This window comes from Pelmatolapia mariae, linkage group LG3_W (assembly GCF_036321145.2).
Source record: "Pelmatolapia mariae isolate MD_Pm_ZW linkage group LG3_W, Pm_UMD_F_2, whole genome shotgun sequence".
NCBI lineage: Eukaryota > Metazoa > Chordata > Actinopteri > Cichliformes > Cichlidae > Pelmatolapia > Pelmatolapia mariae.
Window position 1 is genome coordinate 29,253,141 of NC_086229.1, and position 288,358 is coordinate 29,541,498.

The following is a 288,358-nucleotide window of genomic DNA, read 5'->3' on the forward strand; positions in this document are numbered from 1 at the left end:
AGATGGTCTGCAGATATATATTGTGTTAGAACAGAAGGTGGCACTATTCCTCAGTCTGTAGACAAACCCTTTTTAAGGCTCCTCTCCAGAATCTCCTGGAAGTGTTTAGTTAAATGTTGAGGCACAGAGCAAGAGAAGGACCTGGGTTTGAACTCAGGCTGCTTTTCTGTGTGGAGTTTGCATGTTCTCCCTGTGTCTCTGTGGGTTCTCCCCAGGTACTCCGGCTTCCTCCCCACAGTCCAAAAACATGCAGTTACTGAGGTTAGGTTAACTAAATCTAAATTTAGCACAGGTGTGAATGTGAGTGTGCATGTTTGTCTCTCTGTGTTAGTCCTACAAAGGCCTGGTGATCTGTCCAGAATGTACCCTGCCTCTCACTCTTCCATGACCTGAACTGGATCAGCAGAAGAAGATAGACTGATGTATTAGATGTCATTCTGTTGACTGTGATGGCCTCTGGAATTATAGATATATTTCTCATTTTTATTCAACTATTCAGAAATTGAATTGAATGTCTCTCATTCTTGTTATTCCATTCATCCATTTTCTTTTGCTTATCAAATTCAGTTAAATATAATTGTAAATTTTATCAATTATGCCAAGAAAAGTGGTCAGTTAACCAAATGTAAGTGTAACATATGTATTAAATGGTTTTGAATTTGACCAAAACACTCTTTTTTAATTAAATATTTCATGTAATCTCCTGTCTATGTGAAGTTTTTAATGAATTTTAGCCCGAGGATGCAGCTGTAGTACTGGCATGCTAAGTGAGCCTGGTCGCTAGCGGCAGGTGAAAGAAATCACTGCGGTATTTTGTTGATGGCTGATCTCTTGTCAGGAGAGGTACTCTAGCAAGAGCGCAGCACACACAGGTCACAGCTTTGTGTTTCCATATTTTGCAGGTATGGAGATATTTTTTATGTTCCTGGGATGTAGTTTTTCAATTATTGCTTTTATGGTGTAGTGTTATATTACCTGTTAAATGGAAAATGACAATTCATTAATATAATTGGATTTGAGTTTAAGTTTAAATTATAAGCACCAAAATGCTGGACCCTGGTTATTAAGTTGTATTTGTTTGTCTGATTGTTTAATTGGTTTTGAATTATTTTGTTTTTTGTTCTTATAAGTTGTTTTTGATGATTTTTCAGTGATAATATTATTTATTTTGTGTTTTTGCTGTTTTTTGAGAGCTTAAGTTGATATTTTAAAACAAATAAATAAAACTGCAGGACACAACTCCACTCAGCATGGTTGGAGGAGAGGTGTCCCAGTAGGTGTGCAACACAGACAGATCACAGCTCTGTATGTCGATGTGTAGCAGATGTTGCTGCGATTTACACTAAACAGCCCAGAGATCCAGTGTCGTCTCCTGCCTCTTATTCATACGCCAGAACACAACGCATCGACAGACATAACACACAAACGGGTTACATAAGGAGGGGTGGATGCATATATTTGAGCCTGTATGCACACTTGTGACTTTGTGTGGATTAGACAAACCATGGAAAAGGAAATAAACAGAGTTTCTAAAAGTGTAGCACATTTTGCCAAGAAATACTGATACAAAAAGGAAACCAACCAACCAAAGACAAGTTTTCTTACTTTTTAGACTAACTGTAATTGTAACAGTACAGTGAACAGGCGTGAAATAAAGGACAGTGTTGTACAGTGTGGCATACAGTTTGTGCATACAGAGGTTTACATACACTTATACATACATAGCAGCAGTTCATAACCTTAGCTGCCTTCTTTTGACTTCCTTTGTACAGTTATTGCATTGACTTTCACACTCCTGGAACATACACAATGGATCTAAAGTCAATTTTCTACTTTTATTTTGGTAAAAATTTGAAAGGAAACCAGATTAAATCCATGAAAATGAAAAGACCTGCAAGACAGGACTTTTAGACTGATTTAATGTCATCCATGCTGACAATAATATTAGTAACTGTTTTCCATAAACACACCACATACGTGATGTGTTTAATTTGTAAAAAACAGTTTTTCCTGTCTAACTGTGACACTGCAGTGACTGTTGGTGTGACTTTACAGTTCCAGAGTCCACACAGCATCTACCAGGAGACCTCAGAGCTCTTCATACTTCGTTCTCTTCACAAGCTTCATGGAGATGCTGGTTTCCTTTCCCAGCAGGAGTCAGGAGCTGCTCACAAACACACTAAACCAAAAGCTTATTACTGTGTTTGATTGGTCAGCCAGCTCTCCTGACCTGAACACCTTGGAGAATCTGTTATTATTAAGATGAAGATGAGAAACTCTGGAAGAGCTGAAGATCACAGTCAGAGCAGCCTGAGCCTCAGTGACTCCTCAGCAGGAGCTGATGCAGTAACTCATGGTGCTGGAGCCCAAACCAAGTACTGAGAGCAGTGGCGGTCCTAGCCTGTTTGGTGCCCTGGGCGAATACTCCCTCTGGCGCCCTTACTCCCAGCAAATGGGCGATAGAAAACCGATCGGTGCCTATGCCATTCCCAATATGCGCTGGCATGACGTCGGGGCAGCATGAGTACGAGCATTTATTTTTTTTTTTTGCCGATGCCCGTGATGCCGCCCCCCACCACGATGCCGCCCCGGGCAACTGCCCGTGTCGCCCGTATCTAAAACCGCTACTGACTGAGAGTGTAAATGAACAGAGTTTCTGAGGGTGGATGTTTTTGAATGTAAACACTGTTTTTATTGATGCAACAATGTACAATTCATTCTTCACACTTCCTGGCTGCCTCAACATTAATGATGCTGAATGATCCAAACTACATTCTTGGTATCAGGTTCATGTTATGTCCACAAGGAACTCCAGTGTAAGAGAGTAAAATACAGAATTTACAAGTTTGTTTCGTGGGAAACACTGATTTACACAAACAGGTGGTCTTTGTGTTTGCAGAGGATCAAAAAACAAAACATCACAACAGCAACAATCACAGAGTCATTTATAGAAACATGTCATCTTTCCACATGGTTACAGAATACATAGAATAACACGTACAGTCGAGTATATCTGATATTAAAACTTTATATGAAGACAACATATGACACTAGCTGTACACAGAGAAGGAATCAATGTTAAAGTTTTCCTTTTACCTCACAGTTCAACACTTCTATAATCAATAAATAAATAAATATAAACATGCAGTAAGTTTGTTCTAATGAACCTTTACAATACATTCAGATTAGAGTTCACGTCACACTGATATGGACAACACACTCAGCCCACAGGCTTCAGCACAAGGCTATAGATGGAGATCCATCAGAACACAAGGAAACAGCACAGCAGCACCGGGAACCAACACTGAGGAACAACACACTCTGGATCATCATCATTATGAGCTTCTAATGTTAGAGAAACAGCTGGCTGAGGTTGTTCAGCTGTTAGCAGAGGAAGGTCAAAGCAAAGCTGCATCTTCATGTTTATGGTATCATAGTTACACCACATACTTTACAGTGTATGAACCACAACAAGCTAACAGAGGGTCTGTTCTTCATACTCCAGTTCCATTTCGTCCACTTTGAGCCACAGCCTGGCCACCTTTTTGGCTCACCCATCCAGTAACAGTATTCCCCCATCCTGGAGGAGCAGACAGAGGAGAGTCAGAGAGAGCATCAGATGGATCCAGGCTGGTCTCATAATGACACACATGTAACATCACATGTTCCAGTTTCACACAGAGGAGTGGGCAAAGCTTTGATTCATGTTATGTGTAATCCCACTCAGCCCTCAGGTGGTCTACGCCTGATCATCAAGCAGAGCCAAAGGACTGCAGCATCCCTGGACATGAGGACAATATTCCAGAGAAAAGCAGAGACTGCAGGGACAAAGCAGCTGTCTGTCACTGTGTTTGTATATGAATCAATCTCACTAATGATCTCATCAGCAGCCACTTTTAAAGCTGTCACATATGGCTGGATTGTTTGTTGAACCAAGATGGTTTTTAGTTTTGCTCTTCCCGTCTTCTGTCTGTTCCCTTTGTAAAGACCTTCACTGGATTCCCTCTCTGGAGTGTGGTGAGTGTCTAGTGACACTTTTATGGCAGCAGACACTGGAGAGGACGCCGTTCTGGTTATGTTGGATCCCACCTCTGCTTTTGATACTGTTGATCACGGTGTCATGATAATCACGCTCAAAGGAAGGAGAGAGGAGGTTGAAATGACTGAGAGGAAGCAGCTCCATCACTGACTGTTTTTAATAGATGCCTTAAAACACTAAACTCTAATATCAAGGGTTTATTTAAGTTGAGGAAGAATCAGCTTAAAGTTTTCTCAATCCAAGACGGCGCCTGTGTGTGCAGCTTGCCGTCAGCTGCTACCTGCTTTGTTAACATCCATTTTCTTCAAAAATGTCTCTGCTCTTCTGGTTTATAACTTCTAATGGTTTATTCTAAGTTTATAGACTATAACAACTTGTAAGACGATGAGTTTTACTCAGCCCATGTTATGTTGTAGTATCCATTTATCATGTATGCTACTTTGCTCTGTGGACTGTAAAAATGTTTGTATTCATGAAATAAACCACACTTTCACAGTTTGCACCTTTTACTGTTTTCCTGCTTTTATTCACTCCGAGTTTGACAAAAAGATTAGAGCCAAGTTCTTTCCATTGCTTGTTTTCTGAGATGTAGAGTTGAAAATGTTATGTTCAGACAGACAGATCATCCAATCAGCTGCTGTATAACCAGCAGCTCTTTAATAGGGAACTACAAACATGGAGGACCAAATCTGTTCCTTCCTTCTTTGATGGTACACAGTACAATGTGTGGATTTCTCTTGTAATGTGCCAAGAACTTTTCCAGAGCAATGCACATGTCAGCTATAGATCAGACTGTGATGGAGAAACTGACCACTGTGAATCATTTACCACCATTTATGAGGCGTTCACTGACCTGTGTCAAACTGTTCTTCCTGTGGGACATTTGTTTTCGTTGTTTCTTCTGAATAGCAGAGGACCATATGATGTGTGAAGACAAACAGTTTGTTTGGAGGAATTCAGGTACTTTTCACTGGTTGTTTATGCGAGATGATTGATTACTAGTTTTAGTTTTGGCCTGATATTTTCTGTCTGTTGGATCTAAATTAATCGCACGATGCGTTCAGGGCCTCTGGTGTTGTGCGATAAATCAAACTGTATAAAAGTCTGAAGGCCATCTAACGGTGTGAAATTAGGATCCACTGAGTTCAGGTCAGGACAGTTGCCTCGTGTGCTGTGGTCACACATGTTTTGGTGTTTCTAACTTGGTATCTTAATAACATGTAATTCTGACAGGACGACTCTTTTTGGTTTATGCGAGCAGTATTTGCCTAACTCCTGCAAACAACACAGGACTCTGAATGGGATTATGATGTGTTTACTGACCTGTGTGAAGCATTTCTCAAGCTCTGTGAGGTGTTTACTGACCTGTGTCAGACGTGTCTGCCTGTTGGAAATCTGGATCTGTCGTTGTTTTCTGAGAGATTGAGATGAAAAATGGATTGTCAAGAGAGACAGACAGATATCAATAAGTGTGATTGTCCATCCGTCTCTGCTGGTATCTTCAACATGAACCTCTTAGATCCAACCTGCTGACCTGCTCCTTTCACAGAAGTTAAAAGGGAGGAACCCCCAATATGTCTGTGAAGGTTCTCAGTCATCCAGGTCATCGTAGTCAAAGGAGTTTGCAAAGAAAAGCGTCTGGACTTCTTTAAGTTGCTTGAAGACGTTTCACCTCTCATCCGAGAAGCTTCTTCAGTTCTAAGGTCAAATGGCCGAGAGTCCCAGATTTAAACCCAGTGGGAGTATCCCCCCACAGAGGGACAAAGGACCCCCTGGTGATCCTCCAATCACATGCGCCAAAGTGTGAAAGCGGGTGTGGGACCTAATCAGCCAGGGTTTCGGGTGAGCTCATTGTGAAACCTGGCCCCACCCTATCATGTGATTTCCTGAGGTCAGATGGCCCAGGATGTGAGTGGGCGTTAAGGCGTCTGGGAAGGGAACTCAAAACTGGATTATAGATGGCAGACAGTTGGTGTCGTAAACCACCGCCTCTGTTCAAAGATGGTCGCTCACAGTGGACATAGATGGCCTCTTTCACTCCTCTTTCAAACCATCTGTCCTCTCTGTCCAATATGTGAACATTGGCATCCTCGAAAGAGTGACCTTTATCCTTAAGATGCAGATGGACTGCTGAGTCTTGTCCTGTGGAGGTGGCTCTTCTATGTTGTGCCATGCGCTTGTGAAGTGGCTGTTTGGTCTCTCCAATGTAGAGGTCTGGGCATTCCTCGCTGCACTGTACAGCATACACCACATTGTTTAGTCTGTGTTTTGGAGTTTTGTCTTTCGGGTGAACCAGTTTCTGTCTGAGTGTGTTGCTGGGTCTGAAGTACACTGGGATGTCGTGCTTGGAGAAAACTCTCCTGAGTTTCTCTGATACACCGGCTACATAGGGGATGACAACGTTGTTGCGTCTGTCTTTCTTATCCTCCCTCGCTGGTGTCTGATCTTCTTTTCTGTGCCTCTTTGCTGACTTTATGAACGCCCAGTTCGGATAACCGCATGTTTTCAGTGCTTCCTTTACATGTGTGTGTTCCTTCTTTTTCCCTTCAGGCTTAGAGGGAACATGTTCTGCCTGGTGGTGTAGGGTCCTGATTACTCCAAGTTTGTGTTCCAGAGGGTGATGGGAGTCAAAGAGGAGGTACTGGTCCGTGTGTGTGGGCTTCCGGTAAACGAGCTCACCCGAAACCCTGGCTGATTAGGTCCCACACCCGCTTTCACACCTTGGCGCATGTGATTAGAGGATCACCAGGGGGTCCTTTGTCCCTCCTTGGGGGGATACTCCCACTGGGTTTAAATCTGGGAAGCACTGAAAACATGCGGTTATCCGAACTGGGCGTTCATAAAGTCAGCAAAGAGGCACAGAAAAGAAGATCAGACACCAGCGAGGGAGGATAAGAAAGACAGACGCAACAACGTTGTCATCCCCTATGTAGCCGGTGTATCAGAGAAACTCAGGAGAGTTTTCTCCAAGCACGACATCCCAGTGTACTTCAGACCCAGCAACACACTCAGACAGAAACTGGTTCACCCGAAAGACAAAACTCCAAAACACAGACTAAACAATGTGGTGTATGCTGTACAGTGCAGCGAGGAATGCCCAGACCTCTACATTGGAGAGACCAAACAGCCACTTCACAAGCGCATGGCACAACATAGAAGAGCCACCTCCACAGGACAAGACTCAGCAGTCCATCTGCATCTTAAGGATAAAGGTCACTCTTTCGAGGATGCCAATGTTCACATATTGGACAGAGAGGACAGATGGTTTGAAAGAGGAGTGAAAGAGGCCATCTATGTCCACTGTGAGCGACCATCTTTGAACAGAGGCGGTGGTTTACGACACCAACTGTCTGCCATCTATAATCCAGTTTTGAGTTCCCTCCCCAGACGCCTTAACGCCCACTCACATCCTGGGCCATCTGACCTCAGGAAATCACATGATAGGGTGGGGCCAGGTTTCACAATGAGCTCACCCGAAACCCTGGCTGATTAGGTCCCACACCCGCTTTCACACTTTGGCGCATGTGATTAGAGGATCACCAGGGGGTCCTTTGTCCCTCCTTGGGGGGATACTCCCACTGGGTTTAAATCTGGGACTCTCGGCCATTTGACCTTAGAACTGAAGAAGCTTCTCGGATGAGAGGTGAAACGTCTTCAAGCAACTTAAAGAAGTCCAGACGCTTTTCTTTGCAAACTCCTTTGACAACCCCCAATATCTTCTACACCTTACTTCCATACCTGCCCACCCTTTCTCCCCCCTCTCCTGTTGGATGCCTTCAACACCCACACCTTCTTTCTCTCTCTGACTTCTTCTACACCGATGATTAAAAATAGAATTTAAATTTAAACTATAAAATTATTTTATTAAATTTCCTTCTTTCCTGTAACAGAAACTGCATCACATTTAAACATTCAGTGAGTATTGATTATAATTCACTCCATGTTTCATTTACTTTATGTGATCTTCAGTGAGATTGAATTAATACATTTAGACAAGAACATTCATTTTACACTCTTTAAATCAGTTATATGAAAATTTTCTTTTACTTTTTAAAACTCTGTTTGTCAATCACATTTTACTCAATTCAAATTTCTTGTCATTGAAAGAAATGACTGCAAAATGTCAGTTTAATGTCACATAAATCAGTCTGTGATGTGTTTACCAACCTCTGTGAGGAAGTTACTGACCTGTGCCAGGTGTGTCTCCATGTTCCACATCTGCATCTGGTATTTTTTATGAGAAGCAGAATAGAATATGATGTGTCAAGACAGACAGGAAACCAGGTACTTTGCATTCGCTGTATTTGCCTGATGATTATTATCTTATTTCAGGCCTTCAATTTGGAAATATTTGGTCGTAATTTTCCAGAAAACAAATGAAGTGAGTTGTAAATCAGTCTGAGAAATACAGTAGAATATCATGTGTCAAGAGAGACAGAAAGACAGACAGATTTCAAACATAGAGGATTAACTCTGTAGCCTCTTTGATGGTAGACAGATGATGTATTATGAATCCTTCAGTGATGTGTTTACTGACCTCTTTGAGTTGTTTCCTGGTCTGTGTCTCCCTGTTGGACAGCTGTGTTTGGTGTTTCTTCTGAAATGTAGAATGAAAAATGGTTTGTCAAGAGAGACAGACAGACAGATATCAGCATATATAAATAATATAAAATTGAATTAAGTTGTGGATCCATCTCAGTATGTTTACAGCCCTCTGTGGATGATTTACCAACATTTCTGAGGCATTTACTGACCTTTGTCAGCACTTTCACCATCTGTGCCAGTGTTAGCTCCAACATTGATTTGCCTGTCTGAAGTTTTTTCTTAATTGTAGAGAGAAAAATGACATTAGTCCGTGATGCATTTTTTTTTTTTTTTTGCTTGTTTTCTCTTTTTTTTCTCTCAACAGGTGATCCAGGAGATTTTTTTCTCTTCTTTCTCTTTGTAAGTGCCCTTTCTCACGGTCCCTCTTCCCTTATGTTTTTCTTTTTCTTCATCTTTCTTTCTCCCTTTCCTATCCCTCAGTCATGTCTGTCCCGTCTGTAACAACTGAAAATAAAATAAAATAAATAATAACAACAAATCTTGATCAAATGGACCAATACGGCAAGGCTGTGATGACAAATTTGATCAAAGTAAATCCATTGGGTATCCTTGTTGGTCTTCAGACAACAATTCTGACGGCTAAAGAACCAAATGGGACAGACAAGAAAAAAACAAAAAGACAGACAGACAGATGTCAGTAAGTGTGATCATCCAGCTGTGTAGCCACCAACTCTTTAATAGGGAACTACAAACATGGAGGACCCAATCTGTTCTTTCTGTCTTTGATGGTACACAGTACAATCTGTGCATTTCTCTTGTAATGTGCCAAGAACCTTTCCAGAAATAAAACGTCAGCCACAGATCAGACTGTGATGGAGAAACTGACCACTGTGAATCATTTACCAACACTTATGAGGTGCTGCCTGATGACTGCAAAGTGTCAGTTTAATGTCACATGAATCACTCTGTGATCTGTTTACCAACCTCTGTGAGGAAGTTGCTTACGTGCGTAAGAGGTGTCTATCTTTTGGACACCTGTGTCTGGCGTCTCTGGTGAGAAGCAGAATAGAATATGACACTTTATGGCAGCACGGAAACAAAGTACTTGACATTGGTTGTATGTGCCTGATGACTGATTACTGCTATGATAGAGTCCTACATATCAAACTGAGAAAACAGTCTGCTTTGATGGTGGACTTGTTCTGTTTTCCTACAGAGCACCACGTCATCTTCTTATATCAACATCTGCCAGTCTGTGTACAGGGAATGAGGAAACCCCGTTCATTTACTGAGATCAACAGCAGACTTTCCAGTGTAAGATGTCATAAATATGTGAACATGAGCTGACTCTGGAACAGCTTCTATACAATCATGGACTGTAAAACAGAGGCAGGAGCCACCCTCTCTCTCCTGCACTGTACGGCTCAACTCACATACAGCAAACCTGCACTGATTCTACATATGTCACATTCCCATGATGCATCACAGGCTGTTTGATTGGATCTTTTTCATTGAGGATTTGTAATGTGGACAAACAGATGTTACTCTCACCTCTGACACTGAGAGTCACTGATTTCTGTAGCAGCATGTGTCCATCCTTGTTGTAGACGGTGCAGGTGTAGACTCCACTGTCAGTGAGGTGGAGGTCTTTCAGGGTCAGACTGAGGTCTTTAGCGCTCAGTGGTTCTTTGTTCATCTCAGTGCGGCCTACATAAACCTGATCCTGTTTCTGACTGCTGTCGTTACAGTGAACCATCTTTTCTTCAGGGTGAGTGAGTCTCCACTCCACTTTGATCACCTGAGGAAGCTCACCTGTAATTTTAAACGGCATCAGGACAGACTTCTGACCTTGTGTCACCTCCACCACTACTGACTGGTAGTCTGTGAGGAGAACAAAGCAGAACATGAGCTGTACAGACAGAAGCAATGAGAGACGTCAGCATGACAGACTCAGTTTGGTTGAAGATCAAGGGGACTGAGATCCTCTGGCTCATCTATTCAAAAGAGTAGATCAGACTGAACATCCAGCCTTTTATAGCTACAGACATACAGAGTGCTATAATAGAATATTTTGTTAATAGTTAGTCATGCATAAATCTATTCTAAATCTATTATGTATGGAATTTCAGGAGCGGGACCACGCCTCCAAACACGCTCCTTCCGGCTGTCATCTATATAGGTTCCCCCCAGTTCCGCAAGCTGATCATTCTCGTTTACGTGCCCCACCCTCCCTCCATCCTTCTTCTCCATTCTTCACCTTCTTCATTTCTGTTTATTACATGGGGATCTGCCAGGTCCGTGAGCCATCGCCAGAGGCCTTCCCCAAACCGCAGCTCAATTCATGTCAAAGCATTCACTTTTACCTACTAAAATGCTGTCAAACTTAAAATGAGGACGTGGGCCCAGCGAGTGAAATGAAATATAAGGGATGAAAAAATGAAACTTGGGTAATGTTTAAACTTTGCCTTTAATTTTATGCATGCTGAGATAGAAAGAGGAACTGCTGAGCCTGATTGTGAAATATGCCAAGAATGTGCAGGCAGCACGGTGGCACGATGGTTAGCACTGCTGCCACTCAGCAAGAAGGTCCTGCGTTCAATTCCACCATCAGGCCGGGATCTTTCCGTGTGGAGTTTGCATGTTCTCCATGTGTTTGTGTGGCCTATCTCCCACAGCCTAAAGAAAGGGGATCGGTTAATTGACTAATCTAAATTACCCATAGGTGTGAATGGTTGTGTGTTAGCCCTGTGACAGACTGGTGACCTGTCCAGGTTGTACCCTGCCTCTCGCCCTGTGACAGCTGGGATAGGCTCCAGCCCCTCTGAAAAGCATAAGTGGAAGCGAATGGATGGATGGGTGTGTATTTATACATGGACTTTGATAGAACATTTATGAAGCACAGAAAATGTTAGCAAGGGGAGAGAGAGAGAGTGGAAGCACTGCACATGCCCAAATGAGTTTATTAGGAAGGTTCAGGGTTCTGTTAGGGTTAGAAATCTTTGGTATTGTATTTAAATTATTAAATAAAGCTGTTTTAATGATTTTCTTTATACACAATGCAAATGTGGAGCCTTCCTTCTATTGGATTTTGTACATATTGGAATTTTGAACTGAGCACTTCAAAAAGACTTTGCATAGAGCACTACTGCACCAACACTGTAAATAAACTCAATGAACTTTCATTCCTGAGTCCTGCGTTTGAGTCCAGTCAGACAAACCATGACAGCTTGATTTCATCTGTCAGTCATTGGAAACAGTAATACAGCTATGTACTTATGATTTTAACTAAATGACTGTATTAATGCAGTATTTTCAGTTCCATGTTTTCCTCTTTAACCACAGGTGATCCAATCAAAGGTAACAACACAAAACATTTAACAGGAAATATTTAAATCCTCTCTTCATTTGCTGCTCTCTGGTTATTTGTGGCACAACTTCAACATTTAATACAAAATATTTGTCTCAAAAAGCATTGCACTGTGACACAGTCCTACATATCCTACATACAGAACAGCTTCTATACAATCATGGACTGTAAAACAGAGGCAGGAGCCACCCTCTCTCTCCTGCGCTGTACGGCTCAACTCACATACAGCAAACCTGCACTGATTCTACATATGTCACATTCCCATGATGCATCACAGGCTGTTTGATTGGATCTTTTTCATTGAGGATTTGTAATGTGGACAAACAGAAGTTACACTCACCTCTGACACTGAGAGTCACTGCTTTCTGTAGCAGCATGTGTCCATCCTTGTTGTAGACGGTGCAGGTGTAGACTCCACTGTCAGTGAGGTGGAGGTCTTTCAGGGTCAGATTGAGGTCTCCATTTTTTATTTGCTCGTTCTTCACTTCTGTGCGACTTTGTATGTAAGACTGGTTTTGGTCTTTCTGATAAACGTGGACTTTCTTGTCTTCATGTTTCCACTCCACTGTGACGTCCTGAAGCTTGATATCAGTTGTAAATGGCAGCAGGACAGACTGAACCCCTTTAACTGTTTCCACCATCTGAACCTCAGGAACTGAGAGGAGAATATGAGACAGACAGACAGATGTCAGTGAAGGTGATCCTCCATCATCTACAGTTATTATAGTTTGATACTTTCATTGTTTTTATTTAGTGTTGGCCTTTTCTTTGGAATTCAGTTTAGTTTCTGTGAGTTTCCAGAGTGGGTTTGCTCCTTTCACTTTTGTTTTGATTGTGTGTAAATGTTTAGTTTTTGTTTAACTTTTATTACGTGAACTCTTAGTTTTAGTCTCTAAATTCTGTTTTGTTACTTATAAATCTATACCTATTTTGGACGGTGGACAAACAGCTGTAACACTCACCTCTGACACTGAGAGTCACTGATTTCCGTAGCAGCATGTGTCCATCCTTGTTGTAGACGGTGCAGGTGTAGACTCCACTGTCAGTGAGGTGGAGGTCTTTCAGGGTCAGACTGAGGTCTTTAGTGTTCAGTGGGTCTTTCTTCATCTCAGTGCGCTGTTTCTGATCTTGGCCCTTTAAGTGACACTGGTCTTTACCAATCTGATACTCATGGACCATCTTGTTTTTGTGTTTCCACTCCACTTTGACATCCTGGGTGAAGCCTTCTTTGATTTTAAAGGGCAGCAGGACAAACTCCTTCCCCTGTGTCACCTCCACCATCTCCAGCTGGTACTCTAAAGAGAAAACAGAGGAGAACATAGTCAGTGAGACAACATCCTTTACATCTAGACGACTCATTGTAGAGACGTCAGGTCTGAACTTCCTGGAGCCAGGAGATTTTCTGACTGAGGCCAGACCCACAAAATCAGACACTTCCTTTGATAGATCCAAATCTTGTACCGGTTAAAGGACTCAGTATAAGATTTGGGGACCGATGAGCTACTAGAAGATGGATCTTCAAAGTCCTCATCCCCACAATGTTGTGCACCATCAGACTCTTCTCTCTCATTACATGAGCCAGTAAAAATTTTGGTTTCTTCATTAGTTGGAAATGCTTCCCTAATTTTGTGATTGTTAGTCTATCTTTGTCATGGCCTTGAGCTGTTTGACCTAGGGTTTTTAAGTCTTTTAGCAGTCATGTCATTTGTAAAGTTTTTATTTAAATATTCTGTTTGGTTCTTCATTTGTGTGTTTTTAGTGTTTATGTTTTATAATTGTACTTTTCTTAAGTGTTTTTAGTCTACTTCTTAGTTCTGGGTTGTATTAGAGTTTAGTTTTTCTCTCAGTGTCTCTTGTTCCATTTTTTGTGTGTCTGCATTTCCATGTTTAGTTATCACTTCTCACTTCCTGCTTTATTGGATAGTTATTCATCCCTTGCTCTTTACTGTGAGTTTTACTTCCCTCATCTTATTATCTGTTCTTTTACATCTGTGTCTCATTTTCCCAACTGTCTCTACTCCCCTGATTACCCTTCTCTGTGTGTATATATAGTGCTGATTTCTCTCAGTCCTGGTCAAAACATCAACTCTACTTCTCAGTGAATTTTCTTCATGTACTTCTGCTGTATTTCTTCTATTTCTTTCAGCCCAGTGTATTTCCAAGTTCCATGTTCCGCTAGTTATGGTTTTCAATTTTCTTTTAGACGTTATATGTTCCCCTATTTGACTTTCCTCTAAAACAGCCTAACAAAGATTCAAATCCTCTCTTCATTTAGAGCTCTCTGGTGATTTGTGCCATAACTTCAACATTAAATATAAAACAAGCTCAAACTGAAAGAGCACAAAGAGCTATCAATTTAAAATATATTGGAATTTATGAGGTGCCGTAAGGGACATTATTACTGAAACGCTCTCACACACACACTACTGAAATTTTACCTCTCACACACACTATTGAAATTTTACCTCTCACACACACTACTGAAAAACCAAAGCATTTCAGTTGAACAGGAAGGTGTTTCAGTTGAACAGGAAGGCATTTCAGTTAAACAGGAAGGTGTTTCAGTTGAACAGGAAGGTACTTCAGTTAAACAGGAAGGCGTTTCAGTTGAACAGGAAGGCGTTTCAGTGGAACAGGAAGGCATTTCAGTTGAACAGGAAGGCGTTTCAGTGGAACAGGAAGGCGTTTCAGTTAAACAGGAAGGCGTTTCAGTTAAACAGGAAGGCGTTTCAGTTAAACAGGAAGGCGTTTCAGTTGAACAGGAAGGCATTTCAGTTAAACAGGAAGGCGTTTCAGTTGAACAGGAAGGCGTTTCAGTTAAACAGGAAGGCGTTTCAGTTAAACAGGAAGGCGTTTCAGTTGAACAGGAAGGCATTTCAGTTAAACAGGAAGGCGTTTCAGTTAAACAGGAAAGCGTTTCAGTCGAACAGGAAGGCATTTCAGTTAAACAGGAAGGCGTTTCAGTTAAACAGGAAGGCATTTCAGTTGAACAGGAAGGCGTTTCAGTTAAACAGGAAGGCGTTTCATTTGAACAGGAAGTTGTTTCTTGACACGAAAACTGAAGGAAAAAGTGGTAGATTTCAAACAAACCACTACACAGATGTCTACTCAGCAACCTGCTAGTAGCCTAAGTGAAGCAGCTGCATTACTTAACAATATATAAGCCTCAGCATAAGTCAAAATTTAGAATAGCAGACGGGCATTATCCTGGTTAATTTTTTTATGTGCTTTTTGTCTTTTTTAGCAAAGAAAAAATATCTTAAAATCATTAATAAAACCAGGGAGAGAAGGCTTAGCGTTCCTCCATTTAGCACAATGGATATGATATTTACTCAAAAGTATGATGATGACACCCAATGCTAGATGATCCATATAAAAAAATTTATGATGTAATTCAAATAGTGGCACATCATTAATATTTAGGGAAATCCAATTTTTTTAAGTTGCACCATATCCATTGTGTGATAGGGCATAGAAAAAAAGATGTTCTAGGGTTTCATTTTCATCAGTACAAAAGGAACATTGATCCACCTCAAAACCAAATCTCTTTTTTAGTAATTCTGCCACAGGATTAATTTTGTTTATTACTTTAAGTGTGTTTCTTCAACTTTAGGTAGAATAGGCTATCTCATAAATTTTTAGTATTGTGGCGAGCTCAGTCACGGAGGAGACAAAGGTTTCTTTGGGAGCACCCGTTTATTTACAACCGGCCCAGAACACTGCCGCTACCTCCCTCCTCAGCGTGGCAACAACATAAAACAACAAAAAAAGGCGCTCTCTCACCGGAAACACAGTCGCCGAGAGAGCGCGTCACTCGTCACCATAACAACATGACAACAAACACATAACTGTAATAACCGAACAAACCCCGAACAGCCCTGGCCCGCTACATAGCCCCCACCTAAGTGGTCAGTCGTCCCCGACAGCCCCATTACCCCACACAAAGTCCTGTAAGTGTCCGGGTGCCTTCTTCTGGCGCACCGGCTGGTCTCGACCGGCGGGGGAAAAGTCACTCGGATCAGAACCTGGGGTGTCACCAGCATCCCCTGCCCCGGCGTCTGCCGGAGCGAGCGGTCGGTACGGTGAAAGCCTGTCTCGGTGCAACACCACCATGCGCCCCGGGCCCGGCATGCGGATACGGTACACCACTTCCGTTAGCCGCTCCACGACCTCCGCCGGCCCTTGCCAGTGACTGCACAGTTTGGGGGACACTCCTGTCTTGCGAACCGGGCAGTACACCCAAACCTTGTCGCCAGGCACAAAAGCCTCCCCCCGGCACTTGGTGTCGTAGGCTCTTTTCTGTCGTACTCCGGCGCTGGCCTGGGCCTGGCTGGTGTAGTCGTGAACCACCTGCAGCCGCTCCCTCAGCCTCCTGTAGTAGTCCATCTCTGGCCCACCGTCAATGTCCGGCTCGGGGGGGGGGGGACCCAAACACCAGATCCACAGGCGTCCGGAGCTCCCGCCCAAACATCAAAGCGGCAGGCGTGCACTGGCTGGACTCCTGAACCGCAGTCCGATATGACCAAAGGACCAGGGGCAGATGTCGGTCCCAATCCCGCTGGTGGCGGCTGGTGAGAATGGCGAGCTGGGTAGCCAGTGTGCGGCACTTCGCAGGGTTGAGCCGCAGCCCAGCTCGACGGATGGCGCTGAAGACCTCGCTCAGGTGAGACAGTGCACTGTCGAAGTCGCCACCGTGCACCAACATGTCATCCAGATACACAACACAGCGGCTACGAGGGATGTTCACGAGCACCCTCTCCATCAGCCTCTCAAACATCGCTGGCGCATTGCAGAGCCCAAATGGCATGACCCTGAACTGCCACAGCCCCTGTCCAATGGTGAATGCAGTCTTAGGCCTTGCTTCGGGGGCTAGCTCCACCTGCCACTAGCCGCTGCATAGGTCGAGGGAGCTGAACCAGCTGGAGCCGGTAACGTAATCCAGGGCCTCGTCGATCCGTGGAAGCGGGTACGAGTCCTTCTTGGTGACTGCATTGAGACGGCGAAAATCCACGCAGAACCTCGGGCTGCCATGCTTCTTCCCCACCAGGACCACGGGTGCCGCCCATGGGCTGTTGGACGGCTCGATCACCCCAGCCGCAGCCATCTCACGGATCTTTTCCTCTGCCACCTGCCGTTTGGAGAGGGGCAGCCGGTGTGGGCGCAGACGGATGGGTTGAGCAGAGCCGCTGTCGATGGTGTGCTGGACCAGCCCCGTCTGCCTGCAGTCTTTGTCACTGGCGGCAAAGATGTCCACATTCTCGTCCAGGAGGCACCTCAACCGCTGGCGCTGGTCAACGTTGAGACCTACGCTGCTGCGCTGCCACAGGTCACCAACAGCCTCAGTTGTCTCGGTCGAGGGAGATTTGTCGGGCTGAGAGGCCGGGGCTGAGGTGAGTAGAGATGACCCGGAGCCACCGGCACCCGAAATCTGCTGAGCGGCAGCCGCCCGACGCCTGTCTCGTCTGGCTCGGGTTCCCTCCGCTCCCTGCTTTTGACCGCACTGGAGGGCAAGAGTCTCTGTGCCAAGAGTGATAGCCCGCTTTGCGGTGTCGACGCACGCCCCCCAGCGGGTCAGCAGATCAAGGCCGATGATGCCCTGGTCTTGAATGTCAGCAAGCCAGAAGTCGTGCACCAGCTCCAGATCCATCACTCGGACCCGCAACGGTTTCTTCCCCCGCATATCAGCCCTCTCACCCGTCACCGTCATCAGCTGGGTGTCGGTGGGTGACCAACCCTTCACCAATGGCCCGGACGTTCCAGGGAGCACGCCAGGTCGTATCAGGGAAATGGTGGACCCCGTGTCCACCAGGGCCTGGCATGGCAGGTCCTCAACACAGCAGCTCAGGTAGAGTCCCTTGAGGTGCCCAACTCGGCCCACCACCGTGCATCGTCCTTGGAGGGGGGCAGGAAGCTGGAGCAGTGGTCCCCTCACTACACCGCTCCCTCCCTGTTTCCCTGAGGCTGCGTAGTCCTGGTCTTCGGGACAAGGTGCTGGGCAGTCACGCGCCACGTGGCCAGGCTCATTGCACCGGTAGCAGCGGTCGGTCGGTCGACGGGGACGCCTCCGGGGCACCGAGGGTTGCAGCTGGCATATCTCGGCGACCTCCCCCTCCCCGTCGCAGTCTGCGACTCTGATTTGGGGGCAGTTTGGGGGGGGCACCTGCTGGTTAGGTTGCGAGGTGAACACCAGCTCGGCCCTCTCAGCCTCAAGGAGCGCCTCACGGAGAGTTTGAGGCATGGCCAGGCGGACGTGTTGACGTAGTCGCTCTGGAAAAAGTCCTCGCAGAAAAGCATGCAGGCTAAGCTCCTCACGGGCTGCTGCTGGGAACTCCGGGTAGCTACGACGAGCATGCAGCAACACGTCCGCTGCAAAGGTGCCCAGGCTCTCCCCCGGCCGACAGCTCCGGTTGGTCAGCTGCTCTCTGCTCTGATCAGTGGAGTGCCGCTGCCCGAATCGCCTCTCGGTGCTATGGTGAGGGTCTGGAGCTCATGCTGCTCTGACGGGGCTAGGTCAAGGAGTACCTGCAGTGCATCTCCTTCCAATGCTAGCGCTAAGTGTGTAGCAGCCTCTTCGTCGCTCCAGCCATTATGCCTCGCGGCTAGCCGTACTTGTGAGAGGTAGGGCTCTAGCGGGGTTAGCCCATTGTATTTCGGTACCTTAGCTGGCATTGCAGGCGTCACTGCTCGCTGTCGGGGGCTCGGTGTGTCGGTCGACAGAGGCAGCCCATGAAGCATTGCCCTAGCACCTGTCGCGACGGGCCGCCGCCGCGGTGCGCTTGCGCCGTCGGGACCCGTCGGGGGACTTACATGGCCGCTCGCTTCCTCTCTCCTCGATCGCCAGCTTCCCAAGCAGCGGATGCTCTCCTCGACAGCTTGCTCCAGCCTCCGAATGTCTCTCTCCATTATGGCGAGGGTGAGCAATCCCACTTCTGACACCAATGTGGCGAGCTCAGTCACGGAGGAGACAAAGGTTTCTTTGGGAGCACCCGTTTATTTACAAGCGGCCTAGAACACTGCCGCTACCTCCCTCCTCAGCGCGGCAACAACATAAAACAACAAAAAAAGGCGCTCTCTCACCGGAAACACAGTCGCCGAGAGAGCGCGTCACTCGTGACCATAACAACATGACAACAAACACATAACTGTAATAACCGAACAAACCCCGAACAGCCCTGGCCCGCTACAGTATGCTTTATCCAGTATATGAAATAACTAAATTAGAACCATGCAATGTAACCATTCTGTTGTAACTATGAAATATTTTGTCTTTGAAGAAACTACTAATAAATCTATTATTGCATTCTTATCAAACAGCTGACATTGCCCTAGCAATAAATTTGGGAGCACAGATGGGAACTTATTGTATATCATAACATTTTTAATCAAATGAAGCAGAGGCAGTGGGACCAGTTCACAAAATTTGTTATATTCTCTTTGAGAACAGTTTAGACAATATTTTTCTGAGATGTTTCAATGTAATGGGTTTTATTCCTCCACAAAAATTTGAAAATAACTGTGTTAGCCTTATTAATGTTTTTAGAGGAGATATATAGAGAGTGACAAGGATAAATCAATTTGGAGATGCCTTCAGCTTTAGATAGGATGTTTCTGCCAATAATAGCGAGGTCTCTGGTTAACCACTGGCTAAGTGATTTCTTCATCTCCATGATACAGTTAGAAATATTAGTGTCTTCTCTGCTAATTGTTTTTTTTAGATATTATCAGCCCTATATATTTAACTTTAGGTTCAACTCTAACCAAAGCTATTGAAGAGTCAGAGCTTGTATGAATCGGGAGTAGTTCACATTTTTTGATACTGAGAGATAAACGAGAAGCATTAGAGAAAATTTAGTTTTCTCCACCACGTATTTCTCTTTAAAAAAAATAGATGTATCATCTGCGATTTGACTTATTTTGAAGTCTTTATTAAAAATTGATATTCCTTGTATGTCGTTAGAATTTTTGATTAATAGTGTTAACAACTGAGTTGCCAATATAAAAAGCTTAGGGGAAACAGGACATACTTGCCGAATTCCCTCTTGCACCTTGAATCCATTCCTTGATTCAAGGAAGCTAAAATATTGTTAAGTAATGTGGCTGCTTCACTTAAGCTACAAGCACAGCCGTCCCCAACCCCCAGGTCCTGGACCAGTACCAGTCTGTGAGTCGTTTGGTACCGGGTCACAAGAGTTGAGGGTTGAGTTTGAAATTGATTGTTTTCAGGGTATTTATCGGGTTTTTTTTATTTATTTATTTTTTTTATCGTTTATATTGTTAACTCGGTTTCCTTGGGTCTTTTCCCGTGTGTTATAATTAAATCTTCTGTTTTTGGAAGCGGTACTGGTTTTATTTTATTGTATTTATCCAAGACAACTTAAAGGCCGGTCCATGAAATTATTGTCAGCCATAAATGGTACGTGGTGAAAAAAAGGTTGGGGACCGCTGTACTAGCAGGCTGTTGAGTAGACATCCTTGTAGTGTTTTGCAATATACCACTTTTTCCATCAGTTTCCTTGTCAGGAAACAACTTCCTGTTCAGCGGAAATGCCTCTGGTTTCAGTGGAGTGCGTGAGAGCATTTCAGTAGTGTGTGTGAGAGCGTTTCAGTTGTGTGTGTGAGAGCGTTTCAGTAGTGTGTGTGAGAGCGTTTCAGTAGTGTGTGTGAGAGGTAAAATTTCAGTAGTGTGTGTGAGAGTTTAATTTCAGTAGTGTGTGTGAGAGCGTTTCAGTAGTGTGTGTGAGAGCATTTCAGTAGTGTGTGTGAGAGCGTTTCAGTTGTGTGTGTGAGAGCATTTCAGTAGTGTGTGTGAGAGCGTTTCAGTAGTGTGTGTGAGAGCGTTTCAGTAATAATGTCCCTTACGGCACCTCATAGGAATTAATAAACATTAGACTGTGACACAGTCCTACATATCAAACTGAGAAAACAGTCTGCTTTGATGGTGGACTTGTTCTGTTTTCCTACAGAGCACTACGTCATCTTCTTATATCAACATCTGCCAGTCTGTGTACAGGGAATGAGGAAACCCCGTTCATTTACTGAGATCAACAGCAGACTTTCCAGTGTAAGACTTCATAAATATGTGAACACGAGCTGACTCTGGAACAGCTTCTATACAATCATGGACTGTAAAACAGAGGCAGGTGCCACCCTCTCTCTCCTGCACTGTACGGCTCAACTCACATACAGCAAACCTGCACTGATTCTACATATGTCACATTCCCATGATGCATCACAGGCTGTTTGATTGGATCTTTTTCATTGATGATTTGTAATGTGGACAAACAGATGTTATTCTCACCTTTGACACTGAGAGTCACTGATTTCTGTAGCAGCATGTGTCCATCCTTGTTGTAGACGGTGCAGGTGTAGACTCCACTGTCAGTGAGGTGGAGGTCTTTCAGGGTCAGACTGAGGTCTCCATTTTTTATTTGCTCGTTCTTCACTTCTGTGCGACTTTGTATGTAAGACTGGTTTTGGTCTCTCTGATAAACGTGGACTTTCTTGTCTTCATGTTTCCACTCCGCTGTGACGTCCTGAAGCTTGATATCAGTTGTAAATGGCAGCAGGACAGACTGAACCCCTTTAACTGTTTCCACCATCTGAACCTCAGGAACTGAGAGGAGAATATGAGACAGACAGACAGATGTCAGTGAAGGTGATCTTCCATCATCTACAGTTATTATAGTTTGATACTTTCATTGTTTTTATTTAGCGTTGGCCTTTTCTTTTGAATTCAGTTTATTTTCTGTGAGTTTCCAGAGTGGGTTTGCTCCTTTCACTTTTGTTTTTATTGTGTGTAAATGTGTCAGGGATCGTGGCTCAAGAGTTGGGAGTTCGCCTTGTAATCGGAAGGTTGCCGGTTCGAGCCCCGGCTCGGACAGTCTCGGTCGTTGTGTCCTTGGGCAAGACACTTCACCCGTTGCCTACTGGTGGTGGTCAGAGGGCCTGGTGGCGCCAGTGTCCGGCAGCCTCGCCTCTGTCAGTGCGCCCCAGGGTGGCTATGGCTACAACGTAACTTGCCATCACCAGTGTGTGAATGTGTGCGTGAATGGGTGAATGCCTATATATATAAAGCGCTTTGGGTCCCTTAGGGACCATAAAAGCGCTATATAAATACAGGCCATTTACCATCCCTGAGCAGTTATAAACTTGTTTTATTGTATGTATATTTGGTGTTGCTGCCCCTCTTCTTCCTGTTTGTGGATGTGTGTGTGTGTGTATACGTGTTTCTGCCAGCGCCGGTTTGCGTGCGCCTTCAGACCTGGTGGGTGTGGCCCTGCTGTTGGACTGACCACACCCAAAGCCACACACCTGCTCCTGATCAGGCCTCGTCGGGGGAGCTACTTAAGAGAGTCTTGGAGCTCCCACCAATGCGGGATCATTGAGTTAGACTCCCAAGTCAGTGTGTTAGTGCAGGAAGTTCTGATCGTGTTTGCCCGCAGGGGTCAGTGTCTAACGGCTGCTTCCATTGTTTTCTCCTCAGGAGGAGCGTGGAGAGGAAGGACAGCAGGCACAGGGTGTGCAGAGTTATGACAGCGGGGAGCACGAACACGGACGCCACTGGAAGACACACACGGGAGTCTTGGGGAGCACGGGGATTAATTGTACATCGTTATTTACTACACTGTAAATAAACGCACTGTTGTTATTCAGAGCTCCGCGCTTGGGTCCTTTTCCCCATACCCCCACGGTCTGCCATGCCGAACCGTCACAGAATGATCCCGCCAAGCATGGACCCAGCGGTCTCTGAGGAGAGGCTCAGGAAGGAGGTAATGGACAAAGTTTACAGACTCTGTGAATTATGGTGGGAGAAGCCCGCGGAGGGGTTGCGTCGTGCCGTGGAGAGGCGGCTGCAGGAGACGCTGTTTAAATTCCCCTGGCTGGTGGACTCCCTTAATTCAGTTGTCCTGGACTTCCTGCTTTCAACCCTCCACCTCCACTCTCCTACTCAGGCTGCTCACCAGCCCGGTCAGCTGGTGGATGCACAGCCTGACACGCCGGCCCCGACGTCTACCCGGAAACGATGTTCGCGCCGCCGGCGTTCCTCACCGCAGCCGACTTCCCGGACATCTCAAGAGCCGGCTGTGGTGAGTAATAAGGACACTTTTTCATTTCTCACCCCATCTGCTTCTTCGTTTACAGTGGATGGTGACGCCGCTGACGCTGCTGTAAGCTAGCCAACAGTACAGCTAGCGTCGCCTCATTCAGCAATCTCCTCACCGCTCACCTCTTCACCATCTGTAGCAGTGCCTCCTGCTACAACGCCACCCATACTTGCTCGGCCCGAGCCGGAGGAGCTCAGCTAGCCGGAGGAGCTCAGCTAGCCGGAGGAGCTCGCGCCGCTCGAGCAGGAGCTCAGCGAGCCGGAGGAGCTCGCGCTGCCAGAGCCGGAGCTCGGCGAGCGGGAGGAGCCCGCGCCACCAGCCGAGGAGCCGGAGCAGGAGCTGGAGCTCAGCGAGCCGGAGCAGGAGCCATTCAGCGAGCCACCAGCTGAGGAGCCGGAGCAGCTCTGCGAGCCACCAGCTGAGGAGCCAGAGCAGCTCTGCGAGCCACCAGCTGAGGAGCCAGAGCAGCTCTGCGAGCCACCAGCTGAGGAGCCAGAGCAGCTCTGCGAGCCACCAGCTGAGGAGCCGGAGCAGGAGCAGCTCTGCGAGCCACCAGCTGAGGAGCCGGAGCAGGAGCAGCTCTGCGAGCCACCAGCTGAGGAGCCAGAGCAGGAGCAGCTTTGCGAGCCACCAGCTGAGGAGCCGGAGCAGGAGCAGCTCTGCAAGCCACGAGCTGAGGAGCCGGAGCAGGAGCAGCTTTGCGAGCCACCAGCTGAGGAGCCAGCGCCGCCGCTGCTGGAGGACCTCAACGAGCCGGAGGGACCGGTGTTGCCAGCAGAGGAGCTCGGCGAGCGGAAGGAGCGTGGTGAGCAGGAGCAACCCGCGCCGCAGCCGGAGGAGCTCGGAGGTCCAGAGGGACCTGCTCAGCCGGAACTGGAGGTCAGTGTGCCGGTGGGACCTCCACGTCTTGCGCGCCCTCCACGCCGCCCACCTCTAGCACGCCCTGCACGCCATTCACGTCCAGCGCGTCCACGTCAGCGATCAGCGCTTCATAGACCTTATGCCACTCCTCGCTGTTGCTCACCGGAGCAGCGTCGTTGCCGTCGGACCCGAGGCAGGCCGCCGGAGGAGCAGCGCCGCCGCCACTGGTCCCGGGGCAGGCCGCCGGAGGAGCAGCGCCGAGGTCGGCCGCCTAAAGTGTCCATCTGCCATCACGGAACCCGAGGTAGGCCACCTGAACTCCTTTGTGATGGGCCGCCTGAGACTGGTTTGTGGCGTTTTTCTTTTTTGCGCCACTGCGGGATGCGCGGTCTGACTCTGGGACTGTGACCTGGGAGGGTTTGTTATTTCTTGTTTTTGCTTGTTTTGGAGCGTGGAGAGGAAGGACAGCACGCACAGGGTGTGCAGAGTTACGACAGCGGGGAGCACGAACATGGACGCCACTGGAAGACACACACGGGAGTCTTGGGGAGCACGGGGAATAATTGTACATCGTTATTTACTACACTGTAAATAAACGCACTATTGTTATTAAGAGCTCCGCACCTGGGTCCTTTTCCCCATACCCCCACGGTCTGCCATGCCGAACCGTGACAGAATGTTTAGTTTTTGTTTAACTTTTATTACGTGAACTCTTAGTTTTAGTCTCTAAATTCTTTTTTGTTACTCATGAATCTATACCTATTTTGGACGGTGGACAAACAGCTGTAACACTCACCTCTGACACTGAGAGTCACTGATTTCTGTAGCAGCATGTGTCCATCCTTGTTGTAGACGGTGCAGGTGTAGACTCCACTGTCAGTGAGGTGGAGGTCTTTCAGGGTCAGACTGAGGTCTTTAGTGTTCAGTGGGTCTTTCTTCATCTCAGTGCGCTGTTTCTGATCTTGGCCCTTTAAGTGACACTGGTCTTTACCAATCTGATACTCATGGACCATCTTGTTTTTGTGTTTCCACTCCACTTTGACATCCTGGGTGAAGCCTTCTTTGATTTTAAAGGGCAGCAGGACAAACTCCTTCCCCTGTGTCACCTCCACCATCTCCAGCTGGTACTCTAAAGAGAAAACAGAGGAGAACATAGTCAGAGAGACAACATCCTTTACATCTAGATGACTCATTGTAGAGACGTCAGGTCTGAACTTCCTGGAGCCAGGAGATTTTCTGACTGAGGCCAGACCCACAAAATCAGACACTTCCTTTGATAGATCCAAATCTTGTTTCTGTCATGATCTCCGTTCCTGCCCGGCCGGCCCCACAAGGCTACATTTGCTGTTTCAGTTCTCTCTCTCTCTCACTCTCTGCCTGGGCGGAGCTCACTGTGGGCTCCCGCCCTTGGCCCACACACCTGAGAACAATCACCTGTCATCCTGCGCCCGGAACAAGCTTTCGAACCGCCCTCCACCGGGTCTTCTGCAGCCTCTCCCTACACCAGCCCGACCATGGTCCCACGTTTCTTTGGACTTTGTCACGGGTCTGCCGCCCTCTGCAGGTAACACCACCATACTTACCATTATTGATCGTTTTTCCAAAGCTGCACACTTCATCGCCCTCCCAAAGCTCCCCTCTGCCTTGGAGACGGCCCGGCTCCTCACCTCACATGTGTTCCGACTTCACGGGATCCCCGAGGACATCGTCTCGGATAGAGGGCCACAATTCACGTCCCGAGTTTGGAGGGAGTTCTGCTCCGCACTGGGGGCCAAGGTCAGTCTTTCTTCCGGTTTCCATCCGCAGAGTAACGGGCAATCGGAGCGGGCCAACCAGGAGCTGGAAGCTGCCCTCCGCTGTGTCGCTTCGCACAACCAATCAACCTGGAGTGAACAGCTTCCATGGATCGAATACGCCCACAACAGCCACACATCCTCCGCCACGGGCAAATCTCCTTTCGAAGCATCCCTGGGCTATCAACCGCCTTTGCTCCCGGCCATCGAAGTTGAGCACTCCGTTCCCTCAGTACAGGCTCACCTCCGCGGGTGCCGTCGTGCCTGGCGTGCGACTCGGGCTGCCCTATTCCGTACTAAGGAGCGGAACAAGGCCCTCGCTGACCGTCGCCGGACACCAGCCCCTGAGTATGCCATCGGACAACAGGTATGGCTGTCTACCCGTTTTGTGCCGCTACGGACTGAGTCGAAGAAGCTGTCCCCTCAGTTTATTGGCCCTTTTCCCATTGACGCCATTGTGAACCCTGTGTCTGTCCGCCTCAAACTGCCGCGCAACATGCGCATTCACAATGTCTTCCATGTGTCTCAGGTCAAGCCAGTGCTCTCCAGCCCGTTGTGCCCTCCCTCCAGGGCCCCGCCGCCCCCCCGGCTCGTGGATGGTCAGCTGGTTTACAACATCACCCGCATCATGGACTCGGGACGCCGGGGTAGGGGTTTTCAGTACCTGGTTGACAAGGAGGGCTACGGGATAGAGTTACGCTCCTGGGTGCCTCGAGCAGCTGTCCTGGATAAGGCAATGCTCCGGGACTTCCACCGCAGGCATCCAGGTAAGCCTGGTGGGTCGCCGGGAGACTCCCGTTGAGGGGGGGGGGTACTGTCATGGTCTCCGTGCCTGCCCGGCCGGCCCCACAAGGCTACATTTGCTGTTTCGGTTCTCTCTCTCTCTCTCTCTCTCTCTCTTTCTCTCTCTCTACCTGGGCGGAGCTCACTGTGGGCTCCCGCCCTTGGCCCACACACCTGACAACAATCACCTGTCATCACCGGGAGCACTATTTGAGGCTGGAACACAGATCCTCTCGTCGCTGGATGATTGTACTACTGACGTTAGTGTTCTCACAGCTCCTGTGAACTTGTGCTTCGTGATTTGTGATTAGTTTGTGACTTCCCTTCTCTTCTGCTTAGGACCTCCCCCCCCGGACCTGCGACCTCCCTGCCGTGTGAACGTGTGTGAGTGTGGGCAAGAAGACGTGAGCGAGTGTGAGAGAGCTACCCTGTTATTCCCTGGAGTTTTGGATTCCCTTCACTGTATATATTGTGCACTGGTGCCGTAAATAAACTGTTATTTGGAGACATCTAACCGCTCTGCGCTTGAGTCCCTACAACCAGATCGTGACAGTATCGGTTAAAAGATTCAGTATAAGATTTGGGGACCGATGAGCTACTAGAAGATGGATCTTCAAAGTCCTCATCCCCACAATGTTGTGCACCATCAGACTCTTCTCTCTCATTACATGAGCCAGTAAAAATTTTGGCTTCTTCATTAGTTGGAAATGCTTCCCTAATTTTGTGATTGTTAGTCTATCTTTGTCATGGCCTTGAGCTGTTTGACCTAGGGTTTTTAAGTCTTTTAGCAGTCATGTCATTTGTAAAGTTTTTATTTAAATATTCTGTTTGGTTCATCATTTGTGTGTTTTTAGTGTTTATGTTTTATAATTGTACTTTTCTTAAGTGTTTTTAGTCTACTTCTTAGTTCTGGGTTGTATTAGAGTTTACTTTTTCTCTCAGTGTTTCTTGTTCCATTTTTTGTGTGTCTGCATTTCCATGTTTAGTTATCACTTCTCACTTCCTGCTTTATTGGATAGTTATTCATCCCTTGCTCTTTACTGTGAGTTTTACTTCCCTCATCTTATTATCTCTTTAGTACATCTGTGTCTCATTTTCCCAACTGTCTCTACTCCCCTGATTACCCTTCTCTGTGTGTATATACAGTGGCTTGCAAAAGTATTCGGCCCCCTTGAATTTTCCACATTTTGTCACATTACAGCCACAAACATGAATCAATTTTATTGGAATTCCATGTGAAAGACCAACACAAAGTGGTGTACATGTGAGAAGTGGAACGAAAATCATACATGATTCCAAACATTTTTTACAAATAAATAACTGCAAAGTGGGGTGTGCGTAATTATTCAGCCCCCTGAGTCAATACTTTGTAGAACCACCTTTTGCTGCAATTACAGCTGCCAGTCTTTTAGGGTATGTCTCTACCAGCTTTGCACATCTAGAGACTGAAATTCTTGCCCATTCTTCTTTGCAAAACAGCTCCACAACTGCCCTGTGATGGCCTCAGAGGTTGTCTAAGAGAATATTGGGAGCAACAACACCATGAAGTCCAAAGAACACACCAGAAAGGTCAGGGATAAAGGTATTGAGAAATTTAAAGCAGGCTTAGGCTACAAAAAGATTTCCCAAGCCTTGAACATCCCACGGAGCACTGTTCAAGCCATCATTCAGAAATGGAAGGAGTATGGCACAACTGTAAACCTACCAAGACAAGGCCGTCCACCTAAACTCACAGGCCGAACAAGGAGAGCGCTGATCAGAAATGCAGCCAAGAGGCCCATGGTGACTCTGGACGAGCTGCAGAGATCTATAGCTCAGGTGGGGGAATCTGTCCATAGGACAACTATTAGTCGTGCACTGCACAAAGTTGGCCTTTATGGAAGAGTGGCAAGAAGAAAGCCATTGTTAACAGAAAACCATAAGAAGTCAGTTTGCAGTTTGCCACAACCCATGTGGGGGACACAGCAAACATGTGGAAGAAGGTGCTCTGGTCAGATGAGACCAAAATGGAACTTTTTGGCCAAAATGCAAAACGCTATGTGTGGCGGAAAACTAACACTGCACATCACTCTGAACACACCATCCCCACTGTCAAATATGGTGGTGGCAGCATCATGCTCTGGGGGTGCTTCTCTTCAGCAGGGACAGGGAAGCTGGTCAGAGTTGATGGGAAGATGGATGGAGCCAAATACAGGGCAATCCTGGAAGAAAACCTCTTGGAGTCTGCAAAAGACTTGAGACTGGGGCGGAGGTTCACCTTCCAGCAGGACAACGACCCTAAACATAAAGCCAGGGCAACAATGGAACGGTTTAAAACAAAACATATCCATGTGTTAGAATGGCCCAGTCAAAGTCCAGATCTAAATCCAATCGAGAATCTGTGGCAAGATCTGAAAACTGCTGTTCACAAACGCTGTCCATCTAATCTGACTGAGCTGGAGCTGTTTTGCAAAGAAGAATGGGCAAGAATTTCAGTCTCTAGATGTGCAAAGCTGGTAGAGACATACCCTAAAAGACTGGCAGCTGTAATTGCAGCAAAAGGTGGTTCTACAAAGTATTGACTCAGGGGGCTGAATAATTACGCACACCCCACTTTTCAGTCATTTATTTGTAAAAAATGTTTGGAATCATGTATGATTTTCGTTCCACTTCTCACGTGTACACCACTTTTTATTGGTCTTTCCCGTGGAATTCCAATAACATTGATTCATGTTTGTGGCTGTAATGTGACAAAATGTGGAAAACTTCAAGGGGGCCGAATACTTTTGCAAGCCACTGTATAGTGCTGATTTCTCTCAGTCCTGGTCAAAACATCAACTCTACTTCTCAGTGAATTTTCTTCATGTACTTCTGCTGTATTTCTTCTATTTCTTTCAGCCCAGTGTATTTCCAAGTTCCATGTTCCGCTGGTTATGGTTTTCAATTTTCTTTTAGACGTTATATGTTCCACTATTTGATTTTCCTCTAAAACAGCCTAACAAAGATTCAAATCCTCTCTTCATTTAGAGCTCTCTGGTTATTTTTTGCCATAACTTCAACATTAAATATAAAACAAGCTCAAACTGAAAGAGCACAAAGAGCTATCAATGTAAAATATATTGGAATTAATAAACATTAGACTATGATAAAGTCCTACATATCAAACTGAGAAAACAGTCTGCTTTGATGGTGGACTTGTTCTGTTTTCCTACAGAGCACCACGTCATCTTCTTATATCAACATCTGCCAGTCTGTGTACAGGGAATGAGGAAACCCCGTTCATTTACTGAGATCAACAGCAGACTTTCCAGTGTAAGACTTCATAAATATGTGAACATGAGCTGACTCTGGAACAGCTTCTATACAATCATGGACTGTAAAACAGAGGCAGGTGCCACCCTCTCTCTCCTGCACTGTACGGCTCAACTCACATACAGCAAACCTGCACTGATTCTACATATGTCACATTCCCATGATGCATCACAGGCTGTTTGATTGGATCTTTTTCATTGAGGATTTGTAATGTGGACAAACAGATGTTACTCTCACCTCTGACACTGAGAGTCACTGATTTCTATAGCAGCATGTGTCCATCTTTGTTGTAGACGGTGCAGGTGTAGACTCCACTGTCAGTGAGTTGGAGGTCTTTCAGGGTCAGACTGAGGTCTCCATTTTTTATATGCTCGTTCTTCACTTCTGTGCGACTTTGTATGTAAGACTGGTTTTGGTCTTTCTGATAAACGTGGACTTTCTTGTCTTCATGTTTCCACTCCGCTGTGACGTCCTGAAGCTTGATATCAGTTGTAAATGGCAGCAGGACAGACTGAACCCCTTTAACTGTTTCAACCATCTGAACCTCAGGAACTGAGAGGAGAATATGAGACAGACAGACGGATGTCAGTGAAGGTGATCCTCCATCATCTACAGTTATTATAGTTTGATACTTTCATTGTTTTTATTTAGTGTTGGCCTTTTCTTTTGAATTCAGTTTAGTTTCTGTCAGTTTCCAGAGTGGGTTTGCTCCTTTCACTTTTGTTTTGATTGTGTATAAATGTTTAGTTTTTGTTTAACTTTTATTATGTGAACTCTTAGTTTTAGTCTTGTCAGGGTCCTGGGTCTGAGCGACCCAGGGACCCTGAGCAGTTTTGGACTTATATTATAATGTATGTATTTTGTATTGCTGTCCCTCGTTCTCCCTGCATATGTGTGGGTGTGGGTGTGTGTGTGTATGTGGGTGTGGCCCTGGCAGGTGATTGGCCACACCTGAAGACCATGTCACACCTGCAGCTGATCAGGCCTCGTTGGAGGAGCTACTTGAGAGTGTGGTGGAGCTCTCTCCGACGCGGGATCATTGCGTGACTTGACGTTAGTCTCCCGGCTAGTCAGTCAGATTGTCCTCCCGCATTGTGTGTCTGTCTTATGGCTGTCTGTTTGTCATATCCCCAGGAGAAGCAGGGAGACAAGAGGACGAGCGAGCACGGGGTGCTCAGACATCAAGGAGCGGGGACACTGACACTGGGAGAAGGACACGTCACGGGAGTCGGGAGTGCACAGAGGATTAACTATTGTTTTCCTTACCACTGTAAATAAACGCACTGTTTACACACAGAGCACCGCGACTGGGTCCTCATTCCTCACACCCCCCACGGTCTGCCAGCCAGACCGTGACAGAATGATCCCGCCAAGCATGGACCCAGCGGTCTCTGAGGAGAGGCTCAGGAGGGAGATTATGGACAGAGTTTATAGACTGTGTGAATTGTGGTGGGAGAAGCCCGCGGAAATGTTGCGTCGCGCCGTGGAGAGGCGGCTGCAGGATACGCTTTTTAAGTTTCCCTGGCTGATGGACTCCCTCAATGCAGTCGTCCTGGATTTCCTCCTCTCAACCCTCCACCTCCACTCTCCTCCTCAGGCTGCTCACCGGCTCGGACAGCTGGTGGATTCGCAGCCTGATACGCCGGCCCCGACGTCTACCCAGAAACGACGTTCGCGCCGCCGGTGCTCCTCACCGCAGCCGAATTCACGGTCATCTCAAGTGCCGGCTGTGGTGAGTAACACGGACAATATTTCATTTCTCTCACAATCTGTTTTTGTGTCTGTAGTGGATGCTGACGCTGCTGTAAGCCAGCCGTACGCACAGGTAGCACCACCTCGGTTGGCGGTTTCCACACCACTCGCTGCATCACCATCTGCAGCTGTAGTGCCACCGCTGTCTCATCTCCCTACAGCCACTACTCAACCTTCTTCTTCACCACCCGATCCTGCTCAGCCCGAGCCGGAGGAGCCCGCGCCGCCAGCTGCGAAGCCCTGCGAGCCGGAGCGGGAGCTCGGAGAGCGGGAGGAGCCCGCGCCGCCAGCTGAGGAGCCCAGCGAGCCGCCAGCTGAGGAGCAGGCTGGTCCGTACTGTCACGGCGAGTGAGATGAGTCGTGTGGAAAAGGTAAAGGAGGATCCAAGCGCAGGCAGTCGTGAAGGTGTGAAGGTGATTTATTGACACAAAAAATATAGAGAGCCAAACGACAAAACGGAGAACTAAACTATACTGGGACAACTAAACTACAGAGCATGAACAAGAACACGAACCTGAACATAAAGCAAGGTGGACAACGGTACAAGATGGTGACAGCAGGGAACACACGGAAGAAACATGGTGGACACACAGACGGACCAGCAACTACAATGACTGAAGACATGACTTAAATACACAAAGAAACACAGGGAGATTACACACAGGTGGTGGACACAGCTGGGAGTAATTAACGAGACGAGACAAGGGAGGTAAACTGAACACACTCACATGAGACGCAGACCTTCACAATAAAACAGGAAACAAGAACACTACACCAAGATGCAGACCTGACACTGAGAGACAGACAGAGGAAGACACATGGAACTTGAACTAAACCTGCAATAAACATGAGAACACAAACCCTACGAACTAATACCTAAACAAGAATAACCAAAACATAGATTGATAATCATCATCATAAGAAAAGAATCACAAATGCAAAATACACCAAAACATAACAACTCAAAATACTGGGTCCAACGGACCCAGAACCGTGACAAAATGTTTAGTTTTTGTTTAACTTTTATTATGTGAACTCTTAGTTTTAGTCTCTAAATTCTTTTTTCTTACTTATAAATCTATACCTATCTTGGACGGTGGACAAACAGCTGTAACACTCACCTCTGACACTGAGAGTCACTGATTTCCGTAGCAGCATGTGTCCATCCTTGTTGTAGACGGTGCAGGTGTAGACTCCACTGTCAGTGAGGTGGAGGTCTTTCAGGGTCAGACTGAGGTCTTTAGCGCTCAGTGGTTCTTTGTTCATCTCAGTGCGGCCTACATAAACCTGATCCTGTTTCTGACTGCTGTTGTTACAGTGAACCATCTTTTCTTCAGGGTGAGTGAGTCTCCACTCCACTTTGATCACCTGAGGAAGCTCACCTGTAATTTTAAACGGCATCAGGACAGACTTCTGACCTTGTGTCACCTCCACCACTACTGACTGGTAGTCTGTGAGGAGAACAAAGCAGAACATGAGCTGTACAGACAGAAACAATGAGAGACGTCAGCATGACAGACTCAGTTTGGTTGAAGATCAAGGGGACTGAGATCCTCTGGCTCATCTATTAGAAAGAGTAGATGAGACTGAACATCCAGCCTTTTATAGCTACAGACATACAGAGTGCTATAATAGAATATTTTGCTAATAGTTAGTCATGCATAAATCTATTCTAAATCTATTATGTATGGAATTTCAGGAGCGGGACCACGCCTCCAAACACGCTCCTTCCGGCTGTCATCTATATAGGTTCCCCCCAGTTCCGCAAGCTGATCATTCTCGTTTACGTGCCCCACCCTCCCTCCATCCTTCTTCTCCATTCTTCACCTTCTTCATTTCTGTTTATTACATGGGGATCTGCCAGGTCCGTGAGCCATCGCCAGAGGCCTTCCCCAAACCGCAGCTCAATTCATGTCAAAGCATTCACTTTTACCTACTAAAATGCTGTCAAACTTAAAATGAGGACGTGGGCCCAGCGAGTGAAATGAAATATAAGGGATGAAAAAATGAAACTTGGGTAATGTTTAAACTTTGCCTTTAATTTTATGCATGCTGAGATAGAAAGAGGAACTGCTGAGCCTGATTGTGAAATATGCCAAGAATGTGCAGGCAGCACGGTGGCACGATGGTTAGCACTGCTGCCACTCAGCAAGAAGGTCCTGCGTTCAATTCCACCATCAGGCCGGGATCTTTCCGTGTGGAGTTTGCATGTTCTCCATGTGTTTGTGTGGCCTATCTCCCACAGCCTAAAGAAAGGGGATCGGTTAATTGACTAATCTAAATTACCCATAGGTGTGAATGGTTGTGTGTTAGCCCTGTGACAGACTGGCGACCTGTCCAGGTTGTACCCTGCCTCTCGCCCTGTGACAGCTGGGATAGGCTCCAGCCCCTCTGAAAAGCATAAGTGGAAGCGAATGGATGGATGGGTGTGTATTTATACATGGACTTTGATGGAACATTTATGAAGCACAGAAAATGTTAGCAAGGGGAGAGAGAGAGAGTGGAAGCACTGCACATGCCCAAATGAGTTTATTAGGAAGGTTCAGGGTTCTGTTAGGGTTAGAAATCTTTGGTATTGTATTTAAATTATTAAATAAAGCTGTTTTAATGATTTTCTTTATACACAATGCAAATGTGGAGCCTTCCTTCTATTGGATTTTGTACATATTGGAATTTTGAACTGAGCACTTCAAAAAGACTTTGCATAGAGCACTACTGCACCAACACTGTAAATAAACTCAATGAACTTTCATTCCTGAGTCCTGCGTTTGAGTCCAGTCAGACAAACCATGACAGCTTGATTTCATCTGTCAGTCATTGGAAACAGTAATACAGCTATGTACTTATGATTTTAACTAAATGACTGTATTAATGCAGTATTTTCAGTTCCATGTTTTCCTCTTTAACCACAGGTGATCCAATCAAAGGTAACAACACAAAACATTTAACAGGAAATATTTAAATCCTCTCTTCATTTGCTGCTCTCTGGTTATTTGTGGCACAACTTCAACATTTAATACAAAATATTTGTCTCAAAAAGCATTGCACTGTGACACAGTCCTACATATCAAACTGAGAAAACAGTCTGCTTTGATAGTGGACTTCTATACAATCATGGACTGTAAAACAGAGGCAGGAGCCACCCTCTCTCTCCTGCGCTGTACGGCTCAACTCACATACAGCAAACCTGCACTGATTCTACATATGTCACATTCCCATGATGCATCACAGGCTGTTTGATTGGATCTTTTTCATTGAGGATTTGTAATGTGGACAAACAGATGTTACTCTCACCTTTGACACTGAGAGTCACTGATTTCTGTAGCAGCATGTGTCCATCCTTGTTGTAGACGGTGCAGGTGTAGACTCCACTGTCAGTGAGTTGGAGGTCTTTCAGGGTCAGATTGAGGTCTCCATTTTTTATTTGCTCGTTCTTCACTTCTGTGCGACTTTGTATGTAAGACTGGTTTTGGTCTTTCTGATAAACGTGGACTTTCTTGTCTTCATGTTTCCACTCCGCTGTGACGTCCTGAAGCTTGATATCAGTTGTAAATGGCAGCAGGACAGACTGAACCCCTTTAACTGTTTCCACCATCTGAACCTCAGGAACTGAGAGGAGAATATGAGACAGACAGACAGATGTCAGTGAAGGTGATCCTCCATCATCTACAGTTATTATAGTTTGATACTTTCATTGTTTTTATTTAGCGTTGGCCTTTTCTTTTGAATTCAGTTTAGTTTCTGTGAGTTTCCAGAGTGGGTTTGCTTCTTTCACTTTTGTTTTGATTGTGTGTAAATGTTTAGTTTTTGTTTAACTTTTATTATGTGAACTCTTAGTTTTAGTCTCTAAATTCTTTTTTCTTACTTATAAATATTTTGGACGGTGGACAAACAGCTGTAACACTCACCTCTGACACTGAGAGTCACTGATTTCCGTAGCAGCATGTGTCCATCCTTGTTGTAGACGGTGCAGGTGTAGACTCCACTGTCAGTGAGGTGGAGGTCTTTCAGGGTCAGACTGAGGTCTTTAGTGTTCAGTGGGTCTTTCTTCATCTCAGTGCGCTGTTTCTGATCTTGGCCCTTTAAGTGACACTGGTCTTTACCAATCTGATACTCATGGACCATCTTGTTTTTGTGTTTCCACTCCATTTTGACATCCTGGGTGAAGCCTTCTTTGATTTGAAAGGGCAGCAGGACAAACTCCTTCCCCTGTGTCACCTCCACCATCTCCAGCTGGTACTCTAAAGAGAAAACAGAGGAGAACATAGTCAGAGAGACAACATCCTTTACATCTAGATGACTCATTGTAGAGACGTCAGGTCTGAACTTCCTGGAGCCAGGAGATTTTCTGACTGAGGCCAGACCCACAAAATCAGGCACTTCCTTTGATAGATCCAAATCTTGTACCGGTTAAAGGACTCAGTATAAGATTTGGGCACCGATGAGCTACTAGAAGATGGATCTTCAAAGTCCTCATCCCCACAATGTTGTGCACCATCAGACTCTTCTCTCTCATTACATGAGCCAGTAAAAATTTTTGGCTTCTTCATTAGTTGGGAATGCTTCCCTAATTTTGTGATTGTTAGTCTATCTTTGTCATGGCCTTGAGCTGTTTGACCTAGGGTTTTTAAGTCTTTTAGCAGTCATGTCATTTGTAAAGTTTTTATTTAAATATTCTGTTTGGTTCTTCATTTGTGTGTTTTTAGTGTTTATGTTTTATAATTGTACTTTTCTTAAGTGTTTTTAGTCTACTTCTTAGTTCTGGGTTGTATTAGAGTTTAGTTTTTCTCTCAGTGTCTCTTGTTCCATTTTTTGTGTGTCTGCATTTCCATGTTTAGTTATCACTTCTCACTTCCTGCTTTATTGGATAGTTATTCATCCCTTGCTCTTTACTGTGAGTTTTACTTCCCTCATCTTATTATCTGTTCTTTTACATCTGTGTCTCATTTTCCCAACTGTCTCTACTCCCCTGATTACCCTTCTCTGTGTGTATATATAGTGCTGATTTCTCTCAGTCCTGGTCAAAACATCAACTCTACTTCTCAGTGAATTTTCTTCATGTACTTCTGCTGTATTTCTTCTATTTCTTTCAGCCCAGTGTATTTCCAAGTTCCATGTTCCGCTAGTTATGGTTTTCAATTTTCTTGTACACGTTATATGTTCCACTATTTGATTTTCCTCTAAAACAGCCTAACAAAGATTCAAATCCTCTCTTCATTTAGAGCTCTCTGGTTATGTTTGCCATAACATCAACATTAAATATAAAACAAGCTCAAACTGAAAGAGCACAAAGAGCTATCAATTTAAAATATATTGGAATTAATAAACATTAGACTATGATAGAGTCCTACATATCAAACTGAGAAAACAGTCTGCTTTGATGGTGGACTTGTTCTGTTTTCCTACAGAGCACCACGTCATCTTCTTATATCAACATCTGCCAGTCTGTGTACAGGGAATGAGGAAACCCCGTTCATTTACTGAGATCAAGAGCAGACTTTCCAGTGTAAGACTTCATAAATATGTGACCATGAGCTGACTCTGGAACAGCTTCTATACAATCATGGACTGTAAAACAGAGGCAGGAGCCACCCTCTCTCTCCTGCACTGTACGGCTCAACTCACATACAGCAAACCTGCACTGATTCTACATATGTCACATTCCCATGATGCATCACAGGCTGTTTGATTGGATCTTTTTCATTGAGGATTTGTAATGTGGATAAACAGATGTTACTCTCACCTCTGACACTGAGAGTCACTGATTTCTGTAGCAGCATGTGTCCATCCTTGTTGTAGACGGTGCAGGTGTAGACTCCACTGTCAGTGAGTTGGAGGTCTTTCAGGGTCAGACTGAGGTCTCCATTTTTTATTTGCTCGTTCTTCACTTCTGTGCGACTTTGTATGTAAGACTGGTTTTGGTCTTTCTGATAAACGTGGACTTTCTTGTCTTCATGTTTCCACTCCGCTGTGACGTCCTGAAGCTTGATATCAGTTGTAAATGGCAGCAGGACAGACTGAACCCCTTTAACTGTTTCCACCATCTGAACCTCAGGTACTGAGAGGAGAATATGAGACAGACAGACGGATGTCAGTGAAGGTGATCCTCCATCATCTACAGTTATTATAGTTTGATACTTTCATTGTTTTTATTTAGTGTTGGCCTTTTCTTTTGAATTCAGTTTAGTTTCTGTCAGTTTCCAGAGTGGGTTTGCTTCTTTCACTTTTGTTTTGATTGTGTATAAATGTTTAGTTTTTGTTTAACTTTTATTATGTGAACTCTTAGTTTTAGTCTCTAAATTCTTTTTTCTTACTTATAAATATTTTGGACGGTGGACAAACAGCTGTAACACTCACCTCTGACACTGAGAGTCACTGATTTCCGTAGCAGCATGTGTCCATCCTTGTTGTAGACGGTGCAGGTGTAGACTCCACTGTCAGTGAGGTGGAGGTCTTTCAGGGTCAGACTGAGGTCTTTAGTGTTCAGTGGGTCTTTCTTCATCTCAGTGCGCTGTTTCTGATCTTGGCCCTTTAAGTGACACTGGTCTTTACCAATCTGATACTCATGGACCATCTTGTTTTTGTGTTTCCACTCCATTTTGACATCCTGGGTGAAGCCTTCTTTGATTTGAAAGGGCAGCAGGACAAACTCCTTCCCCTGTGTCACCTCCACCATCTCCAGCTGGTACTCTAAAGAGAAAACAGAGGAGAACATAGTCAGAGAGACAACATCCTTTACATCTAGATGACTCATTGTAGAGACGTCAGGTCTGAACTTCCTGGAGCCAGGAGATTTTCTGACTGAGGCCAGACCCACAAAATCAGGCACTTCCTTTGATAGATCCAAATCTTGTACCGGTTAAAGGACTCAGTATAAGATTTGGGCACCGATGAGCTACTAGAAGATGGATCTTCAAAGTCCTCATCCCCACAATGTTGTGCACCATCAGACTCTTCTCTCTCATTACATGAGCCAGTAAAAATTTTTGGCTTCTTCATTAGTTGGGAATGCTTCCCTAATTTTGTGATTGTTAGTCTATCTTTGTCATGGCCTTGAGCTGTTTGACCTAGGGTTTTTAAGTCTTTTAGCAGTCATGTCATTTGTAAAGTTTTTATTTAAATATTCTGTTTGGTTCTTCATTTGTGTGTTTTTAGTGTTTATGTTTTATAATTGTACTTTTCTTAAGTGTTTTTAGTCTACTTCTTAGTTCTGGGTTGTATTAGAGTTTAGTTTTTCTCTCAGTGTCTCTTGTTCCATTTTTTGTGTGTCTGCATTTCCATGTTTAGTTATCACTTCTCACTTCCTGCTTTATTGGATAGTTATTCATCCCTTGCTCTTTACTGTGAGTTTTACTTCCCTCATCTTATTATCTGTTCTTTTACATCTGTGTCTCATTTTCCCAACTGTCTCTACTCCCCTGATTACCCTTCTCTGTGTGTATATATAGTGCTGATTTCTCTCAGTCCTGGTCAAAACATCAACTCTACTTCTCAGTGAATTTTCTTCATGTACTTCTGCTGTATTTCTTCTATTTCTTTCAGCCCAGTGTATTTCCAAGTTCCATGTTCCGCTAGTTATGGTTTTCAATTTTCTTGTACACGTTATATGTTCCACTATTTGATTTTCCTCTAAAACAGCCTAACAAAGATTCAAATCCTCTCTTCATTTAGAGCTCTCTGGTTATGTTTGCCATAACATCAACATTAAATATAAAACAAGCTCAAACTGAAAGAGCACAAAGAGCTATCAATTTAAAATATATTGGAATTAATAAACATTAGACTATGATAGAGTCCTACATATCAAACTGAGAAAACAGTCTGCTTTGATGGTGGACTTGTTCTGTTTTCCTACAGAGCACCACGTCATCTTCTTATATCAACATCTGCCAGTCTGTGTACAGGGAATGAGGAAACCCCGTTCATTTACTGAGATCAAGAGCAGACTTTCCAGTGTAAGACTTCATAAATATGTGACCATGAGCTGACTCTGGAACAGCTTCTATACAATCATGGACTGTAAAACAGAGGCAGGAGCCACCCTCTCTCTCCTGCACTGTACGGCTCAACTCACATACAGCAAACCTGCACTGATTCTACATATGTCACATTCCCATGATGCATCACAGGCTGTTTGATTGGATCTTTTTCATTGAGGATTTGTAATGTGGATAAACAGATGTTACTCTCACCTCTGACACTGAGAGTCACTGATTTCTGTAGCAGCATGTGTCCATCCTTGTTGTAGACGGTGCAGGTGTAGACTCCACTGTCAGTGAGTTGGAGGTCTTTCAGGGTCAGACTGAGGTCTCCATTTTTTATTTGCTCGTTCTTCACTTCTGTGCGACTTTGTATGTAAGACTGGTTTTGGTCTTTCTGATAAACGTGGACTTTCTTGTCTTCATGTTTCCACTCCGCTGTGACGTCCTGAAGCTTGATATCAGTTGTAAATGGCAGCAGGACAGACTGAACCCCTTTAACTGTTTCCACCATCTGAACCTCAGGTACTGAGAGGAGAATATGAGACAGACAGACGGATGTCAGTGAAGGTGATCCTCCATCATCTACAGTTATTATAGTTTGATACTTTCATTGTTTTTATTTAGTGTTGGCCTTTTCTTTTGAATTCAGTTTAGTTTCTGTCAGTTTCCAGAGTGGGTTTGCTTCTTTCACTTTTGTTTTGATTGTGTATAAATGTTTAGTTTTTGTTTAACTTTTATTATGTGAACTCTTAGTTTTAGTCTCTAAATTCTTTTTTCTTACTTATAAATATTTTGGACGGTGGACAAACAGCTGTAACACTCACCTCTGACACTGAGAGTCACTGATTTCCGTAGCAGCATGTGTCCATCCTTGTTGTAGACGGTGCAGGTGTAGACTCCACTGTCAGTGAGGTGGAGGTCTTTCAGGGTCAGACTGAGGTCTTTAGTGTTCAGTGGGTCTTTCTTCATCTCAGTGCGCTGTTTCTGATCTTGGCCCTTTAAGTGACACTGGTCTTTACCAATCTGATACTCATGGACCATCTTGTTTTTGTGTTTCCACTCCATTTTGACATCCTGGGTGAAGCCTTCTTTGATTTGAAAGGGCAGCAGGACAAACTCCTTCCCCTGTGTCACCTCCACCATCTCCAGCTGGTACTCTAAAGAGAAAACAGAGGAGAACATAGTCAGAGAGACAACATCCTTTACATCTAGATGACTCATTGTAGAGACGTCAGGTCTGAACTTCCTGGAGCCAGGAGATTTTCTGACTGAGGCCAGACCCACAAAATCAGGCACTTCCTTTGATAGATCCAAATCTTGTACCGGTTAAAGGACTCAGTATAAGATTTGGGCACCGATGAGCTACTAGAAGATGGATCTTCAAAGTCCTCATCCCCACAATGTTGTGCACCATCAGACTCTTCTCTCTCATTACATGAGCCAGTAAAAATTTTTGGCTTCTTCATTAGTTGGGAATGCTTCCCTAATTTTGTGATTGTTAGTCTATCTTTGTCATGGCCTTGAGCTGTTTGACCTAGGGTTTTTAAGTCTTTTAGCAGTCATGTCATTTGTAAAGTTTTTATTTAAATATTCTGTTTGGTTCTTCATTTGTGTGTTTTTAGTGTTTATGTTTTATAATTGTACTTTTCTTAAGTGTTTTTAGTCTACTTCTTAGTTCTGGGTTGTATTAGAGTTTAGTTTTTCTCTCAGTGTCTCTTGTTCCATTTTTTGTGTGTCTGCATTTCCATGTTTAGTTATCACTTCTCACTTCCTGCTTTATTGGATAGTTATTCATCCCTTGCTCTTTACTGTGAGTTTTACTTCCCTCATCTTATTATCTGTTCTTTTACATCTGTGTCTCATTTTCCCAACTGTCTCTACTCCCCTGATTACCCTTCTCTGTGTGTATATATAGTGCTGATTTCTCTCAGTCCTGGTCAAAACATCAACTCTACTTCTCAGTGAATTTTCTTCATGTACTTCTGCTGTATTTCTTCTATTTCTTTCAGCCCAGTGTATTTCCAAGTTCCATGTTCCGCTAGTTATGGTTTTCAATTTTCTTGTACACGTTATATGTTCCACTATTTGATTTTCCTCTAAAACAGCCTAACAAAGATTCAAATCCTCTCTTCATTTAGAGCTCTCTGGTTATGTTTGCCATAACATCAACATTAAATATAAAACAAGCTCAAACTGAAAGAGCACAAAGAGCTATCAATTTAAAATATATTGGAATTAATAAACATTAGACTATGATAGAGTCCTACATATCAAACTGAGAAAACAGTCTGCTTTGATGGTGGACTTGTTCTGTTTTCCTACAGAGCACCACGTCATCTTCTTATATCAACATCTGCCAGTCTGTGTACAGGGAATGAGGAAACCCCGTTCATTTACTGAGATCAAGAGCAGACTTTCCAGTGTAAGACTTCATAAATATGTGACCATGAGCTGACTCTGGAACAGCTTCTATACAATCATGGACTGTAAAACAGAGGCAGGAGCCACCCTCTCTCTCCTGCACTGTACGGCTCAACTCACATACAGCAAACCTGCACTGATTCTACATATGTCACATTCCCATGATGCATCACAGGCTGTTTGATTGGATCTTTTTCATTGAGGATTTGTAATGTGGATAAACAGATGTTACTCTCACCTCTGACACTGAGAGTCACTGATTTCTGTAGCAGCATGTGTCCATCCTTGTTGTAGACGGTGCAGGTGTAGACTCCACTGTCAGTGAGTTGGAGGTCTTTCAGGGTCAGACTGAGGTCTCCATTTTTTATTTGCTCGTTCTTCACTTCTGTGCGACTTTGTATGTAAGACTGGTTTTGGTCTTTCTGATAAACGTGGACTTTCTTGTCTTCATGTTTCCACTCCGCTGTGACGTCCTGAAGCTTGATATCAGTTGTAAATGGCAGCAGGACAGACTGAACCCCTTTAACTGTTTCCACCATCTGAACCTCAGGTACTGAGAGGAGAATATGAGACAGACAGACGGATGTCAGTGAAGGTGATCCTCCATCATCTACAGTTATTATAGTTTGATACTTTCATTGTTTTTATTTAGTGTTGGCCTTTTCTTTTGAATTCAGTTTAGTTTCTGTCAGTTTCCAGAGTGGGTTTGCTTCTTTCACTTTTGTTTTGATTGTGTATAAATGTTTAGTTTTTGTTTAACTTTTATTATGTGAACTCTTAGTTTTAGTCTCTAAATTCTTTTTTCTTACTTATAAATATTTTGGACGGTGGACAAACAGCTGTAACACTCACCTCTGACACTGAGAGTCACTGATTTCCGTAGCAGCATGTGTCCATCCTTGTTGTAGACGGTGCAGGTGTAGACTCCACTGTCAGTGAGGTGGAGGTCTTTCAGGGTCAGACTGAGGTCTTTAGTGTTCAGTGGGTCTTTCTTCATCTCAGTGCGCTGTTTCTGATCTTGGCCCTTTAAGTGACACTGGTCTTTACCAATCTGATACTCATGGACCATCTTGTTTTTGTGTTTCCACTCCATTTTGACATCCTGGGTGAAGCCTTCTTTGATTTGAAAGGGCAGCAGGACAAACTCCTTCCCCTGTGTCACCTCCACCATCTCCAGCTGGTACTCTAAAGAGAAAACAGAGGAGAACATAGTCAGAGAGACAACATCCTTTACATCTAGATGACTCATTGTAGAGACGTCAGGTCTGAACTTCCTGGAGCCAGGAGATTTTCTGACTGAGGCCAGACCCACAAAATCAGGCACTTCCTTTGATAGATCCAAATCTTGTACCGGTTAAAGGACTCAGTATAAGATTTGGGCACCGATGAGCTACTAGAAGATGGATCTTCAAAGTCCTCATCCCCACAATGTTGTGCACCATCAGACTCTTCTCTCTCATTACATGAGCCAGTAAAAATTTTTGGCTTCTTCATTAGTTGGGAATGCTTCCCTAATTTTGTGATTGTTAGTCTATCTTTGTCATGGCCTTGAGCTGTTTGACCTAGGGTTTTTAAGTCTTTTAGCAGTCATGTCATTTGTAAAGTTTTTATTTAAATATTCTGTTTGGTTCTTCATTTGTGTGTTTTTAGTGTTTATGTTTTATAATTGTACTTTTCTTAAGTGTTTTTAGTCTACTTCTTAGTTCTGGGTTGTATTAGAGTTTAGTTTTTCTCTCAGTGTCTCTTGTTCCATTTTTTGTGTGTCTGCATTTCCATGTTTAGTTATCACTTCTCACTTCCTGCTTTATTGGATAGTTATTCATCCCTTGCTCTTTACTGTGAGTTTTACTTCCCTCATCTTATTATCTGTTCTTTTACATCTGTGTCTCATTTTCCCAACTGTCTCTACTCCCCTGATTACCCTTCTCTGTGTGTATATATAGTGCTGATTTCTCTCAGTCCTGGTCAAAACATCAACTCTACTTCTCAGTGAATTTTCTTCATGTACTTCTGCTGTATTTCTTCTATTTCTTTCAGCCCAGTGTATTTCCAAGTTCCATGTTCCGCTAGTTATGGTTTTCAATTTTCTTGTACACGTTATATGTTCCACTATTTGATTTTCCTCTAAAACAGCCTAACAAAGATTCAAATCCTCTCTTCATTTAGAGCTCTCTGGTTATGTTTGCCATAACATCAACATTAAATATAAAACAAGCTCAAACTGAAAGAGCACAAAGAGCTATCAATTTAAAATATATTGGAATTAATAAACATTAGACTATGATAGAGTCCTACATATCAAACTGAGAAAACAGTCTGCTTTGATGGTGGACTTGTTCTGTTTTCCTACAGAGCACCACGTCATCTTCTTATATCAACATCTGCCAGTCTGTGTACAGGGAATGAGGAAACCCCGTTCATTTACTGAGATCAAGAGCAGACTTTCCAGTGTAAGACTTCATAAATATGTGACCATGAGCTGACTCTGGAACAGCTTCTATACAATCATGGACTGTAAAACAGAGGCAGGAGCCACCCTCTCTCTCCTGCACTGTACGGCTCAACTCACATACAGCAAACCTGCACTGATTCTACATATGTCACATTCCCATGATGCATCACAGGCTGTTTGATTGGATCTTTTTCATTGAGGATTTGTAATGTGGATAAACAGATGTTACTCTCACCTCTGACACTGAGAGTCACTGATTTCTGTAGCAGCATGTGTCCATCCTTGTTGTAGACGGTGCAGGTGTAGACTCCACTGTCAGTGAGTTGGAGGTCTTTCAGGGTCAGACTGAGGTCTCCATTTTTTATTTGCTCGTTCTTCACTTCTGTGCGACTTTGTATGTAAGACTGGTTTTGGTCTTTCTGATAAACGTGGACTTTCTTGTCTTCATGTTTCCACTCCGCTGTGACGTCCTGAAGCTTGATATCAGTTGTAAATGGCAGCAGGACAGACTGAACCCCTTTAACTGTTTCCACCATCTGAACCTCAGGTACTGAGAGGAGAATATGAGACAGACAGACGGATGTCAGTGAAGGTGATCCTCCATCATCTACAGTTATTATAGTTTGATACTTTCATTGTTTTTATTTAGTGTTGGCCTTTTCTTTTGAATTCAGTTTAGTTTCTGTCAGTTTCCAGAGTGGGTTTGCTTCTTTCACTTTTGTTTTGATTGTGTATAAATGTTTAGTTTTTGTTTAACTTTTATTATGTGAACTCTTAGTTTTAGTCTTGTCAGGGTCCTGGGTCTGAGCGACCCAGGGACCCTGAACAGTTTTGGACTTATATTATAATGTATGTATTTTGTATTGCTGTCCCTCGTTCTCCCTGCATATGTGTGGGTGTGGGTGTGTGTGTGTATGTGGGTGTGGCCCTGGCAGGTGATTGGCCACACCTGAAGACCATGTCACACCTGCAGCTGATCAGGCCTCGTTGGAGGAGCTACTTGAGAGTGTGGTGGAGCTCTCTCCGACGCGGGATCATTGCGTGACTTGACGTTAGTCTCCCGGCTAGTCAGTCAGATTGTCCTCCCGCATTGTGTGTCTGTCTTATGGCTGTCTGTTTGTCATATCCCCAGGAGAAGCAGGGAGACAAGAGGACGAGCGAGCACGGGGTGCTCAGACACCAAGGAGCGGGGACACTGACACTGGGAGAAGGACACGTCACGGGAGTCGGGAGTGCACAGAGGATTAACTATTGTTTTCCTTACCACTGTAAATAAACGCACTGTTTACACACAGAGCACCGCGACTGGGTCCTCATTCCTCACACCCCCCACGGTCTGCCAGCCAGACCGTGACAGAATGATCCCGCCAAGCATGGACCCAGCGGTCTCTGAGGAGAGGCTCAGGAGGGAGATTATGGACAGAGTTTATAGACTGTGTGAATTGTGGTGGGAGAAGCCCGCGGAAATGTTGCGTCGCGCCGTGGAGAGGTTGCTGCAGGATACGCTTTTTAAGTTTCCCTGGCTGATGGACTCCCTCAATGCAGTCGTCCTGGATTTCCTCCTCTCAACCCTCCACCTCCACTCTCCTCCTCAGGCTGCTCACCGGCTCGGACAGCTGGTGGATTCGCAGCCTGATACGCCGGCCCCGACGTCTACCCAGAAACGACGTTCGCGCCGCCGGTGCTCCTCACCGCAGCCGAATTCACGGTCATCTCAAGTGCCGGCTGTGGTGAGTAACACGGACAATATTTCATTTCTCTCACAATCTGTTTTTGTGTCTGTAGTGGATGCTGACGCTGCTGTAAGCCAGCCGTACGCACAGGTAGCACCACCTCGGTTGGCGGTTTCCACACCACTCGCTGCATCACCATCTGCAGCTGTAGTGCCACCGCTGTCTCATCTCCCTACAGCCACTACTCAACCTTCTTCTTCACCACCCGATCCTGCTCAGCCCGAGCCGGAGGAGCCCGCGCCGCCAGCTGCGAAGCCCTGCGAGCCGGAGCGGGAGCTCGGAGAGCGGGAGGAGCCCGCGCCGCCAGCTGAGGAGCCCAGCGAGCCGCCAGCTGAGGAGCAGGCTGGTCCGTACTGTCACGGCGAGTGAGATGAGTCGTGTGGAAAAGGTAAAGGAGGATCCAAGCGCAGGCAGTCGTGAAGGTGTGAAGGTGATTTATTGACACAAAAAATATAGAGAGGCAAACGACAAAACGGAGAACTAAACTATACTGGGACAACTAAACTACAGAGCATGAACAAGAACACGAACCTGAACATAAAGCAAGGTGGACAACGGTACAAGATGGTGACAGCAGGGAACACACGGAAGAAACATGGTGGACACACAGACGGACCAGCAACTACAATGACTGAAGACATGACTTAAATACACAAAGAAACACAGGGAGATTACACACAGGTGGTGGACACAGCTGGGAGTAATTAACGAGACGAGACAAGGGAGGTAAACTGAACACACTCACATGAGACGCAGACCTTCACAATAAAACAGGAAACAAGAACACTACACCAAGATGCAGACCTGACACTGAGAGACAGACAGAGGAAGACACATGGAACTTGAACTAAACCTGCAATAAACATGAGAACACAAACCCTACGAACTAATACCTAAACAAGAATAACCAAAACATAGATTGATAATCATCATCATAAGAAAAGAATCACAAATGCAAAATACACCAAAACATAACAACTCAAAATACTGGGTCCAACGGACCCAGAACCGTGACAAAATGTTTAGTTTTTGTTTAACTTTTATTATGTGAACTCTTAGTTTTAGTCTCTAAATTCTTTTTTCTTCCTTATAAATCTATACCTATCTTGGACGGTGGACAAACAGCTGTAACACTCACCTCTGACACTGAGAGTCACTGATTTCCGTAGCAGCATGTGTCCATCCTTGTTGTAGACGGTGCAGGTGTAGACTCCACTGTCAGTGAGGTGGAGGTCTTTCAGGGTCAGACTGAGGTCTTTAGCGCTCAGTGGTTCTTTGTTCATCTCAGTGCGGCCTACATAAACCTGATCCTGTTTCTGACTGCTGTTGTTACAGTGAACCATCTTTTCTTCAGGGTGAGTGAGTCTCCACTCCACTTTGATCACCTGAGGAAGCTCACCTGTAATTTTAAACGGCATCAGGACAGACTTCTGACCTTGTGTCACCTCCACCACTACTGACTGGTAGTCTGTGAGGAGAACAAAGCAGAACATGAGCTGTACAGACAGAAACAATGAGAGACGTCAGCATGACAGACTCAGTTTGGTTGAAGATCAAGGGGACTGAGATCCTCTGGCTCATCTATTAGAAAGAGTAGATGAGACTGAACATCCAGCCTTTTATAGCTACAGACATACAGAGTGCTATAATAGAATATTTTGCTAATAGTTAGTCATGCATAAATCTATTCTAAATCTATTATGTATGGAATTTCAGGAGCGGGACCACGCCTCCAAACACGCTCCTTCCGGCTGTCATCTATATAGGTTCCCCCCAGTTCCGCAAGCTGATCATTCTCGTTTACGTGCCCCACCCTCCCTCCATCCTTCTTCTCCATTCTTCACCTTCTTCATTTCTGTTTATTACATGGGGATCTGCCAGGTCCGTGAGCCATCGCCAGAGGCCTTCCCCAAACCGCAGCTCAATTCATGTCAAAGCATTCACTTTTACCTACTAAAATGCTGTCAAACTTAAAATGAGGACGTGGGCCCAGCGAGTGAAATGAAATATAAGGGATGAAAAAATGAAAATTGGGTAATGTTTAAACTTTGCCTTTAATTTTGTGCATGCTGAGATAGAAAGAGGAACTGTTGAGACTGATTGTGAAATATGCCAACAATGTGCAGGCAGGCGTGTGCAGCACGGTGGCACGATGGTTAGCACTGCTGCCACTCAGCAAGAAGGTCCTGAGTTCAATTCCACCATCAGGCCGGGATCTTTCCGTGTGGAGTTTGCATGTTCTCCATGTGTTTGTGTGGCCTATCTCCCACAGCCTAAAGAAAGGGGATCGGTTAATTGACTAATCTAAATTACCCATAGGTGTGAATGGTTGTGTGTTAGCCCTGTGACAGACTGGCGACCTGTCCAGGCTTTACCCTGCCTCTCGCCCTGTGACAGCTGGGATAGGCTCCAGCCCCTCTGAAAAGCATAAGTGGAAGCGAATGGATGGATGGGTGTGTATTTATACATGGACTTTGATAGAACATTTATGAAGCACAGAAAATGTTAGCAAGGGGAGAGAGAGAGAGTGGAAGCACTGCACATGCCCAAATGAGTTTATTAGGAAGGTTCAGGGTTCTGTTAGGGTTAGAAATCTTTGATATTGTATTTAAATTATTAAATAAAGCTGTTTTAATGATTTTCTTTATACACAATGCAAATGTGGAGCCTTCCTTCTATTGGATTTTGTACATATTGGAATTTTGAACTGAGCACTTCAAAAAGACTTTGCATAGAGCACTACTGCACCAACACTGTAAATAAACTCAATGAACTTTCATTCCTGACTCCTGCGTTTGAGTCCAGTCAGACAAACCATGACAGCTTGATCTCATCTGTCAGTCATTGGAAACAGTAATACAGCTATGTACTTATGATTTTAACTAAATTACTGTATTAATGCAGTATTTTCAGTTCCATGTTTTCCTCTTTAACCACAGGTGATCCAATCAAAGGTAACAACACAAAACATTTAACAGGAAATATTTAAATCCTCTCTTCATTTGCTGCTCTCTGGTTATTTGTGGCACAACTTCAACATTTAATACAAAAGATTTGTCTCAAAAAGCATTGCACTGTGACACAGTCCTACATATCAAACTGAGAAAACAGTCTGCTTTGATGGTGGACTTGTTCTGTTTTCCTACAGAGCACCACGTCATCTTCTTATATCAACATCTGCCAGTCTGTGTACAGGGAATGAGGAAACCCTGTTCATTTACTGAGATCAAGAGCAGACTTTCCAGTGTAAGACTTCATAAATATGTGAACATGAGCTGACTCTGGAACAGCTTCTATACAATCATGGACTGTAAAACAGAGGCAGGAGTCACCCTCTCTCTCCTGCACTGTATGTATTAGTGATGGGAGTTCCAGCTCTTATTCATGGAGGATTTGTAATGCAGACAAACAGATGTTACTCTCACCTTTGACACTGAGAGTCACTGATTTCTGTAGCAGCATGTGTCCATCCTTGTTGTAGACGGTGCAGGTGTAGACTCCACTGTCAGTGAGGTGGAGGTCTTTCAGGCTCAGACTGAGGTCTCCATTTTTTATTGGCTCGTTCTTCACTTCTGTGCGACTTTGTATGTATGACTGGTTTTGGTCTCTCTGATAAACGTGGACTTTCTTGTTTTCATGTTTCCACTCCGCTGTGACGTCCTGAAGCTTGATATCAGTTGTAAATGGCAGCAGGACAGACTGAACCCCTTTAACTGTTTCCACCATCTGAACCTCAGGAACTGAGAGGAGAATATGAGACAGACAGACAGATGTCAGTGAAGGTGATTCTCCATCATCTACAGTTATTATAGTTTGATACTTTCATTGTTTTTATTTAGTGTTGGCCTTTTCTTTTGAATTCAGTTTAGTTTCTGTGAGTTTCCAGAGTGGCTTTGCTTCTTTCACTTTTGTTTTGATTGTGTGTAAATGTTTAGTTTTTGTTTAACTTTTATTACGTGAACTCTTAGTTTTAGTCTCTAAATTCTGTTTTGTTACTTATAAATCTATACCTATTTTGGACGGTGGACAAACAGCTGTAACACTCACCTCTGACACTGAGAGTCACTGATTTCCGTAGCAGCATGTGTCCATCCTTGTTGTAGATGGTGCAGGTGTAGACTCCACTGTCAGTGAGGTGGAGGTCTTTCAGGGTCAGACTGAGGTCTTTAGTGTTCAGTGGGTCTTTCTTCATCTCAGTGCGCTGTTTCTGATCTTGGCCCTTTAAGTGACACTGGTCTTTACCAATCTGATACTCATGGACCATCTTGTTTTTGTGTTTCCACTCCACTTTGACATCCTGGGTGAAGCCTTCTTTGATTTTAAAGGGCAGCAGGACAAACTCCTTCCCCTGTGTCACCTCCACCATCTCCAGCTGGTACTCTAAAGAGAAAACAGAGGAGAACATAGTCAGAGAGACAACATCCTTTACATCTACACTGTAAAATCTAATTAGTTCCCAGAACTCAAAAAAATTATGGAAACTCGTTGCCTCAAAAAAATTGAGTAAAGCTTAGCTAAAAATGACTAAGTTAGGACAACGTATTTATTTTGAGTACCCTGTACAAGCTCATTTGTTCCCAGAACTCAAAAAAATTGGATCAAGTTTACGTAAGATGACCAAGTTAGGGCAACTTACTCATTTTGAGTACACTGTACTCAAAATGTACACAGCCGTGTTAGTTCCCAGAACTCAAAAAAATTATGGAAACTCGTTGCCTCAAAAAAACTAAGTAAAGCTTACTTAGGATGACTGTTAGGACAACTTATACATTGCAAGTCTGCAGTATTAAGAATAACTTGATATTTCTGACTGTACAATACTAATTGTTAACCTACTGACAAACATTTCAAGTTCAACTAAATGAAAAAACAATTTGTGGTACCATGAATATGATTAAAAATAATTAACAACAATTTTTGTAATGATGTTAAAATGAGCACAACTTTTATTTTCAAACACAACAAAGTACAACAGCCAACATACTGGACACTGTTCTGCTGAATAAAAATTATATTGCCATCGCTGTTATAATCTTACAATGAAACAAAGTCTCAGATGTAATTATTCTGAAAATAAGTTTAGGTCTACCACAAGTTTGTTTTGTACTTACATTATTTATATAATCAAAATAAAATATTTATTGTTCTGTCACAAGTGCAGTCTCTAATTTAAACAACACATTTGTTTTTCATTCCAACACAGGAGCTGGAATGTTGTAATATTTTAAGGATGGCTTGTTTCCAGTCCAGGCATTACTGCCTGAATGACTGTCATGGATCGAGGTGATCCAAATGTAGGTGCAGAAGAAAGTCTTTAACTTCCCTTAAGTACAGTGGCAGTGGATGTGGGTTGGAGATGCAATGAGCTTGAACCTGCAGGTGACCACCTTCACTGACCACACCATCTGTGATGGAGGACTCATCTCTCCTGGTGTCCTGCAAGCAAACAATCATATTTTTTGGAACATGAACTTAATTGCTTTCTTAAAACATTTTTTTCTGCATTTGGTATAAAACAGACTCCAATTTAGACAATCTCAGGCCCCCTCCCCACCGGAGAGGTGACATTCAATGTCCCAAATTCTCAGTCTAGATAGCCGTGACCACCACGCAACACACAATATTGTCATGAAAGCATCATTTTAAAAAGGGCTATGCAAACATGGGCAATAACTTTCATTCTAATGATCTGCAAAATGATTTGGGCACAAAACAAATTTTGCTGTTAGAAAACTTGCAGACTTCACTATATACAGTGTAGACCCTCTAAACTAAGTTTGGGGGATGTGAACTTTCAAGAAATGCAGACCAAACTGTTGTTGTTTGTTTACTTACACAGCATGTCTTGTAGAATTAACTGGAGTCACAGCAACAGCATAGTGCAGTCATATCTCAAGTCTAATAACAGAAGACAGGAAAAATCAGTAAAGAAACAACTTCCCCAAACCAAAGCACAAACAAAACAATAAGTAAAACAGGCTGATCTAAAGTATGATTAAAGTTCAGCCTGATTAATATAAATGTCACTGACAGTTGCTAATATATTGGAAAACCAAAATACTTACCACTGAGTTGATGTCTTCCTGTCCAACAACAGGAGTGCTGGTCCAGAGCCTCAAAGACAGTAAGAAGCAAGCAGAGGGAGAAAAAACAGAACATTTTTCAGAAACTGATTTGATCCTTAATGGCTGTGCAATCATTGTAACATAGAGTTCGCTTATGTTGTTAAATAAAGGCTAGATTTGACATTAATAGATGCCACAGATGTTCTAAAGCTGCCACAAAGCATGAAAACGTCGGAGCATTTTTGCAAATATGTGATGTCTTGATAAATCGAGCAGATATTTGAAATTCACACAGCTACATTCTCGCCTGAAAATATCTTAAAAGTTTATTTTGTGACCCAGAAAAAGTAATACGTTTTTCAGCAGTGCTCCTCCGCCATTGCCGCGCTTACAAGTACGCACAGGCTCCGACAACCATGGCCGACAAATGCGATCCTCCTTTTCACCAGACTGCCCTTTCTGGGTCACAAAATAACCTTTTAAGATATTTTCAGGCGAGAATGTAGCTGAGTAATGCTCAAATATCTACTTGATTTATCAAAATATCACATATTTGCAAAAGTGCTTCCACGTTTTCGGAGAGCTCCGTTATCCACCCCCCACACCCCTAACGGCTGCACCTCCCAAAGAATTTTGTCTGGGCTCTTATCTCACTTATTTATTTCAAACGATCAACAGAAAATTTCACCACATAGTTTTATGTAAGGTTTTTAAAGCTGTGGTGTTAATTTTTAAGTAACATGAGCACAGCGGCAGCAGCAACGCTAGGCTAACACTAACTAGCTAGCAAGATTATAAACCTGGTGCTAAACTAAGAGAAGCCACAAAATCAGTTTGAATAAGAGTAAACATTTACTCACCAAGTCAGTAAAGATCCACAGCAATGACAACAATAATATCTCCAGGTTTGCTCAATATATTCCATAACAAATGCTGGCGCCATGAACATGCGGACTGATCCGGGAGGGAGGAGGACGGTAGTCACGTGGCATTTTCAAAACACATCTTTCATCCTTCCGCCCTGAGAAGCAAAACTTCCAGCTTACTTAGTTTTTCTAAGTTAGGACAGCTCAAATTAATCGAGTTTATCAGCATTTTTGCATAAAAAGTACTGGTAACTTATTTAAATTGAGTTCTAATAACAAATTGATAAAAATTGAGTTCAGCCTATTTAATATTTTTAATTAAACACAATATTACATTTTACAGTGTAGATGACTCATTGTAGAGACGTCAGGTCTGAACTTCCTGGAGCCAGGAGATTTTCTGACTGAGGCCAGACCCACAAAATCAGACACTTCCTTTGATAGATCCAAATCTTGTACCGGTTAAAGGACTCAGTATAAGATTTGGGGACCGATGAGCTACTAGAAGATGGATCTTCAAAGTCCTCATGCCCACAATGTTGTGCACCATCAGACTCTTCTCTCTCATTACATGAGCCAGTAAAAAATTTTGGCTTCTTCATTAGTTGGAAATGCTTCCCTAATTTTGTGATTGTTAGTCTATCTTTGTCATGGCCTTGAGCTGTTTGACCTAGGGTTTTTAAGTCTTTTAGCAGTCATGTCATTTGTAAAGTTTTTATTTAAATATTCTGTTTGGTTCTTCATTTGTGTGTTTTTAGTGTTTATGTTTTATAATTGTACTTTTCTTAAGTGTTTTTAGTCTACTTCTTAGTTCTGGGTTGTATTAGAGTTTAGTTTTCCTCTCAGTGTCTCTTGTTCTGTCACGGCCTGGGGGATCAGCGAGACGCTGATCGATCTCTCCTGTCTTTCTCTCTCTCTCTCTCGTGCTCTCTCTCTCTCTCACCTTCTCTCTGTCGCCGGGGCGGAACTCATTGTGGGTTCACGCCCTCGGCCCACGCCCACGGAGATCATCACACCTGACGTCCATCAAGGGGAACGGCATTTCAGCCAGGAGAGGACTGCTGGTCGTTGCTGGATCATTGTCTGCAACGCGTTAGTGAAAGTCGAACTTCAGTGCAAGATAAGTCAAGAGTTTTCTGTGAATATCGGTCTCATTCCTGTCTCCTGTCTACAGACCCCCTGGACCACCCCTCTCGTGTGAATCTGTGCGTCAAGTGTGAAAGAAGAGGACAGCCGTTGTGAATGTGGCGAGTTGGAGAACGAGTGTTTCCCCCCTTGGATTTCCCTGGAGCCCGTCCCTCACATTTCTGAACATAGCACTACCCCGCACTCTCTGTATATACACATTGGTGACCTCTGTAAATAAATCCCTGTGGTCAGCTATTTCAGGAGTCCCGCGTTTGAGTCCCCTACATTGAACCTTAACATAACGATCCAGCCAGAATATGGACTCAGCGGACTCTGCCGCCCAGCAGCGCACCCCCACGGCCGAGGAGGTTTTGGAATGCCACGAGCAAATGCTGCAGCTCCTCAATCAGCAGTTGGCCACTCTAACGCAGGCTTTTGCTGAGTGCATACCCCTGGTAAGCCCAGCAGCCTCTCCTCCCTCTGTCTCCTCACAGTTACCGGCTTCTGAGCCTTCGGCACCCGGATCTTTGGCTTTGCCTCATCACACTCCCTTGGAGCCCCCGGAGCAAGCATTGCCAACACCTGAACTCTTCGCGAGTGAGTTTCACAAGTGTGCCGGTTTTCTGACCCAAATAACCATACAGGTTAGACAGTTACGGAGGACATATGAAACCGATGACGCTAAGATTGCCTTTTTTGTCCAGCTGTTACGCGGACTGGCTTTAAACTGGGCTCAAGCTGTTTTGAGAACGGACGCCAGCATCTCGTACCAGGATTTTCTTGCTAAATTTAAATGTGTGTTTGAGAGAGGTACTGGGGCTGACGCAGCAGCTCACCGTTTACTGAATCTTAAGCAGGGAAGACGAAGTATGGCGGAATACTCCATTGAGTTCTGGACGCTGGCCGAAGAGACCGGGTGGGGGCAGCCTGCATTGATAAGCACCTTGCTGAATAATGTGTGTGATGAGTTAAAGGGCGAACTAGTTATGAGAGAGTTACCTAAAACTTTGTCTGATGTGATAACGTTGTGTGTGAAGGTGGACGAGCATTTACGTGCATGCCGCAGAACTGAGGACTACGTTTCCCAGAGGTCTCTGGGCCGCGGCGAGGCAGCATCGGGCGGAAGCTTGGTGTTCGCTCGCTCTGCGGTATAGTATCACTTCCTGTTCCTGCTCAAACACAGTGGTGTTTCTGAGTAGCTTTTCTGCTTAGCAATTTAATTTAAATCTCTTGATACATCCCTTTTTCATAGTATAATCTTAACGTGCTTCATCTGAATCACCCTTTCTGTGTGCTCACTGCCTAATTTATAGCCAAAGTATTCACTCACTGTCTCTGTACTGTTTCGCTAGCTTAGCTTAGCTCGTAGCCGACTCGTTAGCACCATGGCTACTTCACCTGTCCCTCCTGCACTTTCCTGCTCATTGTGTCAGATGTTTAGTTACTCCTCGGCCTCCTTTAGCAGTAGTGATACCTGTAACAAATGTAGCATATTTGCAGCTCTGGAGGCCAGGATTACTGAATTGGAGACTCGGCTTCGCACCCTTCATTCACCCGTAGCTAGCCAGGCCCCTGTAGCTGGTGCAGCCGAAGATAGCGTAGGCCCCGCTAGCTGTTCCCCGGCAGACCCCAAGCAGCTGGGGAAAGAGGGTGGCTGGGTGACGGTGAGGAGGAAGCATAGTCTTAAACTGAAGCCCCAGGTACACCACCAACCTGTTCATGTGTCTAACCGTTTTTCCCCACTCGGCGACACACCCGCCGGGGGTCAAACTCTGGTAATTGGCGATTCTGTTCTCAGACATGTGAAGCTAGAGACACCGGCAACCATAGTCAATTGCCTTCCAGGGGCCAGAGCAGGCGACATTGAAGGAAATTTAAAACTGCTGGCTAAGGGTAAACGTAAATACAGTAAGATCATAATTCACGTCGGCAGTAATGACACCCGGTTACGTCAATCGGAGGTCACTAAAATCAATATTGAATCGGTGTGTAACTTTGCCAAAACAATGTCGGACTCTGTAGTTTTCTCTGGTCCCCTCCCCAATCAGACCAGGAGTGACATGTTTAGCCGCATGTTCTCCTTAAATTGCTGGCTGTCTGAGTGGTGTCCCAGAAACGATGTGGGCTTCATAGATAATTGGCAAACCTTCTGGAGGAAACCTGGTCTTTTTAGGAGAGACGGCATCCATCCCACTTTGGATGGAGCAGCTCTCATTTCTAGAAATATGGACCAATTTATTAAACTCCCCAAAATATGACTATCCAGAGTTGGGACCAGGAAGCAGAGTTGCAGTCTTACACGCCTCTCTGCAGCTTCTCTCCTCCTGCTACCCCCCCAAAAACCCATCTCCATTCAGACTGTGTCAGCTCCCAAACAGACAAAAAACAAACTAAAAACCAGCAATAAACAACTTAAACATAAAAAATCACAAAGAAAGAACAATACAGTATCCACATCTGAACCAAAGAGTAAAACAATGAAATGTGGATTATTAAATATTAGGTCTCTCTCCTCCAAGTCTCTGTTAGTACATGACTTAATAATTGATCAACAAATCGATTTACTCTGCCTTACAGAAACCTGGTTGCAGCAGGATGATTATGTTAGTTTAAATGAATCAACACCCCCGAGTCATTCTAACTACCAGAAACCTCGAAGCACAGGCCAAGGGGGCGGTGTGGCAGCAATTTTTCACACCAGCCTATTAATTAACGAAAGACCAAGACAGACTTTTAATTCATTTGAAAGCCTGATGCTTAGCCTCGTCCACCCCAGCTGTAAAACTCAGAAACCAGTCTTACTTGTTATCATCTATCGTCCACCTGGGCCTTACACAGAGTTTCTCTCTGATTTCTCAGACTTTTTATCGGATTTAGTGCTCAGCTCAGATAAAATAATTATTGTGGGTGATTTTAACATCCATGTAGATGCTAAAAATGACAGCCTCAACATCGCATTTAATCTGTTATTAGACTCAATTGGCTTCTCTCAAAATGTAAAAGAACCCACCCACCACTTTAATCACACTCTAGATCTCATTTTAACATATGGCATAGAAACTGAACATTTAACAGTGTTTCCTGAAAACCCTCTGCTGTCTGATCATTTCCTGATAACATTTACATTTACAATAATTGATTACACAGCAATGGAGAGTAGACTTTATCAAAGTAGATGTCTTTCTGAAAGTGCTGTAACTAAGTTTAAGAATATAATCCACCCACTGTTATCTTCTTCAATGCCCTGTACCAACATAGAGCAGAGCAGCTATCTGAACGCTACTCCAACAGAGGTCGATTATCTTGTTAATAATTTTACCTCCTCACTACGTACAACTCTGGATACTGTAGCTCCTGTGAAAACTAAGGCCTCAAATCCAAAGTCCCTGACTCCGTGGTATAATTCTCAAACACGTAGCCTAAAGCAGATAACCCGTAAGCTGGAGAGGAAATGGCGTGTCACAAATTTAGAGGATCATCATTTAGCCTGGAGAAATAGTTTGCTGCTTTATAAGAAAGCCCTCCACAAAGCCAGAACATCTTACTATTCGTCACTGATTGAAGAAAATAAGAACAACCCCAGGTTTCTCTTCAGCACTGTAGCCAGTGTTGGGATTTTGAGATTCTTTTATTGTTATCATATAATCTGTCTTATGATAAATGCATTGATGACATGTTTTACAGTATTATTTTATCAGTAATATTGTTTACAGGGTTCATATTGCATTGAATAGGTTTGTCATCACATTCATTCTATTCACAGGAAGAGTTCATTTTATACACATTGCATATCTGTGCTTGTTTAGAGTTGATGTTCTATCCAAGAGGGTTTTAAGCTTCACTGGTGAGAGTGTCCAGGTGATACATGTTGAGGGAAGATGAGAACATAGCAGGTTAATTGCATGCATGCTTACAATACACATAAATCTAGTAGCAGGCCTGAGCGAAGGCCCGAGTGTCTTCTGCTTCTTATTTGAGACCTGCGCCAATTCAGTCTGCTTAGAGATTGAGGACGAGGGTCAATTATTAGCCCTTAGAGGCCCTGAAGCTTGAAGTTGTTACCTTAAAAGGAAGGTGTTATCAAAAAGAGAAGTTATATGTCTGTTTATAGTTATTAAGATGTACAAGATCTACCCTTGTCTGTAAACAATGACTGTACACAATGTATTTTTGACTTGTATTGACGTGTACGTGGGGGCGTGATCCTCTATGCTATAAAACCAGAACCCAGTGTATTTTTGTCAGAGCAAAACAGGCCATATGCTGATGGTTGTTCTCCGTTGTCAATAAACTCATCGTTTGATTGCACTTGTCTGGTGCCTCCGTCGTTTGTTGTCTGATCTGCAGTTGAATGATCTCGCTTCATTTGGTGGAGGATGCGGGCAACTAAAGATCAGCAGAAAGAAGTACAGGTGTTTGTTGTCGAGGCGGAGGTCGAGGCCAGATCAGGTGATCGAACGGCATACGTCACGGTGATCGCTTGACTATTGGGCCCGCAAAAAGGTAAGGCACAAACCTCTTAAACTGAAATTGTGCTGTATTGGATTATAATTCTAGAATATGTAGTCAAGTGGTCATCCGTTGATCTCTGTTTTGAGTTTTGTTTGAAACGAAAACCTTTGTTGCAACGAAAGTGAAACTTAAGAGTAGTGTTGTGTTCACAGTCGCTCGGAAAAAGCAGTACTGAGCTAAAAGTAATTTGAGTGTTGTGTTCACGGTCGCTCGGAAAAAGCAGTACTGAGCTAAAAGTAATTTGAGATGTTGTGTTAAGAAAATAGAGAGAAGAGAGATTGAGCTGTGATTGAGGAATAAAGAGATTATAAGTGTCTAAAAGTCACGGAGCCGGAGGACTCCACCCCCGGGAAAGACGTTTCCTGGGTATTAAACTGGGGGAAGGGCCCCACTGAGATTTTGTGGCCTCAGATATATCCCTGGTGATCGCAGAGGATCATTGTTAGGGAGACACTTAATTAAGAGAAAGAGAATAAATACCGGACGAGAAGGTCCGAGGATTTGATACATGTTTCTAAGAGAATAAATACCGGACGCGAAGGGTCCGAGGTGTTGATATATGATTTAAGAGAATTCAAGTCAGCCGCGAGCCGATCAGTAAAACAAATGTGGCCGAAGGTTGGATCTGATATGAGGCGAACAGAGGACTGGTCTAAAAAGATTAAAAGGTACGCACAAACCTGTTCAATAAGCAAATTTGTGCAAATTGGCTGAATTCTAAATTATCTGTTCGCTGAGTAGATGATCTTAACTACTAAATTGGCGCAGTAGTGGTAAAACTGAATTCTTGAGAATAAAGCAAAACGTTGAAGTAATGAATGAGAAACTTTGAAGTAATGAGAAGCTTTGAAGCAAGGATAATGAAACTTTGAGAAACAGACAGTACTGAGTTAAAAGGTTATTTGGTATTTCATGGTAAAAGAGAAAAAGAGACCAATGTATGTTTAAGAATAAAAAAGAATATAAGAGTTATTGGTTAGATTATGGTTTAATAAGTGTCAAACTCCTGTACCTCTTTGAGACTTCAAAGAGGAGCTCCGGCGTGGGCATTTGGGAGACGCTTATTTGTAAGTAAAAGGATTAAGTTCGGACGAGGAAGTCCGACAGAAACACCTGGTGCTGTCAGGATGTTTAAGTGACACAGAAGTTCAGAAAAGCGAGTCAGAAATGGTTTTGTGGCTCTTGGTAAACTGATTGTGAAGGAAAATCAGTGTTTATTGTGCTAAAGTAACAGATCCGGCGCGGTCTGACGGGAAGAATCAGCTGCACAATTCTGAGTGTGCAGCGTTGTTGATATTAATAGATCCAGCGTGGTCTGAGGAAAAGAAATAAATCGGTTAATGGCTGATATATTTATATGAATTTTGGTGGATCTGCTGAGGTCCAGAAAATAATCAATGCGGACTGTGTTGGTAAATGATCCAGGAAGAATTGCCCTGGGTCTGTGTCTGTGTGTGTGTGTTGTTCAGTGACAACATGCGCAGTTTAAAATTGGGCCCTGTTCCTTCCTCTTTTTAGTTTCAAAACACAAAGGCTGTTGGATTAAGAATTACTGTGTGAAGAACGGCTTCACTTTTGACTAGGTAAATAATATGCTTACTTTTGGGTCTATGAAGATCTCGTAACATTCCGGGGGAGATGCCGGGGTAAAAAGAGTGAGCTCAGACGAGGGAGTCCGAGAAAAAGACACCGTGAGTTGAGCAAGGTGTTAACTGACTCAGGATTTCAGAGAATCGAGTCAGCTGTGATCTTGAGTTCTAATGGTAAGTTGATTCTAAAGGAAAATCAATGTTTACCATGTTGAAGTAATTCTGATGATATTACTAGGTGAAGAATAAGTTGTGTAAATGTGGACACACAATTGTGTTGATATGGATGGATCGGCTGCGGTCCATCTGATAAGTGAATACTGGGTAAACTGAGACAAGAAACTGTTTTTAAATCTTCACTGGCTGCAGTGATGTACATGTGCTGAAGATTACTGGACCCGGCGAGGTCCATATGATGAAGTTCTTGGGCAGATAAATGACAGAAACAGTTTCTGAATTTTGAGGAGAATTCTGAAGCACTGAGGTTGAATTTTCTCTGTGCTTGGTGCGCTGTGTGGACTTATATTAGAGTTATAAGTCCAAAGGTTATGACCTGGAGGTCATTCATGGTGTTTAAAGAAGAATAGGAATTACAAAAGGATATTTAATGTCATATTTTGTGTAAATTGAGGAAAACTCACCACATGTGTCCCTTTAAATTTAAATTTAATTTTCCTAAAACATGTGTTCACCTTTTTTCATTTAAAGGGACACAGACATTAACACACACACACAGTTCTTGGGTGTGAGTTACTTCCTCTTTTAATTTTAAACTGCAACACATGTGTGCATTGAACTAGAATTTCAGCAGAAATTAGAAAACACTGGAATGCAATAAAATAAAGTAGAATAGAATAATATATACAATAGAATAAAATAGAATACCAATACTATATACAGCTGAGTAAGAAAATACAAAATACAATTTTGTCAAAGAAAGAATTGCACATATAGCAGTCTTATTGCACGTATGAGGGTTCTGGTAAAGTACTAGTTCTGGTAAAGTAAAAGATTATGCTCAAAGTTTTATGCCCTGGAGGCCAAGAGTCGTGTGTAGAGAAGAACATGACTTAGAAACGGACATTTAAGGTCACATTTTGTCTAAGATGGGGAGAATTGTCCCAGATGTGTTTATTTCTCTTCTTTTTAAGAGGACAGACGCAGTCACTGAGTGTTGTCTACTTCCTCTTTCTGATTCTAAGCAAGCATGTTTGATAAAATACTCTTAGGAAAGCGTATTTTGAGTGCTTCTAAGTGTGTGAATGTTGTGAGTACTTGATTTGAATGATTCTGTGTGATTTGTACAAAATAATAAATAAGTAATAATAACTCATAGGAGAGTGCGTGAATAGAGGAGGCCTGAGAGAGAACTGTGTGCATCAAACAGGAAGTCTGATTATAGCTTGTGAGTTAGAGAGACATTGCAGCATGAAAACAGAGGAATTAGAGACTGAATGTCTTAAGAAAAAGTAATAAAATTATATTAATTACATGTTTTAGAAAAGACAAAGACCGAGAAAATAAAATACATGAACTGACATTTACATTAATGAATAGAAAACGCACGTACACAAATTGCTACAGGTGAAATTATTGTTGGAAACAATCAGAAGTGGGATAGTTTAATACACCCAGGCAATGAAGAAAGCAGCTTACACTCCTTTAATTTCCAGAGTCAGTGTGTCCCCTGCCCTCATAGCACTCGTGCCCAATTGGCCCCCGTATCAGGCGAGCATGGAAGGCTGGACAGCCCATGACGGGTAAGATCCCACCTCGAAACCCTGGGACAACCTAAGGCAAGGCGCAGTCACGATTGCTTGAACCTAAGTCCCTAAGTGAGCTTGGACTCACTGGCGGAGACGGGACTTCAAGGGTAAAGCCGCTGGGGCAGAGGGGGAAATGCTAAACAAACATGTCATTAACAATGACGAGTGATGAGCCAAAGAGGGGAGACACTCACTGTCTTTCAGGGTGAATTGTTCCCTGAACCTGAAATCAAGCTCTAACTTCTGGCTGAGGACAAGGAATGCTGTTAAAAAGGGAGAAATTTGGGAAAGAGAAAAACTGACTGTTTAAGTGGAACCTTGTGAGGGAGTCTGAAAAAACACGAAAAGAAACATATACACAATCACACACACAAATAGAAAATGCGTTAACCTTAGAATACAAAAGAGTTCATGAAGATCAGATAGCAGGTTTAGCATAGGAGTCTGTTTATCATGTTGTCCAACTCGCTTAGTGTGTAGTAGTTTTCAGAAGAGAAAATTTAGAATTTAGTGATGATGGTGTGCAAGTTGTGTGGTGTTTAACGAGATTTTCTGTGTTTTGAGCAGGTGAAATTATGTTAAGTTGACCTGAGAGTGTCAGGACCCTGAAGAACTTGTGGCAAAATGTTCTGTGTTTAAGATTGTTGAGGTTGTTGTTGTAGTGATGGGTTACTTCTATCGGTTAGATTTGTGTTGTTTTCTTATTTTAATAGAGGGAGTTTTATCAAACATGCACATGTCTAAGGGGGTCCATCATTTTTGTAACAGTGCACTTAGAAAAACCTGTCAGGTGATTTTGTTTTGTGTTTTGATGAGCTAATAATCAGCTCTCTTCTTCTCATTTTTGTTCTAAGCAGGCCTGAAAAAGAGTGGATAACAGCGTTGAAAATTCTCGGGAGAACAAATATAAGGTGACCTTCTCCAGATTACAATGGGCAGAGGAGAAGGCTAAGTCTCTGTCTAAAAGATTGCCGCGAGCCAATCCAGTCTAAAAGCAGAAAGAATTATTTCCCTAAAAACAAAATAAAACAAAAAATGAGTTGATGTTGCTGAGAGTGAAGACTGATTATTTGCGAGATAGTCTCCACTGTCAGCAATACCTGATGTTAATGCATGTGAGTGAATGTGTGTAAATGGATGGTGACTGGATGGACGAGGCAGACCATAGGTTGGACCGACTGGACACTGAGATAAAGACTGGACTAAGGTTAGACACATGACTGATAACTGTTCTGTTTTAAGTTTCCTTTCTCATAACACAGATTGGATCGTAAGTGGGAAAAAAACTGAGTATGAAATGTGAAGTTTTGGTTAACACACAGGTTTTGTTTCTAGGAAGTTCCAAGGATGCAGGCTGTGGATGGAGCCAAGAAAAGATTTGACATGATGAATAATTTGATTTCATTCCTTAAACACAGGTTTGAAGGGCCGGAGCATGTATACCTAATATGATATGACTAACCTTTTTCTCTTAATTTTCTAAGCTCGAGTGAAGGATTTTGAGTTTGTAACACATAAGATGTGTTACAAAAGGGGGGAGTTATAGGATTTAAGGTTTAATTTGAAATGGGTTTTAGGATCGTTTTATGACGTTTGGGGTTTTTGATAATTTAGATATGGTAAAATTGAGGCAGAAATTGTTATTTTCATGTTCTTTTCGATCTGTTTTTATGCTCAGATGGTGATGGTTTATATCTTACCCTGGGTGTGTTTAACAAGGCTGACAGTGTTGCTCACACACATGAAGGCCATGGAGATTAAGTAAAGTTAATATGAAGGACAGAGCCCAGAACATGATATGGTGAAACAACTTTGAATGATTAAAGGAACCTTAGATGAACACAGTAGATTAGTGAGGTGTAGCAGAGAGAGGCTTTTTGTTTTCTATCCTTTACAGGAGAAGATTTCAGGACCACAGCAACCACAGGGGTGGCGAGAATCCTGGAAGCCCGAGATCGAACGGAACCAACCAGAGAAAGGAGAAAAACAGAGCACAAAGACACCTAGTTGTTTATATTGCAAAGAAGATCAAAAGCTTGTTAGACATAGGTTATAATGGAAGCATAAAAGGGATGAGAGGAACTTTACATAACATAGAAATCCTGCAACAATTCGTAAATTGCCCAAACACAGTGTTCAGACCGGATATGCGCTACCCGTTAAAGGGGGCGAAGAAATCAGGCCTAAGTTTGAAAGATGAAATGGGTTAACTCGATAGAGGATGTTTCCAAAGGTTGGGAAAATAATGTAGGACCTTTTACCAGGAGAAAGCTAATTGTATCTTTTACACTTTACAGTGTGCACTGAGGGAAGTCAGGAATAGTTTAAATTAGGATTGAAAAAATTAAACTAGGTGAAAAGGGGGTGTAGCAAGTAGATTTAGGGCAGCTCACAGCCTGGCGTAAACGCAAGGTGCTGTCACACAGCTTAAGTTATTTGCCGGAGGTTTCTTCCTGTTAAAAGGAAGTTTTTCCTTCCCACTGTTGCCAAAGTGCTTGCTCAATAAGGGGTCACAAGATTGTTGGGTTTTTCTCTGTATCTATGAAGCGCCTTGAGGCAACTTTTGTTGTGATTTGGCGCTATATAAATAAAATTCAATTGGATTGTATTGAAGTAAACTTAAATGTGATAAATTAGGAATTAGTTCATTTCTCAAGTGAGAAATGAAAAAGGGGGACTGGTGTTAGGAATAAAAGAAATATTTTTTAATGTGTAATGTGTACCTGCTCATTATCTTGTTTTATGTACTTTAATAATGAAGGCTTGTAGAGCAAGGCCACCTTTGACTCACAAACAAGTGCTCAGCCAGATTGAAAAACAGGAAGTTTTAGTGCACAAGGCATATTAATAGATATAGACACAAAAAAGAGGAACTCCCCATATAAACAACGTTCAAGCCTGTGTGACGTGTAAAGTACCGAAATAACACCATATAAGTCACAGCTGATGATTCTAATGTTAGAAGACCTCTTGCAACTGGCGTCTCAGCTGTGCAGAGGTCTCTCACCCCCGGAAGATGATTGAATAAAGAAAGACAGGCACCCTACATGCATACAGCATGCAGCAGGGGTTGCCAAAATAATATAGAAAACAGCACATGTAGTGAGAGAACACCCACTAAAAGTTCTGACTACACACGGTGTGGTGGCATATGTGAACTCGCAGGCGTTCACTATGACATCATTAGCACAATAGAGACTGAGTAAAGTTTTAGATGCTCCAAATCTGACATTTACACATGAAGGAATCAATATGGCAGATTTAATGGGATCAGGAGAACCTCATGATTGTACTAAGAAAGCAGAAGTTGAAGGGAAAGTCAGGGAAGATTTAAAAGCAGAACCTATCCCTGGAGCTGAGGATTGGTTCATAGATGGCTGCTGTCATCGTGATGAAGAAGGATCGAAAGCAGGCTATGCTATCGTCTGCAAACAAGGAACTGAATTTGAGCCCACGAGGAACTCCAGCAGTGGAAGGAGCCACGCTGGACGGGTCCTTATGAGGTCGTTGCCAGAACAACCACAGCAGTTCAACTGAAAGGGAAAGGCGATACCTGGTATCATTGGTCGCAGTGTGCGCCAGCACATGAGAGTTTAGTAGAGGAAAACTCCTCTACATCCAACACAGGTGGTAACGAGCAGAGGCAAAATAAATCCTCTCACCTGTGCAACGGGCCAACCAGTAGTCCACCTGGGAGGCCGAAGAAAGAAGAGCAGCAGCTTAGAAGGTCGCCACGCCAGCAGAAAGGAGCGGTGACAAGTTGAGGACTCCACAAAAGCAGGGGAGTTTCATTCCAGGATATAAAGTTTATATAACATGATGCAAACACACGAATCAGAGACACGTAATGAGAAAACTGATTAAAATGTTCCTTACAACTACATGTTTATTGTATGCAATGATATTAACTATGGCTGTGTTGTTTATTGTCTATATTTAGCAGGGCACTTCGGACCACTTGTCTGAACACAGAGGCCAGTCCAGCACAGCGCTTCCTGAGACTGTAGTTGCTAAAACGGGATCGGTAAAAAAGACAAAAGCGCGAGGTGTCAGGTAAAGGTGATGAGTGTCTCAGCATGAATAATGGCATAGATTTGAATTATGTTAAAGGGTCTACCAGCTCATTCACGTTTGATTTGTGTGACGTCATTAAGTGTACAGGAGCCAGCAGTAGCTGGAGAGCGTATGATGTATGGGTCTGCAAAAGACCCCATGATATGCTTAGGGTAAATTTAGTTGATGCAAAGTCTAAGCCGCTCGCAGAAAGCTTAATCACCATTCTGACTGATCAGATGGTAACTTCGGGAACAGTAGCTCAAAAGGAACAGGAACCAAAAGAGAGATTGATTGTTTCAAGGACAGTAACCTCTGGCTTGATTGGGTGGCTCAAAAAGCTAGAGAACAACATGTATCTGACTGTGTTGCCTGTGCGTCAGCTAGTCCACGGTTGTTCACAGAGCCCGCACCGTTGCATTTAGAAGATAAGTGGGGCTATGATTGTATGTTGCAGCTAACAAGGAATGCGGTGAGTACTGGCAACTGTACTTTGTTGTCCAGACTTTTCCCTCCTGTTTCAAAGCAGACAACAGTGGGACCATTTATGCCAAAACGAGATAACTATAAAAGTACAAGGTGGGAGAGATCGACCCAACTGGGTGTGCTGTCACACTCACGGGACGAACCACCAACAATGTAAGCGACTCTAGCATGGTAATGGGAACATGGTCAAGAAGTGGGCTGTATTATTATTGTGGGGAAAACACTCTGTTAGTTCGTGTTCCTATGGGAAGCGTAGGGACATGTGCGATGGTGCGACTAGGAGCTCCGCTCATGCTTATTGGGAACCAGGTAAAGTCCATTCCAGAACACAACACACGTACCTTAGCAGCCAGACGTAAGAGACATATTCTGGCCAAAAGAGGGACCCAGGGTACACATGCTTATGATCCTCGCCTGAACTCACCGACTTGGATAGACTCCATAGGAGTCCCCAGGGGAGTTCCAGACGAGTACAAGCTGGTAAATCCGATAGCCGCAGGATTTGAAAGTATATTTCTTTGGGTAACGCCTAATAAGAATGTTGATCGCATTAACTATGTTCATTACAACCTGCTGAGACTCTCTAACCTAACCAGGGACGCCATGATGGGGTTCGCAGAACAATCGGGTCCGAGTTCACTGACGGGAGTGCAAAATCAAATGGCCCTTGACATGAGAGGGGAGGCGTATGCGCCATGTTCGGAGACATGTGCTGCACTTTTATCCCTATTAATACTGCCCCAGATGGCTCAGTAACCTGAGCTCTGGAGGGCCTGAAAACTTTGTCTAAAACTATGCATGAACACTCAGGTATCGAAAATCTGCTGGCGTCCTGGATGACATCTGTGTTTGGACAATGGAAAAGTGTGGCTATGTCAGTGATGTTTTCTTTGACTGTACTTTTGGGAATACTGGTCATCGCTGGTTGTTGTATCATTCCTTGTCTCAGAGGATTGTTGGTAAAAGTAATGGCGAGGGTTGCGAACTCTGGCTGGGTTGAGGGCATTTACCAGATGAACTTAGAACCCATAGAGTGGGGCAGGGAGTGATACAACATGAAGTGTGGTGACATTCCTTGTTGGAATGTCAAAAGAGGGAATGTTGGGATTTAGAGATTCTTTTATTGTTATCATATAATCTGTCTTATGATAAATGCATTGATGGCATGTTTTACAGTATTATTTTATCAGTAATATTGTTTACAGGGTTCATATTGCATTGAATAGGTTTGTCATCACATTCATTCTATTCACAGGAAGAGTTCATTTTATACACATTGCATATCTGTGCTTGTTTAGAGTTGATGTTCTATCCAAGAGGGTTTTAAGCTTCACTGGTGAGAGTGTCCAGGTGATACATGTTGAGGGAAGATGAGAACATAGCAGGTTAATTGCATGCATGCTTACAATACACATAAATCTAGTAGCAGGCCTGAGCGAAGGCCCGAGTGTCTTCTGCTTCTTATTTGAGACCTGCGCCAATTCAGTCTGCTTAGAGATTGAGGACGAGGGTCAATTATTAGCCCTTAGAGGCCCTGAAGCTTGAAGTTGTTACCTTAAAAGGAAGGTGTTATCAAAAAGAGAAGTTATATGTCTGTTTATAGTTATTAAGATGTACAAGATCTACCCTTGTCTGTAAACAATGACTGTACACAATGTATTTTTGACTTGTATTGACGTGTACGTGGGGGCGTGATCCTCTATGCTATAAAACCAGAACCCAGTGTATTTTTGTCAGAGCAAAACAGGCCATATGCTGATGGTTGTTCTCCGTTGTCAATAAACTCATCGTTTGATTGCACTTGTCTGGTGCCTCCGTCGTTTGTTGTCTGATCTGCAGTTGAATGATCTCGCTTCACGAGGCTGACAAAAAGTCAGAGCTCTACTGAGCCAACCATCCCTTTAACGTTAACTTTTAATGACTTCATGAACTTCTTCACAAATAAAATTTTTATCATTAGAGAAAAAATTACCAATAATCATCCCACAGATGTAATATTATCTACAGCTACTTTTAGTACCATCGATGTTAAGTTAGACTCTTTTTCTCCAATTGATCTTTCTGAGTTAACTTCAATAATTAATTCCTCCAAACCATCAACGTGTCTTTTAGACCCCATTCCTACAAAACTGCTCAAAGAAGTCCTGCCATTAATTAATTCTTCGATCTTAAGCATGATCAACCTATCTCTAATAATCGGCTATGTACCACAGGCCTTCAAGCTGGCTGTAGTTAAACCTTTACTCAAAAAGCCATCTCTAGACCCAGCTGTCTTAGCTAATTACAGGCCAATCTCCAACCTTCCTTTTATATCAAAAATCCTTGAAAGAGTAGTTGTCAAACAGCTAACAGATCATCTGCAGAGGAATGGCTTATTTGAAGAGTTTCAGTCAGGTTTCAGAGCTCATCACAGCACAGAAACAGCTTTAGTGAAGGTTACAAATGATCTTCTTATGGCCTCTGACAGTGGACTCATCTCTGTGCTTGTCCTGCTAGACCTTAGTGCTGCGTTTGATACTGTTGATCATAATATCCTATTAGAGCGATTAGAACATGCTGTAGGTATTACAGGTACTGCACTGCAGTGGTTTGTATCATATCTATCTAATAGACTCCAATTTGTTCAAGTAAATGGAGAGTCCTCTTCACACACTAAGGTCAATTATGGTGTTCCACAGGGTTCAGTGCTAGGACCAATTCTATTTACATTATACATGCTTCCCCTAGGCAGCATCATTAGAAGACATAGCATAAATTTTCACTGCTATGCAGATGACACGCAGCTCTATCTATCCATGAAGCCAGGTAACACACACCAATTAGTTAAACTGCAGGAATGTCTTAAAGACATAAAGACCTGGATGGCCGCTAACTTTCTGCTTCTTAATTCAGATAAAACTGAGGTTATTGTACTCGGCCCTGAAAATCTTAGAAATATGGTATCTAACCAGATTCTTACTCTGGATGGCATTACCTTGGCCTCCAGTAACACTGTGAGGAACCTTGGAGTCATTTTTGACCAGGACATGTCCTTCAACGCACATATTAAACAAATATGTAAGACTGCTTTCTTCCATTTGTGCAACATCTCTAAAATTAGAAATATCCTGTCTCAGAGTGATGCTGAAAAACTAGTTCATGCCTTCATTACTTCCAGGCTGGACTACTGTAATTCTTTATTATCAGGATGTCCTAAAAACTCCCTGAAAAGTCTTCAGCTAATCCAAAATGCTGCAGCAAGAGTACTGACAGGGACTAGGAAGAGAGAACATATTTCTCCTGTTTTGGCTTCCCTTCATTGGCTTCCTGTTAAATCCAGAATTGAATTCAAAATCCTGCTCCTCACATACAAGGTCTTAAATAATCAGGCCCCATCTTATCTTAATGACCTTGTGGTACCATATCACCCTATTAGAGCACTTCGCTCTCGCTCTGCAGGCCTACTTGTTGTTCCTAGAGTATTTAAAAGTAGAATGGGAGGGAGAGCCTTCAGTTTTCAGGCCCCTCTTCTGTGGAACCAGCTTCCAGTTTGGATTCGGGAGACAGACACTATCTCTACTTTCAAGATTAGGCTTAAAACTTTCCTTTTTGCTAAAGCATATAGTTAGGGCTGGACCAGGTGACCCTGAATCCTCCCTTAGTTATGCTGCAATAGACGTAGGCTGCCGGGGATTCCCATGATGCATTGAGTTTTTCCTTTCCAGCCACTCACTATGTGTTAATAGACCTCTCTGCATCGAATCATATCTGTTATTAATTTCTGTCTCTCTTCCACAGCATGTCTTTATCCTGTTTTCCTTCTTCACCCCAACAGGTCGCAGCAGATGGCCGCCCCTCCCTGAACCTGGTTCTGCCGGAGGTTTCTTCCTGTTAAAAGGGAGTTTTTCCTTCCCACTGTCGCCAAAGTGCTTGCTCATAGGGGGTCATATGATATGATTGTTGGGGTTTTCTCTGTATTTATTATTGTGCGATCTATTGTACAATATAAAGCGCCTTGAGGCGACTTTTGTTGTGATTTGGCGCTATATAAATAAAATTGAATTGAATTGAATTGAATTGAAGCGCCACGAGTGGCGGAAGAGATTCGGAGTTGCACAACATGGAGGAGAGTGAGCAACCTATGCAACTGGGTCGCTCTCGCCTTTCACCCGAGGAATGGCACCGTCGGTGGAGGGCCGGTGAGTGTTTTTATTGCAGCCGTAAGGGTCATATCGCCAATGTTTGTCCGTCACTGCCAAAAGGCCGTGCTCGCCAGTAGAGAGGGGAATACGGGTGGGCGAGGTCTCTGTTTCACAGTCTCCTCCACGGCTCATGCTAGCAGCTAAATTAACGGTGCAGCTTCAGGTCCACGCTCTTAAGGCTCTAATCGATTCAGGGGCGGAACAGAACTTTATTGACGCTTCGCTGGCCCAACGATTAAATCTGAACTCTGAGCCTTTGCCACGGTCACTCCAGGTCATCGCCCTCAGTGGCCAGTGGCTTCCTAACATCACTCATATCACTGAGCCCGTTTTACTGACTCTCTCAGGTAATCATTCCGAGACCATACAACTATATGTGTTCCAAGCTCCGCTCTCACCGCTAGTTCTGGGTTACCCTTGGTTGCGTCACCATAATCCTGTTATCGATTGGAAAAAGGAGAGCATTGTGGGGTGGGGGGAGGCTTGTCACATGTCCTGTCTTAAAGCTGCCACCCCCTTTTCTGAACCGCTAACCAATTCTTCTCTCTCCGAGCCGCCGGACCTCTCCTCCGTGCCACCCGTCTACCATGATCTCAAACAAGTGTTTTGCAAGGATAGGGCACGTTCGCTTCCTCCGCATCGGCCGTACGACTGCGGCATTGATCTTCTTCCAGGCGCACCTCTCCCTACCAGCCGCCTATACAGTCTGTCTCAGCCCGAACGCGAAAGCATGGAAAGATACATCAATGAATCACTCGCCACGGGTCTCATTCGCCCTTCGACCTCTCCTGTGGCCGCCGGCTTCTTCTTCGTCACCAAGAAAGACAAGAGTTTACGACCTTGTATTGATTATCGGGGCCTTAACAACATCTCAGTGAAGAATAAGTATCCACTCCCTCTTTTAAATTCTGCCTTCGAGCTCCTTCAGGGGGCCACCATCTTCACTAAACTGGACCTGCGCAACGCCTACCATCTGGTAAGAATAAGGGAGGGGGATGAATGGAAAACAGCCTTCAACACTCACCCTGGTCATTTTGAATACCTTGTCATGCCGTTTGGTCTCACCAATGCCCCAGCTGTTTTTCAGGCCCTGGTAAACGACGTACTCCGGGACTTCATCAACCACTTCGTCTTCGTTTATCTGGATGACATTCTCATTTTCTCTCATTCTGTCTCTGAACATGAACGCCATGTCAGGCAGGTTCTCCAACGCCTCCTGGAAAACCGTCTCTTCGTGAAGGTGGAAAAATGTGAGTTTCATACCCCCACAATCTCTTTTCTGGGCTATGTCATTGAACAAGGTGACCTGAGAGCGGATCCCGCCAAAGTTCAGGCTGTGTTAAACTGGCCCACTCCTTCCCATCGCAAACAGCTTCAGAGTTTCTTGGGTTTCGCTAACTTTTATCGCTGTTTCATCCGCAACTATAGCCAGCTCGCTCTACCCCTGACTCGTCTCACCTCACCTAAGGTCCCCTTCCGCTGGGATGAACTGGCTCGCCAGGCTTTCTCGTGCCTGAAGGAACGCTTTGCTTCTGCACCCATCCTCGTCCAACCCGACCTCAGTCAACCCTTCGTCGTGGAGGTGAACGCCTCGGACGCAGGAGTGGGGGCGGTGCTCTCCCAGCGACAAGGCGGTAAGCTTCACCCTTGTGCTTACTTCTCTCGTCGTCTCTCTCCTGCAGAAAGGAATTATGACGTGGGGAACCGAGAGCTATTGGCCATCAAGCTGGCCCTTGAAGAGTGGCGTCACTGGTTGGAGGGAGCTGCCCAACCGTTCGTGGTTTGGACAGACCACAAAAACTTGGAATACATTCGGTCCGCAAAACGACTCAACGCCAGGCAAGCTAGGTGGGCCCTGTTTTTCACCAGATTCCAATTCACAATCACCTACAGACCCGGCTCCCGTAATGTCAAACCCGATGCCCTCTCACGCCAATTTGCCGCCTCTGAAGACGCTGCCCAGGACATCCCCATTTTTCCTTCCACGTGTGTAGTCGGGGCCCTAACCTGGGAGATCAAGTCAGCTATTCGAGACGCTCAACGAACTGAACCAGACCCTGGTACGAGTCCCCCAGGCCTACTCTTTGTTCCCTCTACAGTCAGATCACGAGTTTTGCATTGGGCTCACACGGCCAAGTTCACCTGCCACCCTGGGGTCCACCACACCGTTACCTTCCTCCAACGCTTTGCCTGGTGGCCATCTTTACCTAAGGACGTCCGAGAATACATTGCTGCCTGTCCTACATGCGCTCAAAACAAGAGCGTCAACCAGCCATCTTCCGGCCTTCTCCAACCCCTACCGACCCTTGGCCGCCCGTGGTCACACATTGCAATGGACTTCATCACGGGCCTCCCGTCCTCATCAGGTAACTCAGTCATCCTTACATTCATTGATCGTTTTTCGAAAGCTGCTCACTTTGTCGCCCTTCCCAAGCTCCCCACTGCTCTAGAAACAGCTCGACTCCTGACAAACCATGTCTTCCGCCTCCACGGAATCCCCGCGGACATCGTCTCTGATAGGGGGCCGCAGTTCACATCACGGGTCTGGAAAGAATTCTGTAACGCCCTCGGAGCGCAGGTCAGTCTCTCCTCTGGTTTCCATCCTCAGACTAACGGCCAGACAGAACGAGCCAATCAGGAACTCGAGGCGGCCCTCCGGTGCTTGGCATCCACCAATCAGACAACTTGGAGTGAGCAACTCCCGTGGATTGAGTACGCTCACAATAGTCTTACCTCCTCAGCCACCGGGGTGTCCCCCTTCGAAGCTTCTCTGGGTTACCAACCACCTCTCTTTCCGGCCGTCGAAGGTGAGCACTTTGTCCCCTCTGTCCAGCAGCAGCTACGGAGGTGTCGACGCGCCTGGAGAGCCACCCGGGCTGCCCTTCGTCGCACAGCTGATCGCAATAAGCGCCTGGCGGACCGTCACCGGACCCCCGCACCCACCTACGCCCCGGGACAAAAGGTCTGGCTGTCAACCCGATTTGTTCCGCTCCGGGCTGAGTCTAAGAAGCTATCTCCCACCTTCATTGGTCCGTTTGTTATAGACTCTCTGGTTAACCCGATTTCTGTCCGTCTCAAGTTGCCCCGAAATATGCGGATCCATAACGTGTTTCATGTGTCTCAAGTGAAACCCTGCCTGTCCAGTCCTTTGTGCCCTCCTTCCAGGCCCCTGCCACCCGCCCGGGTCATCGATGGCCACCCGGCTTTCACTGTCTCTCGGATCATGGACGTCAGGCGCCGGGATCGTGGCCTGCAGTATTTGGTGGACTGGGAGGGCTACGGGATGGAGGAACGGTCCTGGGTTCCGCGGGCTGCCATGCTGGACCATCGCATGGTGCGGGCGTTCCACGAGGCCCATCCTGCCAAGCCTGGGGGTCGCCGGGAGGCTCCCGTTGGGGGAGGGGTACTGTCACAGCCTGGGGGATCGGCGAGATGCTGATCGACCTCTCCTGTCTTTCTCTCTCTCTCTCGTGCTCTCTCTCTCTCTCTCCTTCTCTCTGTCGCCGGGGCGGAACTCATTGCGGGTTCACGCCCTCAGCCCACGCCCACGGAGATCATCACACCTGACGTCCATCAAGGGGAACGGCATTTAAGCCAGGAGAGGACTGCTGGTCGTTGCTGGATCGTTGTCTGCCACGCGTTAGTGAAAGTCGAACTTCAGTGCAAGATAAGTCAAGAGTTTTCTGTGAATATCGGTCTCATTCCTGTCTCCTGTCTACAGACCCCCTGGACCACCCCTCTCGTGTGAATCTGTGCGTCAAGTGTGAAAGAAGAGGACAGCCGTTGTGAATGTGGAGAGTTGGAGAACGAGTGTTTCCCCCCCTTGGATTTCCCTAGAGCCCGTCCCTCACATTTCTGTACATAGCACTACCCCGCACTCTCTGTATATACACATTGGTGACATCTGTAAATAAATCCCCGTGGTCAGCTATTTCAGGAGTCCCGCGTTTGAGTCCCCTACATTGAACCTTAACATGTTCCATTTTTTGTGTGATGTTTGTTTGTGTGTCTGCGTTTCCATGTTTAGTTATCACTTCTCACTTCCTGCTTTATTGGATAGTTATTCATCCCTTGCTCTTTACTGTGAGTTTTACTTCCCTCATCTTATTATCTGTTCTTTTACATCTGTGTCTCATTTTCCCAACTGTCTCTACTCCCCTGATTACCCTTCTCTGTGTGCATATATAGTGCTGATTTCTCTCAGTCCTGGTCAAAACATCAACTCTACTTCTCAGTGAATTTTCTTCATGTACTTCTGCTGTATTTTTTCTATTTCTTTCAGCCCAGTGTATTTCCAAGTTCCATGTTCCGCTAGTTATGGTTTTCAATTTTCTTGTAGACCTTATATGTTCCCCTATTTGACTTTCCTCTAAAACAGCCTAACAAAGATTCAAATCCTCTCTTCATTTAGAGCTCTCTGGTTATTTGTGCCATAACTTCAACATTAAATATAAAACAAGCTCAAACTGAAAGAGCACAAAGAGCTATCAATTTAAAATATATTGGAATTTATGAGGTGCCGTAAGGGACATTATTACTGAAACGCTCTCACACACACTACTGAAACGCTCTCACACACACTACTGAAATTTTACCTATCACACACACTACTGAAACGCTCTCACACACACTACTGAAATTTTACCTCTCACACAAACTACTGAAACACTCTCACACACACTACTGAAATGTTCTCACACACGCTACTGAAATTTTACCTCTCACACACGCTACTGAAATTTTACCTCTCACACACACTACTGAGATTTTACCTCTCACACACACTACTGAAACACTCTCACACACACTACTGAAATGCTCTCACACACACTACTGAAATTTTACCTCTCACACACACTACTGAAACACTCTCACACACACTACTGAAACGCTCTCACACACACTACTGAAATTTTACCTCTCACACACACTACTGAAACACTCTCACACACACTACTGAAACGCTCTCACACACACTACTGAAATTTTACCTCTCACACACACTACTGAAACACTCTCACACACACTACTGAAACGCTCTCACACACACTACTGAAATGCTCTCACACACACTACTGAAATTTTACCTCTCACACACACTACTGAAACGCTATCACACACACTACTGAAATGCTCTCACACACACTACTGAAATGGTCTCACACACACTACTGAAATTTTACCTCTCACACACACTACTGAAACGCTCTCACACACACTACTGAAACACTCTCACACACACTACTGAAACGCTCTCACACACACTACTGAAATGCTCTCACACACACTACTGAAATTTTACCTCTCACACACACTACTGAAACGCTATCACACACACTACTGAAATGCTCTCACACACACTACTGAAATGGTCTCACACACACTACTGAAATTTTACCTCTCACACACACTACTGAAACGCTATCACACACACTACTGAAACACTCTCACACACACTACTGAAACGCTCTCACACACACTACTGAAATGCTCTCACACACACTACTGAAATTTTACCTCTCACACACACTACTGAAACGCTATCACACACACTACTGAAATGCTCTCACACACACTACTGAAATGGTCTCACACACACTACTGAAATTTTACCTCTCACACACACTACTGAAACGCTCTCACACACACTACTGAAACGCTCTCACACACACTACTGAAACGCTCTCACACACACTACTGAAATTTTACCTCTCACACACACTACTGAAACGCTCTCACACACACTACTGAAACGCTCTCACACACACTACTGAAACGCTCTCACACACACTACTGAAATTTTACCTCTCACACACACTACTGAAATGCTCTCACACACACTACTGAAATGCTCTCACACACACTACTGAAATGCTCTCACACACACTACTGAAATTTTACCTCTCACACACACTACTGAAACGCTCTCACACACACTACTGAAACGCTCTCACACACACTACTGAAACGCTCTCACACACACTACTGAAATGCTCTCACACACACTACTGAAATGCTCTCACACACACTACTGAAATGCTCTCACACACACTACTGAAACGCTCTCACACACACTACTGAAATGGTCTCACACACACTACTGAAAAACCAAGGCGTTTCAGTTGAATAGGAAGGCGTTTCAGTTGAACAGGAAGGCATTTCAGTTAAACAGGAAGCCGTTTCAGTTGAACAGGTAGGCATTTCAGTTGAACAGGAAGGCGTTTCAGTTAAACAGGAAGGTGTTTCATTTGAACAGGAAGTTGTTTCTTGACAAGGAAACTGAAGGGAAAAGTGGTAGATTTCAAACAAACCACTACACAGATGTCTACTCAGCAACCTGCTAGTAGCCTAAGTGAAGCAGCTGCATTACTTAACAATATATAAGCCTCAGCATAAGTCAAAATTTAGAATAGCAGACGGGCATTATCCTGGTTAATTTTTTTATGTGCTTTTTGTCTTTTTCAGCAAAGAAAAAATATCTTAAAATCATTAATAAAACCAGGGAGAGAAGGCTTAGCGTTCCTCCATTTAGCACAATGAATATGATATTTACTCAAAAGTATGATGATGACACCCAATGCTAGATGATCCATATAAAAAAAATTATGATGTAATTCAAATAGTGGCACGTCATTAATATTTAGGGAAATCCAATTTTTTTAAGTTGCACCATATGCATTGCGTGATAGGGCATAGAAAAAAAGATGTTCTAGGGTTTCATTTTCATCAGTACAAAAAGAACATTGATCCACCTCAAAACCAAATCTCTTTTTTAGTAATTCTGCCACAGGATTAATTTTGTTTATTACTTTAAGAGTGTTTCTTCAACTTTAGGTAGAATAGGCTATTTCATAAATTTTTAGTATGCTTTATCCAGTATATGAAATAACTCAATTAGAACCATGCAATGTAACCATTCTGTTGTAACTATGAAATATTTTGTCTTTGAAGAAACTACTAATAAATCTATTATTGCATTTTTATCAAACAGCTGACATTGCCCTAGCAATAAATTTGGGAGCACAGATGGGAACTTATTGTATATCATAACATTTTTAATCAAATGAAGCAGAGGCAGTGGGACCAGTTCACAAAATTTGTTATATTCTCTTTGAGGACAGTTTAGACAATATTTTTCTGAGATGTTTCAATGTAATGGGTTTTATTCCTCCACAAAAATTTGAAAATAACTGTGTTAGCCTTATTAATGTTTTTAGAGGAGATATATAGAGAGTGACAAGGATAAATCAATTTGGAGATGCCTTCAGCTTTAGATAGGATGTTTCTGCCAATAATAGCGAGGTCTCTGGTTAACCACTGGCTAAGTGATTTCTTCATCTCCATGATACAGTTAGAAATATCAGTGTCTTCTCTGCTAATTGGTTTTTTTAGATATTATCAGCCCTATATATTTAACTTTAGGTTGGACTCTAACCAAAGCTATTGAGGAGTCAGAGCTTGTATGAATCGGGAGTAGTTAGAGCTGGGCGATAAAACGATAACGATATGTATTGCGAAATAACTTTTTCTCAATAGAAAAATTAAACTATTGCGATAGGCCTCACCTCTCTTGTCCTATTAAAAGAAAAAAAAAAAGAACAGCCAATCCAAATTAAGTAGCGCAGAGCCGAACCAATCACAGCCGCAGCGTCACGTCACGTGACTTGTTACGTACAGCACAAGCACCAAGGCGCACTTGTGTATTTGTTTTTGCAGCCGTGCAGCCCGGGTAATGAAGGAAAGGAGTTTGCCGACTAGAGAAAAATCAACCGAGAGCGTGAGCGAAGGTTACCGAAGAAAAAATAGATGATGGTTCCAATGCCGGAGAGCTTGTCGAACGGAAGGGCCACAGAAGTTCCGTAGTGTGAAGGTATTTCGGCTATTTCAAGTCTGACAAAAAACAAAGTAGCGCGCACTGTAAATTGTGCCGAATGCAAGTCTGGAAATACAATAAAGCGGTGCATGCTCAATCTCTGACTGAAAGCGCTAATTCGTCATTCGGCTTTTGTCAGACTAAAGTAATTGTTAAAACTGTTTGAAAAGCTAAGCTATACAACAAGGAGAGATTGAGAATTTCCTTTTAGTTCTCAGTTTATTTGATATTGACAAAAGTTAGTCAATTTTGTCTGTTCTTCTGTAAAACGACCTAAGATTTATTTTTAGAATTAATATTTTGTTTCTAAGTGGAATTGACAATTTAGTGGTCTGTTTTGTTTGTTCTATTTTGAAACTTAAACACTTTAGCGGCTGCCTTTTGTGTAGTTTGCAATATTTGCCTTTATTTATCTGAAACTGAAGTCTCATGTTCCTTAAGTACATCTGCCCTGTTGAACTTATTAGGGGAAATAAATATTTTAATTGAAACAAGCTGCTAATTCTTTCACATTTTACTTGTGAGCAACGGCACATTTAAATCTTACAAATATAGTTATTTGGCTTATATCGTAATATATATCGTTATTGCCTGAAATGAAAAAAACATATCGTGATATGAAAAAATCTTATATCGCCCAGCTCTAGGAGTAGTTCACATTTTTTGATACTGAGAGATAAACGAGAAGCTTTAGAGAAAATTTAGTTTTCTCGGCCACATATTTCTCTTTAAAAAAAATAGATGTATCATCTGCGAATTGACTTATTTTGAAGTCTTTATTAAAAATTTATATTCTTTGTATGTCGTTAGAATTTTTGATTAATAGTGTTAACAACTGAGTTACCAATATAAAAAGCTTAGGGGAAACAGGACATGCTTGCCGAATTCCCTCTTGCACCTTGAATCCATTCCTTGATTCAAGGAAGCTAAAATATTGTTAAGTAATGTGGCTGCTTCACTTAAGCTACAAGCACAGCCGTCCCCAACCCCCAGGTCCTGGACCAGTACCAGTCTGTGATTCATTTGGTATCGGGTCGCAAGAGTTGAGGCTTGAGTTTGCAGGAGCCACCCTCTCTCTCCTGCACTGTACGGCTCAACTCACATACAGCAAACCTGCACTGATTCTACATATGTCACATTCCCATGATGCATCACAGGCTGTTTGATTGGATCTTTTTCATTGAGGATTTGTAATGTGGACAAACAGATGTTACTCTCACCTTTGACACTGAGAGTCACTGATTTCTGTAGCAGCATGTGTCCATCCTTGTTGTAGACGGTGCAGGTGTAGACTCCACTGTCAGTGAGGTGGAGGTCTTTCAGGGTCAGACTGAGGTCTCCATTTTTTATTTGCTCGTTCTTCACTTCTGTGCGACTTTGTATGTAAGACTGGTTTTGGTCTCCCTTATAAACGTGGACTTTCTTGTCTTCATTTTTCCACTCCGCTGTGACGTCCTGAAGCTTGATATCAGTTGTAAATGGCAGCAGGACAGACTGAACCCCTTTAACTGTTTCCACCATCTGAACCTCAGGAACTGAGAGGAGAATATGAGACAGACAGACAGACGTCAGTGAAGGTGATCCTCCATCATCTACAGTTATTATAGTTTGATACTTTCATTGTTTTTATTTAGCGTTGGCCTTTTCTTTTGAATTCAGTTTAGTTTCTGTCAGTTTCCAGAGTGGCTTTGCTCCTTTCACTTTTGTTTTGATTGTGTGTAAATGTTTAGTTTTTGTTTAACTTTTATTACGTGAACTCTTAGTTTTAGTCTCTAAATTCTTTTTGGTTACTTATAAATCTATACCTATTTTGGACGGTGGACAAACAGCTGTAACACTCACCTCTGACACTGAGAGTCACTGATTTCCATAGCAGCATGTGTCCATCCTTGTTGTAGACGGTGCAGGTGTAGACTCCACTGTCAGTGAGGTGGAGGTCTTTCAGGGTCAGACTGAGGTCTTTAGTGTTCAGTGGGTCTTTCTTCATCTCAGTGCGCTGTTTCTGATCTTGGCCCTTTAAGTGACACTGGTCTTTACCAATCTGATACTCATGGACCATCTTGTTTTTGTGTTTCCACTCCACTTTGACATCCTGGGTGAAGCCTTCTTTGATTTTAAAGGGCAGCAGGACAAACTCCTTCCCCTGTGTCACCTCCACCATCTCCAGGTGGTACTCTAAAGAGAAAACAGAGGAGAACATAGTCAGAGAGACAACATCCTTTACATCTAGATGACTCATTGTAGAGACGTCAGGTCTGAACTTCCTGGAGCCAGGAGATTTTCTGACTGAGGCCAGACCCACAAAATCAGACACTTCCTTTGATAGATCCAAATCTTGTACCGGTTAAAGGACTCAGTATAAGATTTGGGGACCGATGAGCTACTAGAAGATGGATCTTCAAAGTCCACATGCCCACAATGTTGTGCACCATCAGACTCTTCTCTCTCATTACATGAGCCAGTAAAAATTTTGGCTTCTTCATTAGTTGGAAATGCTTCCCTAATTTTGTGATTGTTAGTCTATCTTTGTCATGGCCTTGAGTTGTTTGACCTAGGGTTTTTAAGTCTTTTAGCAGTCATGTCATTTGTAAGTTTTTATTTAAATATTCTGTTTGGTTCTTCATTTGTGTGTTTTTAGTGTTTATGTTTTATAATTGTACTTTTCTTAAGTGTTTTTAGTCTACTTCTTAGTTCTGGGTTGTATTAGAGTTTTATAATTAGTTGTAGATTAATAGAGGTTTGATCCTTAGTAGTCTGTAGACACACGTTGTGTGCATTCCAGAGCACTCTGGCTTTCACACCCACATTTTGGGAGCATGGGAGAGGTCATACCTTGTCTTATTGTTTTATGGTAGGATAAACGTATCTATGTCTGTTTTAGGCTAATTGCATTTGGTTAGATGAACTGCTGGACTTCCAGGCCAGCAGGTTTAGGAAGTCATTTATGGGTTCATATATACACACACACACACACACACACACACACACACACACACAGGGTATTCTTTGTTCACATGTATACCTATGTAAGATGTTATATGTTAATGAACCTATGCATATTCATGTAACCACAATAAAAGGAGTGCTATGGGGAACCTGGCTGAGAGTCTGACGGAGGTTAAGTGGTTGGAACGATACTTGGCTCCAGACAGGCCTCCTCATGCATGAGTAACACAAAGACGTTGCCTACTTGTGTCTTATTCTTGCTGTGTAGCAAATTGTCCTGAACGTTCCAGTGAATAGGTTCATGCTACAAACCTATCATTAATTGGTCCTTCTTGAGCCGGATCCTTGGAATCGACGTTCACCGAGGGGAAAAGGGACACGCCACAAGACTGACGTCGGCCAGGACTTATAGAGGTCCTGCAGCAAAGCCCCGAGGCGTGAGAATTCGTCATCGGGCCGGTGGATTAGCTGTCTGTTTTTCTCCTCGATGGATGACGATTGACGGGATCTGACGGGACTGATGCTGCACGCAATGAGCAACACCAAGTAAGTTCGAAGAGCCCGACTCTATAACCGTGTGAGTGTGTTGACCCTTAGCCACTTTGTGGTTCTAAGTACAGTGTTTTTCGCTACTTTGTGGAGCGATAGGTACAGACCACTTTGTGAGGTACTGTAGTGAGTCCTCCGCCACTTTGTGAGGCATTGAGAAGTTCCGCGGGGTCCAGACTGTGCTGGACAATAGGCCTATTTTATGTTGTTGTTGTTGTGTGAGTGTGTTTGTGTGAGTGGGTGTGAGCAGACACGTGGTCTGTGACGTCAGCTGTTGTTATTATTATGGGTTCCCAAGCAACCAAGAGTGCGTCAGAGGGTTTATGATGAAATTCGCTCCTAGAAGCACAAAGTATTTAGGACATTGGCGCAAGAAATATGATTTTGAAGGTAAACTGGTTGTGGGACAATATCGAATGTTAGTAGAGCAGTTGACAGTAAAGGCAGCTTGTGCAAAAGGGAAATTGAAACAGGAGAGAGAGTTACAGCTGGCGTCCCCTAAACTGTGGTTAGAGCAGGCGCAGAAAAGACAGGAGGCAGGGAACGCGAAGAGAGCAGCTCTGCAGGCATTAGCTGTGAAACCTGAAGATGAGACGGTGCAGTCTACTTCAGTGGTGCTGATGTTAAGAGACCAACAGCGTAGAGCAGCATTAGAGAGGGAGAGAGAGGCCAGAGAGGAGGAAGAAAAGCAGGAGCAGGAAAAGAGAGCGAGAGAGGAGGAGGATAGAATGCGACAGGAGTTTGGGGATGCCGCAGCACAATATTTAAGCCCTTATAACACTAGAGCCAAAACTAAAAGGGATGAGACGGGTGCAGCTGGTATACCTGTCTACCCTGTCTATGCAGCAGATACCTTTCCCATGGTGGAGGTCGCGAATCCCCATTTTGGTGTTGCAGGTGACCCAAGCCGTGTTATTTGTGTTTACAGGCCATGGACTGAATCTGAATGTGCAGAGGCATGTAAAGGTTTAGGAGACCCGTTGACTAATGTTGATGAATTTATCGCCCGACACAAGCAACTCTGCTCCTCGTACCGCTTAAACGGTCAGGAAACAGAAGCCACTTTTAGGAAGTGTCTCACATATAACTGGGCTCGGGTGCGAGGCAACTACACAGGGAGGGATGGTAATACCATCCTACCCTATGGCCATGACAATTTAAAAGGCCAAGTTGATGGGGTCTATGAGCGCCTTAGAACTACCTTTAAAGCTTCTGTAGATTACAACAAAATTGCCCAAGGTGTGCAGAAAGAAGCAGAGGATGTTCATGAATTCAGGGCGAGATTAGAGGAAGTTTTCAAAGTACATAGCGGCCTTGAAGAGAGTGCGGAGAAGGCCAGCCCATATCAGCAGCAGTTAAAACATGCTTTGATGAATGGCTTTCATTCACCCATTGCTGATTTCATCAGAAAACAAAATGTTAGTCATAACACTGACGGGTCCGTTGAATGCATGAACTGGGCCCGCCATGCGCAGGAAGTCATTAAAAATAAAAAAAAGAAGTCACAAAGTTCTGCGGCCGCTACCTTTTTAGCAGGTGAAATTTTATTTCAGGGACAGGCTGGAAGAGAGCAAAATAGAGGCAGGAGTAGGAGAAATAAGGGCTCATGGCAATTTAGGGGGAACCGTGGCAAAAAGAATGATATATGCTATGCATGTGGGGAAACGGGGCACCACGCAAGAGAGTGCCCTGATCGCATGCCTGAAGAGTATAGACGTCCTGATGCAGGAAACCCTTATTATAATAAATGACTAGCACCTGTTGACACTGCTAACACACACACATGTACAAATGATCCCTTAGTTTCCCAGAATTTACAACAGCCTGTGTTTCAGACTCTAGATTTAACTGAAGTATTGTTAAATTTGTCAGGGAAAGAAGTAAAACCAGTTTGCACGTTGACTGTGCAAGGAAAAACTGTTCAATTTCTGTGTGATTCAGGTGCAGATAAAACTGTTTTAAAAGATCATGTGTCAGGAGTTGACCCTTCAAGTGGCACAATTTATGTGAAGTCTGCAAATGGTCAGTTAAATCAGCATAGAATCTCTAAACCAGTGTGGATTAGAGATCCTACCACAGGAGAAGCAGCTCAGGGTCCAGTTGTAATGTGCCCAACTTGTCCGGTGAACCTCTTGGGAAGAGATATGATGATGAAACTTGGAATTTCAATAATTCCAACATCCATTGGGATGATAGCTGCAGGGAAAGGAGAAATTGCTGAGACAATGGTTCATCAGGACAGTGGGGATTTGCATTATTGCTGGACACTTGACCTGTCAGCCTCCAGACCTGATCAAATAAACTGTAAACTGTTAGTTGCAGCTGAGGAAATGTTGACAACCAGCCACGACACACAGGCGCCAGAAGACTTGCATGTCACACTGAGATTTAAGACCACGCTTGGGCCTGATGAGGCCTACACAGATAAAGTGCTGAAATTAGGGCCACAGAGAATCACCATAAAAGCAATATATACTGATGGTGAAACCATGGCTGGATGTAGTGTGATCCTTTCTGAAGCTGCACAACAACTTTTTACAGGGCAGACACCACATGTTTCACTGACAAAGAGTGGCATGGCTGAGTGGACAGACTTAGCATCTCTAGTGAGGCAGGGGGAGAGTGTTGGAATGTGGCAGCAAGCTGGAGGGGGTTAGGAATCATACATGCAGTACAACATCTTTCGTAAAACGCTGGGATGGGTGACACATACTACACCACAAACACATTTAAAGGGGGGTGAGAATGACACAACAGAATGATATGTTGTAGATGTCAGAGATCACCCGGAGCTTAAACAGGTTCCAGAGAAGCTCTGGTCTACTGGGAAGACTGATGTGGGGTTAATGACTACAGCGAGTCCAGTAGTTATAAAGCCCAAAACGTCTTTTAGGCCAAGAGTGAAGCAATATCCCTTGAAGCCTGATGCAGTGGAAGGCATTAAACCAGTAATAGAGGACATGATTAAAGCAGGAATACTAGTTGAAGCTCCACAGGCAGTATGTAACACACCCATCTTCCCAGTTAGAAAGGCTGATTCACAGTCATGGCGCATGATTCAAGATTTAAGAGCTGTAAATCAGGCAGTGGAGAGTATAGCTCCATGCGTCCCCGACCCCCACACCTTGTTAAACCAGCTTAACCTCCTAAGACCCGAACTCTTCCACGACATGCATTTTTAATTTCTCTTTGATATTTGGGCACATTGGGGCCTGATGAATGTAAAAACAAAGAATTTCCAGATTTTTTTTTTTTTTTACCTTATTTTTGTTTTTAAGAAAAATGAGAGCCACAAATGAGGATATTCATTTAAAATTTTGATAGAACAGTAGCAGTATAATGTCCTCGTAAGTGGATATCAGGCCCATGTAGAGCAAAATTGAGTATTTTGGTCTAAATAACCAAAAATGTGATGTCCACATATGTGGACGGCAGGTCCTAGGAGGTTAAACCAGACAAGACACACTTCACTGTGGTGGATTTGAGTAATGCTTTCTTTTCCATACCAGTGCATGAGAATTCACAAGGCTGGTTTGGTTTCACGTATCAAGGCAAAAAATACACATACACCAGATTGCCGCAAGGTTTTTGTGATAGTCCTACAATTTTCACACAGAATATTACAAATTGTCTGTCTGATTTTGTAGTTCCATCACATTCACAGATGTTGGTATATGTCGATGACATTTTAATTGCATCCAATTCAGAGCAGAACTGTAGGGCCATATCATTGGCATTGCTAACTCACTTAGCTGAAACAGGTAACAAGGCCTCACTTTAAAAGCTACAGTGGGTAAAGACAGATGTGAAATTTTTAGGACATCTGCTTAGTGCTGCAGGGAAGAGCATACATCCAGAGAGGAAAACAGCTATTTTGGCAGCACCTAGGCCAGAGACAAAGAAACGCATGATACAATTTCTAGGGTTGCTAAATTTCTGTCGATCGTGGATGCCCCATTACACTGAAGTTGCGCAGCCATTATTAGATATGATGTACAGTAAACCTTTAGCTATGTCAGAAAGTCTGAGTTGGACCCCCGAGGGGGAGCAAGCTCTGTGCATGCTGAAACAGATGCTGACAGGAGCATCAGTTCTAGGTCTTCCAGATTATAACAAGCCTTTTGTTCAAACTGTTGATTGTAAAGGGCATTTTATGACATCCATGTTAGTGTAGCCGGATGGGCTACTCGCCTTTCTTTTCTCTCTCTCGCTCGCTCGCTCTACTGCTCTTGCTCTCTCCTGCGCTCGCTCTCACTGCACAACTAGGTTAATTGGGAACCCACCTGCATATTGATTGCAGGGTGGCATCAGTCCGTATAAAGCTAAGCCGGTGTTTCTCTGGATTATTCCTCCCATGCATTCAGTGCAAAGCAGCAGTAAATGCTGGTACTCTGCGACGGACTGATCAGCAAGAGTAGATCATATGACAGCCACAGCGCGGCAGTTTGTTTTATTCCGGCGTTGTGGAGAGAGGTGCTCGTGTGATCCCCACCAGTGAGAGTATAGCGCCTCCGGTCCTGGGGGTTTGATCGCTGCTTTCACCTCTGTGGCAACTCGCACAGCCTTAATTGAAGAATCAAGACGCCTGCCTAGCCGTTGTTGTGAGGGCTCCTCCTCGGTGGAGCCTGCTGTCTTGTCTTGTCTGGTCTTGTTTTGTCTATTTTGTTTTATTCTGTCTTATCTTCTCGTGAGACTGGTTTTATTAAGTAGGCCTACCATTTCCTGGTTCGCCTGGTTTTATTTTATTTTATCTCTGGACTGTTGCGTGTGCCCATGCTTCTGTGATCGGGCTGAAGCAATCCTTTGCCCGAGTGTCGTGCCGGGAATTTTAAATTGCCTCAGTTGCCGGTCTCAGCCTGTGGGGAGCCAGACTGCCTTGCGATTGAGGCTTGGACAATTACTACCAGCACGAGTGGTAGTTTGACCCGTGGGGCATAAGCCTTCGTGTGTGTGTGTGTGTGTGTGCATGTGCGATTTCTTTTATTAAAGTGTGTTTTAGTTTTTTATGATCTGTAGCGAGCCAGACGCTCAGTGTCCTTTTATTCATTTAATGTATTTTTCTGTTTTATTTCAGTGAACGGAGGACGTGCCAGTGGCCCTGGGACCTCAGGTGGCGGGTCGTTTTCACACTTTCTGTTGTACAGCACTGGGTGGGCTGCAGTGATTCTCTTTTTTTTTGTGTGATTTTCTCTTGGGTCCACGGCTGCTGGTAAGTCCAAATTCCATGATTATTTTATTGTACTTTTAGGACACTGTCAACAAAGACGCTACATTTTGTTCTTCTAATATTTTATTCTTTATTTCTTTTACTATAAATAAAACTGTTTTAATATTGGAGCCAACCTGCCTCAGTGTGCATCCTTGAATCTGTGCGGCCTCTTTTATTCCTTTTTATCTATTTTTCTTAAACATATATTTCCTGGGGGTGAAATTCCCCTAGGTGGCGTTGTCATTTTATTATTTCTTTTATAACCCCGCCGACCACTTGGTCACATTAGCGCAAAAATGTGGAGGTAGAATGAAGCCAGTGGCTTATTATTCTAAGAGGCTGGATTCAGTGGCTTGTGCCTTACCTCACTGTGTGCGATCTGTGTGTGCAGCTGCTGAAGCCGTAAAGTGTTCTGGTGAAATTGTTTTGTTTCACCCCTTGACCCTGTTAGTTCCACATGAGGTGGATGTTTTATTGCTGCAGACAAAAATGACATTCTTGTCACCTGCAAGACACTTATCTTTAATGTCATTGTTGCTCTCCCAGCCACACATAACTATTAAGCGGTGTACAACTTTGAATCCCTCTACACTGTTACCCACAGAGGAAGAGGGTACACCACATGTGTGTCGTGAGCATGTGGAAACACAGTGTAAACCTAGAAGTGATTTAACAGACATACCACTCACTGAGGGCAAGGTTTGGTTTGTTGATGGTTCAAGTTTTAAAACGGCAGAGGGAAAGACTAAAACAGGCTTTGCTGTTGTGGATGATGTGCAGGTCATCCGTGCTGGGCAGTTATCGCATTCCATGTTTCCCAAAGCAGCTGAGATAGTGGCTCTGACGGAAGCCTGCAAAGCAGCTGAGGGGCAGGCAGTGACTATATATACAGACAGTCAATATGCCTATGCCATACTTCATTTCTTTGCCACTCAGTGGTCAAGACGAGGCATGACAACATCAACAGGGAAACCTGTGGAGCATGCAACACTTTTACAGAGCCTGTTGAAAGCAGTCTTACTGCCCAGTAAAGTTTCGGTTTGTAAATGTGCAGCACACACACGTGGCACTGACCCTGTTGCATTGGGCAACGCCTTTGCAGATAAAATTGCAAAGGAAGCGGCCCTTGGAACACATGGGGTTCATATTCTGGCATCTCAGGAGCAAACTGTGCTCATTACACATGATGTGTTAGCAGACATGCAGTCACATTCACCTCCAGCTGAGAAGCAGCTGTGGCTCACTAAAGGAGCGAGCCTGAGAGGTGATGTCTATTATCTTTGTGATAAACCTATATTGCCTAAGAACTTATATAGGACTGCTGCAATTTTGAGCCATGGGCTCTGCCATGTCTCCACAGCCGGGATGGTGGCAGCAGTCGAACAGCAGTTTTTCACACTGGGATTCAATGCTTATTCAAAACATTTTTGTAAAGTATGTTTAATATGTTGTAAACATAATGCTCAGGGGAACCTCAGACCTAGAAGAGGAAGGTTTCCCAGACCCAGCCACCCATTTGAAGTAATCCATATGTATTTCATTGAGTTGTCTAACTGTAACACCTACAGGTACTGCCTGGTAGTTGTGTGCCCGTTCTCAAAGTGGGTAGAAATTGTCCCCACTAAGAAAGCAGATGCTATTTCAGTGGCTAAGGCAATATGCAAAAATGTGATCCCAGAGCATGGGATCCCCCAGACTATATACAGTGACAATGGTCCTCATTTTGTGAATGAAGTAACTGAGAAAATGTCACAGCATCTGGGGATAACACTGAAAAACCACTGCTCATACCACCCACAAAGTGCAGGGCTGGTTGAAAGAACTAATGGCACAGTAAAACTGAGACTCAGGAAGACAATGGAGGAAACAGGCAGAACATGGGTAGACTGCATTGAGCTAGTGAAAATGTATATGAGAATCACGCCAGCTGATAATGGCCTAACTCCCTTTGAAATAATATATGGCAGGCCATTTAGAGTTCCAGTGTTTTGTACCGATAATGATAAAGCAGAAGAAGAAAACACACTAGCAGACTGGATGATTAAAATGCTGAGTCTGTTAGGCTTAGCAACTCATCCTGGCAACAGTCCCCATGTCCAAGGCCAACTATAGTACACCTCTGAACATCACCTGTGTTATAGACAGTGTTGTTATTAATATATGTTTGGGGGCGTTGCACCCCGGAACCTTCAGAGGTTTTTCAGGGTCCTCCCTGCCGGAATGTTATGTGTGGGACAGTTTCCTGTATGTGTTGCGACTACCTGTGGTTGTTTAAAAAAGTGGTCAGTAAATGTCCTGAAATTGGCACTTGAGTTTCCGAGCATTTTTATTCTGAGGTTATAACACCTTTTTGGCGACGAGGACAAAAGGCGAACGCGGACAGTTTTGAGTTTTTGCTATAGATTTTGCCGTCGGACTACCACTTCGCATCTATGGCTACGATCAGATCGCTCACGGAGTTCGCCGAGGGGGACGGCGACTGGATTGAATATGTCGAGAGGCTGGAGCACTTTTTCTTGGCAAACGACATTTCGGACGAAGGGAAAAAAAGGTCAGTTCTTCTCAGTGCGTGTAGAGCGAGGACCTACAAGTTGATACGTAACCTGATGACGCCTCGGAAACCCGGGGACTTCAGTTTCAAAGAACTGGTGACGCTGGTGCAAAATCATCACTGCCCGAAACCCTCCGTGATTGTTCAGCAGTTCAAATTCCACACTCATTCACGCAAGCCGGGAGTTTCGGTGGCTGCGTATGTGACGGAGCTGAGACAGCTGTCGGAGCACTGTGAATTTGGAGGCATGCTGGATGACATGCTCCGCGACAGGTTGGTGTGTGGTATAAATGATGATGGCATGCAGCGTCGGTTGTTAGGGGAGCCCACACTGGACTTTAAGAAAGCTTTGGAAATTGCTCAGGCAATAGAAACGGCAGCTAATAACACTAAAGACATTCAGAAAGCTAACAACAATATGCACTCAACCGAGGTGCATCATGTATCTCAGAGTGTGAGGGGAAAACCGAGGGAGCTTTTGGAGTGTTACCAGTGTGGGGGAGCACACTTTGCAAAGGACTGTGTTTTCAAAGACAGTACCTGCCATAACTGCAAGAAAAAGGGGCACTTAGCCAAGAAATGCAGGGGCACTAAGGAGAACTCAAAGAAGGACTGGAAGACAAAACACAAACTAAACACACATCACCTGCAGAGCATGGCGCATGAGGAGGATGACGGTGTTTTCAACATGTTTAATCTGGTTGGCTTTGATAAGTGCCGTGCGGAGCCCATCTATGCCAATATCCAGGTAAATGGGAAGGAGCTACAAATGGAGGTGGATACAGGGGCCTCAGCTTCCGTGATCAGCCAAGCCACCTACCACAGCTTGTGGCACTCGGGCGGGGCACCAGCTCTCCAAGCGACTGAGATAAGCCTGAGACAGTACACGGGTGAATGCATTCCCCTGCTTGGTGCCATAGAGGTGCATGCAGCATATCAGGGTCAGGAAGCTGCAGCAACACTACTGGTGGTGAAAGGGGAGGGGCCTAGTCTGCTGGGTCGTGACCTTCTGCAGAAAATCCGCCTGAACTGGAGGGAAATCAGGTATGTAACTGTAATAGCAGAATTACTGGGAAGGTATGCAGATGTGTTCAAGAATGAATTGGGCACTCTCCGGGGCACCACTGTGAAGCTGTGTGTGGATCCTTTTGCCCGGCCACGCTTTTTCAAACCACGCACTGTACCATACGCCATGAAGGCCAAGGTGGAAGCGGAGTTGGAGAGACTACAAAAGATAGGGGTCATTGAGCCAATAGAGTTCTCGGACTGGGCAGCCCCAATTGTACCAGTGTTGAAGGAGGACGGAGGGGTGCGTATATGTGGTGATTACAAACTGACAGTAAACCAAGCCTCTCAGCTCGACGCCTACCCTCTGCCTCGAGTGGATGACCTGTTTGCCACACTGGCAGGTGGTCAGACAAAGTTGGATATGAGTCATGCTTACCAGCAGTTGCTGCTGGATGAGGAATCAAAAAAATATGTGACAATAAACACACACAAGGGGCTGTTCAAGTACAACCGCCTCGTGTTTGGCGTTGCATCCAGTCCGGCTATCTTTCAGCGCACCATGGACAATCTTCTGCAAAACATTTCTGGTGTTGCTGTTTACTTGGATGACATTTTAGTTACAGGTAAAACAGAAGAGGAGCATCTGCGTAACCTTGAGCAGGTGTTGAAGAAGCTCTCAGAAGCAGGGTTGCGTTTGAAGCGCAGTAAGTGTGTTTTCCAAGCCCCTAGCGTGACATACCTGGGTCATCGCATCTCTGCTCAGGGCCTGTCCCCGCTGGAAGAGAAAGTGAGGGCAGTAAAGGAAGCCCCGAGTCCAAAGAATGTAACTGAACTAAGATCATTCTTGGGCTTAGTGAACTATTATGGGAAGTTTTTGCCTGACCTCTCCAGCATGCTTGCTCCCCTGTATGGGCTACTGCACAAAGACAGTCAGTGGAGGTGGTCCCAAGCACAGGAGAAGGCCTTCAGACAGATAAAAGAACTGTTACAATCGGCACCGCTCCTGGTGCATTTTGATCCAGAGAAGGAGGTGGTCCTGTCCTGTGATGCCTCCCCGTATGGCATAGGAGCTGTTCTTTCACATCGCATGGAAGAGGGGGAAGAGAAACCGGTCGGATATGTGTCACGCACGCTCACAGCAGCAGAAAAGGGCTATTCACAGCTTGAGAAGGAAGGCTTAGCAATAGTTTTGGCTGTGAAACGATTTCATCAGTACCTGTATGGCTGCCCATTTACTGTTGTTACAGACCATAAGCCCCTCCTGAGTCTCTTTAGTGAAACAAAAGGCATCCCACCCATGGCTTCAGCCCGGGTTCAGCGCTGGGCATTAACACTGTCGGCATACCAGTATCGCATTGTTTATAAGGCGGGACCTGAAAATGCGAATGCAGATGCTTTCAGCTGCCTCCCCCTCCCGGAGGTCCCTGACCAGTCGAACATGCCCCCAGAAACTGTGTTTTTGCTGGACAGGCTGGCGAACACTCCGGTCTGTGCTAAAAACATCAAAGCATGGACTGAACAGGATCCAGAGTTATCTCAGGTTAAACAGTGGCTGTTGCAGGGCTGGCCAGCAACAGTGGAGCAGGATCAGCTCAAACCGTATGCCAAGCATCAGCAGGAGCTCAGTGTTCAAGATGGCTGTCTTCTGTGGGGTTCCCAAGTCATTGTTCCGCCTCCAGGTCGGTCACATATCATTGAAGTGTTTCATGAGGCTCATCCAGGGATTTCTCAAATGAAAAGTCTGGCAAGGTCATTCGTGTGGTGGCCGGGAATGGACAGTGCCTTGGAAGACAAGGTAAAAGCCTGTTCTCAATGTCAGTCAAACCAAAAAATGCCACCACCTGCCCCACTCCACCCATGGGAGTAGCCTGGCCGTCCATGGTCCAGGCTTCATCTAGATGTTGCCGACCCCTTTTTGGGCCACATGTTCCTGGTGTTGGTGGATGCGCATTCAAAATGGTTGGATGCCCACATAACGCCAACCATCACAGCCCCAGTTGTCACAGATACACTCTGGAGAATCTTTGCAACCCATGGATTACCTGAGGCAGTGGTCACGGACAATGGGCCCACGTTCACAAGTGGGGTTTTCCAAGAATTTATGGAGAGAAATGGGATCCGACATATCCGCACCGCACCCTACCACCCTGCCTCCAATGGCTTAGCGGAGCGCGCCGTGGAGACACTGAAAGACGGTCTGAAAAAAATGCCAGGTCTTTCAATAGAAAAGAGGCTCTGCCGTTTCCTGTTTCAGTATCGCATCACGCCTCATACAACCACAGGCTTGTCCCCAGCGGAGTTGCTGATGGGGAGGAAGCCCAGATCTCATCTGGATCCTCTTCGTCCAGATGTGGTAGCCAGAGTCACCCAGTCACAAAGTGGGCAGAAGGTGAGACATGATCTACATGCCAGAGGCTGTGTTTTCAAGCAGGGAGACTGCGTGTATGTCAAAAACTTTACGGGTGGCTCACAGTGGCTGCCTGGCGTCATTCACCACACTTCGGGACCAGTATCCTTTGTGGTGGAGTTATTGGATGGCAGACGAGTTTGCAGGCACAAGGATCATGTGAGAGCCCGCACGGACGGAGCTGAGAAGAGGGCTCAGAGTGGTTCGCACGCACATGGTGGAAACAGGGCTGTGGACATTGTGGGGCCTCAGAGTGGTTCACCCGGAGGGGAAGTCGTGTCAGCAGCCCCTGAGATCGGGATTGGTTCTTCAGTATCACCAGAAGGGCTGGTGGAGCAATCTAAGTCACCTGAGCTGAGCCCAGCCACAGGAGCTCAGCAGGCTCCTAGCCTGGAGAACCCAGCAGCAGGACTGAGAAGGTCAAAGAGGCAGCACAAGCCCCTGGATAGACTGAATTGTTAAAATAATGTGGTGTTGAATTCTCCCTCTCTTTTTGTACGTATACATAATACTATGTTGTGGGTTTTTGCTTAAGGGGAGGGAAGTGTTATAGACAGTGTTGTTGTTAATGTATGTTTGGGGGCGTTGCACCCCGGAACCTTCAGAGGTTTTTCAGGGTCCTCCCTGCCGGAATGTTATGTGTTGGACAGTTTCCTGTATGTGTTGCAACTAGCTGTGGTTGTTTAAAAAAGTGGTCAGTAAACCTCCTGAAATTGGCACTTGAGTTTCCGAGCATTTTTATCCTGAGGTTATAACAACCTGGAGTAAGTCGCCACTTCTGAACGTGAATTGTTCTGGGCGAACTGACTTATTGGCCTGGCCTCAAGTGTCAGACCCACTGCCAGACATAATATTGCTGAACAAGCTGAACGCAGCTCAACTGCCGGTGTGTGTGATGAACAATGGAACACTGTCAGTGGGGGAGCTGCCGCTTCGCTTATGTGGAAAGATATACACCTACTGCCCTCCGGAGAATGAGAGCAGGTGTATGAAATGCCTGACCAGTGCAAAGTGTGCTGAGAGCTTGATATTGAGGAGGACTGAATGCAAGTTCAACCTGGCTTACAGAATACCAGTAGAAGCAAAGAGGTCGAATTGGACAGGCTGTGCGAGGACAGCGCCGAGTAGTAAAGGAACAAGAGTGTTGGCTGATTGGTATTTCATGTGTGGACATAAAGCCTATCTATCACTCCCTGAGGGATGGGGAGGAGTATGTGCCTTGGTGAAGTTGTCGGATCATATCTTCTTCATGGATAGAGTTGAACATCACCCTAGCAACCGACGGAAGCGTGAGATGGATATAGCCTCACCAAACTCTTTTGGAGTGACAGTAGACACTGGAGTGCCGCGGGAATTCCGCATTTGGAGTGGAGGAGCAAAGTTCTTCCAAAGTCTGATCCCAAACATTGGAGTTGCAGAGGTGCGGGATCACGTGGAGATCAACCGGTATGCCCTACTGCAACACATTAATCTCACTAAGACTCTGGGGACAGCATTAGCGGAGGAGCAAAAGGCCATCAGAACGATGGTACTGCAGAATAGGCTGACCCTGGACTTCATAACGGCATCACAAGGAGGAGTGTGTAAGCTGATTGGAGAAAGATGTTGTATGTTTATCCCAGATGGATACACGACTGGAGGAGACATCTATGAAGCACTGCAGAACTTAACTGCTCTGCAGAGATATGTGGCGGACCACACATCAGGAGGAGACGCGTCACAAGGCTGGATAGCCTGGTTGACATCTGGACCATGGTGGAATATGTTCTTAAAGTTTTGACTCCCATTCTTACATTGTTGGCGTTGTTTTGCTTGGTTACAGGTTGCATCCTGCCATGTGTAAGATCGATGGAGAATAAAATGATTGCTAACACTTTTACCAACTACAAACTGTTGCAGCAGAGTGACATGGATGCTAAGGCTAATGTGTGTGTATGAAATGAAGCCTGCACTGAAAATGTTGACAAGTGGTGTAGAGCTGATGATATATATATACGCCGTATAGCCTTAAAAAATGACAATACAGGGTGGAGATGATGGGTTTAGATTTTATTATTGTCATTTGTGTTGTAAAGGCTCACCTTTCAGCACATTCACTTCACCAGATGCACCTTGTTTCCTTTCCTCACCTTTGATTGGGTGTGGTGCTTGGCCTTAATTGCACTCACCTGTCACTCATTATATAAGGACTGCACCCACCTACCCCTCACTCTTTCTTCACTTCCACATGGGGCGGCAGCTGAGAGATAGCAGTCCATGTGTGTCTTTCCTTTACCCATTATCCAATAAAAGGACAAAACCTGCAAATGACTGATGACTGCTTAATCTCATTCTAATCGGATGAACCCATGATGATGACTACTTAAACCCTGAGCCTTCCTTCCTCCAAAACATGGTCCTCCGAGCCGGAGTAGTGTTATCATCATGGATTCACAGCAGCCATTGACTGAAGGTTTGAGACGTTCCAGTCGTGATAGTCGACCTCCTACCCACCTGCAGCAGTATGACGTTCAGTACCCTGGAAGTAGAAGTGCTAGATGTGATACAGGGAGTCAAACAGAATGCCAGCATAGTGACACAGACACATGGGCTGCAGGATCCTGACGGGGAGTCAGAAAGACAACTAGAGACATCCCCTGCTCCTTTACCCACCAATCAAGATGAGGTGATGAGGGAACTCCTGATGACGATGAGGGAGATTAGGCAACTCATGATTCAATTATCTCCTCCCCATTCTCGCAGTTCCTCCAGATCTTCAATTCACACTATCTCATCTGATGAAAGCAAATCCTCTGTATGCGGTTTACAAGCCATTCCCCAAACACATCAGCAACATGAGCAGTTCCCAATGATTGATCCAGCAACATGTCAGTCACCCTCTCAGCCCCCACAGGTTAGCCGTCACTCCGGTGCAGTTCCGGCTGCTAGCCCTCCTGTCCCTAATTTAATATTACTATATTACTAACTTAATATTATTTAATATTAGATGCTGCAGTTCCTTCAAGTGGTTTGCCTAGACCAGTTTTTCCTACACCAAACGAGACTCCTTTTAATTTCCTGGCCACACCACTGCAAGGTCTGCACCAGATTTCATGTGTTCAACCTGCTGTTCCTCTAGATGAAGACCCCGCTCAACCCCTCATTTGCATTCCAGAACCAAGGCAGCACCCTCCTGTAAAGCAGCAACCAGCTACATCCAATGGCTTACATGAACAGAAACCTTTGGTACCTGTTACTGCTAGCTCGGGTCACTCCTCTAGCATTAGAACACACGTGTATAAGCTTGAGGGTCCTTCTTTCCCAGACCTTACCAGTGAAGATGAAATCCAGTTTAGGCTGTTACGAATGGCCCTTACTAACCTTCTTGACCCTCATGAGACAGAGCACTTTAAATATCATGTCCTTCTCGATCATCTGAAAGTAGACCAAGCTAAACGGTTAGCTATTTCCTTTTCCTATGCTCCTGACCCATACACTCAAGCCATCAAAGCCCTTGATGAGCGTTATGGGCAACCAAGACAGCTAGCATTGAAAGAGCTACGGAATATACTGGAGCTTCCTCCTATCAGAGCAGGTGATGGTCGGACTCTGGATAACTTTGCTCTTCGTGTGCAAGCTTTAGTTGGTTTGCTTAGCACTATGGGTGATCAAGGACAGACAGAACTAAATTGTGGCTCCCATGTCGATCGCCTACTTGAAAAGTTGCCCGCAGAGCATTCCAGTCGCTTCAAACGGCACATTTACAGGGAACAAGGAGATATGATGTATGACTTACCTTTGTTCTCGTCCTGGTTGCAAATGGAATGCAAGTGTCAACCAAGAAAGGACAGTCCTGTTTCATCCTTTAACCAGCCATGACCTGCCCGTAAGTACACCTCTCCACTCACAACAATATTACATGGGACAAATCCATCCGATCCTGTACAGGCAACACAACCCATCATAATGACTAAGGCAAGATGTGCATATTGCTGCTCACCTGAACACCACATTAGCAAGTGCCCTGAGTTCATTAACAAGACAAAGGATGAGAAAATAAACTGGATAAAGAGAAACAAACGGTGTTGGCGTTGTGCTAGAACTCATCAGGCTGCAAAGTGCAATCTGAGGAAAGACTGTGCTACCTGCATGGGACGACATCTACAGATCCTGTGTGAGATGAATCAGAGACCTAGAACTGAAGTTAATCCTGTAGTGAGGACACTGTACTTTGATAAACCTAGTGACTGTCCCAGTGTACTATTAAAAGTTGTGAAAGTGCTCCTGCGAAATGGCAAAAGAACTCTTGAAACATATGCCGTACTTGACGATGGCTCTCAACGCACCATGCTTCTGACATCAGCAGCTCAGCATCTCTACCTAACTGGGAAAGCTGAAAAATTATCACTCCGAACTGTCCATCAAGAAGTTGAAACTATTCAAGGTTCTTCTGTAAGTTTCCAGATTTCTCCCATCGCACATCCAGAGAAAACTTACACAGTTAATAATGCCTTCGCTACAAGTCACTTAGCACTTTCAGACCACACCTACCCTGTATCCTCTCTTCAACGGAGATACAACCATCTTCAAGGTATCCCATTAACCTTTATTAACAAAGCAGCTCCACTACTGCTCATAGGCTCTGATCATACCCACCTTATTACGCCTGTTGCACCAGTTAGACATGGACCATTTGGATCTCCTTCAGCAGTCAAAACCCGATTAGGATGGACACTTCAAGGTCCGATCACAGACTTCCAACCCCAGAGCAGTTTCACGCATGCCCAATGTTTGTTCACATCTTCCAGTTCAGGTTCAGGAGAACCGCTCCAGCACATCCTCATGTCCGTTGATGGCTCTGAATTCATTCAGCCACCTCCTACTCTACCATCAGCAGTACCTACGTCGTCACCGGCAGTGCCGCTATCACCAGTTCCACCACCTGTGGCTGCCATTCCGCCAGTGGTCAGGGCACCGCCTGCTCCTGCATCACCTGGTCCTGCCCCTGCCAAGTCCCGTAAATTGCCCCCAGCACCTGCAAAACTGCCCGACGGTCTGCAGGTCTGGGCCTGCAGCTGCATCCCACGCGGTTGGCATTTGGACCTGCTTTGCCGCCACCGCTGGCTACATGGTCGGCCCCCTGAACTGTCTGGCCTGCGTTGTCAACCTCTAGGTCGACCCCCCAAACCTATATCAGACCTGTAGCATGTCTGATTTCTCTGCCCCCGCTTTGTGAAAAAGAACAACTCTAATCCTTTGAACATATTTCTCAGTAGAAATATGGGGGCGGCTGTTGTAAAGGCTCACCTTTCAGCACATTCACTTCACCAGATGCACCTTGTTTCCTTTCCTCACCTTTGATTGGGGGTGGTGCTTGGCCTTAATTGCACTCACCTGTCACTCGTTATATAAGGACTGCACCCACCTACCCCTCACTCTTTCTTCACTTCCACATGGGGCGGCAGCTGAGAGATAGCAGTCCATGTGTGTCTTTCCTTTACCCATTATCCAATAAAAGGACAAAACCTGCAAATGACTGATGACTGCTTAATCTCATTCTAATCGGATGAGCCCATGATGATGACTACTTAAACCCTGAGCCTTCCTTCCTCCAAAACAATTTGTATTAAGAAATATTTAACCATATATGCTTAGAGGTGTATAATCGATTGTGTAGTGATAGGATGTGTGATCTTCAGTAGGCTGTAAAAGGCTTTGTGTGCATTCCAGAGTGTTCTGGCTTTCACACCCACATTTTAGGAGCATGGGAGAGGACATACCTTCTCTTATTGTTTTATGGTAGGATAAACGTATCTATGTCTGTTTTAGGCTAAGTGCATTTTGTTTAGATGAACTGCTGGCCAGCAGGTTTAGGAAATCATTTATGGGTTCATACACACACACACACACACACACACACACACACACACACACAGACACACACACACACACAGGGTATTCTTTGTTGGGAACCTGGCTGAGAGTCTGACGGAGGTTAAGTGGTTGGAACGACACTTGGCTCCAGACAGGCCTCCTCATGCATGAGTAACACTAAGAATGTCACCTACTTGTGTCTTATTCTTGCTGTGTAGCAAATTGTCCTGAACGTTCCAGTGAATAAGTTCATGCTACAAACCTATCAGTTTTTAGTCTACTTCTTAGTTCTGGGTTGTATGAGAGTTTATTTTTTCTCTCAGTGTTTCTTGTTCCATTTTTTGTGTGTCTGCATTTCCATGTTTAGTTATCACTTCTCACTTCCTGCTTTATTGGATAGTTATTCATCCCTTGCTCTTTACTGTGAGTTTTACTTCCCTCATCTTATTATCTGTTCTTTTACATCTGTGTCTCATTTTCCCAACTGTCTCTACTCCCCTGATTACCCTTCTCTGTGTGTATATATAGTGCTGATTTCTCTCAGTCCTGGTCAAAACATCAACTCTACTTCTCAGTGAATTTTCTTCATGTACTTCTGCTGTATTTCTTCTATTTCTTTCAGCCCAGTGTATTTCCAAGATCCATGTTCCGCTGGTTACGGTTTTCAATTTTCTTGTAGACGTTATATGTTCCCCTATTTGACTTTCCTCTAAATCAGCCTAACAAAGATTCAAATCCTCTCTTCATTTAGAGCTCTCTGGTTATTTGTGCCATAACTTCAACATTAAATATAAAACAAGCTCAAACTGAAAGAGCACAAAGAGCTATCAATTTAAAATATATTGGAATTAATAAACATTAGACTGTGACAAACTGAGAAAACAGTCTGCTTTGATGGTGGACTTGTTCTGTTTTCCTACAGAGCACCACGTCATCTTCTTATATCAATATCTGCCAGTCTGTGTACAGGGAATGAGGAAACCCCGTTCATTTACTGAGATCAACAGCAGACTTTCCAGTGTAAGACTTCATAAATATGTGAACATGAGCTGACTCTGGATCAGCTTCTATACAATCATGGACTGTAAAACAGAGGCAGGAGCCACCCTCTCTCTCCTGCACTGTACGGCTCAACTCACATACAGAAAACCTGCACTGATTCTACATATGTCACATTCCCATGATGCATCACAGGCTGTTTGATTGGATCTTTTTCATTGAGGATTTGTAATGTGGACAAACAGATGTTACTCTCACCTCTGACACTGAGAGTCACTGCTTTCTGTAGCAGCATGTGTCCATCCTTGTTGTAGACGGTGCAGGTGTAGACTCCACTGTCAGTGAGGTGGAGGTCTTTCAGGGTCAGACTGAGGTCTTTAGTGTTCAGTGGGTCTTTGTTCATCTCAGTGCGGCCTACATAAACCTGATCCTGTTTCTGACTGCTGTCGTTACAGTGAACCATCTTTTCTTCAGGGTGAGTGAGTTTCCACTCCACTTTGATCACCTGAGGAAGCTCACCTGTAATTTTAAACGGCATCAGGACAGACTTCTGACCTTGTGTCACCTCCACCACTACTGACTGGTAGTCTGTGAGGAGAACAAAGCAGAACATGAGCTGTACAGACAGAAGCAATGAGAGACGTCAGCATGACAGACTCAGTTTGGTTGAAGATCAAGGGGACTGAGATCCTCTGGCTCATCTATTCAAAAGAATAGATCAGACTGAACATCCAGCCTTTTATAGCTACAGACATACAGAGTGCTATAATAGAATATTTTGCTAATAGTTAGTCATGCATAAATCTATTCTAAATCTATTATGTATGGAATTTCAGGAGCGGGACCACGCCTCCAAACACGCTCCTTCCGGCTGTCATCTATATAGGTTCCCCCCAGTTCCGCAAGCTGATCATTCTCGTTTACGTGCCCCACCCTCCCTCCATCCTTCTTCTCCATTCTTCACCTTCTTCATTTCTGTTTAGTACATGGGTATCTGCCAGGCCCGGGAGCCATCGCCAGTCCCCTTCGAGGCCTTCCCCAAACCACAGCTCAATTCATGTCAAAGCATTCACTTTTACCTACTAAAATGCTGTCAAACTTAAAATGAGGACGTGGGCCCAGCTAGTGAAATGAAATATAAGGGATCAAAAAATAAAACTTCGGTAATGTTTAAACTTTGCCTTTAATTTTGTGCATGCTGAGATAGAAAGAGGAACTGCTGAGACTGATTGTGAAACATGCCAACAATGTGCAGGCAGGTCTGTGCAGCACGTTGGCACGATGGTTAGCACTGCTGCCACTCAGCAAGAAGGTCCTGAGTTCAATTCCACCATCAGGCCGGGATCTTTCCGTGTGGAGTTTGCATGTTCCCCATGTGTTTGTGTGGCCTATCTCCCACAACCTAAAGAAAGGGGATCGACTAATCTAAATTACCCATAGGTGTGAATGGTTGTGTGTTAGCCGTGTGACAGACTGGCGATCTTTCCAGGTTGTACCCTGCCTCTCGCCCTGTGACAGCTGGGATAGGCTCCAGCCCCTCTGAAAAGCAGAAGCGAATGGATGGATGGGTGTGTATTTCTACATGGACTTTGATAGAACATTTATGAAGCACAGAAAATGTTAGCAAGGGGAGAGAGAGAGAGAGTGGAAGCACTGCACATGCCCAAATGAGTTTATTAGGAAGGGTTAGGGTTAGAATTCTTTGATATTGTATTTAAATTATTAAATAAAGCTGTTTTAATGATTTTCTTTATACACAATGCAATTGTGGAGCCTTCCTTCTATTGGATTTTGTACATATTGGAATTTTGAACTGAGCACTTCAAAAAGACTTTGCATAGAGCACTACTGCACCAACACTGTAAATAAACTCAATGAACTTTCATTCCTGAGTCCTGCGTTTGAGTCCAGTCAGACAAACCATGACAGCTTGATCTCATCTGTCACTCATTGGAAACAGTAATACAGCTATGTACTTATGATTTTAACTAAATTACTGTATTAATGCAGTATTTTCAGTTCCATGTTTTCCTCTATAACCACAGGTGATCCAATCAAAGGTAACAACACAAAACATTTAACAGGAAATATTTAAATCCTCTCTTGATTTGCTGCTCTCTGGTTATTTGTGGCACGATTTCAACATTTAATACAAAATATTTGTCTCAAAAAGCATTGCACTATGACACAGTCCTACATATCAAACTGAGAAAACAGTCTGCTTTGATGGTGGACTTGTTCTGTTTTCCTACAGAGCACCACGTCATCTTCTTATATCAACATCTACCAGTCTGTGTACAGGGAATGAGGAAACCCTGTTCATTTACTGAGATGAACAGCAGACTTTCCAGTGTAAGACTTCATAAATATGTGAACATGAGCTGACTCTGGATCAGCTTCTATACAATCATGGACTGTAAAACAGAGGCAGGAGCCACCCTCTCTCTCCTGCACTGTACGGCTCAACTCACATACAGCAAACCTGCACTGATTCTACATATGTCACATTCCCATGATGCATCACAGGCTGTTTGATTGGATCTTTTTCATTGAGGATTTGTAATGTGGACAAACAGATGTTACTCTCACCTTTGACACTGAGAGTCACTGCTTTCTGTAGCAGCATGTGTCCATCCTTGTTGTAGACGGTGCAGGTGTAGACTCCACTGTCAGTGAGGTGGAGGTCTTTCAGGGTCAGACTGAGGTCTCCAGTTTTCAGTGGGTCTTTCTTCATCTCTGCTCGTCCTTGTGGAACTTTCCTGTCTTCATGTTTCCACTCCACTGTGACGTCCTGAAGCTTGATATCAGTTGTAAATGGCAGCAGGACAGACTGAACCCCTTTAACTGTTTCCACCATCTGAACCTCAGGAACTGAGAGGAGAATATGAGACAGACAGACAGATGTCAGTGAAGGTGATCCTCCATCATCTACAGTTATTATAGTTTGATACTTTCATTGTTTTTATTTAGTGTTGGCCTTTTCTTTTGAATTCAGTTTAGTTTCTGTGAGTTTCCAGAGTGGGTTTGCTTCTTTCACTTTTGTTTTGATTGTGTGTAAATGTTTAGTTTTTGTTTAACTTTTATTACGTGAACTCTTAGTTTTAGTCTCTAAATTCTGTTTTGTTACTTATAAATCTATACCTATTTTGGACGGTGGACAAACAGCTGTAACACTCACCTCTGACACTGAGAGTCACTGATTTCCGTAGCAGCATGTGTCCATCCTTGTTGTAGACGGTGCAGGTGTAGACTCCACTGTCAGTGAGGTGGAGGTCTTTCAGGGTCAGACTGAGGTCTTTAGTGTTCAGTGGGTCTTTCTTCATCTCAGTGCGCTGTTTCTGATCTTGGCCCTTTAAGTGACACTGGTCTTTACCAATCTGATACTCATGGACCATCTTGTTTTTGTGTTTCCACTCCACTTTGACATCCTGGGTGAAGCCTTCTTTGATTTTAAAGGGCAGCAGGACAAACTCCTTCCCCTGTGTCACCTCCACCATCTCCAGCTGGTACTCTAAAGAGAAAACAGAGGAGAACATAGTCAGAGAGACAACATCCTTTACATCTAGATGACTCATTGTAGAGACGTCAGGTCTGAACTTCCTGGAGCCAGGAGATTTTCTGACTGAGGCCAGACCCACAAAATCAGACACTTCCTTTGATAGATCCAAATCTTGTACCGGTTAAAGGACTCAGTATAAGATTTGGGGACCGATGAGCTACTAGAAGATGGATCTTCAAAGTCCTCATCCCCACAATGTTGTGCACCATCAGACTCTTCTCTCTCATTACATGAGCCAGTAAAAATTTTGGCTTCTTCATTAGTTGGAAATGCTTCCCTAATTTTGTGATTGTTAGTCTATCTTTGTCATGGCCTTGAGCTGTTTGACCTAGGGTTTTTAAGTCTTTTAGCAGTGAGTCTGAACATCAAACAATGGTTTTATGAACATTTTATGACTTTATTTGTGGGTTTAATAATTTAGGTATGGTAAAACTTAAGCTTATAATGTGTTAGACTTAGAAATGGTGCATTAATTTTTGATTCCTTTTACACACACATAGATTATGATTAGAATAAGTCCCTGGGTCAGAGAGTCCTGAACATGATATTCTAAACCAAATTTGAATCACTAGAAGAACAATGGATAACAATATTAGATTATCAAGGCTAGGGAGAGAGGTGTTTTGGTTTTCTGTCTCTTGCAGAGAAAGGAACAGACACCAGACGAGGACACGGAGATATGAGGACCCTTCACAGCAGAGACAGACGTAGGGACTCCCGAGACAGCAACTGGGGTCAAGTGTCATGGCGTTTGGGCTCCTTGAGAAGATGGATCCCATAAACACAGCAATAACCATGAAGGGGTTGGCGAAAATCTAGGAACACCAGACCAACGAGGTTCGAGAGGCTCTTGGCAAAAAGGGGGACACGGCGGTGACCCCAAAATTACACAGATCTTTGTTTGAAATCGGGGCAAAATAATCCCCTGATCTGTGCAATGATTAAAGGATGGTCTAACCCCGGAGGTCGAAGAAAGAAGCTGAGAATCACCTAACTGGAAGACACTGGTAGCTGCAGCAATAAAATAAAGGTTAAAAGCCCCTCGGACAGGGGTTCTAGTCTGAGTACATTTGAGGGTATAAGGTAGCACCAAGATGGGGGTGGAAAACTGGAGCACCAAAATAAAGCTGTGGGGAAACTGGAGAGTGATGGGAGTGTCATCTGTAACTACTGTTATTGTTGTAATCATAGTTTTTCTTGCATTTGACCTGCGCAAACACAGAGGTCATTCTACATATGGTCCACCCAAAAAGGGGGACAGAGGGTCTCAGGACCAAGAAGAACTGGACCTTGCAATGCTGGAGTGTATGTTATAAGTGATCTCTTTTTAAGAGATCAAAAGGGGGAATTGTGAGATTATTCGGTTATCATATGTTACCTTATATCTGTAATCAAAGTAGTTGAATTATGATACTGCTGTAGATCATATTATACCCCTTAATATAGAGTGTGTGATCAGTATGTAGTTTTAGTTTGCATTATACTTCTGACTTAAAAGAGTGTGAAAATCATTAGATCTATTGGATTGACCTGTATTACTCGACACTGTTGAATGTGTTACACTGTTTCTTGACATTTCATACTGCTGAATCATGAAGAGAATGTTGGGTGCAGAGGGCCTTGTGCCGATAATAGAAGAGACAGACCACATTCCATGCCCCCACCTTTACAGAGAGCAGAAAGACAGGGAGCCGAGGTCATAACTTAGGCGCCGTAAGAGAGAAAGAATGTGAATGTTTAGGCTTTTACGACTAGGTGGGGGCCACTAGAGGCTATAAAAGGCTGAGTAACCCGTCACCATTTTGAGACTTGCTGTGACCCTCTGCAGGCAAGTCTCCCCATCATGATGGTTCTTATGCTCTTAAGTGTTGAATTGTATGGAAATAAAATATTGTTGATTGAGCATTTATACACCGAGTATTGTCCTTCCTTCAGCCCAAAGATTAAAAGAATTGGGAGATTTTAACAGCAGTCATGTCATTTGTAAAGTTTTCATTTAAATATTCTGTTTGGTTCTTCATTTGTGTGTTTTTAGTGTTTATGTTTTATAATTGTACTTTTCTTAAGTGTTTTTAGTCTACTTCTTAGTTCTGGGTTGTATTAGAGTTTAGTTTTTCTCTCAGTGTTTCTTGTTCCATTTTTTGTGTGTCTGCATTTCCATGTTTAGTTATCACTTCTCACTTCCTGCTTTATTGGATAGTTATTCATCCCTTGCTCTTTACTGTGAGTTTTACTTCCCTCATCTTATTATCTGTTCTTTTACATCTGTGTCTCATTTTCCCAACTGTCTCTGCTCCCCTGATTACCCTTCTCTGTGTGTATATATAGTGCTGATTTCTCTCAGTCCTGGTCAAAACATCAACTCTACTTCTCAGTGAATTTTCTTCATGTACTTCTGCTGTATTTCTTCTATTTCTTTCAGCCCAGTGTATTTCCAAGTTCCACGTTCCGCTAGTTATGGTTTTCAATTTTCTTTTAGACGTTATATGTTCCCCTATTTGACTTTCCTCTAAAACAGCCTAACAAAGATTCAAATCCTCTCTTCATTTAGAGCTCTCTGGTTATTTGTGCCATAACTTCAACATTAAATATAAAACAAGCTCAAACTGAAAGAGCACAAAGAGCTATCAATTTAAAATATATTGGAATTCATGAGGTGCCGTAAGGGACATTATAACTGAAACGCCCTCACACACACACTACTGAAATTTTACCTCTCACACACACTACTGAAATTTTACCTCTCACACACACTACTGAAATGCTCTCACACACACTACTGAAAAACCAAGGCATTTCAGTTGAACAGGAAGGTATTTCAGTTAAACAGGAAGGCGTTTCAGTGGAACAGGAAGGCATTTCCGTTGAACAGGAAGGCGTTTCAGTTAAACAGGAAGGCGTTTCAGTTAAACAGGAAGGCGTTTCATTTGAACAGGAAGTTGTTTCTTGACAAGAAAACTGAAGAAAAAAGTGGTAGATTTCAAACAAACCACTACACAGATGTCTACTCAGCAACCTGCTAGTAGCCTAAGTGAAGCAGCTGCATTACTTAACAATATATAAGCCTCAGCATAAGTCAAAATTTAGAATAGCAGACGGGCATTATCCTGGTTAATTTTTTTATGTGCTTTTTGTCTTTTTTAGCAAAGAAAAAATATCTTAAAATCATTAATAAAACCAGGGAGAGAAGGCTTAGCGTTCCTCCATTTAGCACAATGGATATGATATTTACTCAAAAGTATGATGATGACACCCAATGCTAGATGATCCATATAAAAAAATTTATGATGTAATTCAAATAGTGGCACATCATTAATATTTAGGGAAATCCAATTTTTTTAAGTTGCACCATATCCATTGTGTGATAGGGCATAGAAAAAAAGATGTTCTAGGGTTTCATTTTCATCAGTACAAAAAGAACATTGATCCACCTCAAAACCAAATCTCTTTTTTAGTAATTCTGCCACAGGATTAATTTTGTTTATTACTTTAAGTGTGTTTCTTCAACTTTAGGTAGAATAGCCTATTTCATAAATTTTTAGTATTGTGGCGAGCTCAGTCAAGGAGGAGACAAAGGTTTCTTTGGGAGCACCCGTTTATTTACAAGCGGCCCAGAACACTGCCGCTACCTCCCTCCTCAGCGCGGCAACAACATAAAACAACAAAAAAAGGCGCTCTCTCACCGGAAACACAGTCGCCGAGAGAGCGCGTCACTCGTGACCATAACAACATGACAACAAACACATAACTGTAATAACCGAACAAAGCCCGAACAGCCCTGGCCCGCTACAGTATGCTTTATCCAGTATATGAAATAACTCAATTAGAACCATGCAATGTAACCATTCTGTTGTAACTATGAAATATTTTGTCTTTGAAGAAACTACTAATAAATCTATTATTGCATTTTTATCAAACAGCTGACATTGCCCTAGCAATAAATTTGGGAGCACAGATGGGAACTTATTGTATATCATAACATTTTTAATCAAATGAAGCAGAGGCAGTGGGACCAGTTCACAAAATTTGTTATATTCTCTTTGAGAACAGTTTAGACAATATTTTTCTGAGATGTTTCAATGTAATGGGTTTTATTCCTCCACAAAAATTTGAAAATAACTGTGTTAGCCTTATTAATGTTTTTAGAGGAGATATATAGAGAGTGACAAGGATAAATCAATTTGGAGATGCCTTCAGCTTTAGATAGGATGTTTCTGCCAATAATAGCGAGGTCTCTGGTTAACCACTGGCTAAGTGATTTCTTCATCTCCATGATACAGTTAGAAATATTAGTGTCTTCTCTGCTAATTGTTTTTTTTTAGATATTATCAGCCCTATATATTTAACTTTAGGTTCAACTCTAACCAAAGCTATTGAAGAGTCAGAGCTTATATGAATCAGGAGTAGTTCACATTTTTTGATACTGAGAGATAAACGAGAAGCATTAGAGAAAATTTAGTTTTCTCGACCACGTATTTCTCTTTAAAAAAATAGATGTATCATCTGCGAATTGACTTATTTTGAAGTCTTTATTAAAAATTGATATTCCTTGTATGTCGTTAGAATTTTTGATTAATAGTGTTAACAACAGAGTTGCCAATATAAAAAGCTTAGGGGAAACAGGACATACTTGCCGAATTCCCTCTTGCACCTTGAATCCATTCCTTGATTCAAGGATGCTAAAATATTGTTAAGTAATGTGGCTGCTTCACTTAAGCTACAAGCACAGCCTTCCCCAACCCCCAGGTCCTGGACCAGTACCGGTCTGTGATTCATTTGGTACCGGGTCACAAGAGTTGAGGCTTGAGTTTGAAATTTATTGTTTTCAGGGTATTTATCGTTTTTTGTTTTCTTTTTGGGGTTTTTTTAATATCGTTTATATTGTTAACACTGTTTCCTTGGGTCTTTTCCCGTGTGTTATAATTAAATCTTCTTTTTTTGGAAGCGGTACTGGTTTTATTTTATTGTATTTATCCAAGACAACTTAAAGGCCGGTCCGTGAAATTACTGTCGGCCATAAATGGTACGTGGCGCAAAAAAGGTTGGGGACCGCTGTACTAGCAGGTTGTTGAGTAGACATCCTTGTAGTGTTTTGCAAAATACCACTTTTTCCATCAGTTTCCTTGTCAGGAAACAACTTCCTGTTAAGCGGAAATGCCTCTGGTTTCAGTGGAGTGCGTGAGTGCATTTCAGTAGTGTGTGTGAGAGCATTTCAGTAGTGTGTGTGAGAGCATTTCAGTAGTGTGTGTGAGAGGTAAAATTTCAGTAGTGTGTGTGAGAGCGTTTCAGTAGTGTGTTTGAGAGCGTTTCAGTAGTGTGTGTGAGAGCATTTCAGTAGTGTGTGTGAGAGTGATTCAGTAGTGTGTGTGAGAGCGTTTCAGTAGTGTGTTTGAGAGCGTTTCAGTAGTGTGTGTGAGAGCGTTTCAGCAGTGTGTGTGAGAGCTAAAAATTCAGTAGTGTGTGTGAGAGCATTTCAGTAGTGTGTGTGAGAGCTAAAATTTCAGTTGTGTGTGTGAGAGCATTTCAGTAGTGTGTGTGAGAGCATTTCAGTAGTGTGTGTGAGAGCGTTTCAGTAGTGTGTGTGAGAGCATTTCAGTAGTGTGTTTGAGAGCGTTTCAGTAGTGTGTGTGAGAGCGTTTCAGTAGTGTGTGTGAGAGCTAAAATTTGAGTAGTGTGTGTGAGAGTATTTCAGTAGTGTGTTTGAGAGAGTTTCAGTAGTGTGTGTGAGAGCGTTTCAGTAGTGTGTGTGAGAGCGTTTCAGTAGTGTGTGTGAGAGCTAAAATTTCAGTAGTGTGTGTGAGAGCGTTTCAGTAGTGTGTGTGAGAGCGTTTCAGTTGTGTGTGTGAGAGTGTTTCAGTAGTGTGTGTGAGAGGTTTTCAGTAGTGTCTGTGAGAGCGTTTCAGTAGTGTGTGTGAGAGCGTTTCAGTAGTGTGTGTGAGAGTGTTTCAGTTGTGTGTGTGAGAGGTAAAATTTCAGTAGTGTGTGTGAGAGCGTTTCAGTAATAATGTCCCTTATGGCACCTCATAGGAATTAATAAACATTAGACTATGATAGAGTCCTACATATCAAACTGAGAAAACAGTCTGCTTTGATGGTGGACTTGTTCTGTTTTCCTACAGAGCACCACGTCATCTTCTCATATCAACATCTGCCAGTCTGTGTACAGGGAATGAGGAAACCCCGTTCATTTACTGAGATCAAGAGCAGACTTTCCAGCTTAAAGATGTGGTGGCACGAAGCAACCGATCATTTAAAGACCTTTTGATGGATGAACTAGCCAAAATTGGGGAGTCATTGGGAGGGGATGTCCACACAGCTGAGCCTTCCACTGAACAAGAGCCAGTGCCCCACAGTGATGAGGCCCTACCTTCTCCCCCTTTAACACCTAATAGCGACCATGTAAGTGCCTTGAATGATACTCACCCACCTGCAGAGGCCGAGAAACAAACCCCTCAGATTCCCCCCAACCTTTTAAGCACACCTGAAGTGCAGCGAGTTATTGTAGAGCACATTGTTAAAAGCAGTGAAGTCTGTCAGGGTTTCTGGGTCGTTGACCCAGTATTCTTAGTTCATGTTCACTGTTTATATTCTGTCTGTTTCACTTCCTGTTTTATTGTGTTAGCCTTGGTCCATGTGCATTATGTTCAGTCCTCTTCCCGTTTATCATTAGTTCATTATGTTCAGCTGTGTACTCACCAGTTTCTAATCTCTCATCACTCAGCCTGTGTATTTATGTTCCTCAGTTCAACCAGTCCAGTGTCGTGTCATTGATGTTCCTGTGATGTTGTTCCTGTCGCGTGTTCAGTTCAGTAAGCCAGCTAGTCTACCAGTCCATCAAGTTCAGCCAGCCACCCTGTCATCTTTTGTCTCCGTTTCCAATAAACCTCCTCATTCTGCACCAAGAGTCCTGCGTGTGGGTCATCTCTTCCTCGCCTCCGCACACGACCACTGACAGAATGACACGACCCGCTTTTGACCCAGCGGACTCGGACCTTTTTGAGTGGCAGGAGGCAGCGCTCTCCAGTTAGACGGAGAAACAGCGGCTCTTCGCGGAGCGAGACCACATCTTCGAGGGAACTCGCCTGGCTCTGGGCGGGCCTCGGAGACGCCGCGTTCCCCCACCTGCTGCCTCACCTTCACCGGAGCATTTGCCGCGGAGAGTGGGCGCTTCACGCCGCGCTTCGGCCGCTCCCTCTCTCGCCGCTCCGCTCCTCGCTAACACACCCGCCGTCTCATTCGCCGGACCTCCAACCTCGCCACGGCACAGCGGCTACGCCTCCCATCTCGGCTCGACGGAGGCTACCGCGCCAGAGGCTCATCTGTTTACCCCGGCCGCTTCCTCTTCCCGGAGAAAGCGGCGCACACGCCGCCATAATATTGGCCATTTTGAGCAGCTCCCGGCTGTGAGTTCCAGTGACTGTTTTCCACACCCTTCATCTAATTATTCACCTAAAACGCACAATGGACTCACTACTGATTCATGGGGAGTTTCCCTCCTAGAGGACGATGTGGCCTGGGAAGAACTTTTCTGCTCTGCTCCCTCTGAGCTGGGAGCCATTAAGGACAATACCCGCACTTCAACACCCCCGAAGACTGTTCAACTAAAGACTGTAAATGGTGATGGCAGAATGACCAGAGCAATCTTTGATAACTCTGTTACAGTCCCTGTGTATGCAAACCCTAGGCCGGGTCACTCTAGCACTGTTTCATCTGAGTCTGCTCCTTCGTCCACCTGTCAGCCTGTTCCAGTTTCATCAGCTCCGGCCACTGTTAAGAATACCCAGTCACCTAGACCTGTCAGTCTCATTCACCCAGTCACTATTTCCACTCCTATCAGTCAGCCTACACCCACACCTGTGCCAGCTCCCAGGCTGAGGGCAGCCAGAACCCAGCCTGACCTCCCTAGAGGCTTGGAAGAGCTAACCGGTCCACCTGCTACTTCACCTCTTCATCCACCTCCTGATCCAGCTTTTTACGCCCTCGCACTATCACTGGTTAGGCTAGCTGAGGTGTCCCCTGCTCAGGCACCAGCTTTATTAGCCCAGGCTGCAGTTTTGTCCCCTTCACTAGCTCAGTCTATAGCTCAGCCTTCCGCCACACCAACCTCAGCTCCGTCATCAGCTTCGCCTACCTCTGTTCAACCCTTAGCATCCCCACTCCAGTCAGTTCCCTCACCTGCTGTTCAGCCGCCACTCCAGTCAGCTAACACGCCTGCTGTTCAGCCTCCAGTCCAGCCTGTCCAGTCACCTGTAGCTCAGGCTGCTCCTGTCCAGTCACCTGTAGCTCAGGCTGCTCCTGTCCAGTCACCTGTAGCTCAGGCTGCTCCTGTAGCTCAGTCAGTCCAGCCTGCTCCAGTCCAGTCAGTCCAGCCTGCTCCGGTCCAGTCAGTCCAGCCTGCTCCGGTCCAGTCAGTCCAGCCTGCTCCAGCCCTCCAGGCCCCTGTAGCCCAGTCTCCTGTCCCTCAGGCCCCTGTAGCCCAGTCTCCTGTCCCTCAGGCCCCTGTAGCCCAGTCTCCTGTCCCTCAGGCCCCTGTAGCTCAGTCTCCTGTCCTCCAGTCTTGTCCTCTCCAGCCTGTCATCCAGTCGCCCGTCCTCCAGCCTGTCATCCAGTCGTCCGTCCTCCAGCCTGTCCAGCCAGTTCAGTCTGCCATCCAGCATCCTGTAGTTCAGTCACCCGTTCTCTCACCGTCTGTAGTCCAATCTCCTGTGGTCCAGTCACTCATTCACCACCCACTCCAGTTCCGGGACCTGCAGCCACAGCATCCAGAGCCAGCTGTGAGCTCTCCCGCTCCTCAGCCAGGGGTTTCCGCGCCCGCTGGCCCCGCCTGTCTCCAGCCAGAGGCCTCCGCGCCCGCTGGCCCCGCCTGTCTCCAGCCAGAGGCCTCCGCTCCCGCTGGCCCCGCCTGTCTCCAGCCAGAGGCTTCCGCGCCTACCGGCTCTGCAGCTGTTGCTCCGTCACCGCCGGCTCCCATGCCATCGCCTGGTCCAGCTTCTGCCACACCGTCGTCCAAGCCACGTTCTGGACGTCAACGTCGGCGCCGTCTTCCTCGCGGCCGCCCACCGGACCTTCTCAGTGGCCGCCGCCGTCTTCCTCGCGGCCGCCCACCGGACCTTCTCAGTGGCCGCCGCCGTCTTCCTCGCGGCCGCCCACCGGACCGGCTCAGTGGCCGCCGCCGTCTTCCTCGCGGCCGCCCACCGGACCGGCTCCAGCGTCACCGCCGGCCACGTGGCCGCCCGCCTGAACTGTTTTAGCTCAGCCACTGGCCACGTGGCCGCCCGCCTGAACTGTTTTTGTTTTGGACTCCGTCCCTCCGTCCTGGGCCCCCTCCGCCCTCCCTGTTCTGGTTTTTCGTTCTTTTGGCCGTCGGGTGCCGGCCTTTGAAGGGGGGGGGTACTGTCAGGGTTTCTGGGTCGTTGACCCAGTATTCTTAGTTCATGTTCACTGTTTATATTCTGTCTGTTTCACTTCCTGTTTTATTGTGTTAGCCTTGGTCCATGTGCATTATGTTCAGTCCTCTTCCCGTTTATCATTAGTTCATTATGTTCAGCTGTGTACTCACCAGTTTCTAATCTCTCATCACTCAGCCTGTGTATTTATGTTCCTCAGTTCAACCAGTCCAGTGTCGTGTCATTGATGTTCCTGTGATGTTGTTCCTGTCGCGTGTTCAGTTCAGTAAGCCAGCTAGTCTACCAGTCCATCAAGTTCAGCCAGCCACCCTGTCATCTTTTGTCTCCGTTTCCAATAAACCTCCTCATTCTGCACCAAGAGTCCTGCGTGTGGGTCATCTCTTCCTCGCCTCCGCACACGACCACTGACAAAGTCGTTCCCCCACCAAACTCACAATACAGACTGAAACCTTTTTCAGGGAGAGTTCCACATCCTCCTTTCGAAACTGACTATGGCACTTGGCGCAGCAGCGTAGAGTTTTGCTTGACTGATCCCTCGCTCACCGAAACTCAAGTTGTGCGAAAGATTGTTGAAAGTCTTTCACCCCCTGCAGCGGACCTGGTGAAAGCTCTTGGGCCAAAAGCAAGCCCCAAAACTTACCTTGAACATCTTGATTCTGCCTATGCAACTGTAGAGGACGGTGACGAACTCTTTGCCCGTTTCTTAAATACCAATCAAAATGGAGGTGAAAAACCCTCACATTACCTGCAAAGATTGCACACAGTGTTAAACCTAGTCTTAAAAAGAGACGGAATTGCTTCTAGTGACATCAATAAACAGCTCCTGAGACAATTTTGCAGAGGGTGTTGGGACAGCTCATTGATTGCAAACCTTCAACTTGAACAAAAGAAAGATGACCCACCTCATTTTGCGGAGCTACTTCTCCAACTATGCACCGAGGAGGACAAACAGGCAAGTAAAGCAACGCGCATGAAACAACATTTGGGGATCCAAAAGACTGGTGTGCATTCTAACATGCAAACCACATGCTCTCAAGGTAGGAACAATTATGAGCATGAAATGGACAGCAATTCGTCTGATCTCCAGAAGCAAATCGCTGACCTCAGGTCTCAAATCGCACAGGTCAGAGCTGACAAGACAGAGAAAAGATCAAAGAAACCTCAAAAGGAAGCAAAAAAGAACACAAGTACCAAAACACAGGACAAGCCGGAACAGATACCACAAATCGCTGCAGTGTCAGCCAAACCCAAACCTGGATACTGTCTCAAGTGTGGAGAAGATGGTCATATCGCTTCCAGCTGTAGTAATGATCCCAACCCAGCATTAGTAGCAGCTAAAAGGAATGCCCTCAGACAAAAGCAGCGAGAATGGGAAATATCCAGACTAGTTGATGAGTCCTTTAATTTAAACTAGAAGGAGCCCCTGTCGCGGGACAGATGGGTGCTAAATCTGAACCAAGTCCCACTAAGAAAAAGACAACAAAGGCCCAATGTGAAACAGCTAATGTTCACTCAGTGCCTAAACTTCCCAAAAGACTTGTGGGTAGAAAATGCACAGCCAGAGTTGTTATCAATGGCGTTGAATGTAGTTGCTTGCTCGACTCAGGCTCTCAAGTAACCACTATTGCCAAATCCTTCTATCAAGAACACTTACCTGATCATCCTATAAAACCCATCAGTGATCTCTTAGAGGTCGAAGGTGCGAATGGTCAGACAGTCCCCTACTTGGGATACATTGAGACGAGTATCATGTTCCCCAAAGATCTCGATCAGTCAGAGCTTGAACTATCTACTCTTGCCTTAGTTGTCCCTGACATTCGCTCAAACTCAGACACACCTCTACTAATTGGCACAAATACACTTGACCCCTTATATGAGCATCTTTGTGAGAGCACCTTACCTGACTTTAAGGTACTCCCTTATGGATACCAACAAGTGCTAAAGACATTAGCATCCAGAAAAAGACAAACTGACAGTGGCAAGATTGGTTTGGTAAAACTTCGAAGTAGAACCCAAGAAGTCCTTCCTGCAAATCAAAAGCTACTATTGGAAGGTTTTATACATGCTAGCCACGCTAAGCCTGAACAGTGTGTACTTATTGAACAGCCCACTGCCGGCTCCCTACCTGGTAGTGTGTTTGTAGATTGTTGCCTTATATCTCTGCCAAAGCACGGACCTTATAAAGTTCCTGTGTTGCTGAGGAACGAGACTAACCATGACATTACATTGCCCACTAACTGTGTAATTGCTGAGTTAATTGCCCCTGACTGTGTCATGCCATGTCCTGAGCCTAAGAAAGGTGACCAAAAGGTGTCTGCAATGTGTAACTCTCAGTAGCAGACCTCAAGGCTTCCTCTCAGTTTCGACTTTGGTGAATCACCACTATCTGAAGAGTGGAAAGAGAAGATAACTAAAAAGCTAAACAGTTTCTCCGATGTTTTCTCACACAATGATCTTGATTTTGGGCATGCCACACATATAAAACATCACATCAACTTAAGAGACGAAACCCCCTTCAAACAGAGATCTCGCCCGATTCATCCCCATGATTACGAGGCAGTTAAAAAGCACTTACAAGCCCTCTTAGATGCAGGTATAATCAGAGAATCTGAATCTCCATTCTCATCACCGATAGTGGTGGTCCGCAAAAAAAATGGTGATGTGCGGTTATGCATTGATTTTAGGAAGCTTAACTTGCAGACCATCCGCGATGCCTATGCCCTGCCAAACTTAGAGGAGTCATTTTCTGCTCTTGCAGGATCTCAGTGGTTCTCTGTGATGGACCTTAAGTCAGGGTACTATCAAATCGAAATGTGTGAAGAAGATAAGCCGAAGACAGCCTTCGTGTGCCCCTTCGGGTTCTACGAATTTAATAATATGCCCCAGGGAATAACAAATGCCCCAAGCACTTTCCAAAGGCTTATGGAAAAGTGTATGAAAGACATCAATCTGAAAGAAGTGTTAGTCTTTTTAGATGATTTGATAGTCTTTTCCAGTTCCCTTGAAGATCATGAGACCCGACTCATTCATGTTCTTGAGCGACTCAGAGAGTATGGGCTCAAACTCTCGCCCGACAAATGTCGTTTCTTCCAAACATCAGTCCGTTATCTAGGCCACATTGTATCTAGAGACGGCGTAAAGACTGACCCCGAAAAAACTGAAGCACTCAAAACCTGGACGAGACCCCAAACCTTAAAAACATTAAATAATTAAACATTAAAAATACCCAAACCTATCCTCTGAGACGAAAGCATTGTAAAAACCCACCCAGTGATCCAAAGTATCTGCACCCAAAGAACCCTTTGGTGATCGTTGGGGACCAGAGTGCCAGAAATCGTTTCAAACTATTATTGAAAAACTCACCACCTCACCAGTCCTTGGGTATGCCGATGCAAAGCTACCTTATCTGGTACACACAGATGCCAGTACAACCGGACTTGGGGCAGCTCTTTATCAAGTGCAGAATGGAACCACACAGGTTATAGCCTATGCAAGTCGTGGTCTATCCCGTAGTGAAGCTAGATACCCCGCCCACAAGTTAGAATTTTTAGCTTTAAAGTGGGCCATAACTGACAAGTTTCATGACTATTTATGTGGGAACACATTCACAGTCATCACTGACAATAATCCATTGACTTACCTTCTAACCACAGCAAAGCTTGATGCCACAAGTTATCGCTGGTTGGCTGCATTGTCCACCTATAACTTTGACATTAAGTACAGAGCTGGGAGACAAAATCTTGAAACAGATGGACTATCTAGGAAACCACATGCCAAACCTGAAGACGATCCAGTTTTTACCCGGGAATGTCAGCGCATTGATAAGTTCAGATCCCATCTCTTGTCCTCAGTCAAAGATGTCGAGCTCCAACTTCAATCTGATGCCGTGATGGCAGCCTGTCAAAGACATATGGCCATGGACCAGACTGAACCCTCTTGTGCTCTAGTCCAGTCACTTGCCATGTCTGCAGTTGCCATCCCAGACATGTTCAAAGAAGAAGGCATTGATAACAATCTCCTAGCCTTACCCAGATACACCCATACTGATCTTGTCAGCCTGCAAAGAAAAGATCCAGCCATTAGTGAAGTCATCAAGCTGCTGGCAGCTGACTCACGTCCACCAGCCAATACTAAGTCGGAGTCTTGCGATGTTCTCTTATTGTTAAGGGAGTGGAAACGTCTTGACCTTCAAAATGACTTGCTGTACCGGAAACGCCAGTTGGGGCCAGAGACCTTGTTGCAGTTAGTCCTTCCTGATTCCTTACGCCCTACAGTTATGCTTAATCTTCATGACAACATGGGGCATTTAGGGGTCGAACGCACACTGGAACTCATTCGGTCACGTTTCTACTGGCCAAAAATGGCAATTGATGTCGAAAAGAAAGTGAGAGCTTGCGAGAGATGTGTCCGTAGAAAAGCCCTGCCAGATAAGGCTGCTCCTCTGGTAAATATTAAAACTTCCAGGCCCATGGAGCTAGTCTGCATGGACTTCCTCTCAATAGAACCAGACAGTAAAAACACTAAAGACGTCCTAGTGATCACGGATCATTTTACAAAGTATGCTGTGTCCATTCCAACCAAAGACCAGAAAGCCACCATCGTTGCGAAGAACTTATGGGAGAACTTCCTAGTTCATTATTGCTTTCCAGAGCGACTTCATAGCGATCAAGGGAGAGACTTTGAATTGCGTACAATCAAAGAACTGTGCTCTCTGCTCGGTATCCGCAAAGTCCGAACAAGTCCTTATCATCCTCGTGGCAACCCTGTTGAGCGATACAATCGCACATTACTCAGTATGCTCGGCACCTTGAAAGACACCGAGAAACATCACTGGCGTGACTTCGTAAAACCACTTACTCATGCTTATAACTGTACAAAAAATGATGTAACAGGCTATTCTCCTTATGAGTTAATGTTTGGTAGACAGCCTCGCTTGCCCATTGATATTGCCTTTGGTTTGCCACAATCAAACAAGCCACACTTGACTCACTCTCAATACGTCAGGCAGTTGAAAAGCTACCTCGAACAGAGCTACGAAATAGCCATCAAAAACTCCCAGAAAGTAGCAGATAAAAACAAGAAAGGATTTGACAAAATCATCCGTGAATCCACACTACATGTAGGAGACCGAGTCTTGGTTCGAAATCTCCGCCTGAGAGAGAAGCACAAATTAGCGGACAAATGGGAGCAAACAGTGTATATTGTTACCAAACAAATGGAAAACTTACCAGTATATACTGTAAAACCGGAAAACGGAGATGGACCCAACAGAACGCTCCACAGAGATCTGTTACTTCCCTGTGGATTTCTCTCACCAACAGAGCATGAACCCGAACAAGTCACAAAAACTAACAGACCACGCACAAGACAAAGTTCAGCTTTGGAAGTTGACTCCGACCAAACACTTGAGGAAGAGGAAGATGAGTTTTATTACCCTGAACCTGCACAAGTGAAAGACAAACATTTTTACCAAGTATGTGCCATACCACCAACACAAGGATTCAAACAAAACAAAGATCCTGTAAATGATAACGAACAATCTAACACATTACCGGAAATGACAGACTTACCTGAGCAGGAAACTGAGAACGAAACTGAAACATACTTACCTGAAGGCGAAATTGGAAGTTCAACTGACACCAACTTACCTCGAATGGACAGTGAAACAGACCTACCTCCGACAGAACGTGAAAGTGAAGCAAACTTACCACGAAGCGAAAGTGACACAAGCCTACAAAACAACACACCAAGTGAATCTGAAACAGACACTCGAAAAGACAAAAATGTTTTGTTGACCAGTTTGTCAGATTCACCATTGTCAGAGAACTCAACTCATCAACTTTCACCTAAAAGACAAGTTGAAAATGATGAAGAACCTGAAACCTTGCAAACAGAAACACAGATCAGAAGATCTGAAAGAATTCGCCAACCGTCCCAAAGACTCACTTACCCTCAGCTAGGTAACCCACTAGTAACGGTGGTTAAATCACTCTTTCAAGGATTGAACAAAGCTTTCATCGACTCCCTTGCTAATGATGTTGCCTATTCCACCAGAGCCATGCACGGGGACGTGCATGAGATTTAAGAGGGGAGGATGTAACCCAGTGAGTTTACACGACTCAGTAATGCACTACAACATGTTATTGTTAATTGGGATTTATCATTACTCTGCTAATCACAGAGTTGAGATAAAGTAAATCAATAATAAAGGATAAATAATATAAATATAAAAATAAAACCCCAAAGAGTATATTTAACACCCCCTACTGGTTAGGAGGTAACAAGCCCCGCCTTCCCCTGCTTTGTACCGTCACTTGTGCTCAGACACAGAGAGAGACGGAGGTGCACGAGACCATGGCTGATTTTCACCGCCAAGCTTGTTGCTGGAAAATAACCATAAACTTGATAAATTGAGCAAATATCCATACCGGGGATCTGCATGGACCTTGGAGAACTGGACCTGATTTGTTGTGAACATTTTGGACTTTGAAACCATTGCGGTGAGTCGGAAGCTGTTAAGCTAACCTTGAAGCTAAAAAGATAACAAGAAGTTAACAGGGAATATAATGGCCCAATTTCAATGTTGTAGATCTGCACGGGTGCAGATGAAGTGGACAAGATCCTCTTTGAGAGTTGAACATTAGAAGCGTGCTGGTGAGTTAAACTGGGACTGGGCGAATCAGGCTAATTGAAAAGCTAACTAGCTAATGCTCATAGCTGTAGCTGTAGCTGACCACGTTTTCACTGTGGGAGAACACACGGGGTTTCTCATGGAGTTCAGCTACTCTGAGCACTCAGCTTGTGTGCTGATGATGGTTTAGTATTACTTGTTGAATATTAAATGCACTCAGATAAGATGTTTGGATAAGTTAACTTGATCTTAAAGGTCATGAATCTATTTTATTTTTTGTTACATTTGATGCTCGAGTGGCAATGTATAGATGTCCCTGCATATTCTTATTGTGCCAATGCCTTACCACATACTGTAAAACTACAGCCTGTGGGCTTTTGTACATTTTTTTGGTAATTTTATTCTGTACATTGAGTGTAAGTAACATATTGCTTCATTGCTATGCAGTGCAAAGCAATGCTCCTGTAATTCAGTTAAAGGGGCAGTACTATAAAAAATGATCTACCATAGTTCATGGTTTATTTATGATTTCTGATACAAATGTGCACCTTGATGATAGAATAAGCTGATTGTGATTTAAAGATTGCATTCATGATTAAGATGCACTGTATAGACTATAGTTAGAAATTAGGATTAATGTTTTGTGCTTGTTTTGTTATAACACTTACATTATTTACATATGGCCATATATACCATTAGAGTGTGAATTGAATTGGTAATAGCCCTGTTGTTTACAGGCTAGGTTTTTTTTTTGTGGGATCGTGAGACCTGGATTTCTTCCTGACGAGGAAGATGGCGAGCCTTTCCCTTTGAACCGAACCACAGCCATTTTGAGTTGGCCCAGAAGGGCAGGTTGCTCTTCTCCCACGAACAATTGCAACAGTGCGGTAGGACGAAATCGCACCAATCACAGACTTTTGACCTATTGGATTTGACTTGACTGAACACTGACTATTAAGCCGGCAAGACTGACATATCTGAGCTCAGATAGGATTCTGGTTATTATTATTATTGCTGTCACTGTATTTTATTTTATGTTTTCATTCCTGTTTATGAAGTGCTGTTAACTTGTTTCTAAATAGTTCAATACAATTCAAAGCAACTTTACCAGTGGCTCCAGTCATTCTTCTCCACGCAACTCACTTTATCCCTCCTACGAATCCAGCTATTGGCCCATTCTCTTCATCTTACTTTAACTTCCCCTACCCTATCCTGTACTTGGCTACATTACTTATAAATCTATACCTATTTTGGACGGTGGACAAACAGCTGTAACACTCACCTCTGACACTGAGAGTCACTGATTTCCGTAGCAGCATGTGTCCATCCTTGTTGTAGATGGTGCAGGTGTAGACTCCACTGTCAGTGAGGTGGAGGTCTTTCAGGGTCAGACTGAGGTCTTTAGTGTTCAGTGGGTCTTTCTTCATCTCAGTGCGCTGTTTCTGATCTTGGCCCTTTAAGTGACACTGGTCTTTACCAATCTGATACTCATGGACCATCTTGTTTTTGTGTTTCCACTCCACTTTGACATCCTGGGTGAAGCCTTCTTTGATTTTAAAGGGCAGCAGGATAAACTCCTTCCCCTGTGTCACCTCCACCATCTCCAGCTGGTACTCTAAAGAGAAAACAGAGGAGAACATAGTCAGAGAGACAACATCCTTTACATCTAGATGACTCATTGTAGACACGTCAGGTCTGAACTTCCTGGAGCCAGGAGATTTTCTGACTGAGGCCAGACCCACAAAATCAGACACTTTCTTTGATAGATCCAAATCTTGTACCGGTTAAAGGACTCAGTATAAGATTTGGGGACCGATGAGCTACTAGAAGATGGATCTTCAAAGTCTTCATCCCCACAATGTTGTGCACCATCAGACTCTTCTCTCTCATTACATGAGCCAGTAAAAATTTTGGCTTCTTCATTAGTTGGAAATGCTTCCCTAATTTTGTGATTGTTAGTCTATCTTTGTCATGGCCTTGAGCTGTTTGACCTAGGGTTTTTAAGTCTTTTAGCAGTCATGTCATTTGTAAAGTTTTCATTTAAATATTGTGTTTGGTTCTTCATTTGTGTGTTTTTAGTGTTTATGTTTTATAATTGTACTTTTCTTAAGTGTTTTTAGTCTACTTCTTAGTTCTGGGTTGTATTAGAGTTTAGTTTTTCTCTCAGTGTTTCTTGTTCCATTTTTTGTGTGTCTGCATTTCCATGTTTAGTTATCACTTCTCACTTCCTGCTTTATTGGATAGTTATTCATCCCTTGCTCTTTACTGTGAGTTTTACTTCCCTCATCTTATTATCTGTTCTTTTACATCTGTGTCTCATTTTCCCAACTGTCTCTACTCCCCTGATTACCCTTCTCTGTGTGCATATATAGTGCTGATTTCTCTCAGTCCTGGTCAAAACATCAACTCTACTTCTCAGTGAATTTTCTTCATGTACTTCTGCTGTATTTCTTCTATTTCTTTCAGCCCAGTGTATTTCCAAGTTCCATGTTCCGCTAGTTATGGTTTTCAATTTTCTTTTAGACCTTATATGTTCCCCTATTTGACTTTCCTCTAAAACAGCCTAACAAAGATTCAAATCCTCTCTTCATTTAAAGCTCTCTGGTTATTTGTGCCATAACTTCAACATTAAATATAAAACAAGCTCAAACTGAAAGAGCACAAAGTGCTATCAATTTAAAATATATTGGAATTAATAAACATTAGACTGTGACACAGTCCTACATATCAAACTGAGAAAACAGTCTGCTTTGATGGTGGACTTGTTCTGTTTTCATACAGAGCACCACGTCATCTTCTTATATCAACATATTCCAGTCTGTGTACAGGGAATGAGGAAACCCGTTCATTTACTGAGATCAACAGCAGACTTTCCAGTGTAAGACTTCATAAATATGTGAACATGAGCTGACTCTGGAACAGCTTCTATACAATCATGGACTGTAAAACAGAGGCAGGAGCCACCCTCTCTCTCCTGCACTGTACGGCTCAACTCACATACAGCAAACCTGCACTGATTCTACATATGTCACATTCCCATGATGCATCACAGGCTGTTTGATTGGATCTTTTTCATTGAGGATTTGTAATGTGGACAAACAGATGTTACTCTCACCTCTGACACTGAGAGTCACTGATTTCTGTAGCAGCATGTGTCCATCCTTGTTGTAGACGCTGCAGGTGTAGACTCCACTGTCAGTGAGGTGGAGTTCTTTCAGGGTCAGACTGAGGTCTCCATCTTTTACTTGCTCGTTCTTCACTTCTGTGCGACTTTGTATGTAAGACTGGTTTTGGTCTCTCTGATAAACGTGGACTTTCTTGTCTTCATGTTTCCACTCCGCTGTGACGTCCTGAAGCTTGATATCAGTTGTAAATGGCAGCAGGACAGACTGAACCCCTTTAACTGTTTCCACCATCTGAACCTCAGGAACTGAGAGGAGAATATGAGACAGACAGACAGATGTCAGTGAAGGTGATCCTCCATCATCTACAGTTATTATAGTTTGATACTTTCATTGTTTTTATTTAGTGTTGGCCTTTTCTTTTGAATTCAGTTTAGTTTCTGTCAGTTTCCAGAGTGGGTTTGCTTCTTTCACTTTTGTTTTGATTGTGTGTAAATGTTTTATTCAATTCAATTCAATTTTATTTATATAGCGCCAAATCACAACAAAAGTCGCCTCAAGGCGCTTTATATTGTACAGTAGATCGCACAATGATAAATACAGAGAAAAACCCAACAATCATATGACCCCCTATGAGCAAGCACTTTGGCGACAGTGGGAAGGAAAAACTCCCTTTTAACAGGAAGAAACCTCCGGCAGAACCAGGCTCAGGGAGGGGCGGCCATCTGCTGCGACCGGTTGGGGTGAGAGAAGGAAAACAGGATAAAGACATGTTGTGGAAGAGAAACAGAGATTAATAACAGACATGATTCAATGCAGAGAGGTCTATTAACACATAGTGAGTGAGAAAGGTGACTGGAAAGGAAAAACTCAAAGCATCATGGGAATCCCCGGCAGCCTACGTCTATTGCACCATAACTAAGGGAGGATTCAGGGTCACCTGGTCCAGCCCTAACTATATGCTTTAGGAAAAAGGAAAGTTTTAAGCCTAATCTTGAAAGGAGAGATAGTGTCTGTCTCCCGAATCCAAACTGGAAGCTGGTTCCACAGAAGAGGGGCCTGAAAATTGAAGGCTCTGCCTCCCATTCTACTTTTAAATACTCTAGGGACAGCAAGTAGGCCTGCAGAGCGAGAGCGAAGTGCTCTAATAGGGTGATATGGCACTACAAGGTCATTATGATAAGATGGGGCCTGATTATTTAAGACCTTGTATGTGAGGAGCAGAATTTTGAATTCAATTCTGGATTTAACAGGAAGCCAATGAAGGGAAGCCAAAACAGGAGAAATATGCTCTCTCTTTCTAGTCCCTGTCAGGACTCTTGCTGCAGCATTTTGGATTAGCTGAAGACTTCTCAGTGAGTTTTTAGGACATCCTGATAATAGTGAATTACAGTAGTCCAGCCTGGAAGTAATAAATGCATGAACTAGTTTTTCAGCATCACTCTGAGACAGGATATTTCTAATTTTAGAGGTGTTGTTCAAATGGAAGAAAGCAGTCTTACATATTTGTTTAATATGTGCGTTGAAGGACATGTCCTGGTCAAAAATGACTCCAAGGTTCCTCACAGCATTACTGGAGGCCAAGGTAATGCCATCCAGAGTAGGAATCTGGTTAGATACCATATTTCTAAGATTTTCAGGGCCGAGTACAATAACCTCAGTTTGATCTGAATTAAGAAGCAGAAAGTTAGCGGCCATCCAGGTCTTTGTGTCTTTAAGACATTCCTGCAGTTTAACTAATTGGTGTGTGTTACCTGGCTTCATGGATAGATAGAGCTGAGTGTCATCTGCATAGCAGTGAAAATTTATGCTATGTCTTCTAATGATGCTGCCTAAGGGAAGCATGTATAATGTAAATAGAATTGGTCCTAGCACTGAACCCTGTGGAACACCATAATTGACCTTAGTGGGTGAAGAGGACTCTCCATTTACATGTACAAATTGGAGTCTATTAGATAGATGTGATACAAACCACTGCAGTGCAGTACCTGTAATACCTACAGCATGTTCTAATCGCTCTAATAGGATATTATGGTCAGCAGTATCGAACACTGCACTGAGGTCTAGCAGGACAAGCACAGAGATGAGTCCACTGTCAGAGGTCATAAAAAGATCATTTGTAACCTTCACTAAAGCTGTTTCTGTGCTGTGATGAGCTCTGAAACCTGACTGAAACTCTTCAAATAAGCCATTCCTCTGCAGATGATCTGTTAGCTGTTTGACAACTACTCTTTCAAGGATTTTTGATATGAAAGGAAGGTTGGAGATTGGCCTATAATTAGCTAAGACTGTTGGGTCTAGAGATGGCTTTTTGAGTAAAGGTTTAACTACAGCCAGCTTGAAGGCCTGTGGTACATAGCCGATTATTAGAGATAGGTTGATCATATTTAAGATTGAAGCATTAATTAATGGCAGGACTTCTTTGAGCAGTTTTGTAGGAATGGGGTCTAAAAGACACGTTGATGGTTTGGAGGAATTATTTATTGAAGTTAACTCAGAAAGATCAATTGGAGAAAAAGAGTCTAACTCAACATCAATGGTACTAAGAGTAGCTGTAGATAATATTACATCTGAGGGATGATTATTGGTAATTTTTTCTCTAATGATAAAAATTTTATTTGTGAAGAAGTTCATGAAGTCATTACTAGTTAACGTTAAAGGGATGGTTGGCTCAACAGTGCTCTGACTTTTTGTCAGCCTGGCTACAGTGCTGAAGAGAAACCTGGGGTTGTTCTTATTTTCTTCAATCAGTGACGAATAGTAAGATGTTCTGGCTTTGCGGAGGGCTTTCTTATAAAGCAGCAAACTATTTCTCCAGGCTAAATGATGATCCTCTAAATTTGTGACACGCCATTTCCTCTCCAGTTTACGAGTTATCTGCTTTAGGCTACGTGTTTGAGAATTATACCACGGAGTCAGGGACTTCTGATTTGAGACCTTAGTTTTCACAGGAGCTACAGTATCCAGAGTCGTACGTAGTGAGGAGGTAAAATTTTTAACAAGATAATCGACCTCTGTTGGAGTAGCGTTCAGATAGCTGCTCTGCTCTATGTTGGTACAGGGCATTGAAGATGATAACAGTGGGCGGATTATATTCTTAAACTTAGTTACAGCACTTTCAGAAAGACATCTACTTTGATAAAGTCTACTCTCCACTGCTGTGTAATCAATTATTGTAAATGCAAATGTTATCAGGAAATGATCAGACAGCAGAGGGTTTTCAGGAAACACTGTTAAATGTTCAGTTTCTATGCCATATGTTAAAACAAGATCTAGAGTGTGATTAAAGTGGTGGGTGGGTTCTTTTACATTTTGAGAGAAGCCAATTGAGTCTAATAACAGATTAAATGTGATGTTGAGGCTGTCATTTTTAGCATCTACATGGATGTTAAAATCACCCACAATAATTATTTTATCTGAGCTGAGCACTAAATCAGATAAAAAGTCTGAGAAATCAGAAAGAAACTCTGTGTAAGGCCCAGGTGGACGATAGATGATAAGAAGTAAGACTGGTTTCTGAGTTTTACAGCTGGGGTGGACAAGGCTAAGCATCAGGCTTTCAAATGAATTAAAAGTCTGTCTTGGTCTTTCGTTAATTAATAGACTGGTGTGAAAAATTGCTGCCACACCGCCCCCTCGGCCTGTGCTTCGAGGTTTCTGGTAGTTAGAATGACTCGGGGGTGTTGATTCATTTAAACTAATATAATCATCCGGCTGCAACCAGGTTTCTGTAAGGCAGAGTAAATCGATTTGTTGATCAATTATTAAGTCTCGTACTAACAGAGACTTGGAGGAGAGAGACCTAATATTTAATAATCCACATTTCACTGTTTTACTCTTTGGTTCAGATGTGGAGACTGTATTGTTCTTTCTTTTTGATTTTTTATGTTTAAGTTGTTTGTTGCTGGTTTTTGGTTTGTTTTTTGTCATTTTGGGAGCTGACACAGTCTCTATGGAGATGGGTTTTTGGGGGGGTAGCAGGAGGAGAGAAGCTGCAGAGAGGCGTGTAAGACTGCAACTCTGCTTCCTGGTCCCAACTCTGGATAGTCATATTTTGGGGGGTTTAATAAATTGGTCCATATTTCTAGAAATGAGAGCTGCTCCATCCAAAGTGCGATGGTTGCCGTCTCTCCTAACAAGACGAGGTTTCCTCCAGAAGGTTTGCCAATTATCTATGTTAGTTTTTGTTTAATTTTTATTACGTGAACTCTTAGTTTTAGTCTCTAAATTTTTTTTTTGTTACTTATAAATCTATACCTATTTTGGACGGTGGACAAACAGCTGTAACACTCACCTCTGACACTGAGAGTCACTGATTTCCGTAGCAGCATGTGTCCATCCTTGTTGTAGACGGTGCAGGTGTAGACTCCACTGTCAGTGAGGTGGAGGTCTTTCAGGGTCAGACTGAGGTCTTTAGTGTTCAGTGGGTCTTTCTTCATCTCAGTGCGCTGTTTCTGATCTTGGCCCTTTAAGTGACACTGGTCTTTACCAATCTGATACTCACGGACCATCTTGTTTTTGTGTTTCCACTCCACTTTGACATCCTGGGTGAAGCCTTCTTTGATTTTAAAGGGCAGCAGGACAAACTCCTTCCCCTGTGTCACCTCCACCATCTCCAGCTGGTACTCTAAAGAGAAAACAGAGGAGAACATAGTCAGAGAGACAACATCCTTTACATCTAGATGACTCATTGTAGAGACGTCAGGTCTGAACTTCCTGGAGCCAGGAGATTTTCTGACTGAGGCCAGACCCACAAAATCAGACACTTCCTTTGATAGATCCAAATCTTGTATCGGTTAAAGGACTCAGTATAAGATTTGGGGACCGATGAGCTACTAGAAGATGGATCTTCAAAGTCCTCATCCCCACAATGTTGTGCACCATCAGACTCTTCTCTCTCACTACATGAGCCAGTAAAAATTTTGGCTTCTTCATTAGTTGGAAATGCTTCCCTAATTTTGTGATTGTTAGTCTATCTTTGTCATGGCCTTGAGCTGTTTGACCTAGGGTTTTTAAGTCTTTTAGCAGTCATGTCATTTGTAAAGTTTTTATTTACATATTCTGTTTGGTTCTTCATTTGTGTGTTTTTAGTGTTTATGTTTTATAATTGTACTTTTCTTAAGTGTTTTTAGTCTACTTCTTAGTTCTGGGTTGTATTAGAGTTTAGTTTTTCTCTCAGTGTTTCTTGTTCCATTTTTTGTGTGTCTGCATTTCCATGTTTAGTTATCACTTCTCACTTCCTGCTTTATTGGATAGTTATTCATCCCTTGCTCTTTACTGTGAGTTTTACTTCCCTCATCTTATTATCTGTTCTTTTACATCTGTGTCTCATTTTCCCAACTGTCTCTACTCCCCTGATTACCCTTCTCTGTGTGTATATATAGTGCTGATTTCTCTCAGTCCTGGTCAAAACATCAACTCTACTTCTCAGTGAATTTTCTTCATGTACTTTTGCTGTATTTCTTCTATTTCTTTCAGCCCAGTGTATTTCCAAGTTCCACGTTCCGCTAGTTATGGTTTTCAATTTTCTTTTAGACCTTATATGTTCCCCTATTTGACTTTCCTCTAAAACAGCCTAACAAAGATTCAAATCCTCTCTTCATTTAGAGCTCTCTGGTTATTTGTGCCATAACTTCAACATTAAATATAAAACAAGCTCAAACTGAAAGAGCACAAAGAGCTATCAATTTAAAATATATTGGAATTAATAAACATTAGACTGTGACACAGTCCTACATATCAAACTGAGAAAACAGTCTGCTTTGATGGTGGACTTGTTCTGTTTTCCTACAGAGCACCACGTCATCTTCTTATATCAACATCTGCCAGTCTGTGTACAGGGAATGAGGAAACCCCGTTCATTTACTGAGATCAACAGCAGACTTTCCAGTGTAAGACTTCATAAATATGTGAACATGAGCTGACTCTGGAACAGCTTCTATACAATCATGGACTGTAAAACAGAGGCAGGTGCCACCCTCTCTCTCCTGCACTGTACGGCTCAACTCACATACAGCAAACCTGCACTGATTCTACATATGTCACATTCCCATGATGCATCACAGGCTGTTTGATTGGATCTTTTTCACTGAGGATTTGTAATGTGGACAAACAGATGTTACTCTCACCTTTGACACTGAGAGTCACTGATTTCTGTAGCAGCATGTGTCCATCCTTGTTGTAGACGGTGCAGGTGTAGACTCCACTGTCAGTGAGGTGGAGGTCTTTCAGGGTCAGACTGAGGTCTCCATTTTTTATTAGCTCGTTCTTCACTTCTGTGCGACTTTGTATGTAAGACTGGTTTTGGTCTCTCTGACAAACGTGGACTTTCTTGTCTTCATGTTTCCACTCCGCTGTGACGTCCTGAAGCTTGATATCAGTTGTAAATGGCAGCAGGACAGACTGAACCCCTTTAACTGTTTCCACCATCTGAACCTCAGGAACTGAGAGGAGAATATGAGACAAACAGACAGATGTCAGTGAAGGTGATCCTCCATCATCTACAGTTATTATAGTTTGATACTTTCATTGTTTTTATTTAGTGTTGGCCTTTTCTTTGGAATTCAGTTTAGTTTCTGTCAGTTTCCAGAGTGGCTTTGCTTCTTTCACTTTTGTTTTGATTGTGTGTAAATGTGTCAGGGTCCTGGGTAGGAGCGACCCAGGATCCCTGAGCAGTTATAGACTTATGTTATTGTATGTATATTTGGTGTTGCTGCCCCTCTTCTTCCTGTTTGTGGATGTGTGTGTGTGTGTGTGTGTATACGTGTTTCTGCCAGCGCCGGTTTGCGGGCGCCTTCAGGCCTGATGGGTGTGGCCCTGCTGGCGGACTGGCCACACCCGAAGCCACACACCTGCTCCTGATCAGGCCTCGTCGGGGGAGCTACTTAAGAGAGTCTTGGAGCTCCCACCGACGCGGGATCATTGAGTTAGACTCCCAAGCCAGTGTGTTAGTGCAGGAAGTTCTGATCGTGTTTGCCCGCAGGGGTCAGTGTCTAACGACTGCTTCCATTGTTTTCCCCTCAGGAGGAGCGTGGAGAGGAAGGACAGCACGCACAGGGTGTGCAGAGTCACGACAGCGGGGAGCACGAACACGGACGCCACTGGAAGACACACACGGGAGTCTTGGGGAGCACGGGGATTAATTGTACATCGTTATTTACTACACTGTAAATAAACGCACTGTTGTTATTCATAGCTCCGCGCCTGGGTCCTTTTCCCCATACCCCCACGGTCTGCCATGCCGAACCGTGACAGAATGATCCCGCCAAGCATGGACCCAGCGGTCTCTGAGGAGAGGCTCAGGAAGGAGGTAATGGACAAAGTTTACAGACTCTGTGAATTATGGTGGGAGAAGCCCGCGGAGGGGTTGCGTCGTGCCGTGGAGAGGCGGCTGCAGGAGACGCTGTTTAAATTCCCCTGGCTGGTGGACTCCCTTAATTCAGTTGTCCTGGACTTCCTGCTTTCAACCCTCCACCTCCACTCTCCTACTCAGGCTGCTCACCAGCCCGGTCAGCTGGTGGATGCACAGCCTGACACGCCGGCCCCGACGTCTACCCGGAAACGACGTTCGCGCCGCCGGCGTTCCTCACCGCAGCCGACTTCCCGGACATCTCAAGAGCCGGTTGTGGTGAGTAATAAGGACACTTTTTCATTTCTCACCCCATCTGCTTCTTCGTTTACAGTGGATGGTGACGCCGCTGACGCTGCTGTAAGCCAGCCAACAGTACAGCTAGCGTCGCCTCATTCAGCGATCTCCTCACCGCTCACCTCTTCACCATCTGTAGCAGTGCCTCCTGCTACAACGCCACCCATACCTGCTCGGCCCGAGCCGGAGCAGCTCTGCGAGCCACCAGCTGAGGAGCCGGAGCAGGAGCAGCTCTGCGAGCCACCAGCTGAGGAGCCGGAGCAGGAGCAGCTTTGCGAGCCACCAGCTGAGGAGCCAGCGCCGCTGCTGCTGGAGGACCTCAACGAGCCGGAGGGACCGGTGTTGCCAGCAGAGGAGCTCGGCGAGCGGAAGGAGCGTGGCGAGCAGGAGCAACCCGCGCCGCAGCCGGAGGAGCTCGGAGGTCCGGAGGGACCTGCTCAGCCGGAACTGGAGGTCAGTGTGCCGGTGGGACCTCCACGTCTAGCGCACCCTCCACGCCGCCCACCTCTAGCACGCCCTCCACGCCATCCACGTCCAGCGCATCCACGTCAGCGACCAGCGCTTCATAGACCTTATGCCACTCCTCGCTGTTGCTTACCGGAGCAGCGTCGTTGCCGTCGGACCCGAGGCAGGCCGCCGGAGGAGCAGCGCCGCCGCCACTGGACCCGGGGCAGGCCGCCGGAGGAGCAGCGCCGAGGTCGGCCGCCTAAAGTGTCCATCTGCCATCATGGGACCCGAGGTAGGCCACCTGAACTCCTTTGTGATGGGCCGCCTGAGACTGTTTTGTGGCGTTTTTCTTTTTTGCGCCGCTGCGGGATGCGCGGTCTGACTCTGGGACTGTGACCTGGGAGGGTTTGTGATTTCTTGTTTTTGCTTGTTTTGGTTCTGGCCCTCCGTCCTGGACCCCGCCGCCACCTGCCCTGGGTTGGTTGTGCTGTGGTTTTGTTTGGTTTTGTTTTGGGTCGTCAGGGGCCGACCCTTAGAGGGGGGGTACTGTCAGGGTCCTGGGTAGGAGCGACCCAGGATCCCTGAGCAGTTATAGACTTGTGTTATTGTATGTATATTTGGTGTTGCTGCCCCTCTTCTCCCTGTTTGTGGATGTGTGTGTGTGTGTATATACACGTGTTTCTGCCAGCGCCGGTTTGCGGGCGCCTTCAGGCCTGGTGGGTGTGGCCCTGCTGGCGGACTGGCCACACCCGAAGCCACACACCTGCTCCTGATCAGGCCTCGTCGGGGGAGCTACTTAAGAGAGTCTTGGAGCTCCCACCGACGCGGGATCATTGAGTTAGACTCCCAAGTCAGTGTGTTAGTGCAGGAAGTTCTGATCGTGTTTGCCCGCAGGGGTCAGTGTCTAACGGCTGCTTCCATTGTTTTCCCCTCAGGAGGAGCGTGGAGAGGAAGGACAGCACGCACAGGGTGTGCAGAGTCACGACAGCGGGGAGCACGAACACGGACACCACTGGAAGACACACACGGGAGTCTTGGGGAGCACGGGGAATAATTGTACATCGTTATTTACTACACTGTAAATAAACGCACTGTTGTTATTCATAGCTCCGCGCCTGGGTCCTTTTCCCCATACCCCCACGGTCTGCCATGCCGAACCGTGACAGAATGTTTAGTTTTTGTTTAACTTTTATTACGTGAACTCTTAGTTTTAGTCTCTAAATTCTTTTTTGTAACTCATAAATCTATACCTATTTGGACGGTGGACAAACAGCTGTAACACTCACCTCTGACACTGAGAGTCACTGATTTCCGTAGCAGCATGTGTCCATCCTTGTTGTAGATGGTGCAGGTGTAGACTCCACTGTCAGTGAGGTGGAGGTCTTTCAGGGTCAGACTGAGGTCTTTAGTGTTCAGTGGGTCTTTCTTCATCTCAGTGCGCTGTTTCTGATCTTGGCCCTTTAAGTGACACTGGTCTTTACCAATCTGATACTCATGGACCATCTTGTTTTTGTGTTTCCACTCCACTTTGACATCCTGGGTGAAGCCTTCTTTGATTTTAAAGGGCAGCAGGATAAACTCCTTCCCCTGTGTCACCTCCACCATCTCCAGCTGGTACTCTAAAGAGAAAACAGAGGAGAACATAGTCAGAGAGACAACATCCTTTACATCTAGATGACTCATTGTAGAGACGTCAGGTCTGAATTTCCTGGAGCCAGGAGATTTTCTGACTGAGGCCAGACCCACAAAATCAGACACTTCCTTTGATAGATCCAAATCTTGTACCGGTTAAAGGACTCAGTATAAGATTTGGGGACCGATGAGCTACTAGAAGATGGATCTTCAAAGTCCTCATCCCCACAATGTTGTGCACCATCAGACTCTTCTCTCTCATTACATGAGCCAGTAAAAATTTTGGCTTCTTCATTAGTTGGAAATGCTTCCCTAATTTTGTGATTGTTAGTCTATCTTTGTCATGGCCTTGAGCTGTTTGACCTAGGGTTTTTAAGTCTTTTAGCAGTCATGTCATTTGTAAAGTTTTTATTTAAATATTCTGTTTGGTTCTTCATTTGTGTGTTTTTAGTGTTTATGTTTTATAATTGTACTTTTCTTAAGTGTTTTTAGTCTACTTCTTAGTTCTGGGTTGTATTAGAGTTTTATAATTAGTTGTAGATTAATAGAGGTTTGATCCTTAGTAGTCTGTAGACACATGTTGTGTGCATTCCAGAGCACTCTGGCTTTCACACCCACATTTTGGGAGCATGGGAGAGGTCGTACCTTCTCTTATTGTTTTATGGTAGGATAAACGTATCTATGTCTGTTTTAGGCTAATTGCATTTTGTTTAGATGAACTGCTGGACTTCCAGGCCAGCAGGTTTAGGAAGTCATTTATGGGTTCATATACACACACACACACACACACGGTATTCTTTGTTCACATGTATACCTATGTAAGATGTTATATGTTAATGAACCTATGCATATTCATGTAACCACAATAAAAGGAGTGCTATGGGGAACCTGGCTGAGAGTCTGACGGAGGTTAAGTGGTTGGAACGACACTTGGCTCCAGACAGGCCTCCTCATGCATGAGTAACACAAAGACATTGCCTACTTGTGTCTTATTCTTGCTGTGTAGCAAATTGTCCTGAACGTTCCAGTGAATAGGTTTATGCTACAAACCTATCATTAATTGGTCCTTCTTGAGCCGGATCCTTGGAATCGACGTTCACCGAGGGGAAAAGGGACACGCCAAAAGACTGACGTCGGCCAGGACTTATAGAGGTCCTGCAGCAAAGCCCCGAGGCGTGAGAATTCGTCATCGGGCCGGTGGATTAGCCGTCTGTTTTTCTCCTCGATGGATGACGATTGACGGGATCTGACGGGACTGATGCTGCACGCAATGAGCAACACCAAGTAAGTTCGAAGAGCCCGACTCTATAACCGTGTGAGTGTGTTGACCCTTAGCCACTTTGTGGTTCTAAGTACGGTGTTTTTCGCTACTTTGTGGAGCGATAGGTACAGACCACTTTGTGAGGTACTGTAGTGAGTCCTCCGCCACTTTGTGAGGCATTGAGAAGTTCCGCGGGGTCCAGACTGTGCTGGACAATAGGCCTATTTTGTGTTGTTGTTGTTGTGTGAGTGTGTTTGTGTGAGTGGGTGAGGAGCAGAACACGCGGTCTGTGACGTCAGCTGTTGTTATTATTATGGGTTCCCAAGCAACCAAGAGTGCATCAGAGGGTGACGAGAAGTTTATGATGAAATTCACTCCTAGAAGCACAAAGTATTTAGGACATTTAGGAAAAGCAGGAGCAGGAAAAGAGAGCGAGAGAGGAGGAGGATAGAGTGCGACAGGAGTTTGGGGATGCCGCAGCACAATATTTAAGCCCTTATAACACTAGAGCCAAAACTAAAAGGGATGAGATGGGTGCAGCTGGTATGCCTGTCTACCCTGTCTATGCAGCAGATACCTTTCCCATGGTGGAGGTCGCGAATCCCCATTTTGGTGTTGCAGGTGACCCAAGCCGTGTTATTTGTGTTTACAGGCCATGGACTGAATCTGAATGTGCAGAGGCATGTAAAGGTTTAGGAGACCCGTTGACTAATGTTGATGAATTTATCGCCCGACACAAGCAACTCTGCTCCTCGTACCGCTTAAACGGCCAGGAAACAGAAGCCACTTTTAGGAAGTGTCTCACATATAACTGGGCTCGGGTGCGAGGCACCTACACAGGGAGGGATGGTAATACCGTCCTACCCTATGGCCATGACAATTTAAAAGGCCAAGTTGATGGGGTCTATGAGCGTCTTAGAACTACCTTTAAAGCTTCTGTAGATTACAACAAAATTGCCCAAGGTGTGCAGAAAGAAGCAGAGGATGTTCATGAATTCAGGGCGAGATTAGAGGAAGTTTTCAAAGTACATAGCGGCCTTGAAGAGAGTGCGGAGAAGGCCAGCCCATATCAGCAGCAGTTAAAACATGCTTTGATGAATGGCTTTCATTCACCCATTGCTGATTTCATCAGAAAACAAAATGTTAGTCATAACACTGACGGGTCCGTTGAATGCATGAACTGGGCCCGCCATGCACAGGAAGTCATTAAAAATAAAAAAAAGAAGTCACAAAGTTCTGCGGCCGCTACCTTTTTAGCAGGTGAAATTTTATTTCAGGGACAGGCTGGAAGAGAGCAAAATAGAGGCAGGAGTAGGAGAAATAGGGGCTCATGGCAATTTAGGGGGAACCGTGGCAAAAAGAATGATATATGCTATGCATGTGGGGAAAAGGGGCACCACGCAAGAGAGTGCCCTGATCGCATGCCTGAAGAGTATAGATGTCCTGATGCAGGAAACCCTTATTATAATAAATGACTAGCACCTGTTGACACTGCTAACACACACACATGTACAAATGATCCCTTAGTTTCCCAGAATTTACAACAGCCTGTGTTTCAGACTCTAGATTTAACTGAAGTATTGTTAAATCTGTCAGGGAAAGAAGTAAAACCAGTTTGGACGTTGACTGTGCAAGGAAAAACTGTTCAATTTCTGTGTGATTCAGGTGCAGATAAAACTGTTTTAAAAGATCATGTGTCAGGAGTTGACCCTTCAAGTGGCACAATTTATGTGAAGTCTGCAAATGGTCAGTTAAATCAGCATAGAATCTCTAAACCAGTGTGGATTAGAGATCCTACCACAGGAGAAGCAGCTCAGGGTCCAGTTGTAATGTGCCCAACTTGTCCGGTGAACCTCTTGGGAAGAGATATGATGATGAAACTTGGAATTTCAATAATTCCAACATCCATTGGGATGATAGCTGCAGGGAAAGGAGAAACTGCTGAGACAATGGTTCATCAGGACAGTGGGGATTTGCATTATTGCTGGACACTTGACCTGTCAGCCTCCAGACCTGATCAAATAAACTGTAAACTGTTAGTTGCAGCTGAGGAAATGTTGACAACCAGCCACGACACACAGGCGCCAGAAGACTTGCATGTCACACTGAGATTTAAGACCACGCCTGGGCCTGATGAGGCCTACACAGATAAAGTGCTGAAATTAGGGCCACAGAGAATCACCATAAAAGCAATATATACTGATGGTGAAACCATGGCTGGATGTAGTGTGATCCTTTCTGAAGCTGCACAACAACTTTTTACAGGGCAGACACCACATGTTTCACTGACAAAGAGTGGCATGGCTGAGTGGACAGACTTAGCATCTCTAGTGAGGCAGGGGGAGAGTGTTGGAATGTGGCAGCAAGCTGGAGGGGGTTGGGAATCATACATGCAGTACAACATCTTTCGTAAAATGCTGGGATGGGTGACACATACTACACCACAAACACATTTAAAGGGGGGTGAGAATGACAAAACAGAATGATATGTTGTAGATGTCAGAGATCACCCGGAGCTTAAACAGGTTCCAGAGAAGCTCTGGTCTACTGGGAAGACTGATGTGGGGTTAATGACAACAGCAAGTCCAGTAGTAATAAAGCCCAAAACGTCTTTTAGGCCAAGAGTGAAGCAATATCCCTTGAAGCCTGATGCAGTGGAAGGCATTAAACCAGTAATAGAGGACATGATTAAAGCAGGAATACTAGTTGAAGCTCCACAGGCAGTATGTAACACACCCATCTTCCCAGTTAGAAAGGCTGATTCACAGTCATGGCGCATGATTCAAGACTTAAGAGCTGTAAATCAGGCAGTGGAGAGTATAGCTCCATGCGTCCCCGACCCCCACACCTTGTTAAACCAGCTTAACCTCCTAAGACCCGAACTCTTCCACGACATGCATTTTTAATTTCTCTTTGATATTTGGGCACATTGGGGCCTGATGAATGTAAAAACAAAGAATTTCCAGATTTTTTTTTTTTTTTTACCTTATTTTTGTTTTTAAGAAAAATGAGAGCCACAAATGAGGATATTCATTTAAAATTTTGATAGAACAGTAGCAGTATAATGTCCTCGTAAGTGGATATCAGGCCCATGTAGAGCAAAATTGAGTATTTTGGTCTAAATAACCAAAAATGTGATGTCCACATATGTGGACGGCAGGTCCTAGGAGGTTAAACCAGACAAGACACACTTCACTGTGGTGGATTTGAGTAATGCTTTCTTTTCCATACCAGTGCATGAGAATTCACAAGGCTGGTTTGGTTTCACGTATCAAGGCAAAAAATATACATACACCAGATTGCCGCAAGGTTTTTGTGATAGTCCTACAATTTTCACACAGAATATTACAAATTGTCTGTCTGATTTTGTAGTTCCATCACATTCACAGATGTTGGTATATGTCGATGACATTTTAATTGCATCCAATTCAGAGCAGAACTGTAGGGCCATATCATTGGCATTGCTAACTCACTTAGCTGAAACAGGTAACAAGGCCTCACTTTCAAAGCTACAGTGGGTAAAGACAGAAGTGAAATTTTTAGGACATCTGCTTAGTGCTGCAGGGAAGAGCATACATCCAGAGAGGAAAACAGCTATTTTGGCAGCACCTAGGCCAGAGACAAAGAAACGCATGATACAATTTCTAGGGTTGCTAAATTTCTGTCGATCGTGGATGCCCCATTACGCTGAAGTTGCGTAGCCATTATTAGATATGATGTACAGTAAACCTTTAGCTATGTCAGAAAGTTTGAGTTGGACCGCTGAGGGGGAGCAAGCTCTGTGCATGCTGAAACAGATGCTGACAGGAGCATCAGTTCTAGGTCTTCCAGATTATAACAAGCCTTTTGTTCAAACTGTTGACTGTAAAGGGCATTTTATGACATCCATGTTAGTGTAGCCGGATGGGCTACTCGCCTTTCTTTTCTCTCTCTCGCTCGCTCGCTCTACTGCTCTTGTTCTCTCCTGCGCTCGCTCTCACTGCACAACTAGGTTAATTGGGAACCCACCTGCATATTGATTGCAGGGTGGCGTCAGCCCGTATAAAGCTAAGCCGGTGTTTCTCTGGATTATTCCTCCCATGCATTCAGCGCAAAGCAGCAGTAAATGCTGGTACTCTGCGACGGACTGATCAGCAAGAGTAGATCATATGACAGCCACAGCGCGGCTGTTTGTTTTATTCCGGCGTTGCGGAGAGAGGTGCTCGTGTGATCCCCACCAGTGAGAGTATAGCGCCTCCGGTCCTGGGGGTTTGATCGCTGCTTTCACCTCTATGGCAACTCGCACAGCCTTAATTGAAGAATCAAGACGCCTGCCTAGCCGTTGTTGTGAGGGCTCCTCCTCGGTGGAGCCTGCTGTCTTGTCTTGTCTGGTCTTGTTTTGTCTATTTTGTTTTATTCTGTTTTATCTTCTCGTGAGACTGGTTTTATTAAGTAGGCCTACCATTTCCTGGTTCGCCTGGTTTTATTTTATTTTATCTCTGGACTGTTGCGTGTGCCCACGCTTCTGTGATCGGGCTGAAGCAATCCTTTGCCCGAGTGTCGTGCCGGGAATTTTAAATTGCCTCAGTTGCCGGTCTCAGCCTGTGGGGAGCCAGACCGGCTTGCGATTGAGGCTTGGACAATTACTACCAGCACGAGTGGTAGTTTGACCCGTGGGGCATAAGCCTTCGTGTGTGTGTGTGTGTGTGCATGTGCAATTTCTTTTATTAAAGTTATTAAAGTGTGTTTTAGTTTTTTATGATCTGTAGCGAGCCAGACGCTCAGTGTCCTTTTATTCGTTTAACGTATTTTTCTGTTTTATTTCAGTGAACGGAGGACGTGCCAGTGGCCCTGGGACCTCAGGTGGTGGGTCGTTTTCACACTTTCTGTTGTACAGCACTGGGTGGGCTGCAGTGATTCTCTTTTTTTTTGTGTGATTTTCTTTTGGGTCCACGGCTGCTGGTAAGTCCAAGTTCCATGATTATTTTATTGTACTTTTAGGACACTGTCAACAAAGACGCTACATTTTGTTCTTCTAATATTTTATTCTTTATTTCTTTTACTATAAATAAAACTGTTTTAATATTGGAGCCAACCTGCCTCAGTGTGCATCCTTGAATCTGTGCAGCCTCTTTTATTCCTTTTTATCTATTTTTCTTAAACATATATTTCCTGGGGGTGAAATTCCCCTAGGTGGCGTTGTCATTTTATTATTTCTTTTATAACCCCGCCGACCACTTGGTCACATTAGCGCAAAAATGTGGAGGTAGAATGAAGCCAGTGGCTTATTATTCTAAGAGGCTGGATTCAGTGGCTTGTGCCTTACCTCACTGTGTGCGATCTGTGTGTGCAGCCGCTGAAGCCATAAAGTGTTCTGGTGAAATTGTTTTGTTTCACCCCTTGACCCTGTTAGTTCCACATGAGGTGGATGTTTTACTGCTGCAGACTAAAATGACATTCTTGTCACCTGCAAGACACTTATCTCTAATGTCATTGTTGCTCTCCCAGCCACACATAACTATTAAGCAGTGTACAACTTTGAATCCCTCTACACTGTTACCCACAGAGGAAGAGGGTACACCACATGTGTGTCGTGAGCATGTGGAAACACAGTGTAAACCTAGAAGTGATTTAACAGACATACCACTCACTGAGGGTAAGGTTTGGTTTGTTGATGGTTCAAGTTTTAAAACGGCAGAGGGAAAGACTAAAACAGGCTTTGCTGTTGTGGATGATGTGCAGGTCATCCGTGCTGGGCAGTTATCGCATTCCATGTTTGCCAAAGCAGCTGAGATAGTGGCTCTGATGGAAGCCTGCAAAGCAGCTGAGGGGCAGGCAGTGACTATATATACAGACAGTCAATATGCCTATGCCACACTTCATTTCTTTGCCACTCAGTGGTCAAGACGAGGCATGACAACATCAACAGGGAAACCTGTGGAGCATGCAACACTTTTACAGAGCCTGTTGAAAGCAGTCTTACTGCCCAGTAAAGTTTCGGTTTGTAAATGTGCAGCACACACACGTGGCACTGACCCTGTTGCATTGGGCAACGCCTTTGCAGATAAAATTGCAAAGGAAGCGGCCCTTGGAACACATGGGGTTCATATTCTGGCATCTCAGGAGCAAACTGTGCTCATTACACATGATGTGTTAGCAGACATGCAGTCACATTCACCTCCAGCTGAGAAGCAGCTGTGGCTCACTAAAGGAGCGAGCCTGAGAGGTGATGTCTATTATCTTTGTGATAAACCTATATTGCCTAAGAACTTATATAGGACTGCTGCAATTTTGAGCCATGGGCTCTGCCATGTCTCCACAGCCGGGATGGTGGCAGCAGTCGAACAGCAGTTTTTCACACTGGGATTCAATGCTTATTCAAAACATTTTTGTAAAGCATGTTTAATATGTTGTAAACATAATGCTCAGGGGAACCTCAGACCTAGAAGAGGAAGGTTTCCCAGACCCAGCCACCCATTTGAAGTAATCCATATGTATTTCATTGAGTTGTCTAACTGTAACACCTACAGGTACTGCCTGGTAGTTGTGTGCCCGTTCTCAAAGTGGGTAGAAATTGTCCCCACTAAGAAAGCAGATGCTATTTCAGTGGCTAAGGCAATATGCAAAAATGTGATCCCAGAGCATGGGATCCCCCAGACTATATACAGTGACAATGGTCCTCATTTTGTGAATGAAGTAACTGAGAAAATGTCACAGCATCTGGGGATAACACTGAAAAACCACTGCTCATACCACCCACAAAGTGCAGGGCTGGTTGAAAGAACTAATGGCACAGTAAAACTGAGACTCAGGAAGACAATGGAGGAAACAGGCAGAACATGGGTAGACTGCATTGAGCTAGTGAAAATGTATATGAGAATCACGCCAGCTGATAATGGCCTAACTCCCTTTGAAATAATATATGGCAGGCCATTTAGAGTTCCAGTGTTTTGTACCGATAATGATAAAGCAGAAGAAGAAAACACACTAGCAGACTGGATGATTAAAATGCTGAAAAGCAAAGAAGTTATGAGTGCAAATAATCTGCCAGATGATTCTGTTTCTGTACAGGAAGAACGTCTGAAGCCAGGGAACTGGGTGCTGATAAAGGTCATAAAGAGGAAGTGCTGGTCGAAGCCACGGTGGGACGGACCATACCAGGCTCTGCTGACAACACCAACAGCTGTGAAAATCGCAGAGTGACCCACCTGGATACACCAAAGCCACTGCAAGAAGGTGACACACATCCAGGCCAGCTCGGAGTAAGTGGCCACAGGTACTCATCAGAATGGCTGGAAAAGTGTTGTCTACCCTGCTGGGTGTAATGGCTTTGATGTGATCATGGTCAGCAGTGGAGACCCTGTATGTCCAAGGAACCCACACCCAATACCCTCATGGCTATTCTACAAACTTTTGGTGGCAGTTTATGAATACAACTGCTCACTTGAACAATAGGACGGACTGCTATGTGTGTGCTCATATGCCGTTGTCAGCATATACATCTGGACTGTGGCCGTACAGCATACCAGAGGACGGAAGTTGGTGTCTGTTAGGCTTAGCAACTCATCCTGGCAACAGTCCCCATGTCCAAGGCCAACTATAGTACACCTCTGAACATCACCTGTGTTATAGACAGTGTTGTTATTAATATATGTTTGGGGGCGTTGCACCCCGGAACCTTCAGAGGTTTTTCAGGGTCCTCCCTGCCGGAATGTTATGTGTGGGACAGTTTCCTGTATGTGTTGCGACTAGCTGTGGTTGTTTAAAAAAGTGGTCAGTAAATGTCCTGAAATTGGCACTTGAGTTTCCGAGCATTTTTATTCTGAGGTTATAACACCTTTTTGGCGACGAGGACAAAAGGCGAACGCGGACAGTTTTGAGTTTTTGCTATAGATTTTGCCGTCGGACTACCACTTCGCATCTATGGCTACGATCAGATCGCTCACGGAGTTCGCCGAGGGGGACGGGGACTGGATTGAATATGTCGAGAGGCTGGAGCACTTTTTCTTGGCAAACGACATTTCGGACGAAGGGAAAAAAAGGTCAGTTCTTCTCAGTGCGTGTAGAGCGAGGACCTACAAGTTGATACGTAACCTGACGACGCCTTGGAAACCCGGGGACTTCAGTTTCAAAGAACTGGTGACGCTGGTGCAAAATCATCACTGCCCGAAACCCTCCGTGATTGTTCAGCGGTTCAAATTCCACACTCATTCACGCAAGCCGGGAGTTTCGGTGGCTACGTATGTGATGGAGCTGAGACAGCTGTCGGAGCACTGTGAATTTGGAGGCATGCTGGATGACATGCTCCGCGACAGGTTGGTGTGTGGTATAAATGATGATGGCATGTAGCGTCGGTTGTTAGGGGAGCCCACACTGGACTTTAAGAAAGCTTTGGAAATTGCTCAGGCAATAGAAACGGCAGCTAATAACACTAAAGACATTCGGAAAGCTAACAACAATATGCACTCAACCAAGGTGCATCATGTATCTCAGAGTGTGAGGGGCAAACCGAGGGAGCTTTTGGAGTGTTACCAGTGTGGGGGAGCACACTTTGCAAAGGACTGTGTTTTCAAAGACAGTACCTGCCATAACTGCAAGAAAAAGGGGCACTTAGCCAAGAAATGCAGGGGCACTAAGGAGAAATCAAAGAAGGACCGGAAGACAAAACACAAACTAAACACACATCACCTGCAGAGCATGGCGCCTGAGGAGGATGACTGTGTTTTCAACATGTTTAATCTGGTTGGCTTTGATAAGTGCCGTGCGGAGCCCATCTATGCCACTATCCAGGTAAATGGGAAGGAGCTACAAATGGAGGTGGATACAGGGGCCTCAGCTTCCGTGATCAGCCAAGCCACCTACCACCAGTGTTGGGACTAACGCGTTATTAAGTAACGCGTAACAGTAACTACGTTGTTATTGTGGTAACGAGCACGGTAACTAGTTATTATGCCAAAACCAGGAACGCGTTACTCGTTACTGGGATTTAGATAGGCTCGTTACTCGTTACTTCCACAGATTCAATAACATTAGCAAGTGGTGGAAGCCAGCAGGTGGATGAAGGAAAAGGGAGGCAAGAAGAGAGACCCGAAGCGGCCGCTGGTCCGCGTGTCAGGTGAACTGAACTTCAGGTAAGAAGTTATGACCTGCAGTCTATCGGAGTCAGATATAAACCAAGTTTAGGTGGAGTTTATTTTCGGTATGATGACTTTTTCGTACTGCGTGCTAGCTTGCATGACGGAGTTTCTATACAGCTGGGTGGGTGCTATGTTACTGATGTTGAACTTTATTTTGTTCATACGGTTAATTATTAGAGTTGCCAACCGTCCCGTAAAAAACAGAATCGTCTGGTATTCAGAGAAAATATTACGCGTTTCGTACTGAGGTGAAAAGGAACACAGTTTGTCCCGGACTTCAGCTACAATGAAAAAGACACAAAGCTGAAGCTGCACAGCTGCCTCTTCTTCTTTCATTCTCTCCTCTCCTGTTTCTACTTCAATCACGAAACTGATCAATGATCAGCTGATCGGCTTTTCTCTCTTGTTTATTTATCGCCCACTTTGCGCCAGAAAGAGGAAACCAGCGGATGTCGCGTTAAACAACAGCAGCACGTTTAAGCTTGATCAGCTGTTGTTAGAATTTATTTAATATTAATTGCTAGTATCAGCTGATGTTTGCTGGAGCCACAGCTGTAAAGCTGCTGGTCATGATATCGGTTTGGTTATCTGGTGAGAGGGAAACATGCAGATGAAACCAGGAGATGTCCTTACTGAATCATCAGAGCTGAACAGGTGATGTAGAAACAGGTTTACCTTTTAGGTGACATGAATGAGTTGAAGGGAAGTTATGAACTGTTTCTGAGAGACAAATAACACCAGGATCCTTTTCTAAGTAGCTGACAGCTGGTAACTGTGCAGGGGCAGGTCTAGCAAAGTGTTGCCAGGGGGGTAGGTAGGGCATTAACAGGGAAAGGGGGGCACAAGGAAATACTTTTCTTTATTATTCTCATTTAAAATGTCTCGCTTTAAAAAAAAATAATTATCTGAGTCTTACAACAAACAATTGATAGATTGATACATATATACCATCAGAACAGTGTACATCACTGTCACAACAGTGTTTATTTTCATTCAAAGGCTTTATGATTTTTCCTATAATGGTGGGCCGGTCTCTAGTCAAAATGCCCGGGACTATTTTTTTGTCCCAGTCCAGCTCTGTATGCAAGCTCATCTGCAGTCTGGTGTTACCTACATCTTCCTATTCAGAAGGCAGAATTTCCAAGTTCTGAGTACAATCAAAAGCACCACGACTGCAGTTTTTGTGTTGGATGTAAAAAGCAGGCTAGAATCATGGCGGCGGTCAACGACGGTCCAGGCGTGGGATTTCTCTCGTGGAAATGTGCACATTATTTTTTCCTTTCTATTGGTAGGTGGCACAGTGCACTTGTGGCAAGTAAGCAAGCTTGAAGACTGGCAATCTTGCTGGGTATCCAGTTACGGAAGCAACACATTAACAAGAGAATTCTGAGTAAAACCAAAGTTACTTTCCCTAGTAACTAGTTACTTTGAAAGTAACGAGTAACTTGAAGTAACTGAGTTACTTTTTTAGAGAAGTAACTAGTAATGTAACTAAGTTACTAATTTAAAGTAACTTACCCAACACTGCCTACCACAGCTTGTGGCACTCGGGCGGGGCACCAGCTCTCCAAGCGACTGAGATAAGCCTGAGACAGTACACGGGTGAATGCATTCCCCTGCTTGGTGCCATAGAGGTGCATGCAGCATATCAGGGTCAGGAAGCTGCAGCAACACTACTGGTGGTGAAAGGGGAGGGGCCTAGTCTGCTGGGTCGTGACCTTCTGCAGAAAATCCGCCTGAACTGGAGGGAAATCAGGTATGTAACTGTAATAGCAGAATTACTGGGAAGGTATGCAGATGTGTTCAAGAATGAATTGGGCACTCTCCGGGGCACCACTGTGAAGCTGTGTGTGGATCCTTTTGCCCGGCCACGCTTTTTCAAACCACGCACTGTACCATACGCCATGAAGGCCAAGGTGGAAGCGGAGTTGGAGAGACTACAAAAGATAGGGGTCATTGAGCCAATAGAGTTCTCGGACTGGGCAGCCCCGATTGTACCAGTGTTGAAGGAGGATGGAGGGGTGCGTATATGCGGTGATTACAAACTGACAGTAAACCAAGCCTCTCGGCTCGACGCCTACCCTCTGCCTCGAGTGGATGACCTGTTTGCCACACTGGCAGGTGGTCAGACATTCACAAAGTTGGATATGAGTCATGCTTACCAGCAGTTGCTGCTGGATGAGGAATCAAAAAAATATGTGACAATAAACACACACAAGGGGCTGTTCAAGTACAACCACCTCGTGTTTGGCGTTGCATCCAGTCCGGCTATCTTTCAGCGCACCATGGACAATCTTCTGCAAAACATTTCTGGTGTTGCTGTTTACTTGGATGACATTTTAGTTACGGGTAAAACAGAAGAGGAGCATCTGCGTAACCTTGAGCAGGTGTTGAAGAAGCTCTCAGAAGCAGGGTTGCGTTTGAAGCGCAGTAAGTGTGTTTTCCAAGCCCCTAGCGTGACATACCTGGGTCATCGCATCTCTGCTCAGGGCCTGTCCCCGCTGGAAGAGAAAGTGAGGGCAGTAAAGGAAGCCCCGAGTCCAAAGAATGTAACTGAACTAAGATCATTCTTGGGCTTAGTGAACTATTATGGGAAGTTTTTGCCTGACCTCTCCAGCATGCTTGCTCCCCTGTATGGGCTACTGCACAAAGACAGTCAGTGGAGGTGGTCCCAAGCACAGGAGAAGGCCTTCAGACAGATAAAAGAACTGTTACAATCGGCACCGCTCCTGGTGCATTTTGATCCGGAGAAGGAGGTGGTCCTGTCCTGTGATGCCTCCCCGTATGGCATAGGAGCTGTTCTTTCACATCGCATGGAAGAGGGGGAAGAGAAACCGGTCGGATATGTGTCACGCACGCTCACAGCAGCAGAAAAGGGCTATTCACAGCTTGAGAAGGAAGGCTTAGCAATAGTTTTTGCTGTGAAACGATTTCATCAGTACCTGTATGGCTGCCCATTTACTGTTGTTACAGACCATAAGCCCCTCCTGAGTCTCTTTAGTGAAACAAAAGGCATCCCACCCATGGCTTCAGCCCGGGTTCAGCGCTGGGCATTAACACTGTCGGCATACCAGTATCGCATTGTTTATAAGGCGGGACCTGAAAATGCGAATGCAGATGCTTTCAGCCGCCTCCCCCTCCCGGAGGTCCCTGACCAGTCGAACATGCCCCCAGAAACTGTGTTTTTGCTGGACAGGCTGGCGAACACTCCGGTCTGTGCTAAAAACATCAAAGCATGGACTGAACAGGATCCAGAGTTATCTCAGGTTAAACAGTGGCTGTTGCAGGGCTGGCCAGCAACAGTGGAGCAGGATCAGCTCAAACCGTATGCCAAGCGTCAGCAGGAGCTCAATGTTCAAGATGGCTGCATCCTGTGGGGTTCCCGAGTCATTGTTCCGCCTCCAGGTCGGTCACATATCATTGAAGTGTTGCATGAGGCTCATCCAGGGATTTCTCAAATGAAAAGTCTGGCAAGGTCATTCGTGTGGTGGCCGGGAATGGACAGTGCCTTGGAAGACAAGGTAAAAGCCTGTTCTCAATGTCAGTCAAACCAAAAAATGCCACCACCTGCCCCACTCCACCCATGGGAGTGGCCTGGCCGTCCATGGTCCAGGATTCATCTAGATTTTGCCGGCCCCTTTTTGGGCCACATGTTCCTGGTGTTGGTGGATGCGCATTCAAAATGGTTAGATGCCCACATAACGCCAACCATCACAGCCCCAGTTGCCACAGATACACTCCGGAGAATCTTTGCAACCCATGGATTACCTGAGGCAGTGGTCACGGACAATGGGCCCACGTTCACAAGTGGGGTTTTCCAAGAATTTATGGAGAGAAATGGGATCCGACATATCCGCACCGCACCCTACCACCCTGCCTCCAATGGCTTAGCGGAGCGCGCCGTGGAGACACTGAAAGACAGTCTGAAAAAAGTGCCAGGTCTTTCAATAGAAAAGAGGCTCTGCCGTTTCCTGTTTCAGTATCGCATCACGCCTCATACAACCACAGGCTTGTCCCCAGCAGAGTTGCTGATGGGGAGGAAGCCCAGATCTCATCTGGATCTTCTTCGCCCAGATGTGGGAGCCAGAGTCACCCAGTCACAAAGTGGGCAGAAGGTGAGACATGATCTACATGCCAGAGGCTGTGTTTTCAAGCAGGGAGTATGTCAAAAACTTTACGGGTGGCTCACAGTGGCTGCCTGGCGTCATTCACCACACTTCGGGACCAGTATCTTTTGTGGTGGAGTTATTGGATGGCAGACGAGTTCGCAGGCACAAGGATCATGTGAGAGCCCGCACGGACGGAGCTGAGAAGAGGGCTCAGAGTGGTTCGCACGCACATGGTGGAAACAGGGCTGTGGACATTGTGGGGCCTCAGAGTGGTTCACCCGGAGGGGAAGTCGTGTCAGCAGCCCCTGAGATCGGGATTGGTTCTTCAGTATCACCAGAAGGGCTGGTGGAGCAATCTAAGTCACCTGAGCCGAACCCAGCCACAGGAGCTCAGCAGGCTCCTAGCCTGGAGAACCCAGCAGCAGGACTGAGAAGGTCAAAGAGGCAGCACAAGCCCCCGGAAAGACTGAATTGTTAAAATAATGTGGTGTTGAATTCTCCCTCTCTTTTCGTACGTATACATAATACTATGTTGTGGGTTTTTGCTTAAGGGGAGGGAAGTGTTATAGACAGTGTTGTTGTTAATGAATGTTTGGGGGCGTTGCACCCCGGAACCTTCAGAGGTTTTTCAGGGTCCTCCCTGCCGGAATGTTATGTGTGGGACAGTTTCCTGTATGTGTTGCGACTAGCTGTGGTTGTTTAAAAAAGTGGTCAGTAAACCACCTGAAATTGGCACTTGAGTTTCCGAGCATTTTTATCTTGAGGTTATAACAACCTGGAGTAAGTCGCCACTTCTGAACGTGAATTGTTCTGGGCGAACTGACTTATTGGCCTGGCCTCAAGTGTCAGACCCACTGCCAGACATAATATTGCTGAACAAGCTGAACGCAGCTCAACTGCCGGTGTGTGTGATGAACAATGGAACACTGTCAGTGGGAGAGCTGCCGCTTCGCTTATGTGGAAAGATATACACCTACTGCCCTCTGGAGAATGAGAGCAGGTGTATGAAATGCCTGACCAGTGCAAAGTGTGCTGAGAGCTTGACATTGAGGAGGACTGAATGCAAGTTCAACCTGGCTTACAGAATACCAGTAGAAGCAAAGAGGTCGAATTGGACAGGCTGTGCGAGGACAGCGCCGAGTAGTAAAGGAACAAGAGTGTTGGCTGATTGGTATTTTATGTGTGGACATAAAGCCTATCTATCACTCCCTGAGGGATGGGGAGGAGTATGTGCCTTGGTGAAGTTGTCGGATCATATCTTCTTCATGGATAGAGTTGAACATCACCCTAGCAACCGACGGAAGCGTGAGGTGGATATAGCCTCACCAAACTCTTTTGGAGTGACAGTAGACACTGGAGTGCCGCGGGAATTCCGCATTTGGAGTGGAGGAGCAAAGTTCTTCCAAAGTCTGATCCCAAACATTGGAGTTGCAGAGGTGCGGGATCACGTGGAGATCAACCGGTATGCCCTACTGCGACACATTAATCTCACTAAGACTCTGGGGACAGCCTTAGCGGAGGAGCAAAAGGCCATCAGAACGATGGTACTGCAGAATAGGCTGACCCTGGACTTCATAACGGCATCACAAGGAGGAGTGTGTAAGCTGATTGGAGAGACATGTTGTACGTTTATCCCAGATGGATACACGACTGGAGGAGACATCTATGAAGCACTGCAGAACTTAACTGCTCTGCAGAGATATGTGGCGGACCACACATCAGGAGGAGACGCGTCACAAGGCTGGATAGCCTGGTTGACATCTGGACCATGGTGGAATATGTTCTTAAAGTTTTGACTCCCATTCTTACATTGTTGGCGTTGTTTTGCTTGGTTACAGGTTGCATCCTGCCATGTGTAAGATCGATGGTGAATAAAATGATTGCTAACACTTTTACCAACTACATACTGTTGCAGCAGAGTGACATGGATGCTAAGGCTAATGTGTGTGTATGAAATGAAGCCTGCACTGAAAATGTTGACAAGTGGTGTAGAGCTGATGATATATATATACGCCGTATAGCCTTAAAAAATGACAATACAGGGTGGAGATGATGGGTTTAGATTTTATTATTGTCATTTGTGTTGTAAAGGCTCACCTTTCAGCACATTCACTTCACCAGATGCACCTTGTTTCCTTTCCTCACCTTTGATTGGGTGTGGTGCTTGGCCTTAATTGCACTCACCTGTCACTCGTTATATAAGGACTGCACCCACCTACCCCTCACTCTTTCTTCACTTCCACATTGGGCGGCAGCTGAGAGATAGCAGTCCATGTGTGTCTTTCCTTTACCCATTATCCAATAAAAGGACAAAACCTGCAAATGACTGATGACTGCTTAATCTCATTCTAATCGGATGAGCCCATGATGATGACTACTTAAAGCCTGAGCCTTCCTTCCTCCAAAACATGGTCCAGCCGGAGTAGTGTTATCATCATGGATTCACAGCAGCCATTGACTGAAGGTTTGAGACGTTCCAGTCGTGATAGTCGACCTCCTACCCACCTGCAGCAGTATGACGTTCAGTACCCTGGAAGTAGAAGTGCTAGATGTGATACAGGGAGTTAAACAGAATGCCAGCATAGTGACACAGACACACATGGGCTGCAGGATCCTGACGGGGAGTCAGAAAGACAACCAGAGACATCCCCTGCTCCTTTACCCACCAATCAAGATGAGGTGATGAGGGAACTCCTGATGACGATGAGGGAGATTAGGCAACTCATGATTCAATTATCTCCTCCCCATTCTTGCAGTTCCTCCAGATCTTCAATTCACACTGTCTCATCTGATGAAAGCAAATCCTCTGTATGCGGTTTACAAGCCATTCCCCAAACACATCAGCAACATGAGCAGTTCCCAATGATTGATCCAGCAACATGTCAGTCACCCTCTCAGCCCCCACAGGTTAGCCGTCACTCTGGTGCAGTTCCGGCTGCTAGCCCTCCTGTCCCTAATTCAACAATATTAGATGCTGCAGTTCCTTCAAGTGGTTTGCCTAGACCAGTTTTTCCTACACCAAACGAGACTCCTTTTAATTTCCTGGCCACACCACTGCAAGGTCCCCACCAGATTTCATGTGTTCAACCTGCTGTTCCTCTAGATGAAGACCCCGCTCAACCCCTCATTTGCATTCCAGAACCAAGGCAGCACCCTCCTGTAAAGCAGCAACCAGCTACATCCAATGGCTTACATGAACAGAAACCTTTGGTACCTGTTACTGCTAGCTTGGGTCACTCCTCTAGCATTAGAACACACGTGTATAAGCTTGAGGGTCCTTCTTTCCCAGACCTTACCAGTGAAGATGAAATCCAGTATAGGCTGTTACGAATGGCCCTTACTAACCTTCTTGACCCTCATGAGACAGAGCACTTTAAATATCATGTCCTTCTCGATCATCTGAAAGTAGACCAAGCTAAACGGTTAGCTATTTCCTTTTCCTATGCTCCTGACCCATACACTCAAGCCATCAAAACCCTTGATGAGCGTTATGGGCAACCAAGACAGCTAGCATTGAAAGAGCTACGGAATATACTGGAGCTTCCTCCTATCAGAGCAGGTGATGGTCGGACTCTGGATAACTTTGCTCTTCGTGTGCAAGCTTTAGTTGGTTTGCTTAGCACTATGGGTGATCAAGGACAGACAGAACTAAATTGTGGCTCCCATGTCGATCGCCTACTTGAAAAGTTGCCCGCAGAGCATTCCAGTCGCTTCAAACGGCACATTTACAGGGAACAAGGAGATATGATGTATGACTTACCTTTGTTCTCGTCCTGGTTGCAAATGGAATGCAAGTGTCAACCAAGAAAGGACAGTCCTGTTTCATCCTTTAACCAGCCACGACCTGCCTGTAAGTACACCTCTCCACTCACAACAATATTACATGGGACAAATCCATCCGATCCTGTACAGGCAACACAACCCATCATAATGACTAAGGCAAGATGTGCATATTGCTGCTCACCTGAACACCACATTAGCAAGTGCCCTGAGTTCATTAACAAGACAAAGGATGAGAAAATAAACTGGATAAAGAGAAACAAACGGTGTTGGCGTTGTGCAAGAACTCATCAGGCTGCAAAGTGCGATTTGAGAAAAGACTGTGCTACCTGCATGGGACGACATCTACAGATCCTGTGTGAGATGAATCAGAGACCTAGAACTGAAGTTAATCCTGTAGTGAGGACACTGTACTTTGATAAACCTAGTGACTGTCCCAGTGTACTATTAAAAGTTGTGAAAGTGCTCCTGCGAAATGGCAAAAGAACTCTTGAAACATATGCCGTACTTGACGATGGCTCCCAACGCACCATGCTTCTGACATCAGCAGCTCAGCATCTCTACCTAACTGGGAAAGCTGAAAAATTATCACTCCGAACTGTCCATCAAGAAGTTGAAACTATTCAAGGTTCTTCTGTAAGTTTCCAGATTTCTCCCATTGCACATCCAGAGAAAACTTACACAGTTAATAATGCCTTCGCTACAAGTCACTTAGCACTTTCAGACCACACCTACCCTGTATCCTCTCTTCAACGGAGATACAACCATCTTCAAGGTATCCCATTAACCTTTATTAACAAAGCAGCTCCACTACTGCTCATAGGCTCTGATCATACCCACCTTATTACGCCTGTTGCACCAGTTAGACATGGACCATTTGGATCTCCTTCAGCAGTCAAAACCCGATTAAGATGGACACTTCAAGGTCCGATCACAGACTTCCAACCCCAGAGCAGTTTCACGCATGCCCAATGTTCGTTCACATCTTCCAGTTCAGGTTCAGGAGAACCGCTCCAGCACATCCTCATGTCCGTTGATGGCTCTGAATTCATTCAGCCACCTCCTACTCTACCATCAGCAGTACCTACGTCGTCACCGGCAGTGCCGCTATCACCAGTTCCACCACCTGTGGCTGCCATTCCGCCAGTGGTCAGGGCACCGCCTGCTCCTGCATCACCTGGTCCTGCCCCTGCTAAGTCCCGTAAATTGCCCCCAGCACCTGCAAAACTGCCCGACGGTCTGCAGGTCTGGGCCTGCAGCTGCATCCCACGCGGTTGGCATTTGGACCTGCTTTGCCGCCACTGCTGGCTACATGGTCGGCCCCCTGAACTGTCTGGCCTGCGTTGTCAACCTCTAGGTCGACCCCCCAAACCTATATCAGACCTGTAGCATGTCTGATTTCTCTGCCCCCGCTTTGTGAAAAAGAACAACTCTAATCCTTTGAACATATTTCTCAGTAGAAATATGGGGGCGGCTGTTGTAAAGGCTCACCTTTCAGCACATTCACTTCAACAGATGCACCTTGTTTCCTTTCCTCACCTTTGATTGGGTGTGGTGCTTGGCCTTAATTGCACTCACCTGTCACTCGTTATATAAGGACTGCACCCACCTACCCCTCACTCTTTCTTCACTTCCACATTGGGCGGCAGCTGAGAGATAGCAGTCCATGTGTGTCTTTCCTTTACCCATTATCCAATAAAAGGACAAAACCTGCAAATGACTGATGACTGCTTAATCTCATTCTAATCGGATGAGCCCATGATAATGACTACTTAAACCCTGAGCCTTCCTTCCTCCAAAACAATTTGTATTAAGAAATATTTAACCATATATGCTTAGAGGTGTATAATCGATTGTGTAGTGATAGGATGTGTGATCTTCAGTAGGCTGTAAAAGGCTTTGTGTGCATTCCAGAGTGTTCTGGCTTTCACACCCACATTTTAGGAGCATGGGAGAGGTCGTACCTTCTCTTATTGTTTTATGGTAGGATAAACGTATCTATGTCTGTTTTAGGCTAAGTGCATTTTGTTTAGATGAACTGCTGGCCAGCAGGTTTAGGAAGTCATTTATGGGTTCATACACATACACACACACACACACACACACACACACACACACACACAGGGTATTCTTTGTTCACATGTATACCTATGTAAGATGTTATATGTTAATGAACCTATGCATATTCATGTAACCACAATAAAAGGAGTGCTATGGGGAACCTGGCTGAGAGTCTGACGGAGGTTAAGTGGTTGGAACGACATTTGGCTCGAGACAGGCCTCCTCATGCATGAGTAACACTAAGAATGTTACCTACTTGTGTCTTATTCTTGCCGTGTAGCAAATTCTCCTCAACGTTCCAGTGAATAGGTTTATGCTACAAACCTATCAGTTTTTAGTCTACTTCTTAGTTCTGGGTTTAGTTTTTCTCTCAGTGTTTCTTGTTCCATTTTTTGTGTGACTTTTGTTTGTGTGTCTGCATTTCCAAGTTTAGTTATCACTTCTCACTTCCTGCTTTATTGGATAGTTATTCATCCCTTGCTCTTTACTGTGAGTTTTACTTCCCTCATCTTATTATCTGTTCTTTTACATCTGTGTCTCATTTTCCCAACTGTCTCTACTCCCCTGATTACCCTTCTCTGTGTGTATATATAGTGCTGATTTCTCTCAGTCCTGCTCAAAACATCAACTCTACTTCTCAGTGAATTTTCTTCATGTACTTCTGCTGTATTTCTTCTATTTCTTTCAAGTTCCATGTTCCGCTAGTTATGGTTTTCAATTTTCTTGTAGACGTTATATGTTCCCCTATTTGACTTTCCTCCAAAACAGCCTAAGAAAGATTCAAATCCTCTCTTCATTTAGAGCTCTCTGGTTATTTGTGCCATAACTTCAACATTAAATATAAAACAAGCTCAAACTGAAAGAGCACAAAGAGCTATCAATTTAAAATATATTGGAATTAATAAACATTAGACTGTGACACAGTCCTACATATCAAACTGAGAAAACAGTCTGCTCTGATGGTGGACTTGTTCTGTTTTCCTACAGAGCACCACGTCATCTTCTTATATCAACATCTGCCAGTCTGTGTACAGGGAATGAGGAAACCCCGTTCATTTACTGAGATCAACAGCAGACTTTCCAGTGTAAGACTTCATAAATATGTGAACATGAGCTGATTCTGGAACAGCTTCTATACAATCATGGACTGTAAAACAGAGGCAGGAGCCACCCTCTCTCTCCTGCACTGTACGGCTCAACTCACATACAGCAAACCTGCACTGATTCTACATATGTCACATTCCCATGATGCATCCCAGGCTGTTTGATTGGATCTTTTTCATTGAGGATTTGTAATGTGGACAAACAGATGTTACTCTCACCTTTGACACTGAGAGTCACTGCTTTCTGTAGCAGCATGTGTCCATCCTTGTTGTAGACGGTGCAGGTGTAGACTCCACTGTCAGTGAGGTGGAGGTCTTTCAGGGTCAGACTGAGGTCTCCATTTTTTATTTGCTCGTTCTTCACTTCTGTGCGACTTTGTATATAAGACTGGTTTTGGTCTCCCTGATAAACGTGGACTTTCTTGTCTTCATGTTTCCACTCCGCTGTGACGTCCTGAAGCTTGATATCAGTTGTAAATGGCAGCAGGACAGACTGAACCCCTTTAACTGTTTCCACCATCTGAACCTCAGGAACTGAGAGGAGAATATGAGACAAACAGACAGATGTCAGTAAAGGTGATCCTCCATCATCTACAGTTATTATAGTTTGATACTTTCATTGTTTTTATTTAGTGTTGGCCTTTTCTTTGGAATTCAGTTTAGTTTCTGTGAATTTCCAGAGTGGATTTGCTCCTTTCACTTTTGTTTTGATTGTGTGTAAATGTGTCAGGGATCCTGGGTAGGAGCGACCCAGGATCCCTGAGCAGTTATAGACTTGTGTTATTGTATGCATATTTGGTGTTGCTGCCCCTCTTCTCCCTGTTTGTGGATGTGTGTGTGTGTATATACGTGTTTCTGCCAGCGCCGGTTTGCGGGCGCCTTCAGGCCTGGTGGGTGTGGCCCTGCTGGCGGACTGGCCACACCCGAAGCCACACACCTGCTCCTGATCAGGCCTCGTCGGGGGAGCTACTAAGGCTGCTCACCAGCCCGGTCAGCTGGTGGATGCACAGCCTGACACGCCGGCCCCGACGTCTACCCGGAAACGACGTTCGCGCCGCCGGCGTTCCTCACCGCAGCTGACTTCCCGGACATCTCAAGAGCCGGTTGTGGTGAGTAATAAGGACACTTTTTCATTTCTCACCCCATCTGCTTCTTTGTTTATAGTGGATGGTGACGCCGCTGACGCTGCTGTAAACCAGCCAACAGTACAACTAGCGTCGCCTCATTCAGCGATCTCCTCACCGCTCACCTCTTCACCATCTGTAGCAGTGCCTCCTGCTACAACGCCACCCATACCTGCTCGGCCCGAGCCGGAGGAGCTCAGCGAGCCGGAGGAGCTCGCGTCGCTCGAGCAGGAGCTCAGCGAGCCGGAGGAGCTCGCGCTGCCAGAGCCGGAGTTCGGCGAGTGGGAGGAGCCCGCGCCACAAGCCAAGGAGCCGGAGCAGGAGCTGGAGCTCAGCGAGCCGGAGTCGGAGCAGGAGCCGCTCATCGAGCCGGAGCAGGAGCCATTCAGCGAGCCACCAGCTGAGGAGCCGGAGCAGCTCTGCGAGCCACCAGCTGAGGAGCCGGAGCAGCTCTGCGAGCCACCAGCTGAGGAGCCGGAGCAGGAGCAGCTCTGCGAGCCACAAGCTGAGGAGCCGGAGCAGGAGCAGCTCTGCAAGCCACCAGCTGAGGAGCCGGAGCAGGAGCAGCTTTGCGAGCCACCAGCTGAGGAGCCAGCGCCGCCGCTGCTGGAGGACCTCAACGAGCCGGAGGGACCAGTGTTGCCAGCAGAGGAGCTCGGCAAGCGGAAGGAGCGTGGCGAGCAGGAGCAACCCGCGCCGCAGCCAGAGGAGCTCGGATGTCCAGAGGGACCTGCTCAGCCAGAACTGGAGGTCAGTGTGCCGGTGGGACCTCCACGTCTTGCGCGCCCTCCACGCCGCCCACCTCTAGCATGCCCTCCACGCCATCCACGTCCAGCGCATCCACGTCAGCGATCAGCGCTTCATAGACCTTATGCCACTCCTCGCTGTTGCTCACCGGAGCAGCGTCGTTGCCGTCGGACCCGAGGCAGGCCGCCGGAGGAGCAGCGCCGAGGTCGGCCTCCTAAAGTGTCCACCTGCCATCACGGGACCCAAGGTAGGCCACCTGAACTCCTTTGTGATGGGCCGCCTGAGACTGTTTTGTGGCGTTTTTCTTTTTTGTGCGGCTGCGGGATGCGCGGTCTGACTCTGGGACTGTGACCTGGGAGGGTTTGTTTTTTCTTGTTTTTGCTTGTTTTGGTTCTGGCCCTCCGTCCTGGACCCCCCCGCCACCCGCCCTGGGTTGGTTGTGCTGTGGTTTTTGTTTGGTTTTGTTTTGGGTCGTCAGGGGCCGACCATAGAGGGGGGGTACTGTCAGGGTCCTGGGTAGGAGCGACCCAGGATCCCTGAGCAGTTATAGACTTGTGTTATTGTATGTATATTTGGTGTTGCTGCCCCTCTACTCTCTGTTTGTGGATGTGTGTGTGTGTGTATATACGTGTTTCTGCCAGCGCCGGTTTGCGGGCGCCTTCAGGCCTGGTGGGTGTGGCCCTGCTGGCGGACTGGCCACACGCGAAGCCACACACCTGCTCCTGATCAGGCCTCATCGGGGGAGCTACTTAAGAGAGTCTTGGAGCTCCCACCGACGCGGGATCATTGAGTTAGACTCCCAAGTCAGTGTGTTAGTGCAGGAAGTTCTGATCGTGTTTGCCCGCAGGGGTCAGTGTCTAACGGCTGCTTCCATTGTTTTCCCCTCAGGAGGAGCGTGGACAGGAAGGACAGCACGCACAGGGTGTGCAGAGTCACGACAGCGGGGAGCACGAACACGGACGCCACTGGAAGACACACACGGGAGTCTTGGGGAGCACGGGGAATAATTGTACATCGTTATTTACTACACTGTAAATAAACGCACTGTTGTTATTCAGAGCTCCGCGCCTGGGTCCTTTTCCCCATACCCCCACAGTCTGCCATGGCGAACCGTGACAGAATGTTTAGTTTTTGTTTAACTTTTATTACGTGAACTCTTAGTTTTAGTCTCTAAATTCTTTTTTGTTACTTATAAATCTATACCTATTTGGACGGTGGACAAACAGCTGTTACACTCACCTCTGACACTGAGAGTCACTGATTTCTGTAGCAGCATGTGTCCATCCTTGTTGTAGACGGTGCAGGTGTAGACTCCACTGTCAGTGAGGTGGAGGTCTTTCAGGGTCAGACTGAGGTCTTTAGTGTTCAGTGGGTCTTTCTTCATCTCAGTGCGCTGTTTCTGATCTTGGCCCTTTAAGTGACACTGGTCTTTACCAATCTGATACTCATGTACCATCTTGTTTTTGTGTTTCCACTCCACTTTGACATCCTGGGTGAAGCCTTCTTTAATTTCAAAGGGCAGCAGGACAAACTCCTTCCCCTGTGTCACCTCCACCATCTCCAGCTGGTACTCTAAAGAGAAAACAGAGGAGAACATAGTCAGAGAGACAACATCCTTTACATCTAGATGACTCATTGTAGAGACGTCAGGTCTGAACTTCCTGGAGCCAGGAGATTTTCTGACTGAGGCCAGACCCACAAAATCAGACACTTCCTTTGATAGATCCAAATCTTGTACCGGTTAAAGGACTCAGTATAAGATTTGGGGACCGATGAGCTACTAGAAGATGGATCTTCAAAGTCCTCATGCCCACAATGTTGTGCACCATCAGACTCTTCTCTCTCATTACATGAGCCAGTAAAAATTTTGGCTTCTTCATTAGTTGGAAATGCTTCCCTAATTTTGTGATTGTTAGTCTATCTTTGTCATGGCCTTGAGCTTTTTGACCTAGGGTTTTTAAGTCTTTTAGCAGTCATGTCATTTGTAAAGTTTTTATTTAAATATTCTGTTTGGTTCTTCATTTGTGTGTTTTTAGTGTTTATGTTTAATAATTGTACTTTTCTTAAGTGTTTTTAGTCTACTTCTTAGTTCTGGGTTGTATTAGAGTTTAGTTTTTCTCTCAGTGTTTCTTGTTCCATTTTTTGTGTGACGTTTGTGTGTCTGCATTTCCATGTTTAGTTATCACTTCTCACTTCCTGCTTTATTGGATAGTTATTCATCCCTTGCTCTTTACTGTGAGTTTTACTTCCCTCATCTTATTATCTGTTCTTTTACATCTGTGTCTCATTTTGCCAACTGTCTCTACTCCCCTGATTACCCTTCTCTGTGTGTATATATAGTGCTGATTTCTCTCAGTCCTGGTCAAAACATCAACTCTACTTCTCAGTGAATTTTCTTCATGTACTTCTGCTGTATTTCTTCTATTTCTTTCAGCCCAGTGTATTTCCAAGTTCCATGTTCCGCTAGTTATGGTTTTCAATTTTCTTTTAGACCTTATATGTTCCCCTATTTGACTTTCCTCTAAAACAGCCTAAGAAAGATTCAAATCCTCTCTTCATTTAGAGCTCTCTGGTTATTTGTGCCATAACTTCAACATTAAATATAAAACAAGCTCAAACTGAAAGAGCACAAAGAGCTATCAATTTAAAATATATTGGAATTAATAAACATTAGACTGTGACACAGTCCTACATATCAAACTGAGAAAACAGTCTGCTCTGATGGTGGACTTGTTCTGTTTTCCTACAGAGCACCACGTCATCTTCTTATATCAACATCTGCCAGTCTGTGTACAGGGAATGAGGAAACCCCGTTCATTTACTGAGATCAACAGCAGACTTTCCAGTGTAAGACTTCATAAATATGTGAACATGAGCTGACTCTGGAACAGCTTCTATACAATCATGGACTGTAAAACAGAGGCAGGTGCCACCCTCTCTCTCCTGCACTGTACGGCTCAACTCACATACAGCAAACCTGCACTGATTCTACATATGTCACATTCCCATGATGCATCACAGGCTGTTTGATTGGATCTTTTTCATTGAGGATTTGTAATGTGGACAAACAGATGTTACTCTCACCTCTGACACTGAGAGTCACTGATTTCTGTAGCAGCATGTGTCCATCCTTGTTGTAGACGGTGCAGGTGTAGACTCCACTGTCAGTGAGGTGGAGGTCTTTCAGGGTCAGACTGAGGTCTTTAGTGTTCAGTGGGTCTTTCTTCATCTCAGTGCGCTGTTTCTGATCTTGGCCCTTTAAGTGACACTGGTCTTTACCAATCTGATACTCATGGACCATCTTGTTTTTGTGTTTCCACTCCACTTTGACATCCTGGGTGAAGCCTTCTTTGATTTTAAAGGGCAGCAGGACAAACTCCTTCCCCTGTGTCACCTCCACCATCTCCAGCTGGTACTCTAAAGAGAAAACAGAGGACAACATAGTCAGAGAGACAACATCCTTTACATCTAGATGACTCATTGTAGAGACGTCAGGTCTGAACTTCCTGGGGCCAGGAGATTTTCTGACTGAGGCCAGACCCACAAAATCAGACACTTCCTTTGATAGATCCAAATCTTGTACCGGTTAAAGGACTGAGTATAAGATTTGGGGACCGATGAGCTACTAGAAGATGGATCTTCAAAGTCCTCATCCCCACAATGTTGTGCACCATCAGACTCTTCTCTCTCATTACATGAGCCAGTAAAAATTTTGGCTTCTTCATTAGTTGGAAATGCTTCCCTAATTTTGTGATTGTTAGTCTATCTTTGTCATGGCCTTGAGCTTTTTGACCTAGGGTTTTTAAGTCTTTTAGCAGTCATGTCATTTGTAAAGTTTTTATTTAAATATTCTGTTTGGTTCTTCATTTGTGTGTTTTTAGTGTTTATGTTTAATAATTGTACTTTTCTTAAGTGTTTTTAGTCTACTTCTTAGTTCTGGGTTGTATTAGAGTTTAGTTTTTCTCTCAGTGTTTCTTGTTCCATTTTTTGTGTGACGTTTGTGTGTCTGCATTTCCATGTTTAGTTATCACTTCTCACTTCCTGCTTTATTGGATAGTTATTCATCCCTTGCTCTTTACTGTGAGTTTTACTTCCCTCATCTTATTATCTGTTCTTTTACATCTGTGTCTCATTTTGCCAACTGTCTCTACTCCCCTGATTACCCTTCTCTGTGTGTATATATAGTGCTGATTTCTCTCAGTCCTGGTCAAAACATCAACTCTACTTCTCAGTGAATTTTCTTCATGTACTTCTGCTGTATTTCTTCTATTTCTTTCAGCCCAGTGTATTTCCAAGTTCCATGTTCCGCTAGTTATGGTTTTCAATTTTCTTTTAGACCTTATATGTTCCCCTATTTGACTTTCCTCTAAAACAGCCTAAGAAAGATTCAAATCCTCTCTTCATTTAGAGCTCTCTGGTTATTTGTGCCATAACTTCAACATTAAATATAAAACAAGCTCAAACTGAAAGAGCACAAAGAGCTATCAATTTAAAATATATTGGAATTAATAAACATTAGACTGTGACACAGTCCTACATATCAAACTGAGAAAACAGTCTGCTCTGATGGTGGACTTGTTCTGTTTTCCTACAGAGCACCACGTCATCTTCTTATATCAACATCTGCCAGTCTGTGTACAGGGAATGAGGAAACCCCGTTCATTTACTGAGATCAACAGCAGACTTTCCAGTGTAAGACTTCATAAATATGTGAACATGAGCTGACTCTGGAACAGCTTCTATACAATCATGGACTGTAAAACAGAGGCAGGTGCCACCCTCTCTCTCCTGCACTGTACGGCTCAACTCACATACAGCAAACCTGCACTGATTCTACATATGTCACATTCCCATGATGCATCACAGGCTGTTTGATTGGATCTTTTTCATTGAGGATTTGTAATGTGGACAAACAGATGTTACTCTCACCTCTGACACTGAGAGTCACTGCTTTCTGTAGCAGCATGTGTCCATCCTTGTTGTAGACGGTGCAGGTGTAGACTCCACTGTCAGTGAGGTGGAGGTCTTTCAGGGTCAGACTGAGGTCTTTAGTGTTCAGTGGGTCTTTCTTCATCTCAGTGCGCTGTTTCTGATCTTGGCCCTTTAAGTGACACTGGTCTTTACCAATCTGATACTCATGGACCATCTTGTTTTTGTGTTTCCACTCCACTTTGACATCCTGGGTGAAGCCTTCTTTAATTTCAAAGGGCAGCAGGACAAACTCCTTCCCCTGTGTCACCTCCACCATCTCCAGCTGGTACTCTAAAGAGAAAACAGAGGACAACATAGTCAGAGAGACAACATCCTTTACATCTAGATGACTCATTGTAGAGACGTCAGGTCTGAACTTCCTGGGGCCAGGAGATTTTCTGACTGAGGCCAGACCCACAAAATCAGACACTTCCTTTGATAGATCCAAATCTTGTACCGGTTAAAGGACTGAGTATAAGATTTGGGGACCGATGAGCTACTAGAAGATGGATCTTCAAAGTCCTCATGCCCACAATGTTGTGCACCATCAGACTCTTCTCTCTCATTACATGAGCCAGTAAAAATTTTGGCTTCTTCATTAGTTGGAAATGCTTCCCTAATTTTGTGATTGTTAGTCTATCTTTGTCATGGCCTTGAGCTGTTTGACCTAGGGTTTTTAAGTCTTTTAGCAGTCATGTCATTTGTAAAGTTTTTATTTAAATATTCTGTTTGGTTCTTCATTTGTGTGTTTTTAGTGTTTATGTTTTATAATTGTACTTTTCTTAAGTGTTTTTAGTCTACTTCTTAGTTCTGGGTTGTATTAGAGTTTAGTTTTTCTCTCAGTGTTTCTTGTTCCATTTTTTGTGTGTCTGCATTTCCATGTTTAGTTATCACTTCTCACTTCCTGCTTTATTGGATAGTTATTCATCCCTTGCTCTTTACTGTGAGTTTTACTTCCCTCATCTTATTATCTGTTCTTTTACATCTGTGTCTCATTTTCCCAACTGTCTCTACTCCCCTGATTACCCTTCTCTGTGTGTATATATAGTGCTGATTTCTTTCAGTCCTGGTCAAAACATCAACTCTACTTCTCAGTGAATTTTCTTCATGTACTTCTGCTGTATTTCTTCTATTTCTTTCAGCCCAGTGTATTTCCAAGTTCCATGTTCCGCTAGTTATGGTTTTCAATTTTCTTTTAGACGTTATATGTTCCCCTATTTGACTTTCCTCTAAAACAGCCTAACAAAGATTCAAATCCTCTCTTCATTTTGAGCTCTCTGGTTATTTGTGCCATAACTTCAACATTAAATATAAAACAAGCTCAAACTGAAAGAGCACAAAGAGCTATCAATTTAAAATATATTGGAAGTAATAAACATTAGACTGTGACACAATCCTACATATCAAACTGAGAAAACAGTCTGCTTTGATGGTGGACTTGTTCTGTTTTCCTACAGAGCACCACGTCATCTTCTTATATCAACATCTGCCAGTCTGTGTACAGGGAATGAGGAAACCCCGTTCATTTACTGAGATCAACAGCAGACTTTCCAGTGTAAGACTTCATAAATATGTGAACATGAGCTGACTCTGGAACAGCTTCTATACAGTCATGGACTGTAAAACAGAGGCAGGAGCCACCCTCTCTCTCCTGCACTGTATGGCTCAACTCACATACAGCAAACCTGCACTGATTCTACATATGTCACATTCCCATGATGCATCACAGGCTATTGGATCTTTTTCATTGAGGATTTGTAATGTGGACAAACAGATGTTACTCTCACCTCTGACACTGAGAGTCACTGCTTTCTGTAGCAGCATGTGTCCATCCTTGTTGTAGACGGTGCAGGTGTAGACTCCACTGTCAGTGAGGTGGAGGTCTTTCAGGGTCAGACTGAGGTCTTTAGTGTTCAGTGGGTCTTTCTTCATCTCAGTGCGCTGTTTCTGATCTTGGCCCTTTAAGTGACACTGGTCTTTACCAATCTGATACTCATGGACCATCTTGTTTTTGTGTTTCCACTCCACTTTGACATCCTGGGTGAAGCCTTCTTTAATTTCAAAGGGCAGCAGGACAAACTCCTTCCCCTGTGTCACCTCCACCATCTCCAGCTGGTACTCTAAAGAGAAAACAGAGGAGAACATAGTCAGAGAGACAACATCCTTTACATCTAGATGACTCATTGTAGAGACGTCAGGTCTGAATTTCCTGGAGCCAGGAGATTTTCTGACTGAGGCCAGACCCACAAAATCAGACACTTCCTTTGATAGATCCAAATCTTGTACCGGTTAAAGGACTCAGTATAAGATTTGGGGACCGATGAGCTACTAGAAGATGGATCTTCAAAGCCCTCATCCCCACAATGTTGTGCACCATCAGTCTCTTCTCTATCATTACATGAGCCAGTAAAAAATTTGGCTTAAAAGTCCACTTGTTCACTGTAACTGGTTTAGACTACGTTACCCATGATGCACCTCGGTATCTGTACTTCCGGTTGGGAACGTGTTCAGCGCATTTCTGCACAGATGAGAGGTGTGTCGGACGTTTAACGTTTTTACTTGCATTCCTGTGTGAGTTAACCCTGTGTGCGTGCTTATCATGTGAGTATTATAAGATGAGAGTGATGCTTGTTTGACTTTATCTGTGTAATTTGCTACGTAAGAAGCTAGTCCCGTTGCTATCGCTAAGCTGCGTTTTTTTTGCCTACTACAGGCAGCCTTGGTTGCAGCTGATATCTCATTTCATATACGACTTACTGTCAAGCATTGTGGTTGGAGGTGGATGTAACTATTTACTGTGTTTATTATCTGAATCGTTGTAATCTGTAGAGGTCCTGTTTGCCAATGTACATACCAGCTAGAAATTCATTTATAGTCTTAGGGTGCCATCTAGTGGCCATGAGGTTATGGGAGATTGTATAACATTACGCTGGAAACCCACAGTACTGCAGAAGGGGTACATTGCTATCCATAGTGGTTAATACAAATGTTTGTTCTTTCTGTTTACAGATGACCACACACACCCTCATATACACACTCACACTCCCTTTACCTGCATGTGAATACTGTAAGGCAATCGCCTCCCCACCAACGCTGTACATCCTGTTGATGTCATCTGCCACCTCCTTATTATAGTTATTCGAACTACGTCGCTGTGGAGTGCCATTCCTTCTGACCGAGAACGACTCAGTTGAAGCGTGATCGGCAATCAGTGCAAACATACATTACAAGTGGTCCTTCGAGCCGGATTCGCCTTGGCTGAGTTAATGAGATGGCAAACCCTCAGGATAGAGGTGCATCAAGTAGCCCCCGTCCAAAGCGGGAGAAGAAACTTCCGGGACATGTGGTGGACTATGAGCACAACCTAACTGAGCCACCCGAGCCATCTAGAGCTCCAAGTAGTTCAAGCAGCTCTGACTATGAAGAGGAAGAGAGATGGCAGAAGATGGAATCAGTTTGGAACAGTGTCCTCCAACACATGACTCAACTGCAAGTGTCTATGGAGGAAACTCATGGAACATTACTAAAGCGGGTGGAGCGTTTGGAGCAAGCTTCTAAACCTAGCAGTCCTCTTCCCACAGAAACAGGAGCGTTAGAACAATCCTAACATATTTCCTCCATATCAGAAGTTGCACCACGACAACCTAGCAATGAGGTGGTACATCATACCACAGAGCCACTACCTGTACCAGTAATACCCCCAGAGCAGGACACCACAACACCTGTGAACATGCTGACGCCAGTGGAAACATCCGCTCCATCACCTCCACGTAAAGTGAGCCTTCACACTCAGCCAGTACTGCACCCTGCCACTTATGTAGCCGCATCGACACCACTCAGGAGACCTGGACGATGCACTGCTGAACCCTTCTCATATCAGCGATCGGAACATCATCTCCTTATAAACAGGCCAGGCCAGGTGCAGCTATTACATCCTGCAGCCCCAGCTGATCAGCCACTACAACATGCTCATCTTTCAGTACACCAGCTATCACAGGCTGTGGACCCAGTGAGTCTGCAGCAGACGTCACATCCCGCTGCTCCCGTCTTCCAAGCCAGACATCCAGCTAATCCTGCGTACTTGCAGCAACCACCACGTCCTGCTGATCCTACCTACCAACCTTCACGTCCACCAGAACCTGTGACCCAGCCATCACAGTGGGCAGAAGCACATCGCCCTGTGCCCAACATACTGCATCCTGAAGCTTTGCCTGATCCAACTGGCAATTACTATGTTCCTTATCCCTCAGGAAGTAACTATTCATCATCTTCCTCTGCTGAACACCATAATCCACAGGTTGCCACAACTTACCCAGCAGGACCGCCTCTACCAAACCTGATGGAGATGATGGTAGCATCTTCATATGGCATTCCAAAGCCTAAGCTGGTGATCTTCAGGTCGGGCAGAGAGAGTGACTTCGCCTTATTAAAGAAAGGGCTGGACAGCACATTAGGGCCACATTCTCATCTGGGAGAAGATTACAAGTATCAGGTTCTACTAGATCATCTAGAGCATCCCAGTGCCCTACAGGTAGTCAAGCGCTACATTCACGACCGCACTCCCTACACTAGTGCGATGAGGGCGCTAGAGCAGAGGTATGGACAGCCAAGGCAGTTAGTCCAAAGTGAGCTTAGCACTATATTAAACTGCCCCCCTATTAGAACTGGAGACTCTCAAGCTATTGGAGACCTGTCCCTGTCTGTGTCCAGCCTGGTCGGGCTTCTCAGTACCATGGATGAAGTAGCAGCCAGTGAGCTCCATTATGGTTCACATGTGGACAGACTGCTTACCAAACTTCCCCTGAACTACAGAGACAGCTTCATCAAGTACTGTATCACCCGGGGGATCATCCGCACTGGCAGCAGCCAGCGTACAATATGTACGACTTCTCAGAATGGCTCGAACAGAAATCCCAAGTCCTTCAGCTATCTAGACAAGCCTCTCAAATGCCCCCTGACAAGCCACGTCCAGAGAAGAACCTCCTCAAAGCCTCAGCAGGGCTCAAGCCACACAACAAATCTGCTTCCATCTATTACGGCCCAAATCCAGCCCAAGCCAAGCTAAAACAAGAGGGAGAATCTACAGCTCCAGATCCGACAGTCCAACCTAAGAAGAGACAGAAGTTCAAACCTTATTGTCCATACTGCGAAGGGACAGAGCATTATCTGAATGGCTGTGATGGATTCAGAAGGCTAGACCTCAAAGCTATGGCTACCTGGATTACAGAGAAGGCCAAATGCTGGCGCTGTGGCCGTAAACATTCTCCAGAGCAGTGTACTCTGAAGAAGCCGTGCAGCACCTGTGGTGACCAGCATTTGTCGGTGCTCCATGACCTGGTTGAGGCCAAGAAGCGGGACCCTAACATACTAACTGTGAGTACTAGTATGGTTTACCTAGACTATTCAAGTCACTCAGGTCGAGTTATGCTTAAAGTAGTACCAATTCAACTACATCATGGTGGCAAATCTCTGGACACATTTGCTGTGCTTGATGACGGCTCAGAGAAGACTGTTGTGCTTCCTGCGGCAGTTAAATCTCTAGGTTTGGAGCAGGAGGAAGCAACACTCGCACTGCGAACTATCCGTCGAGATGTAATCCAGATGAAGGGAGGCTTTGTCTCATTTCAGGTGTCACCAAGGGCTAAGCCCAAAGTGAGGTACAAAGTAACACATGCCTTCACAGCCGACCAGCTGAGTCTAGCTACGCAGTCATGTCCAGCTGAACAGCTGAAGAAGAAGTATCTTCACTTGCAGAATGTCCATCTTGAAGGATTTAACCAGGTCCAACCTTTGGTGCTGATTGGCTCAGATAACGCTCATCTCATCACCCCTGTCCGTCCTGTCCTTCGGGGGTCATCCAAAGGGCCAGTAGCCATCTGCACCAGGCTCGGATGGGCCATCCAGGGGCCGGCCAGTAGTATGCCTACATCTGAGAGGGACCTGCAGTGCCTGAACATGTGCCTTTCTCCTGCAGAGGCCCTGCATCAAGATGTGAAGCGTTTGTGTCAACTAGATGCTCCCCCCTACAGGACAGAGAAGGAGGTCACACGGTCAAAGGAGGACAGAGAGGCAGTAGCTATGTTGGTAACAAAGACTATCAGAGTCCCAGTAGATGGTGTCGAGAGATACGCCACTCCGCTGCTGAGAAGAAGGGACTTTCCACGCATGTGTGTCTCTCCTGAAGCAGTAAAAGGCCTCCTCAGATCTACCGAACGTAAGCTGGCCAAGAACCCTGATCTGACCCTCACATACAGCCAGGAGATCCACAGGTTAGTAGATTCTGGTTATGTTGTTAAGCTGAGCCCAGATGAGACACATAGCTCTTCCGAGTCATGGTATGTACCCCACCACATGGTACATCACAACAATAAGGCCAGGGTGGTCTTCAACTGTTCATTTGAGTTTCAGGGGACCGTCCTGAACCACTACCTCTTACCAGGACCTCCCTTGGGGCCCACTCTGCTGGGGGTATTACTCCGCTTCCGCCAACACCCTGTAGCCGTGAGTGGAGATATCAAAGCCATGTTTCATCAGATTTGGCTGCTCCCAGAGGATTGTCCTCTGCTACGGTTTCTGTGGAGGGATTGTGAAACTGACCGGCCTCCAGACATATATGAGTGGAGAGTTTTGCCCTTCGGAACGACATGTAGCCCCTGTTGTGCTATTTTCGCCCTACAGAGACATGCAAGGGAGCACAAAGACACCCACAAGGACATCTGTGACTCTGTCCACACAGCCTTCTATGTGGATAACTGTTTACAGTCCCTGTCCAACCCAGAAGAGGCAAAGCAGCTCATTGACCGGATGAGAGATTTACTCATTCAAGGAGGATTCGAGATACAACAGTGGGCGAGCAACGTGCCCGAAGTAGTTGCTCATCTGCCCGCTTCAGCTAGATCAGAGAGCTGCGAACTTTGGCTGAACTTCAAAAGCCTCGACCCACAAGAGTCAACATTAGGGCTCAGCTGGCACTGCCCGACAGATGTCCTGGGATATAAGCACCGCCCTATAACCTACTCCACGGTCACGCTGCGCAATGTGTACAAGGTACTAGCCACCCAGTATCCACTAGGTTATCTTTGTCCCTACACTACAAGGGCCAAGCTGATTGTGCAGGCCCTGTGGAGCACAGAAAGAGGATGGGATGAGCCCATCGAAGGGAATCTACTTCAGTCCTGGCTTGAGTGGGAAGGTGAACTGTCACACCTTCAGCATGTCACCCTTCCCTGCTGCTACGCTCCTCCTCACAACTCCAGCAATGTGACATACAAGGCTCACATATTCTGTGACGCATCAGAAAAGGCTTATGGGGCTGTGGCTTATCTTCGAGTAATCGAGCAACAACTGCCCATCGCCACATCATTCCTGATGGCTCGCTCCAGAGTGGCCCCACGGAAACAGGTGTCAATGCCCCGGTTGGAGCTTTGCGCAGCACTCACAGGAGCCCAATTGGCCAAATTACTCTAGGCAGAGCTCACCATTCTCCTGCAGTCGATCTACCTGTGGACAGACTCTACAACGGTGCTGCAGTGGATCCAATCTAGTTCCTGTCGCTATAAGGTATTTGTGGGGACTAGAATCTGTGAAATACAGGAGCTGACATCTCCCGAACAGTGGCGGTATGTGACCTCTGACCTCAATCCCGCTGATGAGATCACCACATCTCGCCGACCTAACAGTCCCCAATTGTTGGTCACATGGTCCACCCTTCATGTCACAAACTGCTGACACTTGGCCTAAGTTGCCCACAGAGTTCCCGGCATGCAGTGAGGCAGAGCTCAGGAAAACTGCATTCTGTGGGCACGCTTCTGTATCCCCGACCTTACCGGATCCAACACAGTATGCCACGCTAGATGAGCTGATTGCTGCTACATACCGGACCCTACACGGGGCGGCCGACACTGCTATCACAGCAGCGGCGCAACTAGAAACCAAGACCATGCTGCTTCGCTCAGCTCAGACTGACAGCTTCGCAGAGGAGGCCAAAGCCCTCCAGATCAGTCACCCAGTCTGCTCAGACAGCCATCTTAGCGTGCTGTCCCCTGAATATGACAGTCTTACCGGTCTCATCAGAGTCGGAGGCCGCCTCCGTCGAGCTGCAGACTTAGATCCAGACAGTATTCATCCCATCGTATTAGCAGCTGAACATCCCCTGACCAAGCTCATCATAAAAACTTATGATGACCAGCTCCTTCATCCAGGTGCAGAGAGGCTATTTGCGGAAATACGGCGCACCTATTGGATTCTCAGAGGACGTCAAGCCATTAAGAAACATCAGCACCAGTGTGTGGACTGTAGGAGATGGCGCGCCTCACCTTCTACACCCAAAATGGCTGACTTACCTTCATCACGGCTGAGACTCTATAAGCCCCCGTTCTGGTCAACGGGCGTAGACTGTTTTGGGCCATACTTGATAAAGATAGGTCGTAGAAGAGAGAAACGCTGGGGAATTATCTACAAGTGTCTCACAACCAGATGCGTACACCTGGATCTCCTCACTAGCCTTGACAGCGATTCCTTCCTTATGTCATTACGCAGATTTATTGCACGCCGAGGAAAGCCATACGAGATGTGGTCTGATTGAGGAACCAATTTCAGAGGTGGTCAAACACGGAGCCTGACCTCAAGCAGCAACTACCCAAGCAGACTATCAACTTCTGCTTCAATCCCCCACACTCTCCTCATTTCGGAGGAGCCTGGGAAAGGGAAATCAGAGCACTGAAGTCAGCTCTGCAAGTAGTCCTGAAGGACCAAGTTGTGGCAGAAGAAGTCCTACTCACAGCTCTAATAGAGGTTGAGGGCATTTTGAACTCAAAACCGCTTGGCTATGCATCAGGTGACATAGCTGACCCAGATCCCATCACACCAAATCTTCTCTTGTTGGGGCAGCATGATTCACAGTGGTGTTTCCGAGTAGCTTTTCTGCTTAGCAATTTAATTAAAAATCTTTTGATACATCCCTTTTTCTTTTCTTTTTTTCTTTTTTTTAATTTGTTTTTTTATTAGTTTTTTCCTTTTTCAAAAATAGTACATAATTGCATAACATAATAAAGTATACAATTCAGAACCAAAAATAAATAACTAAAAACATAAACAAACAAATAAACAAAACAGAACAAAAACAAACAAATAAACAAACTGACAACTAAGCACAAAACACCAGCTCACGTCCATCTAAAAAATAAATAAATAAATAAAAAGAGAATACAATACAGTGCAATACCTGTAGTCCCAGTAGTACATTGAAATTTGAACACTCAAGAGAATCCTTGTAACATAATATTAGAAACATCAGGTTCCACATAATTCAAGTATGGTTCCCACACCTTAAAGAATTGATCTGTTTTTGAATGCAGTACACATGTAAGATATTCCAGTGGCAATAGATCCAACACTACTCTTTGCCAACCTTTAATAGTTGGTGCTTTTTCATTAATCCATTGGAGTAGTATATTCTTCCTCGCCGCATAGGTGAGAACACAGTACAATCTCCTATTATTCTTGGATATTAACCGCCGGCTGGGGAGGCCCAGTATGAGAGACATAGGGTCCATCTCCAATTCACAACAGAAAATCTTCTCCATTTCAGATAACACATTAGACCAATATTCTTGCAATTTCAAACATGACCAGAAGCTGTGAGTTAAGGTACCAATTTCTGTCTTGCATTTGAGGCACATGGGTGAAAAGGTAGGATTATACTGATGTCTGCGAAATATGGATATATGCATTCTATGTATAATTTTTAACTGTATTGCGATACATCCCTTTTTCATAGTATAACCTTAACGTGCTTCATCTAAATCACCCTTTCTGTGTGCTCACTACCTAATTTATAGCCAAAGTATTCACTCACTGTCTCTTTACTGTTTCGCTACCTTAGCTTAGCTCGTAGCCGACTCGTTAGCACCATGGCTACTTCACCTGTCCCTGTTGCACTTTCCTGCTCATTGTGTCAGATGTTTAGTTACTCCTCGGCCTCCTTTAGCAGTAATGATACCTGTAACAAATGTAGCATATTTGCAGCTCTGGAGGCCAGGATTACTGAATTGGAGACTCGGCTTCGCACCCTTCATTCATCCGTAGCTAGCCAGGCCCCTGCAGCTGGTGCAGCCGAAGATAGCGTAGGCCCCGCTAGCTGTTCCCCGGCAGACCCCAAGCAGCTGGGGAAAGAGGGCGGCTGGGTGACGGTGAGGAGGAAGCATAGTCCTAAACAGAAGCCCCAGGTACACCACCAACCTGTTCATGTGTCTAACCGTTTTTCCCCACTCGGCGACACACCCGCCGGGGGTCAAACTCTGGTAATTGGTGATTCTGTTCTCAGACATGTGAAGCTAGAGACACCAGCAACCATAGTCAATTGTCTTCCAGGGGCCAAAGCAGGCGACATTGAAGGAAATGTAAAACTGCTGGCTAAGGGTAAACGTAAATACAGTAAGATCATAATTCACGTCGGCAGTAATGACACCCGGTTACGCCAATCGGAGGTCACTAAAATCAATATTGAATCGGTGTGTAACTTTGCCAAAACAATGTCGGACTCTGTAGTTTTCTCTGGTCCCCTCCCCAATCAGACCAGGAGTGACATGTTTAGCCGCATGTTCTCCTTAAATTGCTGGCTGTCTGGGTGGTGTTCCAGAAACAATGTGGGCTTCATAGATAATTGGCAAACCCTCTGGAGGAAACCTGGTCTTGTTAGGAGAGACGGCATCCATCCCACTTTGGATGGAGCAGCTCTCATTTCTAGAAATATGGACCAATTTATTAAAGCCCCCAAAATATGACTATCCAGAGTTGGGACCAGGAAGCAGAGTTGCAGTCTTACACGCCTCTCTGCAGCTTCTCTCCTCCTGCTACCCCCCCAAAAACCCATCTCCATTGAGACTGTGTCAGCTCCCAAAAAGACAAAAAACAAACCAAAAACCAGCAATAAACAACTTAAACATAAAAAATCAAAAAGAAAGAACAATACAGTATCCACATCTGAACCAAAGAGTAAAACAGTGAAATGTGGATTATTAAATATTAGGTCTCTCTCCTCCAAGTCTCTGTTAGTACGTGACTTAATAATTGATCAACAAATCGATTTACTCTGCCTTACAGAAACCTGGTTGCAGCCGGATGATTATGTTAGTTTAAATGAATCAACACCCCCGAGTCATTCTAACTACCAGAAACCTCGAAGCACAGGCCGAGGGGGCAGTGTGGCAGCAATTTTTCACACCAGTCTATTAATTAACGAAAGACCAAGACAGACTTCTAATTCATTTGAAAGCCTGATGCTTAGCCTCGTCCACCCCAGCTGTAAAACTCAGAAACCAGTCTTACTTGTTATCATCTATCGTCCACCTGGGCCTTACACAGAGTTTCTCTCTGATTTCTCAGACTTTTTATCTGATTTAGTGCTCAGCTCAGATAAAATAATTATTGTGGGTGATTTTAACATCCATGTAGATGCTAAAAATGACAGCCTCAACACAGCTTTTAATCTGTTATTAGACTCAATTGGCTTCTCTCAAAATGTAAAAGAACCCACCCACCACTTTAATCACACTCTAGATCTTGTTTTAACATATGGCATAGAAACTGAACATTTAACAGTGTTTCCTGAAAACCCTCTGCTGTCTGATCATTTCCTGATAACATTTACATTTACAATAATTGATTACACAGCAATGGAGAGTAGACTTTATCAAAGTAGATGTCTTTCTGAAAGTGCTGTAACTAAGTTTAAGAATATAATCCGCCCACTGATATCATCTTCAATGCCCTGTACCAACAGAGAGCAGGGCAGCTATCTGAACGCTACTCCAACAGAGGTCGATTATCTTGTTAATAATTTTACCTCCTCACTACGTACGACTCTGGATACTGTAGCTCCTGTGAAAACTAAGGCCTCAAATCCGAAGTACCTGACTCCGTGGTATAATTCTCAAACACGTAGCCTAAAGCAGATAACTCGTAAGCTGGAGAGGAAATGGCGTGTCACAAATTTAGAGGATCATCATTTAGTCTGGAGAAATAGTTTGCTGCTTTATAAGAAAGCCCTCCGCAAAGCCAGAACATCTTACTATTCATCACTGATTGAAGAAAATAAGAACAACCCCAGGGTTCTCTTCAGCACTGTAGCCAGGCTGACAAACAGTCAGAGCTCTACTGAGCCAACCATCCCTTTAACTTTAACTAGTAATGACTTCATGAACTTCTTCAGAAATAAAATTTTTATCATTAGAGAAAAAATTACCAATAATCATCCCACAGATGTAATATTGTCTACAGCTACTTTTAGTACCATCAATGTTAAGTTACTCTTTTTCTCCAATTGATCTTTCTGAGTTAACTTCAATAATTAATTCCTCCAAACCATCAACGTGTCTTTTAGACCCCATTCCTACAACACTGCTTAAAGAAGTCCTGCCATTAATTAATTCTTCAATCTTAAATATGATCAACCTATCTCTAATAATCGGCTATGTACCACAGGCCTTCAAGGTGGCTGCAGTTAAACCTTTACTTAAAAAGCCATCTCTAGACCCAGCTGTCTTAGCTAATTATAGGCCAATCTCCAACCTTCCTTTCATATCACAAATCCTTGAAAGAGTAGTTGTCAAACAGCTAACAGATCATCTGCAGAGGAATGGCTTATTTGAAGAGTTTCAGTCAGGTTTCAGAGCTCATCACAGCACAGAAACAGCTTTAGTGAAGGTTACAAATGATCTTCTTATGGCCTCTAACAGTGGACTCATCTCTGTGCTTGTCATGCTAGACCTTAGTGCTGCGTTTGATACCGTTGATCATAATATCCTATTAGAGCGATTAGAACATGCTGTAGGTATTACAGGTACTGCGCTGCAGTGGTTTGTATCATATCTATCTAATAGACTCCAATTTGTTCAAGTAAATGAAGAGTCCTCTTCACACACTAAGGTCTATTATGGTGTTCCTCAGGGTTCGGTGCTAGGACCAATTCTATTTACATTATACATGCTTCCCTTAGGCAGCATCATTAGAAGACATAGCATAAATTTTCACTGCTATGCAGATGACACGCAGCTCTATTTATCCATGAAGCCAGGTAACACACACCAATTAGTTAAACTGCAGGAATGTCTTAAAGACATAAAGACCTGGATGGCCGCTAACTTTCTGCTTCTTAATTCAGATAAAACTGAGGTTATTGTACTTGGCCCTGAAAATCTTAGAAATATGGTATCTAACCAGATTCTTACTCTGGATTGCATTACCTTGGCCTCCAGTAATGCTGTGAGGAACCTTGGAGTCATTTTTGACCAGGACATATCCTTCAACGCTAATATTAAACAAATATGTAAGACTGCTTTCTTCCATTTGCGCAACATCTCTAAAATTAGAAATATCCTGTCTCAGAGTCACGCTGAAAAACTAGTTCATGCATTCATTACTTCCAGGCTGGACTACTGTAATTCATTATTATCAGGATGTCCTAAAAACTCGCTGAAAAGTCTTCAGCTAATCCAAAATGCTGCAGCAAGAGTCCTGACAGGGACTAGGAAGAGAGAGCATATTTCTCCTGTTTTGGCTTCCCTTCATTGGCTTCCTGTTAAATCCAGAATTGAATTCAAAATCCTGCTCCTCACTTACAAGGTCTTAAATAATCAGGCCCCATCTTATCTTAATGACCTTGTAGTACCATATCACCCTATTAGAGCACTTCGCTCTCGCTCTGCAGGCCTACTTGTTGTTCCTAGGGTATTTAAAAGTAGAATGGGAGGCAGAGCCTTCAGTTTGCAGGCCCCTCTTCTGTGGAACCAGCTTCCAGTTTGGATTCGGGAGACAGACACTATCTCTACTTTCAAGATTAGGCTTAAAACTTTCCTTTTTGCTAAAGCATATAGTTAGGGCTGGACCAGGTGACCCTGAATCCTCCCTTAGTTATGCTGCAATAGATGTAGGCTGCCGGGGATTCCCATGATGCATTGAGTTTTTCCTTTCCAGTCACCTTTCTCACTCACTATGTGTTAATAGACCTCTCTGCATCGAATCATATCTGTTATTAATTTCTGTCTCTCCTCCACAGCATGTCTTTCATCCTGTTTTCCTTCTTTCACCCCAACCGGTCGCAGCAGATGGCCGCCCCTCCCTGAGCCTGGTTCTGCCGGAGGTTTCTTCCTGTTAAAAGGGATTTTTTCCTTCCCACTGTTGCCAAAGTGCTTGCTCATAGGGGGTCATATGATTGTTGGGTTTTTCTCTGTATTTATTATTGTGCTATCTACAGTACAATATAAAGCGCCTTGAGGCGACTTTTGTTGTGATTTGGCGCTATATAAATAAAATTGAATTGAATTGAATTGAATTGAATTCGGCACTGCCCCAGGCAGTTTACGTCCCCTCAGGCACTCTTTCGAACAGAAGATGGAGACACAGTCAGGTCATCAGCGACCACCTCTGGAAGCGGTTCATACAGAACTACCTCCCAGGACTGCAGCTCCGACAGAAATGGAGGAAGTCCACTGACAACATGGCTGTGGGACAAACTGTTATGATTGTGGACTTTAATCTGCCTAGAGGCCTTTGGCCTGTGGGTACCATTTCCAAAGTTTTCCCAGGGATTGATGGTATTGTTCGAGCTGCCGAGGTCAAAGTTAAAGACAGTACCTATGTTCGCCCGGTCACTAAGCTGGTGGAACTTCCCAAAGTTCCTGAGGACTCAAATGACACTGTCTCAAAATAGAATGACTTTAGCATGAGTGTATTTGCATACAAATACAGGGGTGGCTGTTAAAAGTCCGCTTGTTCACTGTAACTGGTTTAGACTACGTTACCCATGATGCACCTCGGTATCTGTACTTCTGGTTGGGAACGTGTTCAGCGCAGTTCTGCACAGATGAGAGGTGTGTCGGAGGATTAACGTTTTTACTTGCATTCCTGTGTTAGTTAACCCTGTGTGCGTGCTTATCATGTGAGTATTATAAGATGAGAGTGATGCTTGTTTGACTTTATCTGTGTAATTTGCTACGTAAGAAGCTAGTCCCGTTGCTATCGCTAAGCTGCGTTTTTTTTGGCCTACTACAGGCAGCCTTGGTTGCAGCTGATATCTCATTTTCATTCATATACGACTTACTGTCAAGCATTGTGGTTGGAGGTGGATGTAACTATTTACTGTGTTTATTATCTGAATCGTTGTAATCTGTAGAGGTCCTGTTTGCCAATGTATATACCAGCTAGAAATTCATTTATGGTCTTAGGGTGCCATCTAGTGGCCATGAGGTTATGGCAGATTGTATAACATTACGCTGGAAACCCACAGTACTGCAGAAGGGGTACATTGCTATCCATAGTGGTTAATACAAATGTTTGTTCTTTCTGTTTACAGATGACCACACACACCCTCATATACACACTCACACTCCCTTTACCTGCATGTGAATACTGTAAGGCAATCGCCTCCCCACCAACGCTATACATCCTGTTGATGTCATCTGCCACCTCCTTATTAAAGTTATTCGAACTACGTCACTGTGGAGTGCCATTCCTTCTGACCGAGAACGACTCAGTTGAAGCGTGATCGGCAATCAGTGCAAACATACATTACATTTATGTTTTATAATTGTACTTTTCTTAAGTGTTTTTAGTCTACTTCTTAGTTCTGGGTTGTATTAGAGTTTAGTTTTTCTCTCAGTGTTTCTTGTTCCATTTTTTGTGTGTCTGCATTTCCATGTTTAGTTATCACTTCTCACTTCCTGCTTTATTGGATAGTTATTCATCCCTTGCTCTTTACTGTGAGTTTTACTTCCCTCATCTTATTATCTGTTCTTTTACATCTGTGTCTCATTTTCCCAACTGTCTCTACTCCCCTGATTACCCTTCTCTGTGTGTATATATAGTGCTGATTTCTTTCAGTCCTGGTCAAAACATCAACTCTACTTCTCAGTGAATTTTCTTCATGTACTTCTGCTGTATTTCTTCTATTTCTTTCAGCCCAGTGTATTTCCAAGTTCCATGTTCCGCTAGTTATGGTTTTCAATTTTCTTTTAGACGTTATATGTTCCCCTATTTGACTTTCCTCTAAAACAGCCTAACAAAGATTCAAATCCTCTCTTCATTTTGAGCTCTCTGGTTATTTGTGCCATAACTTCAACATTAAATATAAAACAAGCTCAAACTGAAAGAGCACAAAGAGCTATCAATTTAAAATATATTGGAAGTAATAAACATTAGACTGTGACACAATCCTACATATCAAACTGAGAAAACAGTCTGCTTTGATGGTGGACTTGTTCTGTTTTCCTACAGAGCACCACGTCATCTTCTTATATCAACATCTGCCAGTCTGTGTACAGGGAATGAGGAAACCCCGTTCATTTACTGAGATCAACAGCAGACTTTCCAGTGTAAGACTTCATAAATATGTGAACATGAGCTGACTCTGGAACAGCTTCTATACAATCATGGACTGTAAAACAGAGGCAGGTGCCACCCTCTCTCTCCTGCACTGTACGGCTCAACTCACATACAGCAAACCTGCACTGATTCTACATATGTCACATTCCCATGATGCAGCACAGGCTGTTTGATTGGATCTTTTTCATTGAGGATTTGTAATGTGGACAAACAGATGTTACTCTCACCTCTGACACTGAGAGTCACTGATTTCTGTAGCAGCATGTGTCCATCCTTGTTGTAGACGGTGCAGGTGTAGACTCCACTGTCAGTGAGGTGGAGGTCTTTCAGGGTCAGACTGAGGTCTCCAGTTCTCAGTGGGTCTTTCTTCATCTCTGCTCGTCCTTGTGGAACTTTCTTGTCTTCATGTTTCCACTCCACTGTGACGTCCTGAAGCTTGATATCAGTTGTAAATGGCAGCAGGACAGACTGAACCCCTTTGACTGTTTCCACCATCTGAACCTCAGGAACTGAGAGGAGAATATGAGACAGACAGACAGATGTCAGTGAAGGTGATCCTCCATCATCTACAGTTATTATAGTTTGATATTTCATTGTTTTTATTTAGTGTTGGCCTTTTCTTTTGAATTCAGTTTAGTTTCTGTGAGTTTCCAGAGTGGGTTTGCTCCTTTCACTTTTGTTTTGATTGTGTGTAAATGTTTAGTTTTTGTTTAACTTTTATTACGTGAACTCTTAGTTTTAGTCTCTAAATTCTGTTTTGTTACTTATAAATCTATACCTATTTTGGACGGTGGACAAACAGCTGTAACACTCACCTCTGACACTGAGAGTCACTGATTTCTGTAGCAGCATGTGTCCATCCTTGTTGTAGACGGTGCAGGTGTAGACTCCACTGTCAGTGAGGTGGAGGTCTTTCAGGGTCAGACTGAGGTCTTTAGTGTTCAGTGGGTCTTTCTTCATCTCAGTGCACTGTTTCTGATCTTGGCCCTTTAAGTGACACTGGTCTTTACCAATCTGATACTCATGGACCATCTTGTTTTTGTGTTTCCACTCCACTTTGACATCCTGGGTGAAGCCTTCTTTGATTTTAAAGGGCAGCAGGACAAACTCCTTCCCCTGTGTCACCTCCACCATCTCCAGCTGGTACTCTAAAGAGAAAACAGAGGAGAACATAGTCAGAGAGACAACATCCTTTACATCTAGATGACTCATTGTAGAGACGTCAGGTCTGAACTTCCTGGAGCCAGGAGATTTTCTGACTGAGGCCAGACCCACAAAATCAGACACTTCCTTTGATAGATCCAAATCTTGTACCGGTTAAAGGACTGAGTATAAGATTTGGGGACCAATGAGCTACTAGAAGATGGATCTTCAAAGCCCTCATCCCCACAATGTTGTGCACCATCAGACTCTTCTCTCTCATTACATGAGCCAGTAATAATTTTGGCTTCTTCATTAGTTGGAAATGCTTCCCTAATTTTGTGATTGTTAGTCTATCTTTGTCATGGCCTTGAGCTGTTTGACCTAGGGTTTTTAAGTCTTTTAGCAGTCATGTCATTTGTAAAGTTTTTATTTAAATATTCTGTTTGGTTCTTCATTTGTGTGTTTTTAGTGTTTATGTTTTATAATTGTACTTTTCTTAAGTGTTTTTAGTCTACTTCTTAGTTCTGGGTTGTATTAGAGTTTAGTTTTTCTCTCAGTGTTTCTTGTTCCATTTTTTGTGTGTCTGCATTTCCATGTTTAGTTATCACTTCTCACTTCCTGCTTTATTGGATAGTTATTCATCCCTTGCTCTTTACTGTGAGTTTTACTTCCCTCATCTTATTATCTGTTCTTTTACATCTGTGTCTCATTTTCCCAACTGTCTCTACTCCCCTGATTACCCTTCTCTGTGTGTATATATAGTGCTGATTTCTCTCAGTCCTGGTCAAAACATCAACTCTACTTCTCAGTGAATTTTCTTCATGTACTTCTGCTGTATTTCTTCTATTTCTTTCAGCCCAGTGTATTTCCAAGTTCCATGTTCCGCTAGTTATGGTTTTCAATTTTCTTTTAGACGTTATATGTTCCCCTATTTGACTTTCCTCTAAAACAGCCTAAGAAAGATTCAAATCCTCTCTTCATTTAGAGCTCTCTGGTTATTTGTGCCATAACTTCAACATTAAATATAAAACAAGCTCAAACTGAAAGAGCACAAAGAGCTATCAATTTAAAATGTATACATATAGGGGTGGCTGTAGCTCAGGTGGTAGAGCAGGTCCGCCACCAATCAGAAGGTCTGTGGTTCAATCCCAGGCTACCTCCTGGCTGCATCCCAAATATCTTTGGGCAAGATACAAACCCCATGTTTGCCTACTGGTGGTGGTCAGAGGGCCCGGTGGCGCCAGTGTCCGGCAGCCTTGCCTCTGTCAGTGCGCCCCAGGACAGCTGTGGCTACAATGTAGCTTCCCGTCACCTGTGTGTGAATGACTGAATGTAGTGTAAAGTGCTTTGGGGTCCTTAGGGACTGAGTAAAGCGCTATACAAATAGAGGCCATGTACCATTTATATTGGAATTAATAAACATTAGACTGTGACACAGTCCTACATATCAAACTGAGAAAACAGTCTGCTCTGATGGTGGACTTGTTCTGTTTTCCTACAGAGCACCACGTCATCTTCTTATATCAACATCTGCCAGTCTGTGTACAGGGAATGAGGAAACCCCGTTCATTACTGAGATCAACAGCAGACTTTCCAGTGTAAGACTTCATAAATATGTGAACATGAGCTGACTCTGGAACAGCTTCTATACAATCATGGACTGTAAAACAGAGGCATTAGTCACCCTCTCTCTCCTGCACTGTAAGGCTCAACTCACATACAGCAAACCTGCACTGATTCTACATATGTCACATTCCCATGATGCATCCCAGGCTGTTTGATTGGATCTTTTTCACTGAGGATTTGTAATGTGGACAAACAGATGTTACTCTCACCTTTGACACTGAGAGTCACTGCTTTCTGTAGCAGCATGTGTCCATCCTTGTTGTAGACGGTGCAGGTGTAGACTCCACTGTCAGTGAGGTGGAGGTCTTTCAGGGTCAGACTGAGGTCTCCAGTTGTCAGTGGGTCTTTCTTCATCTCTGCTCGTCCTTGTGGAACTTTCCTGTCTTCATGTTTCCACTCCACTGTGACGTCCTGAAGCTTGATATCAGTTGTAAATGGCAGCAGGACAGACTGAACCCCTTTAACTGTTTCCACCATCTGAACCTCAGGAACTGAGAGGAGAATATGAGACAGACAGACAGATGTCATTGAAGGTGATCCTCCATCATCTACAGTTATTATAGTTTGATACTTTCATTGTTTTTATTTAGTGTTGGCCTTTTCTTTTGAATTCAGTTTAGTTTCTGTGAGTTTCCAGAGTTGCTTTGCTTCTTTCACTTTTGTTTTCATTGTGTGTAAATGTTTAGTTTTTGTTTAACTTTTATTACGTGAACTCTTAGTTTTAGTCTCTAAATTCTGTTTTGTTACTTATAAATCTATACCTATTTTGGACGGTGGACAAACAGCTGTAACACTCACCTCTGACACTGAGAGTCACTGATTTCCGTAGCAGCATGTGTCCATCCTTGTTGTAGACGGTGCAGGTGTAGACTCCACTGTCAGTGAGGTGGAGGTCTTTCAGGGTCAGACTGAGGTCTTTAGTTGTCAGTGGGTCGTTGTTCATCTCAGTGCGCCCTTGTATGTCAGGCTGACTCTGGCCTCTCTGATACGTGTGGACCGTCACATTCTCATGTCTCCACAGCAGAGTTACATCCACAGGCAGGTCGTCTTTGATTCTGAAGGGCAGAAGGACAGACTTTTCCCCCTGGGTCACCTCCACCATCTCCACCTGCAGAACTGACAGCAGAACATGAACACAGACAGACATCAGTGAGGTTGATCCTCCTTCCTGTCCTCTGCTGTGTAACCAGCAGCTCCTGTTTTCAGTGTTTCTCTGACTTGGAGCTGAACTGCTTGTGTGTTGATGTGAGAGGCTGCACAAACAGCTGTGCAGCTTTCTGCTGGTAATCAGTCAGACTTCTTCCTGGTTGCTGTTTGACTTTGTGACTGACTGTGTTCATCACTTTTATGGATAGAGTTTCTAGGTGCAGTGAGGGGTGGAGGGTGTTGGGTTTGGTGGTGTCAGGATCTCATGTCTTGTTGCAGATGATGTGGTTTTGTTGGCTTCATTGAGAGATGACCTCCAGCTCATTCTGGGGACATTTACAGTTTAAAATGTGAGAAAGATCAAAGTGACTCTGAAGCTTCATCCATCTGTTTCACAATTTAATTCTCTCTCATTTAATGAGCAGAGAAGGTTTCAGCAGCTCAGAGAGGCTGTAAGGGGACGGCTGAGGTGGTTCAGCATCTGATCAGGATGTTTCATAAATGTCCAACTGCTTCACTCAGAACACAGTTTGACCTCCAAACAGAAATAACTACACTCTCAAACTCTCTGAACACTAAAATTAAACCCTTAAAATCACACGACCAAATATTTTACTGTACAGAGCTGACAGATGGACCAGAGGAGACTGTGTGGTTTTATATGTGAGTTCTTTTACTGGCCTGTTTACCACTTGTTGGACCCACTTGGACCTTGATAAATCTCTCACAGGGTTATCCACATAGGAACAATGATTCTGCCTACATAAAGTGTTTGTGGTTCTTATCAGAACACAGAGGCAGCAGAAGCCACCATCTCTCTGCTGCACTGCATGGATCATACTCACAACTCACAGCCCTAAGTATGAGTTTTGACAAAAAGGAAATTTTAACGAGTCTTAAAAGTAGAGACAATGTGTGTCTTCTGAATCCTGGTTCCATAGAAGATGGTCCAAAGTCTCCCGTTCTACTTTAAGAACTCTATGAACCACAAATAAGCCTTCAGTATGAGAGTAACACGCTCTGTTAGTATAACGTAACTATGAGATCTTTAAGATAACACAGGGGCTCATTGTTCATGAATTTGTATGTGAGAATAATGATTTTAAATTATTCCTATTATTCTGTGTCAGTGTGAGGAAGTAACACTGAAAAAAATAAACACAAGTAACCTTTTCCATGATTTTATCATTTCACCTGTAAGAGGGTTGTTAAAGATATAGAAAAATGATCACAGTCAGGATCTGTTTCCCAACCCGATGGTGCAGGGGCCCATCAAACTAGGCACTCACCCACAGGCAGCCTTCCAAAGATTGGCTTCAGGGTGGAGGCCCGGTAACCCTTTCCTGGGCAGTTTAAACTGTTCCCTAGATTTTTCACTCATGGGGATTTTTGAATCGCTCTTTCTCTGGTCCCTCACTCAGGACAAAAGCCCACAGCCCTCTATCATAATTAGATAGAGATTCATAGAGGGGTTACTGTCGTTTGATGAAACTTAATCGTTTATAATATACTGCCCCTTCAACCTTAGGTTGCAATCATCAACCTCAGTATTTTATGAACCGAAATACTCTGTGAATACTATAAACAAGAGAGCTTATCTCATACACCACCATCCTGAAATAACATTAACTGAGAAAACCTGCTTTAAATCAACTCAGCTGAAAAGTCGTCCCACTCTGGACACATTGAGCTTGACAAAGCTACGTCATAATTCAGAGAAAGCTAATGGCTCAGTGACTAATAGAAAATAAACAAGACAGCAGCCTCTTTACATCTACAAATAAATACATAAAATAAAAATTTTCCTGATGACTTTTGTCAATAGAAAATTGTACTTAGTAGTCAGTATAAGCTTTTAATGATATAAGTTTGCATATGATAGATTACTGCATGTTGACCTTTTATGACTTAGACTGTTGTCCACTACAAGACTTGTTTCTGTTTTATAAATTCTTTCCCACAGCGATAATAGCTGAACAAGCAGTTTCACTCCTACCAGGAAGAGGAGAGCTGGACACTTTTATCTGCGCTCCCTCACAAGAAGAGGGGCCGCGTCCTTCTGAATCTCACAACACACACATACACATACATATGCACTAACATTTCTCTATCTATGAATAGACGTATTCACTGTTGTATTATTTTTGTATATAAATAAAGACAAGTGCAAGAACAGAGCGCTGATCACAGGGCCCCCACTCTGATGTGAGCGCTCTGTGACCGCCCTTGCAAGTAAAACCTGCAGCGTGTGTGTCTCCACTCTGACTCTAAGCTGAAGAAGTGTCATTTAGAATAAATCTCTTTACACTTTATAGATTTTATCTTTACATTCTGCACTTGTGGTGACTAAACTGACGTCCAGAGCTTGTGTGTGAGTTTGTGTTAAATGTGAATTGTTGTCTATGCAGACAGCAAAAGATATGCGATTCTGAGGCTTTATCACAGTTAACTGCTGTATTATCGCAAACAGACTGAATGCAATTGGCAACTTGACTCTGGTCAGTTGCAGACTGATATCAGACTGACTCTGTGTTATGACAACGTTTATGGCAGGTTTTTCTGACAGTGTTTGATCATCTCTGTTTGTACCAGTGAATAAATAAATAAATAAATAAATACATAACTGAACTAAGCACTTTCTGCAAACAGCTGTTTGTTTACTCTTTAGCTGAGTTTTTGTCTCTGCTTTATAACCAGCAGCTCTTCGCTCATGTTTTCTGTTAATGTGGACAAACAGATGTTACACTCACCTTTGACACTGAGAGTCACTACTTTCTGTAGCAGCATGTGTCCATCCTTGTTGTAGACGGTGCAGGTGTAGACTCCACTGTCAGTGAGGTGGAGGTCTTTCAGGGTCAGACTGAGGTCTTTAGTTCTCAGTGGGTCTTCATTCATCTCAGTGCGACATCTGTAATCCTGCTCCTGTGTGTCTGGTCGTTCTCTGCAGCTTGGATACACACAGACCTTCATGTTCTTGTGTGTCCACTGCACTGTGACGTCCTGAAGGTCAGCTGTGGTTTTAAATGGCAGCAGGACCGACTCCTCCACCTCTGTCACCTCCACCATCTCTGCCTGGAAAACTGACAGCAGAACATGAAACAGACAGACATCAGTGAGGTTGATCCTCCATCATGTCCTCTGCTGTGTAACCAGCAGCTCCTGTTTTCAGTGTTTCTCTGACTTGGAGCTGAACTGCTGTGTGTTGATGTGTGAGGCTGCACAAACAGCTGCTTTTCTCACCTGTGACATTTAGTGAGACAACTTTCTGTAGCAGGATGTATCCACCCTTGTTGTAGATGGTGCAGGTGTAGCCACCATGGTCACTAAGTTGGGGGTCTTTCAGTTTCAGACTGAAGTCTTTATTTCTCAGAGGATTTTCTTTCATCTCTGTGCGGTCTCTGTAATCCTGGTCCTGTAAGAGATGCTGGTGTTCATTGTTCTGATACACATGAACCGTCATGTTTTGGTGTTTCCACTCCACTTTTACACCCTGAGGAAGATCATCTTCTTCATTGATTTTAAAGGGCAGCAGGACAGACGTCTCCTCCTGTGTCACCTCCACCATCTCCAAAGGGTAATCTGAAAACAGAACAATGAGACAGATGTCAGTGAGGTTGATCCTCCATCATCTCCTCTGCTGTGTAACCAGCAGCTCTTCACTTCTGTATTAGCATCAGTGTCTAGTTCTCTGTGGTTTTTCATTAATTTGTGTGTGTCTGCTCCTTTATCAAAGCTGCTTCTCATCATGTTTCTGTATCTCACTTCCACTTGATTATGTCCAGAGGCAGAAGAGCTATGATTACAAAGGACAGAAGTATCAAATATTTACCATAGCTCTGTTAATTACTACAAGTAAATCAATAAATAACATATCCGAGGTCTTCGTGTACCAAAAGAGTTTCATATCACAGAAGTTTGCTTTCATAGTCCTCCATCAGCATCTGATGATCTTTATTAGAAAAATATGAAAGAAAATTCACTAAACCAAATATTTTAACAATCATTACATCAGTACATGAGTACAACTCATTAATAAAACATTAGTTAGTTTAATTAATCCTGTTTACTCTGGTTAACTTTTTAAATGTTACTTTAAAAATTGTTCTGAGCAGCATTTATGATGAATGAATAGTTTTTATTCGCAGAGTTAGATCAGATTGTAAAACAAGAGCTCCTTTGAGTCTCCTGTAGCCTTTAACAGCCTGTAAGAATTTATATGTGAAGCTCTGGGAACAGATTTTATGTCAGTCCATCACAAATGTGACCTTTAGTGCAGCAAGTTTAAAAATGTCTTTGTAAACATCTCTAGTGTTTGTGATTGTTCTTATAAAGCACATTGTGGAGATACAGAAATTATTTTTACTGCAATAATATAACCTGCATTATTAACATTGCCTTAATAATATTACTTACAGGATTGATATTGTATCAAACATGTTTGCCATCATATTAACCTTTTTCATTACAGGTGTAGCTATGATCATTTTATACACATTGCATATTTGTGCTCATTCAGAGTTGATGTTCAGTCTATTAAAGGTCTCAAGCTTTGTGAAGCGCTATGTCTTCACAATCCATTGTGTGGGTGACTTGGAACATAGAAGGCCGCATACACGCTTACAAACACATATAATCTAGAAACCTGCCAGGCCAAAGGCCTGGAATTCATTTAGCTTCTAACTGCATTTTAGTCTACGTGGTAACAGATGACAGGAGAGTAGTTAAGAAAGGTATCAGCCCTCGGAGACCATCTAGGCTTGAAATTTATTACCATGTATGGAAGGTGTTATCAAAAACGCAAAATCTCTTTTTAGACATTTAAGATGTATCATTGACTGTAATCGATGTATTCTGAGCTGTAATTGGCGCACGAGGGGGCGTAAAACCCTGATGCTATAAAATCATCATCTTGTGTATTCTTAGCGGGAGACGTTCTGCTGATGTGATGCTGTATACTTCTTCTCCTGCGTGTGTTTTAATAAACTCACTGTCTGATTGCACTCTCCTGAGCCTCTGTTGGTGTGTTCTGTTGCTCAACATTTTTCGAACTCGTAACAACATGTAAGCAGGTGGGTTGATGGAGGTGGCGTAATGAATCATAAAGTGTCTCATCGCTCAGCTTTCTTTGAACTCTCTTACTTTCACTTTCACTGGCTGCTTGGTTTACTTTAGGAACGACTGAGGTTTGAGTTCAAACATCACTGCTGAGACCCACTCACTGTTTGAGTCACTCTGACGTCTCTGTGACATAATCACTGTGACATCACTAATCATACTGATGTAATAACAAAGCATTAAACATCATTTATTATAGTTCCATTGGTAACAGTACAATAAGTACTTACTAAAGTTCAGGTAACTAGCAGGTTACTGTTTATCACTGATGGTTATTATAAAGAGTCTCCATCAGGCTGAGAGGGCGGAGCCTCTCCAGCAGCTCATCAATCAGGTTGATTATTGGATCATTTCCATGTTGGAGCATCTGATGAGCATCATGATGACCTGCTGAGTCGTCTGGTTGGTGCTTTAATAATTATGCATCAAACATTTATTGATGAACTGAACATGAAAGTTTAGGCCAGAGGAAGGAAAACGAGTTCAGGAAAAAGAAAGTGACCTTTTGTCAGTCTGATTTGATCAATCTGTCGTATTTGATTTTGAAGAAATTAAATTAGCCAAAGCTAATTTTAACCTGGTCAGCTGTTTAGAAAGTCGTGAATATGTTGTAAGATTCATGAAAAGTGCTTCAGTAAAAGCTTCAGTTCATTCTATTTCTATCACCATTAGAGGGTTTGAAGCATCACTTATAATTGAGTGGAAGATTATCAGGGTTACCATGGTTACCGCATTAAGTTTCAGTTTAGATATTAACATTAATAATACCCAAACAGACTCAAACATCTGATGTTTAATGGCAATAAAGGATTCTGTTTCTGATAATCACTCACCTTTTCTCATCTTTAACATTCTATATCTATAAAATATGAAGGCACCACAGGCAGCAGCCAGGAGAACCACAGGAACCAGGACAGCTGAGAGAACTTTGGGCCAGACTGGAGGAGGAGTAGGTGGAGGCGGAGGACGTTCTGTAATCAACACAAACACAAACAACCTTAAAATCATTGTGGTGAATTCACTTTTACTCTAACCGGCAACCTTTCTCTGAAGCACTGACCTGTCACCTTGAGGTCTACATAAGTCTTGCTCTGATCTCGTCCATATTTGCGGGTAGTGCAGGTGTAGGTTCCACTGTCAGAGAATGTCGGGTTCTTCAGAGTGAGAGTGAGGTTTCCGGTTTGCAGAGCTTCAGCGAACATTGATGTTCGGTTGGTGTAATGATCATTTTGTTCTTTAAAATCATCACCGCTCTGCAGACGCACGTGAACTGTTGGGATGCTGAGCTCCTTGCGGTCCCACACTGCTGCTGTGGCATCTTTGGCAACATCATCTGGGACCTGACAGGGCAGCAGCACAGACTCCTCCCCCTCATAAACCTCCACTGCGGATGCATGCTGGGAAACTGAGGACAGAAACACGAAGCGGGTTAGTGCTGTAATGTTGTAAGAGATGGTGAGATACAGAATGGCAATCCAGGTATAAAAGCCTCACCTCCTGACCTCAGAACAGTTTCCCACTTTGCTTTAGTCCAGTTTAAGTTTGTTTCTGAATCATACTCACAAATGCGTTCTGCATGACAGCTTCTCCTGAGCCCATACCCTGACTTACATCACACAACCATGCCTGTTTTTAATGCAGTGCTGCCTCATGGCTCAAAGATCATGGACATAAACTATTGACTTTGTCATGGTCTGGGTGGGTGCTGGGTTTTTTCCTCAGTGCCGGCGTTTCCACCTCTTGGCAGAGCTGCCGCATCACTGTTGACAGGCTGCACCTGGGAATAATCTGAGCTGCTGGCTTTTTAAGACCAGTGCTCACTCTCCTCACTCTCACAATCACTCTTCGCCAGAATGTCTGCTAACGATTGTTAGTGCAGGCCGTTTCATGTTAAAGCATTCATAGCATTGCTTGTACTCACCTGAGTTTCCTTTCCGCTCACAGTAATCCTCCAGACGCCACTACCTACCTGCAATAATACTTCTCAGCTCCATTGCTGGTCTGTTTGCCAGGTTCATTGGCTCCCTTCCCTACTCTCAGAGAAAGCTTGGATCAAAGCTCTGGATAACTCACACGGCTCACCCGGACCACCTCCCCCTCTCCATGGTCTGTCCCCGCCTGATAAAAGTAAGACTGTTCACAATTGCCTGTTTTCCTCCTGGATTAAACACCTGGAATCCCAGCTTGACACCTGTCTTTCTCATTACAGAGACTCTGAGCGCCTGTGTGTCCCAGTTCCCGGTCGCTAATGGGTTCCTGTACCGACAGTTACCCGATATCTGGTTTCCCCGACTCCTGCTCTCACTAAACGAATACAGTTTTCTGGACTGTCTCTCAGCTCATGGTTTTTGACTTGTGTATATGTTAAAGCCTCACTCTTAAAACAGTTACTGCTCATGGTGTATCCTAATAAGACTCCTAGAATTACTCTACTACTAAGTTTATGGCTCACGCTTTGTGCATAGTCTAAGTTTCATAGTTTAAGTTCATTGTGGGAGATTATTGAATCTCATTCTCATTTCATAGTAAATACGCTATGTGTTTCGCATTTGTCTCTGAATATTGTGTTGTACAGTACACATTCTGTAAATAAAGCACTGATTCCACTCATACACTTTTCCTCTGAGTGCTGTCTGCATCTGGGTCCATACTCCCCACGGCCACTTGGACGTGACAGATTTTCAGTCTCGTCCCTTCCACACAGACATTTTCCAGATTGTGAGAATCTTTTGATGACATAATAAAGTGTAGATGACGATATATCCAAAGTCCTAACAACCACACCAACCTCCATTTTTACTTCTGTAAAGCTCTACCTTTTTAAAATCATTTCACTGACCTGTTACTGTTCTTTCCCAGCCTTTTGTTGCCCTGTCATAATTGTTTTGACACATACTGCTGCCACTATATTTTTCAATCTGTTCTATTGTGAATAAAATATGTGAGCTGCAAATCATTGCATTCTGCTTTAATGTACATTTTGCCACGTGGTTTCTAGAAATCATTTATAAAGTTCATAACATTGTTCATAAAGCATGTCATGTGAGTGTTAAAATTAAAAATGAAACATTTATGTTCATAAATAATGTGCATTAAAAGCACATAAGGAGTGGCAGCAGTGATGACTGAACAGAAATCAGTCACCTCCTGCTACATATTGACTAAGAATGCACAGAAATCTTCGACTGTGTGAGAAATAAGAGCAGCTTTAACAAGTAAGGTGAGCAGTAACATCAGCATCAGTAACATCATCTTTGGGATCGTCACCCAAAGTACAGATGGCTGAACCCAGCACACAGCTCTCACAGAAACATCTTTTAACCTGTACAGGAGCAGAGCAGCTTTCTTACCGAGTAAGAGGAGCAGCAGCAGCATCTTCATCCTGCAGCAAAGTCCCGTTAAATCTGATGCTCAGCCAGACTGCAGACACATGAAGCAGCGACAGAACAGAAGTGACTCAGCAGACACTCCCGGAGACTGCGGCAAACACCTCTTTACTTTCAGTTTCACTTTCACCGAGGGGGCATGGGTGGGACCAGGAGCAGCGCTGTTAGTCATCTGTCTTCAAGAGAACAGTGAGGAGGAAAACACTAACAGGAGTGCACACACGTACACACACACAATCTCTTTTCTTATTGAGAAAAAACAGGACCTGATCATCATCGCTTTATAACGACTTCGTTTCTGTCCAAAGTGCCTTTTTTGTGTAGATCAACTGTTTCACTAAATCGTAACATGTTCATGTTTATATACGTCACACTACAAATTCAGAAAATTCTGACTTTCATGTTGTTTTTTCATGACACACTTGTGTGTATAGGCCTTAATCATTTGCCAGCGTATCTGCTGTGTAATTGTTATTTATTTCTCTTTTTTAGTCTTTTTTTTGCTTAGGTCACCATTATTACTTAGACCATTAATGTCTTCATACGTCTGTTTTGGCTTCAGGGCTCCCTGCATCATGTTTTATTATTATTTTTAATATAATCTTTACTGTCTTAAAATATAAAGTACAAAAAAACACACCACTATTGCCACTGACTGCCATCTGTTTCAAAGGATCTGTCTGGCTTTCTTTTTGGCTCTGGGTCCACAAGACTTTTCAGGTTTGGTCACACTTTTACATATCACAGGACCACTCTAACACTATCAGCATACTGGGAACATAAAATCAACTTGCACACTACTAAAGTAGAAAAGTACCATATAAGAACGAGCTCATTTAAGAGGACAACACTGATAAAGTGGATTCAGAAGAATAAACTGAAAAACTGGCAAAATGTAAATGGAAAACATGCCGTCAGAACATGAAACTAAAATAAAAAAGATTAAAAAAAGCAATTTTATGGTGTTGTGTCTGTTTAGTTTACTGATGAAAATCACAGAGGCCTTCAGTCCTGAGGTCTAGCTGACCTTTCAGTTTAATCTATAAATGCTTTAGAGGCTCAGAGAGTGTGGAAATCATCCTGTTATGGAAGCAGACAGTTAGAAGGTATTTTAAATGTAGCTGAGCACAATTCCTCTGAAATATGTCTAAATATGCTTCACAGCAGCAGAACTTCGTTCATTATTTCATTTGGGGGAAACAATCAGGTGACTAATGAGGAGTCTTTGTACAAGATGTTGCTGCTCACATTCATCAGATCTTCATAGCATTTTTTTATAGATGGCGTATATATATATATATATACACACACATATATATATATATATATATATATATATACATATATATATATATATATATATGGGGGGATTCATGTTATGTGTAATCCCACTCAGCCCTCAGGTGGTCTACACCTGATCATCGTGCAGAGACTGCAGCATCCCTGGACATGAGGACAATATTCCAGAGAAAAGCAGAGACTGCAGGGACAAAGCAGCTGTCTGTCACTATGTTTGTATATGAATCAATCTCACTAATGATCTCATCAGCAGCCACTTTTAAAGCTGTCACATATGGCTGGATTGTTTGTTGAACCAAGATGGTTTTTAGTTTTGCTCTTCCCGTGCTCTGTCTGTTCCCTTTGTAAAGATCTTCACTGGATTCCCTCTCTGGAGTGTGGTGAGTGTCTAGTGACACTTTGATGGCAGCAGACTCTGGAGAGGACACCATTCTGGTTATGTTGGATCCCACCTCTGCTTTTGATACTGTTGATCACGGTGTCATGATAATCATGCTCAAAGGAAGGAGAGAGGAGGTTGAAATGACTGAGAGGAAGCAGCTCCATCACTGACTGTTTTTAATAGATGCCTTAAAACACTAAACTCTAATATCAAGGGTTTATTTAAGTTGAGGAAGAATCAGCTTAAAGTTTTCTCAATCCAAGACGGCGCCTGTGTGTGCAGCTTGCCGTCAGCTGCTACCTGCTTTGTTAACATTCATTTTCTTCAAAAATGTCTCTGCTCTTCTGGTTTATGACTTCTAATGGTCCTTATGGACCTGATATGTTTAATATGCTGCTGAGAATATACCCCAGAAGAAGGGTATAGTATAGCTTTTATTTTGGAAAGAGCCATTTCTCTGTAATAAACTCTCTTTTCCAGAGATGAGTGATTTCTTGATCAGATAGATTTTTTTGTTTTTTTATTATTATTTTGTTGTTTCAGCAACATTACATTTAAAAACTGTACTTTTGAGTTAAAATATATATTTATAATTTTAATAAATGAGAAATTAAAAAGGCATGAACATTTTTTGTATCGAAAAAATATCGAACCGTGACACCAAAGTATCGAACCGAACCGAACCGTGAATTTTGTGTATCGTTGCACCCCTAATATATATATATATATATATATATATATATATATATATATATATTCTCTCCATGTACTCTGGCTTCCTCCAGAAATTGAATGTCTCTCATTCTCATTAATCCATCCATTCATTTTCTTCCACTTATCCAATTCAGGGTTGAGGGGGGTGGAGCTAGCACTGGATGAGAGGCAGGGTAGGACAGGTCATCAGTCTCTTTCACAGGGCTAACACATGGAGACAGACAGCCATTCAAGCAACATAAAAATCACCCGTTAACCTCACCCCACTGACTGCATGTCTTTGGACTGTGGGAGGAAGCGGGAGTCCCACACAGACATGGGGACAACATGCAACTCTACACATGAAGGAAACCAACCAACCAAACACAAGTTTTCTTACTTTTTGTGCTAAGTGTAATTGCTATATATTGTGCAAATGCTATTCATAATTGTCATATATCAGTTCAGTAGTGAAATTATGCTTAACGTGAGACATTAGGCTAGAGAGGCAAGTGGAGAGGAAGGACAGTAGATATATTAGACAAAGGATGTTGAAGCTGGAGCTGCCAGGAAGGAGGGAAAGAAGAGGACCACAAAGAAGATTCATGGATGTATTGATGGGATTAAACGTCTCGGACGAGAGGTGAAATGTCTTCAAGAAACTTAAAAATGTTCAGTCACTTTTACTTCCAAGCTCGTCAGAGGTTTACATTCATCACGGGCATGAATGTCACTGTAATTTAAATATAATTTTAAATTTTACTAATTACACCAAGAGAAGTGGCCAGTGATGCAGCCAGAATTATGCCACAATCTTGTTGATGGATACCAAAAGCATCTGGTTGAAGTGCAATTCTCTAAAGGTCATTTAACCAAATGTATGGAGGGGTATATGTATATGTTTGAGTCTGCATGCACACTTGTGACTTTGTGTGGATTAGACAAAATAAATTCAAACCTGTGCAGCCACTTCTCATTTTAAGGTTCCACCTTGGAACAAAACCCAAACTTACCATGAAATTCACAGCCATGACGAGTGTATGTACACTGTGCTGAGTCCCTTGCTCTGTTGTGATGACCTGACCTTGGATCGATGTTCTCTTCTGAGACAACCGGTGGTAGCATTCACAGCGTCTTCACCACACTTTGACCGTACAATCCAACTGTCATGGACAGAATCTGGACTAATCACTGAGCATTATTTTCCTCCATTTTTTGTGGCACCATTTAAAAGGAAATGAACAGACTTTCTTACAGTGTAGGACCTTTTGCCAAGAAATACAGATACAAAAAGGAAATAACCAAACACAAGGTTTCTTCCATTTTGTGCTAAATGTAATTTTAACAGTTCAGTTCAGACATGAAATAAAGGACAGTGCTGTACAGTGTGGCATACAGCACACAAGATCCGCAGAGTACTGACCATCCATCCATCATCCTTCCATCCTGTCTAAGCAGAGTGAAACCCTTCTCTGTTTGTAGCATCCTCAGTGCCCAGTGAACAAACCAAGGTACCAGACATATACTTCTCATAGGGCAGAGTAAAATACCACACTGATATTACTTACTGTTGTGAGACTCCTGGCTGTGTGTTGGATATTGTAATCTTAAATAGTGACATTTGCTGTTTCCAGTACAACAGAAGGACATAACATTGTAATCTTTATTTTACATGTTTAGCCGTCCTCCTATGGCTTCTTTTGTACAATTATTGCGTTGACTTTCACACTCCTGGAACATACACAGAGGATCTAAATTCAATTTTTGGTAAAGATTTGGAACCAAGCTTGATTGAATCAATGAAAGTGAGAAGACCTGCAAGGTGGGAACTTCAGACTGTGATTTAACTTGATCCATGTTAACAAAACCATTAGTCACCGTTTCCATCCATAAACACACCTCATACATGATGTGTTTCATGTAATTAACAGTTTTCCCTGTCTCACTCTGACACTGCAGAGACTGTTAGTGTGACTCTACAGTCTCAGAGACATTGGGACGCCTCTCAGCAGATAGAAAACCAGCAGGTTTGTGCTTTAAACAGTTGCAGAGTTCACACAATATCTACCAGGAGACCTCAGAGCTCTTCATGCTTCAATCTCTTCACAAACTTCATGGAGATGCTGATTTCCTTTCCCAGCAAGACTCAGGAGCTGCTCACAGAAACACTAAACCAAAAGCTTATTACTGCGATTGACTGGTCAGCCAGCTCTCCTGACCTGAACACCTCGGAGAATCTGTTATTATTAAGATGAAGATGAGAAACTCTGGATGAGCTGAAGGTCACAGTCAGACCAGCCTGAGCCTCAGTGACTCCTCAGCAGGAGCTGATCTCCTCCATGCCACGCTGCACTGATGCAGTAACTCATGGTACTGGAGCCCAAACCAAGTACTGAGAGTGTAAATGAACAGAGTTTCAGAAGGTGAACATTTCTGAATGTAATATGGTTTTCATTAATCCGACGATGTACAGTTTATTATTCACACTTCCTGGCTGCCTCAACATTAATGATGCTGAATGTTGTCTGTGAAGGTTCTCTCTACCACTTGTTTTAGAACTGAAGAAGTTTCTCAGATGAGAGGTGAAACGTCTTCAAGAAACTTAAAGAAGTCCAGGCAATTTTCTTTGCAAGCTCCTTACACGATGCTGAATGTTCCAAAGTACTTTCTTGGTATCAGCTTCCAGTTATGTCCATAAAGAACTCCAGCAGAAGAGATTAAAATACAGAATTTACAAGTTTATTGTTTGATGTGAAGACAGTGATCTACACAAACAGGTGGTCTTTGTGTTTGCAGAGGGTCAAACAACAACATATCACAACAGCAACCATCACAAAGTCATTTATATAAACATGTCATCTATCCCCATGGTTACAGAACACATAGAATAACATGTACAGTCGAGTATATCTGATGTTAAAACTTTATATAAAGACAACATATGACACCAGCTTTACACAGAGAAGGACTGAAGGTTAAAGTTTTCCTTTTACCTCACAGTTCAACACTTTGATACTCAATGAATAAATAAATACATGCAGCAAGTTTGTTCTAATGAACCATTACAATACATTCAGATTACAGTTAATGTCACACTGATATGGGTAACACACTCAGACCACAGGCTTCAGCACACAGATATATAAACAGCCAACTACCATCATAACACAAGGAAACAGCACAGCAGCACTGAGGAACAACACGCTCTGGATCATCATTATTATGAGCTTCTAATGTTAGAGAAACAGCTGGAAAACATCTGGCTGAGGTTAATCAATTGTTAGCAGAGGAAGAGCAAAGCAAAGCTGCATTTTCATGTTTAAGTTACATCACATACTTTACACTGTATGAACCACGACAAACTGACAGAGGGTCTGTTCTTCATACTTCACTTCCTCCACTTGAACCCATAAACTGGCGAATTTTCAGGCCGAACCATCCAGGAACATTTTCCAGATGTCCTGAAGGAGCAGACAGAGGAGAGTCAGAGAGAGCATCAGATGGATCCAGGCTAGTTTCATAATGACACACATGTAACATCACATGTTCCAGTTTCACACAGAAGTGAGTGAAGCTTTCATCCATGTCATGTGATCCCACTCAGCCCTCAGGTGGTCTACACCTGATCATCATACAGAGCCAAAGGACTGCAGCATCCCTGGACATGAGGACAATATTAAGATAAGATAAGATAAGATAAGATAAGATAAGATAAGATAAGATAACCTTTATTAGTCCCACACGTGCGAAATTTGTTTGCAGAGAAAAGCAGAGAGTGCAGGGACAAAGCAGCTGTCTGTCACTATGTTTGTACATGAATCAAACGGTCCACTGTCCAGTTTAGTTAGCTGAGTGTAAAATACTGCACTTTGGGTTTTCCAATTAATCCACAAAGATGAAACAAAACAAGGAGTGTGGAGGGCATCATCACATGAGGAGTCAGAAGTTCAGCAAATAAAATCACAATAAAAAACAAAGCTGGCAGAGTCAATGAGATTAAGATCTCCAAGCTCATCTTCATCTAGTCCATGGAATCAAAGGATGTAACATCTACATGTGATGTTGCTAGCAGATAATCATGCATAATTATAATGAGAATATAATCAACTATAAGTTTAATTATGCTGGCAGGGTAGAATTTTGTGTATTTGTTTCTCTGTTTCTGTTTTAATGCAAAAGTACTTTTTTTTTTCTTTCTGGTAAAGGTAATGATGTGATGAATGTCTTTTTACTTATAAGTGCCAAAAGATTGTTTTAACTAATTTTAATTTTACATTTTATTTATATAATGACAAATCACAACAACAGTCACATCAAAACACTTTATATTTTAAGATAAAAGAACAACAAGTAGGCCTGCAGTGCAAGAGTGAAGTGCTCTAATAGGGTGATATGGTACTACAAGGTCATTAAGATAAGATGGGGCCTGATTATTTAAGACCTTGTATGTGAGGAGCAGGATTTTGAATTCAATTCTGGATTTAACAGGAAGCCAATGAAGGGAAGCCAAAACAGGAGAAATATGCTCTCTCTTTCTAGTCCCTGTCAGGACTCTTGCTGCAGCATTTTGGATCAGCTGAAGACTTTTCAGTGAGTTTTTAGGACATCCTGATAATAATGAATTACAGTCGTCCAGCCTGGAAGTAATAAATGCATGAACTAGTTTTTCAGCATCACTCTGAGACAGGATATTTCTAATTTTAGAGATGTTGTTCAAATGGAAGAAAGCAGTCTTACATATTCGTTTAATATGTGCGTTGAAGGACATGTCCTGGTCAAAAATGACTCCAAGGTTCCTCACAGTGTTACTACAGGGAGTGCAGAATTATTAGGCAAATGAGTATTTTGTCCACATCATCCTCTTCATGCATGTTGTCTTACTCCAAGCTGTATAGGCTCGAAAGCCTACTACCAATTAAGCATATTAGGTGATGTGCATCTCTGTAATGAGAAGGGGTGTGGTCTAATGACATCAACACCCTATATCAGGTGTGCATAATTATTAGGCAACTTCCTTTCCTTTGGCAAAATGGGTCAAAAGAAGGACTTGACAGGCTCAGAAAAGTCAAAAATAGTGAGATATCTTGCAGAGGGATGCAGCAGTCTTAAAATTGCAAAGCTTCTGAAGCGTGATCATCGAACAATCAAGCGTTTCATTCAAAATAGTCAACAGGGTCACAAGAAGCGTGTGGAAAAACCAAGGCGCAAAATAACTGCCCATGAACTGAGAAAAGTCAAGCGTGCAGCTGCCAAGATGCCACTTGCCACCAGTTTGGCCATATTTCAGAGCTGCAACATCACTGGAGTGCCCAAAAGCACAAGGTGTGCAATACTCAGAGACATGGCCAAGGTAAGAAAGGCTGAAAGACGACCACCACTGAACAAGACACACAAGCTGAAACGTCAAGACTGGGCCAAGAAATATCTCAAGACTGATTTTTCTAAGGTATTATGGACTGATGAAATGAGAGTGAGTCTTGATGGGCCAGATGGATGGGCCCGTGGCTGGATTGGTAAAGGGCAGAGAGCTCCAGTCCGACTCAGACCCCAGCAAGGTGGAGGTGGAGTACTGGTTTGGGCTGGTATCATCAAAGATGAGCTTGTGGGGCCTTTTCGGGTTGAGGATGGAGTCAAGCTCAACTCCCAGTCCTACTGCCAGTTTCTGGAAGACACCTTCTTCAAGCAGTGGTACAGGAAGAAGTCTGCATCCTTCAAGAAAAACATGATTTTCATGCAGGACAATGCTCCATCACACGCGTCCAAGTACTCCACAGCGTGGCTGGCAAGAAAGGGTATAAAAGAAGAAAAACCAGTGACATGGCCTCCTTGTTCACCTGATCTGAACCCCATTGAGAACCTGTGGTCCATCATCAAATGTGAGATTTACAAGGAGGGAAAACAGTACACCTCTCTGAACAGTGTCTGGGAGGCTGTGGTTGCTGCTGCACGCAATGTTGATGGTGAACAGATCAAAACACTGACAGAATCCATGGATGGCAGGCTTTTGAGTGTCCTTGCAAAGAAAGGTGGCTATATTGGTCGCTGATTTGTTTTTGTTTTGTTTTTGAATGTCAGAAATGTATATTTGTGAATGTGGAGATGTTATATTGGTTTCACTGGTAAAAATAAATCATTGAAATGGGTATATATTTGTTTTTTGTTAAGTTGCCTAATAATTATGCACAGTAATAGTCACCTGCACACACAGATATCCCCCTAAAATAGCTAATCATCCAGTCAGCTGTGTAACAAGCAGCTCTTTAATAGGGAACTACAAAGATGGAGGACCCAGTCTGTTCCTTCTGTCTTTGATGGTACACAGTACAATCTGTGCAATTCTCTTGTAATGTGCCAAGAACTTTTACAGAAATAAAACGTCAGCCACAGATCAGACTGTGACGGAGAAACTGACCACTGTGAATCATTTACCAAAACTTATGAGGTGCTGCCTGATGACTGCAAAGTGTCAGTTTAATGTCACATGAATCACTCTGTGATGTGTTTACCAACCTCTGTGAGGAAGCTGCTTACGTGCGTCAGACGTGTCTATCTTTTGGACACCTGTGTCTGGCGTCTCTGGTGAGAAGCAGAATAGAATATGACATTTTATGGCAGCATGGAAACAAAGTACTTGACATTGGTTGTATGTGCCTGATGACTGATTACTGTTATTATTATTTGGACTAATATTTTATGTCTGTTGGATCTAAATAAGTAAGTAAGCAAGTAAGTAAGTATTAATTAAAGGTTATTTATTAAGCGCTTTTCATAGACAGGCTGTCACAAAGTGCTGTACACAAAGATTAAAATAAACAGAAAGTTAAGTAACAAAATAGACAACATACACAATATAAAAGGTTAAAAGTAAATAAAAATAAAGAATTTAAAAAGCGTTCATTAACAGAAGGAATGTTTAAACAGAAATGTATTTAACTACTTTTTAAAGATTCCACAGAGCCAACCAAACGTAGTTGTGGTGGTAGACTGTTCCACAGCCTTGGTGCCACAGACTGAATGGCTCTGTCCCCTTTTGTCTTCAGTCGTGTTCAGGGAACAACCAACAAACTCTGAGTCTGTGAGCGGAGACGACGAGCAGCAGTGTATTTTGTGAGAAGTTTGGATAAATAATCTGGGGCCTGGCCATTTAGTGCTCTGTATGTTAAAACAAGAATTTTAAAACAAATTCTGAAATCAATTGGGAGCCAATGTAAAGAATATAAAATAGGGGTAATATGAGCACGCTTGCTAGAACGAGTTAGTAGTCTGGCTGCTGCATTTTGTATAGCTTGGAGATGAGAAAGAGATAATTCGTCCAAGCTGGTAAACAGGGCATTACAATAATCTAAACGCGATGACACAAATGCATGGACAAATTTTTTCCAGTTCAGCTGAGGAGACCATTTTTTGCAGTTTAGAAATGTTTCTCAGATGAAAGAAACAGGAACGAGACAGAGATTTTACAGGTGAGTCCAGGCCCAGAGAGGAATCAAATATTACTCCCAGATTTCGAATATTTGACTTGGCAGAAGAACAGAAAGGGGCAAGAGCCTGACTGATTTTAAAATGTAGTTCAGGAGGAGCTATGATCATGGTCTCGGTTTTGTTCGTGTTTAACACAAGGTAGTTGCTAGAAAGCCAATCAGAAACACGAGTTAAGCACTGGACTAGGGTTGACAGCCTATCCAGCTGATGAGGCTTAAAGGACATATGCAGCTGACTATCATTGGCATAGAAATGATAAGAAATGTCACTAAAAGATTGAATAATGCCAACTAAAGGAAGCATGTAAAAAGAAAATAATAATGGACCCAAAACTGAACCCTGTGGTACTCCGCAGGTTAGGGGGGCAATGTTAGAGGTAAACCTGTCAGTCCTAATAGAAAAGGTCCTGTCTGATAAGTAGGAGTAAAACCAGTCGAAGGCGGATCCAGATATACCAGCCAAAACCTTCAGCCTGTTGAGTAGGATTTTGTGGTCAATGGTATCGAAGGCTGCGCTAGGGTCAAGCAAAATGATCACAGAACAATTTTGCGTCGGAATAAGTTTCTTTTCCAGAAATAGAAAGATGTCAGTTATGGACCCATCAGTAATGCGTTCACTGACTACTGTGAATAATTTACAAACCTCTGTGAGCTGTTTACTGACCTGTGTCAGACATATCTGACTTTCAGACATCTGTATCTGTTGTTTCTTATGAAATGTAGAGTATCATGTGTCAAAAGAGAAAGAAAGACACTTTCACTCAGTCTGATTTTCCAATTAGCCGCTGTGTAACCAGCAGCACTTTACTCCTGTTTTCAGTCATTGTGGACAAACAGCTGTTACTCTCACCTTTGACACTGAGAGTCACTGATTTCTGTAGCAGCATGTGTCCATCCTTGTTGTAGACGGTGCAGGTGTAGACTCCACTGTCAGTGAGGTGGAGGTCTTTCAGGGTCAGACTGAGGTCTTTAGTTTTCAGTGGGTCTTCATCCATCTCTGTGTGGCCTGTATAAACTGGGTCTTGTGAGAGATGCTGTTTTTTGCTGCTCTCATACAAGTGGATCATTGTTTCTTCAGGATAAGTGAGTTTCCACTCCACTTTGACATCCTGAGGAAGATCATCTGTGACTTTAAAAGGTATCAGGACAGACCTCTCCCCCTGTGTCACAGTCATCATCTCCACCTGGAAGTCTGAGTGGAGAAGAAAGCATCATGTGTACAGACAAAGAGACAGACAGACCGACAGATTCAGTTCAGTTTTATTTATACAGCCAGTCATGACACTTTCTATTGTAAGGTTGAAACCACAATATTCTCTGTAAAACAGAGATAACACCAACAGTTATAGGACCAACTGTGAGCAAGTCCTTTGGCAACAGTGGGAAGGACATACTCACTTTAAACCTACGGCCATGTTTTTCTCAGTATTTATTATTTTAAGGTTTACCTTGCCATATAAAGCGCCTTGAGGAAATTGTTGTTTTTATTTGCCGCTGTATAAATAAAATTAAATTGAAATTGAATTGAAATTAAAACTGATATTGAATCGGTGCATTTGGTGGTTCTGGGTGTCTGGGGTACATTCAAGAAAGTACTGGCTCACTCCCAGCGGGTGCTTGGCGGGGCCTGGTGCCCGTGGCTCAGTCGGGCCCCTTCTGGAAGGTGAGGGGCCCTCGGGTCTCTGGGCCCGGGGCTTGGTATGCTCTGGCGCAGCTGGCCGCCCGGCTTTGCCGGCGGGCACTACACCGCAACCCCCTGTAGCTGCTGCGCCATGGCTGCCTTGTTTGGGGCTCTCCTCAGCTCTTTCCAGGATGGTGGCGTGGCTGCCACACAGGTGGTCCTCCTTGGGCTCTCCTGCTCTGGGGGGCCTCTAGATATCTGGGGCCTAGATCTCCTCCATGCCTGTTTCATGTCCTCGGGGGCAGGGCTATGACTCCCCACACCCTCTAGCAGATAGTTACAGAGAAACCTTTTGAATACAGGCGTGCTCAGGCACACAAGTGTGCACAAACACGGGTGTTCACAAACACAAATCAATCTTTCTTGGCTGCTGCCTCAAAGCATGCCCTGCGTTGTTGGTCTTGTGTGCTGCACAATAACATTCAATATTTAGTTTTTTACTGTTACTTATACTTATCTAGGTTGTTGCTGTGGTCTCCCTACTGCATTGTTCTCATTTTACTCATTTTCTTTTTTCCTTTTTTTCTTTCAGCAGGTGATCCAGCGGATTTTTTGTGTCTTTTCACACTGCCGCTCACCTCTGTTTTTCAAATCCCCTTGTCATGTCTGTTCCATTTGTTATAACTTAAAAGTAAAAAATACAATAATAATAATAATAATAATAATAATAATAATAATAATAATAATAATAATAAGAAGAAGAAGAAGAAGAAGAAGAAGAATGATGATGAAGATCAGCATGGCAAAGCTGTAATGATCAACTTGAAAAAAATAAATCCTTTGGGCATTTTTCTTGGCCTTCAGACAATAATTCTGATTACTACAGTGCCGAATGGGACAAGCAAAAAACAGAACAAAAAAAACCCCATCAATCATTTTATGGTTACAGACTAAATACATGGAAAAGAGAGTTTTTTAGGAAGGTTCAGGGTTCTTCCTGTGGCTTCCCACAAAAGAGTGGAGAGGAACATGAGAAGAAAGGACTTTGGAGTTCACAGTAGGAAATTTCAGCGGGAAGTGAAAGAGGATTAACCACTACCCAACAACTGCCCTACTACTACCCAACCAATACTCAACAACTTTGGACCTTTAAAAAAATTTGTAATCTGACCCACGAGCTATTGCTCTGAGACAATGTGCTGATGTTGAGGGAATACATCGAGGGGGTATTGAACATAAAGTCTTTCTGTATGCTGACGACATGCTTTTATTTATTTCTAACCCTTCGAATAGCCTCCCCAAAATTTTGGTTATACTTAAGGAATTTGGGACAATTTCTGGATATAAAGTGAATTTTGGGAAGAGCAAGGCAATGCCTATAGGTATGACAACTGGGGAATTTTCGTCTATTTTAGCACCTTTCAAACCCATACATAACAAGTTTAAATACTTGGGTATTTGGCTGACACAAAACCACAAATACTTGTATAAAACTAACTATCTTCCTTTATTGTCTAAGCTAAAAGAGGATTTTGTAAAATGGGAGATCTTCTTTCGCTGGGTGATAGAATAAATATCATCAAGATGAGTATATTTCCTAAATTTGAATATTTTTTTCCAATGTCTTCCATTTTTTTTAACAAAGTCTTTTTTTAACAATTTGAATAGTCAAATTTCTTCCTTTATTTGCAACAAAAAGCCACCTAGGCTAAAACAGAGTATATTACAAAGACCGCAGCATCCAGGAGGATTAGCACTCCCAAATTTTTTGTTGTATTACTGGGCATCAAACATAAGGGCATTATTGTACTGGGTAAAAGATCATGATAATTTATTTTCATGGGTAACACTGGAAAAGTTGTCAGTGAATCGATGCTCCCTGTTGTCCTTGTTGTGTGCCAGATTACCTCTAGCAGGACATCTAAAGCTTTACCACAAATCCTCTTGTTAGTCGTTGACTGAAGTTATGGTACCAGCTCAGAAGGCACTTTAAACAGAGTGAACTCTTCCTTATTGCATCACTGCATAGACATTGTATGTTTCCGTCATCCTTAATGGACGAGGCATTTAACATATGGACAAAGCTCGGTGTAACTTCAATGAATGCTCTTTTCATGGACAATATCTTCTATTCATTTGGACAATTGGTGACTAAGTTCAAGATTCCTCAGTCACATTTTTTTAGGTATCTTCAGCTCTGTATTTTTGCTGTTTCTAACATTGATTGCTTTCCATCCTGCCCATCTCCGTCTCTTTTGGACAAAATCTTTGATCTTAAACCAGACACTAAGCAGGTTATAAGTGATGATTATGAGCTGTTAAGTAATCACAAGCTGGCCACATTGCAATCACTTAGGTAATGATGGGGAAGAGATCTGAGCCAACAAATTACAGATGAGACTTGGCATAGGATAATTGATAAGATTTTTATCATCATCTATCTGCCTCAAGCATGTTTAAATAATCTCTTCACTTAGTGCACGCTGGTTATTTGTGCCCTAACTTTAACATTTATTATGAAATATTTGTATAAACAAACATTAGACTATGATAGAGTCCTACATATCAAACTGAGAAAACAGTCTGCTTTGATGATGGACTTGTTCTGTTTTCCTACAGAGCACCACGTCATCTTCTTATATCAACATCTGCCAGTCTGTGTACAGGGAATGAGGAAACCCCGTTCATTTACTGAGATCAAGAGCAGACTTTCCAGTGTGAGACTTCATAAATATGTGAACATGAGCTGACTCTGGAACAGCTTCTATACAATCATGGACTGTAAAACAGAGGCAGGTGCCACCCTCTCTCTCCTGCACTGTACGGCTCAACTCACATACAGCAAACCTGCACTGATTCTACATATGTCACATTCCCATGATGCATCACAGGCTGTTTGATTGGATCTTTTTCATTGAGGATTTGTAATGTGGACAAACAGATGTTACTCTCACCTCTGACACTGAGAGTCACTGATTTCTGTAGCAGCATGTGTCCATCCTTGTTGTAGACGCTGCAGGTGTAGACTCCACTGTCAGTGAGGTGGAGGTCTTTCAGGGTCAGACTGAGGTCTCCATTTTTTATTTGCTCGTTCTTCACTTCTGTGCGACTTTGTATGTAAGACTGGTTTTGGTCTCTCTGATAAACGTGGACTTTCTTGTCTTCATGTTTCCACTCCGCTGTGACGTCCTGAAGCTTGATATCAGTTGTAAATGGCAGCAGGACAGACTGAACCCCTTTAACTGTTTCCACCATCTGAACCTCAGGAACTGAGAGGAGAACATGAGACAGACAGACAGATGTCAGTGAAGGTGATCCTCCATCATCTACAGTTATTATAGTTTGATACTTTCATTGTTTTTATTTAGTGTTGGCCTTTTCTTTTGAATTCAGTTTAGTTTCTGTCAGTTTCCACAGTGGGTTTGTTTCTTTCACTTTTGTTTTGATTGTGTGTAAATGTTTAGTTTTTGTTTAACTTTTATTATGTGAACTCTTAGTTTTAGTCTCTAAATTCTTTTTTGTTACTTATAAATCTATACCTATTTTGGACGGTGGATAAACAGCTGTAACACTCACCTCTGACACTGAGAGTCACTGATTTCTGTAGCAGCATGTGTCCATCCTTGTTGTAGACGGTGCAGGTGTAGACTCCACTGTCAGTGAGGTGGAGGTCTTTCAGGGTCAGACTGAGGTCTTTGTTTTTCAGGGCATCCTGGCACATCTCACTGCGGCCTACATAAACCTGATCCTGTTTGTGACTGCTGTCATTACAGTGAACCATCTTTTCTTCAGGGTGAGTGAGTTTCCACTCCACTTTGATCACCTGAGGAAGCTCACCTGTCATTTTAAATGGCATCAGGACAGACTTCTGACCTTGTGTCACCTCCACCACTGCTGACTGGTAGTCTGTGAGGAGAACAAAGCAGAACATGAGCTGTACAGACAGAAGCAATGAGACGTCATGACAGACTCAGTAATTTCACTGAGTGAAATTTGATGAGATTTGATGAGTGCAGATCTAAAACTGTTAATTTAAACATAAAAAATTTCAAAACTTCAGATATGATCAAAACTTCCAGTTAACTAAGGTACATCACAGAGCCTTTGAATTAAACTGTCTTGATCCACGGTGTCAGGTGCAGCAGTGAGTTCAAGCAGAACTAAGACTGAAACACTCTGTAAATCACAGTTTGGTTATTGATGACTTGAACTAATAAATAGTTTCTTCCAGGTCTTCACAGCTGAGAATTTGAACACTGAGTTTATGGCAGTCCATTAACAAGGCTGTAAGGTGGTGCTGGATAAATTACTACCAGAGCCTTTGTGGTTTTCTTGGTCAGCAGTGGTTTTATTCTTAGAACTCTCCCATGGAGGTGATTTTTGCCCAGACCTTAAATAAGGCCAATTGAGTTGTCGTGTTCACAAAAATATGTTCCACATGTCTCTTTAGCCAGAAGAGTAAGTGTTCAAAGTCTTTTGTGAGTAATTCTGACTCTCTATGCAGATGTATTTGATTGTACAATCACTTTTGTGATACCATGCAGCTTCGTAAGAATTTGAGTACCTTTTTACCTTAATGTCTCGCACAGTGGCTCCTGGGAAATTACTTCAAAGCAAGGGCATACTGCTGCTACGCAGGAAATGACCACTCATGAATTAATAAAACAAAAAGCTGTTACTCTCACCTCTGACACTGAGAGTCACTGATTTCTGTAGCAGCATGTGTCCATCCTTGTTGTAGACGGTGCAGGTGTAGACTCCACTGTCAGTGAGGTGGAGGTCTTTCAGGGTCAGACTGAGGTCTCCATTTTTTATTTGCTCGTTCTTCACTTCTGTGCGACTTTGTATGTAAGACTGGTTTTGGTCTCTCTGATAAACGTGGACTTTTTTGTCTTCATGTTTCCACTCCGCTGTGACGTCCTGAAGCTTGATATCAGTTGTAAATGGCAGCAGGACAGACTGAACCCCTTTAACTGTTTCCACCATCTGAACCTCAGGAACTGAGAGGAGAACATGAGACAGACAGACAGATGTCAGTGAAGGTGATCCTCCATCATCTACAGTTATTATAGTTTGATACTTTCATTGTTTTTATTTAGTGTTGGCCTTTTCTTTTGAATTCAGTTTAGTTTCTGTCAGTTTCCAGAGTGGGTTTGCTTCTTTCACTTTTGTTTTGATTGTGTGTAAATGTTTAGTTTTTGTTTAACTTTTATTACGTGAACTCTTAGTTTTAGTCTCTAAATTCTGTTTTGTTACTTATAAATCTATACCTATTTTGGACGGTGGACAAACAGCTGTAACACTCACCTCTGACACTGAGAGTCACTGATTTCTGTAGCAGCATGTGTCCATCCTTGTTGTAGACGGTGCAGGTGTAGACTCCACTGTCAGTGAGGTGGAGGTCTTTCAGGGTCAGACTGAGGTCTTTAGTGTTCAGTGGGTCTTTCTTCATCTCAGTGCGCTGTTTCTGATCTTGGCCCTTTAAGTGACACTGGTCTTTACCAATCTGATACTCATGGACCATCTTGTTTTTGTGTTTCCACTCCACTTTGACATCCTGGGTGAAGCCTTCTTTGATTTTAAAGGGCAGCAGGACAAACTCCTTCCCCTGTGTCACCTCCACCATCTCCAGCTGGTACTCTAAAGAGAAAACAGAGGAGAACATAGTCAGAGAGACAACATCCTTTACATCTAGATGACTCATTGTAGAGACGTCAGGTCTGAACTTCCTGGAGCCAGGAGATTTTCTGACTGAGGCCAGACCCACAAAATCAGACACTTCCTTTGATAGATCCAAATCTTGTACCGGTTAAAGGACTCAGTATAAGATTTGGGCACCGATGAGCTACTAGAAGATGGATCTTCAAATTCCTCATCACCATGATGCTGTGCTTCTGGAGACTAATCATCATCAGACTCTTCTCTCTCTTTAAATAAGCCAATAAAAACAGGAGGTGGAGTTTCATCTCAGTGTGATGTCTCACTTTTGATGGTATGTTAGAGAAACTGATGATGATTTAGTTTTGAACCTGCATCCCAAGCTCTCGTCTTGACCCTGCTTGGATGTATTCTGGATGTAGTGAAGTATCCACAGATATAGCAAAGAACATCTGAATCGAGTGATAAATGTGACATGTTACCCTCCATGTCTCATATGTTCTAAGCATTAAAAATATAAATCACAGACACAAAACCAGTGAATGTTGCAAAGACTTTGTGTTTATCCAGATAAAAGACAGATTCTATCTCCATGAAGAGTTTGTGGTTTTTATCAGAGCAGAGAGGCAGCAGGAGCCACCGTCTCTCCGCTGCACTGCATGGATCAAACTCACAAACACCAAACCTTTGTTTGGACTCTGGACTGCACTGCGCCACATTCCCATGATGCATTACAGGCTGTTTGATTGGATCTTACTCATTGAGGATTTGTAATGTGGACAAACAGCTGTTACTCTCACCTCTGACACTGAGAGTCACTGATTTCTGTAGCAGCATGTGTCCATCCTTGTTGTAGACGGTGCAGGTGTAGACTCCACTGTCAGTGAGGTGGAGGTCTTTCAGGGTCGGACTGAAGTCTCCAGTTCTCAGTGGATTTTAATTCATCTCTGTGCGACCTCTGTAATCCTGGTCCTGTTTATCTGGCTGATTGTTTCCACTCTCATACACGTGGACCCTCATGTGTTTGGATTCAGCACGAGTCCACTCCACTGTAACATCTTGAGGAAGGTCAGGTGATGTCATAAAGGGTAGAAGGACATAACTGTCTCCCTGCGTTACCTCCACCATCTCTGGCTGAGGAACTGAGAGAAAAAAACAAAACAAAACAAAACAAAACAAAACATGAGGCAGGCAGAGGTGAGGGAATGTGATCCTCCATCATCTCCTCTGTTGTGTAACCAGCAGCTCTTCAAACTTAAAATTCAGTCTCACCCTTGATTTTGAGTGTCACCACTTTCTGTAGCAGCATGTGTCCATCCTTGTTGTAGACGGTGCAGGTGTAGTCTCCACTGTCAGTGAGGTGGAGGTCTTTCAGGGTCAGACTGAGGTCCTTAGTTCTCAGTGGGTCTTTGTTCATATCTGTGTAGCCTGTATAAACTGGATCCTTTGACACAGCCTTTGTTTTGCCACTTTCGTACACGTAGACAATTGTTTCTTCAGGATAAGTGAGTTTCCACTCTACTTTGACATCCTGAGGAAGATCATCTGTGACTTTAAAAGGTAACAGGACAGACCTCTCCCCCTGTGTCACAGTCATCATCTCCACCTGGAAGTCTGAGAGGAGAAAAAAGTATCACGTGTACAAACAGACAGACAGATTCAATTTTTATTATATTATTTTTATTTATTTATATATTCAGTTTATTCATACAACCAGTCACGTCACATTCTATTGTAAGGTAGATGCTACAATAATACAAAGAAAACAGCGAAAACACCAACAGTTATATGACTGCCAGTGAGCAAGTGCTTTGGCAACAGTGGGAAGGAAAAAGTCTGTTTTAACAGGAAGAAGCCTCAGACCATGGGGTTAGGGAGACAGGACAAAATTTCCCTCTTCAATGGAACCAGCTTCCAGTTTGGATTCAGCAGACAGAACATCATTGACTTTTAAGATTAGGCTTAAAACTTTCCTTTTTGACAAATCATATAGTTAGGGCTGGATCAGGTGACCCTGAGTCATCCCTTTGTTATGCTGCAATATGGCTAGGTGTCAAACTCCTGTGTCTTTCAGTTTGCTTAGTTGGGTTTTTTTTATTTCTTGCAAGGTTACTGAGGTGCTGATGTTCTGTTTGGAGAGCCTCTGAGCTTTGTAATGTTTTTAGTTCTTGTTTGTTTTGTTCCCTCCTGGTCCAGTTTATCTTTGTCTCTCCTTGCTGTGTCCTCCCCTCCTTCCCCGATCTGAGTCTTTCATGACTGATTATAAATGTCAAGTTCTGTGTCACTCTCTGTCCCTTCCTCTTTCTGCCGTCACTCTCTTTCTGTCTACTCTCACTCTCTCATTTATTCTGTATTTCCTCGTCTTGTCTCTGCCTCCTCCTTCTGTTCCCTGTATTTAGTCAGTCTGGCTCTCAATGTGTGTTTAACATGTTTTCCTCTGGCTGGTCTCTTTCTGTTTCCTGTTTTATTGTGATAGTCTCTTGCCCCCTGTGTTGTTATGTCTTGTTTGCTTCACCTGTGTTTCCATGTGTCTCCACTTCTTCTACTCACCCTGATGTATATATATTGTCACAGTATCCCTTGGTCATAAACTGGGCCTTGGAAGCCAGGGCTCATGTGTTTTTCGGTTTGTCCTGCCCAGGGGGTCCATATAAATATGCTTGTTTTCCGTGTGTAGTGTTTTGGTTGTTTTCTCTCCTTTTTTCCCTCCATCTCCCGCTGTGTGTTTATTTGTGTTCATGCTCCCAGATGGTTTGGGTTACCAAAGGGATCGCAACCCAGGAAGTGTTCCTGCGATGGAAGCAGCCTCACCTTCCGCTGCATTATTTGAGAATGTGGCTGAACTCCAGTTCGTACTGTATTCTTGAGTCAGACCCATTACGTACAGGCATTTACAAATGTGTTTAAAAGACCTCGCTATAGTGGTTTATCCTGCTGACCTGTGTCGGTTTGTGTGCGACCAGGAATCAGGAGCTGAGTGAGTCTTTTTCACAGAGAGGAGTCACGTCTTAGATTTTGGGTTTTTTGGAGTTGTCTTCATTCATGTCCATGGGCACTGGCACCAGAGGCGGAGCCAGACATTTTATACACCCGGGGCTTAGCCCTAAAGGGTAGTATGCATGTGGGATTTGGGGAGGGGGAGGAGGGGTTTAGAAATTACTGAAAAACATGCTGTAAAGTTGAAGATTTATTAGGCTGTGTTTTGAGTTTTGTTCAAAAATGAATGACTTCATATAGGAAAAAAATATATCACATATGCAGGACACCTTAACCCTTTAAAGCCGGTCGGAGCGAGCACGCTCTGTTTTGCGTAACTATTTTTAAATCCCAGTAGAACTGCAACCACGTAAGCTATAATACAATAATACACAATAATTTTTTTTGCATATGAAACCGGAGGAGTAGTACTTACATCTTATGCCATCAGCTTGTCCTAGGTCACGGTTTCCTTCCACGTATAGAATTGCAAATATTGCATAAAAAGCACTTGCAGCAAGAAAAACATAATATTCCAGAGACACGCTTTGCCGATCCGATCAGCTGTTCGTAGCACTTCCTATGTCCATCAGCGCGAACTATCGCATGTCCGCCATGACCTGTCCGAAACAGGAAGTGACATCATTTTGCGGAAATGTAGTTTTTTAACTTTAGGGCCTTTTGAGCCTATACTGGTGTTTTTATAAGTTATGTTTGACTTTATGACTTTGTGTATCGTTTCTGGGATGCTTAGGACTCATATTGCACTGCTGGAAATAGTTTATTTTGATGCAGATGCTGCTTTTTTGCAAATTTGCATTATAATATTTATTTTCGTTTTTCCTGCAGTATATAAAAATTGGTGTATTTCAAAAATTAAACTATAAAGACACTCAAAATAAATTTCCTAGGTGGGAAACTATTTTGTGCAACTTTTTTGTATTTACAGTTTTGAGGGATAAGCCTCTTTAATTTCTCTACCTGCTAATACCACCTGCTTTTTCTTCCCACCAAAAACATGTAACATGCTGTCATGTATTTCACAAAACAAGTTTGTTCTCATGTGATCAGAGGTGTATATCTGGGTGCAAGCTTCACCCATGCATCAGAAAAAGGAAACTCAGTCTTTTGGAGTCTCCACTCTAACAGGCTCTACTACATCTTATTCACTTGTGTTATAATCCAGTCACCTTTCCATGGTTTAATGACAATCGGCTAATTTGCATATCAACTCATAACCCACTAAGCTGACAGGACAACAGTAATGCATCTTCAAAATACTGTCACGAAAGAGAATTTCCTTCATACAGTAAATCATATGTGTTCCTCAATCCAGCAGAAAGCATTTCACAATTTACTATATTAACAACTACATTTATTGTCTGATCAGTTGATTGGTTGGTCATACCAGAATCTCTTCTTTTTATTCCCTCACAAAAGTTTCACCTATTGTCCTGCAACCTGGAAAGTTAATTGTCACCAGTGGATAAACTCAGCATTTGATAACAAATGTCTGTTAAATGTTCCCTGCTTTAACACTGATGAGAGATAAGAAGCTCATTGCACATGTGTGTGTTAGCAGGCAGTGTAGGGTAATTTCCAATAAACCAAGTTCAAAAAAGGGAGTCTATGGCTGACGCGTGTTCCTGGTTTCCAAAAGAAATGCTTCCAATTGCATTATGATTTGAAGACTGTTTATTTATTACAAACTGAGGATGTAACAATGAACTCCTTCCTAAAAAGCATGAAAGCTCCAAAAAATAGCAGTAATCCAGAACTACCTGTGTACACGGTCAGAAAACCGTGAGACTCCTAACCTCTCTGTCCATGCTCCTCCCCTTCCCTCTCACACAGGGTTTCATGCTACAATTGCACTTACATACTTAAAGTGAGAGGTACCCCCTTTAGGTTCCAATCCCAAAAACAGTAACCTAAAATTACTTTATGTAAACACATATATTTTCACATTTATTAATCCTGACTTATGTAATGAATCTATGAATTATAAAACAAACATGAACTCAATTGTAAATAAAAATATAAAGCAGATGTCTGGCGCTTACATTACCGGCCCCTAATTGTTCTAATAATGTATTGCCTTAGAACAATTACCACACATTTTAACTTTACAAACTTAATATGAACCATGTTTAGACATATCCAATGTTTAAACACATGACAAAATGTTATTTATAGACAAATGAATTGTCCAATACTTTGCCAATCAGCTTTGCAAAGTATATTAAGGCTGGTTTCTGTCCATTTCCAAAAGAACAGATGAAAAAGAATAAGAAAGAAAAGAAGGAAAGAGAGAAAGAAGGAAAGAGCCAGAGGTTGCTAGCACATGGCTCATCGTAGGGGCTTAGTCTTTACCACTAGCCCATTCAGGTTCCACAAGCAGACAAATTTTGGTGATGGGTCTGTCCAAAACATTAGTCTTTGTCTTAATCCGGACTCGGCGAACGAGACCCTTCTTGTCTGGAACTGTTTTGATGATCTTTCCCATAATCCATGAGTTTCGTGGTGCACAGTCATCCACAAGAAGAACGACATCTCCTTCTGCAAAGTTTCTTGATGCTGTGGCCCACCGCTGACGTTCCTGAAGCTGAGGTAGGTATTCTTTAGTCCATCTCTTCCAAAATAGATTGGACATATATTGCACCTGTTTCCATCTACGTCGTGAGTAGAGGTCATTCTGGTCAAACAATCCTGGAGGCAATGAAGGTTTTGTTTTTAACAACAAAAGATGATTAGGTGTCAGAGCCTCCAAATCGTTTGGGTCGCTTGATGCCCTGGTGATTGGTCGGCTGTTGATGATTGACTCTGCCTCACATAAGACTGTATGAAGGCATTCTTCTTCCAGAACTTGTTCTCTCACAGTTGAATTCAGCACTTTTCGTATTGATCTTATCAACCTCTCCCATGCTCCACCATGATGTGAAGCAGTGGGAGGGTTAAATGTCCACTTAATTCCATGTTGTTGAAATAGATGCTGAAATGGTGAGGTGTTCCAGTCAGCAATTGCTTCCTTCAGCTCACGATTGGCAGCAACAAAATTCGTCCCATTATCTGAACGAATGTCCTTCACTTGTCCTCTCCGTGCTATGAAGCGCCGGATTGCATTTATGCATGAATCTGTGTCTAATGATGAGGCCAGCTCTATGTGCACTGCACGAACCGCTAAACAAGTGAATATGACACCGTATCTTTTTAAGATGGTTCTTCCACGTCTTACTTCAAATGGGCCGAAGTAGTCTACACCAACCCGGGTGAAGGGTGGATCATCTGGCAACACTCGCTCTTGTGGAAGATCAGCCATCAGTTGTTTCCCAACTCTCCCATGCAAGCGACGACATTTCACACACTTTGCGATGATCCTTCTAATGGCAGTGTTGGCACTTGGGATCCAAAACTTCTGTCGCAATTCAGAGAGCATGTGATTGCGCCCTCCATGCCCAGTTTCTTCATGTATCTGTTGGAGGACTAAGTCAGAAATGTGAAAGTCTCTAGACAAGATAATAGGCTGCTTAGCGATTTCCGGCATAGCTGCCTAGCTCAGTCTTCCACCAACTTTCAACAGATCTTCCTGTAGTACAGGGTTCAGTTTGTATAAGTGGCTATTGCGCTTCACACTTTGTCCCTTGTGTAGAGCTGAAACCTCTTCCGAGAATTTCTCCTTTTGGCAAAATCTGATTATATCGAGCTCTGCTTGATTCAAGTCTTCCACTGAAATTTGTGTAGGCTTAAAGCTTGTCCTGAAACTGTCAATCTGACTTTGCATCAGCTGTCGATCATTGTCTAAGCTTTTCTCCACACTGGTTACGCATAGCTCTTTACGTTTTTGACAGAGACTCCAAAGTAAGGCTTTAAGTTTCAGTAACCACGCCACCGCTCTTTTCAACTTTGTCCATGATGAGAAGTAATGTACCAGTCTCTTGAATGGAGCAACATTTTCTTCCACCTCTATCTTGTTTACTGTGGCTCTCTTGATCTCAGGATCAGCAGAAGTGATTTCCGAACAATTCAGTGGAGTGTTAGGCCAAAACTCTACTTGACTGCGAAGAAAATCTGGCCCAGACACCCACGTTCTGTTCTTCATAAATTCATCTACTCTTTGCCCTCTTGAGGCGCAGTCAGCAGGATTCTTGTCTGTGCTGATGTGTTTCCACTGTTCCACATCAGATCCTTTCAGGATAGCTGCAACTCTGTTTGCCACAAACGTACGAAAACGCGTGGTCTCATTCCGGAGATACTGGAGCACCACCGTACTGTCTGTCCAAAACACTGATTCTGCAAGGTTCAGTTGTAGCTCTCTTCTCAGGACACTATCCATCCTAATGGCTACTGTAGCAGCAGTCAATTCCAGACGGGGTATGGTAGGAGGCCTGAGAGGCGCCACTCTGGACTTGCCCATCATAAAAGCACATTGTGTCTCATTGCTCGTTTTACGCATGAGTAGGTAGCTGACTGAGCCATATGCTTCCTCACTTGCGTCTGCAAAGTGATGTAGTTGTGCAAATACATAATTTCCAAAATCTTTGGGCTTGAAACATCTTGCAACTGAGAAGTGTTCCAAAGCAGGAAGGCTGGTTAACCAGTCAGTCCACCGCCTCTTTATGTGCTCAGGTAAGTCGTCATCCCACCCGATCTTCAATCTGCACAATTCCTGCAGGATAATCTTTGCTGGCAAGACCACTGGCGCCAAAATGCCTAATGGGTCATACACAGATCCAATGACAGAAAGAAGTCCTCTTCTTTTGAATCGGCGATCTTTGATGTTGATCTTAAATCTGAACATGTCTGACTCAACACACCAATTGAGACCAAGGGCCCTCTCAAGTGGAAGTTTGCCATGATCCAGGTCCAGGGTTTTCATTTCTGCTGCCAGTTCAGACGTTGGGATGGAGTCAAGCACCTTCCTTCGGTTGCTCACCCACTTGTTGAGACGGAAGCCCCCGTTGGCACAGATTTTCATTAGATCTTGACACATTGATATAGCTGCCTCCTCCGTAGCGACAGACTTGAGACAGTCATCAACGTAAAAGTTCTGCAAGACTGTTTGAACAACTTCAGCTCTGAACTGCCTACTCTGGTCTTCAGCACACTTCCTCAAAGCGAAATTGACGCAACTGGGTGAGGATGTGGCCCCAAACAAATGCACAGTCATCTTGTGCTGAGTCAAAGCTTGATTGCAGTCGCCACCTGTCCACCAGAGGAACCTGAGTAAGTCAGAGTCACCGTCGGGCACCTTCACCTGGTGAAACATTGCTTCAACGTCTGCCATAATTGCAACAGGTTCCTGTCTAAATCGTATGACAACACCAATGAGACTGCTGGTCAAATCTGGACCCTGAAGAAGTTGATCGTTCAGGGATGTGCCCTGATAGGATGCTGCACAGTCGAACACAACTCTTAATTTCTGCTTCACAGGATGGTACACGGCGTGATGGGGTATATACCACACTTTTCCTTCTTTGTGTGCCAGTTCATCATTTGACAGTTGTACTGCATAGCCCTTTTCAAGAAGGTCTTCCATGAAGGCTGTGTACTCTTGTCGGAAGCAGTCATTCCTGAGAAATTTAAGCCTCAAGTTACGTGCTCGTTGTTCAGCGACTGAGCGATTATTTGGCATGTTGACCAATCTGTTCTTCAGAGGTAAACATATTGTATAGTGGCCATCCATCAGTTTTGCAGATTCCATGACCATGTCCATAAACTGATGGTCCTCTCTTGACATTTCCACTTCATCATGTTTTCCTCCCTCTGGAAAATCCACCATGAACTGTTGAAGCCACAGGTTCTCTAAACGGCTCACTGATATGCGGTTTGCAATAGCCTTGGCTGCGTTTCTCTTGTCTGCATGACAGCCAGTTTCTCTCAAAGGTCCATTCACAGTCCATCCTAGCTTGGTTCTTACAGCATACGGTCCATTACCTACACTGCTTACAACCTCCCATGGCTCCATTGCTTTAGGTACATTTGCTCCGATAAGCAATCCAATGTCAGTCTCAATTCGAGGCAGTTTTAATTCTTTAAGGTAAGGCCACTTTTCGAGATCCTTCTGTAGGGGTATGTTTTCTTTTCCTACAGGTATTGTCCTTTGTGTGAAGACATCTGGCAGATCAATAAAGTCGTCACCAGATAAACTACTGACCTCCAAGCCTGACACTACATGAGTACAGACAGGTTTCTCTTCATTCATAGTTTTCAGTAGTATGTCAGTTTTCCTTCCAGTGATCTTCAATTTGTCCATTAATGTCTCTGTACAGAATGTGGCAGAGCTTCCTGGGTCCAAGAAGGCGTAAGTCTGCACTACTACACTTCCCTTTTTGGCTTTGACCTGTACAGGAACTATTGCAAGTGTGCAGTCATCTTCCCCGGCCCCAGTTGGCCCACAATCCTCAGACTCTGCACAGACAAAGGCACTTAAGAATGTTTGACTTTCACTGTTCTTAGTTTTCTTCTCTGTGTCAGCATCTGTGTCCCTTTTCTTGATATGCAACAATGTATGATGAGCAAGAGAACATACCTCACAGCTCACCTTTTTCTTACAAAGTTTGCTCATGTGACCTTGCTTCAAACAGCTAAAACACAGTCCTTTGCCTTTCAAAAATTCCAACTTTTCATTGTGTGGCTTGCCCTTAAACTTACCACACAGGTCTATGATGTGCCCACTGTTACAGAACAGACATGCCTGTGGAGTGGGTTTCACATAATTTGTGTTTTCCATTGGCTTTGTGTCTTTCTCCTGATTGTCCAATGGTATGGCACTTGTGGTGAATGACTTCTTCATTACAACCCTTTTCTGATCCTTGTTATTGTTTTGTTTAATGGTGAATGGTTTAGCAGTGGTGCTATCCTTTACGTCACCAAAAACAGGGTGAAGTGCAATTTTGGCTTGTTTATTAATAAACTCCACCAAATCCTTGAACTTGACTCTTCTGTCGCCTCGCTCTTGCATACCACACACAACAGTTCTCCACCTTTCACGTAACTTGTATGGAAGTTTTGCTACAATGGCTTTCAAGCTTGCGACATTATCAAGTTCCTCCATGTAACTCACTTCAGCCATGGTGTTACAGCAAGCTGTCAGAAAGAGTGAAAAAGCATTTAAAGCTTCTGCATCTTCTGGCTTGATAGGTGCCCAGTTTGAGACCTTGTTCATGTAGGCTACAGCAATTTTGTAGTCATTTCCAAAATGCTCTTTAAGGAGCTGTTTAGCCTTGTGATAACCTACATCTGGCTTCATATGAAGGCAGCTCTTTATTAGCTCTTTCGGCTGTCCATTAGTGAACTGCTCTAAGAAGTAGAGGCGGTCCTTAGGACTTTCAGTGCGAGACTCTACTCCGTGCTCAAAGGCACTTACAAATGTATTGTAATCTAGAGGATCACCACTGAAGGTAGGGATGTCTAAAGGTGGCAACGTCATCATTTTTTGTTGTTTCACCATCAGCTCCGTTATATTATTCTGACGTGTCATGACAGTACAGAGTGTTTCAACTGCTTGCTCATCTGCTGCAAAATCCACTCTAGACTGCTGTGTACCAATAGGGTGATTTTGTAAAGGCATGAATTCCCCATGTCCATTTTCTGTGTTGGTGACTGGAGTTTGACTTACAGGTAATGGTATGAATCCAGAATCAATAGTCGTTGGGTATGCAGGACTCACATGTGACGAGCGCTCATTTTCAAAATTCTCTAATACCTTTAATTTAGCATCAGAGGCGGCAATAGCAGTTTGCAGATCAAGCTGCTCTCTTTTTGCTTTCAACTCAGCTTCCTGTCGTTCAAGCTCTTGTTTTTGTTTAAGAGCTGTTGCTTGTGCAAGTAATGTGGCTCTCTCCATTTCAGCTTTGAGGCGTACTGAAGAAGCAGTGGACACTTGGCTCCCAACAGCTGACCTGCGCCTCCTGCTTTTACTGCTTAATGCAGCGGACATCACAGAAACACTGTCGGAAGGCTGGATGTCTGCATCACACTGTCTAGCTTGCTCTGTGCGCTCCTCAGCTGCTTTAACCCACGTTTCAACATGCTGCATAAATCCACGAATACGACTAGCATTAGGTTCATACCAAGAATTTTGGTCCTTTTCAAATTCCTCTTCATGCATTAATAGTCTCAAACTATCATTCATCTTACACAGGTCTCCAAATGAATCTTGGTAGTCCAAACGCAATTTCTGCTTAACAGCATTCACGTTAGCATCATCTTCCATTAGCCGTTCGAGCTGATTAGCTTGGCTAGTTAGGTAGCCTAGCTTAGCCTTTCTAGACTGGGTCAATCTGTGCAGCTTTTCCTCGACAGCCTTTTCTGTCATTTTTGATTCTCTTTTTCCACACACTAGTTCTTCATCACGCTCATGCATTATGACAAATTTCCACAGTAGCAAAGCTTGTTTTCACTGCTTACCGTGATTCTTCCTCCAAGTAGGCTGTTACTTTCAATCCACCGTGCACGGCCATTCGTTGCTAAATGTAATCCTTTTCAGTATTCCTTTTCCCAAAAAAGGAGCAAGAGGGTTTTCTGACTAAAGATGTAGGGTAATTTCCAATAAACCAAGTTCAAAAAAGGGAGTCTATGGCTGACGCGTGTTCCTGGTTTCCAAAAGAAATGCTTCCAATTGCATTATGATTTGAAGACTGTTTATTTATTACAAACTGAGGATGTAACAATGAACTCCTTCCTAAAAAGCATGAAAGCTCCAAAAAATAGCAGTAATCCAGAACTACCTGTGCACACGGTCAGAAAACCGTGAGACTCCTAACCTCTCTGTCCATGCTCCTCCCCTTCCCTCTCACACAGGGTTTCATGCTACAATTGCACTTACATACTTAAAGTGAGAGGTACCCCCTTTAGGTTCCAATCCCAAAAACAGTAACCTAAAATTACTTTATGTAAACACATATATTTTCACATTTATTAATCCTGACTTATGTAATGAATCTATGAATTATAAAACAAACATGAACTCAATTGTAAATAAAAATATAAAGCAGATGTCTGGCGCTTACAGGCAGGTTAATGGATGTGTGTGCAGTGGAGCTGCAGATTCAACAGGGCATGTCCTTAAAGCTGCCTTTCCTTACTGTGTGTGTTTGTGTTTGTGTGTGTGTGTGTGTGTGTGGATTTTTTTTTACCTTTGTTTTGATCCTATAGACTTTTTCTCAACCTCCACGAGTCAGTCGGCCACAGTTTTCCAGTCCAAATTTAATGTGCTCTCACATTAACAACAACAGACTTCATTTTAAATAATTGCCCCTAGGGATCAATAACGTATTCTGATTCTGATTTTCCTACATGCTCTTCCTTCTTAACATTGCAGTCTACTTTGCGACATCTGCAGCAGTTCAGTTGTTGACGTGTGTCAGAGGCGCAGTGGGCCGTTCTTCTTCAGCTTTGCCTTATACCTTTCACTCTTTTCAGTCTCTTCCTTTGCCATTTCAACTCCCAGTATGGCAAATGTGAAACTCACAGTCTTCTCAAGTCCATTCACACACAGTGATGTCGCAGGTGAACCTCCCAGCTTGTGTCAGGAGCACATGCTTCCATCCACGATGGCATTTGTACATGCTGCTGAACCCTTTAGGGTTTAGGGCAGTGTTGCTGTGTTCACTTGGTGTTGACTCTTGAAGTCGACGCTGTTGCTCTAGAGCCGCCTTTTGTCTTCAGGGAGAGATTGATTATCCTTGTTCTTCAGGATAAGATCTACATGGAGTTGATCTACATGAAGCTATGAAATTTTCAGCCAAAACATGGGCTGGGTTTGGTTCCAATTATGCTAATCTATCATTTTGCTCCAGCAGCTGTGCTCGTGGAGAAATTTATTTAATATGTTTTTCATCCCTCTCAGTTATACACACACCCACAGCACTTCTTACACACATACTTCTCTTCACTGCATTCCTCAGTTTCTACACACTTCACTTTTCTACTTTATACAGCTTCTTCATTCACTATTCTCCATTTCCTCATTTACCATGAAAAAAAATTGGGTTTTCACCCAGACCACCTCCAGGGACAAAAACTCCCTACGGCTCCCAGGGAGCTGAGCTCAGCTTGTACGAACAACGGAGAAAACGGAGATTTCTAAAAACGCCTGCCAGGGTGGATATTTTCGAAAACTCCGTTTTTGCATTTACGTGTGGACGAGAAAAACGGAGAAAACACAGCGTCAAAGGTGTGCGCCTTTTTTGACGTCACAGTGTGCGCCACGTTATTGTTTCGGTGAAATGAATTTCTACAATACTGTTACTGTTAATTTTACTCTTTGCAGTGTTTAAATGCTTACATATACACACACAGTTACTGTCCCTCCACACATACGACTCGGTTCTCCTTCTATGCCCCAGCTTTGTTTACTATTTCCCACCGAGGCGTCTAGACTTCTGATTGGCCAACATTTCTACACGGTTAGGAATATATCGCCACCTGTTGCTTTGGCATGTTCCTAGCAGCGTTTTCCTTTATTTCTGCGTTTACGTGTGGACGGGATTGCTTCTTAAAACGAAAACGGAAAATCTCCGTTTTCAAAAATACCCGTGTACGTGTGGACGTAGCCTAAGAAAAGCTCCAACCAAACATCACCTCCTTTACAACAGGATGCCCAGAGCCCTCAAGAGGAAAATGAGTCTGTTGTGAAGGTGCAATAAAACTTGGGCCCCACTTGTGATCACATTCCATGTCACATTCCCATGATGCATCACAGGCTGTTTGATTGGATCTTTTTTATTGAGGATTTGTAATGTGCACAAACAGATGTTACTCTCACCTTTGACACTGAGAGTCACTGATTTCTGTAGCAGCATGTGTCCATCCTTGTTGTAGATGGTGCAGATGTAGACTCCACTGTCAGTGAGGTGGAGGTCTTTCAGGGTCAGACTGAGGTCTCCATTTTTTATTTGCTCGTTCTTCACTTCTGTGCGACCTTGTATGTAAGACTGGTTTTGGTCTCTCTGATAAACGTGGACTTTCTTGTCTTCATGTTTCCACTCCACTGTGACGTCCTGAAGCTTGATATCAGTTGTAAATGGCAGCAGGACAGACTGAACCCCTTTAACTGTTTCCACCATCTGAACCTCAGGAACTGAGAGGAGAACATGAGACAGACAGACAGATGTCAGTGATGGTGATCCTCCATCATCTACAGTTATTTTACAGGCTTTGCCATTCATATGGATACACCATAATAACATGGGAATGGTTGGTGATATTAAAGTCCTGTTTGTGGCACATTAGTATATGTGAGGGGGCAAACTCCTCAAGATGGGTGGTGACCATGGTGGCCATTTAGAAGTCGGCCATCTTGGATACAACTTTTGTTTTTTCAATAGGAAGAGGGCCATGTGACACATCAAACTTATTGGTAATGTCACAAGAAAAACAATGGTGTGCTTGGTTTCAACGTAACTTTATTCTTTCATGAGTTATTTACAAGTTTCTGAACACTTATAAAATGTGTTCAATGTGCTGCCCATTGTGTTGGATTGTCAATGCAACCCTCTTCTCCCACTCTTCACACACTGATAGCAAACCGCAGGAGAAATGCCAGCACAGGCATCCAGTATCCGTAGTTTCAGGTGCTGCACATCTCATATCTTCACAACATAGACAACTGCCTTCAGATGACCCCAAAGATAAAAGTCTAAAGGGGTCAGATCGGGAGACCTTGGGGGCCATTCAACTGGCCCACGACGACCAATCCACTTTCCAGGAAACTGTTCATCTAGGAATGCTCGGACCTGGCACCCATAATGTGGTGGTGCACCATCTTGCTGGAAAAACTCAGGGAACGTACCAGCTTCAGTGCATAAAGAGGAAAACACATCATCATGTATGTTGGGGTTATGTTTTATTATTGTCATTTGTATTAAGGAATATTTAACCACATATGCTTAGAGGTATATAGTCAATTGTGTAGTGATAGGATGTGGGATCTTCAGTAGGCTGTAAAAGGCTTTGTGTGCATTCCAGGCTGTTCTGGTTTTCACACCCACATCCTGGGAGCATGGGAGAGGTCGTACCTTCTTTTATTGTTTTATGGTAGGATAAACGTATTTATGTCTGTTTTACTCTAAGTGCATTTTGTTTAGATGAACTGCTGGACTTCCAGGCCAGCAGGGTTAGGAAGTTATTTTATGGCCACACACACACACACACACACACACACACACACACACACACACACACACACAGGGTATTCTTTGTTCACATGTATACCTATGTAAGCTGTTATATGTTAATGAACCTATGCATATTCATGTAACCACAATAAAAGCAGTGCTATGGGGGACCTGGCTGAGAGTCTGATGGAGGTTAAGTGGTTGGAACGACACTTGGCTCCAGACAGGCCTCCTCATGCATGAGTAACGCAAGAACGTTGCCTACTTGTGTCTTGTTCTTTGCTGTGTAGCAAATTGTCCTGAGCGTTCCAGCGAATAGGTTTATGCTACGAACCTATCATTAATTGGTCCTTCGAGCCGGATCCTTGGAATCGACATTCACCGGGGGGAAAAGAGACACGCCGAAAGACTGACGTCAGCCAGGACTTATAGAGGTCCTGCAACAAAGACCCGAGACGTGAGAATTCGTCATCGGGCCGGTGGATTAGTCGTCTGTTTTTCTCCTCGATGGATGACGATTCACAGGGTCTGACGGGGCTGACGCTACACGCAATGAGCAACACCAAGTAAGTTTAGAGTCCATCTCTATAACTGTACGTCTTCGCCGCTCAGTGGGGCGTTGTTCGTGGCCGCTTAGTGGGGCTAAAATTCGCCGTCTTAGTGGGGCGATGTACAAGGCCGCTCAGTGGGGTTTTTTGTACAGAAGCATTAAGTAGCGCAGTTCGAACTTTTTTTTGGTTCGCCGTCTAAGTGGGGCGAAATACGGACCGCTTTGTGGGGTCCTGTAGTAAATTCTCAGTTGCTCATTGGAGCGTTGAGAGTTCCGCGGGGTCCAGCTGTGCTGGACAATAGGCCTATTTTGTGTTGTTGTTGTTGTTGTTGTGTTTGAGTGTGTTTGTGTGAGTGGGTGCGGAGCAGAACACGCGGTCTGTGACGTCAGCTGTGTTGTTATTATGGGTTCCCAAGCAACCAAGAGCGCGTCAGAGGGTGACGAGAAGTTTATGATGAAATTCGCTCCTGGAAGCACAAAGTATTTAGGACATTGGCGCAAGAAATATGATTTTGACGGTAAATTGGTTGTAGGACAATGTCAAATGTTAATAGACCAGTTGACAGTAAAGGCAGCTTGTGCAAAAGGGAAATTGAAACAGGAGAGAGAGTTACAGCTGGCGTCTGCAAAACTGTGGTTAGAGCAGGCGCAGAAAAGACAGGAGGCAGTGAATGCGAAGAGAGCAGCTTTGCAGGCATTAGCTGTGAAACCTGAAGATGAGACAGTGCAGTCTACTTCAGTGGTGCTGACGTTAAGAGACCAACAGCGTAGAGCAGTATTAGAGAGGGAGAGAGAGGCCAGAGAGGAGGAAGAGAAGCAGAAGCAGGAAAAGAGAGAGAGAGAGGAGGAGGATAGAGTGCGACAGGAGTTTGGGGATGCCGCAGCACAATATTTAAGCCCTTATATCACCAGATCCAAAACTAAAAGGGATGAGACGGGTGCAGCTGGCATGCCTGTCTACCCTGTCCTAGATACCTTTCCCATGGTGGAGGTCGCGAATCCCCATTTTGGTGTTGCAGGTGACCAAAGCCGTGTTATTTGTGTTTACAGGCCATGGACTGAATCTGAATGTGCAGAAGCATGTAAAGGTTTAGGAGACCCGTTGACTAATGTTGATGAATTTATCACCCGACACAAGCAACTCTGCTCCTCGTACCGCTTAAATGGTCAGGAAACAGAAGCCACTTTTAGGAGGTGTCTCACATATAACTGGGCTCGGGTGCGAGGCGCCTACACAGGGAGGGATGGTAATACCGTCCTACCCTATGGCCATGACAATTTAAAAGGCCAAGTTGATGGGGTCTATGAGCGTCTTAGAACTACCTTTAAAGCTTCTGTAGATTATAACAAAATTGCCCAATGTGTGCAGAAAGAAGGAGAGGATGTTCATGAATTCAGGGCGAGATTAGAGGAAGTTTTCAAAGTGCATAGTGGCCTTGTAGAGAGTGCGGAGAAGGCCAGCCCATACCAGCAGCAGTTAAAACATGCTTTGATGAATGGCTTTCATTCACCCATTGCTGATTTCATCAGAAAACAAAATGTTAGTCATAACACGGACGGGTCCGTTGAATGCATGAACTGGGCCCGCCATGCACAGGAAGTTATTAAAAATAAAAAAAAGAAGTCACAAAGTTCTGCGGCCGCTACCTTTCTAGCAGGTGAAATTTTATTTCAGGGACAGGCTGGAAGAGGGCAAAACAGAGGTAGGAGTAGAGGAAATAGAGGGTCATGGCAATTTAGGGGGAACCGTGGCAAAAGAGATGATAAGTGCTATGCATGTGGGGAAATGGGCCACCACGCAAGGGAGTGTCCTGATCGCATGCCTGAGGAGTATAAACGTCCTGATGCAAGAAACCCTTATTATAATAAATGACTAGCACCTGCTGACACTGCTAACACACATACATGTACAAATGATCCCTTAGGTTCCCAGAATTTACAACAACCTGTGTTTCAGACTCTAGATTTAACTGAAGTATTGTTAAATTTGTCAGGGAAAGAAGTAAAACCAGTTCGCACGTTGACTGTGCAAGGCAAAACTGTTCAATTTCTATGTGATTCAGGTGCAGATAAAACTGTTTTAAAAGATCATGTGTCAGGAGTTGATCCTTCAAGTGGCACAATTTATGTGAAGTCTGCAAACGGTCAGTTAAATCAAAATAGAATCTCTAAACCAGTGTGGATTAGAGATCCCACCACAGGAGAGGCAGCTCAAGGTTCAGTTGTAATGTGCCCAACTTGTCCGGTGAACCTCTTGGGAAGAGATATGATGATGAAACTTGGAATTTCAATAATTCCAACATCCATTGGGATGATAGCTGCAGGAAAAGGAGAAACTGCTGAGACAATGGTTCATCAGGACAGTGGGGATTTGCATTATTACTGGACACTTGACCTGTCTGCCTCCAGACCTGATCAAATAAACTTTAAACTGTTAGCCGCAGCTGAGGAAATGTTGACAACCAGCCACGACACACAGACACCAGAAGACTTGCATGTCAAACTGAGATTTAAGACCACGCCTGGGCCTGATGAGGCCTACACAGATAAAGTGCTGAAATTAGGGCCACAGAGAATCACCATAAAAGCAATATACACTGATGGTAAAACCATGGCTGGATGTAGTGTGATCCTTTCTGAAGCTGCACAACAACTCTTTACAGGGCAGACACCACATATTTCATTGGCAAAGAGTGGCATGGCTGAGTGGACAGACTTAGCATTTTTAGTGAGACAGGGGGAGAGTGTTGGAATGTGGCAGAAAGCTGGAGGGGGTTGGGAGACAGACATGCAGCACAGCATCTTTCGTAAAAAGCTGGGATGGGTGACACAAACTACACCACAAATACACTTAGAGGGGGGTGAGAATGACACAGCAGAATGATATGTTGTAGATGTCAGAGATCACCCGGAGCTTAAACAGGTCCCAGAGAAACTCTGGTCTACTGGGAAGACTGATGTGGGGTTAATGTCCACAGCGAGCCCAGTAGTAATAAAGCCCAAAACGTCTTTTAGGCCAAGAGTGAAACAATATCCCTTGAAGCCTGATGCAGTGGAAGGCATTAAACCAGTAATAGAGGATATGATCAAAGCAGGGATACTAGTTGAAGCTCCACAGGCAGTATGTAACACACCCATCTTCCCAGTTAGAAAGGCTGATTCACAGTCGTGGCGCATGATTCAAGACTTAAGAGCTGTAAATCAGGCAGTGGAGAGTATAGCTCCATGCGTCCCCGACCCCCACACTTTGTTAAATCAGCTCCAACCAGACAAGACACACTTCACTGTGGTAGATTTAAGTAATGCTTTCTTTTCCATACCAGTGCATGAGAATTCACAAGGCTGGTTTGGTTTTACGTATCTAGGCAAAAAATACACATACACCACATTGCCGCAAGGTTTTTGTGATAGTCCTACAATTTTCACACAGAATATTACGAATTGTCTGTCTGATTTTGTAGTTCCATCACATTCACAGATGTTGGTATATGTCGATGACATTTTAATCGCATCCAATTCAGAGCAGAACTGTAGGAACGTATCATTGGCATTGTTGACTCACTTAGCTGAAACAGGTAACAAGGCCTCACTTTCAAAGCTACAGTGGGTAAAGACAGAAGTGAAATTTTTAGGACATCTGCTTAGTGCTGCAGGGAAGAGTATACATCCAGAGAGGAAAACAGCTATTTTGGCAGCACCTAGGCCAGAGACAAAGAAACACATGATGCAGTTTCTAGGTTTGCTAAATTTCTGTCGATCGTGGATGCCCCATTATGCTGAAGTTGCGCAACCATTACTAGATATGATGTACAGTAAACCTTTGGCTATGCCTGAAAGTTTGAGTTGGACCCCTGAGGGGGAGCAAGCTCTGTGCATGCTGAAACAGATGCTGACAGGAGCATCAGTTCTAGGGCTTCCAGATTATAACAAGCCTTTTGTTCAAACTGTTGATTGTAAAGGGCATTTCATGACATCCATGTTAGCACAAAAATGTGGAGGTAGAATGAAGCCAGTAGCTTATTATTCTAAGAGGCTGGATTCAGTGGCTTGTGCCTTACCTCACTGTGTGCGATCTGTGTGTGCAGCTGCTGAAGCTGTAAAGTGTTCTGGTGAAATTGTTTTGTTTCACCCTTTGACCCTGCTAGTTCCACATGAGGTGGATGTTTTATTGCTGCAGACCAAAATGACATTCCTGTCGCCTGCAAGACACTTATCTTTAATGTCATTGTTGCTCTCCCAGCCACACATAATTATTAAGCGGTGTACAACTTTGAATCCCTCTACACTGTTACCCACAGAGGAAGAGGGTACACCACATGTGTGTCGTGAGCATGTGGAAAAACAGTGTAAACCTAGAAGTGATTTAACGGACATACCACTCACTGAGGGCAAGGTTTGGTTTGTTGATGGTTCAAGTTTTAAAACGGCAGAGGGAAAGACTAAAACAGGCTTTGCTGTTGTGGATGATGTACAGGTCATCCATGCTGGGCAGCTATCGCATTCTATGTCTGCCCAAGCAGCTGAGATAGTGGCTCTGACTGAAGCCTGTAAAGCAGCTGAGGGGCAGGCAGTGACTATATATACAGACAGTCAATATGCCTATGCCACACTTCATTTCTTTGCCGCTCAGTGGTCAAGACGAGGCATGACAACGTCAACAGGGAAACCTGTGGAGCATGCAAAACTTTTACAGGACCTGTTGAAAGCAGTCTTACTGCCCAGTAAAGTTGCGGTTTGTAAATGTGCAGCACACACACGTGGCACTGACCCTGTTGCACTGGGCAATGCCTTTGCAGATAAAATTGCAAAGGAAGCGGCCCTTGGATCATATGGGGTTTATATTTTGACGTCTCAGGAGCAAACTATGCCCATTACATATGATGTGTTAGCAGACATGCAGTCACACTCACCTTCAGCTGAGAAGCAGCTATGGCTCACTAAAGGAGCGAGCCTGAGAGGTGATGTCTATTATCTTTGTGATAAACCTATATTGCCTAAAAACTTATATAGGACTGCTGCAATTTTGAGCCATGGGCTCTGCCATGTCTCCACAGCCGGGATGGTGGCAGCAGTCGAACAGCAGTTTTTCACACTGGGATTCAATGTTTATTCAAAACATTTTTGTAAAGCATGTTTAATATGTTGTAAACATAATGCTCAGGGGAACCTCAGACCTAGAAGAGGAAGGTTTCCCAGACCCAGCTACCCATTTGAAGTAATCCATATGGATTTCATTGAGTTGTCTAACTGTAATACTTACAGGTACTGCCTGGTAATTGTGTGCCCATTCTCAAAGTGGGTTGAAATTGTCCCCACTAAGAAAGCAGATGCTATTTCAGTGGCTAAGGCAATATGCAAAAATGTGATCCCAGAGCATGGGATCCCCCAGACTATTTACAGTGACAATGGTCCTCATTTTGTGAATGAAGTAATTGAGAAAATGTCGCAACATCTGGGGATAACACTGAAAAACCACTGCTCATACCACCCACAAAGTGCAGGGCTGGTTGAAAGGACTAATGGCACAGTAAAGCTGAGACTCAGGAAAACAATGGAGGAAACAGGCAGAACATGGGTAGACTGCATTGAGCTTGTGAAAATGTATATGAGAATCACGCCAACTGACAATGGCCTAACGCCTTTTGAAATAATATATGGCAGGCCCTTTAGAGTTCCAGTGTTTTGTACCGATAATGATAAAGCAGAAGAAGAAAACACACTAGCAGACTGGATGATTCAAATGCTGAAAAGCAAAGAAGTCATGAGTGCAAATAATCTGCCAGATGATTCTGTTTCTGTACAGGAAGAACGTCTGAAGCCAGGGGACTGGGTGCTGATAAAGGTCATAAAGAGGAAGTGCTGGTCAAAGCCACGGTGGGACGGACCATATCAGGCTCTGCTGACAACACCAACAGCTGTGAAAATCGCAGAGCGACCCACCTGGATACACCAAAGCCACTGCAAGAAGGTGACACACATCCAGGCCAGCTCGGAGTAAGTGGCAGGAAGACCGGGTACAAAGGGGGGGGAAAGCCTCCAGGGCCCCTCGTCTCAATCCGGTGAAGAAACCAACTGAGCCACAGGTACTCATCAGATGGCTGGAAAAGTGTTGTCTACCCTGCTGGGTGTAATGGCTTTGATGTCGTCATGGTCAGCAGTGGAGACCCTGTATGTCCAAGGAAACCACACCCAATACCCTCATGGCTATTCTACAAACTTTTGGTGGCAGTTTATGAATACAACTGCTCACTTGAACAATAGGACGGACTGCTATGTGTGTGCTCATATGCCGTTGTCAGCATATACATCTGGACTGTGGCCATACAGCATACCAGAGGACAGAAGTTGGTGTCTGTTAGGCTTGGCAACTCATCCTGGCTACAGAGTCCTCTGGTCCAAGGCTAACTATAGTACACCTCTGAACATCACCTGGAGTAAGTCGCCACTTCTGAACATGAATTGTTCTGGACAAACTGACTTATTGGCCTGGCCTCAAGTGTCAGACCCACTGCCAGACATAATATTGCTGAACAAGCTGAATGCAGCTCAATTACCGGTGTGTGTGATGAACAATGGAACACTGTCAGTGGGAGAGCTGCCGCTTCGCTTATGTGGAAAGATATACACCTACTGCCCTCCAGAGAATGAGAGCAGGTGTATGAAATGCTTGACCAGTGCGAAGTGTGCTGAGAACTTGACATTGAGGAGGACCGAATGCAAGCTCAACCTGGCTTACAGAATACCAGTAAAAGCAAAGAGCCAGAAGTGGACAGACTGTGTACAGACAGTGCCGAGCAGTAAAGGAACAAGAGTGTTGGCTGATTGGTACTTCCTGTGTGGACATAAAGCCTATCTATCGCTCCCTGAGGGATGGGGAGGATTGTGTGCCTTGGTGAAGTTATCGGATCATGTCTTCTTCATGGACAGAGTTGAACATCACCCTAGCAACCGACGGAAGCGTGAGGTGGATATAGCCTCACCAAATTCTTTTGGAGTAACAGTAGACACTGGAGTGCCGCGGGAATTCCGCATTTGGGGTGGAGGAGCTAAGTTCTTCCAAAGTCTGATCCCAAACATCGGAGTTGCAGAGGTGCGGGATCACGTGGAGATCAACCGGTATGCCCTACTGCGACACATTAATCTTACTAAGACTCTGGGGACAGCCTTAGCGGAGGAGCAAAAGGCCATCAGAACGATGGTACTGCAGAATAGGCTGACCCTGGACTTGATAACAGCATCACAAGGAGGAGTGTGTAAGCTGATTGGAGAGACATGTTGTACATTTATTCCAGATGGATATACGACTGGAGGAGACATCTATGAAGCACTGCAGAACTTAACTGCTCTGCAGAGATATGTGGCAGACCACACATCCGGAGGAGACGCGTCCAAAGGCTGGATAGCCTGGTTGACATCTGGACCATGGTGGAATATGTTCTTAAGGTTTTTGACTCCCATTCTTACATTGGTGGCATTGTTTTGCGTGTTTACAGGTTGCATCCTGCCATGTGTAAGATCGATGGTGAATAAAATGATTGCTAACACTTTTACCAACTACATACTGTTGCAGCAGAGTGACATGGATCCTAAGGCTAATGTGTGTGTATGAAATGAAGCCTGCACTGAAAATGTTGACAAGTGGTGTAGAGCTGATGATACATATATACGCCATATAGCCTTACAAAATGACAATACAGGGTGGTGATGTTGGGGTTATGTTTTATTATTGTCATTTGTATTAAGGAATATTTAACCACATATGCTTAGAGGTATATAGTCAATTGTGTAGTGATAGGATGTGGGATCTTCAGTAGGCTGTAAAAGGCTTTGTGTGCATTCCAGGCTGTTCTGGTTTTCACACCCACATCCTGGGAGCATGGGAGAGGTCGTACCTTCCTTTATTGTTTTATGGTAGGATAAACGTATTTATGTCTGTTTTACTCTAAGTGCATTTTGTTTAGATGAACTGCTGGACTTCCAGGCCAGCAGGGTTAGGAAGTTATTTTATGGCCACACACACACACACACACACACACACACACACACACACACACACACACACACACACACACACACACACACACACACACACACACAGGGTATTCTTTGTTCACATGTATACCTATGTAAGCTGTTATATGTTAATGAACCTATGCATATTCATGTAACCACAATAAAAGCAGTGCTATGGGGGACCTGGCTGAGAGTCTGATGGAGGTTAAGTGGTTGGAACGACACTTGGCTCCAGACAGGCCTCCTCATGCATGAGTAACGCAAAGAACGTTGCCTACTTGTGTCTTGTTCTTTGCTGTGTAGCAAATTGTCCTGAGCGTTCCAGCGAATAGGTTTATGCTACGAACCTATCAATGTAGCAATTTCAAATATCCAGTGACCTTGAGGTTTCCATTGATGAAGAATGGACCCACTATCGTTGTACCCCATATACCACACAAAACACCAAACACCAAGATGTGCAGCACCTGAAACTACGGATACTGGATGCCTGTGCTGGCATTTCTCCTGTGGTGTTGCTATCAGTGTGTGAAGAGTGGGAGAAGAGGGTTGCATTTACAATCCAACACAATGGGCAGCACATTGAATACATTTTATAAGTGGTTAGAAACTTGTAAATAACTCATGAAAGAATAAAGTTACGTTGAAACCAAGCACACCATTGTTTTTCTTGTGACATTACCAATAAGTTTGATGTGCCACATGGCCCTCTTCCTATTGAAAAAACAAAAGTTGTATCCAAGATGGCCAACTTCTAATTGGCCACCATGGTCACCACTCATCTTGAGGAGTTTGCCCCCTCACATATACTAATGTGCCACAAACAGGACTTTAATATCACCAACCATTCCCATGTTATTACGGTGTATCCATATAAATGGCCCACCCTGTAGTTTGATACTTTCATTGTTTTTATTTAGTGTTGGCCTTTTCTTTTGAATTCAGTTTAGTTTCTGTCAGTTTCCAGAGTGGGTTTGCTCCTTTCACTTTTGTTTTGATTGTGTGTAAATGTTTAGTTTTTGTTTAACTGTTATTACGTGAACTCTTAGTTTTAGTCTCTAAATTCTGTTTTGTTACTTATAAATCTATACCTATTTTGGACGGTGGACAAACAGCTGTAACACTCACCTCTGACACTGAGAGTCACTGATTTCCGTAGCAGCATGTGTCCATCCTTGTTGTAGACGGTGCAGGTGTAGACTCCACTGTCAGTGAGGTGGAGGTCTTTCAGGGTCAGACTGAGGTCTTTAGTGTTCAGTGGGTCTTTCTTCATCTCAGTGCGCTGTTTCTGATCTTGGCCCTTTAAGTGACACTGGTCTTTACCAATCTGATACTCATGGACCATCTTGTTTTTGTGTTTCCACTCCACTTTGACATCCTGGGTGAAGCCTTCTTTGATTTTAAAGGGCAGCAGGACAAACTCCTTCCCCTGTGTCACCTCCACCATCTCCAGCTGGTACTCTAAAGAGAAAACAGAGGAGCACATAGTCAGAGAGACAACATCCTTTACATCTAGATGACTCATTGTAGAGACGTCAGGTCTGAACTTCCTGGAGCCAGGAGATTTTCTGACTGAGGCCAGACCCACAAAGTCAGACACTTCCTTTGATAGATCCAAATCTTGTACCGGTTAAAGGACTCAGTATAAGATTTGGGGACCGATGAGCTACTAGAAGATGGATCTTCAAAGTCCTCATCCCCACAATGTTGTGCACCATCAGACTCTTCTCTCTCATTACATGAGCCAGTGAAAAATTGGCTTCTTCATTAGTTGGAAATCCTTCCCTAATTTTGTGATTGTTAGTCTATCTTTGTCATGGCCTTGAGCTGTTTGACCTAGGGTTTTTAAGTCTTTTAGCAGTCATGTCATTTGTAAAGTTTTTATTTAAATATTCTGTTTGGTTCTTCATTTGTGTGTTTTTAGTGTTTATGTTTTATAATTGTACTTTTCTTAAGTGTTTTTAGTCTACTTCTTAGTTCTGGGTTGTATTAGAGTTTAGTTTTTCTCTCAGTGTCTCTTGTTCCATGTTTTTGTGTGTCTGCATTTCCATGTTTAGTTATCACTTCTCACTTCCTGCTTTATTGGATAGTTATTCATCTCTTGCTCTTTACAGTTTACTTCCCTCATTTTATCTGTTTGATTGGATCTTTTTCATTGAGGATTTGTAATGTGCACAAATAGATGTTACTCTCACCTTTGACACTGAGAGTCACTGATTTCTGTAGCAGCATGTGTCCATCCTTGTTGTAGACGGTGCAGGTGTAGACTCCACTGTCAATGAGGTGGAGGTCTTTCAGGGTCAGACTGAGGTCTCCATTTTTTATTTGCTCCTTCTTCACTTCTGTGCGACTTTGTAAGTAAGACTGGTTTTGGTCTCTCTGACAAACGTGGACTTTCTTGTCTTCATGTTTCCACTCCACTGTGACGTCCTGAAGCTTGATATCAGTTGTAAATGGCAGCAGGACAGACTGAACCCCTTTAACTGTTTCCACCATCTGAACCTCAGGAACTGAGAGGAGAATATTAGACAGACAGACAGATGTCAGTGAAGGTGATCCTCCATCATCTACAGTTATTATAGTTTGATACTTTCATTGTTTTTATTTAGTGTTGGCCTTTTCTTTTGAATTCAGTTTAGTTTCTGTGAGTTTCCACAGTGGGTTTGCTCCTTTCACTTTTGTTTTGATTGTGTGTAAATATTTAGTTTTTGTTTAACTTTTATTACGTGAACTCTTAGTTTTAGTCTCCATACTTATTTTTGTTACTTATAACTCTATACACATTTTGTAATGCAGACAAACAGCTGTAACACTCACCTCTGACACTGACAGTCACTGATTTCTGTAGCAGCATGTGTCCATCCTTGTTGTAGACGGTGCAGGTGTAGACTCCACTGTCAGTGAGGTGGAGGTCTTTTAGGGTCAGACTGAGGTCTTTAGTGCTCAGTGGGTCTTTCTTCATCTCAGTGCGCCCTTGTATGACAGGCTGATATTGGCCTCTCTGATACGTGTGGACCGTCACCTTTTCATGTCTCCACAGCAGAGTTACATCCACAGGCAGGATGTCTTTGATTCTGAAGGGCAGAAGGACAGACTTTTCCCCCTGGGTCGCCTCCACCATCTCCACCTGCAGAACTGACAGCAGAACATGAAACAGACAGACATCAGTGAACAAATCATTGACATCATTAACAAACTACATTGTACTGCATCGTTTTTGTGATTTATGATTGTGTTTTGGTTAGTTACCCATCTTATGTCACAGCTGTCTGATCAGCCATGATATATACCCCTGTGTGTCATTTCATGTTTAGGTCAGTTATGTTTATTTGGACAGTCGTTTGGGTGGTTAAAGTTTGCAGTTTTGCCTGAGTTGAGTTTTGTTTATTTGACCTCTTTTATGAGCTCAACATTTATTACTTTTGTAAATATAATTTTTGGGCTAAATAAATGTCAACCCTATTTTTCAAATAATTCCTGTGAGTCCTCCTGTTCCAACTCAGTCCATCACACCAGACAAGCCGAGAGAGATAATCTGGGTCTGCCCAGAACACCTCACCCACCTTACCTGTGACATTTAGTGAGAAAACTTTCTGTAGCAGGATGTATCCCTCCTTGTTGTAGATGGTGCAGGTGTAGCCACCACGGTCACTAAGTTGGGGGTCTTTCAGGGTCAGACTGAGGTCTTTAGTTCTCAGAGGATCTTCATTCATCTCTGTGTGGTCTCTGTGATCGTGGTCCTGTAAGAGATGCTGGTGTTCATTGTTCTGATACACATAGACCGTCATGTTTTGATGTTTCCACTCCACTTTGACGTCCTGAGGAACATCATCTTCTTCATCGATTTTAAAGGGCAGCAGGACAGACTTCTCTTCCTGTGCCACCTCCACCATCTTCAATGGGTAATCTGAGAGAATGTACAGACAGAGAAATGTCAATGAGGGTGATTTCCCATTTCATTATGATAAGTGCCATTAAAGTAATGTCGTTAGCCCTGTAACTTCTAAAGAAAATAACCCTCATATCAGAGGTTTGCTCTCACAGTCCTCGATCTGCCCTGAGAATATTTATAATAACAAAGGGTTGAATGTTGATGAAATCTGTTCTGAGTCCTTCACATGTAAATTTTTCAACAGGCTGTTAGAGTAAAGTAAGGGAAAGCTGAAAAAAGTTCCCATCTGACCCTCACAGAATCACCTGAGCATATCTAATGAAGACATGCAAAGTTTGTGAGAAGCCCACAAAGTATTAGGAATTAGGTCAAAACTGGACATTTATTTTTTTATTATTTTTGAGCCCTCGTAACTTGATAAGTACATAAACATTTACATGAAACTCTGAGTGCTGGAAAACAGGTCTAAATTTCATTAAATCACTAAAGCTGACTCTGAGGGAGGCACTCACTGATGTTTCACTCAGAGATCCAATAACACACACAGTCACACACTCACCTTTTCTCATCTTCAACATTTTATATCTGGGATACATGAAGACACCAAAGGCAGCAGCCAGGAGAACCACAGGAACCAGAAGAGCAAAGAGAACTATGGGCCAGACTGGAGGAGGAGGAGGAGGTGGAGGAGGAGGAGGTGGAGGAGGAGGAGGATGTTCTGTCATCAACACAAACACAAACATCCTGAACATCATCCAACAGATTTTGATGAATTCACATCAGAGTTCACTTCTACTCTGACCTCCAACCTTTATCTGCGGCACTGACCTGTGACCTTCAGTTGAACATGGATCTTGCTCAGATCTCGTCCATGTTTGCGGGTGGTGCAGGTGTAGTTTCCACTGTCAAAGAATGTGGGGTTCCTCAAAGTGAGGCTGAGGTTTCCAGTCTGCAGCGCGTCAGCTCTCAGTGATGTTCGGTTGGTGTATCGATTGTTCTGATCTTTAAAATCGTCACCGCTCTGCAGGTGCACGTGAACTGTTGGAGTGTGGAGCTCCTCACGGTCCCACACTGCTGCTGTGGAGTCACTGGCAACACCAGCTGGTACCTGACAGGGCAGCAGGACAGACTCCACCCCCTGATACACCTCCACAGCTGAAGCATGCTGGGAAACTGAAGACAGAAATATGATGCAAATGATTGACTTGAGCTGGTGACAGAGAATGACGATTCAAATGCATGATGAGATCAGGTCAACAGTTCAAAGTTTTTACTGATGTAAAGATGGGTTTGGTACACAAAAAACATATAAAACAATAGAGACCCAAGTTTAAAACTGAGTGTCCCCCGGCTTCTCAAAAGCAGAGACCACCTTCAAAGTCTATTTACACCTACAGGCCAGTGGACACTCTTTCAATGATGAGGATGTACACATCCTGGACAGGAAGGAACGCTGGTTTGAGGGCGGAGTCAAGGAGGCCATTTTTGTGAAAAGGGAAAGACCATCTCTGAATCGAGGAGGGGGCCTAAGAGTACATCTGTCGCCATCTTACAATGCTGTGATTGCAGCCATTCCCCAACTCTCTGTGAATGGTACGCATGCCCATTGATCAGTGGTGATATTAATTTGCATAATAATGATCATAAACTGACCTCACACCCAATTTTTAGTCAGTGGGCTGGTTTCAGTCATTATGCAAATGTACTGTTTATAAGATTGTGGAAACCTGCAGTCAGCTGAGACTGAAGAAGTCACTGAAACGTTTCTCCCACTGAAAACATCCAGACGAACAGAATCAACTTTTTGGGATTTCCTTACCTGGATAATTGAGCATCAAGATTAATGGCTTTTATCTGATAAACATTACATGTGCTGAATCAAGAACAAGAACTTTATGTGATTTTCATTTGGTTTTCCATTAATATGTCACAATGTTACTGCAGTTGTCTTTGGCAAATCTCAATGATTCATGTCCTCAGTACTACTTTCTCTTGCTAACATTAGTTAAAGATGATACGAAGAATAATACGAGACTATCACTGTCATCATTTAAATATGTTTTTTAACTTTGTTTATATTAAATTTTGTTTAATGAGCTGAAACATTTCTGGTGGTCATGTTTAGCAGAGTCTTGTAAAATCATCTGTCTGAAATCTAAAAGTGAACAAAGTTGATGTTTGCATTTGTTTTGTTAATTCAGCTGTTCTCTAAAATAATTCAGTCATTTTCAGCCCACAGAGACTTTATTTGACTGCTTGAGACAGTAAATCAGGTCCCATCAGAAAACCAGGGTTACTGTACATGACCAAGGCGAGCAAACAAAACTGATTTCATATCATAAACAGTGATTTTACTATTTGATGGATTTTTATATGATGTAATAGGGATGGAAGATGAGCATGTGTCAGCTTTGTGATGAAACTGTGCACATGTGCTGTGTGGGTGACCCACAGGAGGAATCCACTGAGAACGTTAAATATCTGATTTAAATGAACCTTTGATTTCACGCTGATATCAGAATTCTACACTGAGTCAGAATCAAAGTATTTCAGGTCACATGGTCGATTTAATGATCCTTTAAAATCAAAGTGAGTCATGACTGAAGGAAAAACTGAATGATGAGCAAAATTCGTCTTTATTGTCACAAAGAAAAACAACAGAACATGTTCTAATACACTAATGTTCTTTTATTTGTGAAAAGCAGGAAGTGTGCCTCCCTCTCACACCTGAGCTCTGTCTGATAATGCAACAAATCAAACTGTGACACGTCACGGTGCTTCCATATAAAAATACTTCGATTACAGAGGAGTGTTTTTGTGTCGTGATGAGCAATAATCAGATGACAGCACTACCATAAAACTCAGGGTAGAGGCGCAGGAGGATTTGGACCGCAGTCTGCCAACATCAGCTCATGACATCACCACTAATACAGATGTGGCCAGCGGTGCAGCAGTGAGGCTACAACTTGAGCTAGCTGTCTCTGCTGATATTCACTGTTTCCTCCTCCGCTGATGCAAACATGAACTAATGATGTAAATGTGGAGTCGAGGACAAATGAAGGAGCTGATGGAGGAGCGCAGACAGCAGTGTGTGTGTGTGTGTGTGTGTGTGTGTGTGTGTGTGTGTGCATGCAGAGCATCAGAGCGTCTTTCTTACCCAGTAAGAGGAGCAGCAGCATCTTCATCCTGAAGTCAAAGTCCCGTTAAATCTGATCCTCAGTCAGACTGCAGACGCACGAAGCAGCGTGACTCAGCAGAGCCTCTGACGCACAAACACCAGTTTACTTTCACTTTCACTTTACAGGATTTTAAATGTGGTGGGTGGGCCATGGTGACGAGGACACATCATGTCATGTTTTTAAACAGAGCTCTGACTTTAGAATTAGAATTAATATCTTTATATCTACAGAGAGCACACATCTGTGTGTGTGTGTGTGTGTGTGTGTGTGTGTGTGTGTGTGTGTGTGTGTGTGTGTGTGTGTGTGTGTGTGTGTGTGTTCAGAGCATCAAGCTCAGCATGGTGGCGCTGTTGCCTCACAACAAGAAAGTCTTGAGTTTGATTCCACCACCTGTTTGTGTCCTCTCTGTGGAATTTGCATGCTTTCCCCGTGTCTCTGTGAGTTCTCTCCGGATACTTCGGCTTCCTCCCACAGTCTAAACAGATACAGTTAATGGTGTTAGGTTAATGGGTCATTATAAATTTCAGTCTAAATTGCCCATAAGTGTGAATTGTTGTCTGTCTCTTTGTGTTAGCCCTGTGACAGACTGGTGACCTGTCCAGGGTGTACCCTGCCTCTTGCCTTATGTTAGCTGGGATAGCCCCCCCCCCCCCCCCCCCCCCCCCCCCCCCGCAACCCTGATTAGGATAAGCAAAAGAGTATAGTTGGATCTTTATATTTAAGTAAAGAAATACATTTTTTTTCCAGGTGATTTTTCTGATGTTATGATGATGGTAATAAAACTATGAACCTACAGAGGCTGAATTCAAAGACACTGAAAATCACAGTGAAAAAAATGATGACTAGTACATTTTTCAATAATTTTACTGCAGTAACTCAGAATGATTGTTTGGCCTCTGTGTGCTCGTTTGCAGGCGAGAAAACACCAAGGCTCCTGATGAGATGATGGATGGTGTCCTGGAGGATCTCCTCCTAGATCTGGACCGGGCCATCACTACTGGACAGTCTGAGCTTCAACCTGGACCAAGACTTAACGTCCCACAGGGCTTCTAGTGGATTTAACACAGGCAAGCATGGGAACCACTCAGTGATTATATGTAAACATGTTGCTGCTGGAGCCTCTGCTGGTCATTAGAGGAATTGCAGCTTGTGACTCTCCACGATAAACAAACAAGAGAGAAAAGCCGATCACCTGATCATTGATCAGTTTCATGATTGAAGTAGCAACAGGAGAGGGAGGGGAGAGAATGAGAGAAGAAGAGGCAGCTGTGCAGCGTAACGACAGAATAAATCCAGCTTTGTGTCTTTTCCATTGTAGCTGAAGTCCGGGACAAACTGTGTTCCTTTTCACCTCAATACGAAACGCGAAATATTTTCTCTGAATACGGAACGATTGGGTTTTTTACAGGACGGTTGGCAACTCTACTAACGAACCTTATGAATAAAATAAAGTTCACTATCAGTAACATCATAACACCCACCCAGTTGTATAGAAACTACGTCATGCTAGCTAGTACACAGTACGAGTTTTTGTAACTGACTGTAAAAAGTCAGCACAAAGAAAATAAACTCCACCTAAACTTGGTTTATATCAGACCCAGATAGACTGCAGGTCATAACTTCTTACCTGAAGTTCAGCTCACCTGACAGTCTGACCAGCAGCGGCCTCGGGTCTGCTTCTCCTGCCTCCCCTTCCCTCATCCACCTTCTGACCTCCATCACTTGCTTATTTTACTGAATCTGTGAAAGCTCAGCCATAGCCACCACCAAAACAACTGAGTTATTTTTTCTTTTCTTTTTTGCCTGTCCTGGTCGGTACTTTAGCAATCAGAATTGTTGTCTGAAAGATGCCCAATGGATTTATTTTTTCAAGTGGAGAAATTATGCCAATGCCATATTGCTCCACTTGATTGATCTATATTATCATTGTTTATTTATTTTATTTTATTTAAAGTTATTACAAATTGGACAGACAACTATACAGAAAGAGAGAAAGAGAAAGAAAGAAAAGGAGAAATAAAACTGAGGGGAAGGGGGGCCAGTGAAAGGAAACACTGAGAAAATCCGCTGATCACCTGTTAAAAGAAGAAAAGAAAAAACAAACAACAAGAGAACAACACAATACAGAGACACAACCTAGATACGTGTAAGTAACAGTAAATACTAAGTATTAAATGTAACTGAGCAGCACGCAGGATCGACAACGCACAATACACTTTAAATGGCAGCCAAGGAAGATATAGTTTGTGTCTGTGAGCACCCGTGGGCACACCTGTGTGCGTGAGAGTGCTTTAGTTCAGAAGGTTTCTCCATGTAACGATCTGCTAGAGGGTGTGAGGACCATAGCGCCTGAACCGATAAGATGTTACCCTTTTCCCTGTGGTGGGGGCAAGCAAACCACCCCCGGCCTGGCAGTCACAGGGAGGCCCAGCGTTACAGACACCTACCAGACTGCCAACTCCTCCCAGCCCCCCTGCCCCGATCCGCCCGCTCATATGTCGTGTTGCAGCATGCTCTTTTAAAATGCATTTAAAACACGGGAGGTGCATGGTGCTTCCTGCCAGAAAGCAGTAGGTGTCAGCACAGCCCCTCCCAAGAACCCTGAATGTCTAAATGCATTTAATATTGAGAGGTCAACACTGGCCCCAGACGCTAGGTTGGCTATACAAACTATCCTCTGGATGCCGTATAACGTGCCCACCCCCAAGGCCCTATATGTATGTGTAATGAGAGTGTGAGTAATGTAGATGTCTAAATTGCAGTCTAAAATTCAGGCACAGGAGTTTTGGTCTAAGTTGATTGATAGCAATAGGAAGGGATATTGATTCATCTATTTTAGAAAGTGTTTTGTATATTTTAGACAATAATTTAAGAGTAAGAAATCGTGCCCCACTTAGTGGTGTTTGTAATTCAACTTGACCCGGTTTAAATTTCTTTTCTTTTTTTACTATGGATTTAATTTGTTGATATTCTAAAAATCTTTTCTTGTTGATCTCATATTGTATAACTACTCTGTCAAATGAAATAAAGTCTGTTCCCTCTAATAAATGTTCTAAGTATTTAATTCCTTTACAACTCCAATCTGGAAAATTAATCATATTATTGTTTTGTAATATGTCAGGGTTATTCCAGATAGGTGTACGTTTGCATGGGATTAATGAGGACTCTGTTATTTTTACAAACTCCCACCATGCTGTCAGAGAAGAGCTGATGCTGACGCTTTTAAAGCATTCATGTCTTTTGATGTTCGAGCTGATAAATAGTAGGTCTAAAATCTCTAGATCATTGCATAGTGCCTGTTCAACATCTAGCCAGGGCTCATCTAAGAAGGTATGTTTTAACCATCCTGAGATGAACTGAAGCCTGTTGGCTAAGAAGTATTGTTGAAAGTTAAGCCGATCTAATCCTCCTTTATCATTGGTTCTTTGTAGCGTTTTTAAGCTGATACGCGGGGGTTTATCTTTCCAAAGGAATTTAGAAATATATGAAGCCAGATATCTGAATCAATCTTGTGATGGTATGTTCGCGATCATTGAAAAGGAATAATTGATTTTTGGCAAGACCATCATTTTTATAGCGGCGACCCTTCCCATGAGTGATATGGGTAAACATTTCCATCTAGTCAGATCGCCTTCTACTTTCTTTAAAAGCGGGATGTGGTTTAATTTAGTTAAATCTGCAGGCTTAGGAGAGAAATTAATACCTAAATATTTAATATTTCCAGATTGTAGTGAAGCAGAAGAATAATTATGGAAGAAGCAATTAACTGGAAGAACTGTAGATTTTGACCAGTTAATGGAATAACCTGAAACTCTTGAAAGTTTATTAGTGTTTATTTATCAGTGTAATTACCTCAGAAACTTGGTTTGTGAGTTTTGGAGAAAGAGCAACACATGATCTGCATAAAGACTGATCTTATGTTCCACGTTCTTGTATTTTATGCCCTTAATTGTTGTATTCTGTCTAATTGCTGCTGCTAGTGGTTCAATAAAAATTGCAAACAGTGAAGGGGAGAGTGGGCATCCCTGCCTGGTGCCCCTCAGGAGACAGAAGCTGGAGGATGTTTGATCATTTGTTCTGACACAAGCTGTTGGGGAATTATATATATATATATATATATATATATATATATATATATATATATAGATAGATAGATAGATAGATAGATATATATATATAGATATAGATATATATATATATATATATATATATATATATATATATATATAGATAGATAGATAGATAGATAGATATATATAGATATAGATATATATATATATATAGATATATATATATATATATATCTATATATATATATATATATATATATAGATAGATAGATAGATAGATATATATAGATATATATATAGATATATATAGATATATAGATATATATATAGCTGGTGTAGACTAACAACCTGTTTCCACTCCACTTTGACGTTTTGAGGAACATCATCTTCTTCATTGATTCTAAAGGGCAGCAGGACAGACTTCTCCTTCTGTGTCACCTCCACCACCTCCACTGGGTAATCTGAACACAGAACAATGAGACAGAAAGGCAGATTAAACTGTATTTGTTGTGTAGTTCGTAAATGGTAAATTGGATAAAAGAAAACAGCAGCTCTTTGTATTACAGCTCAGTAATACCATGGTGGTGTAATAGTTTAATGACAACAATAATAATCAATAACATTTAATTACCACATTAATAATTCAGCGATAGGCTGGTGCAGATACAGCCACTTTAAATGGCTGCCTCATGCCTGACAGGACCATAACGGGTACCTGGTTGATTCCTAAATGATTGCCGGCTGATCCATGGCTGTAATGACAGCCCTGCCCGTGTGCAGTGCCAACAGGAACGACAATGTCCACAAGAAGCATTCATGAAAACTAGTGGTAGTGTCTTGTACATCCAGCGGGGGGCGCAGTGTTAATGGAAGTTCATTCAGAGGTTCACACTGAACAAGCAGAAAACAAAAAGTGATGTTTGCATTCTGTGGTTATTGCTGAATATGAAAGAAATGGCACTGCAATGTTTTTTAATTCAAAAATAAAAATCGAAATATAAACACAAGTCGATTATTGGTCAGACAGAGAGCAGCATGATAGCAACAACAATCTATTAGCTTGTACATTCTGCCATAATGAAGTCTGAGAGAAATGTTTAGATGCCAGTGAAACAGTACTGTGCTGCAGTAGAGGGAACAAAGCAGACCCAAAGTTGTGTCTTTGGGTCTGCCAGACCTCTTCCTGTCAGAGTTTGTTTCTGAGTGCTTTTGATGGTGAAGGAGACTGCACTCACTGACACCTTGACTTTCTTTGCAATTTCTCTGTAGGAACAACCTACATTTTAAGTGTTATGATCCTCTGTCTCTTTTCCACTTTTAATTGCATTTTTCTTGCCATTTTTTAAGTAACACACTACTTTCTGCAGTACAATACTGTTCAGCTGATTAACACGAGGGTATGGTACCCAGTGTTGGTCAAGTTACTTGAAAAAAGTAATCAGTTACTAATTACTGATTACTTCCCCCCAAAAGTAATCAGATTACAGTAACACATTACAAGTAACGTGTTACTGCCCATCTCTGATGGTACCACAGTGTGTTCCAACACTGCTGTTATGCAGAACAGGCTGTGAGTAATCCAGAAAAGCTCAGGAACTCCTTAGATAACCAAAATGAGTGGGTGTGCATCAGATTAGAATAAAGTTTACTTATTGAATTGAAATAGTTTGGGTGAACATGTTGTCTTGGCTGTAGATACATGGAAGCACAGCCAGAATCAAAGAAAATCTTTATGCTTCTTTTTTTTTTTTTAAATGTGACGGTGTGATGCTGACTGGGTGCCATGGTTACACCTCAGACACACAGAAGCCGTCGTGGCTTCTCTGACCTTCATCAGCAGAGAACAGAGACTACACACTCCTGCACCACAACACAACGTGTTGGAATGAAACTCATACAACACATAAGTATCAGAGTGACTTTAATGTTTAATGTTTGATGCAGCTACAGGCAGAACATGCACGGGCATCATTACAGCACAACGTTAAACACCAAGAACAAAGTTTGTGCCTCATTTATGTGTATGCACCAATATTACAGTTCAGTGTTAAATATGAAAGTAAACACAGTGTTGTTACATGCAGGAGATGCAGGAATGTGTGTGTGGATCACAGATCCATGGGTGAGTGTCTGAGGCTCACAGGTCTGAATCTGATCTTGAACACATTCATCACTCTGACCTGTTTGATGTGTCGGAGCTCAGCACACACAGGTTTGGGTAAAATGTCAGGAAGGTGAGCATCATGTACTTTGTGTCAATAAATCCTCACAGTGACAAGCTTCATATGAAGCCCCGCCTCCTATGACACGTCCTTCCCCATTTAGACACTCACTTCGTGTCTTATTGTTTTACTGTAAAAATGTACAAGTTAACTTATTTCTAAATACTTATAATCAGCAGTTTTTGCTCATGCATATAAATGAATGTAATAAATGTGATAAATTTAAAGTATTAAATGTAATGTACCATCTTTATCATACATTCAGATTACAGTTTACCTCACACTGATATGATATATATAACAAGTACATGCATGATCATAATTTTTTTCTCTGCTGCTTGTTTAAAGCAAAAGCTGATCTTCTCTGAAACTCTGATGGTTTCTGACAGTCAGCAGCTTTGACCTTTGACCCACATGAAGCTTCAGCGTTCATCCACAGAAGCTCTTGCTCCACACTAACATGTGACACAGAGTCAGGATGCTCCATGGAGATCCATCAGAACACAAGGAAATACTACAGCAGCACCGAGGAACAACACTGAAGGACTCACTTCAGGTTCATTCCTGCTGTGCCAGTTCACAGTGAATGCCCCCTCCAGGTGCTTCATAGCAGACTCAATACTTTAAGGCAAAGACACTAGAGCAGGGGTCGGGTTAACTGATGGCACGACCATAGCTGGACTGGCCATCGGGCATTTGCTTTTTTTTTGTAACGGTATAAACAATGAAAGGTGCTGGATTGGCCAGATGCTGGTCGGTGTGTAAAAATAACTCAGTTGTTTGGTGGTGGCTATGGCTGAGCTTCCACAGATTCAGTAAAATTAGCAAGTGGTGGAGGCCAGCAGGTGGATGAGGGAAGGGGAGGCAGGAGAAGCAGACCCAAGGCCGCCGCTGGTCAGACTGTCAGGTGAACTGAACTTCAGGTAAGAAGCTATGACCTGCAGTCTATCTGGGTCAGATATAAACCAAGTTTAGGTGGAGTTTATTTTCGTTGTGCTGATTTTTTACAGTCAGTTACAATAACTCGTACTGAGTACTAGTTAGCATGACAGAGTTTCTATACTGCTGGATGGGTGCTATGATGTTACTGATAGTGAACTTTATTTTATTCATAAGGTTGGTTAGTAGAGTTGCCAACCGTCCCGTAAAAAGATGGAATCGTCTCATATTCAGAGAAAATATTACGGTTTCGTGTTGAGCTGAGAGGGGACGCAGTTTGTCCCGGACTTCAGCTAGAATGGAAAAAGACACAAAGCTGAATTTATTCTGTCGTTACGCTGCACAGCTGCCTCTTCTGCTGTCATTCTCTCCACTCTCTCTCCTGTTGCTACTTCAATCATGAAACTGATCAATGATCAGCTTTTCTCTCTTGTTTGTTTATCGCCCACTTTGCGCCAGAAAGAGGAAACCAGCGGATGCCGCGGTAAACAACAGCAGCACGTTTAAACTTGATCAGCTGTTGTTAGAATTTATTTAATATTAATTTCTAGTATCAGCTGATGTTTGCTGGAGCCACAGCTGTAAAGCTGCTGGTCATGATGTCTGTTTGGATACATGGTGAGAGGGAAACATGAAGATGAAACCAGGAGATGTCCTTACTGAATCATCAGAGCTGAACAGGTGATGGAGAAACAGGTTTACCTTTTAGGTGACATGAATGAGTTGAATGGAAGTTATGAACTGTTTCTGAGAGACAAATAACACCAGGATCCTTTTCTATGTAGCTGACAGCTGGTAACTGTGCAGGGGCGGATCTAGCAAAGTTTTGCCATGGGGCCAGGTAGGGCAATAACAGGGAAAGGGGGGCACAAAGAAATACTTTTCTTTCTTATTCTCATTTAAATTGTCTGGCTTTTATTAAATAATTATCTGAAGCTTACAACCAAAGTTTTTATCTGACGTAAAATGTATAGAAATCATACATATACCAACAAGACAGTGTACATCACTGTCACCACAGCGTTTGTTTTCATTCAAAAGCTTTATGGCTTTAATACCTGGTGGGCCGGTCTCTAGTCAAAATGCCCGGGCTGATTTTTTGTCCCAGTCCAGCTCTGGGCACGACACGCAGTGAATTAATCTGAGAAGGTGCATTAAAAAATAAATGGCCGTGCCAGCGGTGCAAATCACAAATCAGCTCGCATAGACACACTAGTTCTGCCGCTTCTTAATGACGGTATCTTAGCTAACAACCCCAACTACCAGATTCAACTTGTAATTGGCTAAAAATAACTTAGCCTACTGGTGAGAGAGATGTTGTTAGCTTTCCACATTCCGACACTTCAAAAGCTTCAGGAGCTTTCCGCTCAGCACAGCATCAGCACCACGGAAATACACGGATACATCCATAGGCTCGAGACACAATGCGTTTTGGGGACTTTCAGGTGTATGGACCAATGTTTTATTTTCTGATCAAACCAGTAATCTTAAATGAGCAGCTAGATTTGTCTCGCATTAACTGGCTGAGTTAATGCCAGTTAATGCAACATCGAAGCAGCTGGAATCCACAGCTGTGTGTGTTCATGGAGCTGCATGTTCACATCACTACCTGACAAGTTTAACTGTCTTCAGAACATTGCAGAGGCCTTATTGACATTATTTGGCTCTACATATATGTGTGAGCAGATTTTCTCTCACATGAGTGTCCTCAGGTAGCCGTCTGAATGCTGGACACTCGGAGACCTGTGTCTCTGAGTGGGAGACCAGAGATCACATTAACATGTGTGTCTCTGTATTAACAAAAATGCCATATTGGCCCAGTTTATTTTTCTTATCATTGTTGTGAGGAGACCATAAATAGCATTTGTATTTTCTGTTGTACAGTCCATTTGCTGTTATGGATAAAAAGTCTTTTTTTTGTTTCAAAATAGCTGATAACTATTCACTGATAGCTGCCAACATCTGCGAGCAAATATAATTCTATAAAGGAGTTCTATATAGTGTGTAACTGTTAATATAGAGCGTTATTAAATTTATTGCTAGTGCAATCACATGGCACACTGACTGACTTCTGAGGAAATTTTAAATGGCACTCGTCATCAGAACGGTTGCCGACCCCTGCACTAGAGCATTAGAGCAAACCCCAACAATCAAGTATCTCAGGGTTTTGTTCACAGATGGAGACAGAATGAAAAAAGATGGATGGTTTTGTTTTTACTTGCTGTTCACTGTGTTGTGTGTCTCGGTGAAAGCTTCATGTTTGTTGGAGGCTGAGCAAAATTATCTTTTGGTTTTGGTGGTTCTCTGTCTCTTTTTTATAATGATCTGTCTGTTTTTACAGTTGTTAATATCCTGATCATGTTCATTCTGAAACAACATCAATGAAGCACCTGCAAATGTTGCTGTATCACCGCTCACAGCAGGGGAATCACTTTTGCGCTGCGGTTTTGTCTAGAAGAGGGTGTAACAGGAAGTGAAAAGAGGAGGGCAAAGAAACACTCACCTGATCCAGCCGTAACTATATGCTTTAGTTAGGGCTGGATCAGGAAAGAAAGAAGGAAAGTTTGAAGCCTAATCTTGAAAGTAGAGATAGTGTCTGTCTCTCGAATGCAAGCTGCAAGCTGGTTCCACAGAAGAGGGGCCTGAAAACTGAAGGCTCTGCCTCCCATTCTACTTTTAAATACTCTAGGAACAACAAGTAGGCCTGCAGTGTGAGAGCAAAGAGACCTGAACACTGAACAGAATCAGAATACTTTATTAATCCCTTGACTACGTCATGATCCACCTGATCCCTGCGTACAGACAGAGGCTGAGGCTGTCCAAATCTGTCATGAGGACTAAAAAAATGTGGAGCAACAAGTTGCTGGAGGAGCTTGGCACATGTTTACAGATGATACAATGGGGGCTGCTTCTAACAGGATGAGTTCATGGACACTGTTACCTCCTATATCCACTTCTGCGAGGACAGCATTGTGCCATCACACACCAGGGTGAGTTATAATAATGACAAACCCTGGTTTACTCCTAAACTCAAACAGCTGTGGCTAGAAAAGAGAAAGGTGTTTACAAGTGGAGACAGGGACTGCTACAGAAAGGCCAAGTACAGGTTCAGTAAAGAAGTGGACTTGCTAAACACCAGCACTGTGAGAAGATGCAGCAGCAGATCTCAGAGAACCACTCGGCCTCTGTGTGGAAAAGTTTTAGGAAGACTCAAAACTAAAGACTAACTACAAGTCTGAAACCCCCACTCCACTGACAGCTTCTCCTTGGCCAACACAGTCAACGACTTTTACTGTCGTTGGACACTAATTTTTGATTAAAGTGTTGTCTTGCAGTATGTTTCGCACTAAGTACCACGGCAGTTCCCTAATGTTGTAAATCTGCTCAACGTTTGGCAATAAAACCCTTTTCTGATTCTGATCCCTAAAGAAATTATGTAACAGCTGTTGACAGAGGAAGATCAAAGCTTCTTTAAACTGTATGAACCACAAAAAGCAGAGGGTCTGCTCTTCATCTGCTCGTCATCTGCTCTTCATCCACCAGCTCCTCTTCATCATGTTTTACCACCAGAGGAATTTGGGTTTTTATTTTTTCCTTTCTGTGGAACTCGTCAGACGTTCTGTAGGAGCAGACAGAGGAGAGTCAGAGACTAAGCATCAGATGGATCCAGTCTGGTCTCATATTGATACACATGTAACATCACATGGTCCAGTTTCACAAAGAGAAGTGAAAAATCAGCTGCATGGGAGATTTTTGGTAAATTTAATGTTTTTAGGGTGCTGAATCCAAAGGTTATGTCCATTTCTCTCCATCATGTACAGTTTTTTTGCAAAACATGAGGAGTTTACATTAAAAAAGTACAAGAACGATAAAATAAAGGACACATATTTTATTACAATTAACTATGTATCATTGTTCTGAGATTCCTCAACTTCCGCTATGAACAAAATAAACCTGTTGGGACATGATCATTGCTCATCTGATCATTCTTACACTTTCTATTTTTATGTGTCTTAAGTGAGTCTCTCTCTTAGAAATACTTGAATTAATGTAAGAAATCATTATTGGATATGGTTTCTGACTCAAATATAGAACAGCAGATTTCAGTTTAAAAACGCTTTATTACACTAAAAACATGACTTTTGCCAGACAACCTGACGAGATGGAATTTTAAAATACTTTTTCCCAGTTTCAGTGAGAAACAATCTATAAGAAACAGTAAATCAGTCCAGAAGTACTGGAGGAGGTCCAGAGGTGCACAAGGAGATCTGACACATTTAAATCAGGTCTGGTTTTATTTCCATCATCCTTTAAGGAAGGTTTGGATTTGTTATGTCACTGTAATATTCACATCATGTCAGTCACCTCCACACTGAACATTTCACACCAACTTTAACAACAGATGAAGAACAAGAGGAACAGAGAGAACGAGGGAGGAAGAGGACATGACTCAGAGGAAGGAGGGAGGAAGAAGATGAGGAAGACAAGAGGAAGGAGAGAGGAAGAATACATGACTCAGAGGAAGGACAAAGGAGAAGGGAAGGGACAAAATGCATAGAATTAAGGCCGCAGTTAGCCTGCGACTTTTGCATCCCCCAATTATGGGGCAGGAATTGCCCGGGGTTTAGTAGTCTGTTGGGGCATTACGTGGGGATGCGCGTACTGCCCCAGGGGTGGAGAGTGGAAAGTGGGTCATGCCATTCAAGGCAGCATTTTTGCAGGTGAAGAAAGCTCTCTGTGGGGAGCCACTGCTCCCCACTCCTAACTTTTCACTCCCATTTGTCCTGCAGACTGACACTTCGAGGGCTGGGGGCCGTTTTGTCCCAGCAGGTAAAAGAGGGTCCACCAGCCAGTGCTCTATATTAGCCTTTCTCTCACATATGTAGCGTGAGAGAAGGTATAACACTGTAGAAAAGGAGTGCCTGGCTATTCGGTGGGTGGTGCCGGGGAGGCAGGTAAGGCCACAGGTGGTGGCATTTAGACTTCTCACAGTCTCTTCTTTTTATAGTGAAGCAAGAGGAGTGCCAGCTCTGAGCAGAGACTGTAGCTGTGCATAAAAATGTTGGGAATAAAAGCTGAACTGTGAGCACATTGTCTGTGTGTTGGGTCCATGTTACAAGTACATTACTCAGAGGAAGGAGAGAGGAAGAGAACAAGAGGAAGGACAGAGGAAGACGACATGACTCAGAGCAAGGAGCTCCATCACTGACCTGTGGATTTCTTTGTATGTTGAACTTTGGCAGCTTCAGATGTGGAAGCTTGATTTTCTCCTGAGGAGCAGACAAACAGAGTGAGTCTCAGCTCAGAGTCCTGATGAAATTATTTCTACATCAGACACTTGAACACATCATGTGACTCTGAACACATTTTTCTAAAATACTGTAAATATTGATCATCAGGACTGCAGGAACCAATCAGTGACAGAGGTCAGAGCTGCCAGCCTTCATGAACATGGCAGAGCTGTGCAGTGATTCTGTCCTAGTGGTAAAAGTGTGTTACTGCGACTCAGAGCCATGAAATCAGTGACACAAACTGCATTTCCCCAAATAAACAACAGGAAACAGCTTTTAAAGAAAGCTGTGAAAAACTTTAGGAATCAGAGTTTGATCCACTCGTGTTTGTAAAGCAGCGATCATCAGATGAACAACAGTCACTCTGAGAAAGCATATTCCTAATTTTAGAGATACTGAGCAAATGGAAGACAGCAGTCCTACATATGGTCAAACATGACTCCAATGTTCCTCACTGTGTTACTGGAGCCAAATGTAACAACAGATGAAGAACAAGAGGAAAAAGGAGAAGGAGAGAGGAAAAAGACAAGAGGAAGACAAGTGGAAGGAGAGAGGAAGAGTACATGACTCACAGGATGGAGGGAGGAAGAGGACACAACTGAGATGAAAGAAAGATGAAGAGGTGATTACAAAGAGAAAGGAGGACGAAAGAGGACTTGATTCAGATGAAGGAGGGAGGAAGAGCAGATTACAAAGAGGAAGGAGAGAGGAAGAGGACATTACTGAGAGGAAGGAGACAGGAAGAGGACATGACTCAGAGGAAGAATCTCTATCACTGACCTGTGGATTTCTTTGTATGTTGATTTTTGGCAGCTTGAGTTGTGGTAGTTTTATTGTCTCCTGTGGAGCAGACACACACAGTCTCAATGATGAAATTATTTCCACATCAGACACTTGAACACATCACATGACTCTGAACATGTTTTCTAAAATACTGGAAACCAATCAGTGCCAGCTCCAGTTGTGTTGGAAAAGCAGCGATCATCAGACACACGTCAGTGAGGTTGATCCTCCATCATCTTCTCTGTCGTGTAACGAGCAGCTCTTCACTGCTGTTTGTAAACAGTAAATGGCCTGTACCAGCAGGCAACGGGTGAAGTGTCTTGCCCAAGGACACAACGACCGAAACTGTCCAAGCTGGGGCTCGAACCGGCAACCTTCCAATCACAAGACAAACTCCCAACTGTTGAGCCACGATCGCCAGGACTTTGTAATCGGTTATTCTGGACAAACAGCTCTTACAGCAAACCTTCAATGATTCTACATATGTCACATTCCCATGATGCATCACAGGCTGGTTGATTGGATCTTATTCATTAACATAATATTATCTAATTGGATAAAATATTTAACTTGGAGCTGAACTGCTTTTCTGTGAGGATTCACAGTGTCAGTGGACACACTAAACACTTTCTGCAAACAGCTGTTACACTCACCTCTGACACTGAGAGTCACTACTTTCTGTAGCAGCATGAGTCCATGCTTGCTGTAGATGGTGCAGGTGTAGACTCCACTGCCAGTGAGGCGGAGGTCTTTCAGGGTCAGACTGAGGTCTCCAGTTCTCAGTGGGTCTTTGTCCATCTCAGTGCGCCCTTGTATGTCAGGCTGATATTGGCCTCTCTGATACGTGTGGACCGTCACATTCTCATGTCTCCACAGCAGAGTTACATCCACAGGCAGGTTGTCTTTGATTCTGAAGGGCAGAAGGACAGACTTTTCCCCCTGGGTCACCTCCACCATCTCCACCTGCAGAACTGACAGCAGAACATGAACACAGACAGACATCAGTGAGGTTGATCCTCCATCATGTCCTCTGCTGTGTAACCAGCAGCTCCTGTTTTCAGTGTTTCTCTGACTTGGAGCTGAACTGCTTGTGTGTTGATGTGTGAGGCTGCACAAACAGCTGTGCAGCTTTCTGCTGGTTATCAGTCAGACTACTTCCTGGTTGCTGTTTGACTTTGTGACTGACTGTGTTCATCACTTTTATGGATAGAGTTTCTAGGTGCAGTGAGGGGTGGGGGGTGTTGGGTTTGGTGGTGTCAGGATCTCGTGTCTTGTTGCAGATGATGTGGTTTTGTTTGCTTCATTGAGAGATGACCTCCAGCTCGTCCTGGGGACATTTACAGTTTAAAATGTGAGAAAGATCAAAGTGACTCTGAAGCTTCATCCATATGTTTCACATTTTAATCCTCTCTCTCATTTAATGAGCAGAGAAGGTTTCAGCAGCTCAGAGAGGCTGTAAGGGGACGGCTGAGGTGGTTCAAAATCTCATCAGGATGTTTCATAAATGTCCAACTGCTTCACTCAGAACACAGGTTGACCTCCAAACAGAAATCGCTACACTCTGAAACTCTCTGAACACCAAAATTAAACCCTTAAAATCACACGACCAAATATTTTACAGTACAGAGCTGAGAGATGGACCAGAGGAGACTTTAATACTGACTGGTTAGATCCATCCACCAAACATAAACTGTTCTTACTCAGCGACCTTTGAACCTGAGGTCCAGTTCTTTGGCTGTAACCTGTAATGATGACAGAGGTTTTTCACACAGCAAAAGTAACGAGGGTGTTTTGAAAATACAAGTAGAAAGTACAGATATTTTTATATATGTAGGGAGTAAATGTAAAAAGTAGTCAGAAAGAAAAAATACTCAACTAAAGTACAGATAGACTATGACACAGTCCTACATATCAAACTGAGAAAACAGTCTGCTTTGATGGTGGACTTGTTCTGTTTTCCTACAGAGAAACGGCTCAACTCACATACAGCAAACCTGCACTGATTCTACATATGTCACATTCCCATGATGCATCACAGGCTGTTTGATTGGATCTTTTTCATTGAGGATTTGTAATGTGGACAAACAGATGTTACTCTCACCTCTGACACTGAGAGTCACTGATTTCTGTAGCAGCATGTGTCCATCCTTGTTGTAGACGGTGCAGGTGTAGACTCCACTGTCAGTGAGGTGGAGGTCTTTCAGGGTCAGACTGAGGTCTTTAGTGTTCAGTGGTTCTTTGTTCATCTCAGTGCGGCCTACATAAACCTGATCCTGTTTCTGACTGCTGTCATTACAGTGAACCATCTTTTCTTCAGGGTGAGTGAGTCTCCACTCCACTTTGATCACCTGAGGAAGCTCACCTGTAATTTTAAACGGCATCAGGACAGACTTCTGACCTTGTGTCACCTCCACCACTACTGACTGGTAGTCTATGAGGAGAACAAAGCAGAACATGAGCTGTACAGACAGAAGCAATGAGAGACGTCAGCATGACAGACTCAGTTTGGTTGAAGATCAAGGGGACTGAGATCCTCTGGCTCATCTATTCAAAAGAGTAGATCAGACTGAACATCCAGCCTTTTATAGCTACAGACATACAGAGTGCTATAATAGAATATTTTGCTAATAGTTAGTCATGCATAAATCTATTCTAAATCTATTATGTATGGAATTTCAGGAGCGGGACCACGCCTCCAAACACGCTCCTTCCGGCTGTCATCTATATAGGTTCCCCCAGTTCCGCAAGCTGATCATTCTCGTTTAGGTGCCCCACCCTCCCTCCATCCTTCTTCTCCATTCTTCACCTTCTTCACTTCTGTTTAGTACATGGGGATCTGCCAGGCCCGTGAACCATCGCCAGTCCCCTTCGAGGCCTTCCCCAAACCGCAGCTCAATTCATGTCAAAGCATTCACTTTTACCTAGGCAGGAGCCACCATCTCTCTCCTGCACTGTATGTATTAGTGATGGGAGTTCCAGCTCTTATTCATTGAGGATTTGTAATGTGGACAAACAGATGTTACTCTCACCTCTGACACTGAGAGTCACTGCTTTCTGTAGCAGCATGTGTCCATCCTTGTTGTAGACGGTGCAGGTGTAGACTCCACTGTCAGTGAGGCGGAGGTCTTTCAGGGTCAGACTGAGGTCTTTAGTGTTCAGTGGATCTTTGTTCATCTCAGTGCGACTTTGTCTGTAAGACTGGTTTTGGTCTCTCTGATAAACGTGGACTTTCCTGTCTTCATGTTTCCACTCCGCTGTGACGTCCTGAAGCTTGATATCAGTTGTAAATGGCAGCAGGACAGACTGAACCCCTTTAACTGTTTCCACCATCTGAACCTCAGGAACTGAGAGGAGAATATGAGACAGACAGACAGATGTCAGTGAAGGTGATCCTCCATCATCTACAGTTATTATAGTTTGATACTTTCAGAGGTTTTATTTAGTTTTTGACCTTTTTATTAAGTTTAATTTCAGTGACTGATTTTACTTACCTAAAATGTTTACTTTACATGTATTTTTAGATTTAGGTTTAGCTTCCTTCATGGTCCCTGAGGTTTGTGGGGATTCTTGAGTTTCTGTTTACAGCTATTAACGTTATTATGAAGTAAGTAAGTATCAATTTTTAGATTTCTGTGTTTGTTATAACCTCTGAAATCTTTGTTCTTGCTGTGATGAGTTTTTTTTTTATCAGTTTTGTGGTGTTTTATTTTGATAGTTCTACTCTGAGTTTCACTTCCTCCCTGTATCATGACCTTCAGCTGTGTCCACTTCCTTTAATGGTCCTTGTGTGTGTTTACTGTGCTGTGTTGCCTCTTAAACTGTCTCTGTGGTTTATTTAGTCGGTCTCTGTGTGTCTGTGTCACAAACTGTGAGTCTGCTCTGCTGTGTAACCCTCAGAGGTCTGTACTATGAACAGGATGTGTTCTTATCCAGGTAACTTCAGGCTGCACTCTGGGATTTCTGTACGATGGAGGTGTTCACGTCTTACTGGGATAAATCACCATGGTAACAGATGCTGTAGACCTAACCTGCTCTAGAGCTGGTTATGTTCCAGATTAGAGATCAGTGTGTAGTGACCAATCAACAGTGTCATTACTCATGGAGGATCCCTCAGAGCTTTCTATTATTTCTATTATCTCTACCTGAATATAGAGACCAGCTCGAGGTGACTGTTGTTGTGATTTGGTGTTATATATATTAGTATAAACTGCAGTGCAGTGAGAGTAGGAGGCTGCAGAGTCTGTGTGTTTTCCTGATGAGCATCAGTAACAAAGAGAGTTTATAAGCTTTACAACAGTGTTATTGTTCTATAAACTTTAATATCTGATAATATAACAGGACACCTGCACTGTACCTGCTGACCACCAAATACCAAACCTGTCCTTACACCATATTTGATTCTGTTTGTATGTTTAGTAAACAGCAGCAGTTCGTGTGATCCTCCATCATCTCCTCTGCTGTGTAACCAGCAGCTCCTCACTCTGGTATTCAGTTACTGTGGACAAACAGCTGTTACACTCACCTCTGACACTGAGAGTCACTGATTTCCGTAGCAGCATGTGTCCATCCTTGTTGTAGACGGTGCAGGTGTAGACGCCCCTGTCAGTGAGGCGGAGATCTTTCAGGGTCAGACTGAAGTCTTTAGTGTTCAGTGGATCTTTCTTCATCTCTGTGCGACCTTCATAATCTTGCCCTATTAAGACAGGCTGATTCTGGCCTCTCTGATAAGCGTGGACCGTCACATTCTCATGTCTCCACAGCAGAGTTACATCCAAAGACAGGTCGTCTTTGATTCTGAAGGGCAGAAGGACAGACTTTTCCCCCTGGGTCACCTCCACCATCTCCACCTGCAGAACTGACAGCAGAACAAGAACACAGACAGGCATCAGTGAGGTTGATCCTCCATCATGTCCTCTGCTGTGTAACCAGCAGCTCCTGTTTTCAGTGTTTCTCTGACTTGGAGCTGAACTGCTTGTGTGTTGATGTGTGAGGCTGCACAAACAGCTGTGCAGCTTTCTGCTGGTAATCAGTCAGACTGCTTTTCTCACCTGTGATATTTAGTAACACTACTTTCTGTAGCAGGATGTATCCATCCTTGTTGTAGACGGTGCAGGTGTAGCCACCATGGTCATTAAGTTGAAGGTCTTTCAGTTTCAGACTGAGGTCTTTAGTTCTGTGAGGATCTTCATTCATCTCTGTGCGGTCTCTGTAATCCTGGTCCTGTAACAGATGCTGGTGTTCATTGTTCTGATACACATGGACCGTCATGTTTTGGTGTATCCACTCCACTTTGACGTCCTGAGAAATATCATCTTCTTCAGTGACTTTAAAGGGCAACAGGACAGACTTCTCCTCCTGTTCCACCTCCACCATTTCCACTGGGTAATCTGAGGAGAGAACAATGAGACAAACAGATGTCAGTGAGTGAGGTTGATCCTCCATCATCTCCCCTGCTCTTTAACCGGCAGCTTGATCCTGTTTTCAGGTCCACACTGAGCTCTCCGCTTCTCTGTGGTCCTTTTCTGTATTTCTGCTCCTTAAACACAGCTGTTCTAACACCTCAGATACACCTGGACCAAAAACTCCTCAGCTGAGTAAAGAATGCCATCAAACACTGCGAGCTCTGTAAATACATCAGTTACTGAAGAAACATTCTGAGTTCTTCATGTACCAACAGAAATCATATCAGATGTTGGTTCTCAAAGTCCTTGTCTGCTCCTCATGACGTTTATGAGAAAAATCCATAAGTTTCACTTTAAAAAGACATTTTTAGAGTTGATCGCCTAAAATTTCTGATCAACTGTCACAGCCATGTTAAGGTATGAATGAAGGACCCAAAAAGCAGGCCCTAGCTGAGATGTAAGTGCGCTCTTTTTGAAGGAGAGTGACATACAACCAAAAGCGAGGCTGGCGAGAAACCGAACTAAGAACTGAACAACAAACCCGAACATGAGGGGACGGAGAGTGAATGTAACATGAAAAATGACCAGCATGTAGAAACACGGACGGACCAGTAACAAGCGAGAGAACACACAGGGCTGATTTATACACAGTGTTGGGGAGTAACGGAATACATGTACCGCCGTTACATATTTAAAATACAAAATATGAGTAACTGTATTCCCGTTACAGTTACCGTTTCAAAAGGTGATATTTAGAATACAGTTACAAACGTACACCTATCTGGAACAACCCTGACATATTACAAAACAATAATATGATAAACTTTTCAGATTGGAGTGGTAAAGGAATCAAATATTTAGAACATATACTAGAAGGAACAGAATTTATTTCATTTGACAGACTAGTTACACAATATGGGATCAACAAGAAAAGATTTTTAGAATATCAACAAATTAAATCCATAGTAAAAAAGAGATTTAAACCGGGTCAAGTTGAACTACAAACACCACCAAGTGTGGTTCAATTTCTTGCTCTTAAAACCCCCAAATTACTATCCAAAATATACAGAATGCTTTCTAAAACAGATGAATCAATATCACTTCCTTTTGCAAAATGGGAAGCGGATTTATCAGTTAACTTAGACCAAAACTTCTGGTCTCAGATTTGCTTAAAAACCTTTAATCTAATTAGAAATCCCAGTCTTCAATTAATTCAATACAAAATACTACATAGAGTGCACTATACAGGTCATCGGATGTTCAAGATGGGCTTTACGTCTACCGACAACTGCTTACACTGCCAAACCAATTCACCGGACAATTATATCCATGCTCTTTGGTTCTGTCCACCAGTTCAGAAGTTTTGGCGTGAGATATGTGAAGACTTATCAAAGTGTCTGAAATGTAACATTCCAACTTCCCCTTTAGTATGTTTGTTGGGCAGCTTAGATAATGTCACTACGCAAAAGAATATAGCACATATGGTTTTCACTGCCCTATGCATAGCCAAGAAAACAGTCCTCATGAACTGGAAAAATAAAAATAATCTTAATTCTAACCAATATAGAAATTATTTATTAGATTACATTAGTCTTGATACAGCCTCTGCCACCACATCAGATCAATTGCTCTGGGCTCCTTTGATCAGCTCCATCACCTAGTGGGGATGGGGGGTCATAGTTTGGTCCCACCTTCACTGTTGTGATCGGTGTGGGGGTAGGGACAGGCTTAGGGCGTCGGGGGGTTCCCCAGGAGCATCTTCCTTGGGGGGCTCAACCCAGGGTAGCGGTCATGGCCAATTAGGGGCTCTGTCGGCTCTTAGGTGACGGTTTCCTCGTGGCTGCGTGCAGCGGGGCTAGGGGAGGGTCTGTGCTGACGGACGTGGGTTACTGACCTGGTAGCCTGGTTGCCCCTGGGTGGATCCGGGACGGGCGTGAGGTTCTGGGGGCGCTCCGTCTCTGGGCTGGGGCCCTGGCCGGGCCTCAGGGGTTTGGGTCCTGGTTGGTGTGTTGCCGGGGGTTGTGGGCGGGTGGGTGTATGGGGGCCCAGCCCTGGCGCAGGGTGCCGCCGGTGCATCGAGCCACCTGGGGGGGCTCTTCAACTGGTGGAGGAGGTTGTCACATCTTGCAGGAGCTTTCCTTTCTTCAGGAACTCTCTCTGCAGGAGGGGGAGATACAGGAGAGGTGGAGGAAGATCCCAACCTGGGCGTCTATTGCCTTGTGTAGTCTGGAAGATGAGTGGATGATGGGGTGGGTGCAGTTTTCTCTGTGGTGGGGTCGGGTGGACTGTCCCGGGCTCTGTGGGGCCGGGCGGCGCTGCTGCACTGGGCCCCGGTCCGGATGGGCCTGGGCCCCCTTTCCCTGGCGGGTTGCGGAGTATGGGGGTGCCTACTGGGGTCAGCGGGGGAGCTGGCCCCAGGGAGGGGTCACTTGCCCCTCCCTTCCTTCCCTCCCCATCTCCAGCTGCCTCCCTCTTCCCGCTCCACCACAATCACCCACACATGCAGGGCCTTGGGGTAGGGGTGTGTCACCAGGGTGCAGAGGAGGCATCCCCCCCCTCTGTCCCCTTCTGGCTGCCTGTGCCTCAATTTTATCCCACGACTTAGACATTCACATTACTCACACTCTCATTACACATACATATAGGATCTTGGGGGTGGGCACGCCACACGGAATCCAAATTGCCAACAGGGTGTACACCTCACCCCTGGCGTCGTTGCCCACCTCTCAATTTTAAATACACGTAGACATTGAGGGCCAGCAGGAGGGGCTATGCGCTTACCTGCTGCTCTGGCAGGTAGCTCCATGCCCTCCTGGGTTTTAAATGCACCTTAGAACACACGTACATCAACACTACATATGAGCGGGTGGAGGGAGGTTTGGAGTCTTCTCACACCCCCGTTCTCTGCGGCCTGCTGGAGCGGGGGGGCTAGGAGGAGGAGTTGGCCGTCCGACTGGGGTCTGGAATGTGGGGCCTCCCTGCTGCTGCGGAGTCCGGGGCGGTCTGCTTCTCTCCACCGCAGGGAAAAGGGTAACACCACCTGGGTCTGGGCACAAGGGTACCTAGACCCGGTTCTTAGAGTACGCTTGGGGAGTGTGATTGTGTGTACAGCGTCTCTTTATGTCTGTCTCCACGTTGGTTGAGTGTGGAGTAATTGCAATTGAGAGCATGAGGGTGGGAATGGATGTTTGTATCTGTGTGTGCCTGTATGTCTGTGTCTATATGTCAGGTTGGGTATCAGACGCCACCTCTCTGGGGACATCTCAGGCCCTCCAAGGTTTGGAGGCCTATCTCCCCCCACCACTTCCCCTGCCGGTGGTGGACGCCTTCAGACATCGGTGCGTTGGTGGTTCTTTGTGTCCGGGGATGGGCGCCCAGGTACCCACCGGCTCACTCCTTGGCGGCTGCTTGTCGGGGCCTGGAGCCTGGGGCTCGCTCAGGCCACTTCGGGGATGGGGTGCCCTCGGCCTCTCGGCCCAGGGCTCAGTCACTCAGGCACAGCTGGCTGCCGGCGGAGCTCACGGGCACGTCACTGCAACCCCCCCTGGCTTCTGCTCCGCGGCTGCTGAGTGACCCCTCATCTAGGACTCTCCTCAGCTCTTTCTTGGATAGTGGCGCGGCTGCCCCTTCTGTTGGTCTTCCTTGGTCTCTTGTGTTCTGGGGGCCTCTGGATGTCTGGAGTTTTGATCTCCTCCACACCTGCTTCATGCCCTGGAGGATGGGGCAGTGGCCCCCCACACCCTCTAGCAGATCATTACATGAAGGAACCTTTTTTAAAAAAAAAAAAAAAATCAAGCGCGTTCATGCTCACAGGTGTACACACAGGTGATCACACACACAAACTACACCCTTTTTGGCTCCTACCTCAAAGCACACTGTGCGCTGTCAATCTCACGTGCTGCACAATAATGTTTAACATTTAGTATTTACTGCCATATTCCCATATATCATTGTGATGTTGTTTATTCTATTACTCTTGTTTTCTTCTGCTTGTTTTCTTTTTTCTTTCTCAACAGGTGATCCAGGTGGTCAATATGTATTTTTTTTTTTTTTGTCTGCTTATTCTGTTGGTTTTTTGTTTTTTGCCCTTTTTCCCCGTCCCTCTTCCCCACTGTTTTTCTTTCCCTCCTTCCTTCTCCCCTTTCTTTCCCCCAGTAAAGTCTGTCCCGCATACAACAAGTGAAAATAAAATAAACAATTAAAGGTGAATCAAATAGACCATTACAGCAAGGCTGGGATGGTCCATTTGGTAAAGTAAATCCGTTGGGCATCTTTCTTCGCCTTTAGACAATAATTCTAATGGCAAAAGAACCAAACGGGACAGGCAAAAAAAAAAAAAAAAAAAAAGAATACAGTTACTTTGTTGAAATAAAGGGATTACGTGGCGGTGTTTCCTGTTTCATATGTTAGGCTATGCTCTCTCTATTTTTGGTAATACCACGCCGGTGGAAACCCAAACAAAACACGCATTAAGAGGCTCTAATGCCTGTGTCTCAATCTTGCGGCCCATGTCACCTCTACTTGCGGCCCACATAATGACGTGAAGAAATATTTTTTTTCTCTCTCTCTCTATCTATCTCTTAATGCGTGTTTTGTTTGGGTTTACACCGGCGTGGAATTATCAAATAAATAGAGAAGGCATAGCTGAACATATAGAACAGGAAAAGACCGCCGTGTAATCCATTTATTTCAACAAAGTAACTGTATTCTGAATACCACATTTTTAAACGGTAACTGTAATGGTAAATGGACTGATTCTTATATAGTGCTATTCTACTCAAAGCGCTCTATACAACATGCCACATTCACACCCATTCTTAAAACCAGCACTGTCTCTAAACTGCTGTCTAACCACATTCACACTCCGATGGATGCATCGGAGAGCAACTTGGGGTTAGTATCTTGCCCAACGATACTTGGCATGCAGACTGGAGGAGTCTGGGATCAAACCACCAACCTTCCGATCAGTAGGTGACCTGCTCTACCTCCTGAGCTACAGCCACCCCAATGGAGTACATTTACTCATATTTTGTATTTTAAATACATAACGGCGGTACATGTATTCCGTTACTCCCCAACACTGTCTGTATCATTTCTTGCAATTGTGCAATCAAGGCCTAATCATCATCATCGTCATCATCATAGAACTCCTCAACCTGAATGTAGGGAATAAACCAGGAAAAATGTGGGAAAGAATAAATAAATAAACACTTTATTAACACCATTCGTTAAATATATTATATAGATGTCTCCAGGAAGGCTGCCCAATGGATTACTTTTCAAGAAGATGTCAATGTCATATTGGCCCACTTGATTGATCTATATTATTATTGTTTATTTATTTTATTTTGAGTTATTACAAATTGGACAAACAATTAGACAGAAAGGAAGAAAGAAAGAAAAAAGAGGGGAAGGGAGGACAGTAAGAAAAGACACTGCGAAAATCCATTGGATCACCTATTAAAAGAAGAAAAAACAAAACCAACAACAAGAGAACGACACAATATAGAGATCAAAGCAACAACCTAGAGACGTGTAAGTAACAGTAAATACTAAATATTGAATGTTACTGAGCAGCACGCAGGACCGACACCGCACAATATGCTTTAAGATAGCAACAAAGGAAGATATCGTTTATGTCTGTGAGCACCCGTGTGTACACCTGTGTACGTGAGCTGAGTTCAAAAGATTTATCCATGTAACGATCTGCTAGAGGATGTGGGGAGCCATAGCCCTTCCCCCCACCTAACCACCGCGGAGGAAACTACACCCACCCCATCATCCAATCATCTACCAGACTACATAAGACAATACACAGCCAGGTTGAGTTCATTTTCCACTTCTCCTTTGCTTCTCCCTCACCTGCAAGGTAGACTCCTGTAGAGCAAAGACCTCCTGCACGGATGTGACAACCTCTCCGCCAGTTGAAGAGGCCCCCATTTCCACTGGTGGACTAGAGGCCCCCTGCGCCAGGGCAGGGCCCCCGTACACACGCCCACCCACAACCCCCAGAGACATACCAACCAGGAGCCGAGCCCCCAGGGCCTAGCCAGGGGCCCAGCCAGAGGCGGAGCACCCCCAGAACCCAAGCCTGCCCCAGACCACCTAGGGGCATCAAGGCTACCAGGCCATTGACCCACATCCGAAAGCACAAACCCTCCCCCAGCTTCCTGCACGCGGCCATCGGGAAAACACCACCATTGAGTGAGACATGTTACTGTTAGATTGTAGTTCTTGTGAACGTTTTCGTGAGTGAGTTTCCCCTTTTGTGACTGATCTTCTCTGAACAGTTTTCCCCGGACCTGCTGCTTAACTTCCCGCTTGGAGTACGAGTGAGCCGGTGCTTGGAGGTGCGTGTTGGAGTGCGAGTGTGTGAGAGGATTTTCCCTTGCCAAACCTGCCTTGGATGCCTGAACCCCTGGATTCTTCCCCACTTGTACATATATTGCATCTGGTGTTGTGTAAATAAACTGTCAAGTTGAACTGCAAATGACTGTATGCGCCTGACTCCTCCCTTACCCATGACAGAAGCCGATCAAAGGAGCTCAGAGGGATTGATCTAATGTGGTGGCAGAGGCTGTATCAAGACTAATGTGGTCTATCAGACGGTCTCTATATTGGTTAGGATTGAGATTATTTTGATTTATCCAGTTTATGAGGTTGGTTTTCTTGGCAATGCATATGGCAGTGAAAACCATGTGGGCTGTATTCATCTCTGCAGTGACGTCATCCAAGTTGCCCAACAAGCAAACTAGAGGGGAGGTTGGTATGTTACATTTCAGACACTTTGATAGGTCGTCACATTTCCCAGGCCAAAACCTTTGAACTGGTGGACAGTACCAAAGAGCATGGATATAATTGTCTCCATGTAGTATTTTGTATTGTATTAATTGCAGTCTGGGATTTCTAATCAATTGAAAGGTTTTTAAGCATACCTGTCAGGGACCTGGGTCTGAGGGACCTAAGGTCCATGAGCAGTGTGGACTCTTGTTATTATTATATGTGTTTTAGCTGCTCTGTGCTGCTGTTGTGTGTTTGCTCATTGTATGTATAGGCAGGTGTGTACTGGGTGTCTGTGTGTGTTTGCTGGTGCGGCTGTTTCCTGTAGGCCAGGTAACAGGCACCTGCAGGCCTGGTGGGTGTGGCCCTGCTAGGGGGCTGGCCACACATGGAGACCATGCCACACACCTGCTGCTGATCAGGTGCATCGGGGGAGCTATTTAAGAGTATGATGGAGCTCCCACTGACCCAGGATCGTTGAGTGAGACGCCACATCACTGTTTTTAGAGAGACAAGTTCAGTGAGGGTATGCTCTCCATAGTTAGTGTCCTGACAGCTGTTTCTATTGTTTCTCCCAGGAGGAGCGTGGAAAGCCAGAGAGCAGCGAGCACAGGGAGTGCAGGCACATGGAGCGGAGAGAATGAGGCACAGACTTATTGGGAAGAAGACACGACACGGGAGTCAGGGGAGCGCGGGATTTATTGTGTGAACAATTTACAGCACTGTAAATAAACGCACTGTTCATCATAAAGAGTCCTGCGTTTGGGTCCTCATTCCCCACATCCCCACATCTGCCACGCAGACCATGACAATACCTAAGACCAGAAGTTTTGGTCTAAGCTGACTGATAAGCTTCCCATTTTGCAATAGAACAGGATATTGATTGATCTATTTTAGAAAGTGTTCTGTATCTTTTTGACAATAATTTTTGGGTTTTACCCCTCTGTGAATCGCTACCTTATCATGGTGGAGGGGTTTGTGTGTCCCAGGGATCCCAGGGACTATGTTGTCTGGGACCTTACCGAGATTACCTAGGATTACTAGGCCCTGCCCTGAAGCCAGGCCCGGGGAGGGTGCCTGAGGGTGAGTGTCTGGTGGCTGGAACTTAATCTATGGGGCCCAGCAGGGCACAGCCCGAAAAAGGGCCATGGGCCCATCTTCCTGTAGGCCCACCACCCGCAGAAGGCACTGTAGGGGTCGGATGCATTGTGTGCCGGGCGGCGGCCAGGAGGCCCTGGCGGGCTGATCCCCGGCGACCAAGACTGGCAATAGGGACATGGAATGTCACCTCTCTGGTGGGGAAGGACCCTGAGTTAGTGCGTGAGGTTGAGAGGTACTGGCTAGATAAAGTCGGGTTCACCTCAAGGCACGGCTTGGGCTCTGGAACCAGTCTCCTTGAGAGGGTCTGGACTTTGTCTGGGGTGGGTATCTTGGTATCCCCTTGGCTTGCTGCCTGTAGGTTGGGTTTCTCCCAGTGGACAAGAGGGTTTGTTCCCTGCGCCTCCAGGTCGGGTAACAGGTCCTGACCATCAGCGCTTATGCACTGAGTGGCAGTGCAGAGTACCCAGCCTTCTTGGAGTCCCTGGGTGGGGTACTGGAGGGTGCTCCTCCAGGGGACTCTGTTGTCCTGAAGCTCAGCCAGCCTGAAAAGAACTATTTTTCTTCTGTTCACTCAGAGCAGAAAGTTAACCTCACAAAGACTGTGTTGCTGCCTTCCTCGTGGCCGGCCTTCTGAACTGCTCCATCGCTGCTGCTGCTGCCTTCGCGGTCAGCCTCCTGAACTGTATCCTCGCCCCCACTGCCTTCCGCACGGCCGGCCACCAGACCTGCTCTGTCACACACCCTTGACAGTTTAGTTTATTCTTGTCTGAGTCAGAAACACTTTCACGTGCAGAGCTGCATTCATGAAAACTCACACATCAAAATACCAGCCTCTTATTTATCTTGGGGAGACTGTGAGATCATGAACTCTCCTCCTTGATACAAATTGAAGGTTTCACCATAAAAAAATATGACAACCTTCAATTTATGGAATTGACATAGTAGTATGGACCGCATTTTTATGGTAGTCTTCAAATCTAGAGGCTAATGTCCAACGAACAACTTTGCGACACTTTCATAAAACCCACAGAGCACTTTAAAAAAAACAGAAACTAGGTGAAAGTCTGGCCTCTCTTACACAAAATACAGAGGAATTATAGGTTGCTCAAGACTTTTGAACAATATAAGAGTTTTAAGAATAAATAAAAATATTAAGCTGCACTCCAACATTATAATTCAAATCACATGTAGTGTTAGAGTAAGGGTGTTATTTTTCTGGGCAGGAGACTGAACAGGATGTCCTGGACTTAGATAAGGCTAAGAATTGCTAGATCATTTTAATGCAGCAAGGTCAGGCTAGGGAGGTGTTTTTCTTCAAATAATAATATCAAAGAATAAATAACACTCTGTGTTTGGATGATTTTATGAAAACATGGAGCTTAAATGCTGCTCAGTGTTTGGTGTCCCAGAACCACCTGGCAATCCCATGAAGTATTAGACATGGCTCAAAACTGGGCACTTATTTTATTCCATTATTTTTTTTACTCTTAAGCGCAGAAATATTTACATGAAACTCTGAAAAACTGTTTCAAAAACAAGCAAGTTGTAGTAGAATTTTGGAAGTTTTCCATTCATTTCAATGGGACAAAAAATGCATAAAAAGCATAATCCGGTTGTTCAGTCTGACGTCACTAGCCGTGTCTGGGCCTAAACTCCGCTGCAGGTCCGTATATCAAATGATCACTGTGGCATTACAAGGAGTTGAAAAACTGTCTAAAATCTTTCATCTTTAATAAAATGATCAGTGTTCTGCTTTACCAGGTGTAACAATTGAGTTTAACATCCAGGCATCCACGAAAACGGAATTTATGACATTTAACAGAGTTAGAAGCTAGCGAGCTAACTTCTATCTAAATACAATACAGCATGTCCTGACTGCGGGGTTTTGGAAACAAATTAAAACGTACAACTCTGTTATCACCTCCAACATAAATGAAGACAGAAAAATAAACAGCAGTGACGTTTGTGGGGTTACTGAAGTTTGGCTAGCTGGTATATAATGATGTGCTACGTGACCGCTAGCGACACAGCTATGTTAGCATAATATAAACAAGCTAACTTTTTTTCCACTCGATAAAAGTTAACGTGAGTGTTCTCGGTGGTCAGGAACAAATGCAATCGCATGGCAGGATGCTATAAAAGGACTAAACTTCAGCCAGGAGAACAACTGAGATAATCCATCCACAATACGAGGTTAGTCATTCATATACTGCTGCATGGGCTGTGCTGTAGTTACATCGTAAGGTTTTAAAAACTGAGCTTAAATAAATGATTAGCGGTAATAAAAGCCGAGGGAGGTCAACGGTGATCACTGACTGTTTTTAGGAGCTTTTTGAGATTAAATAGAAGAAAATACGAAACATTAAACATGTTAACAGCATAAAAGCCATATTAAACGCAGACTACTTTAGGCCCGGAAGTAGGATTCGTCGCATCATCACTGAACAACCGGATACTTTAAAAAGTATAAAAGTAATAAGCACCAAAAGTCATAGCCTGCATTAGCAAAAATAGCCTCACGGATCATTCAACAGCTGTTGTTTCATTTGTAGTTTCATTTAAGGACCGCTGCAACTGCTGTGCCTCTCCACACAGACAAAATCATGCCTGTGTGGAGAGGCACAGCAGCAGGGAAAATGCATTTGTGGCATTTCTTTCACCAATGAGTGTACTTTTAAACCTCATTAAAAAACTAAAGCTGATTCTGAGGGAGGCACTCACTGATGTTTCACTCAGTGATCCAATAACACACACAGTCACACACTCACCTTTTCTCATCTTCAACATTTTATATCTGGGATACATGAAGACACCAAAGGCAGCAGCCAGGAGAACCACAGGAACCAGAAGAGCAAAGAGAACTATGGGCCAGACTGGAGGAGGACGTACTGTAATCAACACAAACACAAACATCCTGAACATCATCCAACAGATTTTGATGAATTAACATCAGAGTTCACTTCTTCTCTGAACTTCAACCTTTATCTGCAGCACTGACCTGTGACCTTGAGGTCTACATAAGTCTTGCTCTGATCTCGTCCATATTTTCGGACAGTGCATTTGTAGGTTCCACTGTCAGAGACTGTAGGGTTCCTCAGAGTGAGGCTGAGGTCTCCAGTCTGCAGAGCATCAGCTCTCATTGATGTCCGGTTGGTGTAACGAATACTTTGTTCTTTAAAATCATCACTGCTCCGCAGACGCACGTGAACTATTTGGATGTTAAGGTCCTCTCGGTCCCACACTACTGCTGTGGACTCAAGGGCAACATCAGCTGGTACCTGACAGGGCAGATGCACAGACTCCACCCCCTCATACACCACCACTGCTGAGGCATGCTGGGAAGCTGAGGAGAGAACCATGAAGCAGTGCTGTGAGTTGGTGATACGGAATGAGGATGTAAATGCACATTGACATCAGATCAAAGGTCAAAGTCTTTATAATGTAAAGATGAGGTCAGTGCACAGGTGATCAGTCCAACTAATCAGGTAAAGAGAAGAGGACCACAAACACAGGAAGGCTATCAGTGAATACCTGGACCTGCAAAGGACCTGAAGGACACACAGCATGTGAGACAGTTAGACCCATGTGAACGACATTAGAGCAGAGCAGGTCATCACACACGACCACCTATTTTTATCACTAATATATAACCTGTGTATATCCTATAACATCTTTAGTGAGTTTCTGCAGAGACAAGTCACCCAACAAAACATTCAAGTTTTCAAGAGTTTCTGAATTCTTTAAACAGTTCAGCAGTAAGGAATCAGCATGGACTGCACACCTAGTTAGAGCACTCACCAAGTGAATCTTGAGATAGGAGACAAAACATTCATCAATTTTGGGCTTAAAAATATACATAAAAGTGTTAACCCAACTGACTAAAAGACAAACTAAGGCAATATTTATACAACAAATACCATTTATACATATATATTCATTTGAAATAGTACAATACATTACTAGCACCTTAAAAGTCTATTGTCCAGAAACAGGTGTGAAAATATTAAATACTAAAAGAAATATTAAAAGTCATGTAAAAATTAACATTACAGCTCTTGTCATGAAGTATTTCAGTCAATAATGTATATAATATCAAAATATGTAATCGAACATTTATTTTCATGCACATTTTAAAGTGATTAAAATCGTGTCCAGAGTTTTTGTCAACACCATCGCCAGTATAAAACAAAATAAGGAATCATTGTGTGGCAGAAGGCCCATTCATTGTGAGAAAATGGAGGATTGAGCCTGAGCCCAAACACAGAACATGATTCAAGGGAGTAAACTCATAAAGCCTTTAATAAAACGAGCGCTGCCCTTCCACCATGCATTGAATTCTGAGCTGAAAAAATCCCCATCATGCTCACAAACGAGCTAAACAAAGTCGTCTTTATCTGGCAGAATACTCAAAAAATATCACATGATGCACAAGGGTCGAAAGTTTGGCATGAGTTACAAAACACTGAGAGAAAAACATACCAAAGCAAAGATGTTTAATTTCCTCCAGACAATCTCTTCAAGTGTTCACAGTTTCTTTGAAAACCATTCTTGAATAATAACACATAAGCAAGACATCATCACCAGAGGAAAAGTAAAATGTCAAAGAATGATTAGGCAAAACCTTCACAATGCATTTATTGCGAGCAAAACCCAAACGTTTAACATAGTTATTCATCCTTCTGTGCATTGCGTCCATTCTACATCACATCGCCTAGAGTGTCAGATCAAACAACATGACAATGCCAGTACCACGAGAATACAAAACTGAGTATGAGGCTCTGAAGTCATTCAAAGCTGTGTCAACCAGCAAACTTGAAGAGTCATTCCAGCTTGTGTGTTGTTCTCCAGCTAATCAATCTTGCATAGTACGTACTTGTTCAATACGTCTAAACAAATATTAAAGTCTTCCTCCAGAGTAAGTGAAAACACAAGTGGAGTGGAAGCAGTGGAAACATATCAAAGAGCAAACAGAAGACGGAGCTCATTTTCACACCAAACTTCAGAAACACACTGCCACTCTGTCAGAGCTTATGGTTGTCTACCAAGACAAATCAACAAGTGAAACAACCACCCATTTCCACCTAGTTCAAAATCAAAACAGGGAGTACAGTAGTGATGTGCGATACCACTGATTTCCTTTCCGATCCGATACCAAGTAATATTCAGGGTGGTATCGACGATACTGATTCGATACCGATACTTTGTACAAAAGCTTATTTTATTTATTGTATCTCAAATTATAGCATCATAATGATTACAGGACATCAGATTACATGTTCTTATCACTTAATAATGCAGGGTTCATCACATAGAAATTAAAAAAAACTAAAGTTGTGCGCTATTTGAACACCTTGCCTGCATTGCACTAAAGGACTCAGTGAGAGGCGTCTGTCTCACCCTAGCAGCACCTGTCCCTCTCCTCCTCTTCAGTTCGCCTCAACATATGCTCGTCATATTCTGTGATATGATTTACTCTGAGGTGTTTGACAAGGTTAGTGATGTTGCCACAACCATACATGCCAACCCTCCTGATTTTTCCGGGAGAATCCCGAATTTCAGTGCCCCTCCCGAAAATCTCCCGGAGCCACCATTCTCCCCAATTTCTCCCGATTTTCCACCCGGACAACAAAATTGAAAAACCATATCACAGAATTCATAGCGTGGCCCAGCCAATTCCAGTTTCCAACAATGACGGCAGCTACTTAGGTTTAACATTACTCTTATTTCTCTTTCTGGGTCGCAAAAAAAAAACTTTTGACATATTTTCAGGTGAGAATGTAATTGTGTAAACTTCAAATATCTGAGCCGACCGACACATCGTCTTCAAACCCCGCTGTCTTTCACTACTCGGGTTAAACATGATATATAAGTCACTTTGATAACTTAAAATGTTATTGTTTGGCTTTTTCAGTGTTTTATTCGTCTGTGAGTAAATCAGTTTGACTGAGATTAAAGTTATTAGATTAGATTAAATTAAATGTAACTTTATTAATCCCTCGGGAGGGTTCCTCCGGGGTTTTCACACAGCTGACTAAACGTCAAACAGAAAATGATTAAACAGAAGTGTGAGATGGTCGAGAGTTTAAGTCAGCGCCCTGTTATATTTTAGATAGCAAGGAGCAGACGGCAGAGTTTCACTCCACCGAGGGAGCTCGTGACGTACTACCCGGCTTTCTTTAGACCGCGAAGGCCGGGTCCTCAGGTGGAAGCAGCCTCTGAATTTGGACACCCCCGCTATTTCCAATAATAACGGTGACATTTAACGTATTTTATCCGATAAATAAACACTGTAAAATGTATTTATGAGAGCAGACATCAGTGTGTGTGCACGCAGAGAATCAGAGCGTCTTTCTTACCGAGTAAGAGGAACAGCGGCATCAACTGCATCTTCCTCCTGCAGTCAAAGTCCCGTTAAATCTGATGCTCAGACAGACTGCAGACACACCCAGAGAAAGACGCACAATCACCAGTTTACTTTCACTTTCACAGCAGGGCCGGCTCCAGGATCTAAGCTTTAGGAGGAATCAGCTCCAATCATGCACGCAGTGGATTCCAATTTAAAATTGAAGAAAACAAGTATATAAATCATTTTAGTGTCTGCTTGGAGCTGAACTCACTCATGTCACACTACAGTGTTTGTTTCTATAGCAACATAATTAACTGGATATCCAAGAATAAGCCAGAATCAATAACTACAGATGTTTATTTAATGTGGTGTTTCAGGGCAGAGCCTTTAATTATGAAACTTGGTCAAAGGCTCAATTGTGATTATTTTTACAACAAAGTTAAAGAACGATTTGCAGCAAAGCAGAAAAGATGAAAAATGTGCACAACGTTGTTTCAGCCTCTGCACAGAGAGACAGCCCAGCATCAAGCACTTACAGTACAGACCCTGGACCAGCAGACTGACACTGCACACAGCTGGACACAAGTTAACAGGTCATAGTTCTTGTATTCATGCACAGCCTCTCTTACTTTCTCCCACTCTCTGTGCTCCTCTCTCTCTCTGTGCTTTCACCCAAATAATATAGTTACGCACAATTTAAAAAAACAATAAAAGGCATGAAACACACATCTGTGCACATCTGGCAAATAGAGACATGCCAGGATCAGAATCATGTTTATTCCCAGGTTTGAACACAAATGATGACTTTGTCCTGGTGTCTCCATGAAAAATAAAGACATAGTGGTCCAGAGAAGAATATACTGTATGGTATTTACAGTACGTCTCTGTATAAATACACATACCATGATATGCACTACCTACAGATATTAGAATAGAAATCAGAGCTTATGTCAGGGCTGTAATTTATTAACTAATAATGATTAATGAGGTTACATCATTAAACACATGCACAATAAAATACTTTAATTACTACTCCAAAGACTGACTTTATACATGCTAACAGCTGTGAGGGAGCCCCGCCCTCATGCACGCTCTGTTACTATAGTAACCTCACAGAAGCCATCTTATTGGTCAAATTAAGAATGCTCCAAAAGCACAAACACAGTCCAGAGGTCCAGTTCAGGTGAAGCTAGCAGCTACAGCCACCTGTGTCACCATCCACCTGTCAGTCAGAAAGGCCACGCCCCTAATAATGCAAACTTTAATATAAAAACAGGCGTTATGAAGAGACACCGAACAGTTTGTGTATCAGGCTGCAAACATGTTTGTTTCTGCTGTAAACTTTGACCCGAGTCTGATTCTTTCTGTCTGTTTGGGTTCTCAGACTGTGGGTTGTGACCCCCCAGGTGGGACATGGAGACGCTGCATAGCTGTGGATGGAAAAGTGGCCCATGATAAAGAGCCCAGTGACAGGTGACATATTAGCTCCTGTATCAAAGGTGGCAGGTTTACTTCCTGCTGACACACCTGGTCTCCCCCATCAGCTGTCCACCTGTTCATCCTCCAGCAGTTTGAAAGCTTTAGCAGGGTAAACGTTCAGTCTCTGTCCTCTCTCATGTTGGCTTGTTTGGTTTGGACCTCTGCATGTTGTCTCCTCCTCTGACCTCCTCAGCCAGTCACTCACAGCTCCTTCAGGATAACATGTTGGAGTCACTCTGGGAGAAATCTGCCTGCTCTGTCCACATCTCCACCCACACCTTTCCCACCCAGTGTGGCACCACCTGTTCTCTTTGTAAGTAAACTGTTAAAGGTAGCTCCAGGTTCTACATCTGCATTCACAGGTGTTGTGTTTAATTATGAGACTGATAAATTTTCAGACATGATTTTGTTTTATTCAATACATGAGACTTTAAAGATTAAAGAAAAGCAATCATGCAGTAACATAAAACACTGACAATCATACAGAAAGATGTTAAAAGTAAAACATTCTTCAGGTTAAAGGGAGTTCTTCCTTCCTACTGTCACCAAGTGCTGATCATACCAGTGCATGAGGAGTGAGATTTCCAACAACAAGCATCTGATGGCAGCAGTAAAGCTGAGGAGAGGAGCCGTCACTGACTGTCAGTGTGTAACTGAATTATTGAAAACATCCTGAGACTGTACAGCTCATTTTACTGAATTGTGATGTTTAAATGTTATTGATATATTGTTTATATTTTCCATCAGATCATATCTGCATAGAAACAGAAAATCCTAAAAGGTTTAATAAATGTTTTGTGCAGCTGTTCATGATGAACAATAAAACAACTGAGCTTCAGGAGACACAAATAGAAGAAGAGGAGCAGAGTGAAGGATGAAGTTCGTCCATGAGACCGAGTGTGTCCTCAGCTTCCTGTTCAGAGACAAACATCACTGATGTCAGCTGTTCACCTCTGACCTTTATTACACACCTGTATGGAAATGTTACCTGCTCTCAATCAATGCACAACACCTGGATCAGCTGACCACTCTGTAACAAACACAGAAGAAGTATTAGATATGTCCTCTGTGAGTGTGTGTGTGTGTGTGTGTGTGGATAGAGCACCACTATGTTTAATATTAGTAAGTTTAGTTATGTCTCTAGCGCTCCTACAGCCTCATTGAGAAAACATGATGTGGGCTTTTAGAGTTCTTATGATAAATAAAACACTTCATTTCCGGGTATACATGTTGTTTTACCTGCTTTCTTCTTATAATTAGACCCCATTCCTACAAAACTGCTCAAAGAATTCCTGCCATTAATTAATTCTTCGATCTTAAATATGATCAACCTATCTCTAATAATCGGCTATGTACCACAGGCCTTCAAGGTGGCTGTAGTTAAACCTTTACTCAAAAAGCATCTCTAGACCCAGCTGTCTTAGCTAATTATAGGCCAATCTCCAACCTTCCTTTCATATCAAACATCCTTGAAAGAGTAGTTGTCAAACAGCTAACAGATCATCCGCAGAGGAATGGCTTATTTGAAGAGTTTCAGTCAGGTTTCAGAGCTCATCACAGCACAGAAACAGCTTTAGTGAAGGTTACAAATGATCTTCTTATGGCCTCTGACAGTGGACTCATCTCTGTGCTTGTCCTGCTAGACCTCAGTGCAGCGTTCGATACTGTCGACCATAATATCCTATTAGAGCGATTAGAACATGCTGTAGGTATTACAGGTACTGTGCTGCAGTGGTTTGTATCATATCTATCTAATAGACTCCAATTTGTACATGTACATGAAGAGTCCTCTAGGAATGCAGGACTCTGCAGGAATGTCTTAAAGACATAAAGACCTGGATGGCCGCTAACTTTCTGCTTCTTAATTCAGATCAAACTGAGGTTATTGTACTCGGCCCTGAAAATCTTAGAAATATGGTATCTAAGCAGATTCTTACTCTGGATGGCATTACCTTGGCCTCCAGGAACACTGTGAGGAACCTTGGAGTAATTTTTGACTCGATTTTGACTTGACATGTTTTTCACATTTGGTGGTAAATAAATGCACTTTCAGGTGTGTTGTTATGGTTACCTGTTGTCTCACCAGCTTTCCTCTACCTTCTGAAGATCACCTCACCGTAAAGAACATCATCAGGGCCTAAAGACAGAAAAATGAATGAATGAAGCTGCAGCTTCAGTTCTGACTCACAGTTTGATCAGATGTGTGCTGTATGGCCAGAGTCCAGCTCAGTATCTCCAAACTGACTCTAAACCATCATCTCTCAAGACTTTTCCTCTGAGTCTGTGCTGGAAGGATGAATGAAGTCACACTAACTGTGCTCACTGATTTTAAAAAGAACACATCTGTGTTCAGAGATAATAAAGAATATCAGTTTCTACAGAACAAAACATCAAACAGAGTTTAACCTTCTCAGCAGCTCCCAATGTGAAAGTTAATCAGACTAAAGAAGGTGTGTGTCCTTCATCACTACACTGAACCATCGTCATCATCATCTGTACCTGAAGTGCGAGTCCTCACATCAGAGTAGATAACATCTGGATCATCAGGACTTTTAGCTGGAAAACACACACACACAATCATTTACCTGAGAAACTGTGTGTGTGTTATGCTGCTGAGAGCACACGCAGCGTACCTCTCCTAGTGTCTCTCTGTCTGATGGTGACATCACTGCAGTTCACATGTACAGGAGAGGAGGAGTGGAGCGCTGCTGAACAAAGAAACACACAAACACATTCACAGGGTTTCAGAGTGATGGGGGCAGTGTTGTGGAAATGACAGTCTTCACTAGTGGGGATAGTTACAAAGCTTTCTTCGTTATGAATTAGCATACATGATTTTATTGAACATGTGAAGAACTAGCAAAAAACCCAGAAACTCTTGTAGAGGACATAAAGTCAGAGATAGAGACGACAAGGAGCAGGTGCATCTAGTACAGGTAGAGCTGCTGCAAAAACCCACAGAGCTCAGCAGCCAGAGCAACAAACTCTGGATCCTTTGCTTTTAGTTAGCATTAGCAGCACATCCTGCGTCCGATGTGAAAGGACCTTTATGCTGCGCACTGTGACTCACAGCAATGGTCCCAGGTCAGCCCTGACTTTGTGTTAAACTAATACTAAAGTAATAATGTTGTTTCTAACCACTGACATACCACAACTTTATCCTTTCAACAGCTGCTGAAAGTTAGGGGACCTAGCTGCTATCAGATATTTACGTAGAGATCCTCCAGCTTCAAACTCTATCACCCTTCAAGGACCTGCAGTTCAAAAAAGTGCCCCTGCGACAGCCAAACCCATCTGTTCTCTGATTGGATAGTTAAATTTGTGATTGACATGACACTGACCAATCAGATGAAAGGAAGAAAAACCGAGTCAAAATTCGAACTTGTAACTTGCAGGGTTTTTTTTGGCTAAGTCCACATACAAATCTTTTTTACACAAACACATTTTTTTTACACATACAAGGCCTGACTTACAAGTACAAAATATTTATGACCACAATTTGAGTCCATATTAATCATCTATTTAAAAAACAACAACTCTGAAAGATTTCATACCTTTCTGTTTCCTCCAGAGAACTCCCCAAACCACCAAAACCAGAAGAACCACGGAAACCAGACCTGCTACAGCCAGAATGAGGATGGAGGAGGAGGAGGGAGGAGCAGAGGAGTCTGTTACAGGAGAAAGAAGAGCAGGAGAGTTCACAGGATTAGAGGAGGTGCGGGTGTGGAGATGAGGAGAAGGATCTGTAGGAGACATGATGAAGATGGTTCAGTCAGTTTATTTTCAGCTCAGGTTAGTTCATATTTTTAAACAGGAAGTGATGTCATTGTTCTGACCTCTGACCCTCAGAAAGCTCTGAGGAGATTCTCCAAACACATCAGTAGCACAGGAGTAGAGACCTTCATCAGACTGCCGGACGTTTCTGATGATGAACTCTGATTTATTTTTATTTCCAACAAGACTTCCATTAAAGAAGAAATGGGCTGTGATGATGTCACCATTACTCTGTCTGCAGCGCATAGTGACATCACTTCCTGCTGGCACAGGATCTGGAGGGATCTCCAGGATCAGACCTTTATTGGATCAGCAGACACAAACAGAGTGATGCAGAGAGCTCATGAGTCTGTGATTGTATTTGTGTTCTTGTTGGAGTCTCACTGATTGTTTTCACGTCATCAACTCACCTGCAGAAACAGTCGGTGCAGACAGCAGCAGCACACACACACCTGCGACAGGAGGGCAGAGGTCACTGAGGGTCAGAGGTCAGTGACTGACACAGTCTGAGTATATCATCTTGAAGAACAGTTCCAGTGAAATACAGTAAAGAGAGACGATATCAGAGGAAACAGTGTGTAAGGCGACTGAACTGGTTTAGGAGGAAGTAAAACCAGTTTACTCTGATGGTTTAGTCAGGGACATTCAACACAGCATTGTTTCAGTCATCAAGACATTCCTGCACTTTAACTAACTGATGTGTATCATGTGGCTTGATGCTCACACACACAGGTGTACACAGACACACACAGGTGTACACAGACACACACTGTATCTTCCTTGGCTGCTGCCACTAAACATGTCGTGCATTATCAGTCCAGTGTGCTGCTCAGTAGGATTCAGTGTTTATTATTTACTGTTACTGATGCATATGATGGCTGTTGCTGTGGTTTCTTTAGTGTGCTGGCTTCTTTTTGCTTCTTGTTGCTTGTTTTTCTTCAGGATGGGATCAAACAGATTTTAGTGTCTTTCCTCTCTCCGTCCCTCTTCTCCTCTATGTTTCTCTCCTTCTGTTATCTCTCTTCCCAACTTCTCTTTACTTTGTCTTTCTTCTGTCTCGGCCCCAGTCCTGTCTGTTCTGAATGTAATAACTTAATAGTAAAACAAATCTAATAAACTATTACATTTAGTATGGTAAAGCCATAACGATCCCTTTGGGAAAATAGCTGTGGGGGGTGTTTTTCTTTTTTCTTTCTTGGCTTTCAGATTGTTCTGATTATTCTGATTGTTGCCGGTCAGCACAGGCAAAAGAAATAGTGTCACCTGCATGTCAGTGAAACTGTACACTCACCTCCTACTGATGAAATAAATTAGATATGATACAAACCACTGCACCTGTAATACTTAACATGCTTTAATGGCTCTAACAGGATATTATGATAACAGTATTGAACACATAATACATTTGGGCAGATTTGTAGAAATGAGAGCTGCTCAGTCCAAACTGGCTGAAAGCCTTCTGTCCTGTTGGAGTCTGTGCTGTGAGTGGTTCTCATACAGTGCTCTTCTACACTACCTGAACTCTCACTTTACTCAATATTTACTGGCTGTATGAAACTTGCCTCATTCACACAAACACTTCTTTCTCTGCTTTTTCTATCAAAGCCCTTTCTGTCTGACATACATACACATACATCCACAGTCCAATGCATCTAACTTTGTGTTCGTGTCCTGCCCAAGGATATTTAGCATGCAGACTGGAGCCACCAGGAATCAAACTACCAACCTCCGGGGTCTTAACAGACGCCCCACTCTACCTCCTGAGCTGTGAAAGAATGAAGGTGGGACTCACCGAGCAGGAGCAGAGAGGCAGCTGCAGCCTTCATGCTGTCTGGATGCTGACTGTGTGAGACGCCGTCAGCTTCCTTTCATCACTTCCCTTTCATCACATCGTGTGTCCCTGTGAGCTCTCTGTATGAGTATGCTGCTGTGTTACTCTGATGGGTTCAGATCAGCTGTTCAGCAGGCTGCAGTACAAACTGTTGATGATGTCATGCAGAAATATTACATCAGCATCAGTAAATAATAAATACTGAAAGTTACTGTGGTGGTTTGATCCCTGGCTGCCTCAGTCTGCATGTCACCTTCCATTTATCATTTACCACATGAAGCCGTTACTGTGCATTTGTGCTAGATGAAGAAACTGAATTGAGTTGCTGAGGCTGTGATGAAGAGGAGGTGATTAAACAGGCTGTTACCCCCTCCACCCTCTGCACCACCTACTGGACAGACAGTGCAGCTCCTTCTCTCACAGATCACAACATCAGGAAAGCTTTCCTGCCTCAGACGCACACCTGCGTTCATTTGTTAGAGTTTTACTTATTGTGCTCTTTATTTTATTAATGAAGGTATTTGTATATTTTTATTCTATTCATTTATTTTTTTCTTATCATTCAATATTTACTCACTGAGCTGTTCGACCAGTGTACCTGTAAATACCTGTTATTTTTATATGTTTACACAAACATCTTCTCTCTGTTGGAGCCTAACTCGTGCTCTAATAGCACCGTCTCAGTCTAACCAGGTAACTTTGCTGCCTGACACTCTACAGTGTACGTATCGCCTGCATCCAACAGTAAGACAAACCGAGCGTCTAAATCTAAACTCTCAAACAGAACTTAAATCCTTTGCTTTACTCTTGAATTATTCTTGTCAAGTTCAGATTGTGGTGCAGTTTTAAATTGATACAAAAGATCTGTTGGTCACTTTAAATCTTGTCAAAGCACAGAGACACTACGATCCCCTCACTGATCCTCACAGAGACCAGAGGAGGGTGGATGAACTGTTGGTGTCTTTGCTGATGATGTCACACAGAGGGTCTGTTACAGGGAGCGATGGTCCTGGTGTCCCACAGTAACCACACATGGGAGCAGGTCATGTTGCAGTTATTGATGTTGTGTAAATCAGGACTTATTAAAGAGTCACCTTTACTGTTTGAAACAGTTCCTGCTGGAGTTTCAGATCCTCTGTCTGCTCACAGGAGAATCAAGCCACTGAAGGAGACGACTGACCTTTGACCTCTGACTCTCAGCATGTTTGCTCCGCAGCTTATAAAAGATGACATAATAAAATATCTCATTACAATAATGTCAGATGTTTGTGTTGTTGACATTAAAGTCACAGTTAGAGATCATGAGAGCTGAAGTGTTGTGTTCAGGTTTGACTGAGCTGCTGTCATTAGATTTAAATAGAAGTGAGTCAGCCAATGAGATTAGTTCTGCTCTGTGTGCTCTCTCCTGGTTGGTCTGTGGATGTTTCCATGCTGTCGTCATTACAGGTTATTTTAGTGTGTTTGGGGGTGTAGTGTCCTGATGGTGTTTCTCCTTCAGCTCGGCTCTGTTTGGTCGTTGGTCCAGTATTTTGAGTTTTTATAACTTCTTCATGCTTTTTGGTTCTGAGAAACGTGTCAGTTCCTGGTTTCTGTTACCATGACGTTGTGTCTCTGTTTTGTGTCTCTGGGTTTCTTATAGGTGACTTCTGGTTCTTTCGTTCTCCTGGTCCCCTCTGTGAGTTTTGTCCTTTGGTGTCACTGTTATGAAGTCAGTCAGGTGTCTCTGTTTGGGTACCTGTGTGAGGTTAGTCTCTGTCTCTGTGTTATTGTGAGTCTCTGGTCTCGTGCACCTTGTGTTTGTGTTAGTCCTGATTCTCTCCTGCTGTGTTTCCCACCTGTGCTGTCCTCTCTTCATTACCTGCTGTGCTTTTATTGTCTCTTGTTGACCATTTCATGCTTCACACTCATGCTGTGTGATCTCTAACACAGCATGAGTGTGCTCTGTGTTTCTGTTATGCTTCCCTAGTTTCTTGATTTATTGCATATTGTTGTATTAAGACTAGTTTGAGTTTATAAGGTAGTCTGATTCATGTTTCCACACTTTCATTCATTAATTCACCTCATAAATGAATTAGAGAACTTACTGATGGATGAGTGAACAGATCAGAGAGAGGACTCTGTAGAGTTTACATGTTTTTAAACTTTCAAGTCATTGAGAGGCTCCATCAGCTCAGTGGTGAGGTTGTTGTCATACCCCTCAGCATGCGTGGACGACCCCCTATGAGCAAACACTGGGGTGACTATGGGAAGGAAAAACTACCTTTTAACTACCTTTTAACAAATAGAGGTCATCCAGGTCACCCAATGCATTCAATTAAAGAGTCACAGGTAAGGGTCTCATAGTGCGAGAAAGTGCAGGAACTTTTATATTTACAGTAAAGTAAAAATGAAGTTGGTGAAAACAGTAAAAGTCAGACTGACATTGTGTAAGAGAGGAGTGCAGAATGCATTAATAAATAACATGCACACTATAAATACAACTGCATGAAGGTGAAATATAAATCATGTTTGGGCTCATGTGGCTCACAGGTGAGTTCAGGTGAGTCATCATCCAGATTGATAGAGAACAGTAGGAAGGACTTCCTGAAGTAGCATTAAACCTTCTGAAATGATGACTTACGGTTCACAATCTGGTGTTGATTTATTGCACGTGCAGTCCCAGGCCATTAAGAGATTAAAAACAAATAAAAGAATTTTAAGGATCCTCAAATGTACAGGTAGGGAGTGGAGTGAAATTAAAATGGGGGTAATGTGCTCAGACTTTTTTTGTTCCAGTAAAAGACGTGCTGCAGCACAACCTGCAGACTCATAATGGATGCATCAGTAACTCCACAATAAAGTGTGTTACAATAATCCAGCCTAGATGCAACATGGATTACTGTCTCAAAAAGCTGTTTTGATCAAATAGAAAGTTGCCCCATGTCTTTTATTGCTAGTAAGGAAGCTTTTTATGCAAGAAGGTGAGATGTTGAGGGAATTCTCACCTGCATTATTCTCTCTCATGGACAAAATGATTCAAAGGTGTCCAGAGAGACGAACCCCCGATGCTGCTAATCAGCTAAAGGTGCTGATGGACACTTTCATCTTCTTCCTATGATGCAGACGATGCTTAAAAAGGTGTTTGAGTTCACTGAAGGCTCAGCGTGAGAAGTCTGAGCCCGAGCAACATCTTGTGAGGAACTCTGTTGTTCCGTGTTGTCTTCACTGATCTCTGATGTATGTGAGGGTCTGGTCTCCTTCTCTGTGATCCTCTGATGCTGTGTTGAAGCTCTTTGTTAACCATGGTTATTGCTCTGACTGCAACAGTTTTCCTTTGGTTTACTGCTGGTGTGCGTGCTGATCCAACATGAATGTGCTGTGACTGATTCGTTCTGAACAAATGCACATGTGTGTAACCATGTTATTGTAGTTTTACTTTGTCTGCACTAAATGAGTCATTTTGGCCTCATTTTCACAAAACAGAAACTTGTTACTGTAACTGTGCAGAGTTTGATTTCATCTCCTCTGTACATGTTAATGCTGACTGTGTGACTCATCAGGTCCAGCTGCCCACCAGGAAGCTTCTGTGTAGAACAAAGGAGGTAAAACTGACTAACTCGGAGGTGGAGGATCTTCCTGCTGGGCTGCTTTCAGGAAAAGGTCCGGCTGATGGTCATCATCAGTGTGTGTGGAGTAAACAGCCAGACAGCTATAACACAGTGGTCAGCACAGTCAGACTCCTGTGCTCCTGACAGCATCACCTTCATCCTGAGCTGATGGAGTCCTGATACCTGCTCAGTGTGTTTAACATTTTTCTCTGTGTGTGGATTTAAATATATGTCCGTTTGTCCTGAAGCGTCAGATTTTGGTCCTGCTCAGTGCTGCGACTCTCAGTTTGTATTTTTATCCTGTACGTCTCTACATGATGCTCCTGAAACTGTTTCTGTTTCTTTTCCTGCTTCATCTTTTTCCTTAAAAGGAGTTTAGACAGCAAGCCGTTGCTGATAAAGGGAAGTGATGAACTTTCAGTCTCTGCTGGTGATGATGAGCAGCTCTCAGGCAGGACCAGTATCATGGGGCATGAACAGAGTCAGAATCAGCTTTACAGGTTACTTTGTACAGACTGTTCATTTCTTTATCAGAGAGCAAACTCCAGCAGAGTCAGCAGATCATCATTTCCCCACTGCACATGTTTATTTGGTGATATTTGAGTCAGAGTTGGTACATTTTTAGTCAGCGAGTAGGAAAATCATCTTAGTGTTATTACTGAATAATCTTAAAGATAAAAGTGGAAAAAACCTTGTGTAATGTTACTGCTACAGCAATTTCCTCCTCCTCCACCCAAACTGAAACCAGCTGAGTGCAGAGAGGCAGGAAGACAAAAACATCACTGATGAACTTTTGTTACACGCAGTAAGAACATGACTGTAACTGTAATGTGATTACTGAATGTATTACAGTATCAAGGACAAGCCTGTCTGAGTTCTGTCTTTGTGCTCATTGTTGCTCTCAAACTGTGAAACACCATCAGCTGAAAGAATAAAAACTACAACTGCCAGTAAACATTCGTTTACTCCACTGTAATAATCATACCTGACTGTAGTCCATCAGATTCTCCCGTGTGTTGGTGATAAAGTTCTCATATTTATAAATCTTTTAACTCACACAAGTTTTTACTGCAAGTTTCTTTCCAACAGGTTTAACTTTATTAATATCAGCCTCCTCTCATGTCTCGTGGACCGAACTGTTCAAACAACGTGGGACAAAAAGGCTTTAAATTTTTCCCATTCACATGTCAAAATTTTGGGTTATTGTCAAAACATTTTGACTTAATTTACAGGTAATATATTGATTAGAGTTCATTTATTCTTTCAGTGTTGTTTTCTCTGTTTCCTGGGTGAGGAGGTGCTGGATTATATCTCTTGGGTGGACTGGTGGTGTTGGGAAGAGGGAGGTCTGGGCTTCTCTACTTAGAGAACAGATCCACGACCAGATAATTGGAAGAAGATGGATGATTTGAATCAGGAAGTTAAAAATCTGACTTTGTTTTTTTAATGGTAGTAAAGACATTTCAATATTCTTTTGTCCTTTCCCCTCACACCCTTAGATTACTCCTCAGAGGCAGGGCCGTGCACAGATGTTTGAAGGGACGGGTGCTCAAAGTTAAAAAGGGGCACATAGAACCAGGATGAAGAACAACAACACACATTCATCAAGAGCCTCATATGGAATCACATCATACTATATCACTGTGATCATGTGGGGACAATGCAGAGCAAACGTAGCCTGTGTTTTACCTGATGGGTACAATGTTGCTGGAGGGCAGCGCTGTGTTGGTCTGAGACTGAGACATTAAAGAGTCCACAGGAGAGATGGGAGCTGATTAAACAAGCGTTATGAGATAATAATAAAATGCAAAGATTGGTGACAGTGCTTGGAAACACAAGGCAACAAAAAATGTGAGAAATAAACTCTGTCTGTGAATTACTGTCTGACTCTCTTCCTCCTTCCATCACTCTCCACTTGCTGTCCATCTGAGAACACAATTTGCTGAATTTGCTATTGTATTGATCTATTACTTAATTATCCAGACATATCACCTTTACACCTAATCCGTTATAAAGTAATGATAGTAAAATATTAAAGAAACAAAACATTTATACTTGAATACTTCTGCAATGCAACAGCTGGTACAGGTGTTATTGTTACCTGTGCTCTTTGTAATCCAGCTGCTGAGGGATCCACTGCCTTCAGCCTCACACAGATCCTACTGTCACTCTTTCCTCCTCATGTCCTCACAGGGCATGTCTGGATTGTGGCCACAAGTTTGCATCATGGTGCTGATCCAGAATCCTTCCCTTATCATTACTTTTTAGTGCTACAATAATAAAGTAATGGGAATAAATGAAGTAGTAAATAAAAAATAATGCATTTATAGTGATACAGTTTGTTTGACGAACCACTCTGAGCAGGGAGAAAGTTTATAAATGTCAGGGTCCTGGGACTGGGTGACCCGGGACCCCTGGGCAGTCATGGACCTATTATATTATGTATTTTTGGTGTTGCTCCCCCTTCTCTATGTTTGTGCATATGTGTCTGTGTGTGTGTATGTGTCTCTGTGGGCGCCTTCAGGCCAGGTGGGTGTGGCCCTGCTGGTGGACTGGCCACACCCAAAGCCACACACCTGCTGCTGATCAGGCCTCGTCGGGGGAGCTACTTAAGAGAGTCTTGGAGCTCCCACCGACGCGGGATCATTGCTTGAGACTCCACGTTAGTCACCAGTTTAGGTTTTGTCTTTAGTGTATGCCTGCCATAGATAAGTGTACTGACGGCTGCCGCTATTGTTCCCTGCAGGAGGTGCGTGGGAGGCATGAAGAGCAGCGGGCACTGGGAGTGCCGGCACACGGGAGCAGAGAGCACTAGGAGAACACGACACGGGAGTCTGGGGAAAACACGGGGATTTATTGTTGTTATTTGCATCACTGTAAATAAACGCACTGTTTATACACAGAGCACCGCACCTGGGTCCTCCTTCCTCACACCCCCCACGGTCTGCCATGCCGTACCGTGACAGAATGATCCCGCCAAGCATGGACCCAGCGGTCTCTGAGGAGAGGCTCAGGAGGGAGGTAATGGACAGAGTTTATAGACTGTGTGAGCTATGGTGGGAGAAGCCCGCGGAAGTGTTGCGTCGCGCCGTGGAGAGGCGGCTGCAGGAGACGCTTTTCAAGTTTCCCTGGCTGATGGACTCCCTCAATGCAGTCGTCCTGGACTTCTTGCTCTCAACCCTCCACCTCCACTCTCCTCCTCAGGCTGCTCACCGGCTCGGACAGCTGGTGGATTCGCAGCCTGACACGCCGGCCCCGACGTCTACACGGAATCGACGTTCGCGCCGTCGGCATTCCTCACCGCAGCCTAATCCACGGACATCTCAAGAGCCGGCTGTGGTGAGTAGTACGGACAACTTTCCATTTCCCTCACCATCTGTGTTTGTGTCTGCAGTGGATGAGCCGTCAGCGCAGGTAACATCGCCTCGGTCAGTGGTTTCCACACCACTCGCTGCTTCACCATCTGCAGCTGTAGCACCGCCGTCGTCTCATCTGCCTGCAGCCACCACTCCGCCATCTTCTTCACCGGCTGCTACGTCACCACCCGGACCTGCGCTGCCCGAGCAGGAGCTCAGCGAGCCGCAGCAGCTCAGCGAGCTGGAGCAGGAGCAGCTGTGCGAGCAGGAGCCAGAGCTCGGCGAGCCGGAGCCGGAGCTGGAGCAGGAGACGGAGCTCGGCGAGCCGGAGCTCGGCGAGCAGGAGCCGGAGCCGGAGCAGGAGCCGGAGCTCGGCGAGCAGGAGCCGCCCGAGCAGGAGCCGGAGCTCGCGCCATCAGCTGGGGAGCAGCTGAACAAGCCGGAGCTCGGCGAGCAGGAGCCGGAGCTCGCGCCATCAGCTGGGGAGCAGCTGAACAAGCCTGAGCAGGAGCCGCTGTGCGAGCCACCAGCTGAGGAGCAGCTCAGCGAGCCGGAGCAGCTGTGCGAGCCGGAGCAGGAGCCGCTCTGCGAGCCACCAGCTGAGGAGCCGGAGCTCGTGCCATCAGCTGGGGAGCAGCCGGAGCTCAGCGAGCGGGACAAGCCAGCGCCGCTGCCGGAGGAGCTCAGCGTGCCGGAGGAGCTCAGCGTGCTGGAGGAGCTCAGCGTGCCGGAGGAGCTCAGCGTGCCGGAGGAGCCAGCACCGCTACCAGAGGAGCTCAACGAGCCGGAGGGACCTCCACGTGTAGCGCGCCATCCACGCCATCCGCGCCATCCACATCTAGCGCGCCCTCCACGCCATCGACGTACAGCGCGTCCACGTCAGCGAGCAGCGCTTCGTAGGCCACGTGCCGCTCCTCGCTGTTGCTCATCGGAGCAACGTCGTCACTGGACCCGGGGCAAGCCGCCGGAGAAGCAGCAGCGCCGCCGCCGCCGTCACTGGACCCGGGGCAAGCCGCCGGAGGAGCAGCAGCAGCAGCGCCGCCGCCGCCGTCACTGGACCCGGGGCAGGCCTCCAGAACTGTTTTGCCGCTGCAGCCGGACCTGTGGCAGGCCACCGGAGCTGCAGCTCCGCCGCCACTGGATCAGTGGCAGGCCCCCGGAACCGTTTTGCTGCTGCTGCCGGATCCATGGCCGTCCGCCCGAGCTGCACCGTAGCCGCCATTGGACTCGAGGTAGGCCTCCTGAACTGTTTTGTTGTAATGATGGGCCGCCTCAGACCGTTTTGTGGCGTTTTTGGGGGTTTTTTTCCACCGCTGCGGGATGCGCGGTCTGACTTTGGGACTGTGACCTGGGAGGGGTTGTTGATTTGTTGTTTTTTGCTGGTTTTGGTTCTGGCCCTCCGTCCTGGACCCCCCCCCACCACCCGCCCTGGGTTGGTTGTACTGTGGTTTTTGGTTGTGTTTTTTGTTTTCGGGTCGTCGGGAGCCGACCCTTAGAGGGGGGGTACTGTCAGGGTCCTGGGACTGGGTGACCCGGGACCCCTGGGCAGTCATGGACCTATTATATTATGTATTTTTGGTGTTGCTCCCCCTTCTCTATGTTTGTGCATATGTGTCTGTGTGTGTGTATGTGTCTCTGTGGGCGCCTTCAGGCCAGGTGGGTGTGGCCCTGCTGGTGGACTGGCCACACCCAAAGCCACACACCTGCTGCTGATCAGGCCTCGTCGGGGGAGCTACTTAAGAGAGTCTTGGAGCTCCCACCGACGCGGGATCATTGCTTGAGACTCCACGTTAGTCACCAGTTTAGGTTTTGTCTTTAGTGTATGCCTGCCATAGATAAGTGTACTGACGGCTGCCGCTATTGTTCCCTGCAGGCGGTGCGTGGGAGGCATGAAGAGCAGCGGGCACTGGGAGTGCCGACACACGGGAGCAGAGAGCACTAGGAGAACACGACACGGGAGTCTGGGGAAAACACGGGGATTTATTGTTGTTATTTGCATCACTGTAAATAAACGCACTGTTTATACACAGAGCACCGCACCTGGGTCCTCCTTCCTCACACCCCCCACGGTCTGCCATGCCGTACCGTGACAATAAAATATTTAAGCTGTAGATTTACAAAATGTTGCAGCTGTAAAATCAGCTTTTTGTCATATTTGAAGTATAAATCTAATCTGTTTCTTAATGTATGTTCTTTAATATTATAATTATAATAATGTGCATATGCATAGAAAGGGGGGGGGGGGAGTCCTGTAACTTACTGTAAAACTAAAGCGGTGCACAGACCTACAGACCCCTGACTGCTGTACCCAGTGAGCTGGCAGCTAATGAGCATCACACCTGTGCAGGTAGTTTTGTCGCGCTGTTACACACACACAGCACGCTCATTTGTTTCAATTCGTCAGTTGCCACAAAACAACTGACCAGCGTGTCCATAATAAGCTGATACTACTGTGTGCTGTAGACTACAGTTTGTGCTGTACACCTACTTACTGGTTTCCTTCGCATCAGTCTGTGTCTCCCAGTTTATTTGTGTTCTCCTGCAGCTCTGCACCACCCATGAAGGAAAAACTGCGCGTGCGCTTTGTGAGCTCGTTCCCACCTCGTAACCAGTGCACTCTGCCGTTAAGGGCGATCATTGGTTAATGGTAGTCATGTGACTGCTGTGATCCAGGTCATTCTATTTAACAAAATTGTGATTAATAGTTAAATATTATTGTTAAATGGCACAGACAGGACTCCACACACACACACAAATACACCCTCAAGAAAAGGCCACTTGTGTTTTTATTCATATAAAACATGGAGTTTGTTATCATTAGATAACAAACTCCAAAAGGTGTGGGGTCCCAAAAATCTTGAATCTTATTGCGACCTCTTACAGAGTGGTTTCTCATATACACCAAATCGCCCTGCTCCAAATCAGGGCTAGCGCATTTAGAGGAGTTCAGATCTCTCTGAACCCTTCTCTTTTCTACCCGTTGCTGCACAACATCATATGCAGCAGCCAGGGACTTTTGGTGTTCCTGTACCCACTCTTCAAGAGTGACGTCCTCATCAATTTCACTGCCAGCACCCAGCCAAAAATCCACTGGCAAACGTGGCTCTCGCCCGAACATCAAATAATATGGAGTCATACCAGTCGACTGATGTACTGTGGTGTTATACGCATATGTGACTTGGGAGAGATGCCGGGGCCACCGGCGCTTTTGTTCAGGAGGCAGGGCACGCAGCAAGTCATGAAGTGTACGATTAAATCGTTCACATTGACCATTACCTTGCGGATGATAGGGAGTCGTCCGACTCTTCTCTATCTTATAAATCTTACACAGCTGTTGCACCAAAGCACTTTCAAAATTTCGCCCCTGATCAGAATGTATGCGACTTGGAGGCCCAAATAAATGAAACCAATGCTTCACTAAAGCTTCTGCCACTGTGCTGGCTCGCTGATCTTTCGTAGGGACAGTCTGAGTATATTTAGAAAAGATGTCAGTCATTACCAAAATATTCTCTTTACCATCGGTTGAGGGTTCAAGTACTGTAAAATCAATTGCCAAAATTTCATGAGGCCGAGATGCAGAAATACTGCCCATAAAGGTTTTAATCTTTGGCACAACAGCTTTAGAAAGAACACACCTTTCACAATCTCTGCACCATCTCTCAATATCTACATACATATGTGGCCAATAATATCGTGAGCGCACCAACTGCAGTGTACGCTCAACCCCTTGATGGCCATGCTCATCGTGGAGTAAACGAAGGACGCGGCTCTGTAAACACTGCGGCAACACAAGCTGATCAACCTCCCTCCCTCCATCAGGAGTATGGGTGCAGCGATATAACACAGACTCCCTTTGTT

General features: G+C 43.9%; 1 protein-coding gene, 2 long non-coding RNA genes and 1 pseudogene across 3 annotated transcripts; 1 reads left to right on the top strand and 3 right to left on the bottom strand.

Annotated features, from left to right (window-relative positions):
* Positions 1-3,058: 3,058 nt before the first annotated feature.
* Positions 3,059-204,900, bottom strand: LOC134624375 (junctional adhesion molecule-like). Its single transcript, XM_063469356.1, has 6 exons — positions 204,729-204,900; positions 200,382-200,723; positions 198,582-198,626; positions 8,577-8,636; positions 8,228-8,263; positions 3,059-3,580 (listed from the first exon to the last, which is right to left on the bottom strand). Exons 1-6 carry the CDS (start codon positions 204,871-204,873, stop codon positions 3,495-3,497), a joined length of 714 nt encoding a protein of 237 aa, XP_063325426.1. The 5' UTR covers positions 204,874-204,900; the 3' UTR covers positions 3,059-3,494.
* On the top strand, positions 117,021-147,572 carry LOC135932508 (uncharacterized; annotated as a pseudogene).
* Positions 204,901-272,791: 67,891 nt separating the features above from the next.
* LOC134624383 (uncharacterized) lies at positions 272,792-274,510 on the bottom strand. Its single transcript, XR_010093528.1, has 4 exons — positions 274,452-274,510; positions 274,024-274,089; positions 272,941-272,982; positions 272,792-272,865 (listed from the first exon to the last, which is right to left on the bottom strand). It is a non-coding gene; the product is annotated as an uncharacterized LOC134624383 (long non-coding RNA).
* Positions 274,511-275,933: 1,423 nt separating this feature from the next.
* LOC134624384 (uncharacterized) lies at positions 275,934-277,610 on the bottom strand. The gene is made up of 3 exons (XR_010093529.1): positions 277,519-277,610; positions 276,137-276,178; positions 275,934-276,025 (listed from the first exon to the last, which is right to left on the bottom strand). It is a non-coding gene; the product is annotated as an uncharacterized LOC134624384 (long non-coding RNA).
* Positions 277,611-288,358: the final 10,748 nt, after the last annotated feature.

Bases quoted from the DNA above. Each gene is read 5' to 3' on its own strand.
- LOC134624375 (XM_063469356.1), bottom strand. From the start codon at position 204,873: ATGTGCCAGGATGCCCTGAAAAACAAAGACCTCAGTCTGACCCTGAAA. The intron at 8,264-8,576 runs GTCAGTAAACAC...AAAAAATACCAG, and splicing joins CCAGGAAACAACTCAAAGAG to ATGCAGATGTGGAACATGGA. The intron at 3,581-8,227 runs GTCAGTAACTTC...CTGCTCCTCCAG, and splicing joins TGGAGACACACCTGGCACAG to GATGGGGGAATACTGTTACT.